The 278,108-nt window shown below is 47.2% G+C and overlaps 6 protein-coding genes and 1 long non-coding RNA gene across 15 annotated transcripts; 3 read left to right on the forward strand and 4 right to left on the reverse strand.

Moving 5' to 3' along the window:
• Positions 1-22,039: 22,039 nt before the first annotated feature.
• On the reverse strand, positions 22,040-24,622 carry LOC104480834 (lysophosphatidic acid receptor 6-like). Its single transcript, XM_010121856.2, has 2 exons — positions 23,548-24,622; positions 22,040-22,791 (listed from the first exon to the last, which is right to left on the reverse strand). The coding sequence occupies exon 1, from the start codon at positions 24,617-24,619 to the stop codon at positions 23,558-23,560; it is 1,062 nt and encodes a 353-aa protein (XP_010120158.1). The 5' UTR covers positions 24,620-24,622; the 3' UTR covers positions 22,040-22,791; positions 23,548-23,557.
• Positions 24,623-30,063: 5,441 nt separating this feature from the next.
• Positions 30,064-57,653, reverse strand: PUSL1 (pseudouridine synthase like 1). 3 transcript variants are annotated; one of them, XM_086764702.1, is made up of 8 exons: positions 57,494-57,653; positions 56,261-56,318; positions 49,267-49,454; positions 47,240-47,389; positions 44,803-44,976; positions 35,181-35,235; positions 31,212-31,374; positions 30,064-30,209 (listed from the first exon to the last, which is right to left on the reverse strand). In XM_086764702.1, the coding sequence occupies exons 1-8, from the start codon at positions 57,550-57,552 to the stop codon at positions 30,178-30,180; spliced, it is 879 nt and encodes a 292-aa protein (XP_086620828.1). In that variant the 5' UTR covers positions 57,553-57,653; the 3' UTR covers positions 30,064-30,177. The 3 variants fall into 3 exon arrangements, with proteins under 3 accessions (XP_086620828.1, XP_086620829.1, XP_086620830.1); XM_086764703.1 differs by lacking the exon at positions 57,494-57,653 and adding an exon at positions 52,564-52,754 and having other exon boundaries at positions 56,261-56,285; XM_086764704.1 differs by lacking the exon at positions 57,494-57,653 and adding an exon at positions 52,582-52,754 and having other exon boundaries at positions 56,261-56,284.
• Positions 57,654-58,587: 934 nt separating this feature from the next.
• On the reverse strand, positions 58,588-60,101 carry LOC147598161 (uncharacterized). Its single transcript, XR_015260843.1, has 2 exons — positions 59,864-60,101; positions 58,588-59,689 (listed from the first exon to the last, which is right to left on the reverse strand). It is a non-coding gene; the product is annotated as an uncharacterized LOC147598161 (long non-coding RNA).
• Positions 60,102-60,334: 233 nt separating this feature from the next.
• Positions 60,335-155,621, forward strand: ACAP3 (ArfGAP with coiled-coil, ankyrin repeat and PH domains 3). The gene is made up of 25 exons (XM_086764534.1): positions 60,335-60,457; positions 103,299-103,356; positions 106,919-107,038; positions 107,548-107,601; positions 118,914-118,972; positions 121,638-121,821; positions 124,642-124,686; positions 125,115-125,210; positions 125,532-125,606; positions 126,100-126,111; positions 133,871-133,983; positions 137,272-137,323; positions 137,771-137,871; positions 138,292-138,403; positions 138,961-139,169; positions 139,453-139,522; positions 139,656-139,750; positions 140,292-140,506; positions 141,087-141,191; positions 143,869-143,961; positions 144,121-144,341; positions 144,504-144,613; positions 144,975-145,085; positions 145,210-145,271; positions 154,498-155,621. The coding sequence occupies exons 1-25, from the start codon at positions 60,411-60,413 to the stop codon at positions 154,602-154,604; spliced, it is 2,526 nt and encodes an 841-aa protein (XP_086620660.1). The 5' UTR covers positions 60,335-60,410; the 3' UTR covers positions 154,605-155,621.
• Positions 155,622-157,652: 2,031 nt separating this feature from the next.
• Positions 157,653-167,824, reverse strand: SCNN1D (sodium channel epithelial 1 subunit delta). The gene is made up of 12 exons (XM_010121800.2): positions 167,508-167,824; positions 166,445-166,697; positions 164,798-164,991; positions 163,227-163,330; positions 162,642-162,805; positions 161,964-162,062; positions 161,240-161,357; positions 160,622-160,700; positions 159,929-159,986; positions 159,146-159,201; positions 158,746-158,821; positions 157,653-158,301 (listed from the first exon to the last, which is right to left on the reverse strand). Exons 1-12 carry the CDS (start codon positions 167,822-167,824, stop codon positions 157,888-157,890), a joined length of 1,932 nt encoding a protein of 643 aa, XP_010120102.2. The 3' UTR covers positions 157,653-157,887.
• Positions 167,825-182,623: 14,799 nt separating this feature from the next.
• Positions 182,624-189,878, forward strand: UBE2J2 (ubiquitin conjugating enzyme E2 J2). 5 transcript variants are annotated; one of them, XM_086764510.1, is made up of 8 exons: positions 182,624-182,838; positions 183,910-184,062; positions 184,591-184,721; positions 184,945-184,985; positions 185,827-185,929; positions 186,043-186,181; positions 186,694-186,774; positions 188,754-189,878. In XM_086764510.1, the coding sequence occupies exons 3-8, from the start codon at positions 184,591-184,593 to the stop codon at positions 189,036-189,038; spliced, it is 780 nt and encodes a 259-aa protein (XP_086620636.1). In that variant the 5' UTR covers positions 182,624-182,838; positions 183,910-184,062; the 3' UTR covers positions 189,039-189,878. The 5 variants fall into 5 exon arrangements, with proteins under 5 accessions (XP_086620636.1, XP_086620638.1, XP_086620634.1 ...); XM_086764512.1 differs by lacking the exon at positions 183,910-184,062 and having other exon boundaries at positions 188,754-189,007; positions 189,778-189,878; XM_086764511.1 differs by lacking the exon at positions 182,624-182,838 and adding an exon at positions 183,016-183,225 and having other exon boundaries at positions 183,910-184,074.
• A 6,128-nt stretch (positions 189,879-196,006) lies between these two features.
• C1QTNF12 (C1q and TNF related 12) lies at positions 196,007-220,175 on the forward strand. Of its 3 annotated transcripts, XM_086764713.1 has the most exons (10): positions 196,007-196,167; positions 196,421-196,800; positions 197,058-197,317; positions 206,948-207,067; positions 208,210-208,321; positions 208,583-208,764; positions 213,384-213,492; positions 214,008-214,098; positions 216,809-216,887; positions 217,497-220,175. In XM_086764713.1, exons 3-10 carry the CDS (start codon positions 197,147-197,149, stop codon positions 217,593-217,595), a joined length of 963 nt encoding a protein of 320 aa, XP_086620839.1. In that variant the 5' UTR covers positions 196,007-196,167; positions 196,421-196,800; positions 197,058-197,146; the 3' UTR covers positions 217,596-220,175. The 3 variants fall into 3 exon arrangements, with proteins under 3 accessions (XP_086620839.1, XP_086620838.1, XP_086620840.1); XM_086764712.1 differs by lacking the exon at positions 196,421-196,800 and having other exon boundaries at positions 196,007-196,357; XM_086764714.1 differs by lacking the exon at positions 196,421-196,800 and having other exon boundaries at positions 196,139-196,167.
• The last annotated feature ends 57,933 nt before the right edge of the window (positions 220,176-278,108 follow it).

A 278,108-nucleotide genomic window follows, 5' to 3' on the forward strand; every position in this document is an offset into this window, starting at 1 on the left:
ACGCGTCAGCCTCTTCACTGTCCTACACAGCTAGCACGCTGGCACTTACCGTCAACTTGGAAGCAGCCGCGCAGAAGGCAGTCGCCCTCCAGCCGGCGAACAGCGCATCATCGCGGCTACACGCGAGCTGGCCGCACTCGGAGCTTTCGCGGCTCTTCTCTCGCTCTTTCCCGCAGAGCTCCGGCGATGCACAACTCGAACCGCGAAAGCCGCAATGAGCTTTGTGCAAGCTGCGCAGAAGAAACAAAGCACTAAACCGGCAAATGTCCAGCTAATCTCCCACGTGAAAAGGGTCAGCAAGGAAAGCTCCTGCTAACAGCCCAGAAGCATTGCGACTCTTCTCTGGATGATTTGCCCACCAACACTTCACATCAGCTCAAGCCGGCTGCCCGGAGGAAAAGAGGCTAGGAAAGATCGTAGCAGGCACGGTTGTTGCTGCACGAGAAGTGCCTGCTCCGGAGGCTTCTTGCGAGCAGCGCTAAAGCACGCGAACATCGCGTTTCTGTGCTTTCCTGAACAGCTTGCGCTGGGACAGTTACAGCCGTGTTTTGCAAGCTGTCCGGGGTTCTGAGGCACTAAAAGTGCGGATGTGTGGCGACTGTCCAAGACGAGAACCGGCTGCTCTGAAAGCCCTTCCTGCTCGTCACGTACGCTTTCTAGCAGCTCTACGGACACACACACGTCAGCCTCTTCACTGTCCTACACAGCTAGCACGCTGGCACTTACCGTCAACTTGGAAGCAGCCGCGCAGAAGGCAGTCGCCCTCCAGCCGGCGAACAGCGCATCATCGCGGCTACACGCGAGCTGGCCGCACTCGGAGCTTTCGCGGCTCTTCTCTCGCTCTTTCGCGCAGAGCTCCGGCGATGCACAACTCGAACCGCGAAAGCCGCAATGAGCTTTGTGCAAGCTGCGCAGAAGAAACAAAGCACTAAACCGGCAAATGTCCAGCTAATCTCCCACGTGAAAAGGGTCAGCAAGGAAAGCTCCTGCTAACAGCCCAGAAGCATTGCGACTCTTCTCTGGATGATTTGCCCACCAACACTTCACATCAGCTCAAGCCGGCTGCCCGGAGGAAAAGAGGCTAGGAAAGATCGTAGCAGGCACGGTTGTTGCTGCACGAGAAGTGCCTGCTCCGGAGGCTTCTTGCGAGCAGCGCTAAAAGCACACGAACATCGCGTTTCTGTGCTTTCCTGAACAGCTTGCGCTGGGACAGTTACAGCCGTGTTTTGCAAGCTGTCCGGGGTTCTGAGGCACTAAAAGTGCGGATGTGTGGCGACTGTGCAAGACGAGAACCGGCTGCTCTGAAAGCCCTTCCTGCTCTTCACGTACGCTTTCTAGCAGCTCTACGGACACACACACGTCAGCCTCTTCACTGTCCTACACAGCTAGCACGCTGGCACTTACCGTCAACTTGGAAGCAGCCGCGCAGAAGGCAGTCGCCCTCCAGCCGGCGAACAGCGCATCATCGCGGCTACACGCGAGCTGGCCGCACTCGGAGCTTTCGCGGCTCTTCTCTCGCTCTTTCCCGCAGAGCTCCGGCGATGCACAACTCGAACCGCGAAAGCCGCAATGAGCTTTGTGCAAGCTGCGCAGAAGAAACAAAGCACTAAACCGGCAAATGTCCAGCTAATCTCCAACGTGAAAAGCGTCAGCAAGGAAAGCTCCTGCTAACAGCCCAGAAGCATTGCGACTCTTCTCTGGATGATTTGCCCACCAACACTTCACATCAGCTCAAGCCAGCTGCCCGGAGGAAAAGAGGCTAGGAAAGATCGTAGCAGGCACGGTTGTTGCTGCACGAGAAGTGCCTGCTCCGGAGGCTTCTTGCGAGCAGCGCTAAAAGCACGCGAACATCGCGTTTCTGTGCTTTCCTGAACAGCTTGCGCTGGGACAGTTACAGCCGTGTTTTGCAAGCTGTCCGGGGTTCTGAGGCACTAAAAGTGCGGATGTGTGGCGACTGTCCAAGACGAGAACCGGCTGCTCTGAAAGCCCTTCCTGCTCTTCACGTACGCTTTCTAGCAGCTCTACGGACACACACACGTCAGCCTCTTCACTGTCCTACACAGCTAGCACGCTGGCACTTACCGTCAACTTGGAAGCAGCCGCGCAGAAGGCAGTCTCCCTCCAGCCGGCGAACAGCGCATCATCGCGGCTACACGCGAGCTGGCCGCACTCGGAGCTTTCGCGGCTCTTCTCTCGCTCTTTCCCGCAGAGCTCCGGCGATGCACAACTCGAACCGCGAAAGCCGCAATGAGCTTTGTGCAAGCTGCGCAGAAGAAACAAAGCACTAAACCGGCAAATGTCCAGCTAATCTCCAACGTGAAAAGCGTCAGCAAGGAAAGCTCCTGCTAACAGCCCAGAAGCATTGCGACTCTTCTCTGGATCATTTGCCCACCAACACTTCACATCAGCTCAAGCCGGCTGCCCGGAGGAAAAGAGGCTAGGAAAGATCGTAGCAGGCACGGTTGTTGCTGCACGAGAAGTGCCTGCTCCGGAGGCTTCTTGCGAGCAGCGCTAAAAGCACACGAACATCGCGTTTCTGTGCTTTCCTGAACAGCTTGCGCTGGGACAGTTACAGCCGTGTTTTGCAAGCTGTCCGGGGTTCTGAGGCACTAAAAGTGCGGATGTGTGGCGACTGTCCAAGACGAGAACCGGCTGCTCTGAAAGCCCTTCCTGCTCTTCACGTACGCTTTCTAGCAGCTCTACGGACACACACACGTCAGCCTCTTCACTGTCCTACACAGCTAGCACGCTGGCACTTACCGTCAACTTGGAAGCAGCCGCGCAGAAGGCAGTCGCCCTCCAGCCGGCGAACAGCGCATCATCGCGGCTACACGCGAGCTGGCCGCACTCGGAGCTTTCGCGGCTCTTCTCTCGCTCTTTCCCGCAGAGCTCCGGCGATGCACAACTCGAACCGCGAAAGCCGCAATGAGCTTTGTGCAAGCTGCGCAGAAGAAACAAGGCACTAAACCGGCAAATGTCCAGCTAATCTCCAACGTGAAAAGCGTCAGCAAGGAAAGCTCCTGCTAACAGCCCAGAAGCATTGCGACTCTTCTCTGGATGATTTGCCCACCAACACTTCACATCAGCTCAAGCCGGCTGCCCGGAGGAAAAGAGGCTAGGAAAGATCGTAGCAGGCACGGTTGTTGCTGCACGAGAAGTGCCTGCTCCGGAGGCTTCTTGCGAGCAGCGCTAAAAGCACGCGAACATCGCGTTTCTGTGCTTTCCTGAACAGCTTGCGCTGGGACAGTTACAGCCGTGTTTTGCAAGCTGTCCGGGGTTCTGAGGCACTAAAAGTGCGGATGTGTGGCGACTGTGCAAGACGAGAACCGGCTGCTCTGAAAGCCCTTCCTGCTCTTCACGTACGCTTTCTAGCAGCTCTACGGACACACACACGTCAGCCTCTTCACTGTCCTACACAGCTAGCACGCTGGCACTTACCGTCAACTTGGAAGCAGCCGCGCAGAAGGCAGTCGCCCTCCAGCCGGCGAACAGCGCATCATCGCGGCTACACGCGAGCTGGCCGCACTCGGAGCTTTCGCGGCTCTTCTCTCGCTCTTTCCCGCAGAGCTCCGGCAATGCACAACTCGAACCGCGAAAGCCGCAATGAGCTTTGTGCAAGCTGCGCAGAAGAAACAAAGCACTAAACCGGCAAATGTCCAGCTAATCTCCAACGTGAAAAGCGTCAGCAAGGAAAGCTCCTGCTAACAGCCCAGAAGCATTGCGACTCTTCTCTGGATGATTTGCCCACCAACACTTCACATCAGCTCAAGCCGGCTGCCCGGAGGAAAAGAGGCTAGGAAAGATCGTAGCAGGCACGGTTGTTGCTGCACGAGAAGTGCCTGCTCCGGAGGCTTCTTGCGAGCAGCGCTAAAAGCACACGAACATCGCGTTTCTGTGCTTTCCTGAACAGCTTGCGCTGGGACAGTTACAGCCGTGTTTTGCAAGCTGTCCGGGGTTCTGAGGCACTAAAAGTGCGGATGTGTGGCGACTGTCCAAGACGAGAACCGGCTGCTCTGAAAGCCCTTCCTGCTCTTCACGTACGCTTTCTAGCAGCTCTACGGACACACACACGTCAGCCTCTTCACTGTCCTACACAGCTAGCACGCTGGCACTTACCGTCAACTTGGAAGCAGCCGCGCAGAAGGCAGTCGCCCTCCAGCCGGCGAACAGCGCATCATCGCGGCTACACGCGAGCTGGCCGCACTCGGAGCTTTCGCGGCTCTTCTCTCGCTCTTTCGCGCAGAGCTCCGGCGATGCACAACTCGAACCGCGAAAGCCGCAATGAGCTTTGTGCAAGCTGCGCAGAAGAAACAAGGCACTAAACCGGCAAATGTCCAGCTAATCTCCAACGTGAAAAGCGTCAGCAAGGAAAGCTCCTGCTAACAGCCCAGAAGCATTGCGACTCTTCTCTGGATGATTTGCCCACCAACACTTCACATCAGCTCAAGCCGGCTGCCCGGAGGAAAAGAGGCTAGGAAAGATCGTAGCAGGCACGGTTGTTGCTGCACGAGAAGTGCCTGCTCCGGAGGCTTCTTGCGAGCAGCGCTAAAAGCACGCGAACATCGCGTTTCTGTGCTTTCCTGAACAGCTTGCGCTGGGACAGTTACAGCCGTGTTTTGCAAGCTGTCCGGGGTTCTGAGGCACTAAAAGTGCGGATGTGTGGCGACTGTCCAAGACGAGAACCGGCTGCTCTGAAAGCCCTTCCTGCTCGTCACGTACGCTTTCTAGCAGCTCTACGGACACACACACGTCAGCCTCTTCACTGTCCTACACAGCTAGCACGCTGGCACTTACCGTCAACTTGGAAGCAGCCGCGCAGAAGGCAGTCGCCCTCCAGCCGGCGAACAGCGCATCATCGCGGCTACACGCGAGCTGGCCGCACTCGGAGCTTTCGCGGCTCTTCTCTCGCTCTTTCGCGCAGAGCTCCGGCGATGCACAACTCGAACCGCGAAAGCCGCAATGAGCTTTGTGCAAGCTGCGCAGAAGAAACAAAGCACTAAACCGGCAAATGTCCAGCTAATCTCCCACGTGAAAAGGGTCAGCAAGGAAAGCTCCTGCTAACAGCCCAGAAGCATTGCGACTCTTCTCTGGATGATTTGCCCACCAACACTTCACATCAGCTCAAGCCGGCTGCCCGGAGGAAAAGAGGCTAGGAAAGATCGTAGCAGGCACGGTTGTTGCTGCACGAGAAGTGCCTGCTCCGGAGGCTTCTTGCGAGCAGCGCTAAAAGCACACGAACATCGCGTTTCTGTGCTTTCCTGAACAGCTTGCGCTGGGACAGTTACAGCCGTGTTTTGCAAGCTGTCCGGGGTTCTGAGGCACTAAAAGTGCGGATGTGTGGCGACTGTGCAAGACGAGAACCGGCTGCTCTGAAAGCCCTTCCTGCTCTTCACGTACGCTTTCTAGCAGCTCTACGGACACACACACGTCAGCCTCTTCACTGTCCTACACAGCTAGCACGCTGGCACTTACCGTCAACTTGGAAGCAGCCGCGCAGAAGGCAGTCGCCCTCCAGCCGGCGAACAGCGCATCATCGCGGCTACACGCGAGCTGGCCGCACTCGGAGCTTTCGCGGCTCTTCTCTCGCTCTTTCCCGCAGAGCTCCGGCAATGCACAACTCGAACCGCGAAAGCCGCAATGAGCTTTGTGCAAGCTGCGCAGAAGAAACAAAGCACTAAACCGGCAAATGTCCAGCTAATCTCCAACGTGAAAAGCGTCAGCAAGGAAAGCTCCTGCTAACAGCCCAGAAGCATTGCGACTCTTCTCTGGATGATTTGCCCACCAACACTTCACATCAGCTCAAGCCGGCTGCCCGGAGGAAAAGAGGCTAGGAAAGATCGTAGCAGGCACGGTTGTTGCTGCACGAGAAGTGCCTGCTCCGGAGGCTTCTTGCGAGCAGCGCTAAAAGCACGCGAACATCGCGTTTCTGTGCTTTCCTGAACAGCTTGCGCTGGGACAGTTACAGCCGTGTTTTGCAAGCTGTCCGGGGTTCTGAGGCACTAAAAGTGCGGATGTGTGGCGACTGTCCAAGACGAGAACCGGCTGCTCTGAAAGCCCTTCCTGCTCGTCACGTACGCTTTCTAGCAGCTCTACGGACACACACACGTCAGCCTCTTCACTGTCCTACACAGCTAGCACGCTGGCACTTACCGTCAACTTGGAAGCAGCCGCGCAGAAGGCAGTCGCCCTCCAGCCGGCGAACAGCGCATCATCGCGGCTACACGCGAGCTGGCCGCACTCGGAGCTTTCGCGGCTCTTCTCTCGCTCTTTCGCGCAGAGCTCCGGCGATGCACAACTCGAACCGCGAAAGCCGCAATGAGCTTTGTGCAAGCTGCGCAGAAGAAACAAGGCACTAAACCGGCAAATGTCCAGCTAATCTCCAACGTGAAAAGCGTCAGCAAGGAAAGCTCCTGCTAACAGCCCAGAAGCATTGCGACTCTTCTCTGGATGATTTGCCCACCAACACTTCACATCAGCTCAAGCCGGCTGCCCGGAGGAAAAGAGGCTAGGAAAGATCGTAGCAGGCACGGTTGTTGCTGCACGAGAAGTGCCTGCTCCGGAGGCTTCTTGCGAGCAGCGCTAAAAGCACGCGAACATCGCGTTTCTGTGCTTTCCTGAACAGCTTGCGCTGGGACAGTTACAGCCGTGTTTTGCAAGCTGTCCGGGGTTCTGAGGCACTAAAAGTGCGGATGTGTGGCGACTGTGCAAGACGAGAACCGGCTGCTCTGAAAGCCCTTCCTGCTCTTCACGTACGCTTTCTAGCAGCTCTACGGACACACACACGTCAGCCTCTTCACTGTCCTACACAGCTAGCACGCTGGCACTTACCGTCAACTTGGAAGCAGCCGCGCAGAAGGCAGTCGCCCTCCAGCCGGCGAACAGCGCATCATCGCGGCTACACGCGAGCTGGCCGCACTCGGAGCTTTCGCGGCTCTTCTCTCGCTCTTTCCCGCAGAGCTCCGGCGATGCACAACTCGAACCGCGAAAGCCGCAATGAGCTTTGTGCAAGCTGCGCAGAAGAAACAAAGCACTAAACCGGCAAATGTCCAGCTAATCTCCAACGTGAAAAGCGTCAGCAAGGAAAGCTCCTGCTAACAGCCCAGAAGCATTGCGACTCTTCTCTGGATGATTTGCCCACCAACACTTCACATCAGCTCAAGCCGGCTGCCCGGAGGAAAAGAGGCTAGGAAAGATCGTAGCAGGCACGGTTGTTGCTGCACGAGAAGTGCCTGCTCCGGAGGCTTCTTGCGAGCAGCGCTAAAGCACGCGAACATCGCGTTTCTGTGCTTTCCTGAACAGCTTGCGCTGGGACAGTTACAGCCGTGTTTTGCAAGCTGTCCGGGGTTCTGAGGCACTAAAAGTGCGGATGTGTGGCGACTGTGCAAGACGAGAACCGGCTGCTCTGAAAGCCCTTCCTGCTCGTCACGTACGCTTTCTACCAGCTCTACGGACACACACACGTCAGCCTCTTCACTGTCCTACACAGATAGCACGCTGGCACTTACCGTCAACTTGGAAGCAGCCGCGCAGAAGGCAGTCGCCCTCCAGCCGGCGAACAGCGCATCATCGCGGCTACACGCGAGCTGGCCGCACTCGGAGCTTTCGCGGCTCTTCTCTCGCTCTTTCGCGCAGAGCTCCGGCGATGCACAACTCGAACCGCGAAAGCCGCAATGAGCTTTGTGCAAGCTGCGCAGAAGAAACAAAGCACTAAACCGGCAAATGTCCAGCTAATCTCCAACGTGAAAAGCGTCAGCAAGGAAAGCTCCTGCTAACAGCCCAGAAGCATTGCGACTCTTCTCTGGATGATTTGCCCACCAACACTTCACATCAGCTCAAGCCGGCTGCCCGGAGGAAAAGAGGCTAGGAAAGATCGTAGCAGGCACGGTTGTTGCTGCACGAGAAGTGCCTGCTCCGGAGGCTTCTTGCGAGCAGCGCTAAAAGCACACGAACATCGCGTTTCTGTGCTTTCCTGAACAGCTTGCGCTGGGACAGTTACAGCCGTGTTTTGCAAGCTGTCCGGGGTTCTGAGGCACTAAAAGTGCGGATGTGTGGCGACTGTCCAAGACGAGAACCGGCTGCTCTGAAAGCCCTTCCTGCTCTTCACGTACGCTTTCTAGCAGCTCTACGGACACACACACGTCAGCCTCTTCACTGTCCTACACAGCTAGCACGCTGGCACTTACCGTCAACTTGGAAGCAGCCGCGCAGAAGGCAGTCGCCCTCCAGCCGGCGAACAGCGCATCATCGCGGCTACACGCGAGCTGGCCGCACTCGGAGCTTTCGCGGCTCTTCTCTCGCTCTTTCCCGCAGAGCTCCGGCGATGCACAACTCGAACCGCGAAAGCCGCAATGAGCTTTGTGCAAGCTGCGCAGAAGAAACAAAGCACTAAACCGGCAAATGTCCAGCTAATCTCCAACGTGAAAAGCGTCAGCAAGGAAAGCTCCTGCTAACAGCCCAGAAGCATTGCGACTCTTCTCTGGATGATTTGCCCACCAACACTTCACATCAGCTCAAGCCGGCTGCCCGGAGGAAAAGAGGCTAGGAAAGATCGTAGCAGGCACGGTTGTTGCTGCACGAGAAGTGCCTGCTCCGGAGGCTTCTTGCGAGCAGCGCTAAAAGCACGCGAACATCGCGTTTCTGTGCTTTCCTGAACAGCTTGCGCTGGGACAGTTACAGCCGTGTTTTGCAAGCTGTCCGGGGTTCTGAGGCACTAAAAGTGCGGATGTGTGGCGACTGTGCAAGACGAGAACCGGCTGCTCTGAAAGCCCTTCCTGCTCTTCACGTACGCTTTCTAGCAGCTCTACGGACACACACACGTCAGCCTATTCACTGTCCTACACAGCTAGCACGCTGGCACTTACCGTCAACTTGGAAGCAGCCGCGCAGAAGGCAGTCGCCCTCCAGCCGGCGAACAGCGCATCATCGCGGCTACACGCGAGCTGGCCGCACTCGGAGCTTTCGCGGCTCTTCTCTCGCTCTTTCCCGCAGAGCTCCGGCGATGCACAACTCGAACCGCGAAAGCCGCAATGAGCTTTGTGCAAGCTGCGCAGAAGAAACAAAGCACTAAACCGGCAAATGTCCAGCTAATCTCCCACGTGAAAAGCGTCAGCAAGGAAAGCTCCTGCTAACAGCCCAGAAGCATTGCGACTCTTCTCTGGATGATTTGCCCACCAACACTTCACATCAGCTCAAGCCGGCTGCCCGGAGGAAAAGAGGCTAGGAAAGATCGTAGCAGGCACGGTTGTTGCTGCACGAGAAGTGCCTGCTCCGGAGGCTTCTTGCGAGCAGCGCTAAAAGCACGCGAACATCGCGTTTCTGTGCTTTCCTGAACAGCTTGCGCTGGGACAGTTACAGCCGTGTTTTGCAAGCTGTCCGGGGTTCTGAGGCACTAAAAGTGCGGATGTGTGGCGACTGTGCAAGACGAGAACCGGCTGCTCTGAAAGCCCTTCCTGCTCTTCACGTACGCTTTCTAGCAGCTCTACGGACACACACACGTCAGCCTCTTCACTGTCCTACACAGCTAGCACACTGGCACTTACCGTCAACTTGGAAGCAGCCGCGCAGAAGGCAGTCGCCCTCCAGCCGGCGAACAGCGCATCATCGCGGCTACACGCGAGCTGGCCGCACTCGGAGCTTTCGCGGCTCTTCTCTCGCTCTTTCCCGCAGAGCTCCGGCGATGCACAACTCGAACCGCGAAAGCCGCAATGAGCTTTGTGCAAGCTGCGCAGAAGAAACAAAGCACTAAACCGGCAAATGTCCAGCTAATCTCCAACGTGAAAAGCGTCAGCAAGGAAAGCTCCTGCTAACAGCCCAGAAGCATTGCGACTCTTCTCTGGATGATTTGCCCACCAACACTTCACATCAGCTCAAGCCGGCTGCCCGGAGGAAAAGAGGCTAGGAAAGATCGTAGCAGGCACGGTTGTTGCTGCACGAGAAGTGCCTGCTCCGGAGGCTTCTTGCGAGCAGCGCTAAAGCACGCGAACATCGCGTTTCTGTGCTTTCCTGAACAGCTTGCGCTGGGACAGTTACAGCCGTGTTTTGCAAGCTGTCCGGGGTTCTGAGGCACTAAAAGTGCGGATGTGTGGCGACTGTCCAAGACGAGAACCGGCTGCTCTGAAAGCCCTTCCTGCTCGTCACGTACGCTTTCTAGCAGCTCTACGGACACACACACGTCAGCCTCTTCACTGTCCTACACAGCTAGCACGCTGGCACTTACCGTCAACTTGGAAGCAGCCGCGCAGAAGGCAGTCGCCCTCCAGCCGGCGAACAGCGCATCATCGCGGCTACACGCGAGCTGGCCGCACTCGGAGCTTTCGCGGCTCTTCTCTCGCTCTTTCCCGCAGAGCTCCGGCGATGCACAACTCGAACCGCGAAAGCCGCAATGAGCTTTGTGCAAGCTGCGCAGAAGAAACAAGGCACTAAACCGGCAAATGTCCAGCTAATCTCCAACGTGAAAAGCGTCAGCAAGGAAAGCTCTTGCTAACAGCCCAGAAGCATTGCGACTCTTCTCTGGATGATTTGCCCACCAACACTTCACATCAGCTCAAGCCGGCTGCCCGGAGGAAAAGAGGCTAGGAAAGATCGTAGTAGGCACGGTTGTTGCCGCACGAGAAGTGCCTGCTCCGGAGGCTTCTTGCGAGCAGCACTAAAAGCACGCGAACATCGCGTTTCTGTGCTTTCCTGAACAGCTTGCGCTGGGACAGTTACAGCCGTGTTTTGCAAGCTGTCCGGGGTTCTGAGGCACTAAAAGTGCGGATGTGTGGCGACTGTGCAAGACGAGAACCGGCTGCTCTGAAAGCCCTTCCTGCTCTTCACGTACGCTTTCTAGCAGCTCTACGGACACACACACGTCAGCCTCTTCACTGTCCTACACAGCTAGCACGCTGGCACTTACCGTCAACTTGGAAGCAGCCGCGCAGAAGGCAGTCGCCCTCCAGCCGGCGAACAGCACATCATCGCGGCTACACGCGAGCTGGCCGCACTCGGAGCTTTCGCGGCTCTTCTCTCGCTCTTTCCCGCAGAGCTCCGGCGATGCACAACTCGAACCGCGAAAGCCGCAATGAGCTTTGTTCAAGCTGCGCAGAAGAAACAAAGCACTAAACCGGCAAATGTCCAGCTAATCTCCAACGTGAAAAGGGTCAGCAAGGAAAGCTCTTGCTAACAGCCCAGAAGCATTGCGACTCTTCTCTGGATCATTTGCCCACCAACACTTCACATCAGCTCAAGCCGGCTGCCCGGAGGAAAAGAGGCTAGGAAAGATCGTAGCAGGCACGGTTGTTGCTGCACGAGAAGTGCCTGCTCCGGAGGCTTCTTGCGAACAGCGCTAAAAGCACGCGAACATCGCGTTTCTGTGCTTTCCTGAACAGCTTGCGCTGGGACAGTTACAGCCGTGTTTTGCAAGCTGTCCGGGGTTCTGAGGCACTAAAAGTGCGGATGTGTGGCGACTGTGCAAGACGAGAACCGGCTGCTCTGAAAGCCCTTCCTGCTCTTCACGTACGCTTTCTAGCAGCTCTACGGACACACACACGTCAGCCTCTTCACTGTCCTACACAGCTAGCACGCTGGCACTTACCGTCAACTTGGAAGCAGCCGCGCAGAAGGCAGTCGCCCTCCAGCCGGCGAACAGCGCATCATCGCGGCTACACGCGAGCTGGCCGCACTCGGAGCTTTCGCGGCTCTTCTCTCGCTCTTTCCCGCAGAGCTCCGGCGATGCACAACTCGAACCGCGAAAGCCGCAATGAGCTTTGTGCAAGCTGCGCAGAAGAAACAAAGCACTAAACCGGCAAATGTCCAGCTAATCTCCCACGTGAAAAGGGTCAGCAAGGAAAGCTCCTGCTAACAGCCCAGAAGCATTGCGACTCTTCTCTGGATGATTTGCCCACCAACACTTCACATCAGCTCAAGCCGGCTGCCCGGAGGAAAAGAGGCTAGGAAAGATCGTAGCAGGCACGGTTGTTGCTGCACGAGAAGTGCCTGCTCCGGAGGCTTCTTGCGAGCAGCGCTAAAAGCACGCGAACATCGCGTTTCTGTGCTTTCCTGAACAGCTTGCGCTGGGGCAGTTACAGCCGTGTTTTGCAAGCTGTCCGGGGTTCTGAGGCACTAAAAGTGCGGATGTGTGGCGACTGTGCAAGACGAGAACCGGCTGCTCTGAAAGCCCTTCCTGCTCTTCACGTACGCTTTCTAGCAGCTCTACGGACACACACACGTCAGCCTCTTCACTGTCCTACACAGCTAGCACGCTGGCACTTACCGTCAACTTGGAAGCAGCCGCGCAGAAGGCAGTCGCCCTCCAGCCGGCGAACAGCGCATCATCGCGGCTACACGCGAGCTGGCCGCACTCGGAGCTTTCGCGGCTCTTCTCTCGCTCTTTCGCGCAGAGCTCCGGCGATGCACAACTCGAACCGCGAAAGCCGCAATGAGCTTTGTGCAAGTTGCGCAGAAGAAACAAAGCACTAAACCGGCAAATGTCCAGCTAATCTCCCACGTGAAAAGGGTCAGCAAGGAAAGCTCCTGCTAACAGCCCAGAAGCATTGCGACTCTTCTCTGGATGATTTGCCCACCAACACTTCACATCAGCTCAAGCCGGCTGCCCGGAGGAAAAGAGGCTAGGAAAGATCGTAGCAGGCACGGTTGTTGCTGCACGAGAAGTGCCTGCTCCGGAGGCTTCTTGCGAACAGCGCTAAAAGCACACGAACATCGCGTTTCTGTGCTTTCCTGAACAGCTTGCGCTGGGACAGTTACAGCCGTGTTTTGCAAGCTGTCCGGGGTTCTGAGGCACTAAAAGTGCGGATGTGTGGCGACTGTCCAAGACGAGAACCGGCTGCTCTGAAAGCCCTTCCTGCTCTTCACGTACGCTTTCTAGCAGCTCTACGGACACACACACGTCAGCCTCTTCACTGTCCTACACAGCTAGCACGCTGGCACTTACCGTCAACTTGGAAGCAGCCGCGCAGAAGGCAGTCGCCCTCCAGCCGGCGAACAGCGCATCATCGCGGCTACACGCGAGCTGGCCGCACTCGGAGCTTTCGCGGCTCTTCTCTCGCTCTTTCGCGCAGAGCTCCGGCGATGCACAACTCGAACCGCGAAAGCCGCAATGAGCTTTGTGCAAGCTGCGCAGAAGAAACAAAGCACTAAACCGGCAAATGTCCAGCTAATCTCCAACGTGAAAAGCGTCAGCAAGGAAAGCTCCTGCTAACAGCCCAGAAGCATTGCGACTCTTCTCTGGATGATTTGCCCACCAACACTTCACATCAGCTCAAGCCGGCTGCCCGGAGGAAAAGAGGCTAGGAAAGATCGTAGCAGGCACGGTTGTTGCTGCACGAGAAGTGCCTGCTCCGGAGGCTTCTTGCGAGCAGCGCTAAAAGCACGCGAACATCGCGTTTCTGTGCTTTCCTGAACAGCTTGCGCTGGGACAGTTACAGCCGTGTTTTGCAAGCTGTCCGGGGTTCTGAGGCACTAAAAGTGCGGATGTGTGGCGACTGTGCAAGACGAGAACCGGCTGCTCTGAAAGCCCTTCCTGCTCTTCACGTACGCTTTCTAGCAGCTCTACGGACACACACACGTCAGCCTCTTCACTGTCCTACACAGCTAGCACGCTGGCACTTACCGTCAACTTGGAAGCAGCCGCGCAGAAGGCAGTCGCCCTCCAGCCGGCGAACAGCGCATCATCGCGGCTACACGCGAGCTGGCCGCACTCGGAGCTTTCGCGGCTCTTCTCTCGCTCTTTCCCGCAGAGCTCCGGCGATGCACAACTCGAACCGCGAAAGCCGCAATGAGCTTTGTGCAAGCTGCGCAGAAGAAACAAAGCACTAAACCGGCAAATGTCCAGCTAATCTCCCACGTGAAAAGGGTCAGCAAGGAAAGCTCCTGCTAACAGCCCAGAAGCATTGCGACTCTTCTCTGGATGATTTGCCCACCAACACTTCACATCAGCTCAAGCCGGCTGCCCGGAGGAAAAGAGGCTAGGAAAGATCGTAGCAGGCACGGTTGTTGCTGCACGAGAAGTGCCTGCTCCGGAGGCTTCTTGCGAGCAGCGCTAAAAGCACGCGAACATCGCGTTTCTGTGCTTTCCTGAACAGCTTGCGCTGGGACAGTTACAGCCGTGTTTTGCAAGCTGTCCGGGGTTCTGAGGCACTAAAAGTGCGGATGTGTGGCGACTGTGCAAGACGAGAACCGGCTGCTCTGAAAGCCCTTCCTGCTCTTCACGTACGCTTTCTAGCAGCTCTACGGACACACACACGTCAGCCTCTTCACTGTCCTACACAGCTAGCACGCTGGCACTTACCGTCAACTTGGAAGCAGCCGCGCAGAAGGCAGTCGCCCTCCAGCCGGCGAACAGCGCATCATCGCGGCTACACGCGAGCTGGCCGCACTCGGAGCTTTCGCGGCTCTTCTCTCGCTCTTTCCCGCAGAGCTCCGGCGATGCACAACTCGAACCGCGAAAGCCGCAATGAGCTTTGTGCAAGCTGCGCAGAAGAAACAAAGCACTAAACCGGCAAATGTCCAGCTAATCTCCCACGTGAAAAGGGTCAGCAAGGAAAGCTCCTGCTAACAGCCCAGAAGCATTGCGACTCTTCTCTGGATGATTTGCCCACCAACACTTCACATCAGCTCAAGCCGGCTGCCCGGAGGAAAAGAGGCTAGGAAAGATCGTAGCAGGCACGGTTGTTGCTGCACGAGAAGTGCCTGCTCCGGAGGCTTCTTGCGAGCAGCGCTAAAAGCACGCGTACATCGCGTTTCTGTGCTTTCCTGAACAGCTTGCGCTGGGGCAGTTACAGCCGTGTTTTGCAAGCTGTCCGGGGTTCTGAGGCACTAAAAGTGCGGATGTGTGGCGACTGTGCAAGACGAGAACCGGCTGCTCTGAAAGCCCTTCCTGCTCTTCACGTACGCTTTCTAGCAGCTCTACGGACACACACACATCAGCCTCTTCACTGTCCTACACAGCTAGCACGCTGGCACTTACCGTCAACTTGGAAGCAGCCGCGCAGAAGGCAGTCGCCCTCCAGCCGGCGAACAGCGCATCATCGCGGCTACACGCGAGCTGGCCGCACTCGGAGCTTTCGCGGCTCTTCTCTCGCTCTTTCGCGCAGAGCTCCGGCGATGCACAACTCGAACCGCGAAAGCCGCAATGAGCTTTGTGCAAGCTGCGCAGAAGAAACAAAGCACTAAACCGGCAAATGTCCAGCTAATCTCCAACGTGAAAAGCGTCAGCAAGGAAAGCTCCTGCTAACAGCCCAGAAGCATTGCGACTCTTCTCTGGATGATTTGCCCACCAACACTTCACATCAGCTCAAGCCGGCTGCCCGGAGGAAAAGAGGCTAGGAAAGATCGTAGCAGGCACGGTTGTTGCTGCACGAGAAGTGCCTGCTCCGGAGGCTTCTTGCGAGCAGCGCTAAAAGCACACGAACATCGCGTTTCTGTGCTTTCCTGAACAGCTTGCGCTGGGACAGTTACAGCCGTGTTTTGCAAGCTGTCCGGGGTTCTGAGGCACTAAAAGTGCGGATGTGTGGCGACTGTCCAAGACGAGAACCGGCTGCTCTGAAAGCCCTTCCTGCTCTTCACGTACGCTTTCTAGCAGCTCTACGGACACACACACGTCAGCCTCTTCACTGTCCTACACAGCTAGCACGCTGGCACTTACCGTCAACTTGGAAGCAGCCGCGCAGAAGGCAGTCGCCCTCCAGCCGGCGAACAGCACATCATCGCGGCTACACGCGAGCTGGCCGCACTCGGAGCTTTCGCGGCTCTTCTCTCGCTCTTTCCCGCAGAGCTCCGGCGATGCACAACTCGAACCGCGAAAGCCGCAATGAGCTTTGTGCAAGCTGCGCAGAAGAAACAAAGCACTAAACCGGCAAATGTCCAGCTAATCTCCAACGTGAAAAGGGTCAGCAAGGAAAGCTCTTGCTAACAGCCCAGAAGCATTGCGACTCTTCTCTGGATGATTTGCCCACCAACACTTCACATCAGCTCAAGCCGGCTGCCCGGAGGAAAAGAGGCTAGGAAAGATCGTAGCAGGCACGGTTGTTGCCGCACGAGAAGTGCCTGCTCCGGAGGCTTCTTGCGAGCAGCGCTAAAAGCACGCGAACATCGCGTTTCTGTGCTTTCCTGAACAGCTTGCGCTGGGACAGTTACAGCCGTGTTTTGCAAGCTGTCCGGGGTTCTGAGGCACTAAAAGTGCGGATGTGTGGCGACTGTCCAAGACGAGAACCGGCTGCTCTGAAAGCCCTTCCTGCTCTTCACGTACGCTTTCTAGCAGCTCTACGGACACACACGCGTCAGCCTCTTCACTGTCCTACACAGCTAGGACGCTGGCAGTTACCGTCAACTTGGAAGCAGCCGCGCAGAAGGCAGTCGCCCTCCAGCCGGCGAACAGCGCATCATCGCGGCTACACGCGAGCTGGCCGCACTCGGAGCTTTCGCGGCTCTTCTCTCGCTCTTTCCCGCAGAGCTCCGGCGATGCACAACTCGAACCGTGAAAGCCGCAATGAGCTTTGTGCAAGCTGCGCAGAAGAAACAAGGCACTAAACCGGCAAATGTCCAGCTACTCTCCAACGTGAAAAGGGTCAGCAAGGAAAGCTCTTGCTAACAGCCCAGAAGCATTGCGACTCTTCTCTGGATGATTTGCCCACCAACACTTCACATCAGCTCAAGCCGGCTGCCCGGAGGAAAAGAGGCTAGGAAAGATCGTAGCAGGCACGGTTGTTGCTGCACGAGAAGTGCCTGCTCCGGAGGCTTCTTGCGAGCAGCGCTAAAAGCACGCGAACATCGCGTTTCTGTGCTTTCCTGAACAGCTTGCGCTGGGACAGTTACAGCCGTGTTTTGCAAGCTGTCCGGGGTTCTGAGGCACTAAAAGTGCGGATGTGTGGCGACTGTCCAAGACGAGAACCGGCTGCTCTGAAAGCCCTTCCTGCTCTTCACGTACGCTTTCTAGCAGCTCTACGGACACACACACGTCAGCCTCTTCACTGTCCTACACAGCTAGCACGCTGGCAGTTACCGTCAACTTGGAAGCAGCCGCGCAGAAGGCAGTCGCCCTCCAACCGGCGAACAGCGCATCATCGCGGCTACACGCGAGCTGGCCGCACTCGGAGCTTTCGCGGCTCTTCTCTCGCTCTTTCGCGCAGAGCTCCGGCGATGCACAACTCGAACCGCGAAAGCCGCAATGAGCTTTGTGCAAGCTGCGCAGAAGAAACAAGGCACTAAACCGGCAAATGTCCAGCTAATCTCCAACGTGAAAAGCGTCAGCAAGGAAAGCTCCTGCTAACAGCCCAGAAGCATTGCGACTCTTCTCTGGATGATTTGCCCACCAACACTTCACATCAGCTCAAGCCGGCTGCCCGGAGGAAAAGAGGCTAGGAAAGATCGTAGCAGGCACGGTTGTTGCCGCACGAGAAGTGCCTGCTCCGGAGGCTTCTTGCGAGCAGCGCTAAAAGCACGCGAACATCGCGTTTCTGTGCTTTCCTGAACAGCTTGCGCTGGGACAGTTACAGCCGTGTTTTGCAAGCTGTCCGGGGTTCTGAGGCACTAAAAGTGCGGATGTGTGGCGACTGTCCAAGACGAGAACCGGCTGCTCTGAAAGCCCTTCCTGCTCTTCACGTACGCTTTCTAGCAGCTCTACGGACACACACACGTCAGCCTCTTCACTGTCCTACACAGCTAGCACGCTGGCAGTTACCGTCAGCTTGGAAGCAGCCGCGCAGAAGGCAGTCGCCCTCCAACCGGCGAACAGCGCATCATCGCGGCTACACGCGAGCTGGCCGCACTCGGAGCTTTCGCGGCTCTTCTCTCGCTCTTTCGCGCAGAGCTCCGGCGATGCACAACTCGAACCGCGAAAGCCGCAATGAGCTCTGTGCAAGCTGCGCAGAAGAAACAAGGCACTAAACCGGCAAATGTCCAGCTAATCTCCCACGTGAAAAGGGTCAGCAAGGAAAGCTCTTGCTGCTCTTCACTCGCTCTTGCTAACAGCCCAGAAGCATTGCGACTCTTCTCTGGATGATTTGCCCACCAACACTTCACATCAGCTCAAGCCGGCTGCCCGGAGGAAAAGAGGCTAGGAAAGATCGTAGCAGGCACGGTTGTTGCCGCACAGATGCACAGGGATGGACAGACGGAGAGGGACAGACAGACAGGGAATGGATGGATAGACAGACGGATGGGCAGGGACGCACGGACAGCCAGCCAGGGACAGACAGATGGACAGGGACAGACAGACAGGGATGGACGGACAGGGAATGGATGGACAGACAGACGCGCAGGGACAGAGAGACAGCCAGGGAAGGACAGACGGACGGACAACCAGGGACGGACGGTCGGACAGCCAGCCAGACGGACAGGGACAGACAGACGGACAGACAGAGAAGGAGAGACAGACAACCAGGGCTGGACGGACGGACAGACAGGGAATGGATGGACAGACAGACGGATGGGCAGGGACGGACAGACAGCCAGCCAGGGAAGGACAGACAGACGGACAGGGAATGGATGGACAGCCAGCCAGGGACAGACGGACAGGGACAGCCAGCCAGGGAAGGACAGACGGACAACCAGGGCTGGACGGACAGCCAGCCAGCCAGGGACAGACAGACAGACGGACGGGCAGGGACAGACAGACGGACAGGGACAGACAGACAGGGACAGACAGACAGGGATGGATGGACGGACAGACAGACAGCCTGGGAAGGACGGACAGGGACAGACAGACGGACAGACAGGGACGGACAGCCAGCCAGGGAAGGACAGACAGACGGACAGGGACAGACGGACAACCAGGGCTGGACGGACAGACAGCCAGCCAGGGACAGACAGACGGACAGACAGGGAATGGATGGACAAACGGACGGGCAGGGACGGACAGACAGCCAGCCAGGGAAGGACAGACAGACAGACAACCAGGGCTGGACGGACAGCCAGCCAGGGATAGACAGACAGGGAATGGATGGACAGACAGACGGACGGGCAGGGACGGACAGACAGCCAGCCAGGGAAGGACAGACAGACGGACAGGGACAGACGGACAGCCAGCCAGGGACAGACAGACGGACAGACAGGGATGGACAGACAGACGGACAGGCAGGGACCGACAGACAGCCACCCAGGGAAGGACAGACAGACGGACAGGGACAGACGGACAACCAGGGCTGGACAGACGGACAGACAGACAGGGATGGACGGACAGACAGATGTGCAGGGATGGACAGACAGCCACCCAGGGAAGGACAGGGACAGACGGACAACCAGGGCTGGATGGACAGCCAGCCAGGGACAGATGGACGGACAGGGACAGACGGACGGACAGGGACAGACGGACGGACAGACAGGGAAGGACAGACAGACGGACAACCATGGCTGGACGGACGGACAGCCAGCCAGGGACAGACAGACGGACAGACAGGGACGGACCGACAGCCAGCCAGGGACAGACAGACAGGGAATGGATGGACAGACAGACGGACCGGCAGGGATGGACAGCCAGCCAGCCAGGGAAGGACAGACAGACGGACAGGGACAGACGGACAGGGACAGACAGACAGGGATGGACGGACAGGGAATGGATGGACAGACAGACGCGCAGGGACAGACAGACAGCCAGGGAAGGACAGACGGACGGACAACCAGGGACGGACGGTTGGACAGCCAGCCAGGGACAGACAGACGGACAGGGACAGACAACCAGGGCTGGTGTCGTAGTTCAGCCCTGATCAGGACCAGACTACGCAGTCTCTCTCCCGCTCCCCCCACCCTCCGAGAGAACAGGGGGAGATGATATAAGAAAAACGGCTCAAGGTTTGAGATAAGGACGGGGAGAAATCCTTAAAGTTACCGTCACGGGCAAAACAGACTCGACTTGGGGAAAACTATTCATTTATTTTCTAAAATTAGCAGGAGAATGAGACAGGGAACAAGATAACCTCCCCCCACCCCTCCCTCTTCCCGGGCTTAACATTATCTCTACTACCTTCCCCTCCCGAGCGGCACGGGGGGGGAAAAGGGAATGGGGGTCACGGTCAGTTCATCACGCGTTGTTTTACGCCGCTGTATCATCATCAGGGGAAGACCTCCTCGCATTCCTCCTCTGCTCCAGCGTGGGGTCCCTCCCACGGGCCACAGTCCTCCGTGAAACTGCTCCGGCGTGGGTCATCTCTTCCACGGGGTGCAGTCCCTCTAGAACAGCTGCCCCAGCGGGCCCTCCATGGGCCACAGCCTCCTTCAGGCCTCCACCTGCTCTGGCATGGGGTCCTCCACGGGCTGCAGGTGGATCTCTGCCCCTCCATGGACCTCCATGGGCTGCAGGGGGACAACCCGCTCCACCATGGTCTTCACCACGAGTTGCAGAGGAATCTTGGCCAGGAGCCATATTACTCCTCCCCCTCCTTCTGAACTGACCTTGGCGTCTGCAGCCGTTCCTCACAACAGGCTGGCAGACGCCTCTCAGGATCCTTTTTACATCTTATTCACTTCTCATCTCCTCTCCACTTCTTGCAGCCGGGCCGGGCCGAGTTGGGCCCAGTCGGCTGCCCGGTGGGAGGCCAGAGGGTGAGGCCTGCAAGGCCCATGAGGCTCGCGCCTCCCCCTGTCTGCCCCCCGCTCAGCTGCTTCACATCTTCCCTCCTCTTTTTCCTGTTTTCCCCTACTTAAATACGTTATCGCAGAGGTGTTATCACGGGACATTCTGCTACCAATTGGCTCGGCCTTGGCCAGCAGCAGGTCCGCCCTAGGCCCGGCCGAGTCCACTGAACAAAGGGGAGCGACTTCTAGCAGTTTCCTACAGAAGCTACCACCTTAGGCCCCCCCCTCACTAACAAAACCAGAACAGCTGGACGGACGGACAGCCAGGGACAGACAGACGGACAGGGACAGACAGGGATGGATGGACGGACAGACAGGGAATGGATGGACAGACAGACGGACGGGCAGGGACGGACGGACAGCCAGCCAGGGACGGACAGACAGACGGACAGCCAGCCAGGGAAGGATAGACAGATAGACAGGGACAGACGGACAACCAGGGATGGACGGACAGGGACAACCAGGGAAAGACAGACGGACAGCCAGGGACAGATGCAGAGGGACGGACAGACGGACAGCCAGGGACAGACGGACAGGGACGGATGGATGGACAGAGAGAGACGGATGGGCAGGGACAGCCAGCCAGCCAGCCGGGACGGACAGCCAGGGACGGACAGACAGACAGAGACGGACAGGGACAGGGTTAGTTGGACAGGGATGGACAGACGGACAGCCAGGGACAGACGGACAGCCTGGGAAGGACAGACAGACAGCCCGGGATGGACGGACAGGGACAGAAGGACAGACAGACAGGGATGGACAGACAGACAGCGACAGAGGGACGGACGGACAGCCGGATGGATGGACAGCCAACCAGACGGAAAGGGAGAGCCAGACAGGGACAACCAGGGACAGACAGACGGACACAGACGGACAGCCAGCCAGGGATGGACAGACAGGGACGGACAGACAGCCAGGCAGGGATGGACGGACAGGGAGGGATGGATAGCCAACCAGGGACGACGGACAGTCGGACAGGGACAGACGGACAGCCAGGGAGAGGGACAGACAAGGGGGGGGGGCACGCATGGTTGGGGGGGGACATGGGGGGGTGGGGGCACACACACAGGGTGGGGGGCCACGCACAGGGGGGGACAGCGGCGCAGAGAGAGAAAAATAAAAGTCAAATAAGGCGGCGGTGGGAAGATAAACCCTCGACACGGTGTTTATGAGCAGCGGCACGTTTTTATTATCCGTGCTTCCCCTCGGGGACAGCTGCCAGGACTGCAGGAAATGTGCAATCCTGGATGGAGGCTCCTGTAACAATTTTTCCTCCTCTGTCCAGAAGAGTCTCTCACGTTTCTCTGAAGCCTTTAAAGGGGACAGAACCAGCAGTATCTCATAAAAGGTGAAGTGTAATTTCTCCTAACGCTCCCTCAGAGGCTCTCGTCTCATTTCACAAAAGTGCACGGGCAAGCCAAGGTGAGGCACGCAGCAATCATTATTGTCAGTATTTTAGAAAAGTCTGAGCAGGTTTTCTCTCTGATATTTAAAAAATTCCTCCAAGCTGAGAGCGAGAGAGGAAGGGAGAGGCGAGTGGCTGACCCACCCCCAGGAACAGGTGTCTGTTCGGCGCGGCTCGAGCTGCACGGAACAGTAACTCCTCAGGTCAGGCCCAGCCCAACAAACCCATTTAACTGTCATCCAGGACAGAGCTTTAGCTCCATTTGTTGTCATAATTTCAGCTCTGCTCGTGGTTTGCGTGCTGCACGCAGCGTAGATTGCTGAGGTGGTTTACTGATTTGCTTTAACAGCAACACGGCCTCTCAAACTGAAGACCCTTGCTGACCGTCATAAAGTGCGGGGGTTTTTTTCCCCAAACCAAGCCCCCCCCATCCACGCTTCCAAACCTCTTACGGCCTGTCCCTAACCAGAGCGCGGACTGTGGCACCGGTGGCCACCAGAAAACCGGCTGAACGCGGGCAGAAGCTGCAGCGTCCGCTGTTGCGCAAAGAGAAGTTACTGCATTGCAGAGACGGACGATCGTTCACCTCCCCACGCCGTTCTGCTCCCTCCCGCCAGCGAGTCTGGGGGTGGCGTGGGAAGGAACAGAACAGGCAGGCTGTAGATCTAGTAACAAAAAAAAAAAATCACATCCTCCGAAGTAAACCGTGGCCAGGCCGGTGGTTTTCTGGTGATTGCGATAACCCAGAAACGATAAATTCTCTCCGAAGTCTCTCGTTTCGCAGCGTGGAAGAGGCGGCAGTTCTCAGCAGCTGTGTGGTGCTGGTAATAAAAGAGAAGGGGTGAAATAGGTCAGGTAGGTTTTGCGTCTGCACACAACGACCGAGCAGAGAGCAGAGACATCTGACCAGCACTGCAGCGGGCAGCAGCTGTGCCAGCTCCTCCAGTAACTTCCCTCAGCGAGGCGCTTGGTTAGCGCTGGTCCTGCGCAGGGTTAACTGATAAATACTTGGCTCTGTTACCTTCTAAAAGTGCATCAGCAGCCAGCCAGCCTGAATCCAGAGCATGCGATGCTAGAAACCCTGTATGAAACGCTCCTTGGGAAGCCAATCCCTGGATTCACAGGAAGGGAGGAGCAGCCCTTATTTGGCTCTGGAATGTGGGCAGAAAGCAGCAGCAAATCCAGCTGGCTACCCCAAGAAAACACAGGATCCCTCCAAAACAGGGAAAAGCCCAGCAGGGGTGCCCTGATCCACTGCCTTTCGAGTGGATTCTGTCCAGTAACCCTTTCAGGGGGTGTACTGCGTTCCAGGAGAGCCCTGTGTCCTCCCACCAACCCCGAAGTTAAACAAAAGGAGCCCAAAACACCCACAAGCACAGCGTGTTTCACCACGTGCTGCCTCGGACAGTCAGAGAACACAGCTCCCCCACGCGCTGTCCCAGCTGGCCAGTAAAAACGTCATCTAAGCTGCTGGGCACTACCCTCCAGTCTGCCCCTGATGTAACAACCGCTCTACGAGAGAACAGGAGGGTTCACAGGTCTGTTTTCAAAGAGGGAAAGATGAATGCTGTACTTACTTTCAGTGGATCAGTTGATTCCGTCTCTGTATTTTTTATTTCCGCGTCTCTGTTGCAGTTTATAAACGTAGGAGGACTCCCCGAATTTCTGGTCACAGATGGTGTACACCGCTTTAGACCTGAATCTGAGCTTGAAGTTGAAGTGCCACTGCTTGGTGGAAGAGGTGAAGTAGTACAAAAATGGGTTAAGGCAGCAGTTTAAACTCACGAGGGCTAAGGTGACCCTTCGCATCTTGTAGATGAGGTTGGTAAACGACTCGTTCTGGATGACCTGGATTCTCATTAAAAAGTGGAAAAAATGAGTGAGGTGATACGGGAGAAAGCACAAAGTACAAATGACCAAGATGATGTAGATAGTGCTGAGGGCCTTCCTCTTGCGAATGCTGCGTTTGATGTGGGAGATCCTCTTCGCAATGAGAGGGTAGCTGATCAGAATGATGGAAAACGGGATCACAAAACCAAAGAGTAAGGCCAGGATGTTGTAAGGTGCCATGCGGTAAGTCCAGCTACTCGTAGTAAAGTTCTCGAAACACGCTGTCGTGTTCCTCTCACCGCTGTTGTGGAGGGGACCGCCGAGGACAAGCGGAACCATGACACTCAGAGCGACCACCCAAAGGACTGCGACCACCAGCACATAATGGATGGCCTTCATCTGGATGTAGGTGAAGGGGTGCAACACTGCAATGTAGCGATCAACACAAATGCAGGTGAAGAAGGCAATGCTTAGACAGATGTTGATGTAGTACAAAGTCCCAGTTATCCTACAGGCCACGTCGCCAAAGATCCAGTTGTTCCGGTTCAGGTGGTAATGAATTTTAAAAGGCAACACGCAAACAAACAGGGTGTCTGCCAGAGCCAGGTTAATCATGTAAACATAGGAATGAGAAGTGTGCTTCACTTTGCAGGAGAGGAAGTACAGAGCCAAGACATTCTCTACCAGTCCCAGCACGAAGACAAGGCTGTAGATGACAGTGAACAAGGAATACTGGAAGTCTGCTTCCAAACTGAACTCTGAACTGGCACCAGCAACCGTCTCATTGGAGATTCCTTCAGTCCAGGAAATATCTGCCATGGTTTCTGCTGGAGTGCAGGTATAACCAGCAAAAGATAAAAGTCTTAAGCCATCCCTTACCTCCGGAGGGTCTGGAGTTTTATTTCCTCTCAAGCGCGTACGAGCTAAAGCCACACGACTGAGCAATGTTGTCTGGTGAAGCCTGTGGTTCAGAGGTCTGTGCTCGGTGTGTTTAGATGCACAGCAGTGCTCCTATAAGGGAGAATAAATCATTTAAAACACAAGCATTTCAAGTTTACACAGTAGACAGGAGTATTTACTGGCATTAAATAATCACAAGGCAACAATACTGGAATAAGAGGCAGCAGTTTCCCCCATCCCCCAGAAAAAAAGACATGCAGAAGGCTCCAGCTTTGGCTAAGGACAGGCCAGCAACTGAAGCAATACAGGAGAACTTCAGAAGTGATGCACCTTTGGAGGTCCTGTAATTAATTTCCCATTCCTAAGCCCTACCAAAATCCTTGTGTCATTGCCTAGATGTATGATGTTACTGTCCTGTCCTGAAAAAAAAAATTGCAGGGACGGATTGTGCAAGCTGATCAGGAAAAAAGAAAAGTAACGGTGGCAATAATAGAAGCAGGACCGCTTTTGCAGTTACTCAGTGTGACAGTTAAAGTGCTCTGTACAACCAAACTGCTTCAACCTTGCACGTGTGGAACCTCCCTGTGAAAATGAAGCAGCAGGATTTAAAGCCCAGCACTGATCCAGCTAGCTGGCATCCCTATCAAGCTGCTGACCAAACCACGAGGAAGAGCGGTTCAGGGTACATTGTCAGTCGTACAAACTGGAACACAACAGCAAATGGAAGGGTTCAGCACGTCAGACCCGATGTGCCAGGTCTCTTGGAACAAAGATTCATTTGCAGAGGAGCAGGCAGTACAGGATACAGCCTTAGGTCATCCTAAGACTTTTTTTTTTTTCTTTTCTCATCCTTCCCACCCACACTTTTATACCTTAGCTGCTCTTCATACACAAGCGGGACGGCTCAGTGTAAGCTGCTGGGTGAATTTACAGTGTCCTAGACCAGCTCCGCAGGCACCCTGCAGATGGAAACCACCGTGCATCTCGGTTACAAAGGGAACCCACAGGCCTGGCGCGTGTTCAAAACACAGGAAAGAGGCACTGTGCACGCTGGACTCCTCACGTCCAGGTCACTCATATCACGTAACGATTAGCTGCACTCCAGCAGTGCAATTTACCTCCATCAAATATAAAAGAAATCTGAGTAACTAAGCCAAACAGAGACACCTGAACAGCAGCCCTTAAAAGGCAGTGGAGAAGTGACACACAGCTACAAGGCAGCTACGCTCCTAAAGCTGAGCCACTGAAAGTGCAAAAATACAAAAGTTGTTGGGTATTTTCCAAAGGAAACTCTGAAGTCACACTTCCTCCCAATAGTTGTTTATCTAATCAGGTCAAAAGCACCCAAGATGATAACTGGAAGATGAGAAAGGGAAAAAAAACGGTTTCACTTTAAGTAGGCAAGCATACCTATCTGCTTACAAGGGCCTTTCACCTCATAGCAAAGGGTTTGTACACACAGAGGAAAATTCATACAGAACAGGCATGGCTGAGCCATCACTTAAGCAGCACAGGACCGGAAACAACCTTTATCTCAGAGTTTTGCCAGAGCAAGAGCCACCAAACATCTGTCTTTCCTAGGTTCAAAGCATAACGTTGCAACTGGGGAAAAGAGAAGAGTTTCCGTACGCTTAATGCTGACCAGCTGCTGCGAGATGGCAAAAGGAGTCGTGCCAGAGGACGGCCTAAAACCAATTCCGCTCAGGTCCCTGGCAGTGCGGTTACGAGGCCTTACGGAGGCACAGAAGCTCCTTGTGCCACGACAATACACTAACAGCGTTTCTTAGTCTCCCTTAATCCCCTAAATCCCTCCCCGTCTGAAACAGGATCCCACACGATGGCTCACATTCCCAGTGGACACTGGGCAAGGCTGGGCAGGAACGGTGAAGCCTGGCACAGGGGTGCCTGTACCCACTAGCGCTCACCACCCCAAGACGTGTGAGCCCATTTAAGCTTAACTGCAGTAGAAGAAAGGAACAGTGGGAGAGAGAGGCAGGGAGGAAAATAATAAGTCGCCAATATGAAGTATTTCACAAGTCTTTTACAAGTCAGTCTTCTGCCCAGTTCCAGACAGTTACGCACACACTGCAGGAGCCCACCACGTAAATCAACCTGTTTAAAAATATTTTCATTCCCTGTGAGAGGCAATGGAAGCGACAGAGTCTACAGCTAAATCTGTATTTTTCCAAGTATATCGCCACTTCCCCCTCTTGTAACAACGTACCATTTACTTATTTACCATTTAAAAACTACGGAGTCTGAAGCTTCCCCAGAGTTGTTTAGTCGGTTTTTTGTTTGAGGTTATTTTTCGGGGGAGGAGGGCCGTTATTTTTTCCAGATAACCAAAAAGCACCACTGAACTTCTGTTTCTGTACAAAGTTATCTGATTTACAAAAACACAGAAAAACATACATCAAGATTTCCACCGGATTTTGATTAGATTATTGGAAATGTTTTCATACAAAACCAAGCTTGGGTCTTTGAACTCTGGTCAAGCATGAGGTTCTTCTGGTTTTAGTTTTAAAGCATCACTATCAAGCGATCAGAAAAACAGATTTCCCCACGCACTGGATGTCCAGATTGAATCAACTGAAAAGAATGAGTGACACAACATGAAAAGGAAAAGAATGCTCAATACCCCTTGATGACAAGTATTAATGATGGAGACCAAAAAAATTATTCAGACTAGGAGTTTGTACAGAAATTCTCTACTGATGGCACATTTATGATGCTAAGAGAGCAAGCTCTTGAATTAAATGGCTTTAGGGTTTTTTTTTAACAGTTGCTCTGGGATTAAAAAAAAAAATAAATAAAAAAAAATTAAAAAAAACAAAGCAAAACCCCACAGCAGCTGTTTGTGGTAACTGCAGAGTTAGCCAGTTAGCCTGATTCTAGACCACTACTGGGATAGCTGAACCTGGGCTGCTCAGAAACTGGATTTGATGACAAGACCACAGCGCGATAGGTTTTTATTGTAAACAGAAGTTGGAGACATTTGCAGAAACTTCAATAGCAGGTATTTTTGCACGGTGACTATTAAAAGAAAAAAAAAAAAGTAGTGATACCTGAGCGTGCAGCAGCAGTTGGCTTGATTAACCCCTAAACAGTGTCAGTATTTGGTCCAGTTTTCTGCCCTGTAAAGACTCGTAACGAATTTAGTTAGACAGTTAACTTACCAGAGCTCAGATCATCATCTCTCACGCAAAGGCTGCGGATGAGTACGCTGGCCTCTCCAAAGAGTCCTCTCGGCTCCGAGGTCACTGCTAAGCTCTCCTGCGCAGAGTTTTAATACCAGAGCAAACTCTGCAAGACAGACTGCAGAGCTCTCCCACGTTGCTCTGCAGAGAGAAAACCACAGGAAGCAGAGATGAAAAGCTGTCACTCACATCCAAGACAGAGCACTTGCCCCACCAGTGAGGCGTCCCCCCACAGAACTGGGGAGAGCGCCCAGCACACAGCCAGCACCCCTGCACACGTCAGTTCTCTCCATGTACCCACCACTGCATGAGGGAGGCACAACGCTCCCACCCAACGCCACCCTCCATCACCTCCAGCCTGTCCTGAAACCAGGGCTTCAGCCTGAGACGCTGAAACGGGCCTGTAGCGGCACTCTCACTTCCCCTCAGAGCAGGAAAGAGCAAGCCTTTGCTGCCATTCCCTTTCAGGCAAACTGCTGCCTAAAACCACAGGGGTACGTTAGGGTTTGGAACACAGATGGACAAGCCCCACTGCTTGTGTTGAAAAATCACGGCAGCGTCTTACAGCATCCCTGCCTCTGGGAACTTACTCAGCAAGGCTGTACCAGAAAAGCACAAACAGGTACCTCACTAGCAACACAGCAGCTTCAGCTCTCCTTTTCCATGGTAGAGACCCAGGACTACTCCAAAGTTCTCATCTTCTTTGGGAATTAGTCCCTGAGAGAATAAACCAGCTAGCAGTCAGCATGCTGCATGGGAAGAGAGAGACTAACCAGAAGCATCCTCCCTTTCCATCCCTTGCTGTCACAAGTAGGTCTCTGGCAAAACTGCTGCCTGGAACAGAGCGGGGAAGAGCCGCGTCACTTCCATGAGGGGACACCTAGAAACGGGCTGGCTCCCGTTCTGTATCAGGACCACTCACTAACTCAATCCCCACTGCCAAGGGTGGCCTTAAAAGAGGTCAAAAAGAACTGCTGCCTCCTCCTCTGCCTACCCTGTGGCTCTTCATCGTGCAAACACATAGTGAAAGCCCACAGTCTCTCAAGAGATTAAGATTCTCCCTTTATTTACCTGAATGCCTCTATCGCTTTGAATTGCCACACAGCAAAGAACGCGCTCTTACCAGACGAAGTGGGCTGTCTGCTCTGACAAACTGGCTTTGTCTGTAATTCTCCTCGTCCTCTCATGGACAAAGGGGAGATCGATTCTGGCGGTGCCAGGCATCTCAGCTGCACACTGCTTCCACTTCCTGTAACCTAACAGTCACTTATAACCAAAACAGACAGAGATTCTGGTGTCATTCATAAGGAAAAAACCTCACAAGTTATCCCATGTGTATTTTATTGCTTGGGCAAGCAGGTAAAATCTGAGATTGAAGAAAAAAAAAAAAAAACACCAAACAAGAACAAAGAAAAAGAGTTCTCTCTGCTCCCTGCACTACGATTCACTTGCGCTTAGAGCACTGACAGACTCCAGCACGCTCCGTGGCACCGCTGAACCAACAACTACAGAAGAGGAGAAGGCAGCAACAGGCAAATCAGAGCCCAGCAGCAGTGGGGCGGCCACCATGGGGCCGCAGGGCCTCCACCGCTGGAAGGATTTCACGGTAAGGCAGACTCATACAGTCGTCCCTGTGCCACCAGCCCAGGCTGTGACCACTGAAACACATTTTAAGTGACCTCAAAGGAACTTCGGTCTGTAAGGCGCCACATCCTGAGCACAACAGATGTGACTTTGTACCAGGGAACGGGATTATGTAAAAGCCACTGCAGTTCAGCAAGAGAGCGGCTGTTGAGGAGGAGAGGAGACGGCATGTAGTTTCAAAGGCTGTTCTGTAAGTCACCGCGCCAAACAGCCACAGCTGTCCCCGCCACTGTGCTGCACAAAGGCAGCGCTACAGAGGAGAGGGGCAGAGAGGAAACGCTACATTCTCCTCCGTTCCAAGCCTGCGCGCCTCCCACATACACCACAGAAAGGAAAAAAAACCCACACAAAACCACACAACAAAACACCACCAAAAAACCCCCAAGACCTACTCCTTCCTCCTTCTTTTTGAGGGACAGACACCAGAACTTCAGAAAATATCTGAAAGCAGCACAGAGTTGTTCTTCCTCTCCCTTGGCAGTCTCAGAGGGCAAGAACAAATGATAGGAAGATGCCTACAGCCACAGTCAATGATTTTTATTGAGACAAGGCCGCGTATTGTGTAAAGAGCGCTCGGCAAACCTCCATCACACATCCACACAGTCCTTCCAGGCACGGCTGCGTCTCACAGAGCTGCTATTCTCCTGGGGCAATTGTAGCGTCCAAATCTGAGAGGGGGAAAAAAAGAAAACATTGATTTAGGGAAAAAGATGGCACTGAAACCACCTGAAAGCACTTAAAAATCTGTGGTCTTCGTTTCCTGCCTGGGCTGCCTCCCCGCTGGCACAGACAGCTCCACAGCCAGCGCTGGGAAAGGACCATTGGAGGGGGCCAAAACCAGCAAGCAGCAGCTGCCTTGCCAAGGCCACTGCTCTTCATTGCTTCCCTTTCCCTTGGCTCTTCCTTAAGCCCCGGTGTGTGCACCGCTGCTGCAGGAGAGCTTCAAGCCCACCCGCAGGAGGTCCGTGGTCCGGCTGAGCCAAGGCAGCCTGCAGAAGGTCTGCAGTGTGGTGGGAAGTCCTTTGTATCCACATTTCACGGGCACTGGATTAACCAGAGACAGATTAATCCTCGAAGTTTTAAATATCTGCTGTCCCTAGCAGGGATGTCAAACTTCCATGACATCCATTTGCTCTCTTCTGTAAATTTGTGCCCCCCGCCATTTTTTAAGCTAAAAAACCTAAATAGTTTAGATGAGATGCTGTTAAGAGAGCCACCATATAAGCAAAAGCTTGATCTGCTCTCTGCCCTCCAGTCTGTACAATCCTTTCATAAATACCAAGGGAGACACGAGTGAACAGAAATGTATCTGCAGGCACCTAGATACCACAGGAGATTTGGTCTTCATACACAGTCAGGGAGAGAATAAGAATTTTTGAGAATTTAAAGTATAATTTATGTGATATCTGAAAGTCAACACAACTTTTCTTTTATACCCTGCAAGTAAGAGGAGGAAATCTACTAGCAAAAAAATACCACACCACAATTTTTCCACAGCAAGCGCTGTAAACACCTCTACAGCGCGGGGCACTCACTATGACGTGGGTGTCAACCAACAGCGCTGCGAGCCATAGGTCAGACGGCAAACAGGGAAACTGTGGGCGTTACTGCTCCCTCCAGTATTAGATCTAACTCCTACAAAAAGAACGCCATTCCCTGCAATCACCTACCTGCTTCATTATATTCCACTGATTTTAGGAAGAGTCCAGATGGCGGAGCCATGGCATTCGGTGGAAAAGCCCGTGCGTCTTTCATCTCCAGCAACTCCTTTATATGACGAGGTGCTAACCTTCCCTGGCCAACTGCAACTAGAGCCCCGACCATTCTTCGGACCTAGGAGAAAAAGAAAAAAAAAAAAAAAAGAAAAACCAAAAAAGAACACAGATTAAGAGTTGCCCTTATAAAACTTTAAGGGATTAGGAAATTCTGCGTGGAGCCCTGCACTCATGCCATCAGCAGTGTGGTGCTGTGCCACAGCCCACAGTTACTACTGATGGCAAGCCAAGCGAGAAACCTAATCAGAGAGTTCAGTGCCTGTCACTCAGGAAAGAATGATCTCACCATGATTTCTTAATACAAACCTGCTCCTGAATATAGGTACATCATTATTATTAAACTCGTATTTCCCAGAAAGCCTAATTTCTGGTGTTCCTCTGCTGTTCCTAGTACTACCAGTTGTTCCCAGAGCCACGCACTTCGCTCCTGCTTTATTTCATTGGAGATACCATGCTGCCTTAGTCCCTGAGCACGCCCCAGCAGTCACAGTCACCCCACGGTCTGCAGTGCAAAGGTGCGTTTTCCCCTTTCAGCAGGGATTGCACGGGCTGCCTAGGTTCTGCACTGACACGACAACGTGGCAGCAGCTAATCTTGCCTGCAACGTGCAGGGGCACAGTGTCTGCTAGCGACCAAAGCCAGTGGTAGGGAAGGGAAAACAACCAGCAGAATCACCCTGCTTCCGTTAAGTCTTCCCTCCCTACAACTAAAGACATTAGTAAGAATGATAGGAGGACCTGTGACACGACGATCTCCAGCTGCACAGCACTGCCTTGGAGCAAGGCTTGTTCTCATCACAGGTAGGAAGCAAGCCGAGCAGAGGATGGTTTCTGTTTCAGAAACAATAGCAGCACCCACACACCCGTCTGTGGCAGGAAGCTCACATGCTTGCTGGGAGAGCTGAGCTCACAGGTTCCTAACACATCAGCAACCCTGTTTGCAGGTGGAGGACTACGTAGGGGCTTGTGTCTCTCTCAGAAAGCCAAAAAAGTAAGAGAAAAAACAAACCCGAGTAGGAGAGTCGGCCAGAGAACATCCCCCCAGTGTGGCAAATTGGCATTTTAAACACCTCTGCACGTCACAGCTCCCCTTCCCTCCCTCCACGCTCATCAATTCCAGACCTACTAGGTTAGCACAAATTTCACACCACAGTGCTCACCTCCTGCGCAAACACCCCTCGTACTTCAGCACCCTCTTGGCTAAAAAACACCCTTTCCTTCTATATCCCCAGAAGACATGCTGTTTGGGAGGGCCAAGGCTTCTATCTGCCAATGCCTCCTGCACACCAAATGCTGGCTCCCCACGAGTAGTTAGCTACTGCACTCCCGTGCGGTGGCTACGCTGTTCTCCATCCCTTCCATGAGCTGACGGCATCTCTCTGCAGGTAGAGTTCTGACCACTAACCTTCCTGGTACAGCCACGCTTCTTATGCCAAGGGAGGCTCATGAAGCTGCTGTCAAGGGATAACTGGCAAGTAAGAGCCTCTCAACTTGTGCCAGAAGTCCTCTCAGCAGATATGAGGTCCTCGAAAGACCTTTATCCAGAGGCTGGTATGCAAGCAATCACCTACTTCCCATGGGCGTCAGGACAGCTTGTACAAGAAACATCTGGAGATGGTTCAGAGAAACATCCGTTTCCCTGGGGAAACAAAGGAGGAAGACAGAGAAAGGCAGTCTTTTTCAGGCTTTTGTTCAGCAAGAGATAAAGCTCAAGGAAAGCTAGGCCCTGCCCCAGTGTCGCTGGAGTGGACAGGCTTGTACGGACAGTCCCATCATAAGAAATGCCTCTCTGAAGGGAAAGAAGCCGTACAATGCAATGAACTTAGCCAGCCTGCTGGTGTCCAGCTAGGCAAGAGCTGAACATCCTCCAGCTGCCAGCACTTTGCTTGAGCTTGTTTGTACCCATTTTCACAGGAGAGCGCACACTGCCTAAGGGAACACGCCACAGATTTGCTAGGCCAGAGTCTTATTTGCCAGAGAAGCCACTCTGAAAACTCAGCCCTTGCCACGGGCTGACCCTGAGCCACCGTACTTTCACCTTTTCCTGGTGGTTTTCTCTGTCCACACTGGACAAACTGTCCTCCAATTTCAAATTTTACAGGCAAAACCAGTACCAGCCCACGTGGGGGAAAAGTAGACACTGTCCTGTCTGATTCACCTTCTCACGCTGCTGCCAGAACACGTCCCCACTTACGCTGACATGAACAGTCATTTGGCCTAAATAGATGTTCACTCTACTCATGACCTTTCAAGGCACACCAAGCTCTCCAAAAACATATGCGTAATGCCATAGTGAAGCATTGGTCTCAGTTTCTGTTCCATTAACATTTACAAAAGAACAAACGGAAGTCCACTAAGCAATCTGATCATGTTTATCACCATTAAGAAGGTTCAACAAGCCAAGACACAGCAGTCTCCCTGTGTGCTCTGATCTTAAACTGCACAGAGGAGTGCCAAGCGCCTGCCTTTCGGCAGATGGCACAGAGAAGCAGCGCAGATCCTTGGCAGCTGTTATTTTACCCATCCCTCACTAGAGGTCATCGTACACTGTGACTTTAGCTTTGATACCTCCACACTCGGAGTTCGCGAGTGTAAATGCCGACTAACGGTATGCGTCTGAAATAGCCCTGTGCGTGGTCTCCCCCCCCTTCTGCACGCTATTCAGCAAAAATACACACACATTCAGTTTCTGGGGCTGTCTAACTCTTTTCTCTCATAAAAACATCCAGGTGTCAATACTTATCATAGCAGCTGTATGAGATGAGGTCCACCTAGGGCAGGAGCAGATGCTCAGGTAGAAGAGCACACGTTAAGCACGTACAGCCCGCTCCTGCTTCACTGCAGCCTGCCAGCTCGCTGCAGACAAGGTTCAGAGAGGGCACTGGGCCGAGTATTATGGGTAACTGCTCTCTCTGCACAGTGTCCCCAAGCAGCATTGCAGTTCTAATGCACTAAATGGGTTACCAGCGTTTTCTCCTTGTCACAAGAGCATCTGATGAAGCAAATCCCTGCTGTACATCAAGCCCTTCTCAAGCATGTTGTTGTTCTTCCCTTGCTCATATCCAGACACCCACTGTCAGAGAGCTTACAGAGCATTACTTGGCATAGGATAAAAACCAATTTGGTTTGTCAAAACAGAATAAAAAAATAGCTGCTTGCTGTTCCCATAAAACACCCCCTCTCTCCTCCAAAAAACAAGCCCTCTCTTGCCTATTCTCTGTCTCCAGAGTGTGACCACTGCCAGGATAGGCAGACTGAGAACAGCCAGCTCTTTCCTAATGAGGTGATCCGTTAACTTGTGGAGAGAGCTCTCTCCCCTGAGCACAGCAGCAAAAAACCCACTGGAGTTATTTCAAAGAAAACCCAGTGGAGGCTAAACAGCATGGCAAAGGGAAAGATCCTGCAGTCGTGCCTGTATAGCTGAATCAGGTCTTCCCATCTCTCCTTTGTGCAATACAGAATTACTTCATGCTCCAAAGCCAGAAAGTAAAATTCCAGGCAGTTTTTGCTGGGCCCAGTGCCATTCAGCAGAGCAAGAACGTATGTCTGTTGGTTTTTACCACTCAAGGACAAAGACTGTGGAAAAAAAAGTTTTCCATCCTCCCACACTATTCTGTGACTTTGGACATTCATTTTAGACACAAACTTAAGAGATTCTGGTTCTACTGGATCAAATAAAGAATACAGAACCTCACCTCTCTGATGCTAGGTCCCTCTGTGTGTCACGCTGCTGTAACACCAGCTCTGCAACAGAGCTGGCACCACACAGGGATGCACCATTGCTAAACTGATCAATAGTTACAGCCACAGCGATACTTTGGTTCTTGGAGGCAAACTGCGTGCCGAATACAGCACCAAACAGTACCTGTCGGTAAAGAAACGATCTGCTCCTGAACTTCAACTCCCAGAACTCCAGTCCCCTAAAGAAAGGAACAAAAAAAGAAGCATTTAAAATCACATTTCAAACAGCTTTTCTACCCACAAGAGAAGTAGAAATCACAGGTGAATGTGAGTAGAACGAATAAGCAGCTGCACAGCCCCCAATTAACCTGAAACAGCATCATGAGCTTTCAAACACCACACTGCAGGCATCAGCTGGGGTGGAACAACCCCTGCCTGTTTGTATGTACCTAGTTTTGGAGGGCTGGATCTTCCTGCTGCCTCACACCTAAGTATATAACCACTCAAATAAAAGGGGAAGGGCAACATAAAACAAGGTACAACTTAGCAGTCTGCTCAGGTACTGCTGATTTGAGGAACGCAGCCTGATGCCTCTTGGAGAAAGGAATACCCACAGCAAAGCAACTCTACCATTTCATTTGGAGTTGGCTTGAGAGAGTCACATGTCCTTACAGGCTTTGCAGAACGAATTTCAACACTCAGCTGTGCCTACTGCAACATCCACGCGCTACCAGAAAGGCCAGGACACGCAAGTCAGGACGCAGGCGTGCCCGAGGAATCCAGCCGCAGCATCACAACGCAGGCGAGGGCGGACAAGGCAGCACTCCAGGCCATGAGCGAGCAGAGCAGGAAACGGCAGATCAGCATTTGGGGACAGACGGATGCTGCTACGCAAAAAGACATCCTTTCCCCTCACCAAATCTGTCTGTTCATATAGATACCGTTTTCCATAAAGTTTTATGTTGGATACCTGGAGTATCAGGGACACTTAGTGAACAATCCAGACCGAATGGAATTGTTATGTTTGTGAGCAGCAGGCCTCAAGGACATCACTGAAGCCGCTTGTGAGAAAGTACTGAAGCTGCCTGTAAGAAAGTACTGAAGCCACCTGTGAGAAAATAATGAGGCCGCCTGTGAGAAAGTAAACGAAGCAACCTTGAGAAGAAGGAAAACAGCTGGCATACGTGACTGGGGGCTGAACGTGAAGCAGGGTACAGGTGGAGAGAGCCGTGCGCGTGAATATAGAGACTTAACGAATCATACTTTAGCTAGGAGCGCGTGCATGATATAGTTAACCAATTAGTAGAGAGCTTGCGCATGATACGGAATTAGAAGGGCTATATTAACCGGGATGTATCAACAATAAATTGGCATTTGCTTGATCATATTGGTCGTCAGCAGTGTCCGTTTCTTCCGCGTCAACAGGTGGCGCCCGAACAGGGACCCTCAGATCGGCGTTGGACATCCCGACGGAACCGAAATAGGAAAAGAAGAGGGGGCGGAAGCCGGTCGAAGGCGAGTGCTGCCCCGGCACTCGGGAAGTCGCTATAGCGCAAAAAGGTACGAAAGGTACAGAGGGAATCTCGTCTTGGCCAGGCGAGCGGCCGGGGAGGAGATGGGGTCCACACTGACCAAAGAGGAGTCAGCAGTGGTTAAGCTCCTCCAACATATGCTCTCTGCGAGAGGACTGAGTTATGACTCGGCCGTCCTAGAAGCTTTGCTGCAGTGGGCAAAGAAAAGGGAATTAATTCCCACAGTTGATGATGCTTTTGAACTCCCGACATGGGAAAAGATAGGAAAAGAGCTGTGGGATGAAGTAAGTAAAGGATCAAAGGAGGCGAGCAAACTCTCCACTATGTGGAGGCTAATTAACGAAACACTGATAAGCATGAAAGCCGAGCGTTCAGTTGCCGCATCTGCTTTCGCGGCCTTAACTCCAGCCGGCGGGTCCACCTCCGCTACTAGCATGCCGTTCTCGGGTTTAACGAGCCCTGCCGCCGCCCTGGCTCGTGCTGAGGGTGGGGGGGCTCGAGCCCCAGCAAGGACTCCAGGAAATGCAGCCACAGCCCCTATAACTATAGATATGCGGGCACCAGAGGGAAAAACTGCCAAAGGCTTTTCACCACCATCAGATGTACCACCGCCAGGCACCCCGCCACACTGCGCCAGTGCAGGCTCAGAGTCACGAGCCTTTTCGCCGGCGCCAGCAGCTCCGGTTTATCCCCCGTTACCACCTTCTTCCCTGCCACCACGGCGTGAGGAAGAGGGGGATGAACATTCATCCGGCTTGAAGGATGCACAGCTGCAAGAGACACTAAAAAGGCTAGAAGCCCTAGAGGTTCACCTAGAAGCGTCGCTGGGAAACTTGTCAACTCCTTCGCCTTTGCCACATCGAGACCTGCCAGCGTCCAACCTATTCGTTCCGAACGGAGCATCGGGTGAGATCAGTCTTTTTGCACCTTTCCAAGGGACGCTGGCGGGAGGGGCTGGGGATTTGAATCCAATCGTGCAGTGGAAAGAGGTGATTCGAGATGCTTTGATAGAAGGAGAGCCTTTGCCCACGGCATTTCCAGTTGTGACCAATAATACTGGGAGAGGTGTGTGGCAGGCATTAGATTGGAAAATATTGAAGGAAGCTAAAAATGCAGTTACTCAGTATGGGCTAAAATCATCATATACTCAAACTGTGTTGCAGCATATTTTTTTGTCACAGTTGTTAACTCCTTATGATACTAGAATGATTGTCCAGATGCTTTTGCTGCCGTCACAGCAGCTGCAGTTTTTTCAGCACTGGCAGACTGCTTGTGATAAGGCAGCTGCAACTCCTCGGCAACAGGGTGATCCATTATTCGGGGTGCAAACTCAAATGCTGATGGGAGCGGGACCCTACACACGATCTGATTGGCAAGCGCGATTTGCTACCGAAGTATTAGAACTGAGCCAAGATTTGGCTTATAAAGCACTTGCTAGGGTGCACGATGAAAAGTCCGGACCTGCCTTTACGTCAGTAAGGCAAGGTCCCACAGAACCATATGGGAAATTTATTGATCGGTTGCACGCTGCAATAATGGGTCACCCTGATCTGGATGATGACATGAAAGCAAAGTTCTTAGATATGCTTGCCTTTAATAATGCTAATGAAAAAACTAAGAGAGTCCTTAGTGTCCTGCCAAAAGGATCTAGTACAGGGCAACTGCTGGAAGCTGTCGAGCGAATGTTAGAACAAGAAAAGGCTCCAGTCATGGTTGCTGCTGTAGGTGCAGCCGTTAAACCGTTGATATCAATAAAGCAGTGCGTGATTAACTGTCTGTAACCCCCATTCCCTCTTCCCGCCCCCCATCCCTGTCCCGCTCAGGGTGCAGGGGAGGGAGGTAGAGATGGTGTTAAGCCTGGGAAGAGGGAGGGGTGGGGGGAGGTTGTCTTGTTCCTGTTTTCATTATCCTGCTTTGGTTTTAGTGATGGTCTGTTTTTTGCCTGTAGCGGTGGCTTTAAGGATCCCTCCCTATTCTTGTCTTAAACCTCGGGTTTTAGTTTTCTTTCCTCCTATATGCCCGGGGCCACAGCCGCCGCCAGGCGCCCCCACCCCCCCGCCCCTGACATGGTTAACAGATACTCCTGTCTGAGTTGAGCTTTGTATAAGTGGAAGGACCGTTCCTTCTTATAACATGGGGGAAGGGATACGCTCATGTCTTTACAGGAGCAGTAAACAAGTGGATCCCTGTCTGTCTCATCTGCGGGTATTTCAGAACATGTTTGATTGACCTGCCAGATACCGGTAGGACAGCAACTCTGTGTAAAACAGCAGCAACCACGAGTGCTGAGTGCTAAAACTACAAAAGATGGAACTTTTTGGGATCAGTAAAGATGGACTTCTGTCTATTTTTTAACTAGTCAAGAACTAATGTTTCTAGAGGGGTAATGATTGTAAATGCTTTAAGATCTATACATTGCAACGACACAGCTTGACGTAATCATGCGAGCACATATCAAAATCCAGACAGCATAAAAGACCTAAACGAAGCATACATAGCATTGAATCTGGTTGCCAAGATAATACAGAGTTTTGGAAACTAAGTAAAATTATTGCTGCTTCAGTCTTTACACCTGGTGTGGCAAGTGCCTAGGCATTAACTATGCTAAATAAATTGGACTGTTGGCTTGCTAAGCAAATAAATATAACTTCATTGGCACTATCAATGCTGTTAACTGATGTAGATTCTATATACTATGCTACTTTACAAAACAGAACCGCTGTTAGCCTGCAGAGCACATATTTGACAGGCCTTGTTGTATGCACTGGCCATGCATGCAGCAACACCTAGTCAGTACTCTTTCACTGAATCTGCTGAGGGTATAAACAGAGGTGGCTCGGAGCGAAGGGGAGAGGACGGACCCAGAGCACACTTTATTTACAACAGGGGACGCCCTGAAGGTGCTGCGCCTGGCTCCCTTCTCTGCTCTGACCCGGCTGATAAACAGCCTCTTGCTCAGCGGTGTCTTTCGCATAGTTGGGTTAGTAACAGAATAGATCAGCAATAGATTTTTTTATTATTATTAGCACAAAATCATGATTGTCAGGATTTTGATGGGCTTTGCTGCATGAATCTGTCTGATCATTCGGAATCTATTCACAAAAGTATTCAAAACTTGCAAAAAGGAGTACAAAAACAGCCACAAAGTGATGGTTTTGATATTCAGAAATCTTTTGGTGACTTGATATAAGCTTGTTACTAATAGTTGTAGGATGCTTATTCATTCCTTTTATAGATGTATTTTGATCTATATTCTGTGTCTTAAAATGTGTGCAGACTTTAATAGATAAAGCGTTGAAACAAGCCTCTTCTCATAAAAAAAGAAGGGGGAGATGTGGTATTTCGCTGAGCCAGTACGGTATCAGTGAAAGCACACCGACCTTGGGGGAGGAATGCAATCATGCTCTCAGGAAGAAAGCCATGGAATGAGAAGGGAAGCTTTAAGATACAAAACATTGTTAGCAGAATTTATGGCTTGTTTCAACAGAGGCCTGCAGAAAACTAGTCATTGCTCTTATAGATAAGTTACTGGAGTTGTTATATCTATAATAGTAGAAGAATGTTATAGTAGAAAATTACTAGAAGGTAGTGAAACTTAGCTTTGCTTCGTAATCATGAATATGTATAACGTGTGATCAGTAATTTTATTAACTAAGCTTGTGTGTGGCATAATTGGGTGGTTGCTGTCCTTGGTTAAAATCGGAATTGTGATACTAGGCATCATACTAGGCATAATCATTAACATACCATGCTTGCAAAAAATGATTAACAACTCAATACAGACAATCTGGCTAATAAAAAAAAAAAAAAAAAAATAAAAAAAATAAAAAAAAAAAGGGAGATTCAGTAGAGGCCTACATGAACCTAGTTGATATTGTAGTAAAATAAGGTCAGGAGTACCAAAAAGGGCTATAGGAGGACCATGTTATTTTGGAAAATTGATAGTGTTTGCTCCATCTGTGAGAACATTATGGAATCATACGCGAGCAAGAAGGTCACTAAAAGTATTGACTCCCCATTGTGACAGCAATTTAACCCTGTTGGGTACAGCTGAGCAGATAGCATTATCTTTATTTGTTCCTTGGGCAGCAACTGCCAAAGCTTTAGCTAGCTTAAATAGATTAGCTTGTTGGGCACAAAAGCAAATGAATTTAACCTCTAGCATGTTATCGGGATTGTTAGAAGACATGGATAGTATGCGTCATGCTATTTTGCAGAATCGGGCAGCCGTTGATTTTTTGTTATTAGCGCATGGACATGGATGTGAAGATTTTGAAGGTATGTGTTGCATGAATATTTCTGATCACTCTAAATCAATACACTATCAGTTGGCAGAGTTACGCCGGAACATGCATGCAATACAGGTGGAAAATGGACTTTCGGACTGGCTAAAATCATTGGGAGTCACAGGTTGGCTAAAAGATTTGATAGTACATGGGCTGGTAATATTAGTGGCTTTGCTGTTGGCACTAATGGTATTGGGGTGTATTTTAAAATGCTTTGTGAAAGTTATGGAACGTATGATGACTGGGGTCTGGATTGTTCAAAAACAAAAAGGGGGATTTGTTGGATACCTGGAGTATCAGGGACACTTAGTGAACAATCCAGACCGAATGGAATTGTTATGTTTGTGAGCAGCAGGCCTCAAGGACATCACTGAAGCCGCTTGTGAGAAAGTACTGAAGCTGCCTGTAAGAAAGTACTGAAGCCACCTGTGAGAAAATAATGAGGCCGCCTGTGAGAAAGTAAACGAAGCAACCTTGAGAAGAAGGAAAACAGCTGGCATACGTGACTGGGGGCTGAACGTGAAGCAGGGTACAGGTGGAGAGAGCTGTGCGCGTGAATATAGAGACTTAACGAATCATACTTTAGCTAGGAGCGCGTGCATGATATAGTTAACCAATTAGTAGAGAGCTTGCGCATGATACGGAATTAGAAGGGCTATATTAACCGGGATGTATCAACAATAAATTGGCATTTGCTTGATCATATTGGTCGTCAGCAGTGTCCGTTTCTTCCGCGTCAACAGTTTTATGATAGTCACCAATATTCCTCACAAGAGCTCTGAGGAGGGTAACTCTTCCAACACTTGACTGACACCTGCAGTCTGCTAAACCTTTACAAGTTGCTTTCTAAACATTTTTGTGGTTTTGCTGATGTCCCACTACCAGCTCTAACACGAAAACCCAATGCAAACCTGCTCTCAGAAACAGTCCCGCAAGGAAGAACCTGTATGCACATTTCTTTCCTACAAATAAAAAAATCTGATATGTGTATCAGATACATATAAAAACCAGCAACAACAGAGAAATGCCAACAGAGCACAAAAATGAGCTGGTTTTCACTTCAGGACCTGCATCCGTAAACTTTGACGCTGCTAAGCAACCCTAGAAGTCACTTTGACAAAAGTAACAACAACAACAAAAAATAAGCTCACTAACAGTTGATAAGTGCTCCTTGTATCCTATAGCATTCCTACAGCAAAAAGAGACAAACTTACCTTAACTAAGCCAGAAGAGCAGCTATTTACATGCAAACCCTCTCCTCTCCTCCCTTGCAATGAGCCCAGTCCCTGGTATCAGAGGGCTGCAGAGATTTGAATCAACTGTGAGGAAAGCACAGCTGCAGTGTGTTTGTCTGGAGGGTTCAGACGGACAGGCTGGGTTTGCTGGAAACACCTGAGCATCAGGGAAGGGGCTGCCCATTCCCTGGGAGAGCAGACAGCTCTTGTGAGCCACAGAAGAAAGGTGAAGCAGCGACAACACGGTTCACAGGCCCACACAGGGCATCAGGGCAGGGCTGGCAGGAAGGGAACCTGTGAAACAGTCATTGCAGGGAGCAGCCACAAGCTGTTTTCTCTCAGGATTTACAGATGAATTACTGCTTTTAGCCCTCCCTGTTGCATATTTTGGCATATGCAAAGACAGCTCCTGCCCCCAGATTTCTCTTCATGTTGGGAAATGACAGTGTTCCTATCGCTTATGTACGGGCTGTTCTGCCCCCAGCTCGAGGCGCGTGGCATAGACATGTGCATCGCTACACACATGCACAAACACCCAGCACATCGAGGCCATAACTCAGCTCAGCTCCTTAACAAAGCACAAGAGACAACTTTTTCAAATAGGGTCAAATCCCCCTCTCATCAAATTGCAAACACCTTCTTTAGCCAGGATGCTCCTGTCTCAGTTGTCTTGACAAGTCATATTAAGCTACAAAAGATAAGTCAAGGCACTTAGGAAAAATATCTTGTAGACTTTGAAAGAGAACAAGGTATTTCTCTAAGAGTGAAACTTTGTTTTTCTTGTCACTCTCACAGATCATTTCGCTTACCAGCAAAAAAATCCAGCTGTCTTTTTCCACTTGGCAGCAGAAGGCAGCACCTTGCAATGAATAATACATATTCTGCTAAAAAACAGGTGACAGAGCAACTACTGCCCAGGAATAAGCGATGGGGCTGAGTCTTCAAACACATCCTTAGCATTCAAAAGCTTTTTGTATGGACGGGACGCTAACTCCACTTCCACCGTTGCTGAGCAACTGGGTTTGACGGAAGGAATCATTTTAACAGTCAGCCTTTTAAACAGACAAGTGGTCAATTCAGAAGGTTCGTTTAAGTTCGGAAAGGAAGGAAAGGATGAGAAAGAAAAGCTGCATTTTTTGATTAAGAGACCATTGGTTCAACATTCTATGGATTTCTCCCCCTGAAGCAGAAAATAAGTCTCCTTAGATCAGACAAAAAATTAAAAAAATATATATTTATCAGCTTTTACTGCTATCCCAGCCCTTTCATCACAGGAACAGTTTATTCTGCTACTGCAGTGAAGAAACACACATCCACTTCAGGCAGATTTGCTCTCTTTTTTGCAGAATGGGCAAACAAACACCAAGCTCCATGACTGCAACTGTTCCCATAGGGAGAGCTTTACAGATTAAAAGTAACCATGACACTAATTAAAAAAACCTGAACAAACAAACACCCCAACACCACTTAGCCTGTCACAAAGACCTAAACCCTGTAACTTTTTTCTTTAGATCAGAAAACTCATGGTTGTGGCTATTACTATCAAAAGTATTCTAAAAGAGTTAAATGCCGTTTAAAGGCATTGAAAACAGGCTTCTCAAAGCCATCCCCTTCAGCCTAAACATTCATTAAATCAATTAATATTGACACATTATAAGAGTTACTCACTACAAAACATGGGTTTGGATGCATGTGTCACCAAAAGCAAAAGTATTCCATCAGCAACTAGCTTGACACTTTTGATCCAGTTTTTAGGTTCACTCCCTCTCTCGTGAGCAGTTTTTGGCGATTTGCAAACTGCACTGAGGCTCTGCCGAAGCTTGGGGCACGGCACTTACTGTTACAGCTCAGTAGGTATTCAAATCTAGTGGAGGATCACTGGGGAAAACTACAAAGAAAAGGGTTTTCTCCTAATCAGAAAGCAGGAAAGTGTGGTTTGGAGACAGACAACAGCAAGGTTTGCTTTCAAGCTGAAACACAATAACCACATATCTGTGGAAAAAAGCCAGCATGAAAGCATAAGCCATGTTCAGGTGATAAATATCCATGATCTTTCTGGGAAAAAACTTCAGTTTCTGCTAGAGAGAGAATACATGCAGCCACTTAATTTCAATACTTGCAAGACCTGGTCCTGAAAGAACCTGACACTCCACAATCTTTTGTTTATGTAATGACTGGGGAATATTGACTTCCCTTCATCAGCATCCCCTGGGAAGACAGTAGGAGTTACTGGTGCGAACTGAGCAGATCTGCATAGCTACAGCAGTGACCTAGGTGTTGGGTGGGTTTTTCTTTCTTCTATTTGCAGGCTTTAGGCAAAGCTAGGACAGCAGTGGGGGCTGGCGGGGGAAAACCCACCCCCGGCAGAGCTGGTCTTTAGCAACCAAAATGAATGTAAATGCTGGAAGCATCTCATAGGAATTGCTCTGTGCCAGAGTCCATACACCAGTTTATAACTGTCTTTTAATGTACAAACAACTGGACTGCCGTCATTCCTGCTCATTTTTCTCCCTGAGAAGACCGAGGAGGAGAGGGAAAGACATGTCCTTCCCAAGCTGTCACTAGGCAGGACCCTGCTGACACCATCACAGGACTGTGAAGGCATAGCAAACAGGAGGTCAGTTCTCAAAGCAGTGCTGGAAAGCAGCTTTTCAGACAAAGGAAAAAAAAAAGCAAAAAAAAAAAAAAGCAAAGCAAAGCACTAGATAGTCAGTGGTCAGAGCAGCTCCTCAGCTGAGCATCTAGGCTCTCACCTGTGTTCATAGTGGTGGGACAGGAAACCAGAAGAGGGCTGGATGTCTGCCTGGAGGATGGTTCTGACTGGAGACTGAAAAGCTGTTTCCGAGTTCAGTGAGCGAAAGGTGCTGAAGTCGTGGGTTCCCAGCAGGAACTGTGCTGCATCCCGCATGGCGGGCACATTCAGGTAGCTGAAATTAAACATGCAGAGTAAAAGGAAAGGAGCATCAGGTGGGACCAGGTATGCGAGGTCAAAGTCCAATTAATTGATGAGAGGCTTAAACCAGGCAGATTTAACATTGCAGCACTGTGGAAACACATTTTGCAAGATGGAGTTTGTCTCATAATGGCCCAAACCACAAACCCAGATGCCAAGTGACCTGAGGTCTGAAGGTATTCAAAATCCCTGGCTGGATGAGGAGTTGGCAGGCACATGCTTTTACACAAACCTTTGGGTAAAGGTTGCTGTGTTTCCCATCACAGTTCAACTCAAACAATTCTATCCAAATTGCTGGCTACAGCACAGGGCGAGAGAACCAAAATCCTTCGCAGTATCTGGATCTTATAAATGGAAAAAAAGATGTTGCCAGGTAAGAAAATACCAAACACTATGATGGTTTCCCAAACCTTAGATTTGCAACAGCCAGAAGATGAAATGAGGAAGTAACAGAAATTGAACTAGCGAGCAAACTACCAGAGATGAAGCCAGTGTGGATGCAAGGTGGAAACACAGAAAAAAAGGGCCAAAGGGTAAAACTCAATGTCAAGTGTTATTTAGATTTCTTCACCTGAACTATCTAGCTCTGTTCAAAATAGCCTAAGAAATTTAGACAAATTTACTGCTATATTTGCTGAACAGATGCCTATTTTTATCCTTTGTAAATGTCTCCTAAGAAAAGCCTGAGGAAGTATGTGTGGTCTATGGCTTAAGTTTTTCAGATCTCAGCAGAAATCAAAATGTTCCTGAGGAAAACAAGAAAAAAAAAAAAACAAACAACAAAAACAAACCATGAAACACAGAGGAGATTTTCCAACATCATTATTTTTTTTTTCAGTGTGTTCAAGAAAAGTGACTAGCACTGACAGAATCCTGGTCACACTGAAGTGCTGATGACATGTAGCTGTCAATTCAAACGCCTACAAGAAGTTTAATGTGTATTATTTATTTTACACACTAGATGTGCTCAGTAGTGCACGCATTATGAGCTTCTCCACTATTAGCAGCCCAAATATCTCACCTTTTAGTAAGACACCTCCTATCCCTCGTACGGTATTCCCATTTGAGAAAGTTAACCACAGTGTCTGGAGTAAATTAATGCTCTTTCATAAAGCCCAAGGTTAAGGCACATGGTGCACGTAACATCTAGTTTTGCAATTTCATATTTATTTTTCTTTGCTGTGGGCTGTGGAAGGGAAAGTCAGCAATATAATGGTAGGACAACGTCATCTTCATTCCTCTCCTAGGACAGTGGAGATTCCATTTCTCTCCATTGCCCGCAATTGTTATTCCAATGGTGGTGATGACATTACCACAACTGGCTACAAACCTGTTTCTCTACAACCTTGTGGAAAACTCTAGTTTTCTTGAATATATGTTTATCCCAGCACAACATAAACTAACAGGGCAATAACACATTACCTTCTGGGTTTTGTTTGTTTTTTCCTCACCCACTGTTTATTATGTCCTAAGTTTGGTTTGTTTTGTTTTTTAAATGGCACCGAATTTGTTTTTCTTCCCTTGCATACACAAGCACTGATTTGTTATGACTCAGTGGCTACTCCAAGCACACAAGTGAATACTGAACCAGATACACTGGTTTGTTATCATGGGGTTGCTCAGAGTCATTGGCTCTCACTATTCAAACACACAAGCACTCAGACAGGGAAGGAGAGAGCAGATTTACATGCAGTGACTACCAGAAATAGGACTAGGGGGGAAGGGAAAAAAGAATAAAAATTAAAATTAAAAAAAAAAAAAAAAAAGATTTCTCAGCCTTCATTCTTGCCTGCATGGTCACACCTAAAACTCTTTGAGATCTGCCACGCAATGCATTTCTGCCTGTCTGCATTATATCCCAGCCTGGTTCCTTCAGCCAGCTGTCCAAATGGGTTTGCTGTATGAATTGGCAAGGTCATCTGAGGAAACGCTCATCGCTTCCACTGGGTGGGAAACACAAGGCTGTTGACGGATCCTACCTGGAGTCATTGAGTATTTCAGCACTGCTAAGCAGGTTTATCGCAGGTACAACTGACAGGACAATTTAAAAAAAGCTGTAAGTCTCAGGCCTCAGTGAACATAACTCAGTGCAGTTGCACCCATTTCAACTCGTCAATATGAACGGGGAATCTGGTCTCACATGTGGACATCACCCCCTCCCCGCTTCCCGTAGAAGCCAAGCCTTTTGGAGTGTTGATGAGGTAGCTCCCCAGGGAGGTTTAATGGGATACACTTACCCTCCCCCAGGAGCCCAGCAGAGATCCCTTTCGAACACGGGTATTTCAGAAAAATGAGCGCAGCCTATCAACAGCCGATAAATGTAGGTTCTTGACAGCGCAGAGTGGCGTGCATGGAAGCTATTGGTCACTCGATACACGTTCAAAATGCTGTTAGGACAGAAGAGAATGAGCGAGATGGAGTGAAATGCATTAATTCAAAAGCTTTTGCCTAGTCACTGCATAGATGGGAACTGAAACACATAATGGGTTCTTAGAGAAACTGCACTTAAAATTAATTATCACTCTTTCTGGACAGCCAATGACTAACCAGTGACCAAGGATTTGCACCTGTAGGCTGCCACAGGCATCTGTCAACTAGAAGGCACAAGAGCCTTAGCATCACCCCTGTCATCAAATACGCAGTGGGACTAACTTTGGGTCACCTATCAACAGATTTTGGGGATGCTCACACCATCACAACAGGCTAAGACCAATCAGTCCTTCAGCTGAGAAATGGCACATCTTACAAACACTGTGTCCTTCTGCTTTTGCAGAACCATGGTCCCAACCACGAGTGGGAAGGACTCCCCCAAGAGCAGATGTGGTGGTTGTGCGCTCACTCCGAAGCGGCTGTGCAGCTCATCGTAGCAGACAGACGGTTGAAAGGAGGTCACTTCCCTCCCATCCTCTCCTCCCAATCTCCAAGGCAAATAGGACTTCGCTGCAGCAATGAAAATATGCATCCCACCATCACCTAGACTGAGTCTACCTGAAAACAGCAGAATGCTGCATGCAGGAGAGCTCCTGGGAACCCTCACAGTTCACAGGAGCAGAAAATGGCTTTTGGGAATGTTCACGTCTACTTGTCTTCCACCGCCTCTGGGCGGTTAACTCCAGAAGCAGGTTTCTAGGCAGCTGAACTCCTGTTTTCTTCTATAAGCAGGAAGGAGAAATTGCCTTGTTTCTCTAAGCCAATGCCACCATGACCATCAAACACAGACAGTGTGGTAGCCAGAAGGGAGGGTATGAAGGCTGTCAGAGAGGAAAACACCCTTCTCTCTCTCAATGGGAGAAAACAGAGCTTCCTTGTGCTTCTGCACCTCCTCTGGAGTGCTATCATTTATCTGAATATGTCAGCAGCAGTTTTGACTGGATTTTATTCTCCCTTATCCCAGAGTACTGGTTACTCACCATACTGCAGGGAGCAGACAGCAAGGAGTCCCTATTACACAGGCGTAATCTCTCTGCAGGTGTTACTTTAGAGGATACCACTCCTTAGAAGGCAGTTTTTCTCTTAGTGCATGCCTTTCTGTCTTTGGAGTTTGGCATAGAGAGAAGAGACGAGACCCAGGGCAGCCAAAAAATACGATACCATTTGGGATCAAGCAATAGAGAAACCTATTTATTTACTTTAAAAAGGTTGGTGCTTCAGGGATTTTTGCCAGCTCAAGTGCCTCTGGCTCATATTCCTTGACTGCAAAAGCTCAGACCACAGAAGAAGAAATTAAAGCTGAGCCACAGGCCTCCACAAAGACTTGCAATAACAAGCCCAGGAGATCGCTCCACTGCTGTAAACTCTCAGTAGATATGCAAACTACATCCTCCAGGCCTGCAATGGAGTTTGAACCCAGGACCTCCAGCCTCTTCTAAACACAGTAATTCAATTATTAGATTTATTTTCCTCTTGTCTACATGCCTCCACAGGCATTCCATCTATCTCAAGCTTCTCTTCTTAATGTTTATGTGATTTTTATTAAATAAGCATCCTTTTACTCCCTCTGACAGAGTGATTCTTTCAGAAAAGCCTATTTATGCTCACATGATTCTTCAATGCAATGTACCACTAACAACAACAATGATGGAACATAAATTACCTTTATGTGCCAGGGGTTTGACAGCAGCAGAAATACACATGTGCAAGTGGTTTGCCCACACACATAACTGAGGAAAATATCTCCTGTGGGTGAAGATGGGAGATCACTGCTGCATTTCCCCCTTTCTCCAACAAAAGCAAAATAAAATATTTTGACTTGCCCCCAACTCACCGGATTGGCTCAGGCTTCAGGTGGTAATTAAGACTGTAGATGAGCTGTTTCTCATTAAAAGCTGGCTTCCCCGGTGCCCTCTGGATGTCAAAGTGAGCAGAGTTGCAGAGCGCATGGACGCCAGTATCTGTTCGGCTGGAGATGCGGAACTTGATGGGAACAACGGGTTTCAGGTTCTGGGCTGCCTTCTGAAAGCCAACATGAGACGGATTCATGAATAGCGGACTCAAGCTAGCTAGGAAAAAAACATCCTCCTTCTTGCTAACCACAACTCCTTATTGTTCACACAGAGAAGTAACTGGGAGTTTACCACGGGCTGCAAATAAAGGCATGGAGAGGAGCCTGCTCGGGGGACGACTTCTAGCAGCAGAGGCTTCTCACCTTTTGCTCTGAAGTCACCTCAAACAGAACATCCAAAATGCCATGTGAGCTTCCTTATATGAATAAAACAAAGTAAAAAAGATTTATCTCCCCATTCTTTGCTTTATATCCTGGTGTAAGTGGGAAAGAGGACAGAAAATTACCCATTTAAACCCAGACATCACCGCTGCAATTTACTGCTAAACACTGGACGCAGATTGCTTCAGCAGCTCTTAAACAGCCTTAAAGGGATGGAAACAGCACGCAGGGATGTCTGAATGACATCAGCCAAGACACCTGAAGGACCTCAGGCTGCATCCTTTGCTTCCAGGGTAGTCCAGAACAGCATAAAAAACTATGGCTTGTTGCTACAGGCAGAAGTTCTTTTCCATCCACAATGGGAGCAGGGCTACAGAGGGCAACGAGCTTCCATTACTTGTTGAGAGCAGAGGAAGAGCAACAAGGTGAAACTTAGTATTTGTAACGCAAGGGGAAGGACAGCCATTGAGATCCTCTAGGTTCTGCACACAGATTTTGGCAAAGATCTGCTGAAGAACCCACCTATGGCTAGGATCGTTGTTTCCCTTTCCCCAACTTTTCCTCTCCACACAGCCGGCTTTTATCCCCACCCTGTTTCTGCCTTTCCATTCTGCCCGCTAGAAAAAGGCTAGAAAAAACAACTGGGTGAATTACTACAGGTTTCTGCTGGCAAAGTAAATAAAATCCTGCTAAATGAGTCATTAATATAGTGTCTTTTAATCAAGATGTGCACACAAAAGAGATGCTAACATGGTTAATCAGATATGTATTTAAGGGTCTGTCTAGGCTGGCCTAACTTTAGCAAAGCCAGGGGGAGTTTTGGTAAGGGACAAACACCGGTAGGTCAGAAACCTTGGTATTCCAACAACTTACTAATGCAATGTTAAAACCATAGTAGGTTCTACCTAGAGTAAGGTTTTAAAGTAGGTTGCTGGAACACTGCAAAATACAACTTTTTTCTTTGTTAGGACAAGACCTTAGACAGAAAATCCAATGTAATTTCTTACAGGGAGCGAGTGAAGCATATCCGAAAGACTGAAAACCCCCCCCAAAAAAAAAAAAAATAAAGGCAGAAAACCAGATGAATGACTAGAAATTTCCTTCTCTTCCCCATCTCCACTCCTGAGTAGTGAAGCCAGCAGTGGTCTTTATTAGAATTTAATTTGGTACCAAGAGTCAATAAAGTTTGAATTGCTGACTCACAAATGCCTTCCAGACTCGGACTGTTTGAGCAGATGGATCCCGGGCTCTCAGAAACATACTGTTAAAATGCACAGGGAGGCAAGGAAAAAACGTAACTGAACTGCAGGGGAAGGCCTGGGAAACAGAACAAAAGTGACCCTAGCCTTTTCTCCTTCCTAATCCTTCTACTTGGAGTTCACATGTGGTTACAATTAACAATGAAAATCTTTATTCATCACCCTTAAGCAAAGCAGAGAGAAGGAGACAGAAATTAGATAGTTTTCTGCAGTAGACCTCGGCATGCGCCTCAGCAATTTGTCTTAAAGCAGAAGCTACATTTTAAGAGCAAAGTTTCTGCAAAGATATGGTTGGGTTTTGCAGGCTCCTCCCTTCCTCCACCCTCTTCTCCCCCTCCTTTCTCATCAGGCAAAAACCAGCCAGTGGGAACATAGCTGAGTGTGGGTAGAGGGAGAGAAAGAAAGGGAGAGAGAGAACAGGGGAGAACATGGAAGAGATCCTTCTTTCTTGTTAGGGGCTTGGAGAAATGTGGACGCTGCACTCCTTTGGATCCCACGCTGCATCCCATTTCAAGTGCTGCATCTGAACAAGGCTGGGTAATAAGAACAACGTTTGGATCTCTTCTCCTCTGCCAGCGGGACCTGGGCCCTGTTGGAGAGGAAGAGGGGATCGCAGACCGCAAGGCAAATCGGGTTGTTTCCCCCACTCAGGTCTGCCAATGAATCCACAAAGGTGCAGGACTCAATGACAGGCTCAACACCTGGTATGTTCATAGCTGCCCTTCTCCAGCACAGTTTTCTCCCAAGAACCCCTCTCTGGAGAGATGACTGAAGGATGTATGCGCTGGGCATCCAAGGAGGAACGTGACCACCATCAACAACAAATCTCAGTTTGTGAAAGCCGAAAGCTTTGTTTGTCGATTCTTCTGCCAGCCTAACAGGCACGTACCTGATAATATACTATCAGCTGCTGCCTCCTGTTTCAATTTTAATATTTCATTTGCATCCCAGCCTAATGAATCTCCTTAAAGAGAGAACTGCTGAACTTCTTTGCAGGCAATTCAGAAATGACCCCTTCACCTATGCAAAGGTCTCACATCTCTGCCATCCAGATGTCCTTTGAGCCTATAGGCAGCTGATGGTTTCCTCCTCTGGTTCCTGTATACTTTAATCTGTTAATATCACCCACACTGCATTTCAAAAAAGATGCATTATTTGCATTTAGTAATTGCTTGGATAGCAACCAGTTTTTCCTGCCCTTTCAGAAAAAAAAAAACCAAGCCCCTAAACCAAGCAGGCCTTTCATCTGAGGAACTCAAAAGGCTTTGTTGCTATTAAACCAGATCCCTGCCCTGTTGGGTATCACCTATGGGGGAAACTGAGGCAGAAGTTAAGCACCTTAACCATGGGCACCCAGCTAAAAAGCAACAGAGAAGACACAGGAAAAAGGGGCTGGGTTGTCCCCCCATGTGCTCAGAGTTCACAGGTCTCTGCTCCCTTCTTTACGTCACAGAGCATGAAAATACCCTTCTCTTTAGCAGGTGTTACAAACCCTGAAATCCTGGCTTGGCACCTGCTGGAGGCCTTTCATTGAGCCAGATGTCACCATTTTCATTCAGCCTTTACTTCCTGAAACATAGCCTTTCCAGACACCCATATTCCTGGAGCAGCAGCAAGCATCCCACATGTTGGTTTATACCTCTAAGACTCCGCATACCAGTGACGCGGGGGAAAGCAGATCTGTTCTGCTAACAGGATTCATTCACTAAGCACTTCCATATTTTGAATCACGCTGAAATTTCCACTGTTGTGTGCCAGAATGATATGGATCCACGTTCCAGGTTGCTATTATTGCTCGCAGCTCAGTTCTCTTCCCAGTCTCTGCAAATGCTGGAGAGGCAAGATGAAGAACAGGTCCTTTGATGTATACCACCTATGGCAGGGAAGCAAAAAGTTCATCCACTTATCTCCCTGAAGTCTAATAAAAAAAATCCTCAAGATACTCAGCCATCCACCACTACAGAGCATCTGGGAGCCACGAAAGGAACCTGCGAAATCAATTGTGAATGAGTGTGTTCAAGAGAAACTCTGCATTTCGAATGTTTTGGAAAAATAAGTGTCTATTTCTCTTTCTCAGCAGCTGGATTGCTTACTGGTTTCATCATGCACAACGGTGTTGGTTGCACAGACGCGAGGGATTGCACTGCATTGCCAAGGACACTGCTTGATTTCTAAGCTGCTGTGTTTTAATAAATAATAACCTGCAAGCTTCTGGTTGCAAGTCACCACAGCCTCACTGACTCAATGGGTGCTATGTCAACTGACACTAAATAAAAATCCAGCTCATTTTCAGTGGAATAGATAAAGTTGAAGTGAAAGCCAGGAAGAAAAAGCTGAGAAAATGGCTTCTGCTACAAGAAAGGGTTTCCAAAGCAATCTTCTATGCTGCTGAAATTATTATCCAAACAGAGGTTGAAGATGACAATTCTCTTGATCCACTTTCCTTCCTTTCTTCCTTTTTTGGAGGGTGTGGGCAGGGAGCAGAGAGAGAGAGAGGCAGGACGTTGTACCAAAGCTGCCTTGCGTAGTAAGGAGTTAGCGTATGTTCTCTTTCTCTCCTTCTCCTGCTCCCCCTTTTCCTTTCATGAGGAATAATATCTGGCCTTAGCACAAGGCTGCTGGCCAAAACAGAGCTTCATGTGGGGAAGATTAGTTTTGGGCAGCATTCACCAGCAGAATAGGAAACGGCAGACTCAGGAGATACCTCAGACCAAACATGAAAGGGAAATAAATTCTGTAGATCCTAGCAGGCCTTGCATCCAGTGGCTGTTAGCACAAGCAACAGCTGCTCACTCTAGTAAAAGGTGCTACACAGATCTTCCTTTACAGTAGGGACATCTGTAAGAATTGAGACCAGAGTCTGCATCTTGCAAGTCCTGCATCTTGCAAGTTTCCACCAAGGAACTGGAGGGAGCCAGGTCATGGGACTCAAACTTCCCTCATCTGGGGAAGCAAGGTCTGGAATTTTGTTTTGGACCCATCACTAGCAAGCTGAGCTTCCAAGTGCTTCAAGACAAACATGTTGTCTCCAAGAAATAAAACATTTTCTGTAAAGCTCACGCCCCTCAAAGATATATTAAAAGCTCCTTCAAGTATCTGCATCTGTCCCCGAACTAAATCAAGTGTCCATCTTCTCCAGACAGTCCCAGGGCTCTGCTGCATAGCAGTACTGAGGACTGCAAAAGCTTCAGTGTCCAGGATGATACAGCGCTTTACAGCGACAAAAGGCTACAGACAGGCCTTCTGCTCAGCCCCAGCCCAGCAATTTCACCTTATCACCCAGAGGGCTGCAGTACACCCTTCACAAACCAGTCCATTGTGCTTCTCATGACAACAGTTCCTTAAACACAAGGTCAACACCTCACGGGTTATTTGCTTGCCTGGAACTGCAAACTAATGTCTGAACATATTTAGAATACAGTAAGGACCTCATTACAGATTTAATTTTGCCCTTCCCTTCAGTTGCCTGCCTGGCTTTGGGAAGCCGCGAAGCTCAAGGCTGCACAGAAACAGAGGAAGGAAGATAAATTCCTGCAGGCCCCAGAAGTTTTCTATTAAAGTTGCTTTAAGACTTCCCATGTGGTTCTAATAGACACAGCCCTGCTCAGCAGTGCCCAGCATCAATACCACCACATGAAAGCAAAGCACATATCCCAGAACTGGCCTGCAAAGTGCTGATACTGTGAAAAGACAACACCAAATAAATTTATCTTTTTCTTTTTTTTTCTCTTCTTCTTTTCTCTTTTAATCACCCATCCTACCCACTCGCTTGTTAAAACAAAGTTACTTGCATAATGCAAAACAACTGCTGGGCTCACCCAAAGTTCGGCGCCTGGGGCTGAGGCACGGGATGGTTCAGAGGATTAGATAAATGAGATAGAAAGTCCTTTGGGGCTCTTCTTTCCAGATCTGCACAATATTTATACACTTTCTCCACAACGGTCTCAGGCAAGAAGCCATACAAGTACACCCTTGAACTCTTATTCAATCCATAATTCATCACACTTTCCTTCTGCAGACCTCTCAGCAAGAGCATGCAAGGACTATCACCCTCACTCAGTAAACAGTGTGGGAATGTCTTGGCCACGGCCAGTGGCTGGGCTAGACAGCAAGCCTGCTCTGAATCAGCTCTTCCACAAGTCTGTTTTGTCACAACCCCAGGATTGTAGCAACGCAGGCAGAGCACAGACTGTCACAGACAAGCACAGTGGGCGCACCACCTTCAAACTGCTCCAGTTTGTGATCTCAGGTGAAGACAGTCTGACCGAAAATGACAACCTAATAACAAGAAGGTTGGTTATTAATACACAGGCACGATCTGACGTAAAGCAATCGGTTTCAACCTCTTCAACAATCTTTTAAAAGCTTCATTTCAAACTACACAATGCTTCTAAGACACAAGAGAAAAATAACACAGCTTCCTTTTGATTCCTGCCCTGTACAGGAACATGAGATTCACTATTCACTGCGCTCAAATAAATGCAGCTGAAGAGCAGCCTGCAATTAAATTACAACTGGGTTACACAAACATCCAGGTGCGCTGAGCATTTCCCCTATGCAGGTGACCCACTTTCTACTCGCTGGTGTAACAGCGGGTCTTTTGCACTCCTATCGCACACTCACTCCAAACCCAAACAGCACTTGGGCCCTAAAGCCACCCTTACACTCTGGGAACACCCTGGGAGCAGCACAGGAACAACAGTGACGACAGGATCATACCTTTTTTTCCCCCAGCATATTAGAAGAACTCCAGAAGAATGGAAACAAAGCATTTTTTTTTCTTCAGAACAATAGATATCCTGCTGTGCTTTGTTCTGAAAAAGTCTATCAGAGACATCCTCTCCTGGGAGGACACAACATCTAGTTTCTAAATCTATAAAAGACTTAGACACAAACCAGAAGCAGAGCAGCTAAACCTGCTCAGAAATGAGGCAGTTCCAAGAATGAGTGGAAGCAAAGTCACAGCTGCTGCTGAAGCTCACATGCTTAAGTACCTTCAGGTGGGCCGACACCTGAGCAGGGGCTCTCGGAATCATAGTTCTGACTCAGATGCCTCAAGTCTCATTGAAGGGTTCACATCTTTTTCAGGATCTTAATGTCTCTGACTTTACCGTGACCTATTTCTCCCATCTGTACACCGACATAATTTCTAAGGCACTTTGATTATTTTTAATATTACAGTGTTGAGCACTACGCAAGTGTCTTTCATTGAGTGTGAACCTAAAAATAATATTTATCCAATCTAAAAATAATCTTTATCCTTGATAATACATATAGCTCAACAATGTGAACGTATAAGTTTCATTTTAATGACAATACGATTAGCAAGGACCTACCTCCAAATAATTCTGGACTCCAATCACGGACTGATCGTTCGAAGTCTCCATAACCCCACTGCAGAGCAAAACAAATACAATAGTTATTGATATGTGTCAAGACCCAAGGACTTAACACGTGAGTGACATGTGAGTCCACCAACACATCCAGAAGTTAGCGGGGGACAGACATCAAACTGATTGCTTATTGAGCAACCTGGATCTTTTTACAGAACTTGCAGGGACCAAACACTTTGGTGAATGGACAGGAAAACACGTGCAGCGGTTATTTGCAAGAAAGGAGGCTGGAAATAAAAATCGTCCTTCAAACGTTACTCTCTGAACCAGCCCTTCAGATAGAGGCTGATGGGAAGATAAGGCAGATAAGTTACACTAGAAAAGAGTTTGCAGATAAAACTGTTTCAGGGCCAGGAGTTGGTTGCAGGTCCCTTTCTTGCAGACTCTGTGCATTTCACAAAGGGATTAGAGGACTCAGAAGATGGTTTGTGGTGAGCTTCCTTCTCTGCTACAGAAGCCATAACCATTCACAGAAGCTGCTGAAGTGCAGAGATACGTCCTGAGGCTAAACCCAACCTACCTGTAACTACTGGGAGTAATTGAGGTCAGTACCCGCAGTGCCACAGACCATGCACTGAAAGAGAATTGTGGGTTTTGGCAGATGATGGTACTATTCTGTAAAATCCTCACGAAGATAGGCACAATACCACGAGGTGGAGCTGTACAAGTTCTCACCCATGCTTTTTTTTTTTTTTTCTTCATGTAACCAAGCAGAGCTACACATGTGGGATGTTTAAGGCCTGGGGAAACCCAGCCTCAGCTCTCCTCCTGCAGCACTCGCAGCCCACAGCTCACTTCACCTCTCCAGCAACACCGGTATCTGAACCACAGAGAACAGGTCACACCACCGGGCACCCAAAAAACCCACCACGGCAGGAAATAGAGCACCTTGTCCTCCCTCCGCCTGAGATCACAAGTTTCACACCTTTGTCTTTTCATTTTATGCACTGCCTGCCCAAACCATCCCCTTCTATACAACAGCGGAAAGCAGCACCCAGCGCCCTGCTGCTCTCACCCCCTCAGCAAGGGATTTATCCCGCACCGAAACCCCTGCGCTCTCCCACCCTTTCCAGCCGCCTTCCCCGTAGCTCTCCCAGGGCCGACAACCCCCTCAGGGCCGCGGCAGGCGCCGCTTTACTTCCAGGAGGCAGCAGGTGACATATCACAGGCACCTACCTATACTTAGTGCCAAAGTACTGAAAGAACACTAGGTAGCGGGCTGGGGCAGAAACCATCTTTGCTGCCTACGGCGGAAACTGCGGCTCTGGGCCCGGCTCCACTCGGCGGCGGACACCGGCGGGGCCCCGGGGCAGACCCGCGGCCTTCCGCCTCTCCCGCGCGCGGCGCTCCGCCCGCCTTCCCGCAGCCGCTTCCCGCCGACGGCCCGCCCCGCTCCGCCCGCTTCCGCCGCCGCACGGAGCGGGCCCCGGCTGAGGAGGGTTCGGCTGCCTAGTTCTGTGCCTGGGCCCCTTTTGGTCAGGGGAGCCGTTGTCCCGGGACCCCTCAGCCCGGTCCTTTTTTTTTGTTGTTGTTGTTTTTTTTTTTTTTTTCTTTTCCCTTTGGCCTGGAGGGAAACCGAGTGACTGAGCGAAGCTGACCCAGGCGGCGATGGCGGGGGGACAAACCCCTCTCAAATCCTGAGCTGGATCTCGGCTGCTCTTTTAGTTTTACCGCAGGCAGCCGTATCTGGAAGTGGCTTTGTTTGCTTTACCTATAAACCACCTGGGCTGGACCTCTTGTTTGTTTTGGTTTATTTTGGTTTTTTTGGGTTTTTTTTTGTCAATTTCTAATGGAAATTGATCCCTTTCGCTCTTCCCAGCACAGTGCTGGGGGCTTCCATTGCTCCCTGAGTCCGGTAAGTATGACAAAATTTAACACTCAAAGCACCTCAGTAACTCCCACCATAAAAAAAAAAAAAAAAAAAATTGAAAAATGAGCCAGAAGGTTTACAGCGCAAAGACGAGAGCACGGCGTACGGCGGTGCACAGCCCTCCGCGCTCTCCTGCCCCGCGTCAGGGTTACTGGTCAGTCTGGGATTGTTGACTCCAAGGCTCTGATATTCCCAACCTACAGGAACTGTTCCCAAATCCACCGACAGCCACAGCGAACTCACCACAAAAACCAGCCCGCGCATTTCAGGCGAGCCCGCGTTCATCTGCTTCAGCCTGCGGATGGAAAGATGGGTGCAGGCTGCCGCTTGCTGAGGGTAAATAACAGCTATGGGGACAAAACCAGGCTAAAAGCATGATAATAAACAAAGGCTGCAGATGTTCTTCGTGACTACGTTCTGTATTTTAAAATCTTTATTCGTCTTTCTAAAGTACTGAACCGCAATATCTGCGTGTACAATAGATAGCCTAAAACCAGTGTAAACAATCGCCCGACTCATTAGCAAAACAGGGAGAGCAACAGAAAAATCCCCGGCCCCCTCATACAAATCCGAGATCTGTTTTGAATGGAAAAATCCAACCAGCTTTCAACTCGCACAATGGCATCCAGACTCCATGACAATGAAACCGATGAACCTCAGCTTTAAAGAGGACGGTAATATCTAATCCCTGAGCTTGTGCATACACAGGCAGGCAGAAACATCCGCACGCTTTCATCTACTCTGGAAGAACCAAAGAAAATAAAAATTGTACGAATTTGACCTTTATGAAACCACATAAAACGGAGGCCACAAGAGGTCACCTTGTCCCTTCTCCTGGGCCGAGGTGATCGGCAGGGCCAGTTCCTTTTCCTGCGTTCCTCAGAACCCTCCAGCATCTGATAACTGGTAAATAAGTCAGACTTTTGCTCACACGAAGGTACTCTTGACTGTGGCTGACAAATCGAGCAGGTCTGGGAACCTGGATGGAAAGGAGAGCCTGGTCTAGAGGTGAATCTTAGCTGTAGTTTGTGTACAGAAATGGCATTGATCATCTTATTTTGTCTCATTTCATCATGGTTCTGTCCACGGCTGAGGTGAGGCCTCATGATGACATTTTATTGTGGATTCCAGTGCCCCTGGCCCTGATGTTTGCCCGACTCTTGGTTTTGGTTTAAGTTTGTATCACACACAATGCATTTTCTTAAAATGTGGAGATTTACACTGCAGGCCCTTCCCTCAGTCTGAAATTCATATAAAACTTGCAGTGAATGATGAGGTTCACACTGTTCCGTCTGCGGTGCTCGATGGGTGGAGGACCAGAACTAAGCCCACTGTAATTAGCCTCATTTAGCCATGCCACGTTACATCGCTATGTCCTGCAGCAAACCTGATCTGTTCAGCCGGACCCACAAGCCCAGATGTCTTCCTTCCTTGCGTGATTACGCCGGCTTCCGAGGAGTTACTGCAGATTTACTGCGTGGCTGATGGCAGCAGCAAATCCACTGTGTGCAGAAAATTAAAAACTAGATTAAGTAGTAACAGGATTGATGCCAATCCTTTTGACACTGCTGGTATGGAATCACAGCGTGCATCCTGGGCAGCTGGATTTTTTTTTTTTTTTTTTAATTTTTTTTCCCCCCGCTCTTGCAGTGCACACAACCTGGTGACAACCCTACCTGCAAATGACCGGCCGCACCTCCCAGCTCATCGCTCAACCGCACAATTAGCCTTGAGTTGGCGTAGGAAGGGGTGGCCGCTGTCCCAGCCGGCTCAGCCCAGAAAAACACGCTGCCACCGGGAAACCCAGCCTCGCCTAAAAAAAAAACCAGAGAGGAGAGCGCTCAGGCGAGAGCGGAGGGGACGGGGAGCGGCGTTTCCCAGCCCACCGCAGCCGCGAAAGCACGCACCCCACCGCCGCCCGCTTGCTCGGCGGGGACGCGGGAGGGGTCGGCCCGGCCCCTCCGCTTCATCCCGCGGGCGGCTCCGCGCTGGGCCCGGGCCAGCCGGGCCCCTTGGGCGGGCGGACGGGCGGTGTCCGGCTGCGGGGCGGGCGCGCTCATCTCCCCCCACCTCCCCGCACCGAGGCGGCGGGGCGAAGAGGAGGAGGAAGAGGAGGAGTAGTGGGGGGGGCGGGGGGGGGCGGGCGCTGGCCCCGCACGTCCTCGGCTGCCGGCGGGCGATGCGTTTCCTCCGCTGAGCTGAGCCGCGGGCCGAGCCGGCAGGATGACGGTGGAGTTCGAGGAATGCATCAAAGACTCGCCCCGGTTTCGGTAAGCGGCACCGCTCCGTTAATGGCTTTAGGCGGCGGGGGGCGCGGTAAAACGGGGTGGGGGGGACACACGCACACGCACGCAGAACGCAGGGCCCTGGCGCTGCGGGCTCCGCCGGGCCCAGCCCGGGCAGCGCGGGGAGCCGGCCCGAGCGACCCCCCCCAACCCCGGGCCCCGGGGCCGCCTGCCCGGCGGAGCGGGGGATGCGGGGCGCTGGCCTCTCTCGCTGCATCCCCCCCGCCTCGCCCCGCTGGCTTTGCGGGTGAAAAACGCCTCGTTATAACACCCCGCAGGCAGCGCCGGGTCCCGTTCCTAGCAGGGTAAAGCGGCATCGGGCTGCGGGGGTCAGCTGGGCAGCGCTGATTTACAGCGGAGCTCAGAAATCCCGTCGTTTTCCATGCGGTCACATTCCCATCTCTCGGAGGGTGGATTTTTATTTTTTTTTTAGCGGTCTTGAAGGAATCCGGGTTCTGACAACAAAGACTCCGTCTTGGCTGTGCTGTACTTAAATCAGGCTGTTTCACAAATGCCCAGGGCTGGAGAAGAGCCTCCACGTTTTGGGTACAGATGCTCCATTGTGCCAGGAGCATCCTGGCATGGTGTCCGGATGGGCTGGGGATGTCCCGGTGCTGTAAAGGGAAGATCAGAGCTTCCACAGCCAGCAGTCCCCTGCTGCTTTCAATACTGTGCCTGTATGGAGGCAGAGGGAAAGAAAGACAATAGCCTGCAGAAGCAAGTTGCTTGGCTGCGTGTGCAGGGGAAAGAGTTACCAAGGGGTCTCTCCTTCCCTGCAGACATTTCTGGTTTCTCCTTCTTGCTCTTGTTTATTAAATAGAGCAGTTTGTGTTTTCCTTCAACTGCATTCAGAAATAATTCCTTGGAATGCACGATTCATATGAAAGGCTGCAGTGGCCTGTTGCTGTGGCTGCTCTGAACGGCTGGCACTTTGTGGATGTAGGTGTGTGGTTGTGTGCAGCTGCAGGCAACGCACACCGCTGGGCGAGCGCGTCTTCGTTATCCCTACTTTACGGGAATACACGGGGCTGTGTGTGAAAGGGTCCTCCTCCACATGCTTTAGTTTGAGTTGCCTGTAAGATCCTGCTCTTTCCTGTTCCAAAGCTGGTTCCAGAATTGTAATGGACAGTGCCACGTGAGGTGACAGGCTGGTCTTATTTCCATGCCTGGCTGGCGTTGGAATCATGGGAGTTTTTCATCTGGAAAAAGTTAGATGCATGGACAGGTTTGCAGAAGGTAAGAAGCTCCTTCTTTAAACCTCTGCTCGCTTAGCATCAATGAGAATTTATCCGCCCCCCACTTTTTTTTGGACTGTCATTTTATCCTATTGTGCTGCAGAGCATGTGAACGGTTCGGTGGCATCCTTCCAGAGCAGTGACTTCACTGTCCAGATGTCTCGTTCCACATGGCAGTGACCCTTTTCCTGGTGACGTCAAGATTGATTGATATGTTTATTTATTTATTTCGCCTTTGGTGTGTGTGTGGGCTTCAGGCCAAGTTTCTTAGTATGCAGGCAACATCATTCTGCTCTGTCTGCTCCATCCGTAAAAACAAAACAGCTCTCAGAGCACTGTGTTGGACCTTTATCAAGAGCCAGTTATTTAAGCATGGAATTATGAACTATTTCCCAAATGGCCAGACACTGTCTGCCTGTTACAGGGAGAACAAGAGATTAGACTAGAGGAAGAAGGCTGTATATTTCAGGAGGACTGATGTATACGTAACGGGGGGATATGTAAACTGCAAACACCTCAAACAGGGAAAAAGTACTGACAGTAGCAGGCTTGTGCAAAAAAAAAGAGAGAACAAAATAGAATTCTTCAGGCTTTCTCAAAGGGTACAGATTTTAGTCTCCTTGTATACTTTTCTTCCTTCCAACTCTTTAATTAGTTCTTCCATTGCAATTATTTGTTTGTAATACAAGAGAATCCTTAGAAGCCTGTAAGGGACAGGGCTTCTTCCATAGCGCATGGCAGAGATGCTTACTAGCATGTCCCGAAAATCTTACAGCTCTAAAAATGTAAAATGCCATGCAAGCTAAACTGTATACAAAAATACAGGTAAAAGTGAGCTGAGAGAAGGTGGCATATAATCCAGTTTCTCAGCAGAGACTGAGACAGCAATAGGTGAAGTCCCTTGTCATAGGAAGCATCTGTGGATGCAAAAATTTAACCCGGATTTCCCATACCAGTCCCTTCGCTAGGAATCACCTTCCCTTTCCCGCTGGCCCCCACTGCTGCGCAGAGCCCCTCTGCACTTCCCAGCGAAGGCTTGTGCCATGTTTCACAGTGGACTTATTCCCCTCAAGAGTGAGCCTTTGAGATAATCAAATGGCTTTGTGTTTGTTATACGCAGGAGAAAAAACAGACCTCGAAAAAATTGCACAGGCATAAACAAACACTGTATTAAGCATCCCGTAATAAGGCTACCAAACTGGTGTACTTTAGCAATCAAATCCAGTTGCACGTCAAAACATTCCAAATCAATACTCGATATACACTCAACCCGTCATTGCTTCCGCATTTATAGGGATGAGTTGCTACAAAGGAAACTGTTTTTTTTTTAATAAAAAAAAAAAAGTTACTTGAATATGTATAGATCTTTAGTTTAGTAGATAATCCTTATTTCTGTAAGGCATCTTGTAGAGACATGTATATTCAATTCCAGTAAACAAGTATAATTACCTTGAAAGACCAGTTCTAGCACATTTGAATACAACCCCAATAGATATTGTGGCTTTCAGAGCCCTCTGTTTAGCTAGCAGGAGTCTGGGAAATCTAGGAACGTGTTTCCGACTTGTTCCACTCAGTCATGGAAGCCAGTGGTCTGGAGTGACGTGAAGAAGAACCCATTCCTGCCCTTAGCCTTGCAGATCTGTTAAGCGACAGGGCTAGATGAGTAAATTTGGCACGTTCTTGCAAAATGGAAGTCCTTGGCCGTACTGCCAGCTCCCAGGGCTTACCCCCGAGCTTTATTCCCTCCTCGCTCAGGGAAAACTCGCTTGGCACTACGGGATGGGCAGGGACACGGTTGCTCATTCTGGATGTAAATGCACCCTAGGAACAATCAGGAGGACAAGGGAGGAGTAGGGACAAATGGCAGAGGTTGGACGTCGCTGTAGCACTCTGTGGGTCACAGAAAACCCCAAATGCCTCTGTGGTAGTTCCCACAAGGGAGGGAAATAAGCAGTTATTTCCCTAACTACCATTGCTATTGTAGTTGTTGTGGCTATTAACTAACCTTTCTAATCAGAGCTTCTGTGAGGTGAGGGTTACCCACGCAGAGCGGGCTGTGTGTCAGTGGGGTGAGCCAGGAGCGCTCTGACGGTGGCACAGTGACTCAGGTGCTGGAATCTTCTCACGAGGAGCCCCTACGGCTCCCGTGACCTAAGGGAACGGACAGCTAACAGCACCCCTCCATGTACACCCAAGCGCCAGGTCCCCGAGGGACCTCTGTGCTGCTTAGCAGGAAAGGGAGACCTGCGATTGAGGCGTAGGCTCCACAAGACCACGTACGTGCCCAGATCTGAGGTGTGCCGGTCTTCACACCCCCCACCCCGTGCCTTGCAGCCTCTTGGTTGGCTGTAAGGCGTTCAGAAACGCGCAGGACTCCCCAGAGCCGCGCTGTCATCAGGCGGTGGTGACCCAGGGACACGGGCAGAGATGTTTGCTCTAGCAGTGTGCAGCACTGCCTGCACGTTACCGCGGCTCTCGTTAGGCAGAGAAAAATGAGGGCATGTAATTCAGGCTCCATGAAAGATGCAAGAAAAAAAAATTGTCATTTGCCAGAGGAGCATAAAGTGAAAAAAGAAGTACATTTAGAAAATATTTTCTAACTCTTACTCGGGTGTTTCAAACTGAATGGGAAGAATTGAAACCCGTAGTCAAACTGATCTGGTTGAGCCTGATAACAGATGGAATTAGACAAGTTTAAAGGTAGCAAAACCAGTTTTAATGCATCCGTGCTGTGTGAGTGTGTGTTAGTGAAGGCCTCTGCAGAAAAAAACTTCAGTGGCCTCTGTGTGATTTGTGTCAATTGACACCACACACCATTGACATGCAGTCTGAGGTAAGCCAAACTTATTAGCTTAAGTTACTTAAAAGTAAATTTAAATTACACCCAGAATGGCCAAAGACAGACTCTTCATCTGTTTAACTAAATCAGTTTAACAAAAAGAGCACATGCATTGGTTTGAAATTGGTTTTTGTTACACAAGGCTTCTTATGTAAGCGAGATCCCTGATACTGATTGCAATCGCGTGGAGATTCGCTGCGCCCACACAGAGAGCTGCTCTCTGAATCAGAGACTAACGAGTCCGATTGCCATCACTCGCTGGTTTAGCTGCACGAGAGAGGTGCTGTTATTACAAAAGCAGCACGATGTTATCTGTATCAAGCATAATACCTGGTTTTATCTATTTATTTTGGTTTGTTTTATCTCTTTATCATTGCACTTCTAAAGTCAAAGGGTCTGAAGTGTGTAAAGGGAGAAGTCAAAGCAAAGATGTCACCATATAGTTGCTTCCTCTCACAGTGCCAGCCACGAGATGCTCTGCCAGATACAGCAGCCCATCCTGTCCATCTGGCCCCTAAATATCTATACATCAGAGTGGTGCTGGCTTTGTTTCCTCTCCTGGCTTCCAGCCTCACTTTAAAGTGACCCCCAGTCAGTAATACAGAACCAAATCTGGCCTTTACTGGCGTTGTACTGGGGCATGGTTTATGGTGGGGTCCATCCCTAATCTATTGGGTTGGTTCCTCCTCCCACACGCATATTTGTGGCGGTTTGTACCTGATGTGCCGTACCGAGACTGTGGTTGTGACAACTTCACCCAAAGGAGCCTCCCTTGCATCACATTTTGGCTGTTCTCGCATCACACGAATCGCCTTCCCAGCAGGACCCCCGCATGGCACAAAGGTGGTATCACAGAAATATATGGAAACAGAAGTCCCTTAATCCGAGGTTCGCTCTGGGCAGATCTGGAGGTGTTTAATGCGGTGTGTAGTCAGGGAAAATCCCCTGCTATGAGAGAACTGACTGGGTGACAACTGACTTGAGATCTCCGGCTTGGCTTCGTAAACGGTATTTTATGCCAAATTTTTGGCAAGCAGTTTCCTTAGTAACTTTGAACTGTGAACTGCGTAAGCAGGGTATCCCAAAAGGCCAAGATTCTGAAGCTAAAATCCCCACTGATCCATCCCAACTTTTCAAATCAGGATGGGATTTTTTTTTTTTTTTCCCCCCAAGATAAAACTGCTTGGACTCAGAAGCTGTGAGTTTGCAGTAGATGGCATTCAACTCAGAAATACAATCTCTCAGGCTGCTTATGGGAGCTATAGCTCGTGAGTTTCATGGTGTAAGACACGAACAAGGGAGATTTTGATATTTCATAATTTGATGATTGACTTTGTTACCGGAATAACACTGCTGTAACACACCTTGCTTTGTAATACCCTGTAAGAACATCTGCAAACTTTGAAATGTTTGTAGTCTAACAGAGCAGTTTCTGAGTTGGAAGTTGCTTGCTTTCATTTTCAGTAGCTGTTCCTCTCTGTTGGCTTTCTGCTGGTCAGGATGTATGTGGCTACACCGCAACGAAAATCGTCTCTTCGGTCAGCCTTCTGACATTTTTCTCTCTCCAGGGCTCTCCTTCCAGTTGCCATGAGATAAGTGTAAGGAGAAAGATGTTCAACCTGAATGATTTCACAGAAGAAGTTTTACAAAGTGTAAAACTCCAGCTATTGCATGTTAAGGGTGTGACCCTGGACTACTTTCCCTCAAAGCTTTCCAGAGGGCAACACCACGAGGAACCGTAGGCCTTGTCCTATTCGGATGGCCAAAAGCCACTGAGAAAGCCAAGATCAGGGATTTGCAAGTTACTAGTTTTCCAGCTGTAGTAAAGAATGTAAGAGGGTTGGAAATTAGATGACAAAGCTTGCTAAAAGGACTAAAACCAAAAGAGCAATAACCCTGTGGTGGAAGAGCGTAATCAGACCCAGAGGTAATGCGGTGAGAGCTGCTGATGCTAGCTTATCTGTGCTGTTGAAGTGATCAGTGGCAGCGTCATCCATTCCTCCTCGGAGAGTGCCACGTCTTGATAATTGTGCTTCGCTGGTTGTCTTGGCACCATGCAGTGTCTCTGGATTCTAGCCCTGGTCCTCGAAGGACAGCAGCATGGCCAAGTGAGCACGTAGAATGAGAGTGCGATGAAACATTATTTGGCGTGGCCTCCTTCGTGCGGATCTAGGCGGGCTCCTGTTGAAATGTGTGTTACTGCAAAGCCAGCAAGCTTTGCATTCTAGGGATAAGCCAGGGTCCGTTGTCACTCGCGCTGCTGGAGCTCGGGAAGCTGGAAAGGTGCCACAAAGCCAGTTCTGTAGAGGTGGTGGGAAACAATGGTATCGCGCCTTCGTCTGAAGGGAACCCAGGCTCTCTGCTAGCTGGAGTGGAGAATGGGGAGTCCTGGAGCTGGGGGCCGCTGCTTGCTTTGGCACTCAGCGATTGTGCCACTGAGGAAAGTCCCTTTTATTGATTTCAACAGCCCCTCTGTTTAATTTTCTTCAGCTTAGGGAGAGGGACAGGATGGAAGGGTCACACTATCTTGGTGAAGAGCCTGTGAAATAATGAATGTTTGTGATGACAAAGCACCTTCAGTAACGCGATGCCATCAGCGCTGATTGATTAATTGTTAATTTAGTAGGAAAGTATGGCGTTCCAGCACGGGGCTCTGCGGGGAGGAGGGCTAGAAAGGAGAGCGATGCGCTGCTGCCGCACGCACCAGGGACCTCTCCCAGCCTGTGTGGGAGAAGCCATCTGTTTACCTTCATTTCGTTTTGCCTCCTAGAGACAGGAAGGCAGTGCAGATTCCTGGAGTCAGGCTGGGGTTTTTTTCGTCTCAGTGACATCATCAAGTCTGCTCTCCAGTCTGGTCAAGGAGAAGGGACGCAACAGCGTGGTGGAGAATTCCCTTTGCCTGGAGGAGCCTGGACTGGGTGTCTGGCAGCTTTCCCTGGCCGGCCTCCCTTGTGCCAGACAGCCTGGAATGGCAGCGTGCCGCGTGTTATCAGTGTTATCGGTGACACAGCCTCTGCTAATCTGGGCGCGTTTGCAAAGTTTCACTGTCAGTAGGGCAGTTCAGCTTTGCCCCGTAATCACTGGGTAAGGAATAAAGCACTGTCTCATCTGCTAATGCACAGATCGGGGCGCTGTAAATTCAGCTACAACTCCTGAATTGGTTAAATCCATGCTGGGGGATCTTTCAAGTCCCTTTCCCCACTTAAACAGTATCTTCTGATGTGTAGGGTGCATATCCTGGGGTTACTAACACAGGTACAGTGAGTTGGGAGACCCTTAGTCAAATCCCGTAGTGGATATAAGGAGGCTGAAGACTTTCTGTTTGGTGTTAGGGCTTAACAGGGTGACAGGTGAACGCAGGGTGGAGAGTGTGTGCGCTGGATTATTTGGGATTAGGAGCAGCGTGAAGGATGGGACCTGTAACCAGAGCTACCAGAGTGACTTTGGGTCTGGATGCAGCTGTCTCTGGGCGGTGTCCACACTGTCTCACACAGTTTGTCAGGGCAAACGCGCGCCCGGCCCCTGTTCAGATACACGGGGCTGGTGAGAGAGGCAGTTTCCCCACCACCTAGCAATTTTCTGTAGCTATTGCAGAATAAAGCTATGTTAATTCCTGCACCTAAAAGCTACCCAAAACTGCTAACCCCATAAAGCCTCGACTCTAAGCATCCTAAAGCGCTCTGTTCTCGAGGGGTGGTGGAAGAGCAGAGATGGAAGGGAGGAATGAAAATCAAGCACGAGAGTTTTGAAATCCCAAGCTTTTCTGGAATGGCAACGGTCCCTTTAAAACGTGCTTTCATAACACTATGAAATTTCAGCCACAGTATTCCTATTTTGCAGCAAGAAGGCCAGTGGAACCATGAGTTTTTCTGGCTTCCTAAGCACTGGCTTTGCTTAGAAAAACAGGCTGCTGCTGGCTTTGTAAGTCCGGTTATCAGGGATAAAGAAAAGAGCCCTAGAAACAGACCTGCAATCCAAATTTGGTTCAATTTTGAAGAGAGGACAGGATGTTTCCCTGGAGCCAAGAGTGCTTGCTTGCTTGTTTGCTTGCAGTTCTCCTCTACATCAGGTCTGTACTCTGATTTCAGATGTTACGCACCCAGGTTGTTAGCTCTCCCCATAATTGGTGTGGTTCCTGTCAAATATAAAGCTTGCTTTAAAAATGGGACTGGAAGAAAGGACGTGAAAAAAAAAGTGTATAGATTCAGCTCCAGGCTAACTTTTCCTGTGGGAAAAGGAAGAGGAACCAGGAGCAGAATTTGTTTCCTCTTTGACCAGCAATTGCAGATGTGGAGATGAGGGGGAAGCAGGCATCATGGCCAGGATGGAAGGCTGAGATTTTTACCTGCCACTAGCTTTCTAATTGCTGCTTTATCTTCTCTGAGGCACTGGAATGGGCAAGACAAGCAATTTAAGCTGCAGAATTCCTGGCGTGGAGTGTGTTGGAGCGTTAGGGAGCTGTATGCCTCGGTCCCAGGCCAAGGGGATGGACTACAGGGTGTAACTGCAGCCCCAGGGCGATGCGTGCGTTGTCCAGGCTGCGTGGGGGCGAGCTGCTTCTCTGCTCCCCAGGACACAGCAGCCGGGATGAAAGCTGCCAGCCTTCCTCTCTATAGGCCCCCATAGGGTAGGGAGCAGAAGTAGGATACTGAATAATTAATTCCTGTGGACTGCAAGGAGGGTGGAGGCTGATTTCCTGCAACTCCACTGCGTCCATGCCTAGCTGCAGCCGGGCTGGCCCTCAGCCCAGGAGCTGCCTGCAACTGCAGTCACAACACCCGTGGTGGCTGGCCGCGTACCAGCAAGGGAAAAGCTCCGCGCTTAATATTCTCGTGCCCGTTGTTGTGCGAGCCGCTACAGAAAGGGAAAAGTGTTTCTACTCCTGTTGCAACAGATTAGAAAAGAGGACAGGGTGTGCTGGAGACTCTGTTCCTCTTCTAGAGGCTTAGAGAAGAGTCTGTACGCGTGGTGGTGAGGAACCTGGCTTTGCCACCAGTCCCGTGCATATGGACAGAGCCCAGGCGTGCATGTATCTGCCCTGAGAAACGAGGTGAGACAGTACCAACACAGGTCAACGAAGTAGTGAGTAAGCCACACGTGTTGCGCTCCCAAAAGAAGAAAATGAGGCAAGATAATTGCCCCTTCACAAACGTCTTGGCAAAATGTTCCATTCTTTTCACTTGGTGTGGTGTATGTTTTGGCTTACAGGAGAACGTTTGTTTTAAAGCAGGGCATCTGCAGATCTTTTTATTTTTGCATGTTGCTGTCTCCTTTGGCCTCTCATTTTGTAAGGAAGATAATTCAATTCAGAGACTTTGATTTATAGGAAGGAAGAAAGGACCAGAAAACATTAACGGAAAGGTTGTATGTGTTCTCAATCCACTGAGTACAAGGTTAACCAAACACAGAGTGTGCCCACACGTTACGTTCTTGTCTTGCTTCACCTTGTCTGCAGAAGTTTACCTTGCTTATATGCCAGGTCTCTTCCGGAGGGAGGCCTGTTGTTCCGATATAGTTAACCATCACTTAATTTGCTGTGGATAACACACACACGTGTGCATGGTCTCTGAGAGTAATTGTTCTAGTACAGAACTTTTACTGGATATAGCGAGAGAATGGCTAAAAAGCAAAGCAGTGTGTTCATTACAGTGGATTAAGGGGGTGATGTGAGAACTCCTGGGTGGCACATCCCAGAGTGAAGTGCTCATTCAGTCCTTAAATAAGCATAAAGTGGCACAGTCTAAACAGATTATATAATAGCAGAGAGTGAGATAATCCATTCTCTGCATACCCAGTCTGCTTCATCACGCTACAGCAAGGCTTAATAATTTCCATACTCTTTATTAAATGCTGCTGCTAATAGAAACAGCGTATGTGAGCGTGTGTAAATGTGTATGTGCACGTGCAGTGTTTCCAAGGGCTGGGTACGTCTGCCTGTTGATAAGGTGAGAGGATATTTTATGGGAATAAAATTTAGCTGCGTGACCTGCGTGTCCATCCATGCGTTCAGATGCACAGAGAAGCAGACGTATAGCTTGTGGTGCTTTCTCAGCATCTGAGCAGCTGTGCCAGTCCTTATTTAACCGTACGTAGAGGAGACAGACATATGGTTTTGTCTGCTAAATCTCTGCCCATCGGGCTGAAAATACAACATTTTGTGTAGATTTTACAGACATGGTCCGCATACATTGCTACAGTAAAGCATCTCCATGGACATAGGGAGCAGCTAGAGGAGATTTGCTTCTGTCTTGCTTTGAGGCCATTTTATGCCCATGCACTTGAGAAGAATATCAGCTTGACCGTGGTCGTGCTACATCGGCAATGTTGGGGTAATGCAGAAACCTCCAGAACTATTTTGAACGGCTATTTAAGCATGTCAGTCGTTCCTGCTCCATTTTAGCTCAGTGAAACAATGCTGTTTCTCACAGCTCAGTTTCTTTTCAGAATATGACCCCTTTGTTCTCTCTGATAAACCCAGTTTTTGGCAGGAAGTATGGATTTGTCCCTGCACCGTGACCTCGCCCCAGGATGTAGGAAACAGCCACTGTGATAGCACTCACATAGCTGGAGGCCCCTTTTGCTTCCCTTCCCTTCCCTTCCCTTCCCTTCCCTTCCCTTCCCTTCCCTTCCCTTCCCTTCCCTTCCCTTCCCTTCCCTTCCCTTCCCTTCCCTTCCCTTCCCTTCCCTTCCCTTCCCTTCCCTTCCCTTCCCTTCCCTTCCCTTCCCTTCCCTTCCCTTCCCTTCCCTTCCCGCACCTTCCCGCACCTTCCCTTCCCTTCCCGCACCTTCCCGCACCTTCCCGCACCTTCCCTTCCCTTCCCGCACCTTCCCTAGTCCACACTTCCCACACTTCTCTTCCCACACACTTCCCGGCTTTTCTTCCTTGCATGATCTGGAGGCTGGCGCTTCAGATGGTGCACGCAGATTTGGAGCGAACAGCCTACCTGAAGGTTGGAGGAAGAGAAGGCAGCAAGCTGACGTTTGTAGAAAGGTGCCCGCCTTAAGTGTTCAGAGACTGTAATAAAACCAATTCTGCCAGGCTGAGTTTAGGAGTTTGGAATAACGCAAGCTCTTGATGTACCACTGACTCATTGCAATTCAGAGATAATGCATAAAACTATGGGACAATGCCACACTAATAAACAGGACTGAGACACTGGAAAACTCCAAGCTGGTGGATATGTTGATGGGATGGGAGAAGGCTTCTCTCAGAAGTCAAAATGCTATACTGCATCTTCATGGACTTTAATCTTTCCTCGTTTAGCACTCCACACTTCTCTCTTACTGCAGTTCTGAACTGTGCGGGTTGAGATGAGATGTGTGAGATGCCAAGGAATCAAGAAGTGGAGGTTTCTAGTGGAGTTTTCAGGATGGAGGATGAATGTCTGTGAATCCTGCGGGGCTGAACCCTGTTGTTCTGACCCTTGACTTTGTGCTTCAATTCTTTTTCTGCTGCTGAGGCCCGGTTACTACAATGCCAACTTTGTTCTCCCTTGCCCGGGCCACATCGTCCGGTACAGAGGACGTATTAATTTTTACTCCAAGCAGCACTAGTCCCTGTTTCCTGCCCAGTCATTCCCTCTACACCCAACATTTTGTGTGAGCTTGGGAATTTCCTCCTTGTCTATGAGCCTAACCATCCTATCTCCAGAGCAGAGCCCAAGACAGCATCGGGCATGCAGCAGCACCGTAAGGATGATTTACTAGCTCAAAGGGATGTGACAGTCCATCATAGGGCCACAGACAGCAGACAAGCAATCTGTAGCTGGTAAAAGTTCTGCTAGCTGCACTCAGAAGAATGTCCTTTTCTAAAGCTTCATGACTGAGACATGAATCCTTCGCATGAGAATTCATTCCCCCACCCCAGCCACATCACGACAGTTCCGTTCCCTCCTGAGAGGTGTAAGAGGAAGTCAGAGCTAGAAAACTGGAACCATACCCAACAGTTGAGAGTAATAAATAAAAGCAAGGGATGCGTAGTGTCTAGGACACCTCTTCACACTTCCCCCAGCAAGCTTCCAGGCAGCACCAGCTGAAGCAGCACAGCCATAAACGCTCATCTCTTTAGGAAAGGGTTGTGTTACTTACTGGTATCAGTACTCTACAGGGAAAAAACAGTTGTTTTGTGTCACTAGGACAGAGCAAAAAACATTTGGCACCTCTGGGAGGGTGCAAGTGACACCCAAGTCCCCCAGGGCAAAGGGAAGGGGCAAGGACCCTCCCTTATTGCCCCCAGGTCATCAGCACTTGGAGAGGGCAAGGCCTGTGCTGCGTTTGGCAGGCCACAGCACAGGAAAAGCCTTTCAGACAGAGACAAAGGGAGCATAGAGGTTGGGGAGCTCCAGTTCTGAGCCAAGGCCCAGGGGAGGGAGTGAAAAAAAGAAACAAGGAGCATTTAGTGCTGAAAGAGATCCCTGCTGGGGGAGGGTGGATGGAGCTGAGCTATGGACTAGGGGAAGTCTCAACAAAGCCTGCTGGAACCTGTCCAGCCCTGTTGGTGAACGGATGCCGCTGAGTTCACTCGGGGAGAAGACAACTGTTTGATACAAGTTTTTTTTATAAACTCCCTTTGCTTGTAAAAGAAGGCAAACAAATGTGATCTGAGGAGTCGTATGCCCACATAATGTTCCTTTCTTCATCTCAGAAAATAATATTCCTGTAGTCAATCATTTCTGTGCACTTTCTGTACTGCTGCTGCAAAAGCTCAATCCTTGTGACCCAGGAAGAGAAATGCCTTCTGATGAGCAGACAAGCAATCTGCTCTGAAGTCGCTTAGCAAGCTGGATCAAAGTGTGTAGGAAAGAAAAAGTATCACTCACGGGAAAGTGCAAATGACCCACGTGATGAATGAAGTCTTGAGGGTGGAGAATATTTGGTCATTAGCATGCCTATTTCTGGGCATGAGTCTCACTGGAGTCCTGTTTGTGGAACCTGTCGGAGGGTTGAAGTAGCTCGAGAGCATCAAATATAAGGGAAGTTACCTCTCTCTGTGGGAGACACAGCAGGCCCAGGTCAGCACAAAGCAAGAGCCAGAAATTTGGGTCAGGAGAAGTCATCCTCTGGCTGTACAGTGCAGTTGGACTGACAGGTGTGTTGTGGTGTCTGCTGTCTCACCTAGTTTGCTCATGATCACTCTCTGGATGATATTTTCTTCTCCAGAACTCAAAGCCATCTCTTGCATCCTTCTTCTGAGTGACATTCCAGGAATTGAACTGTGCAGCGTGACGCTCAGAGAGGCCTGGAGAATACTGGACCGTGCAGTTGTCCATGCAGATTTCAAATACAGAGACCTGTATCTCTTCCTGGACTTTTCTCAAGGTGCTAAGATCTACTGCACATTGAACCAGAGAGGTTGAATCTTGCAGCTGTGTAATTCTTCTGCAAAATAGATATTGAGAACAGAAAGGAAGGTAGAGATCCATTCAGTTTGATCACCAGACAGATTACTGGCTATCAGCAGAAATAGTGCTATGCTCTGATGAGCTAAAGGTGGCAGTTGCTGTGTGCTAGCTACCAGATGATCTTTGTCAGTTGCTCTGCCAATTCATCAACATTAGTGCACATGGCTGGCTCCTGAAATGCTCTGCGTGGAGAATCCATCACTTTGAGGTGCTCAGCTCAGCATTTTAGCTGAGAAATTACTTTCAGAGAACTGAAGGGGACAAGAACAATGTTGAAGAAGAAATGGGCAGCCCTGACTGCTCTGGCAAGCGGAGAACCCCTTTTGCCCTTAGGATGGTGCCTTTTTAAAGTCAGCTGTCTGATTTACTGTCAATCAGACTGTAGAGTCCCCAGAGGTCGATGTTCCTTACTGATTTTACCATACTTTGCACAGACATCTGCATATTGCCAATCTGAAACCACCAAAAAGGCTGTGTGGAGAAGAGACACTACCCTAGGGAAGGAGTCTAGTTCAATACTGTTTCCTGATCTGATCTACCTGTCTTCACCAAGCCAGTTTTCTAATGGGATTTTCCTTTTCCCACACACTGAAATAGCAGTATTGGAAGATTAACAGTACTATGAAATTATTGAGGTGCTTCCCTTTTCTCTCAAGATTTGAGAAGCTGCTGAAGTACTTTGGGCAGAAGTAGGAAATAGTTTGCCGCAATTTCTGTCAGAATTTCCCTCCTACGCTGTAATGATGAGTGGTGAAAAGTGAACTGCCTTCTGTATAGCATTTCCCCTCTGCCCTGTGTACACATTATGATCTGCAGATCAATCAAGGTTGGACGGTGAGAGATCCAGATGCTCAAGTTGCTGTTGTCTCCTCGAACATTTGGCTGTGGGTTACAAAAGAGAAGCTGGGGGAAACCTGTTATCATGAGATACATTACATAAGGAGTGCATTAGAAGAGCTAAGGAAGGATTTCATCTTTAAGCCATTAAATCCTAGAGTAATTTAGGTTGGAAGAGACCTCTAGAGGTCATCTAATCCAATGCCTTTCTCAAAGAAGGTCCAACTAGATCAGGTTGCTTAGTGCCTTGATTCTACAGCAGCTCAGACCAGCTATCAGAAAGTAGTGATGGAGAATTCAGCATCTGGGAAAAGTACTTGGTAAACTCAAACAGTAATAAATTCCGATGGGCCTTTTTATAATTTGAACATAAATGAGAAGCAATACTGGGAAAAAACTGTACTTGTGTATGTATAGCAGAGTGCATAAAAGCCGAATCTGTCATTGTATGTCTCCTGAAGAGAGGTGTCAGTTTTTGCTAAATATTAACGTACTGATTTAACCTCAGTGGAACACCATGCAAGCAAAATATGAAGACTTACTCATCTTGCTTCCAAACTGTGTCTAAACATACACCTCCGGCCTCTCAGTAGAAGGATAAGAGCCAGAAACTGACATTTAGTGCGTTTCAAAGAGTTGGATATTTCTGTAGCTATGCGAATGTGCAAAATGTTATGAACGTTACTACCAAAGCTAGAGCTAAGCTAGGTTTAGGCACAGAATCTCTTTACCCATGAGAAAACATACTGGAAACAGTTTTAGGGGTTGTATACCTACATCTAGCCTCCATGAAAAATTCCATTTGGGCAATCTGTTTTTCATGTCCTGATGTATTTTCCCTATTTTAATTGTTTAGCTACTTGGCGGTTCTTGTACCGTTCTAAAGCTGTGCTGAGGCCATCTCTGCCTGCTACTAACAGCGGAACAGCAAGCTGATGTCACTTGCTGGCTGTGCTAGCTTGATCTCAGCAAACTTGTAATCCAAACCCCATCTTGCAGCAAAAGAAGCCAGCAATCTCAAACTGTACTGCCCAGTGGGACTTTAAAAGGAGCAAAGAGTTGAGTCTGCTAGCTACTTGTAGTTCTGTAGCAGGAAAGGAGCTGGAGCTGATAGATTTGATGACAAGTTCAAGTGTTTGAGCAATCATTGGGCTCAAAAAGGGAAAAGAAATTTTTTCAGTGGAGCCTTTGGAAAAAAACAAATGAGACTAAAGGATCAAGGAGAGAGATGAGGGCCCCTGTGTCTCGGAATCATTTCCGTGTCACTTACATCATCCGAGCTTCTGCTGTTCTACCTCAGTTTTTTTCCAGCAGAGAAGTCTCTTGTGCTCCCAGGATCAAAGAACGTTGACCTTCCACATCTGCATCATGCTTATAGCCATCTGTAGAGAGATTTTAGTCAAGATTAGAAATACAGCTTATTCCATTATCCTGAAACAAAAATAGGAGACTCAGACCACTAGAAACAGCTCTTCTATTGCCATTTCTCCATTAAGCAATTGGTACAGTTTATCCCAAAGGCAGATGCATTTTAATGATGAGTAAAATCCCCTCCACGCTCCTTAGTTCACAGGAGCAACAGTAAATGACTTACTCCTTACAAAACATCACAGGAACCTCAGATAAGGCAATAAAAGCAATTTGATTTTTTTTTAAGTGACTTAAATGGGAGTGCACATCTACCTTATCGCGTGAGTTGGTGATCCCAGAACAAAATGGCTGCTGGCCGCACGGAAGTGGTTAAAAAGAACAGGTAGCAGAAAGCATTATTGCTCCAGTGAATCTAAGTGGATCAGACCGGCGTATGGAATTAGCATAACACTTACTATAAATAGATTTATCTGGGCCAGAGTAAATCTCAGCTGTTTTGACCAGAATGACGAGTCACCTCTAAATGAAGCAGATCCTGGCGGCATTCGCCCACAAAGCACTTCAGCCTAAACCAGAGAGAGAAGGGCCTGTCGCAACGCCAGGAGACTTCCCATTACCTGGCCGCAGGCCGCACGAGGGATGCAAAGCTGTAACAGACATTTTGCAAAGGAAAACTGAACCAACCACAGTTCCCTGTGTTGTCCAAGCTCCCAGAGGAGTGCGGACAAGCAAGCTTGGTTCCTTAGAGGCCCATGGCCGCCATGCTGTCATGGCCAGGCAGGTCACACTGGCCTGGCAGGGTTGCTTCAGGGCGACTCCATGCTGCAGGATGCAAGAGCCTGGCAAAGCTAGCGCCTCGCAGACCGAGCACTGCTCACTCACGTCCCTCCACGCACAAACTCTTCTCGGCTCCTTCTCCCACCCCGCAGCCAGCCTTCCCTCCCGCTGCCGGCCTGTCTCCTAGCAGGGCCGTTGGGTGCAGGTGAAGGCACCTGAGAGCTCTGCCCAAGGCAACGCTTGAGGAGGTTTAACCCTCTCCTGCTAAAAGTTTATTAATTGTTATTATTTAATTACAGAAGAAGCAATTGAAGGGGGTTGGAAGGAAATTAAGACTATAGATATACGTGTGTATATGTATATGTATTCCTTTGAAAGAGAGGAAGAGTTTTAGTTGCCCCGACCCTCAATTTCCCTCCATTCTTTGGAGCAGGACCTCTCCCAGCCAAGGTGGAGGTGTGGGTTAGTGCTCACCTTATAGCTGGTTTTACTGCTTCCCCTTTCCCTTTCCCCAGCCCCTCGGCCCATCCCAGTGTTTGGCCTTTTGCAAGTTCTCTCTGGATGTTATGCTTTTCTTCTGATTTATGGTTTCCTGTGGGATGGAAGGAATGTGAGGCAGGAGTTGCATTCTGCTTTGTCACTTCTGAGCAGAAAGGGAAACAGAGATTAGCAGCAACAGGTCTTGATTTGTGTGGAGGTTTGGAGGCTGATAGGAAAGCTTGAGGGAGGATCAGAGCTACCCTGTGGTGGCAGGTCAGGCTGCCTTGAAGTGTTGAAAGGCACAGACTAGGCAGAAATCATTGCAGCCATTGTTCCCATTCAGCAATAGTACAAACACGGGTGCTATCAAAAACAAGGAGCAGCCATCTATTTCTTATTCCAGATGATTTTTATTTTAGATAATCTGAATGTGCAGGAACCCTCCACAAAATAGAGCAAAGGCTGTGGTTAAGACTTGGCGAGCAAGCAGAGTGAACCTTCCCTTCTGCTGCAGATCTGAGAATGAACTAGTCACCGCAAAAGAGAGCCTTAAAAATGTGAAGATAAAGAATGCCGAAACCGGGATACTGTGTGTAATTCCTGCATATCCTCCAGGAACATGTGGTGGGTTTGTAGTGCCGTTGGATCATCCCTGTGTCTGGGATGGAGGCAAAGTCCTGTCAGAGCATCAGCCTGTGAGATGGTTCAGGATAGCAACTGCCAGAGCAGAGCCCCTTTGGTTCTGGGTTGGGTGGAAGGCTGAATTTGGTGCCTTTCGGGTTGGTTGGTGTGTCCAAGTCACTGGGTCTGAGGAGATTTTGTCAGTTGTTTTCCAAGTCAGGCTTGTGTGATCTCAGTGATGGAGAATCCAGGGCCGTGGCTTGGCCTTGACTCAGCCTCAAATCGGAACCAGGCACTCCTCCCAATGTGAACTCTGTCTCCTTGGCCTGTTTCTTCCAGGACATCTCATTCAGGGCTCTGCATTCTCATCTTCCCTTTGCGGTGGGAGGATGTCGGCTGCGTGGATGATGCTGACAAGATTTACACTTTTACATGCCTCTGTCTGTCAGACCTGTTGGGCTCCCTGCCTTTTGGGCAAGCATGGGGAATACTTGCTCGATGAGTTGACCACGGGTCAGGGTCTCTAAACACAACCTGCCTGCTGTTAGAGGCCATAAACTCTTCCCTTGCCACCACTCAGCGTGTTAAGTACAGCCCAAAAGTGTGCTGAGAATGTTTGAACAGCGTCCCTGGCCTGGCACGTGGCTAGCCTGCGGGTCGCTGTTGGATGGCCATAATGGTTAGCACCAGAAGTAGATACCCAGCTTGTAGTGACATCTTCCAGCAGCTTGTATTAGCTGGATGCAGATGTGGTTTTATTTAACTCTGTGCGCAGTTACACTCCCTCTCTTTGAACAAGGCACATGGTAAAAGATTTCCTTTGTTAATCTGCTGTTTGAGTCCCTAACAGAATTTTCAGAACAGAAATCCTCATGTGTGGAACAAAAGGCCTTTTTAAACAATGTACTGATAGGCAGCAGCCCTGCTTCGCAAAGCAAATGAGGCCTTCATTAATTAAATCAGCAGCAGTTGAATCTCCATTCGAGTGGACGGAGATGTTCACTTAAATCATGCCTTGTACAAACAGCGTTACTCTGCCTACTGCCTCTCCGCTTATTAAGCTCTCCCTCTGATGGGAGGATGTGCATGACGGCGCAGAGCATCGCAGAGCTGCTGTGAACGTGCTGCTTGGGGATGCCTGTCTGCAGGAGCCAGCTGCACTGCCAGGGATGACAGCCTTTCAGGCCGTTGAGAGCAGAAGTGGGCCAAGATGTGGCACACGGTGAACTGGGAACCCCTGTCTGCAGGATCAGTGCCAACATCTGGAGTGTTCTGGCTCCGGTTGTTGCTATATCGGCAGAGAAGAGAGCTCAGTGGTCAGCAAGGACTTGTGAGCGTGTAATTAAATGCTGTTGCATTTCCAAAGCGAGGATGATGCAGTGCTAGCATCTGACTTTACGGAGGGGTTGACAATTCCTCCCACCTTTGGCTTTTCTCCTCTTGTACTCTTACTTAAAGGCCAAAACCCAGATGTGCTAGGCACAAGGTAGGCAGGGAATGGGCTTCTTCCTGAAGTTGCCTGAACCATTTCACCACACTGTGTGCGTGCTTATTGTTGGGTCCATTATGGACCAGCTGCAGGCTTGAGAACATTTGGCTTTCTTCCCAACTTCCAGTCTTGTTGCCAGACATATTACTTCCAGCTTTGCTTTTCATTATTACCTTTCATTTCTTTAACAGAGGTTTTGACATATTTATCTGGCAGGCAGTGCGAAGTACGGGATGAGGGATCAGGCAGATCAATTCTATTCTTGGTTTGAGTATTGACCTTTTGTGTTGACTTCCTTGGGTCACGTTACCTCTCCCATGCCTCTCCACTTCTCTTTACCTGCCTTATCTACTTAAACTCGCTGGAGCCCCTTACTGTGACATTGTTTAATATAAAATATACAGGGGTTTCAGTATGCTTGGAGAATGCAGTTGCTACTGCAATAATGCCAACAATAGCATCCTTTTCTTTCCTTATTTTTCTATGGGTGGTGGCTTCTATATGTGTTTTGTAAGCATTAACTAGTAGCCAAAACGAATCCAGAAAAACATAGCCCCTGGCTTGCCTAGTCATGTGAAGATATTAATAACCAGGCACACAAAGGAAATGATTAGGGAATAGGCAGTGTTCTTAATTGAGTACTTCTTCCTCATTCATGGCAGGAAGGGTGTGAAATCTTTCTTATGCTTGCCAGCTCTTATTACAGAAATCAGTCGTTAGCCCCGTTTGTGCGACAGGTTGGTCTGCAACGCGGAGCCAATTCACAGGGCAGGGCTGGGCTTTCCTCGGAGCTGCGTGAGAAGCTAGGAGTGAAGGTTCGCAGGGATTTCTGTAATTTTTTTCCAGTTTTTATTTCAGAAGTGGAATGGGCTGAAAAATTGGTCAAAGAAACTCCTGTGATACGAAATTCCAAAGTAATTTTTCATTTGAAAACTGTCGTTCCATTTCCAGCTGGGTTCAGATCTTATTGTGAAACTTAGAAGTCAAAGGAGCTCAGGTTCAAAGTGGTGGCAGCAGAACTTATTGGTCCAGCTTTTCCTTCCAGAATGGAATATTCCCAAGCTCAACGCCGTCCGTGAAATATTTCACTGTGATAAATCAGAGCACTTCCCAATGCCGAGGCGTTCTTTCAGAAAATACTTTTTTTTTTTCTCCAGAAAATTCTCAGACAGCTCTACATTTAATGTAACACTTCACAGATTCTGTGCCATCCCAGGCTGCAGTGTAGTGAGTTAGCTCTTGGCCCTAACCATTGCATAAGCAAAGCCTTTGATGTGTAATCACTCCTACTCAGCCCTGAGCAGGAGAACCTGTTCCACAGGGAAGGGAAGCGTTTGTTAAAACACATCAGTTCTATCCAGCGCTTTTCAGAAGTTTCTTCAGCCTTTCCTCTCAGATTGGTGCATCGCTGTGCTATCCAGACCTTGTAAATAAGCATTAACAGAGTTCTTCCTACAATTCTTTGTTAGGTAGGGAATTAATCTCATTTTAGAGCTGATCATCCGGGGCTAGAATTTTAAAGGCACTTAAATACTTATGGAAATACATGGGTGGCTTGTGAAGTTTTTTAAAATCCCTTAGATCCCAACATTGAGTAAACAAGTTGAAGTATATAAAATATCTTACAAAACCAAGGAGAAGGGTAATTTTAGCTGGTTGTGCTGGATTTTGCACTGAAACAGAGCGGAGCCTTCTGATGACGTGGTGATGGCAAGACATGGAAGTGGAGGGCGCTGTAGGTGTCTTGCGAGTTGCCTTTCGGAGCAGGAATCTGGAGAAGCAGAGGGATGCCCTCCATGGACCTGCAGCAAAAAGCACTGGATGGCTCTGGGCTTTTGGTCGTGCAAGTCTGTCCTCACACGAAGGTCAGTGTGTTTAAAGAGTCTGAAAAGTTTAAGTTAAAGCAAACTAAACAGCGTTGGACCAAACGAGAGCGTGAAAATTAGCCTTTGTATTTCAATGTATGCGGCTTCTGCAACGGTAATTAAATACCAGGCTGGATTTTGGTTGTGTTTATACTTGTGGAAGTTTGCTGGATTTATTGGGCTGGTATAAAGTGGAGGAGATTTAGGCTAGTGGGGGCGGAAGTGAATGTCCTAAAAGAAAGCCAGAACATTCACAAAAACAAGTCTCATTCAGTCTGAAGTTTGCTTTGTGGTTTCCTTGTGAATCAGAGGAGAAAAAGGGAGTGGGAGGAGGGGAGAGAAAAGACGTTCAGAACCCAATCCAAAACCAACCCCCTCCTCTCCCCCTGGCCAATATCTCTCATATAAGACATTTGTTTCTTCTGGCAATAGGAGGAAACCTTTCCAGACATTGTCCTCTGAGAACTGCTCAGTATTTGCGGTCTAAAAGGGCAGCACACATGTAAATATGTGTGCAATAAGAAAGAGAAAGAAGAAAGAATAACTGTTATTGTTACACAAAGGACAGGTTATTTTATTTTTTTGGCCCCAAGAGTTCACTCTGCGTCACACACAAAGTTTGATTTCATGGAACGCTTCCTGATCTGCAGGACGTTATCTGCCTGAAGCATCTGAACCCCTCCATTAATTCCTGCAGTGACCCTGATTTCTCTGTCGATGAAGGATGTGATGAGGACTCATTTCTTAACACCTCAGGGCTGCACATGTATCCCCGAGTCCCAGAAACATTGGATAAGAAGAGCAATGGTTTTCTTATCTGTCCTTATGAATGAGTAGCAACATTTCTTCCCACTCTACAACAAGAGGCCAAGCTAATTTCTTAATCCCCATCCAACTTCTTCAGCCTGGACAGGGAGGACGGAGCTTCTGGCGTTGAAATGATTTTCCTTGCAAAGGGCATTGCCTGCAAGCTGTTTTTAGGTGTCAGCTTGGAATGTGCCCAGGAAACACCTTGAGCCAGCCAGTCACTGTGTCGTGTTCCTATCGAGCACATTGCACTTGCGGAGAGACTTGACTCATCCAGTTGTTGGGAGCACGCAGAGCTTTCAGAGGCTTGGTGAGGGCCGAGATGATGCAGCCTGAATGGGTTCTCCAACAAATTCATGGAGAGACTGTTCAGTAGGGCCTGCTGCGACAGGACTAGGGGTAATGGTTTCAAAATAGAGGGAGGTAGATTTAGATTAGATATTAGGAAAATTTTTTTTACACTGAGGGTGGTGGAGCACTGTCCCAGGTTGCCCAGAGAGGCGGTGGATGCCCCATCCCTGGAAACATTCCAGGCCAGGTTGGCCGGGGCTCTGAGCAACCTGATCTGGTTGGAGATGTCCCTGCTCCTTGCAGGGGGGTTGGACTGGGTGACCTTTGAAGGTCCCTTCCAACCCAAACCATTCTATGATTCTATGATAAAAGCAACGTATAGGCCAGTAGCAACACAGTGCCCATGGAGCTAGTGATGCTGCGTGTCTTGATTGTCAAGACAGGGACTATTTTGGACAATAAGCTTTCAGCCAGCATGTTTTTTTTTTAATGGCCTGTGTGGTTTTCTGAATTAGTCAAAAGAGCCTTTATTGGCCTTTAAATCCAGCAATATAATGTATTAAGCAAAGGCCCATTAGTGCTGTGGAAAGACTGGGAGGGTTGGGGCACAACCTGTTTTAGCAGATACAAAAGAAAGCTAATCAACTAATACAAAGGCACCTAAGAATGACATGCTGTCCATTACACTGGGATCTGTGGCATGGCTTGTTTTAAACTGTGCTGTGCATAAACCGGTCAATAGGATTATTTTGGAGGCCACACTAATTAAGGGATTATCCAGTGAAAGTGGTAGATGCTCTCTCTGCCTTAGATAATGGGACACTGCTCCTTCTGTGGCTGGGATAGAAATTCAAGGACTGTGTCTCTGACAGGAATTTTCTGTGAAACTGATGGTTTTAACTGGAAGCTTATATGCCGAGGGAACGGGTGCATCATGAGAAGTTGAACCATGGTTAGTTTGGATCTGCTGTGCAGCACCTCCTGGTCTGCGGTACGTTCCAGTGTTGGGTTGTTTGTTTTTTTTTATGTCGCATTTACTGTTGGCTTCCATACACCATGGGTCCACTTCTTTCAATAAAAGCTGTTACGCTGAGGCAAGCTTGAAGTTTAGTTTTGCTGCAAAGGCAAAGGAGATGTCCAGTGGGTGGTAAGGCACGACGCACACAAAAAGAGCATCCGTGCTTGTTCCCAGGAGAGTGTAGTTCTGAATATCACTGTTCTCAGGGGCAAAAGAGCTCCTTCCTTCTGGAAACAGAGAAGCATTTGACACTGGCAAGGTAGAATCAATGGATGAGATCTGTGTTTCATGGCTTGAGACTGATGAGGAGCGTGCTCTGCTCTGCTGCTGGCCTTCTGAGATGACAGCGTGACTTTCATCCCCATGCGTATCCCCGTCTGCGCCGACCTCCTCTGGCACAGGCTTCAGACCTACTTGTGCTTGAGGGAGTGGGGACTGCCACCCCATCTCCGTGGGGATGCCGTTCGTATGAGGTGTTCCCAGTGAGCTAGGACTGGTCTTGGAGTGACCAACCAGAAGTTCCTGGTTTGGGTAATGCAAGTACGACTGTCCCTACTGCTTGCAGACTGGAAATCCGTGAATTCCTGTGTCATTTTGCCATTGATTTTGATGATTATGTTTATCCTAGCAGATTTCCCTGTTTTACTAATAAATACCACAGGGCTTCTCCACTTATGGGAGAGTTTGAGCAGCAGGGCCAAAGGCACTTGGACCTCTGGGAGATAGATTTTTCGTATCACTCAGCATGATGAACAGAAAACACATTCAAAAGGCTGGTCACAAGTGTCACAGTGAGGAGTGACAAATACAAGTACCTCTCGCAAACTGGACTCCTTTTGGGGTTGGCAAAGGAGAATTCTGAGGGTCCAGGCCCCGTACTTCCAGCAGAATGGGATGACCATGGGCTCAGGTGGCGGCGAGAGCTGGGAACGTTGCCCCTGCCAATGGAGCTGTGCTGGCAACAGTGCCGTGCTGGGAAATGTGAAGCAAAACCCCGGCACTGAAAAGGCCAGTGAGGCTCGGCTTTGGCAGAGGGTCGGGAAGTCTCACAGAGCCGGGAGAATCGCGGAAAGCCGGCCAAGGGGAACACAGCTCCAGTGTTGGGGCACACAATGGGGTTCCTGTGGCGGTGGCCACAAGGCAGGGCATTGTCTGCGGCCCCGGGCCTGCCTGCGCTCCACGTGCAGAGCCATTAGCAGCCAAGCTAATGAGTTCAACATTCACCGTCAAGGCAGCAGACGAGCAGCAATCAGTGGAAGATGATACCGTGCCCGCAGAACGGGCCCTGTGTGGTTGTCTGTTCCGGAGCTGATGGGAACAAGGGATGAAGTGTGCGTGAGTGTGTGTGTTTGGGAGGTCCGGGTGACATTTCTCACTGCCGTTGCAGCAAAGGGACACCTGCCACTGGCAAACTGGAACATTTGCCTTGCTCTGCATTTATGTATGTGACTTTCTCGCCACAGTCCCTCTTTCTCTCTCGTTCGGCCCTTCGGAGTCTGTCAAGGAACAAGAAGGGTTCAGAGCCGCGCCAGGTGCACAGTCAGTGCCCACAGTTCGGAAACGCGAAGAGGCACAGGAAGCAAAGGGCTGATCTAGAGAAGCCTCATGGCAAAGCTCTCTTTGGCTGCAGGGATGCAGACCCGGTGCTGCAGGCTGGGTTCCCCGCTGGTACAGATCAGCGCTTCGCATCGACTTGACGTGAACTGAAGCTCTGCCCCGGAGAGACAGCGAAAGCACTTTTCTCCTGCTTTCTCGCACTTTCCTTTGCTCATCTGCCCTTGCGCCTCTGCATCATTTTCCGGCTCCCCCTCCCTGCTTTGCAACATCTCCTGTTATTATTGCCGATGTGTTTTTTCCCCTTTACCGTTCCCTTGCTCCTGTGAATCTCCCTGAAATGCCTTTGTATTCCAGCTCTAGGATTCAAACAAGCGGGCCCTGCATCTTCTGCCAAGCTGCGTGTGTGCGCGTTGTGGTCCTGCATGTGTGTGGGAGAGTGAATATTTAGGAGTAAGACAAAGTTTTCTCCGCAGCAATAACCATGATAGACTAAACAAAATCTGGCACACATCTGCAGCCCAGCTATTTCTGGTTCGAGGCAGAAGGCTTGCGCAGCATAGCAGAGTTCACCTAACATCAGTCAGTGGTGCTTTTTTTTCCCCCAAAACAGCTTTTCTGTGGAATTCTAGTGAGTCGTAGGCCCCGAGTCTACCTGCCGCTCCACACCATTACCTGCAAGGTGCAAGGTTGTGTTGTTTTGCGTAGAATAGATTTGTTTTCTGACCAAAAACCTATTTAATCCCTACTGACGCCAGAAGATTTTCCTCTGTGTTCTTACGTTATGAATTTGATGTAGTTCGCCTGACAAGGTATGCAGCCCTCATTTTCAGTGTCTAATTAATCACTTGTGCAGGTAGACATTTAGTGTGTGATTTATGGCCTCTGTTTAATGGGTGGACATTTAACAGTCAATTCTGCAGCTCGTCACCACCTGCTCTCTATAGATGCCGGTTCTGCACATCTCCTGCCTTCCTGGTTTAGGATTAAGGACGATATTTGTAGCAGGACTGGGAGGACCGTGTCTCTGTCTCATGCTAGACGATCCAGCCTGTCTGCTCCCATTTGCTGGCCAAATTCACCTCTCATGCCACAGCAGTCATTCCATTAGTTGCTGAGGGTTAGGAGTTGATAATTAATTTGCGATATTTAATTTTTTTTAAAGCTGCAGCTTCTGGATTTATGCGATCACGTGGGACCCAGAGAAATTAAAGACTTTCTGGTTCCAGAGAAAAGCCCAGTAGCCACAGGCAAATAAAAATTATTTTGTTCTTATTTTGAGATATGTCATGCCTTTGAAAGTCTGTCTTCTGGAGCTGCAGAGCAATGCAGTTCTGCAGACAAGGACGTCAGTGGTGTCCTTGCATGAGGCAGTACCAGAAATAAAAGAGACCCGATGGTTGTGCAGACCTCCAAAACACCTCATCCTCGGTTTTGTGCCTGGCTTTGCTGTTTGTTTGTTTACAATAAAAGCACAGTGAATGTGTTTTTATTTAGAGAAATTTAGCAACCTGCAGTTTGACCTACTGTGGCTTGGGGCAACAACTCTTTCCCTCACGTTGTGTGGGCTAGCCTGGGATGCTCAGTGGGGAGGAAGACACTTGCTTTGTGGCTGGCATTTTTGTGGGGCTCCAGTTTGTTCGTGTGCACACCTCTCGTGCTCTGCACCAAATTGCTCTTTAGGGTGAAGCGGTGCAGATGGAGCAAGCCTACAAAAAATGATGAGTGCTTCACATGCCCGGCTTAGCACGAGGCTCTCCATGTCTTTCATCCCTCATCCCTGGGACAGCCGGGCACCCAGGGGTTTAAGTGTAGTCCTGTGTACCATTAACTCCCTAGTTTACTCCTTGCTGGGCATATCTCTGGATCTAGTTCATCCTGCTAGCTATACCAGTGCAACTGGTTTTACAAAGACATTTCTCCGCTCTGATTCCTGTTCCAGCTTAGCGAGGTGGGTGAAGCATGTGCTTAGCACTAGGCATATATGGGAAACCCCATTGAATTTGGTGGGAATGAGAAACAGGTTTAAAACCAAGTATCTGCTTGAGGACTTTGCATATGCACACCCTTTAAACCCTAGCTGGCTCGGGGGCTTGTCCTCTAAGCCTTTGCCAGTCTGTCCATGTGCAGCATGAGGCTATTAGGCCTTCACTGACCTGTGGTGAAGCCATGTGAGACCTCAAGCGTCAAAAGCAAACTTCCTCCTCAGCGAGTCTTTCTCCTCCAGGTATCATGGTGCTGCGCCGAGGATCCTGGCCGGGTGGTGTTTTGGATAAATAGCGTTGTTGCTGATGATTTGTGTGGCCACGCTGAGCCAAGGCAAAGCAGGCTGCAGGCTGGTGGCTGGTTCACACAGACGTGCATGCTTTGGTAGGTCCTGCGTAAGGATGGAGCGGCGGAGCGAGCGCAGTCTGGTTGGACAGAGGACATTTGCTGGGCACCAAGTGAGGGCAGCAGAAATGAGTCATTAGAAATATCTCTATCTAATGGCTGTTCTCATCTGTCTCCATCCATCTCTCTGTTCAGCTTTGTTCTTCCAGTTGCCACTCTTCTCTCTCAGCTTGAAATGCTGAATGGGACAAGCGTGGAAATAGCCCCTTTTCACGACCCTTCAAGTCTGATGGCAATTTAATTAGTGCTGCTGTTTCTCATTCATAGGACCAAGTGTATTTCATCCCAGCATCTCAGAGTTCCTCCCTGACACCAGCACAGTCTCTTGGCTGCCTTGCAGAGCAGATGAGGGCTGTGAATTCTGGTTTCTCAGGAGCTATGGAGCAGGGACAAGCACGTAATGGAGGCAGCTGTATTCACAGGGGAAGCAGCCAGCGAATCCAGGTGCTGAATCCCATGATCCTGACACTTGCTGTGACTCCCTAAACCCAGTAAGATGGTCCTGGTGCGTGCTTAAGCAGCCTTTTATATTTAACCTGTCTTAATTGGTCTCTGGGATGTGGCTTTTGGGGTGGCAGATGCGGATGCTATTTTCTTTCCCTCCCTGAAAAGATTCTGTTGGTCTAGCTTTGCTTGAGACTGCAAGGTCAAGGACCCTCGACGAATTTGCCGGGAGGCTTCCAGCTGCCTGGGCAGCGTGGCAGGCACAGCCTGTGTCCTTCCTGCGCGGTGTCAGCTGGAGCACAGCGGATGCGGAGCAGGCACTCTGGGGGTTGGGGAAGGACAGGGTTGTCCCCACCTTTAGCACGCAGTCCGTTTGGTGAATGTAAGGGGAGCAGTACGACACCGTGCCCTCCTGGCAGGGTGACGGCAGAGGTGTGTGGCAGGTCAGACGTTTTCTCCCACTTCAGTTACTCCTGGTGCTACCTGTGACACTTCTGTGTCCTTCTCTTCCAGAGACTGTGCTCAGCTGGGCTTATTACCTGAGTCTGTTGGTCAGGAATCTTCCCGTGCCTTGTATTTTTAAATTTGCTGCTTTCTTCTTTTTTCGCGAGGGGTGGTGGCTTCCCTGTACCTGTGTCCCAACCACCCGAGACCAGGTGAGAGAAGCTACTAAGATGTCCTCCTTGTTTAGTCCGACTCGCTCCATTGCCACCTGTTTGGGGCAGCAAACCCTGTAATTTTGTTTGTATCATGTGATCTTTGCATCTGGAGAGGATATCCCGTAAATACAGTGCATGCACGGAACCGCAGGTTATTTTCTTTAGCAGACCTACTCTGCCTGACACTGCAGATGAGCTCCTGTCACTTCTTGTTGGCTTCTGCTGTGAGGATCGTATACTGATCTGTGAAGAGCTGACCTGGGATCAAACACTAGACCCGGCTGCTACAAAGGCTGCCTGCTTAGGAGTCGTTGACTTTCCTGTTCAGGAGTGCTCTTTTCCATGGGAAAACTCCCACCGTGATTAATGGAACCTCCTTTTTATTTCTCACCACTCCCTTTGATAAACCCAAGTTCCCCGAGGCTTACATGTTCAAGGTGCCACCTTAAAACAGACCTGACTGCTGAACTTCAGTATCGCTGTCCTAAATTCGCACGTGTAAAGGGAACAGGGAGGTTAATTCAGCGCTGTGGAAACATCCCCTGCTAACTCTCCGTCGCTTGCCTGTGCCTTGTCATTTTTATCGCTGCCAGAGCCAGCCTGCTGCAGGAACTGTACTGTGCGGGGTGAGAGCTGCGGGGATGCTCTGAGCGAGCCACGTGGACAAGGCGAGCAGAGCCCCAGTTCTGTGCAGACCAGTGTCTCATGAGATTTCAGCACCAGAAGCCGGTTCCTTAGACAGAAATCAGGAAGGAAATCAATGCTTTCTGGTAAAATTGGACTTTTCTCCTTAACTTGATTAAGCAAGAGCAGTTCTGGGTATGTCACTAGTGACTTGGCCAGGTGAGCTGCTTTGGCATGCGCTGCGTGACGGGGTATAACGAGACTTAGATCTCAGCCCCTTGTACCTTTCAAGCCTGGCTGTTGTCTGCAAGCCTGCAGCCTTGTCCCAGTCGGTGCAATGGAGCAACGCAGCCTGCGTCCCAGTCTGAAGGACCCTTGTATGGTTCACACGTGCTTCACACGCATTTGGAACTGAGCTCTGACTCTGTGTTTGGACTCCTGTGAAGGACTAAGCTCCTTCTTGTCGCACTGTGCCCTGCTATTTGGGGCTGTTGTACCTGAAAGATGAGAAACTGTAAGCTCACACATTTAGCAAGAATGGTGGACGTACTAGAAAATCCTGATTTAATGTGGGGGTGGAAAATGGGTAAAAATTAGAATTAAAAAAATAGAATCATAGAGTGGTTTGGGTTGGCAGGGACCTTTAAAGGCCACTCAGTCCAATCCCCTGCAAGGAGCAGGGACATCTCCAACCAGATCAGGTTGCTCCAACCTGGCCTTGGATGTTTCCAGGGATGGGGAATCTACCACCTCTCTGGGCAACCTGGGCCAGTGTCCTACCACCCTCATTGTAAGAAAATTTTTCCTAATATCTAGTCTAAATCTGCCTCCCTCTATTTTGAAGCCGTTACCCCTTGTCCTATCACAACAGGCCCTACTGAGGAGTTTCTCTCCATCTTTCCTGTCAAGATGAATAGTAATATGTCCCTACACCCAGACAGGGTAAGATGAGGTACGCTAAGACCAGAGTTCATACCGGCTGTTCACAGTAAGGGTCAGGAAGGAGCTCTTTTCTCCTGTTCTCCATTGACAATTGAACTGATGTGTTCTGGGAATTTCTGTCACTTGCCGACAGTTGGCAGCACCAGACTGGACTTTACCACCCTGTGTGGTGATCCCTGTGTTCACTCTGTACCACGGTGAGTCACTTCGGGTTTGCAAGCAACGCTGCCCTTTCCTGGACGGAAGCTGAAGAGTCGTGGGGTGTTTCAAACCTCGTTCTCCACCTAGCAAACATTCTGCTTCCACTCAAGCAGCAGAGACCTCAGGATGGGGATGGAAAAAGAGCAAATGATCTTGGGTCTGGTCTTGCTGACACTTTGAAAGACTGAGTGGCAGTAGAAAGGGACAGCTCTGAGACTAAAGGTGGATGTATATTCTCTACTTACGTGAGTGCTGCTGACTTGAAAGCCAGAGAGGAAAAGCATCACATGTGCCAGTTTCCAGCGTAATTACTCAAAATCTAGGTCAGTGTTTGCACTGTGTCAGGCGTTTATACTTGGGAAGGCTATTGATTTGTCCGCACTGGGGGTGTGTTAATAGATCTCTGGCAATATGAACAGTAATCTGTTCACAGTATCTTTGATCTGCAGGCCTTTCAGTGTGGTGCGGTTGTCATTAAGCGGAGCTCACTGTACGGCTCCGTGAAAGCCGCTCCATTTTACAGACAGGGAAGCCAAGGCAGGAAGCGATTGTGAGTTATTTTCGATGACATGGCTGAGTCACTGCCAGAGGTAAGGACACAACCCAGGAGCACTGGCTCCCAGGCTCTGGCTCCGAGTCACTAGACTAGGCTCTCCGCAGCCTCGTCAGACCCACCCTTGGAAAATGGTATTCCAAGGCATGTCACTCCAGCTGCAGCAAGACTTCTCTGCCGAGCTGTAAGCAGAGCGGCAATATACGTACCAAAAAAAACCAGAAAAACATTTCCTTCTCCTTTGTGTGAGAGCACTGCAGCCGGCAGGGACTGCGGGAGCTCCCTCCCTCTGCACACAAACTGAAGGCGGGGAGCTTGCCGTGAGGGGTAAAAGGGGATAAATAACGAGGGGACAAGGGAACAAGCTGCGTTTCCCCAAGAATCTGAAGAAAGCAAATGAACCTGCTCGGAAGTGTGGTAAGGATGGGTGAGAGCAGGCAGCAGCAGGCTCAGGGGCTGACGGAGGGGCGTTTTCCCTAGTGCCGCTTTCTCCTGATCCAGACCTCCATCCGTAAAACCAGGAACCCTCACAAGGATAAGAAAGATGGGATTTCATCCTCCTGGTGCTAAATGCAGAATTTGCCATTGATCCACAGAAAGAGAAATTAAGCTTGTGATTTGAGAACTTGCTGCTCTGAAATAGAATCGAAGCATTACTGAAGTCATTGCTCTTCTACCCAGCTGAGTTTTAATCTAGTTTGTCCTGACCTTGCTGTTGACGAAAGAAAAATAGACTGTAAGGCCCAAGGGAGTCGACATCAGCTGAACTGGTTCTTCTCTGGAGGGAAGGAGGGACCAGTGAGAGACGGCTGAGGACAGTGCTGTTCGTGTGCTGTGACTAATTCGTGCACATCAGACTCAAGACGATGAAGCCAGCTCCTTTCACCAAACTTAAACCCAGGCAACAATTGAATAGTAATACATTGGATCTGACTTCCCTCGGTTGCGTGTGGAGTTTTCAATTATCCAGGCTGCTCCTTTTATTTTTTTTTTGTGCTCCCTCCACCATGCGGAGAGCCAGGTGTTCTGATGAGGATGAACGGAGTTGTGGAAGAGCAAGGGCTAAGGATCGGCGTGTTCGGTGGAAACGTGATGGGAAAGTCTGGTTTGATTAGAAATTGTTACGGAACGGAGCTTGAAAGAAGTGGTGGCTGCTGATTTTTAAACAGACAGTGTGATAGGGCTGTGCCTGGCCCACGTGTGGGTGGCTGGGGTGGAGGGCTGGTTGGGAGAGGTAATGGAGAAGAAGCAAAGGAGAAAAGGAGAAGCAGATGGCAGCAGCACTTGCTACCCTGACCACCAGCCACAAAAGCCTCAGGTGCAACTTAATCCCGAATTAACACTGTTTAGCTCCAGGCATCCCTCTTCTGTGTGCGTAACTGGGGGAGGGCAGCGGTGTTTGTCTGCTGTGCATGGCAGGGACGGATTAGTGCTGGGTATAACGAGGAGCCACACTTAGCTGACAGAGCAACAGGATTTAGTGGGGATGGGAAGGTTTCCTGTCGATGGAATCTGTTTCCTGCATATTCTTCCTGGCTCCTGGTTGGTTTCACTCCCTGCCATCCCTCTTCCCAGTTCTAGGTTGACTCTTCCAACAGGAGTCCAGTTTAAGACTGGGACCAGGACTCAGGGGATTTGTGCTTGTTTGCTTTTTGAAGTTCTGCAAGACAAGTCCCCTTTTTTGTGCCTCAGTTTTCCCACCTAAGCTATACGACATGCATGAAGCATGTGAGCATCTAAGGCTCCGTTCATGTTTTTGAGAGCTTTTGGTTTCAGGAATGGCTCACGTTAACGGCAGGAGTATATGTTCCCATCCAGGATAGCTCTTCAGTCAGTCCCTTCTCAGATCCTTGGAGATGCTCCTGTAGGGTTGTGTTTTTTGGGCTTGGCAGAACCAGCACCAACAAAGGGATTAAAATCTCTAGTGCTTTAACAAGTGATGTGTGTGTCTGAAACGGCAGTTTGCTGGCACGGCTGCTGTTCTGCCTCGTGTATGAGAACGACAACTGAGAACGACAACCTCGCTGCGGCTGTAGCCTTGAGAAAGCTTCTCACCTAGATGGTCTTTGCCTTTCAGCCCACACTCCAGCTGAGGTGGGATGCTGAGCTGGTGTTTGATGACACTATCCAGATTCATTACTCCTTGGAACATACATCTCCAGCACTAGCCTGTATACTCTGCTCGTTACCCTTAGAAACCTTTGGCTACGGTTAACTGTCTCGGAACTGGTCCCATGCTATTTCCAAATGCAAAAAGCCGTGCAAATCCAGCTCTCGTTTTGAACTGTAAGCCACAGCAATTGCAGGATCTGGTTGTCATGGATATTGTCACCATGGAGCTGTTGCCATGGTGCTGTCTGCTCACATTGACAGAGGGATGCAAAGTATACTTACTCTTCTGAAGAAAGGAGGAAGAATAATGCATACTAGAGGGCACAGAAGCTTTCAGATAGGTATTTAGGGAGGTTAATAACTGCTTTGGTTTAGAGTTTTGCTGACTCTGCTGTCTGGTTATGTCAGGTTCCTTATTTTTTTCTCTTTTGCATCTTACAGTAACAGCCAACAAAAGGAAGTGAGACTCATGTACTTGCTGTAGGGTCATCCACAGCCGTATTTCTCCACGCAATGAAAGCAGCGCTTTTCTCTCTTGTAAAAAAAAAATCCAAAGACTGACCACCAGTAATCAGTGCTTGGCTTTTACCTCATCTCAGTTTAAACCTCCAGATATACAGTAACTTGCAGAAGATGAGGATATGGAGGTGGAATTTAAAATCCCATCTTCCCCTGCAGGCCCCCTTTCCTTGAAGGAACACCTTATTTTAATTTCTAGAGAAAGCCTGTGCTCCTTTGGAAGGCAGTTTGGCAGCTGTTAGTGACCTTGTCAGGCTGCTGATGGTTCTGGAAGGAGGAGTTGAATGAGAAACGACTTGTGTGTGCGCCAGACATCCTTGTCTCGTTAGGGCAGAGCTCACCCCACCAAGGCAAATTGCTGGTTTCACTCCATTTCAAATAGAACACAGTCAGATGTAATAAATAATAATAAATCTGCTTCGCACACCTACAGCTCCTGACTCTCTGAACATTTTTCCACTAATATTTATTAAATCATCCAAACACTCCTGCGAGAGAGGAAAGGATAGCAACTGCCGATAATGGGGCACAGAGGCTGTGGTGAGTGGCCTCCCATGGGTGCCTTGGCCATCAGGGATGGGATCCAGGAGCTCCTGCTTCCTGTCCTGAGCCCTGGAAAGCCTGGGTTTCCTTCTGTGCCATGGCATTAAACTAGGGGAGACCCTGAACATGACTGTAGTGACATGTAGTGTAGGGCCCTTAGCAGCCTGATTCGGAGCCGTATTAAACAGAGATCCGAACGCTCCGGGTGGGCAAATAACGTCGTCTCTGATCTGAACGTGCCGGCGGCTCACTTCCAAACACATTAGGCTCACGAGGCAGTCCTTTGCCCGGCCACAGAAGATGTTTCTGTGGAGGAGGTGTCACTGCAAGGCATGGATTAGCTGTTTTCCTGGATTTGACGGTTTTGTTGCCGTTAGCAAAGTGGGGTTTGGGCACGTGTGCGTGTGGTTATTCCTGGTACTAGGTGGGTTTCTCGGAATTGCCCGGCAGACTCAGCACGTCGATCAGATATAGCACAAGGTACGAAAGCACTGCTTTGGATGTGGTGCTCCTGTTTCATGTATGACTCATCCAAGGGAAAAGAGATTTGAAACGGAGCAAGCACGGGTGCATCCAAGCCAGCAGCTGGAAACAGCTGGCTTGCAGGTGGGGCTCTGCTCACAGTTCAAGGGCTACAGCTTCTCCTTCTCTCCAACCCGGGGAAAGTCTTACGCACAGCAATAGACGGCTTGTAAGGGAGTGGTAACATGATGTAGCAGTTAGCTTACATATGTAAGAGTCACAAATCAGCCCGAGTTAGCGTTGGCACCAGCGGAGGGAGGCAGGCTCTCCGGAAACGTTCCTGAGCTAAAGGGATGTCGTCACGGTGACTGCGATGGGAGCTGGCTTGGACCTCACGTGTCCTGCTGCTGTCACTTGCGGCAGGGACAAAGAGATGTGGCCCCAAAGAGATGTGCCTGCGTTTGGTGGGCACTTTGGAAAGCGAGAACCTCCCAGGTGCTTTTTACATGCTTGGCTGTAAAAATGCAGCTTTTTTTGCTGCCTTTGAAAGAGACAGCCTTTGTGTAGAAATGTGCCTTAGGGACGAGTGAGCCCTTTAACCAGTTTAACAACCTGTAATCCAGTGAGTGCGTGCAGAAAATAGCCCTGTGTTTCTCTGAACTTCAATACTGGAAAAAAAAATAAAAATCTTAGTCTTTGTATTCTTGTGCCTCAGTTTCCCTACCAGAAAAGTGAGGAGAACCAAATGCACTTCCCATGGAAGAAGAGGGGCATGTTTAATTAAGTCAGCTTTGTGAGTTGCTTTGACAGCTGCAAGTATAAGTAGCTGCTATTACAGCAGCTAATAATTTGGAATTGTATTTTATGTTCTTTTGATTCTCTTCTTCATTTCGTTGCCAGAGGTAACCAAGCGTTTTTAGGTCATTTTATTACTTTTTAATGCCTAGTTTGGTATTGGATTTCTGCCGTACTTGCCTTTGTGTAGAACACGTGTTTGTGTCAAAGGCACTCGGTTAACAAAAAATTTCAAGGAAACCACGGCCACTATTCCACCATGGAAAAAAATAAATCTGAAAAACGCAGACGGGCCTTTCTGAGAAATGTCTGTTGGTCACTTCATGCCTGGGCTGGTCAGGAATATGATACTGGTTAATGGTAAGGTTTATTAATTGCATACATGGCTGTTCTTTGCCGTAGTCAGCTTGTCACCTGAGGATCCCTCGGAGCTTGCCAAACACGGATTAATCACCGAATGCTCACAGTGTCACTGTGAAGCAAATGTTTATCAAGGGGAAAGTCAAGGCTAAGAGATGACTTACGTGGCAGCTAATAACAGCTTTGTTAGCCCTGCTCATTGCTCCAGTGATCATAAACCATCTCTTTTGTAAGACTATTACTCAGCAGAGTCAGAGCAAATGGTGATTAATGATAATCTGAGTAAAAAAGGGCCTTGTGGCTGACCTGCCACAGACAGGCCCTCTCAGTCAGGATCTCATTTCCTCTCTGGTTTTGTCCGTCCTCCTCTACCAGCTCTGTCCTTCTAATTGCACCCCAAGCACAGCTTATAAAATGCAGTTCTAGTCACCCACGCAGTTACACTCAGCCTCAGCTTGCGGTGATGCCAACGGCTTGATTTCTGCAGTAGTTTGCCAGTGGGACTTTGTTGCTTTGGTCACTTTTTGGATGCAGGCAGTTGTTCTCCTGGTGCTTGGCTGGAACCACGTAATGAAAGTTTGTAGAACCAAGTCACAAGAGAGGAAGGGAAATGTGTTCTTGCCACAGACCCAGTTCTCTGATAGCAGTATAGCTTATTATTCCTGTCCCCATGGGATACAAAAATGTGTCTGGGAAGATTTTTATCACATACAAATCATGCTTCTGAATGGCTTCCTTAAAGGACAAAGAGAAATTCACAATGCAAAACCCTCTGGACTGTGGGGAATTGCTGATCTCTCTGAGCAAGGAAATGCAAGCCTCATCCCTTTAGTTGGAAGAGCTCTGCTTTGCACTGAAGGTCTAGCAGATGAGGTTGTGGATTGTTTTCTCTCCCCTCATGACGGAAATAGCCCAAGGCCTGGAAAAGCATTAGCAGGAAGAGCACAGCACCAGGAAACACGAAGGGCACCCAGCCAGGACATGACTACACAGCTTTTAGCTGCCTGGCAATTGGGACAATGCTTTTTTTGGGTGAGGGATTCAATTCCCTCTTGTCAAAATCGCTTGGTTTCCTAGCCAGATGCCTCCAGCCGGGTGAGCGTGCGAGCCCCAAGCGCTGAGCATCCCTGTGTACGCACCACAGCTGCTGCCTGCACCGGGGGTTTTCCGTTTGTGTCACAAGTCACAAGCGCTGTGGACATGGCAAGCGTGTTGGCTCAGTCGGGAACATATGTGCCACTTGCCATGCCTGTTCATCTGGCTTCTGCGTTCCGTCGGGATGGAGCGGCGGAGCTCAGCAGTGCTGAGGTGGCATTACTCATCCCTGTGGAGTTATTCCAGGTTCTCGGCTTGCTTGTGTAGCTGAAAGGGTTTTGCCTTTTATCTGTGACACACTGGTGGAACAGTGGGAGGATTTAAATTTGGGAATGACATTGGCAGAGAGTTTAGCCCAGAGCTTGTGTTCTGCAGTAAGCAGTTGCACTGAAACCTGTTATTTCTGGAAGCATGGTCAGCGGATTCTGGAACTGCATCGGTGAGCAGGATAAGGACATTTGAACCCCAACAGCCCAGCGATGGGCTTAGGCGTCTTGTACCCTTGAAGGAAGGGAACTCAGGTGTTAAAGGATCTGGTACAGTCTCTTTCCCCAAGCTTTCTACCTCTCTGGAGCAAATGTGGTGGGCCTGTCCTGGCCGTACGAAGCAGGGTGTGCCAAGGAGGACCTCGGTTAACACTGCTTTAGCTCCTCACCGACTGGTTTGCAATGTACTGGGATAGCACAGGCCATAATGAAGTTCGCTGGCGTTCATGCACATCATTCTGAGGAGGGACAGAAGTGAGTTTGTGAGTGAGGGACTCAGCACCTGTAACTTCTAGATTTTGCTCCCTGGTTTCTCCATAGACATGGAAGGCCCTGCTTCAGGGCCAGGGAGGTGGTCAGGGAGGAGAAGAAGGTGGGAAAGGGAGGGGAACTTGAACTGCTGCTGGTTTTGCATGCTGCTGCTGCTGCTCTGCTCCAACCTTCTCCCAGCCCTTAGAGAACTTACATTGCTTTCTAAGAAAGAAAGGGCCAGAGCTGCAGAAAGAAAAATCTGTTGCCAACAAGACCAGGTGTATGGGAAAAGACACTGCAGAGCAGGAGTTAGGCACTTGATTGAGGACTGAGGTCCTTTTGTCTTCCCCTTACAGCTTATCAAAGATGAATGCATGGCTGTGCTACCCCTAACCACATCTCAGCCTCCTAATTCATCTCCCCAAGGACTTCATTCAGGTGTAAAAGCACCGTGTAACTGGAAAGGATGGATAAATGTTCACTCTTGCTGGAACTCCATTACTCCTGGAACTGAGCAGGTCCCTGACATCACTGTCCTTGAAATCAAACACTTGGAACCTTTTTTTATCAAGTCCATACACCAAATATAAAGCTCAAGTTTCATGCTCTCCTAGCCATAGTCAGTTGTATTCATACCTTAGTGGATGCCAGACCCAAAATGTCTTCCTCCTCCACAGAGAGTCCAAATATATCAGCTCCTGGTAAAAATGGGGAGTAAACTACAGATGTTCTCTCCACCTTCTGGCAGGAAATACGCTGCTAGACCTTGCTACACGAGCCTCTAGCTGGTGTCTGCAGATTGGACAATGGATACTATTGCTTTCCTGAAAAGAAAAGCAACCCCAGAAATCCCAGCTTGCTTTTTTTAGCTGGTTATTATGTCCAGCTATCAGAAGCACGAAGAAACCAGGCGGAAAAATTGAATCTGGCAGTAAGAGTGCGATGCGTGAAGGCACAAGGCTTCCAAACCCAGAGAACAAAAATAGCTGCAAGAGAAAAAAAAATTGCCTGAAAGAAGCTCTTTAATTATTCCATTTCTTTCAGAAGCTTTGCCCCCGGCACAGCCAGGCTGCCGTTCGTGTAGCACAGCCACATGTGTTGTGGTAACGCTCGAGCACCACGTTAGCGGAGAGAAAGGAGCTTCTTTTTTTTGGCTGTGCTTTCAGAGAGCTGGTAGCAGATCGATCATGGCCAGAGCCCTGGGCACAAGGGAGTCTGTGCTTTCGTAATGAGTCACCAGGATTTAATTTTCAGTCCGGCTGACGGGAGGGTGAAAGAGTTTAGATTTCTGCTTGGATGCTGGAGGCTGCTCCCAGAGGGCTGCTCACGGACGAGGCTGGAAGAAGTGTTGGTTTTTTGACTTGAGTGAGCAGGAAAGAGGATGTGCAATGGGTCTGTCTCTTGTAGGTGCTTGGCTAGTAGGACCTCAGCCACCATCTGTCGGTAGCATTGAAGCTTCATAGGAGTCCCTGAGTCTGGCCAGAGCATGGAAGGACAGTGGTGGCAATGCTGTGGGCTGGACATGGATCTGTGTTAGTAATTTTAGTACGGCCATATTGCGTGTCCTTCTTTTCTGAGCGCCTGTGGTGGGACAGAGAGGTATTTGGAGAAAGCAAAGGCTGACATTACAGTGTCATCCCAAGGCAGAGCTTGCTCCAAAAAAACAAAAGTGAAAAAAAAAAGAAATAGATGCACTATACTTGCTGTTTCTGCTGTTATCACCGAAAATTATACCTGCTGGTAAAGCTGCAGCGACTGGTTCCCTCCCTTTGCATAAGGGAAACCGAGAGCCCTGCAATGGGAGCAAAGTCAGGGCTTGGGACTCTGCACAAAAGTATTCCTCACTGAGGAGCTGGTTCAACGAATACCTGCACAAATATGTCCTACAGACAAATATGTCCTACACACACGGCTTGCTCCCACCTTGCTCCCACCGTGGTGGGTGCGGGTTTAGGCTCTGGCTGTCTGCAGTTTTGAGGAGCTGCTGATGGAAAAAGCCATTTTGAACATGCGTAGTTTCTTGCTGACCACCCTGCTCCGTCCTGGTTCCTTGCCAGCTTGCTTACAAGTACAGGAGAAGGCCAGGGATGGAGTATACTCCTGAGCAGCCGTGCTGTATCACTGCAACTTCAGAGAGCCTGGGGCTCGCTCCGTTCAGAAGCAGAGCGCTTGGCTGCCCTCCTGTTTAGCTTGCTTGAGGTAGCTCTGGATGGAGGGTGTCTGTGAAATCTGCCGCTGAAGGTCTGGCCTCACCGTCCTTTACACCGGGCGTCATGGCAGGGAAAGGGCTGTCTGGTTGTCAAGGGCCTGGGAAGAGAGGTGTGATGTGTGGGGCGAGGGAAGGTGTAACAAATATGCTTCGTTTAAAGTGCTCGGCAGGTAGCGAACGTTTTGTAAGTCCGTATTTCTCCTTGCGTGGCAGGAAGTAGAGGAGCCAATTGCAGGCAGTAGTTGTATTTTCTTGCATCCGGTATTTTGGAATGAAAGCAGATTCCAGGCTTGCTTCTCCGATATATAGTGGTGATTAATAACCTAGCCCATTTCCCCTGGGTTTGGTGTTTGGCTTCTGTTAAGATGTCGGGAGTATTGTTTGCTGGGATGACATCAAGAGCTCTTGGCTGAAGGGAACAGAGACACATCCTTTCCTCGCACAGCACTGGCAGGGTTTTGGTGCTGCTCACTGCTCACGGACCTGAAGAACATCGCAGCTCATGTAGGAACAGCAGACCTACCTTCTTTCTCCTTCAGACTCGCTTGTTAAAAGAAACTAGATGAGGAAAGGGCAGCAGTGGAGTCACAAGTGGCTTGTAAATAGCCAGCATCCTCCTTCTGCCCTCCCTGGCTGGGAGCCGCATGGACAAACCACAGGCTAGGAGGAATTTTTGATGGAAAGGGGCGTTGATGGAGGAGACACTCCTCTGCTTGTAAGTAATATAATCTGGGAACAACAGAGCAGCGTAAGGGGAGGGCAGGAGGGTCTGAAGGAGAGTTAAAGTGTTACATCACAGATTTTGAATATGCAGATAGTTCTGATTCAACGAGACAGTTATTAGACCCACAATCTTTGAGGCCGCTCAGATTCAGGGCTTTTTTTTTAACTCTGTTGAAGCAGCAGTGCGCTGTTTAGAACTGAGCCCCCAACCAGCAATACCAGACAGCATCTGCAAGATGGGGACGGAGCCAACACCTGGAGGCTTCTGCGCCGAGCCAGCATCGCCTGGGGCTGAGGCAGCATCCCTCAGCACGTGAGGAACCGGGTGATTCAGACCTCTTGTAGCACATAGGTAACAGGTGACCATCAGGTTGTGTGACTGGGAACTCCCAGTGAGCAACTCCAGGCGATTAACAATTTCTTGCAAGTGTTTTTCGAGGGTTTGGTGCCACTACTAGGAGGATATGTCAAATGGCCAAAGCATCCAGTGCGCCTGGTCTGAGAGTTCTTCATTACTTCCAAGTGTTTCCTCGCATGCTACTGGGAAAAGGTAGCCAAAAGGGACTGGAGATTTCCAAACTGCCTCGGACTTGGAAAACCAACTCCTTGGGGGGAATTCTCTTTTAAAAAAACCTTAGGGAGAGGAGTCTTAATTCTCATCTCAGTGCAAATCTTAATTGGAACTGAGATGTAAAAGCTGCTTTATTGAACGTTGTCAAGGACAAAGTGTTCAGGCAGCCCAGCAGGAATAACGTAGTTGGTTTCCATTGACTCCAGCAAAGTTAACGACAAGATTGAGGTCTTCTGGGGAAGGGTGCTGATCTGTCACTCTCCATCTCTGATTCTTCATGTGACTCCCGATGTATTCTTTAGCCTTTCCAGCCCTCTGGTTTGCTGGATGCTGTGTCAATGTCTCCTAGCTCTCCTACCAACTGCAACTTCTTGGGATTCAGTGGTGTCAGAAGGGGCTTTGCTCTGCTCCAGCTTGTTATCAGGCACGTGCCACCTTCTGGAAGTACAGGTATGTGGAAGGGGCAGGCGTGGCGAGCAGGGAGTTCCCATGGTCATACGGCATCGCCTGGCCTTTGCTGTCATTGATCAAAGAGGTACCACACAGGATGTCCCCATCAGCCGGCTGCTCACAGCCCGCGTGAGGCTTTGGAGGGCGTGCATGGGTAGAAAAGCTGCTCTCTCCTGCAGTGTTTGTCTGAGGCTGCTGAAGATCTCCTGGATGCTAGGGACAGACCTGACAACATTTGGTCTTCTGGTTTACTCCAGTACGGTGTGAGGACAGTCTTTCTCCTCCTTGCTCCACCCGGATTACGCAGGACTGTAACGAATGTTGGCTGTTTCATAGCTTGCAGATGGGGACTGCACACGCCTGTGTGAGGTATTACACACATTTCCCATTGAAGAATGCTTAGAAAAGATGTTACTGAGCGTGCTGTGCTGTTTGGTTATGTGTAATCTTTGTAAGGTACATACAAGTACCATGCTGCCTGAGCTCTTCCTCAGCTTGGCAGAAATTTAGATTGAGACCCTAGCTTTGTGACCTTTTGGGCTTTCTTCTTAAATTTATCCTTCCTTCTCTTTGAAGCATGTCCCTTAGTGAAGACAGTCACTATCTTCATCATTCACTGATTCACTGAAGACACCAGGACCCTCAGAGGCACAGCGTTACCGCACACTCTGATGGTTCCTTCAGAGCTTTTGCTGTTCCCTTCGGTTGGTGGCTGTCCTGTCCCTTTGCTGACATAGCAGTGTTGATTCCTCTAAGTTACATCTCTCCCCTACTGCTCTTTCAGCTGGCACATGTTCAGTGCTGGATTTTTTTAAAGCCTGAGTGTAATATTTCAGGAACCAACCTTTTAAATTACAAGCCCACAAACTTAAGAAGCTCCTTGCGGTGGAGTTTGGTTTGCATATCTTTGGTGCGTAAGGGCGGTGTGAGGCTTACCGCATTTCCAGGTGTGTGGTTATAGGAGCAACTGCCCGAGTATAGACATCATATAGCAGTGAGCAGCTCTGCAAGGGAACGCTCTCGGGTTTACAGAGCTTACTGATGGACCCTGGCCTCAAAAACGTCATTTCGTACCCCATGCCTCCGTCTGGGAATGCCTCCTGCAAATGCCTGATGTCATCTTAATATTTCACTCTGTGAGGGAGGCCCGGTGACCTCTGCAGCTGGTTTCTGCTGGCCTCTTACTGTCACATCTGTCCAGTGAGGTGGAAAGAAAACAGATCCGATAAACATGGAGCAGATTTATCCGTATGTGAGCAAAGCCCCACGTGTGGGAAAGAGACCGATGGTGTTCAGTGACAAAAGGACCGAGGTGTGTTGCTGCCTGAGTGATGGTTCCTAAGGTTCAGAGGACACAATTCGCCATGTGGTTGCACTTCAGGTGCAGTTACAGCCTAGAAAATGGGTTTTGGTGGTACTGAACCAAGCAATTTGTGCCTGGTGTGAATGGATGGCTAAGGTGTAATGATGGTTATTTCTGTGTCACCTAGCATTGCCACCAATTAACAACATTGCCTGCAGAATCAGAACAAGGCCACTAAATGAGTTTGCTGTGCACGACTACCACAGCACACCTCCGTTTCTCCGTGACGCTGACAGAAAATAGCGTAATCTCCATCTCTTTGCCCAGCCCCGTGGAATTCATTCCTGATGAGATGTGATCCTTCTCCTCAGTAAGTCAGCCCTGAGCTTACATAGCAGCAGAAAACTCCGAAGTGGGAAATGTGAATCCCTCCTCCTGTCCACCATGAGCACACGTACCATAGTCCCACTGGTCTTTACTCATCTGGCTTCTTTCCCAATCATCATAAGCAACCAATTAATTATTTCTTTTTGCTGTTGTCATTGCAGGGCAACCATTGATGAAGTGGAAACAGATGTGGTGGAGATAGAAGCAAAGCTTGACAAGGTAAGATGGGGCAGCTTAGCGCATTGTGTTGAAGAGGGATTGATGAGTTCCTGCTTCGGAACATGGCCCCACCAGTCTCCTCTAAAATGTGAGCCCATCTCAGGCTGTCAGGAAACTGGTGTATAATGCACTGGGCTTGTCAACAGGACCACGTCTCCCTCTGCTGACAGGTACCCGTCAAGGCTCCTTTGCGACTGCCAAAGGAGGTAGGACAAGAGGTCCAGACTTGGGCTGCTAGTGCTGAATGATGGCCTGGTTCTGGTCCCGGATCTCAGGGGACTGACACTGCTTCTCCTGCTGTGGCAGGTTATTTCGGTGCTGTGCAGTTCCCCTCTCCACCATCTTGCTTGTGATACTAAGCTGTGTGGGGCAGGAGCCGTTACGTGTCCGCACAGCTCAGGGATGTAAGCAGACACTTGCAGATAAACAAGGGGCCAGAGTCCAACTGATAGTGCTGGTTGCTGTCTGATGTTCAGCCAAGCTATGCGCCACAGCTGTAATCTGGCACTGGAAATATCCTCTCAGGGACCAGTCTCGCCATTTTGCATTTATGCTGATGATTCTTTACATCCTGTTGGTAGTTTGGACCTCAGTCAGAGGCTTGATGGAAGGTGGCTTTTCCACCCCCGCTCCTCCTGATGTCTGAGACATCAGCCAAGTTGTTTCTAAACAAGAACAGAGAGAAATGAAGATGAGGAGTGGAAAGAGCTGTCGGCCTTTTATCTGTGAGATTTCCCAAAGCTAGCAAGGGATAAAACTCCTGCATCTGATGGAGAAATGGGCTTTGTTGAAGTCACAAGCGCTAGGCAAAGCTGTGTCCTATAAAAGCTGCTTGAAATGGTTATCTGCACAAGCTAGCTGGTCTTGCTGGTGAAAGCTGCAGAGGGATTTAGGTGATCTGTTTTCCTCTGTGGAAGAGGGTAAGGCTCTAAAGGCAAAGCATGGGGCAAGACTTGCTCTGATTCTGGCACTGCTGCTGTCAGTGCCGCTGTCGTTAGAGACCTTGGCGTGCCAGGAACTGTCCTGGAGTGAGGAGGTGGGCTGGAAGGACACGAGCTGTTCAGGGCTCTCAGCTTTTTATTGCTCAGTGCTTTGTTGCAGATTGATCTGAGCTCCTTCGGGTGCATTAAAACAATGGTCTCGTGCAATTTGGGTCCTCCCCTGACAGCAGTTATGGGGTGATGTTCTGCTAGGGCGAAGTGGGCGGACATGTCATTCTGTTTGCACGCATCATTTCCCCTCTCTGCTGCGGAGAGGGCCGTTCGTACAAAGTGCTGGCTTAGTCGCTGTCAGCAGCAAGCTTATCAGGCCTGGGTCCAGGGCAAGTGAGGCTGGAGTTTGCATCTGAAGAGCCACTGACATTCAAATTAGTTTCTCGGAGGGTAGCTTTGGACAAGATTCAATCCTCAGTCCCAATAAATTAGCTTGGGATGGCCCAGCTCCCCTCCTGTGTACCGGCTGGGTGGATGCCCAGGGCAGCCTTTCCAGGGCTTGGTGTAGGTGTTGCTCAGTGGTACCCAAGTAGCTGGCACCTCTCCTTCTTAAAGAGCAGCAAGCTGGCAAGGGCTGACTCTGTTTCTCTGCCTTTTACTGTGCCCCTGAGCACTTTGTTTATAAACAATTAGCCTTTTAACACCTTCTTAAGATGGAGGTAAAGGACGGTGGAAATGATTCATCCAAGGGCACACCAGAGATTTGGGATACTTCAAAGAGATTTCCTTCTCTCTGTCCTGTGCTCCATCTGCAAAGCCATCATTGCTCCCCTTGGGAGTGTGCTTGTGTTGAACGGCCTTCAGCTACCGGTAACGTAGCCGTGGCCACGAGTGTTTGCACAGAGGAATGCTAGAAACCGCCACGTTGCAGAATAGGCTGGGTTTCCTTTCTGGAGGATCTGTCCAAAGCCCCAGAGTACGTCTGGGCTCCAGATGTGACAGGAACTGCATCTGTTTGCTTTGCTTCTCTGGGTTTGGATGGGATAGTACAAGTCTGCGAGCATCCAACGCCGTTCTGTCAAATTGCGTGGACAGGAGAGGATGTGAGCGTGAAGGAGTGAAGGCTGTATATACTATGCATACCCAGATATAGGATGTGTGACTATATATATATTTATACATTCAGATATATTTTTACAGCTCTGCAGACAGAGGCAAGCAAACTTGTTCTGCAGTGCATGCATAGATTAGACCCCAAAGCCTTGTGATGGTGTAAATAGAACAAGCACCAAGCCCCAAACCAGCACGCCGTGCTCTGGGGGGGCTTTAGCATCCAGCCAAACTTGAGAGCTACTCATTCCCAGCTTGTAGGTGAGGCTGGTGGACGGGGATCGATTTCTAAAGCCGTTTTTCATAAGTGAGATTAATATCCCTAAAAGGCTCCTGGATTTTGAGAATGGAAAACTTCAGTTCCACGCGTTGTTCAGTATCAGCAGCTAAAGGTTTTCACTTCATTAAAAAGCCTAGAACAGTGGTCATTTAAACAAAAATTTTAAAATTTGTGCTCTGTGGCCATTACTGTTGCACATCTCTTCGGCCTTTTTATCTTAAGTTATTCACCATAACCTTTCACAGGGAGCTTTGGCTGCAAGGAGATAGGCTAATGGCCATCTCCGGGCTAAGCTGATGCTCCAGTCTTTCCAGCCGGTTCCAGGTATGCTAAGGCAGTTTCCTCTGGCTAGGAAGTCTGGGAATGTTCCCTGCAGCTGTTAAATTACCAACAGTTAATAAAGGAAGCCACCCCATTTTGCTAACTTCACTGGTAGCTTCACTGTCACGAGGCTGGTGATGGGAATGGGAGCGTGTGTAGCTTGCTTAGAGTTGTTAATGTTTCTCCAAACTCTGTCTCCCGTACGAAGTCGCAGGCAGTCCAGAAATACATGCTGTAATCCCTCACAGTGCACCAGCGAGGTTTCCTTGAGCTGCAGAACTGTGGGAATTGTTTCATAGCTGTCTACAATCTCGATGGTTTAACCTGTGTGTGAGGGAACATAGATTTTCACTGCCTTAAGCAGTCCTGGTCAGTTGGTTTAAGGAAAACGCGACACAAAAACATCAAGCTGCTGGGTGCTGGCTCCCCTTCATTCCAAGGTAACAGCAAGACAAGTCTCTACCAGCCTGCACAAGCCAGCTGGGCTCAGAGATTTGACGATCCCAGAGAGCAGCGTCCTCCCAGCAGGGAGATTCTAGACAGCTTATCGCTTCCACCCAGCACCGAGGAGCCTTACCTCGCCTCGGTCGGTCTGCGTGATCAGGTTCCTTTTATTGCAGCCCTGATGCCTGAGGATAGAATGAACAGTATCCCACTGGGATAAAGGGGCTGCCCTGATTCATCTGTCCTCAGGGGACAGCCTGGAAGTGACAAGTGAAAGGTTGACAGTGTGATGTGCCCTGACAAGTGCGATTTGCATCCCTGTTTCTGCCACGTGCGGGAAGGGTTGCTAGCGTAGCCACACCAGGAACGTGAATGGCATCCTGTTCCAAAGGTCTGGGGCTGTGGTGCTGGTGCAGATCAAAACCAGTTTGATGTGACCAGCTGCCTGTCTGCTCACCCCTCTCTCCTCGTGCAGCTGGTAAAGCTATGCAGTGGGATGATTGAAGCAGGCAAAGCCTACATCACCACCAACAAGCACTTTGTCAGCGGAGTCCGGGACTTGTCGCAGCAGTGCAAGAAGGATGAAATGATTTCGGTAAGTCATCCTGTGGGACGGAGGATGGGACGCAGTGAGGTCTGGGGAGCATTAAGCTTCCTGATACTGTGTATGGACCATATGCCCAAGACACCTATACTGTTTAAGCAGCCATTTAGTATGAGATTTTATTTTTTGGAGGAATGTAGAGATCTGATAACGCAATGCTGAAAGACCAAAGTGAGATTCATCATTTGCAGGGGGAACTGGACTCTTAAGAAGCCACGGTGCTGGCAAGGTTGTTGGAATCTAGGTCAGTAAGCATCGGTTACTGAGGAAACGCGGATAACCAGCCTGCACAAGCAACATCTGACATGCTGATTTCAGCACTAAACTGGAAAGGACAGGGAGCCTATGGCTTCAATGTCACACATTTTTGAAACACCTTCGTGCCAAATGGCAGAGTGGCTCTTCAGTGGCTTAATGAGTCTCAGTCAGCCATTGAACCCCTGGGGATGAAGGGCAGCTGCTTCTATTCACTGCCAGTTCTCTTTACCTTTTTTTTGCAGGAGTGCCTCGACAAATTTGGAGACAGTCTGCAGGAAATGATTAACTATCACATGGTAAGATGCTGCTTCCTCTTGTCTTTTTGTGTGCTGATGGCAACCTCTTTCTTGAGGCACTGATTAGTGCTCTCCTGTGTTTGGCTTCCTTGACACTGCAGAAGGTGGGGTCCGTGAAGGGAGTGACTTTCAGATTCCAGTCCCCGCACGTTGCGTAGCCAAGAGAGCAGCAAAGACTGGGCGTTATTGTTGCCTCTTGCAGCAATATTGAATTGGATGAGCTGTGAGTCTGTGTACTCACAGTGATCGATCCTGATGCATCGTGTCCGCTAGGAAATGGGATTTCCACGGGCTTACAGAGGAGGTACCACTTAGTGAAAGGGTCTGTACGCTTGCATGGGTGCCTTTTGGCTCATTTCAGATCAGAGATGTACAATGGATATGTAGAAGGGTGAAGTTAGAGACCCCGTTGTCAAAGGAAGATGAGAACTCACAAAGGTCCTGCACTGCAGATGCCTTGTTCTTCTTTTTGGACAGCACAGGATTTTATAGTGAGGGCAGACAGGGTCCTTAGGAGCTCTGACAACTCAGGACTCTGTTAACAGCTTGCATGTATAACCTTGTTGCTGCAGATTTGCAATACACTCTGAAGCTTGGCGTTCAACTTCATGACATTAGGGCACTGTCAAGGCTGTGAAGGGATCAGCGCGAAAGGACCGCGCTGTTCCGCTGATGCTGGGCTTAGGCTCAGCGAGCTGTGTGCGGCTGTGTTTAATAACGCAGGACGTGTTAATGCCACTCTGAGATGAAAGGAGGGAAGTGCCCAGACAATGGCTGTTCTCCTGAGCTGGCTGTGTCTCACTGACAGAGCCCAAGGAGTTAGCATCTGCCCTTTCTCCATCCCCAACATCCAGCCATGGCATCTGTAAACCTCAGAGAAGAAAAAGGCGCTTCATGTTTGGTGGCTCCGTGCCAGACCCACAATTTTAAGTCTGTAACCCAGTAGAGGCTTAGAGCACAAGTGCTTTAAAGTGACGGAAGCTTCAGGGTGTCAGCTCTGGAGTGACCCACTTTTGTACCACTGTGCCCCTGTCAGAGCACATCAGGCACAATGCTTGCTTTTGGGATGCGAGTCAACCACGTGCAGCTGGAGGAGAAGCTGCATCGAGTCCATTTAATTATTTCATGAAGCAGGTGGGAAGACTGTTTCCTAGTAAAAATAGGACAGGGAAAAGAGGTGCTGCACACGCAGCTCTCCTAGGACTGCCAGTATTTGGGAACGGTCAGACAGCTGTACAGCGATGTTGGTGGGGAGAGAGCAAATAAACCAGTGTGAGCATCAGAGAAAGGCTGTGTTTGTGTCAGAGAAAGTCAAACCCTGATTTTCTGATGTTGCTCAACTTCCCTCTGAAAATGTAAGGCCTTTCTGCCAAGGAACATAGGAACCCCTGAGAAGCTACCCCTTGGTTCCCAGAGATCACACCACAGCTGCACTGGTCAGGGCTGGGCTGAGGCGTGCGTGCAGCCCAGCCGTGAGGAAGCGGTCCCAGCCAGAAACCTCTGGATGCGGAACGCTGCCTGCAAGCTCCGCTCCGCCAGCTGCGCAGCTTCCCCTGGATCCCTGGGCTCTGCCAAAAGTGGCGCTTGAGGGATTGCTCAGCCAGCTAATAAGCAGAAGGACCCTTCCCAGAGCTGTCAAATCCCCAGCTGATGTGGTGTAACCCTTCCCATGCGCCCCACCCTGTTCAGCAGGGGTGAGCTCCCCGCTCAAATGTGACTCAGGGGTTGTAAAAGGCAGAATTTCCCTACCACTGGCTGCACGCACGAGGGAAATACGCTTAAATCCTCCCTCCCCCCAGCCTTTGGAGAGCACCCTCCTCCCTTGGTGCGCAGGAGTGCGAGTTCCTCTCCAGGAAATGGCTTTGGGATGACTGCTGCATCTTGAGCCCTCTCTGACGGCGGCTGAATTAGCCGAGTTATTTTTAGTGCCTTCTGCTGTCTCTTGTGTGTGTGCCTGTGCATGTGTGTGTGTGCATGTGTATCTTGGCTTCTCTGTGTCTGAGGATCTCAGCTATGAGACAGTTGTCGGTGCTTACTCTAGGAATGTGGCCAGGACAGTATGTACAACTGGAACAAGTTAAAAAGAAGGGGAAATATCTCCCAAAATTGGTTGGAAAAGCTCGTTCTGGAATTTTATGGCTAGAGCACAGGGCCTGGAGATGTCCTGATTCTAGTTCAGCAAAATCCAAGCATAAAACTTGAATGTGGAAGATGAACACAGTGAGCTCCAGAGCATTCCTGCCTTCCTTTTAACGCACAAGGAGGAAACAACATCAAAGCAGCTTTAGAGGATAGATGCCAAAAGAGAGGGTTGAGTTCAGAAGAGCTGTAGTCGTCGTCCTCTTTTTTTTCTGTTCTTAGCCACGTGCATTTGGGCTAATGCCTTACTCATGTCAAAGCATGCACAGAAGTTAGAAACCTCGATATCTTTCTGGATTTGGCCTGTTGTACACTTGTGTCTCAGCTTCCATATCTGCAAGAAGCATTCCAAGTGCTTTCCTCTCTCTGAGGGGCAATTGGGAGGACAGACAGACTCACAACTAGCAGAAGCTCTGCTAATTCGTGCCAGGTAAACACCGGGGTTGTCAGAAAGATGAATCAACACCTCAGGTAACAGAATTTTTGCCCAAACTGTGGAAAGGGCTGAAACCAAGGAAGGGCAGACAGACAGACGGAAAAGAGGACTGAGATTAAAGGTGCTGGGATTCCAGTTCAGCTCAGCCACGCGGACTGCTAGGAGATTACACTGTTATAACTGGAAACAGTGTTGGGCCCCTGTCTGATGATGAAATTTGAGTAAGACCTGCTGTGGGGAAGAGCGTCTGTGGAGGATTTCAACCATGGTCAACGGGCTGCTTAGCCAACAGCGCGGGGAGCAGCTCTGCGTTGTCCCTTAGCCATTCAGACCTGTGCTTTGACTTGGTGAGAGAAAGCAAGGCAACCAAATTACAAAGCTGTTAGACCCTTGCAGAACCAAGAGCAGCAGTGCAGAAAGCCCTCACATCTTCTGGGTTAGCTCCCAGTCGGGAGGCTGGCTTCCCTCAGCCGTGCCGCCGCGAGAGGCAGCCCTGCCACCCCTCCTGCCTCCTCTCCGCTCTTCCCTTTTTCCAGCAGCCTTGTCATCCCTCCCCGGTGCTGCCTCAGGGGGTCACACGCTCAGAGGGCACTGCTCTGTGTCCCAGCTAGCCGGGGTTTTAGCTCGTTAGAGCCATTTCACAATGCAACCGCGCAAACACGGCGAATGCCGACTACAGTGCTAGCTTGTGCTGGCTGAAAAGGTTCATGAAGCCATGGTCCAGGGCTTCCCTGGGCTGGGCTGCGGAGGTCTCTGCCTCTCCCCATTATATATTTAAAAAGTTTGAGCTCCTGGCTTTGGCTGGTTGTGTTGATTGCCTGGTGTGTCTTGCTTGGGCAGCTGTTTTACAGGGCATGGCTTTGTGGGGGAGAGAGGGAAGGTTAGATGGATCAGACAGACTGGTGTAGGTGATGATGATTGAGTCAGAAGTCAAGAAACTAATGTCTCTAGCTGGTTGTGTTTGGTTTGACTAGTGAGCTGGAGAATGGCCCTGCCCTAGCAGTCCCAGAGGACACGTTCCTATCACACGCCAACCGCTTAGCTGGGAGGCTGGTTTTGCATGCTGCTCTAAGGAAAATGGCCTTCTAAAGTCTTGAGCAATTGACTTCCTAGCATGTTCTGTTCAGAAATGTACGCTTAGTGGCTGGAAGAAGAGCTTTCTACTGGTGTTACAATGCTGACCTCTTGAGGCGTCACTGCAGCTGAAGATGTTGTAGCAGCATCAGCAGAAAAGCCAGAAGTCCTGCTGGTTGCCACGTCACCTCGGAGTCAGATTTGGTATTTTTCTTGGTGGCTGTACTGTGGCTGGATGAATATTGCATTTTGCTTTTGGGGGCTGTCATTTCCCTCTCCTAACAATCGTGGCAGTCTGTAGGTCCACTGAATCTCTCGTCTTTTCTTTCAGTGGTCTGATTCTCAGATGTACTAACAGTGTGTTACATAGCAAAGGGATGAGGGTCCTCAGCCTCAGGCATCCTAGACCCAGGAATTTTGTGCAGGAGGAAGGTCCCTGATGAGAAATGACTGTGACTCCTCCCTATGTTCCAAAAGCAAAATGCCCCACCATTCCGTGTTGACTCTAGGATCCTGCATCTGTTGGTTGTGCTAACGGTGTAAAAGCGTCAGATGTTACCTCCAGAACTCATAAAAGTACAGTTTTTAGGGTAACTGGCTCCTTACCAGACGCAAGCAGGGCAGAGGTGCAGGGTCTCAGAGGTATTTCGTTCTCCAAGCACAACTGCACTCGGACCCCTTTGCACTGTTAGCTTGCACTCCGTCCCATCGCGTGAAAATGAAATCTTCCTGCTGAAAAATTCCTTGGGATCCTGAGGGAGCGGGGGGTCTTCCCCTCGCTGTGTAACCACTTCGATATCCCAGAGCACGGCACATTATGGTCTGTCCCGTTACGTGTGCAGTTCTGTTCTGTCGCCCCCGTCCCTGCCAGGAGCCCGTGCCTCAGCACAGGATGAGCTGACGCTCTGCCGAAACTCCCCGGCCCGTTCCCTGTGCAGCGTGGGGCAGCTGAACTGTCTGGAGGATGCTGTGTCTCCTCGTCCCGTCAGGCGAGCTTCCACGCGCTGGTTAGAGGCGCGTGATCCATGACAGGGAACGGGTTTCCAGCTCCCTCGGTGAGACCTCTGAGCAGCGGGCAGCAGACGGGGATGCCGGAGCCTTGCAGTGCCTTCCTGCGCCGCTCGCCAGAGTGAACCATTCCCTTTCACGTGAGCCTGAGTGGCATGAACTGGAATTTTGCTTGAGGGCCCGAAGTCTCCCCTGTGACCCCTCCTCCTCACTACATACCGCACTGGAGTGATTCAGTTTTGACTGTGGCTTGCCAGGCTCTTCTGCACTGGAAATGCTCCTTGCTGCTCTGCACACAGACGCTGTGCTGTCAGCTCCAAAACCTGCGTGTTTGTTTGCTTGCCTCCTTCCTTCCTCCTTATCGCCCTCCCCGAAACACAAAACAGATCGAAAGGCATAGCAATCTGCCAGACGAAGACAACCTTTCCCTCTTTTTGCAGAATCTGAGGAACGTAATTAAGTACATGAGGGTAACAAGCTATCCCCACGGGTAACGGAGCATGAAGTTGCCATCAGTTCTAGAGCGGTAGCTGGTAATTTGGGCCGTTGGATTTACACTATGAGGCTAGGCAGTGGCGTTGGGAATTACAGCAATGCAGAAGCTCAGGTGTTTTTTTCACCCCATTGCCAAAGACTATTAAGCCCTAGACTTGAAGTGGATTTTTGTTCTGATTAGGTCAGAGTTCCCTGTGCTGCTTTTAGGTGCAGTTCTTCCTGGTGCAGTTGCGTTCCTAACCAGCTCTCGTGAAGGCAGGGTGATCCTCTCCGTAGACTTGTAACGCAGACACCGGTGGCCGTGCTCCGTGCCAGCCCCTTGGTGCTGACTAGCTGTCCAGACTAAGAGATGTACAACTTAGAGATGGTTCAAAGCTGTCAGCATCCACTTCCAAGGAAGCAGGGAAGGGGAGGCTCCAGGTTGTACAAAGGCAGTGAATGTGGGGACGCAATAATCCCTGGCTCTGTCAAAGAACGGGAGGCAGTTTTCCCACCAGCTTATTGCCCTACACACGCCCTGGAAGGAAATGCCAAGATCTGCAGCACAACCTTGTCACGTTTACACACCGAGGCTCTTTGCCCTGCGATTCCCTCTCTCTGTGTAATTAGAAAGATAAGAAAAGTGAAAGGATGCAAGTGAAAGTGCTGTTGTGATAGGATTACTTTGGCTGAGCCCCTTAAGTGCATCTTCAGCTGATGTAACGTCAACATTGCCCTCATCAGTACCACTCCAGACAGCGCTGTGTTGAGCTTCATTAACTCCGAAGCTTTCCTGCCTGCCCTAAGTCGCTGCAGCTACGTCACAGGAATCCCGCAGCGGGAGCGGCAGCAGCTTGTGGGGGGAGATTTAGCTACGCCGAGCGAGCCGGGAAGCATTTCCTGCTGACAAGAAGAAAAGCCACCCAAGCTGTGATGAGTCAGTGAGGCAGATGGCAGATGTCATGGGTGGAGGGTAGTGGTGGAGTTCAGGGGCAGGGAGGAGGGAAGTGGAAGTGGGGAGTGCTTCCAGGCTGCCCGTTCTCCACAGGGTTGGGTGGACCACCTGCATTTTTTGACAGCACTTGGGAAGGGTCCCGGTGCATCAAGCTCCCACAGCGAGGGATATCATTTGTGGATGCAGAATTACCGTCTGACAGGGAGATGCTTTCTGTCATCTCACGGCTTCGCAGTTTTTGCTGTTGTGTCCCAGTGCCATGACATTACACTGGTCCAAAAGGCTCCAGTGAGTGGCTGCCCTTGAAGTTTGATACCAGTCTAGCAGTTAACACGAGCTCAGTGCTGCAGCCTGGGTTTCAGAAATACCAGATTTTTGTCAGCTTCTAGAATATCTTAGGATGTCTGCTTTCTCGTTAGGGGAGAGAAGCAGCTTCAATAATACGTAAGGGGCAGGATCTGAGCACAAACTGGAGCTCTTGAGCTTTTTGTGAGAGAGACTCAGCTTCAGCTCGGTTCAGAAGTTAGGCTCAGACTGTGTTGACATCCAACACGTGTAACAGAAGTAGTGTCGTTGGCTTGTTTTCCAGAGCACAAATCCTCAAGTGAGCTGTATGACAAAGCGATCGCAGATGGAATGCTGTTCATGGGTGGCATTTATCTGGTGGGCCATCGCTCAAGAGAGGCAGGCCTAAATCATATAACCAGACAGGACTAAAAGTCACATAAGCATCCCATGTCAAACAAAGGATGCTTGAATTCTGCCTGGTTACTGTAGGTTATTGTAGTAGGTTACTATATTCAGCTGCTAGAAGCTGCAATGAAAGAGAAGTAAACTGTAGGAATATGAAATCAGGGAAAAATGTACAACATGCTGTCATGGGTGAGTTTTATTTTGTTATTTGAGCAGCTGCAGTGGTATTTACGTGCTCTTTCCAAAGCTCTGTCAGGCACCTCAGCTTGGATAAACATGCCGTAGAACAAGACACACTGCAGTGCCCCTGGTTTGGGAGACTGCTGATGGGACAGGATTCCCGAGACCGGATAGAAGGATCAGGCTGATTCCCAGGCCCCCAGACAACCAACCCTCGTTTAAATGCACCGTAAACCAGTCCTCAGCCTGTTTCTGGGGACGTCGGCAAGAACACGGCCTCCAGACTGGCCATGAGGGAGAAAAGCGCGGGGATGTGACTCATCCAGCTGCTGACCGCTGTGGCTGGGGTGGTGAATTGGCAGAGCTGCTTTTGTCCGTGTGTCAGGCAGCTGCAGAGGAAGCTCCACGCCCTCCATCTCAGCGGCTGGGGCCAGTTGTTGCAGGAGAGTGGCTGATTGACTTAGTCATCAGTTCTCATCTGGGGCTGTGGTCTCTGTGCACTGTTAGGCTTTAACGGCCCTGAGCAGCCTCACCTGGGGCCCCCACCCACACCCTCCACCCGTGGCCCCAGCCCTCCATTTAAGCTCAGCCCAGGGCCTTTGGTCTCAGTTTGAGCTGTGCTGTAGGAGCATGGATCTCCAGCCACAGCCAAACCCAGCTATGGACCCTGGTGGTCCCAGCTTACAGACTGGTTATTCTGGCTTAATGCTGGATCTGCCTTGTCACCGTGGATCTGCTTGGCTGTCTCTGGACCTGGTCTCTGATACACAGACTGACTTCCCAGCTTGGCTTTGGACCTGCCTCATCACCACAAACCTACCTGGTGATCTGGGCTCTTGGTTGAATCTGGCTGCTATCTCTGGACCTGCTCTGGTTTCTTGGTGTGGTGGAGTTGGCCTCTGCCCTGCCAACTGTGTTATCCCTCCTCAGCTCCTGGTTTGATGGCCTCTGCTACTCCCTGACAAATTCCTGCCACAAATACCATTGCCTCTCTTTAATCTCAACTCAAGCACTATTCCATGTGTGGCTGTGATGTCCTGCTCCTGAACTTCATGCATGTAAGTGCTGAGAGAAGCAGTCCACAGCCAGGCAATCTCACTTCTTTTTAGCTTCTGCTTTGCTTTGGAGCGTGGTGGGATCTCCTCTTCTCTTGTAAGCTCTGTAGGGAGAGTCATGTGGGAATGCTGTAGCAGCAGCATCCCTTTGGATCTCTGGTGTCCTGTATCTTGATTTTAGGCTTGCAGTTCCAGAAATAACATCCTGGGCCACTGAACTTGCTTTCGTTTCTTGGGAATGTGAAATTCCTAAGCCCCGTGTCAAGCACAGGTTTGGATTTATCCCGTTTCATCAGAAGCCCATGCTGGGAAAGTAAAATGTAGGATCAGGCCTTTTGCTGCTATTGAGTGAGAGCTGCGTTAACTCCCTTCTTTCTTGCTGACCCTCCTCAGGCACAGATGTGCGTGAGTCATAGGCTGGACTCCTCATCTCTTGGTGGAAGCTAAGAGAAAGGGTGGGGTGATATTTGGTCTGGAAAATCTTAAAACAAACGATTTGGTCCAAGTATGTTTGGGAAAGGAGGGAAAGCCAAGGGATTATTTTGTATTTGAAACTCTAGCTTTTAAAACTCTACTTACTTTGTGTTGAAAATTGAACGGAGGACCCTCTTGAAAATACTTCCCCTGGTGATCTTGCCTGGCAAAATTAACGAAGAAGCAATAAAAGTAACGCTGGTATCACCGGATGCTTCTCGCAGGAGTATTGACAGAGCAGGAGATAGATGTATATGCCCTGTCTTTCTTGTGTGTGCGGTTCTCCTGTTCTGATACAGACATCTTTAAATTAAAATTCCACATAGAAGTGTCCCTGTACCGCAGCCATGGGAATACCGCTTGGTTTGTCCAGCCTACTGAGCCCTCAGGGTATTTTTGCTTGTTCTTTCCAATGCAGGACCCTGGGGCACCAGCTAGGAGCTGATTTTTTTCAGGCAGGAGGGGTAAGGTGGGTGCAGGAGCCCCACACTGCCTGGTGTGGTATCTGCTTGTCATCACACAACGGGGAGCAGCCTGCATTTCTGTGAAGCCCTTCAATCACATTGCCCCATTCCTTAGCGGTGGGATTTGATTTTTACCTACTCTGGAATGTCCCAGGGTATTTGTTTGCGGTCCTGAGTTCAACATAAGTGTTCCTTCCTTTCCCTGATCCTAAGCAAACGTGTCGTCCTGGCAGAAACCAATGATGGAGACTTTCCAGATGTAGGTGCAGGTGGGGACCAGCTGGCTTTTTCACCGCTTGCCTGTCCCCGAGTGGTGTCCTGAGCAGAGGGAAGCATTGTCGGTGCCCAGGCATCACTTGGGGAAGCTGCTCCACGGGAAGAGTTGCAGGCCAATGCCTCTTGGCTTGCTGTTGGATGCCAGGAGCAGTAAATAATTTACATTGGTAAGAACACAAAGCTGGGTGGTCTTGGGGTTTTCTTTCTCTCCCTCTTGCTTTGCATCTGTTCATGTTTAAAGGCCATTCGTGGCTGTTTATACTCAGCTCGTCCTGGCGTGTTCCTGGCTTTGTCCTTGGCTGCAGCAATACACACAATAAATGTTTCTGAGGCTCTGCAGCCAGCACTGCCGCTTCCACGCGGAGTGCTTGGTGTTCCATTCGGAGCGGTACACCTGCGTAGCGTCAAAAGCATGGCTTGCGTGTCTTCTACTGGGAGATGTTGGGTAGCGAGGACGTCTGTGTCTGTACGAGTCTGTTGGCACTGGAGGGAGGGGTCAGGAATGAACCAGAGTGGTTTTGCTAGGAGAAAGTTTAAAGCTTGTGACCACCTCGGAGTGTGTGTCGTTTGTCACATCTCTGCAGCTTCTGCCAAAATCTTAGCATGGTGGAGAGAGTGCTGCTCAGGCTGGGAATGCTCTTTTGCACTGTAAATGGTCTGATACGGCTGTTCCTGCCTCTTGGAAAAAAAACCAGGAGATCCAGAGTCACTCACTGCTTCTGGATCTTACCTGAACTGTGTGGTGAAGGCGGCCAGAAAAGGAAAGGAGAGATGGTGGGTGGGGTGGCAAGGGGAGCTACCCAAAAAACTCCCGCTGGAAATGCAAGCTTGCCACAAAGAGGAGGGAGGGGAAAAAAGCAAACTCTGGGAAAAGCTGTTCATCTTAATCTGAGGGGCTTCATACAGTCTGCTTGCTGAGGGAAGGTGCTGTGACAGTGTACTTTGTCAGCCTCACCCCTCAGGCAGCCTCCCCTGGAAGGGGTCTGGTCACTTTGGGAGAGAAAGCGAGGCCAGCTGCTGGGCTGGGAAACACTGCTGCTGGTGACTGCCTCCTCAGGATGTGTGTACCATTGTGTGTGTTCCAGCGCCTCTCTGGGTTAAACTGGCTCCTCAGGACGCAGTGTAAAGCTGGAGCAGATGAGCCAGGGTTACTCTGATGCCAGACGCCGGTGCTGTGATGTTTCAGGGTATCGTTAAGTTTTGGGGCATTGTCCAGGCATTGTGTTCCTGAAGGTGGAATGAAATGAGGTCCCTGTCCATTCTTTGTGGGCCACTCTTGCTAGCTGTAGCGTGGCCCGTGGCTTTTCTCTGTAGCCCCAGGATGATGTGTACGTCCCGCTGCAGTTATGTGGCTTAGGAGCCTCTCCCAGTTAGCCAAAGTGCTGTGTCATCCTGATGCACGTCTGAACTATGGAGTGATTTGTAATTGTGCCTGTCAGAGGTGGATGGAAGGGAACTGGGCAGACACTGCTGTTCGGCATCTAGCAGGGGGTAGGGGGAGAACACCTCTTGAAGATGGGAAGGGCTGGAGATGAGATGGGCAGAAAGTAATGGCCTTGGGATCATTTTTGGGTGAGGGACAGGCAGGAGGGTGAAATATAAGACTTGTAGGAACTAAGTCTCTCTTCATACTGTGTGCTTGGACCTCTCACCCGTGTTCATCAGCCCGTGGCTGGCTGTGATGTGGCTTCAGTGACTGCTCCTGTCCCCTTCCTAAGCTGTGTAGTGTTGAGGTGACAGTGCCCTCGTCTGGCAAAATGAGAAATTCGAGACTCGGGAGAGACCAGTTCGGAATGGGGACTGTGAAGGGAACTGCTCCTACAAACACTCCTCTTATTTTATCTTGGTGGCATAGGTGTCTTTGGGATATTCAGAGTCCTGGCACAGGCTGTGGAACCTGCAGTGCAGGAATTCTGTGCTGGTAAGGGAATGCTGCAGCCACCAAGCAGTGGACACCACTAATCCCTGGAATAATGCTGAGTCCCTCACAATGAAGGTCCTGGAGAGCATTCATGGATTTTTCTGACTCCTAAAAGTTTCTGTGTTGTAAAAATATTTGATATTTTCCTTCTCTTTTCTTTCAGATTCTATTTGACCAGGCTCAGAGGTCAGTTCGGCAGCAGCTGCACAATTTTGTGAAAGAGTGAGTACTTGTCTTATCACTTTGGTCTTCACCTTCTTGAACTTCCACTGTACCTGTCCTGTGTGCACTGGAAACAGAACTGCAACCCCTGCACAGCTGCTTGGAGCAGAAGAGATGCTGGAGGGCAGAGAGGAAAGGATCTGGTTTGTGTGATGGCTGTTGCTGTTGTATTGCCACATTATCATTTGGTTGCTCTGTTGTCAACCAGATGTCTTCATCCTGTTCCCAGCTCGTAAAGGTGGACAGGAGGCATACTTCCAGATCAGAGCATCATCCCTAAGTCTGGTAAAGTTCATCTGACCCTAAAGTTCTCACTGACCCTCTAGGTCAAACACATCCCAGAGTTGAGATCCCTGCAGAGCAGGGCCGGCTCTCTACGTCTTCTGTTCGGTGTGGAGTTTCCTTGATGGTTTAAACCAGTGGATGCTTGCAGGAGGGAGAAACTTTGCCTCCAAATGACTTTGGGGTCCAGCAGAATCATTGTGGAAAGGAAGTTTACAATGCCCTGGTGTGAGCACTGCAGAATATTGCATATTAGGGATGCTAACTTGCATGTGGCAGGCCCGAGGTGCAGAAGAAGTGGGCTCCATGAAGTTAATTGGATGGGGACAGCCTTTGATCAAGTGCTCAGCGGGCTGTCCCTGCCATCGCTGTCCCTGCCATCGCTGCGTTAATGTGTTTCCTCGGAGTGCCTCCTTTCCCCAGGGCGGGTACCTAACGCAGCGCGGGATCCCGTCAGCTGAATATAGGTCAGAGAGGCAACCGAGGCCTCCAGCTAAGCAGGGGCTGGTTGCCATGGGAACGGGTAATTGCGAATCCCTCAGCAGCTGTGTGGTGTGATGGAGGGAGGGGGTCCCAAGCTGACCCCCCCCCCCCCGCCCTGTTCCTCATCCCCATCTTCTTGCCTAGCACTCACCCTACCCCCGCTTTCTCTAGAATCGTTTCTCTGAGCTCGGATTTAATCTGCTTAAAGCTGGCACTCGGAAGGGAGGATTTCACCTCCATTTTGGGGCTGTCATCCTTTCAGCATCTCTGCAACTTCTTCTCTTTTTGCACTTGCACTGCTCAGCCTCTGCACTTGCAGGCCCTGGTGCTTTGATCTTTGCATTGCTCCTGCCCTTGGTTGGAAAATAATTTCTGCGCTTGGGACGATGGGAACAGAGGAACAACGGGAGCTGTGCCCTTGCGTGGTGATTCGTATATATCTGAGAGGGGAGTGTTTCCCTCTGACGTGCCCTCCCTGCCCCAAGCCCTGAAGGTCTTCGCCTGGTTTATTGTGTGGTACTCAGAGGAGAGGACAGCTTGCCCTGCCCGTGCTGTCGGTAGCCAAATGCTCTGTGACTGCCTTAGCGTGTTACCAAGCCACAGACCTGGCTGAGTAGGGGGGTTCATTAGCCAAATGTTGAGTTGCAGTCATGCTGCTGCAGCTGGTTTAGAGCTAGCTGAGGCTTTCCAGCAGTATTGCATCCCTCCAGACTCCAAAAGGAGCACCTTTCCGCTGGGAATATGCACGGATTTTCCTGTGAATGGAGCTAGATGGCCATGTAACTCAGAAGCCCTGAGCATTGAGGGCAATGTGAAGAAGCAACAACCCCCAGAATAGCAATCCAGTCATCTCTATTTTCATTTCTCCTTACCGTACATGCACAGGGTAGATTCTCTTGGCTGGAGGCTGATCTACACATAAGTATAAACTTCAAACAGTTTGCTGCAGGGTAGAGTTCAACATTCACTGTCTGACTGTCACATTCAACTGAGGCTCTTCATCTTCCCTAGGGCAAGGAATAAGTAGATGCTACTTATTAACTAACAGGTTTTAACTACTTTAAGTTTTAACAACTTGTAATTGAGGTAAACAGAGCTCCCTTGGACAGAAAACAAGTTTGTGTTACGGCTGCTGTAAATCAGCATTGCTGCTTGCAAGTCCTGAGGAACCAGGGCCACTTGTGAGAGCTGATCTTCAGGAGGTGCTGTCCTCGCCCCAACCAACCAAACTCAACAAACCTGCCTGTTGCTATGTCTTTATAGCCTGTGCCTGCAAAGCAGAGCCCTGATCCTATGTGAGGTCTCTAAGCATAAATAAAACTTTGGAAGTTCATGTTATGGATCATATATTTCCAAAAGCAGATGTTGATAAAAGTGCCTGTATACAAGGGGAAAAGAACAGTCAAATGTCTGGATTTTGCAGTCAGACAAAGGCAGAAGCAGCTAGAGATGCACATGAACAGCCTGGCTGCCCTGGTTGAATGCCCTGCCATGGATTTGAGAAGTGGCTGGTTTTACTCTTTTCAGAGTGAACTATGAAGCGTGTGTTTTCACAGGTAGGTTCTGAAATGTTCTGCTCACCCTGAGGGCAATTATGGACTGGCTTTAGGGCTGGATGCCATCTGGCATGGCTTTCTGGAGGCTGTCCTTGGAGAGTTTCGTTAAGGCTTTGGAAGCAGTGTGTAAGGTCCGATACCTTTCCTTGCCGACTGTCTAGAGTTAATCTGCTGGATGCGGTGGAGTTTGGTGGGGTGTGTTAGGATCCCAATGGCATCTGGAGTAGGATCTCTGAGTGATCATAGTGTAGCTGGTTGCATCTTTCCCTGGTCTGCTGGTATCAGCAATATTCTGTCTGCTTTGTAACAATGATTCTCACCAGCTCATGTTCTTTGGGTTCCAGTGATGTCCGGAAGTTCAAGGAAACCAAGAAACAGTTTGACAAGGTGCGAGAGGACATGGAGATTTCACTGGTGAAGAATGCCCAAGCACCTCGGCACAAACCCCATGAAGTGGAAGAGGCAACAGGCACTTTGACCATAACCAGAAAGTGTTTCCGGCATCTGGCACTGGACTACGTGTTGCAGGTTGGTGTCTGTGCCCCCAGCTTTGGCTGGCTCTCCAGGTGCAGAGCAAGACATCACAGGCAAATTGCTGAATAATCTACTCTAGGGAATGAAGTTGAGAGGTGAGGCGGGACAAGTAGGGCCCTACAACTGTGTTCAAAGGGTGTTGGATTGCTAATCCATTCGGCATCTTGCCCCCATGAGTCCTTAGAACTCTTTGAAGTCAGTCTGGCTTTGCCCAGGCAGTTGGACAGATAACTTCTGGAGGTCATGGACTTTTCATGTCCGTGACAGGTCCTCCTTCCTAAAAATACTACAGTGTAGCTGAGAAGGGGAATCTTAATCACTTTTTTCAGTAGGAGAAACAAAACATGCTGCCTCAGACTGAATTTCTCTACCCAGCAGGAGATGTCCTGCAGGAACATTCACTGCACCCAAAATGGTCAAGGCTTTTTCTTTGAATCATCCACAGGCTTCATGTCAGGTCTGTCCTTACAGGCAGTGGGTGTATTAAGCAGACAAACTCAGTGTTAACATTGATCGGTGTGTGTCTCCGCTGGCTGTCACTCCTGCAGCACTGAACCAAGGCCATCTGCCACATGTTCTGCCTGGTCATGAGGTGGTTTCTGGTGTCACATGCCCCGCATGCTGCGGATGGAAAGGCAATGCTTTCCCCTTAAAGTATAAATCATGCATGTCATTGCAATTTTTTGCATCTAGGATTTAGACATGAATGTAACTGTTTTCTGGCAAGGTCAAACTATAGTAAGCTCTTTCCATTCCTCCTGCTGATGAAGAGGAAGAGTTCCTTTAATTAGGGGAGGTTTCCCTGTTGGGCCACTGGAAGGTACCACTCTAAATCCATCAGTTTTGAAATGTGTAGACATGAACTTGTCCAGGCATCCTTTGGTACTTAAGGATAGTGAAGAGATTTATCACTTTATTCTTCTATATCTGCAAAGAGATCTCTTCCTGACCCTGAATGTCCCCAGAGCTGAAGGCCCCCCCCCACCATGGTGAATTAAAATGATGTCCTAATTGCAGTCAGTTAAGCTCTCCCACCACAAATCCCAGCTCAGATACCTGGGAAAAGGGACAACGTGGCTCACAGCAAAACTCAGGTCCTAGAATTTACCATGGTGGAGTCAGTTATGGAGGACGCTGTTGGCAGAACAGTCCTATCCGTGGTGTCCCTCACGGATACCGTTCCAGGCAGAATTGTGACAGATGCCAGCCAGCTGCCTTTTGGTACCTTTACCCAGTTTTAAGTTGAGTTACTGCAGGCGTAGTGCTTCTAAACAAACGGATGCTGCATTTATAAATGAGTTATTAACACACTGGAACTGATTTTTGTCATGGTAACACATTATTCGTGACACTGACAGCTGAAGCTGCATTGAAACCTTCTGCTATGTTTGACAGTTTCTTCAGTGCTAATTGCAGCACTTGTAAGATTTCCCAGTAGCTCACGGGCTCTGTGAGCAAGCTCTTATGTAACTGTGCTATTCACTTTTCACTTTTGAAATTATATTTTCCTGGGTCAGTTCTCAGCCTTTTACATTTATTTTTAATTTTTTTAATTAAAATCTCAAGGATATTTTTTCACTTCCAGATCCTTCACCCAGTATCAGAGGAACATCGTAGGTCTCACAGAATTTGCCTTTGTCCCCAGGAGATTGGTAGTGGTTTTATCTTCATTTACCAGAGATGCTGATGGCTGTAGTCTCATGGTAGAGTGATGAACATTAGAAATGGATACTACCTTTCTTGTTCTTCCTGAATACCTCATAGTCCTAGGTTATTCCAGTCTTCCTGCTCTTACTTCCAGGGTAAAGATGGCTGTTCACTCCAAAACGTGCTGTAACTGTGCAGTTGCATGGAGTAGGGGTTAGCACTCATTTTCCCAGTGGCGTAGGAGAACACTGAAGAGAGAAGAAGCATCAAGGCATAGCACCTTCCTGCACTGTGCCTGAGGTTTTATGGTAGGGGTTTTAGGTGGGACTTTCCCGATCAAAGATGCAGGCAGTGAACTGTGAGGTGTTGAAGATGAGCTTCTACAACCACTCTGCTGAGCACCTGCTGGAGGACTCAAGGAACAGCCAAGCTCTCCTGTCCTCACCGCAAATGCTCCAAACTGGCTCTTTTGCAGGAGCAGAGGGCGCTCCCAAAGCAATGCTACCTTGCCTTTGAAAGAGGTACTGCACTTCTTCCCTGGCTGGGGAAGAGGTGTAAGCCTGAGTGTGCTGGAATGCTGCCTCTTCTGCCCCAGGAGCCCATGCACATCAGAACTGGCATGGGAAATCCTGAGCTACTGCTGCTTCTGGGTGGAAGGGATGTGACGGTCTCTGGGGCAGTCAGCCATGCACTCTTCTCCAAGAAAAGTGGATGTGCAAAGGGTATGGACACTGAGAACACAGGGTCCCCCCATAGGTACCACAGGTTCCTGGCTGGCTTCACTATAATTACTGGAAAAAAACCCCTTTAACACTACACTGGTACCACTCAGCCTGCTAAGAGGAATCAAAGCAGTGACCTGATAGATTAAACATCTCCTTCATGTTGCACTCTGGGGTCGCTCTTTGTTGACAGCCTATGTACAGACATCCACCTAGCAGTGACCTTAATCAGTAGCAGCCCAGGTCAGAAAATGCATCTGTTTCCCTTTTCATTCCATCTGGACTGACCAGAACTGTCTTTTCAGAAACTAACTCTCTGGAACTGCTCTTGAATAGTTTGTGGTTTGCTGCTAGGGGTATTGCAGCAAGTTCTTCATACTTAGATCTCCATGCCAGAGTGCTTAATGCTGCTGATGCTGAGATTCTTACCTTGATTCCTTCACAGATCAACGTCCTGCAGGCCAAGAAGAAGTTTGAAATACTGGATGCGGTAAGGGCTCTCTGTGTTTTCTGTGGCTGCTCTAAGTGACTCAATGAAAGGCAGCCCTCTCGATTTCAGGTTGCATGGGTCGACATACCGACTCCTCGGTCTGCCCTGGAGATACTGTCTGGGACTGCTCTGGGGGCTGCAGGTATGCCAACAAGAGGGGAGAGTGAAGGACCAGCAAGAAACTTCGCAGGCCAGGACTGGAGGGGACTCTCAGGGGTGAAGGACACTGCTTTGTGCTCACAGCAGAGATTACCTGACAGCGTTGAAAGGATCTGAGAGGAAGAAAGGGAGAGACATATAATGGATAGATGGGAAGGGAAAGGTTTAGACCTTGAAGAGACTTGTTTGTGGGTAATAAGGGATAAGGGCTTTTCACACTCGCTTTGTCCCAGAACCTTTTCTGACCTTGCTATTGTTTCCCTCCCCAGATGCTGTCCTTCATGCATGCCCAGTACACCTTCTTCCAGCAGGGCTACAGTCTTCTCCATGAACTGGATCCCTACATGAAGAAACTAGCCACAGAGGTGAGGGGACGGGGAATGTGGTTGACTCAACCTGCCTGTTTGTACCCCTTCTCCCTGAAGGGACATCCTCTTCCCTGTTCAGCTACCATGCTTGGTAATCAGGGTGCGGTCAGAGCATCATGCTTGTGGGGTGATGGATGAGCCATGCTGGGCTATGGGGTGGGAGCCAAGAGCTATGGTTACTTCCAGCACACACCCAAACACAGCCCTTTTCCCCTCTTGTGAGGACTGATGATGTTAGGTAGGGCTGGTGTAGTCCCAGAGCATGGACAGTGGCTCATAAACCCTGCTCCTGACTGATGTTCTCCTTCCTGCCTTTAGCTGGACCAGCTGGTGATTGATTCTGCAGTGGAGAAGAGGGAGATGGAGCACAAGCATGCGCTGATACAGCAGAGGGTGAGTCCTGGGGCTGCAGGGCCTTTTCTTCATTCACAGGGAGCTCACACTGCACTGGAGTGGTGTTACTGGGCCGGGAGGAAAGCGTGTGCAGGACTCCGTACTGCTGTGGAGAGAGGAGTCTGCTCCATACGGCAGTTCAGATGGTTCTTGCTTAGCTCCCGTGATGTGACATGGCTACAGCCTTGAGCAGTGCAGATTTGGGAAGGCCTGTGGGGACCCAAGTGGTAGAGCTGCTGTGACTGAGCAGGCTGTTTTCAGCTGTGGTGCCTTCTCACCTGCTGTAACTGGGAGTAACCACCATGAAGGCAGTAGGATTTATTATCAAACAAGTCTGAGCCTTCAGCAGGGAGGCGTCTTTGGTTAATGTGGGTTTTGATTTTTTTTCCAGACCGTTCATCTGGATTTTTTTCCAAATCAGAGGCTTGTAGAAGTATCAACTAATTATTTTTTTTCTTTTCCTTCTTCATGAATTGCTGACCTGCCCCTGCAGACCCTCCTGCAGGTAAGTACCCACATATATTTCCTTCTGGCATCTTCATTGCTTAGAATTAGCACTTTGCTCTGGATATTTACTAAGTCCTGCCTTTGAAAGCAAAACAAAGAAACCTTGCCATAGCATTAGTGCTGTAACCTGAATGCTGGAGATGTAATTATAAAGCCCAGTATCAAGTGAGTTTGATTTCATCCTCATCAAAGTTCTCTTCAGTCCTGTGCTAAAATAAGATTTCAGTTCCTTCTATTCTGTGTGGTGGTCAGTTTTAATGCAGAGCTCGGTATTGCAGTGGCAGCAGGGCTTGGCTGGCGCTTTTTGGGGACCGTGGGTCTGGTGGGAGGTGAATTGGCTGCACAGGTTCCTAACAGGGTGTTGGTGAACTTTCAGCATGTGCACACAGACACTCTTGTGCTCTGTGGGCATGGTGAGAGGGGATTTCAGAGACCCCTGAGAAATAGCTGTTCATGAACCAAGCCCCGAAGGGGAATCGCCAAGGAGGTGGCAGATGCTTGCATGGATCAATACCTCTCAACAAGAGGAATTGAAATGGCTGGTTTCTTTCTTAATGTGCTCTCTCAAAAAATGTCACAGCCCATAAAATGGAAGCGTAACCGGATTTGAAAGCTGACAGTCATTCCCTGTGATCCGATGTGCGCACGTGCTGCCTTTGGTTAAGTGTTCTGCGGGAGGGGTAAATCCATTTGTGAACTCCCGGTTCCCCTGGGACTCTGCTGGAGGGATGACTTCATTCAAGCAAACGTGGAAAATCTCTCTAGCGCAGTGCATTTCAGTTAAATTTCTTTACGTGGCTTTGCTGACCGGACTAGCAGGGAATGAAGCAGAGGTCAGGCTCTGAGAGGGAGAACGAGCAATTACTCTTCACCAGGATACATCTGCATAGAGCTGTGGCTGCCTGTGTGCTTGTAAGAGAGCCCATCCTCGCTACTGCAATTTATGATTTAAAGCCTCCTGCCTGGAAATGTTAGGAGAGTGCTTTTCAGCTATTCTGAGTCAGCGTTGCTCCTCCCTTCGCGATGGAGCGTGGCACTCTGCAGCTGGTGAGCACCTTGCCATCTCCACAAGCACGTATTTGAATGTGTGTCTCCATGCTGAGCCCAGAATCCTTCTGGTCTCTTGAAAAATCTGGAGATTTAGTTGCACTTAGGAGTGGCAGGAGTATCCTTTTGTTTAAATAATCCATTTTTAAGAGTTCTTGGGGTGTGGGAGCTGTACAGATCCTGAAGGCAGGGAACTGAGTTGTCTTTGGACAGCTTTGTGAGGCATGGAGGGCAGCCTCCTAAGAGCCAGGTTCATAAGGAAGTGGTGTGTGGCGTTGTGTTTCATCATAGTTTTAATTAAAATAAAGTTGGTAGGAGAGAAACACTCAGCACAAATCTCGACTATTTTCTTTGATACTGGAATTCAGGTGCCTTTTTCCTATCCCACCCTTTCCCCATCTCCCCTCACTGAACATCTGCCACCGTTGGGGCCCATTCCTAGGGCAGCTGTCCCTTCAAGCTGTCACTTTTTAACCGCTGCGCTCTGCCTTCCCATCTCCAAAACCTTAAAGAGCTCCACTTGCAGCTTCACACTTCATATGAAATAATGCTCGCTTCGACAAATAAAATCAGCAAGAGGAAAGGAAGAGTCTTGATTTTTATGGGCTACAATAAATATTGGAGTTAGCCTCCTTTTTTTGTGAGGAGAGGAGAGATTCAGCATGAGGAGAGATTTGGCATGGGGCTGCTTTTCTTCTGGCTGTGGGGGATGGATGTGTGTGTGGACTGCAGCGTGGAACACGTTTCTGCAAAGACTGAGAGGATAATCTTGCAGCTTCCCGTATTTCTTGTGTGTGTTCAACTGAACTGTCTTAAACCATCCATGTCATGAGTTTGTGTGTTTTTGTGTGGGCTCGGTTGCTTCACATGGATGCATAAAGACACACAGGGCCATGGGGTAAGTTGGACCACTTAAGAGAAAAATTTTGCAGGACTTGAAGAGAAATGGTAACACTTAAACCAGTTGTCCCTCACAGATCCTGACCTTCCTGAATTTTTCCACTGGACCAAAACTGACAGACCAGTTTCTGAAAGTGGAAGAACAGAGGGTTGTATAAAAGCTCTTCTGCAGCCTCGGACCTGCGCCCTGGTCTGGAGCAGTGGGGGAAGTGGTTGTGCTTCTGTTGCCTGTTTGCATGGGAAGGGAGGATGGAGAGCCAAGGCAGAGCTCTCTGCCTCATTTAGTCCAGCTGGTGGATAACGAACTGGGGGCCATATGGCCCTTCAGCTCCCTGATTTCTGCAGCCACAGCGGAGCAAAGGTGGAATCGCTGCCCGAGGGGTGGCTCTGCTCCAGGAAGCCGGGTGAGCGGACAAGCCTGGCTCTGTTAAGGTCAGGGAGGCATTCGGTGAGCATCTTCCCGTCAACTTTGCTCTGCGTTGCCTGGTTTCTCCCACTCCCTTCCTGCCTCCGTGGCAGCTGTATGGTAATTAGCCCCAGCTCTAAGCTGATTGACTGTGAATAGGAGGCAGGAGGAGGGGGTGAGCAGGTGGTCCCCAGGGGCCAGTGGGCTTCCTTTGCCTGGTGCCCCTTGCTTTGACAGGAGCCAGTGGCAGAGCTTACAGCTTCCCAAAAAGGAGTAGGAGGGGTAAAGGAGAAAGGGCTGAAAAAGAAATCCCTCCTTCCCTGCCAGCCCACGGTGCTTAGCAGAGATGCTGCTCTAGAGAGCGAGCAGAGAGAGAGGGAGGACACGCAGAGCTGCTCCCTAGGCAAGAGCAGCGAAACCTCCCGGGCATCATGAAGATTTTCAGCAGGCTGGAATACCTCCTGGTAAGGAGACTGCTGCAGGGTTGGTTTGACTTGGGGAGAAAGTTTAGAGGGCACTTTTCCCTGGGGGAGCAAGGATTGCGCCTGTAGGACCTTCCTTGCTGATGAGACCCAAAAGCATGTAGAGCTTTAATACTGCAGGAGAGCAAATGCGTTCGGTTCTGTTTCGGGGATGGAAAAGCTCTGGGGCAGGGCACAGATCTCTGCGTCGTCTGTTCTGGCAAGCTGCAGATCAGGGAGATCATTTGGCATTAGGAAATTCAAGAAACAAAAGGTCTGAAAATGGGGTTTGGCCGGAATGAATGCAAGCTGCCTGCGCGGAACGGGAAAGTAGGTGGGGGAGCCCTCCTCCAAATTCCATCTGCCTCTGGGGTCTCGGCTTGTACACGGAGGTAAAAATAGCCAGATGGAGAAAAGCTTGAAATGCATTCAGGCACCAGAAGAGAACAGAACCTGCATGCACCAGTGTGTGTGTGTGTGTGTGGAAGGGGGGTGTGTGCATCTTTAGGGAATGTGAATATTCCTCTGAATTATCTTCTCTTTCGAATGGCAGAGCCAAAATAGTCACATACGGCTTTTAACTCACCTCCAGGAGAAGTTCCCCTTGATGCATGGGTGTGTATGTAATGTTGCTAGTGTACTGTATGTAATATTATTGCTAAATACTGAGCATCATCGGTTACTGAAGTAAAGAGGACACTTTTGGATAAAAGCCTTTGTCTTCTGTGAGGGAAAGCACGTATCGCATGTTGCTTACACTAAGTGGTATTGATTGAAAGTGAAATAACATGGGGGTTGGTAGTAAGACAGGTTTTTCTGAATATCTAAAACCAGCTGGACTGAAGTAATTCCCTGGTCATGGTTGCCTAGCTTTGGTAGTGTTTTCTGTCAGTAGAAATCAAAACGTACGGAAAAGGACAGTATCGTTATTTCCACACTGAACTGATGCGCTGAGGGAGTAATGCTACAGCTTTTCAGGGAGGGCCATGGCCACAGTGACTGTATTTCAAACAATTTTAAAAAGTCTTGGTATTGTGGAGCAAGGTTCTGTCTGTTCTCAGCCAGGTGTTGTGCCCTGTGGGACAGGAGTGAACCTCTAAACCTGTGCTCTTGGGCAGGGCTCCTGCCTAAAACCTCCCCCTGCAAGGATTCCAGCCTGATGAGGGACAGCTTCGCTCTGTGTATTAAGTGTGTTCGCAGAAGCTGGAGGTTTATTTAATTTCATCAGAACGCTGCCTTTCCCGGAGCAACTGGAGGAGCTGGTCTGGTCTCTGTGTGTGCTGTGTGGAGATGGACAGGGAGTTCTTGGAGTGGGCCAAAAGGCAACCTTCAAATAGATTTTTCTTTTATTTTTTTGTTCTTTCACAGGTCTGTTTATATCTATGCTGGATTTTTTTCTTTCCATTTACTGGTTTGAAAGCGTGCGCATTAATGTCCTTTCTCACACCCCCATGGATGTGTCTCTTGGAATGTGTTACTTCATTGTTGCCTCAGCAGCATTTGCTGTGCTCCCATGGAAACCATTGTGATGTCATTTCTGAAAGCATAGCAGTTCCCAGGCAGCTTTGTGTGTAAACTGGGTGACAGGACTGAGGAGGGGAGGGGACAGGGAGACAAGATTGGTGTGATTTACTGAAAGTCGGGGAAGGAAAGAGAAGCAGATGATAGAGATCTTTCTTATTTTGGAAGATGTCGGGTTTATTTTGCCCATGTGTGATCCAACGTGTCACTGCTGTTCTGTACATGATTCAGGTCCCAATCCTAGGAAGCCTTTTCCGTGTCAAGCATTTTTCATATCAGAGAGACAATGAGGTGCTAAATGCAAGCTTAATAAATCAATCCTGGCTCCTTTAGAGCAGAATTAATTACTCTGTGTACACGGCAACAATGGGAAGAATTTGGTAAAAGGTAGCTTAGTAAATTCTCAGGTACAGCAGGAAACAGAAAAAGAGGGGAGGAGAGAAAGCACATAGATGCAGTGTCCTACCCTGCTTTGTCAAGGGTCAGATTTGGATCAAGGTACCCTGAACGCTGTAGAATGGGTGACGCGTTCCTTCTCCGCCAGCATCTCCCAGACACGGCGGCTTGGCTTATGAGGCTGGAAGGCTTTCATTTCCCACTCCTGTGTGGAGTGAGACAGTCCACTGCTGCGCTGCCTTCCTCGTAAGGGTCCCAGGGAGACTCACCAGTGGCATGGCTGATGGTGTGCTTGGCAGGAGCCGTGTCTGTCAGGACCCTTCGTCTTATTTCCCAGAACAGGGTCAAAACCTTCTAGTGTCAGTGACTAGAACAGATACACATGAAGGGCAGGTCTGCCAGTAAGGGGATTCACTGTCACACATCTGTCTACATCCAGCTGTGGCCATCCACTCTGGTTGTGTTTCAACACCATTGGCAAGCTGATCTCCTCAGACAGTTTCTAAGCTAGCTTTGAGCTGGAATCGTGTTTCGACAGATGTTCTTGTAGCTCTTTTTCCAGAAATTTGTCCGCTCTTTTTCAATGGCTGTGGTAAGAAAGGTCCCTGTACAGGCTACAGCAAGATGTGCGTAGGAATTTGGTGTTTTAGCCCGTAGTTTAAGCTCACTCTAGTGTGCTGAAGTTTCACAGTTGCACTTGCCATAATTTTGCTTTTCAGCTGCCTGAGCCGTTTCTGTACATTTGGTCATTGCCTGGCTGAGGAAGGAAAAAAAATTATACTGATCAAATGGATAAATTCTGGATTTTTTTTTTACCCTACACTTTCCTTTTGTTAGTCTCTAAACACTCTCAGTAGCTTTGTAGCAAAGACTCCAGGGCTTCCAAGCAGCGTGTGATGGAATTGATCAGTGTCCCTGAGGATCCCCTGCCCCGGGGATGCGGGGCAGACTGGTCCTTATCCCTCAGATCTCTCCCTTGGTTTGTATCTGCTTTACAAATCCAGCTTACAGCTCTGGTCGATGTATTCTGCCCTCAGCTGCCCTGCAGTAGTTCTGTTGACAGCAGGGGAGTTGCTCAGGAATTACACCAGTGGAAATATGAGCAGAATTTGGCCTGGGGATGTTTCCTAACCAAAGAGAACATGAAGAGAAATATCTTCAAAGTAAAGCAAACGCAAGCCATTATTCCCAGCAGTGTGTTTCTGTGTTTGGACACCATCCAGATGACTCTGTATATGCTCTTGGTGATTTCTCTATAATCTGATCTTTCTAAAACTGGCCTTGGTGCAGGTTAGAGTCCTTTCAAAGGTGAGGAACAACTCCATGGGCCTTCAGCTGTTCTGCTCTAGCTGTCCCATTTGTAGGGAGGTGTAAGACAAGGCAGACTCAATGAGGTTAAATTCACACCTGGCTTGACTCCACTGATTTTTTTAGTGGATTTACTCCAGTGACGCATATGGCCCATCTGTTCCTCCGGCACTCATCAGCAATACATCCTTCTTACCATCCCACTGCTTGATTCTGTGAGGACAGCCGAAGAAGCCAGGTGATTATGTTTAGACCCCCCCTCTTATTTTTCCCTCTTCCACAAAGTGAGGCACAGCTAAGTGGTCATTTTTAAGATGTGCTTTGAAGGGCTTTGCCCTACACTTGCTGGGCACTTTTCAACAAAGCCCAGATTTTTGGATGTTTGCATTATTTATTACAAAACAGTGCAGATTCTCATCAGACTTAGAGAATTGTCACTTTGGAGCAGCTCTGTAAAAATCGCACATTCAAACAGCTACGAGCTAGAGGAAAATTCCCTCTAGCCTCCCTTTGCAATATGTACATGAAAGACATCTGCAGAAGAGGGTTCCCATGAGATTCACCCTCTTAGGGCAAAAAAACTTGGGGCTGAGCAGACCTCTCTTAATTGGGTGCCTTCCAGTGGTTTCTAGTGCCTAATTGGGCATCATGCTGTTTTTTCCAAGGGATGACTCAGTCCTGTCCCATTAGATTTCCGCCTTCTGTATCAGTATTACTCTTATTATGACACCTCCCAGGCAAGCTTGCATCTCCGAGCATGGAAATAACTCCTCTTAATGAGAGTGAAGTGCATGTTGCCTGGCAACACGGCATCGCAAGGGTCTTCATGTGCTGAGCTGGGAAAGGCACTTAAGTTAATGGGGCTGTTTGCACTGCACTGTTGTGTCTTTGAACCAAGGAGTAAAGGAGAAATATTTGTGCTGGAGAGAGAGGGGGGTGTGGGTGGAATGCATCGTTAGAGCGGAATCAGCGTGCAAAGAGACAATGTGCATTGGTTCCCTAGGTTAGAGCGGAAAGGCGGTTAGGTTTGATGACCCAGTTTCTCCTGGGAAGGAGGCAGACCTTTGCCCACGTTCTGTGGAGCAGCTGCTGTTCTGTCCGCTCTGCGTCTTGCTCACCAGCTGTCAGAATCCATGAGATCCATCCGATGAATCAGTGCCAAACCTGACAAATCGGTTCTGACTGGTAGCACAGCAGAGAGAATTGAGTGAGCGCAGATTGGAGGTGGCATATGATGACAGCTAATGAAAATCTAATTGATAAGCCTTCCTCCCCAGAAGTCATCATGCCTGTTTTCCTTGTGTGAGAAGGCTGGGGCTTGTCCTGTTCCTGGCCCCTTGCAGAGCAGAGAATTGCTAACTCACTTAAACATGGAAAAGCATCTCTGTTGCTTTATTTCCCATTGCAGACTGCCCTAAATACTGGGAGTTTTTAGCCCTTGTGACGATAAGCTACCTGCCTTTCTCCTTGTCAGCTGCTTGAGGGGGGAAATGCAGAGTGTGTAGTGTTTTCCTCCAAACAACAGGGACAATAAGCTTACTGGAATGAGGATAATCCATGACTGCTGTTCATGGCTGCAGCCCACTAAGGCGTAGGGATGGTGTGTGACAGCTCTGCCTGAACCTTAGGATCTCGACACAGATATTTTTATCTTCTTGGTGCATCTTGGTCCTGGAGAGTGCAGTTGTGTCAGAGTCTCAGTCTCTTTTTATTTGCAGGACTTCTCCTATGATGACTCAAAGGTGGAATTTAACGTCGATGCCCCGAATGGAGTGGTGATGGAAGGCTACCTCTTCAAGAGGGCTAGCAATGCTTTCAAAACATGGAACCGGTGAGTAATAACTCATTCCATTTGATTTTTTTTTTTTACTGTGAGGATGGTCAGGCAGTGGAGCAGGTTGCCCGGAGAGGTTGTGAAGTCTCCATCTGTGGAGATATCAACAAAAACCACCTGGGCACAGTTCTTGAGGAACCTGCTTGAGCAGGAGGGTTGGACTAGATGATCTGAAGAGGACCCTTTCAACTGAGGTGATTCTGCTCAGAAGCTGTCAGTTGCAAGTAAGGTCAGAACCTGAAGCCACATAGCATAACCCTGCACCTGAGCAAGTCTTCCTGAGAGAAAAAAGTATCTCAAGAGAGATTAACGTAGCCTTGTCAAGACACTAACCTGTGGTGCCAAGTCAGCTCAGGGCAAAAGAGTAGGCATTTGCTTGATTGCAGTGCTGTTTTAAGACCACATAAATTTCCTACGAGCACCTTGTAACTCATGTGCTGAGCTTGCAAAGCCACTTGCTTTGCAGGTCTTTAATATTGATGCGTTGGAGACATGCACATTCATCAGTACAAGAGCTAGATGCTATGAAGTTTATGGAAGTGATTATTATTTTCTTGTTCAAAAGCAAGAATGCTTCTTTCTGTGAAGCTGTATATTCCTCTTAGGCTGCATTGTGGAATGTTTTGCTGCGTCTTAGTAAATTCCAGGGGAAAAAAGTGCCTTTGGCATGGCAGAATGACTGGGTTCCATGCAGAAAAGACAGGGCACAATGCAGCTTGAGCCCTCCCCTGGGAGAGCTGTAAATTCAAAACAATTAAGAGAAATACCTAACACAGCAGGACATGCCAGGAGTATCGAACCTGTCTGTTCTGGGACAGGGTAATATGTGAGTGGAAATACCAGCTGTGCTGCTGGGAGCTGAGAAATGGCTTTCTGTGCACGGACTCTGCTCTTAATAATTTATAAATATTTCATCTGTTAAGTCACTGGGAATGCCATGCTCGTATGCCTCCTGCACTATCAGGAGCCTCCACAGCCGCCAGAGACCTTAGGGAAGTGGAAGCAAAGGTTTCATGTTCTGGCCTTGCTCGATATTTGTGTGTTTAGCTTCCCTTGAGATAGTCAATGGGTTTCATAATGGTCGTGCAAAATGATTCAGACCCTTCAGTGAGTTTCTAATGCATGAGATCAATGCCTTTTGGACCTACGTTTCCTCCTCTCGTGTAACAGGAAAATGATACAATACGAAGAGATCTTTTACCTCGCTATGGGATACATTCAAAGTATGCACCACAGCAAGGCTGAAATCTGCTGTTGTTGGACTTTGGAATAAATAAACACTAAACAGTTCAGCAAACAGTTTGTGGTGTGCACAGAAACTGCCTGTACTTGCATAGAAAAAAAGACTTGAAATTATTGGAGATCTCTGAATTGATTAGATAAGTGATTCCTTCTCTCTGAAGCTTCCCCTAATATTAGAGATTCCAGTCAAATTTAGTATAATTTTGTTACCCCCTCAGACTTTCTGGTCCCCTGACAGGTAAGTATTAAATTTGCACTTGGAGGAACCAGAAACCACAACAGCAGCTACAACATCACGGTGTTTGATTGCAGCGCTCACACGCTGTTGCACAGGGAAGGTATCTCGGCTGAATTTTTATCAGCCTTTTAGGATTTCTTGCTTGGTGCTTCCTGAGCAAAGTATAACCTCTGTCCATAGCGTGGCTGCTGTCAGTGACACCACGTGTGTTTGTGGAGCAGAAGATGGTTCCAAAGTGGGTCAGGTTAATGTCAAGAGCTGTGCTTGTCTCTTGTGATAGAGATGAGTGGTTCCTGGCAGCTCCCCTGGCTGTGAATTCAAAGGAGACTCCAAAGGGCCCTTATCCTGGAGGGAACACAACCCTCTGGGACTTCCTGCTTTTCCTGATGTCTGAAGTAACGTTGGTGTCAAGGGCTCCAAGTTTTCCCTGTCCCTCGAATCCCAGCTGTCCTCCCTGTGTCCTCCTACATCCCAGTCAAACACATTCTGTATCCTCCCCCAGCCATCTCTGTCGCCTCAGTCCTACCCACCCTTAGCCAGATCCGCCCGCATCTCAGCTATTCACAGCTCCTGGAGCCTACCCACCACCTTCTCGCTGTCACTCAGCTCTTCACTGTTAGTGCCTCCCCCTCCTGCGAGTGGGAGCGGGCAGCCAAATCCATGGTTCGGGTGGAGAGCCAGCACCAGGAGCAGAGAGAAGAACCTGGGAGAACCTTTCTGCTCTGCTTGACATGACAGCAGAGCTTCTTGAGCATAGACTGGTGTCTCAGCAGCTCAGAATGATGCAGAGCCCTATGAGCTCATCAAAATGAGTTCCCACATAGATGGGATGGCCTCCAGTTACCTGTATTTTCCCATTTCTCCACAGACATGTCAAGTCTTTTATCTCTGTTTAATATTTCAGCAATGACAAAAGAAAGAGAATCCTGTCTCATCTTGTTTTCCTGGGGAACCTAGTTCTTTTGCAAAGTGTAGCACATGCTCTAAATAACAGCTTGCTGCAAGCCTCTTTGACTCTTTATGCTCGGGTAGTCCAGTGCCTTTTTCCTGAAGCTCATGGCTTCCATTGCCCTCCATGAAGATGATCCGGTTGCTACATCTTAGGAGGAATCTTGGGATGGAGGAATGACTTGGGGGTTTGGATTTAGCATGGAAAATTAAGACACTAGGGAATTACCTCTGCACTCAGCATCGCATGGACCTTCTCTCACTTGTATTTTAATGGGAAGCTGCTAGCTGGTGATTTGTTCCCCCTTGAGAAGGTAGACACCCTTCACACATGCCTGTCCTTACTCCAGCCATAGGAAGCAGAAGCTTTGCTATTGTCTGGCCTGCCATGGGCCAGAAATCAGCCTCGTGGGTGGAGCTGTAATCCAGCTCTCCCAGTAAGTGTCAAGTATGTCCTAACCAGTGCAAGGTGTCCCACAGGCACTGGATTTACTGTCTGCACCAGGGCCGGTGTGCACGTGTGGACTTCTGTCCCAGAAATCCCAGGCAGTAACATGGGGCTGCCCTACTCCTTTGTTTCTCCCTGACTTTCCTTCCTTCCTCGCTGCACACTGACACATCTAGAACACTTTCCATCACAGCATCGCAATGCCAGGAGTCGTTCCCAAAGGCTGGAAGTCCTTTGTTCTCTGAGGGAGGGCACTGGAGAAGTGTGAGCTTTTCTTGTTACTTTCCTTTCCAGCTTCTTGAAATAAATTACTCTTTAAATGGCGAGAGATCCTGCTCTGCCGCAGAACAAACTGCCCTGCTGTAGCTCTGCTGTTCCCTTGTTCTGATGTCTGTCTGTCTTCCCTCAGGAGGTGGTTCTCCATACAGAACAGTCAACTGGTCTACCAGAAAAAGCTAAAGGTCAGTGAGGCTACCCCAGATGAGCCAGCTTGTCTGGTGTCCTGCTGTGCTGGGGACTTCTGCACCGTGGTGGGGGAGAGGGGTGGAAGGAGTGGAAAGGGGAAGTGGGTCATCAGGACAGCAAGCCCGTTTGGGCGTTGTCGTGCTCCAGAGTTAGGCTGTGCTGAGAAGTGGCAGCAGATGGTGTTGGTGGTGATCAAAATATTCCTGTTCAGCAGAGGATGTTGGTGAGGTCCCCAGTAAGCCTGCCGCTTCATGTGCATGTTGTCACTTGCTTTGATTCTGTATAACCCCTTCTTGTTGCCCTGGAGTTATCTGGTGGTGGGCTGGCTCTGCTCCTCCTGGACTCAACGTATGCTAACCAGCAGGGTTTGGGAAGGAGTTTTGAGGCCTGATTATGACACAGATTCAGGGAGCCAACGAAGCCACCTCTTCTCACCCTTCTAGGATGTCCTCACGGTGGTGGTGGAAGACCTGCGGCTCTGTACTGTCAAGCCATGTGAAGACATAGAGAGGAGGTTTTGCTTTGAGGTCGTCTCACCTACCAAGTAAGTTTGGTGGCTTCCCTTGGCTGTCCTCATGGTAGCTGGACTGTGCATAGAACCGCAAGAGATTAGATCTGGGCAGATGCTGCCCTGGGCTGTTAAATATTGACTGAGAGATACCATTGCCTGTACTCCTGAGTTCCCATGAAGTTCATCAGACATCAGTATAAGCCAGGTCTTGGCCACACGTATACACAGTGCAACTGGCAGTGGTCAGCTTTTGAAAACAGCTAGCAGACCTGCCTGGAGTCTTTGAGGACGAAACGCCTCTGACAGAACAAGCTTGTGGGATTAATTTTTGCCCCTTAGCCCATCAAATCAAGCTGCTGTCCCATTGGTATGGCTACACTGAGGATGAAGTGGAGCAGTTTTGACCAAAATGTGCACCCTGTCCTCTTTCTAACTCACTTCCTTCCTTCACAGGAGCTGCATGCTGCAGGCTGACTCAGAGAAGCTGCGTCAGGCCTGGATTCAGGCTGTTCAAGCGAGCATCGCTTCTGCGTACCGGGAGAGTCCTGACAGCTACTACATTGAAGTGAGTCAGGGTCGTGAAAGATCCGAAACTGTGCCTTGGAGCCCTGATAGTGGGCTTTTGGGCTGTGGCAGGTCCTGTGTGTGTGGGTGGACTGTTTGGAAATACTCTTCTGCCCTCAAGGAAGGGAGCTGATGTCAGTGCTAACTCAGAGGCAAGCTGTTTGCCAACCAAAGCCACACTTAAGCTGGGCTCAGGGAAAGGGGAGGCTTTAAATCAGCGTTGTCCTGACTTCTTAACTTTCTTGCCGTGATTCTCTGGATTGATGTTCCCCTGGGAGAAGCTTGCTCCCTAGCTCGGACATGGGCAAGCAAGGCACTACAATAGCAGGTACTCTGGCAGACGATGCTCTGCACGCTGCCCGCACCCCCAGAGCAAAGATGGGGTGCAGTGCTGACTTGTGGTATTAATACAGGTTAATAAGGCTTTACCCATTCCCTTCTTGGACTAGCCCTAGTTTATTCTTCTGTAGGTAATGCTTCCCATCAGTGTCTCTGCTATCCAAAACTCTTTGTGTTTTGCAGAATCCTAGAATTTTTTTTTTCTTTTTCCCCTTGCAGAGACTGGACCGGACTGCTTCTCCATCAACCAGCAGTATTGATTCTGCTACCGACTCCCGGGATCGCAGTGTGAAAGGGGAGAGCATCTTGCAGAGAGTGCAGAGCATCCCTGGGAACGATCAGTGCTGTGACTGCGGCCAGCCAGACCCTCGCTGGGCCAGCATCAACCTGGGCATCCTGCTGTGCATCGAGTGCTCTGGTATCCACAGGTATTGCGTGCATGCATGCTCTGTGCTGCCAGCCAGGGATGGATTGCAAGCTCCTGGAAAAAATGGAGCCTGAGTTAAGACTGACTATAATTTTTGTACAGATAGACTCGAAAGGAATTGCTTGCTGCAGTGTTTGTGCATGCATATGCATAAACCTCTCTGCTGCAGCTACGTCTCTATAGAGAAATACTTAAATAACTTGATCTTGTTCATCTGACGGTGCCTGAGCAGTTCTGTTTGGAGGCATGTAACCATTTCTGTTTTCTTCCTTTTGGATAAATAGGAGTCTGGGTGTTCACTGCTCCAAAGTGCGATCTCTCACACTGGACTCCTGGGAGCCAGAGTTACTGAAAGTGAGTGTTGACTTTTAACGGCAAGAGAGAGACTCCCTCCACGTCCACCGTTTGTCTCACTTGGTGGGGGGCTAGACTAGAGGGAAGGCAGCACATCACCTGAGGGTTTCATTCACTCCCTGTTGTATTGCAGTTGATGTGCGAGCTGGGGAACAGTACCATGAATCAGATTTATGAGGCGCAGTGTGAAGAGTTGGGACTGAAGAAACCAACAGCAGGGAGCTCCAGGTGAGTCTGGTGCACACACGCTGGTCCTCTTGGTCCCCAGGAAAGCTGTCCGTCCACACCACAAACCCAATACCCTAAGCTCTCTGGAAAGTCAGATTAAGAGTGTGTCTGGCCCTTCACTGAGGGCTGAACTACTTCAGGTACACCTACCTCAGCTCGATCCCTCTGTAGCTAGCCTGAGCTTGACTTTAGAAAGGTCAGTGGGGCATTGCCAGCCAGCTATGTGGTGAAACATGCTTGGGAGTCAAGGCTTTCTGGGTTTACACCTGCTCTGAGACCTTACAAGTACATGTAACTGAAGTACATAGTGTTGTCTAGGGCTGAACATCTCATTCCACTCTCAGCTACACACCATTTTGCTTTGAAATGGGAGATATTTTCAGGTTGGAGAAATTCTCCCTTCTTAATACAGGCCTCAGTGATTTTTAGGACTCAAAGCCAAGTTGACAAAATGACCCAGAGCAGCTTCATCTCCTTGTGACTGTTTGCTTTAGGTGGTTCATGTGGCCCTGGGCACAGCTTTACACTGTTCTTTTTTTAGGCAGGACAAGGAAGCCTGGATCAAGGTGAAGTATGTGGAGAAGAAATTCCTGAAGAAGCTGCCAGATGGAGAGACGCTAACAGAGAATGAGCGGAAACCTCGACGCTGGTGCGTGAAGAAGTGCCAGAGACACAACAGCACCACAAAAGCACCCATGGCTCGTAGAAAGTACCGCCACGAAGCAGGCAATGCGTCACCAGCCATGTTGTCGTCAGGTGGGAACCTGCCTTGCCCCACTCCCCAGGCAGAGCGGTGTTGGTGTGCCCCGCTCTTTGTAGGTGTGCACACCTAACGTGTGGCCATGTCCTTCTCTCGGACCTGCAGCCTGCCAGAGGTATAAGCAAAAATGCTGTTGCACAAACAGCATTGACACAGGTCTTTAGAACCATTTCCTAACACTTTCCATCTGTTTAAGGAGGTCATTACACCAAGGCGATGCAGCAACTTCTAAGCTTGCTTTTGTGCGTTTTCTTTTGTATTCCAGCTTCATGCGTTTCACTAAGTTTTTCAAATCCTTTTAACCTTATCGGCCTGGCCTGTAAGAGAGGCCATGCCTATGAAAGGCTCTGGCTGCCCAGAATGCTCTGGGATGACTTGGTCTGCAGCGTATCACCACCTATGGTCAGCTCTGTTGTATTTTGGTGGTGTACGTGGACATGAGTATGGTGCTGGACACATCTGGGGTGCATTGGACATGCAAGCTGAGCCTGTGTGAATACAACCGTAGAACTGTGTCTCATTTGTCCATTTGCGTGTTATTAACTACGTATTTCAAAATCTCTTTGTGTGAAATAGCAGCTACGCTGGAGAGGAAGTTCCGCCGAGATTCCCTCTTCTGCCCTGACGAGCTGGACTCCCTCTTCTCCTACTTTGACACGGGTGCTGGCTCCGGCCCACGCAGTAAGTACAGGGAAAGAAAAGTGTCTCTGCTTCTGGCAGGCTTTGCCTCCCAGCTCTTCTAGCGCATGTGCATTGCACCAGACCTGAGGCAAGGTATTGATCTCGCTGAAGGGAGGGTAAATATTTCAGGAGAGTGATGGGAAGTTAGTTGCACCACCTCCAGCCCATTGCTCTTTTATTGCCCTTATTGTTTTAATATCTGATCCAGTCGGTCCCTGGTGTTTGCATTCTGGTGGATGGGATTTTTTCCCAACATCTCTTACTCCCAGACTATGCATTCCATTGGCTTTTTTTCTGGTTTTAGTTTTGACTTTTACTTTTTTACCATTTTTTTAGCAAGGACAATTTTTTCTTTTTGTGTTTGTGACGATGAACTCCCCTCATGTTCCGTCCACCTTCCTCTAGGTGCCAGCCACATCTCTATGCAGCATCCGCTAACAGGTGGCCCATGGAGTGGCAGTGGCATTGGTCCCGGTGGGAGCGGTACGCCGTTCCTCCTGGACGGAGGTAAGGTGACGCTCTGGCAGCTAGCAGCAAGAGAGACACTCAAATTTTACTTGTTCCAAACCAAACTTCAGAGGCAGTTGTGTATTTTTGTTTCAGCCGAATGACTGGAACCCGTACATTACCAATCCCTCGTGGGAAAGACTGGCAGGCTTTCAAAAGGCAAAAAGCTTCTTAGGGTTCTAGCAGTCAAGTTACTACATCTTGAAGGAACAACGGTCCCTCAGATGAGAAAAAGCATCCAATCCGGTACATGGGATCTCACGGCAAATAGGAAATAAGAAGTGTTTACTTCAAACATCCCACGTCTATCACGGTCTAGTTGTGTGGTCCTTTATACTCAACTGAGGAGCAGTAACTTTCTAGAACTTACCAGCTCAGTTGTGTGTTATTGCATGAACTTAGGAGAAATATTTAAGGTTCTGAGTCAGCACAGCAGCAAATCACAGGCTTTTCCTACAGGTACACGTTATCTCTTGAAATCGGCGCAGGTGGTGCTTTAGATGGTCTGAATCAGCGCCATAAGGGCTGTTCCAGTTTCAAGGAATTCAGCATTATTGTCAACAGGAACAGGACTTGGGAGATGCAGGACTTCAGAGGTGATCAACAGCTTTATCTCGCTCCTGTAGAAGAAAATAGGAGTTTTATCACTGATGCAGTGGGAGCTGAACTGGGAATCTGATGTATTAATGTTCATGTGATATGAGCCAGATCCTCCTTGCTTGCTTTGATGTAAATCGAGTCGTGGCCTGTGGCCTCACTGGAGTCACTCTTTACTTGTGCTGACATAACGGAGAGCGTAGAAAGCAAACGTACTGCTTGGTGAGACTACAAAAACAGCAGTGATTTTTCTGACAGCAAATCCAAAAAAGATACGTGTGATATGTGCCGCTTCAGAAACTTCCTCTTGTAGCTTCATAATCTCCTTTGGCTGTTGAACAGTGCTGGAGGATTTCTTGTGAGCTGTGATTTCGGGACCACTGATTGAGAGGCTGTTCTTCATCTGGAACCTAGCTGTAGCCGCTCTGAAGATGTCAACAGACAGCCTTTACGGTTAAGATGTCTTGTTCTGCTGTGGTGAAAAAGGCTGAGATCTTTAGTTCTTGCAGGCTTTCCTGCTATTACTCTTTGCAAAGACTACTCAGCTCATGTTTTAGAAACATTTTGTCAGCGACAGCCTGGCTTGTTTTTCTTCCTAATTAGTGGTTTGGGTGTAGGTTTTGAGGTACGTCATGGGCACTTACCCTCTTGAGTTCTGGGAGGACAGACACTCAGTCTGTCCCAGTCAATAGGAAGTTAGAAGCAGCAAGAAGCTGAATCCAGCTGGAGATCCTGAGGGGACCAGGTGTCCCTTGGGACAAAGGTGATGTGCCATCCCTGTTCCCACAGGGGCGATTCCTGCACGTGCTTCTTCCTTCCTTTCTCTCATTTTCTTGACTGCTTTTGGGTTCCAGCTGGAAAAGGTACACAGTTTCTCTGCCACTGACACATTGCGTGTCCTTGGACAACTTGCTTCATCTCTTCGTGACTCCATTTCTTGTATGCAGTCAGCTCTCTGGTAACATTCACCAGCTGAGCAGCGAAGGTGGGAAGCACCGTGGGGAAAGAGAAGGGATGCCTCTGAAGGTGAATGAGCCAATGGATAATCCTTTGAGAGTTTAGCTTGATATTATTGACAGTATTAATAGTCTCTGTCGTAAGAGCAATGCATTGGCAAGTGCCCCAGTGACAACTGCAAAGCTCTGGGGATAGAGTGGAAACAGATTATTAGTGGTAAAAGCAGAGAAGTGTCTTTATTTGCTTATGACACTGCACAACCTGCTGCAAAGCTGTCTCTGCTGCTGCTCTGCTCCAGTCCACGTCACAGCGTCCCTCATGAATTGCAGCAAGGGCTGTCCTCCACAGCCCGAAGTGCCATGGCACTGTCGGAGCATCCCTGCATGAAGGGCAGCGTGGGGACACGGACACCATAGGCTTTGCGATTTTTCCTTGGGCAGTTTTATTGAGTGGGGCTAAATGGGATAGCAGTCCCCCTCTCCCTTGCCAGCAGCACCCGGTGCGATGTGTGTGTGACGTTCTGCGCAGCCCTGTTCCCCAGTGGTCTCAGCTGTGCCTGGTACTGGAATGCCTGTGTATTAAAATGGGCTTGGTTTGTCTTCTGTTGGCCCCGCAGGTCTGAGCAGTGACAGCGGGCTTGGAGGAAGCACGGACGGCAGCACCGATATCCTGGTGTTCGGCTCCGTGGTGGACAGCGTGACAGAGGAAGGTGGGTGTCACTGGTGGTTGATGGAAGTGTTGGGGGGCAGCGGGTGCTACGGCAGGATGGATGGTCAGGGCTGTCTGGTGCCAAGAACAACGGGGAACATAAGAAACTGGAAATGCAAAGCTTTTGGGTCATCTCTCTCCGTCCTTTTCTGCCTGTTAGAGTGCGAGGTGTCAGAGGAGTCAAGCGGAGAAGCAGAGATTGAACAGGAAGCGTCAGATTTGGAGGACCTGAGGGAGCTGCATCCTGGCTTGTTGATCTACAAGGCAGCACAAGCCCGAAACCTGCCTCTCATGGCAGAAGCGCTGGCGCATGGTGCTGAGATCAACTGGGTGAATGACGAAGACGAAAACAAAACTCCTCTGATCCAAGCTGTGATGGGGGTACGTTGTGCTAGTGGCTGGGAGGCCACCTTTGGGAGTGTGAGGTCTTGACTCCAGTTCAGAGCACGCTGACAACGGGCACCTTACAGCCTGGTATGTGCTCGTGCATCCTCTCAGTACTGCTGGCTGAATTTATTTAGAAATTCCCCTTTCCCTTGCCAGGGCTCCTTGATCGCGTGTGAATTCCTGCTGCAAAACGGGGCAGATGTGAACCAAAGAGATATCCGAGGCCGGGCTCCCTTGCATCATGCCACGTACCTGGGGCATACGGGGTAAGTTCTCTGCATGTTGCTCTGACACGCTCCATCGCCCTGGGGCTGGGATTCGGCGTTAACGCTGAGAGTCGTGGGGTGAGGTGGGCAAGGGAGCTGGATTTTGGTGACTTGGTTATTGGCAAAACATGCCTTTTTGTATCACATCAACAACTTGATTGTTACCCTTGATGGTAGATAACGGGTAATTGGGACCCTCTACACCCATTTCTTTCTCCATGCCACTGTGGTGTTTCCTAATTTAGACCAGTATAAGTGAAGCTGTGCCTGCCCATGGAAGGACAGTGCCCTCTGCCTGCTCCAGTGTGGGATGGGGGAGCTGGAATTTCTGCTCTGATTGTCTTTTCTTTCCCTTTCGCAGTCAGGTCTGCTTGTTCCTCAAGCGAGGGGCAAATCAGCATGCGGTGGATGGCGATGGGCAGGACCCCCTCAATATTGCTGTCCAAGCAGCCAACGCAGACATAGTTACCCTGTAAGTGCAACCAGGACTTCCCAGTGCTCTACAGTTCCTCTGCAGGAACGCTGCCTGTAAATAACCATCAGGGGAGGAATAACCAAACCCCTCTCCCTTGTGCTTTCTTTTTTTTTCACTCTAGGCTGCGTCTGGCTCGAATGAACGAGGAGATGCGAGAAGCAGAGGGCCCCTTTGGACAACCAGGTCAATATCCCAGCAACAGCCCTACTGAGCTGCAGTACAGGAAGTGTATACAGGAGTTCATCAGCCTTAACATAGATGAGTGTTAGTGACCACTCCCCCACCTCCCCTTCGCTGTCTTGAAGTTGGGCTGAATTTCTAGAAGCCCTGAGAAGCCCCATCCTTGGTATATTGGTGTTTCTTGCAGATTGGTCTGTTTTTGATGCCTGCACATATAGGTTGAGATGCACGCAGGAAGGAAAAGAGGTCTTTCCTGTTAGCGTTAAGTTCTCATGCTTGACTACTGGATGGTTGATGTTGTGTAGGAGACTCCCAGGGCATAACCACAGACCATGGCGTGTGGACTTGTGTGTGAAAAGGTATGGGAGATGAGTTTAGCATTGGAGAAAAAAAAAAAAGAAAAAAAAAAGGAAGAGAAACAGAAGAAAAAGGAAACCCTCTATCACCAGGAGAAATCCCCCAACAATACGATCAGACGAACCTGTCTCTGCTTCAGTGTGGTTGCTGTGCACTGAGTTCTCGTCTGAAGAGTTTGTCTGGAAGGGATTCTGACGTGGAGCCCTCTGTTCCGGCAGTGCGACCAGCAGCCTGCTCTCCCATGGGACTGCTGCAGCGTCTGGGAGCTGCTGGGGCCAGTTTAGAAAACGAAAAGATAACTTCTAAATTGAGAACAGGCTGGTTTGTGGGGCAGAGCTGTCTTGCTCCAGAAGGCACGAGAGAAGGGGTAGATTGAGAGCGGTGGCTACTCACCTTATTGCTCTCAGGACTATACCAGCCACGCTCCCCTTTTCTTGCCCTTGCTGGTTAGCTCGTCAAAGCCATAGCTCGCCTGCTTCCCGGGCCAGGATGCAATCTGCACAGTGTTATGGAAGCAGTAGTGCTAATTTTTTTTTTTTCTGAGGCTGGGAGAAGCTTGTCGCTGGCGATGGGCTTTGTGTCAGGGAAGAAGAGCCACGTCCAGCTCCCACTGCCTAAACAGCTGGCTGCGCGGTGCCATTTGACTTGAGTTCAGTTTGTTTCCTGGTCGCTTCGGATTTCTGATTTAGCATCTCTGTGAAGGACACTTCTCCTTGCATGTGCATCCCTCTGTGCTCTCCCCCTGGCATGCTGAAGCATGTGAGCAGGGCATCTCGGCAGCTGGCCCAGGGGCTTTTGAGTTCCCCAATTCCAGAATCTTCTTTTTGTTTCTTTTTTTCTTACATTATTCTTTGCTAGAGTGGGGGAATGTGTTTCTATTTAGAGCACTTTGATGCTATGTTTATGCCCCGTGTTACGAGGATCACGCTCAGTAGCTCTGCAGAGATTCTGCAACCATGTTGTCCTGTCTCAGGAGGGCTTACAGAGCACCCATGCTCTGGCTGATTGTCCTCTGGCTGGGAATTCGAATGCCAAGGTGAGATGTGCTCCTGTAAGAGCCTCCTCAGAATGCCCTCAGCTGCAGTTGCCATCAGTTTTTCAGGACTCGTGGGTGGCAGTCCACAGCTGGCGTTCAGCCTGCCTGGGCTGCTGGCTCTGGGTTGGGCCGTAGTGCCTTACGGATCGTGCTGGGGCCTGAGGGGATCGAGATCTCGCAAGGAACGCAAGAACACCAGGCAGAGTTTCCCATCCTCCTGTATTACATCAGCAGTGACACACAATCGTATTATTTTTCATCCAATGCATGTTTGACTACTTTACTTTTTTTGTGTGTGTGCTGGCTGCTGTCCTGCTGCAGCCCTTTGGATGAAACCTCTGCAGGTTTGTTGCTGTTGACGTAATTGTGCCCTCAGATACAGAAGGAACAGTGATCCAGCTCTTCACTCAAGGTATTGCCCTCGGAGACTGAACCAGCAACACTCGGTGTCCACCCACACATCTGAAAGTGGAACAACAAAGAAACTCCACTTGGACTCTACTACGGTGTCCTCCCAGTTCAAGAAGAGTCCCTGCTTCCTTAGGAAAGTGCTGCCCCGTATTTTGCTGCAGCCAGACCACAGTTTTCTGTCTGTACGATCTAGGTCTTGAAGTTGTCTTGCAGCTTTCTCCTTCGTGTTCCCCCTGGAACTTTGGGATGCACAGTGCTGAGTGCTGAGCTCAGTCCTGATTGTTGTGAATCTGAAATGTTCTTCGCGACTGCGCTGAAACTGGTGCAGATCAATTGCAGGGCAAAATCTGGCCCCGGGGCCTTTCACACTTCCCTAAACAATAAACAGTCTCCTTCCACCCATCTTGGAAAGTAAAAATTAATGAGCTTGGCCCCACCATCTTGGAAAATAAAAACTAATGAGCTTGGCCCCATCAGCCTCTTTATGATTGGTGATGCCTCTCATGGTGCTTTCTCCATCACCCCGCTCTTTCTGTCCCAGTTCAGCCGTGGCACCCTCAAGTAATTCAGGACTGTTGTGGGATAAAGCAGTTGGCATAAAATGCCAGTGTTGCTGCATTTTGCTGTCAGAGGAATGCTAGGATGTGTAAATCCATAGTTCAGAGGATGGTTTCTTCGTGAGCAGGGACTGTGTTCTGGTTGTAGCTCCCGCATGGAGCCGCGTCACTGAACGAAGAGGGTGACTCCAGGCGTACATGTGGGACCAAATGTAGGCGGATGTGTGCTGTGCACAGCTGCTGTACTGCCACATGGTCTCCTTCAGTTTGCATTTTCTAAGTCCTGGGTTAAATATATTTCTTCCCAATACCTGTGTGAAGGTATAGCTGCCATCACCGCCCATTTGGCATTTCTTGTGCAGGATTACAGAAAATTGCCACTTCCCATTCTCATGGAGCTTCATCTTTTGGTCCTTTGCATTGGACTTCTTTCTGGTCCAAGTCATCCAAAATTTAAATGGGCTTCCCCACTGAGCAGGGTGGTGCCTTCACTGGTGTGTCACTGCCTCATCTGGCGTCCCTTCCTTGCCAGCTGACAACTTACTCAGCAGCTGGTGGTAGCATGACTGTCAGTCTGAGTGGGGTCAGGAGCAAATCTGTAGTCTTGGAAATCATCTGTGAAATGCCCTGCAGACCTTGCTGCTCTGTGCAGAGCTCGGGTGGCCTGGGACGCTGTTGTCCAGTGGAATGCTAGCCATACAGCAAAGCCCCCAAGCACGTGTCCGCCTTCAGCAGGGCTCTGCTGTGCTTAGGGCTCGATCATGCCGATCGCCCTGCGGCATCCGGATCAGCGCAGGAACCGATATCCAGCCAAGAACTTGCTCTGCTTCCTGGGTTAGGACCTGAGAGATTCCCTGTAGTGAATTCTCTTTGCTAATCCTGTCCCATTTGATACCGATCTGCATCAATTCAGACATTTGTCAGTGCTCGTGTCCCCTCAGGTGGTGCCCTTTCCTAGGAAAAGCTGGCATCTTTCAGGGTACTTAAAGATCTTTAGAGTGAAATAGATGTTTCACCACTGCCATGGTCCTGCTCTGGTAATGAATTTCATCATGGTCATTGTCCAGCAATGTTTTTTCACACGTACAGCGACTTAAAACACCACAACTGGCTTTCCAACGTTTGACGAGAAGTTAGAAACGCGACTGATCCTTTCTGCGAGCCAGGGAGAACTGGAGACGTGGCTTCTGCTTTGGGTCGTTTGATTTCAGTCACCATTGGTGGTGGCTCACGAGAACAGGACACAAATCATGTGTCGGTCGGTCCGTCGGAGCTCAGCCTCACTGCTGGAGTACGTGGAGTTGAAGCATTTGTAAATACTGATGCAAAACGCAGCGTCTTGCAAGACAATTGATCTATTTAACATGTATTGGTACTTTATTTAGAGTCCATGTATAAAGCAACTTTGTGCACTTTTCCTACATACAGTATTGGGGGGGTTTTATGTTCTTTTGTTACGGATTTTGTGCTGTCTTTTTTTAATCGGTGGAATTGTTAAGTATTTAATTTATTATTGATGTGCCCAGAGGACTAGTGCAATTTTTATTCAATGCAGTTTGTCTGTATTTAATGTCAGGATTTTTTTTTTTGTAGCATTGTTAGGGAATGTTTTTTCAAAACCTGCCTTTTCTCCCCCCTACTATGTTCCTTTCTTCCCCCACTTTTCTCTTCTATTTTCATTACCCAGCTCATGAGGCATTAAATGCCTCCAGTTTGAAATATAATCCAACACTTCAGTACCTCCCGCAGTTTCTAAAACAAAGAGGTTCTCCAGGAAAAAAAACATGCTAAGGAGGCACTTCTCAATGTTTTCTGTGTTTATTTGAATTTTTTTTTTAACTGGGGTGTATGCGTGTGTGTGTGTGTGCTTAGAAGTTTGCAGGGGAGAGTGGAGAAGTTGTACAGAAAATTTGTTTTCAGCAGAGTAAATGGCCAACCAGGCTCCAGGGAAAACTAGATATTGAACGCTTTCTTTTTTTTCCTTCTTCAAATAAGCTGTATTTGTGTTGTACAATCTTGTTTGAGATGCCTAATGCCAAAACTACTCTCTTTTCATTCTTCCTCTCTTTTCGAAGAGTGTGGGTGTGTTATCTCTATGACTTGACTTGGTTGCAACCACAGTTAACATGAGGAGATTTGCCTTTGTCTAGAAAGCAACATGCCAGGCATTGTCCAAACAAACGGACCCAAACCATTGCCTCAGCCATCGGATTCTGTCATCTCTTGAGTTTTTTGAGATCTGGGTGAATATTTTTAAACCTGTCCTAGCTTTTGTCTGACTTGACCCAAACCCAAGTGCCTGGACAGGTAGTCTAGAGTTTGAATCTTTTGGGGTCTGCCACATGTCTCTGATTCCAAATGGGATGAGTTCAGGTTACTGGCAAGTTGAAATGATACCCTCTGTGTTCCCTCTCTGCACATCATCCAGGGAAGCCTCAGGTTCTTTTAATATTGTTGTCTCTGAGATGGTCTCTGCAAGGTGAAATTTCTTTGAGCAGTCTAGAGGAAAAACATGGAATTGGAAGAATTTGTGTCTTTAAAGAAAAAGATTTGACAAGCTGAGACTGTGATTGGTAGAAAGGAGACCAGTAACATCTCAGACCAGCAAAAATGGCCATTACTTATGCAAGAGAAAACCAGGACCTCCTAAAGAAATGCACTGATTAACTTACTGTCCAGCGGCCACAACACAGCTGGTGTCGACTGCTGGTCTCCTGTGTTGTTCTGCGCTGCTGGACGGTCCCTCAGCCCACTTCTCTCCTCACTGCCCGAGCATTATTGCTTTCAACCAAAGACAAAACGGGATGAACAGATTAAATGCGACAGGAAACCATTGGTTAGCTGATGGCAACCGTCCGTGTGCGTGCGCACGTGTGTGAGTGTGCGGTGCTGGTATCTGGAGAAGGGGGCGTGGGGAAGAAGTGACTGAGCAGGAGAAGGGAGAGTGGGAGTTCTGAAGAAACAAGATTGGGGTTTTTTTTGAGATTCTAAACTATAGAGTGCTGTTTCCATAGGAATGTGATTCATACCGGGCTGCCTGCTGGTTCCTCAGCCTCCTAGGGAAGTTGGGCTGGGGCACATCCCTTCTGAGCTGGGTACCCAGCATGGTGTTAGCGGGCAGATGGGGCAGCTGAGCAGTTATGGGGAGGGAATGGAGGTGGGGGTAGTAGCCAAGATCGTTTCCAAGGCACGAGGAGCACCATGCATGTTTCTAGGGCGGTGGTTGAGCTGGCTAGAGAGCGGCTGGGGGTTGCCCTCAGGTTGCCAGTGGATCTTGTAGAATCATAGAATGGTTAGGGTTGGAAGGGACCTTCAAAGGTCAAGACCTGTAGACCTGTCTCAGTTGACTTCCATCCATCACGTCCCTCCAACAGCACACCAGTGTGGATTCCCCATCCTGGGAGCCCTCCGTGTGAGACCTGTGGTTGCTGAATCGCAGAAGTAGAGTAAGAAATCACAGAAACACAGTGAGCCTTTCTTACTGTGGGGTTTCATGGGCTGGCAGCCTGGAGTGAAAGCCGTTGAGATGAGAAAGCCCAGCCAGCTTCTTCCTGGCTAAGGCTGCCCTACCTTCCTATGGAAACAGCACGGAGAGAGACGTTCTTCAGCCAGGTCAAGGCTGCTAAGCGTGGTTGATTCGTACGGCCGTCACGCACCGAACGGCTGGGCTGACGCTCGCTGTAAATACGCTATCACCTATTAACCGCCTCACTTGCCTGCTTTCAGTACCACTTTGTAACCCGGTTTTTAACTCCCCCTTTCCCTACACAGCCTGTGCTGACTGTAACTATGGAACCAGATATTCTGTATGTTATTATCTTTGTACAATTTTAAAACTGTTGCTGTGGTGTCTGCCTTTTTTTTCCCCCCTCCCTTCTCTTCTATTGTCTCTTGAAACACTCTTAATAAAAATCTAGATAAACTCCTTCCCTCCTCCTTCTTCGGCTTGATTTATTTATGTAGGGTTTCTCCTGCCTTGTTGCCTGTATTAACTGGCTCTAGAAAACGATTCCTTTTAACCTGCAACCCCCAGCTTGAATAGATGGGAATGCCACCTAAATACTCTGCATTTTTGGTTGGGTTTCTGTGACGCCGTCTCGTGATAACATGGTTTCAGCGTGCTTTGGAAGAAGGTTGGGGTCAAGGTGACAGGCTCACATCACCCCACCCCTTCATGTTTCTTCAGAGCACCTCGATGCGTTAGGAGCTCTGCTGATGGCTGCCCTGTAAAGGAGACCTTGCACTAGATGAACGTATCAGTCTTCTGCACATGGACCACCCTTTCCCACACGTCACAGCGCAATCCTTCCCCCCCTTGGTTTCTCTCACACTGCGTGTCTGTGGCAGAAAAATAAAAGAAGAAGAAGAAAAGAAAGAGTGGCCTGGCCTCATGATTTTTGGCACCTTAGTGTGGAAAACAAACGCAGAAAAGCAAAATTGTGGAATAGCCTCTTTTTTTTTTTTTCCCCACCACAACACATGGGTAAATACGCTGGAGAGGGAAATGCGATTACAGAAACACAGATCTCTTAAGACTGGCTGTATCTTTCTTTAGTTAATGAGGATTAAATGCTTAAATATCTTCAAAAATCTGGGACTAATACTTCACTACAACAGTAGGGTTCCTGTAATTGGAGTTATATCTGAGTGTTGGCAGAGCAAATATTTTACCAGTATGCAGGAGGAATACTGATCTTGCTGAACAAGGATAAATTAATTATTTTACCGACGTGGTCAGGCTACTGGCAGGAGGTTACAGCCGTTCTTTGTCCCACTACCCAAGAGTGCCACTTTGACACCATCCCACCAGTGTCAAAACCAGGTCAGGATCAAAGAGGAGAAGTAGTGGCTGTTGCCTGGTCTCTACACCAGAACTCAGCCAGTTCAGCACTTGCTTACCAGTTGCTACCAGGTATGCTTAACAATTCAAGAGCAGACTCATTCTAAATAAACCCCGGAGAGATAAGACTTTATTCTCCTCCTAGAAAAGCTGCCTGTTTTCCATGTGGTGTACAAGGGTTTTGGTTTTTTTTTTCTTCCAGAAAGGGAGTACATTGTATTTAGGGAAGGTGAGGAGTAGCAGGTGGAAATGGCAGGAAGCTGGGGTGATGCCCACAGAGAACGGAAGGCAGTGTGGGTGATGGAGGGTCTGTCAGGGGTGGGAGAGGACAGTGGTCTAACAGGCTGTGAGGCAGAAGTCACGGGAACGTCAGGATATTTGTGTGGAGTGATGGGGGCGGTGGGAACGGGCTGAGCCCCCCAGTACGGAGAGGCTCGAGTGACCGTAACCAGAAGCTAATAGTTCAAGTTGGTTTCACAGCAGGTACAAAACCATACATTTCCTGAGCACTGCTATGCCTGAAAATCAAGAAATCCTGATTAAAGCCTGCCTGACACTAAGGTTCATGGTCCTTTGCCACCTGCACGTGGATAATACTGAAAACTCTTGTTTTCCAGACCTTTTTGGGCTGGACACTTTTCATACACTGAAGATGACGATTCTCCCATCCCATTGTGCTCACCATGAGCTGGGCTGGAAGCAGACACCACGTTCAGGCAGGGACCTGTCCCGCCAGCGTGGCGAAGGAGCAGCTGCAGGAATGCCTCTCGCAGGATGCCCCGCGGGGACTGGAGGCTGCGTGCCTTTTCTGTCGGCTCCCAGCCGGCTGGGCACGCTCACGCTCCGACCCTTCTCTCCAGCGAAGGTCGTGAGGCGATTTGAAGTTACACTGGATCCTGTGAGCGTCTTGGCTTTGCAGAACTGAGTTTTCCTATGAGCTTTTCTCTTCCCTCAGCACTCACCAGTGCTGACAGACGATGGGCCTGGGAGCAGATCTGTCCTCTTCGTGACTCCCCAGGACATCTTCTGTCAGACAAAGGGCACAGGAGCTCCGTATGAAAGACCGAAGGTAGCTGCGCCTGTGCGGGTGAATACCTTGGCTCTTTCCCTTATCTTTTCCCCTGTGGCTACAGGGGTTCATCACCAGGTAAAAATGAGCTCGGTAGCCCAGTCCACGGCAAAAATTGCCCTAGAACATCAAGCAGAGAGATCGTTAATGGGATGCGGGTGCCTAATTATCTCCAGTATTGCAGCATAAATCTGAAACCCTTCCTGCGCCGAGGGACATTCTATCGCAGAGCCACTGCGGGGACGCCCGAACTCTTTGCCTTCCCTCGTGGTTTGAACGGGGTCAGCTCTCGCGGAGAGTCGGTGTTATCCAACAGCGCCCTTCAACAGGTGGTTGTTCTGCTCCAGGATGGGTGGACGGATGTCACACCTGCCAGAACAAGCTCTGAGAAGTCCGGCTGCCAGAAGAGAAGCCAGACAGCTCGTAAATGGCAACTAGCAAAGCTCTGTTCCTGGCTGAATGCTGTCTCCAGTAAATTAATACCAAGCCCTACGGTCCCAACTGGATGAAGCTCCGCTGTTGCACAAGGGGCACAACGCTCTTAGCGTTTCAGAGCACTCCGCTTCCAGAATAGCTCTCTCCTGCAAGTCTTAAAAGTCTTTCTACTGTCTCTTGGGCTTTGGAAAAAAAGTAGCAATAATATTAAAAGGGAAGAACTATCCCAAATCTGGTTGAGAAGCAAAAGTCCCAAAAGCATGTTTAATATGCAAGCTCATGAATAATCCTGTTCTTGTTAGCAAAGAATGGAAAGCCAAAACAGAAGCCTCTGAGGCAGGGCAAGGCTAATGAGCTGGGCTCTGTCTCTGTATCACGTGTAGAGCTGCTCTGGCATCCAGATGAAAGTCAAGAGTTCTGAATGAAAATGGCCTGATGAATCATGAACTCCATGGGTGGGAAGTATCAAAGCAAGGCAGAGCAAAAATATGGGGACTGATGCCTCTCCCTGTGTATTTTTGCAGGAGATGCTACCTATCTGGACATCTTCCGGGAGTTCTCTCACATGGCTTCCAACGACCCTGAGAAACTCAAGAGGAGGAGCCTGCATTTCAGCCACTCCTGCAGATAGCTCCGTCCTCTGCCAAGACCTTCTGCTGGGAGCCGGAGCTCCAAGCTCCCCGAGCTCCACCAGCGTGGAATGGCAGAACCGCCCGAGCGGCTGGAACAGGCGCGCTGAGCTCAGCTGCTGCAGAAGGATGTTCTCCGTTCAGACGTGCTTCTGCTAGAAACCTGGGGTTCCCTGCTGTCTGCTTTTGTGCCCTGACCGGGAAGGTGACAGAGCTTTCAGGGCTAATTCCAGCCTGGATATGCATTCAGGCTTAGGTCCCATGCCTTGCAGCACCTGAATGCAGTTTAAAAGGAGGCAAGCTGATCTTTTAGCTCTCAGTGCCCTTTCTGCATGGCTATTTCTGGGTGAATTTCCCCTTTCTGGGTGTGCAAACACCAGTATTTCTGATCCTGCAGCAGCGCCCATCCCTCAAATGAAGCACAGGTAGGTGGTCCCCACCATCAGGTATGCCCGGAGGAGACCACGTCCGAAGTGCTCGAAGGAGAAAGGCCACCCACGACACCAGGCTACCGCTAAGGGCTCCCAGTCCCAGCCAGTCCACTGCAAAACCGTTGGCAAAACGCTTCATTCTGTGCGTAACTCTCTTCTTAAGACACCACTGAGACATTGGGTTTAGCATGGAGCGGGAAATATAATCCCGATTCCACGGAGACTTGACAAGCGATATTGAGAACAGAGTCCAGCTGGTTCCCTCAGGGGCTCTCTGCTCCTGCTGGTTGTGCGTCTCACTGTTCGGAGAGCTGTACTCTTCCCTAAGGCATGGCTTTCAATGTAATTTTTATTGTTTTATGTCATCGTTGCCAAAAATAATAGAAGGTCGTGTGTGGGCTATACGGGTATAGGCACCACGACATAATAACGCGCATTGTCAGAGTGGTACATGTCAGCTATGACATGCTGAAATGTAAAATATCTTCTGGCAGAAGAAATGTATTTTTTTGAAAAGGTGGGAGTGAAAAAGTCCCACATGCAAACAGTTATCTATGAACTGAGAATAAAGAGAGGATTTTTTTTTTACATTCACACACATTTTCTCATTCTTTCTGATTCCAGATCTTTACAAGCCAGTGAAGCAGTTCAGTATGTGAAGGTTTAAAATACAAAATTTATCTGGCACAGGTTTATGGCTTGAAAAGAGGAAGCTAAGTGAACTTTTCTCCAAAGAGACCCAGGATTCTAACTCTCTGGGTTGCCCTTCCATTCTATCTGATTAAGAGACACTCTGATTTTATTAATGGAACACTCTAGCGATGTGGCAGTGTGGTAGACATCTCAGCCCTTCTGACAAGGGGTTTCTCCTCAGAGAGAAGCCTCCAAACACCTCTCTAGGATGCAGCTCTCACAAGCTGTCACCAACACCGGGCACTGAGGAGACCAGCAGCCTTCTGCTCCCGCTTGCAGAAGAGCTTGCCCACAGTTTGAGCAGGACAGAGACATGAGATAACCCACTGCATTTCCTGCTGCTCTTCGATTTTGATGACAGCGATCGTGGAAGCTTTCCATCGGGGAGGAGCAATAGCCTGGCAGCTAGTTCCTCTCCCACAGTGAACCCCACAGCCTTTTACTCTTCCAGTCTTAGGTCTCTGTGCTGCCAACAGATGTTTCCTGTCCATTCACGTACCACGCTGCCAGAGCATCTTCCTCCTGGCTTGCAACGCCCCTTGCTCCTCTGGGTGTGCACATGTATAAAATGAATCACACACCCCTGTTCACAGCCCCCTGTCCCGTACTGGCACACCCGTCTTGTTCCAAATCTGACCACCACACAAGACATTGCCACCTGATCCTTGGTCCTGCGCTCTTCTGCCCCCAAACTGGCTCCTCCTGGAACTTAAATTACATGACGCAGAATTCTGCAGTGATTTTTTTTTTTGTGCATTGGGACCAGTATAAAGATTCTTTAATCAATTTCCTTTCAGCTAACCTTTAGCCATCCCATTTATTCCCAGTGGTGACCAGTCTGGGAGTTCTGAGAGGGACTTTGAGCGAAGTGTATGTGTATGCACACGTAACAGCTGTGTGCACACCTAAAGGCATTGTGATCCTTCAGTAATGACTGCGTCTCTGTAGATTCTCCTTGTGAATGAAAGAAAAAAGAAAACAAACAAGCAAATCAAGAAAAAAAAAGTGGGACTTGGTGGGTGCTTGGCTTCCAGTGGTGTCAGCAGCAAAGTGAAGGCTATGAGGATTCCACCTCCGTGTCTGGAACCAAAACACTTTTCATAATTTGGCCCTGGGCATTCAGGCTTCTGCAGGTGAGGACTTTTCCAGAGCCAACACTGAGAAGTAACAATTAGGCAGTAACAAAGCCAAATACCAGTTGAAGGCAAAGCAAAGTCAGACTAAATCCCCAGTCATAGTCTGTGTCCAGAGCATTTTATTATTTAAAAAAGTTACAAAACAAAGCTCATTGATTTCTAGTTAACTCTTGTTTTTTACAGAAAGTCATAAACAAGGCTATAACAGAGTAAAATGCTCCTGTGCAAACATCATCATCAAAAATAAATGCATCATTTTATGTACACATAAGTTACTGTCAAATATTAACATTAAACATCTCTATTTACAAACGGACTGCGACAAAAACGCAGCATTGTTTTAATCTTCTAAAGAAATCAGACACTTCGTTTGTGATGAACCCCATTTCTTCTCTTTCCTTTCCTCTCAGACAGGGACTCTCACTTGAAATAACCTGGGTTAAGTCTAAAAGCATCTCAGCAGCACCATTCTGTGCGTTGTCCTCCAGACACAGCAGTAACAGGTTAAGGACAGAAAGGTGTCTTGGAAGCGGAGCTGTAACCAGAGCCGCCGCTGTCACTGCGTGCTCTGTCACGCTCCAGACAACATGGACCGACACGAGCACGCACTCCTTAGCCTCCACGGGAAATCTTTCCATTAACAGCCAGCCTGGCTTTTCTCTTCAGTACGTTTGTGAAATGTAGATGGGCCTGTCTGAAGCCACAGGCTAATTTCCCCACAAGAGTTTAAAAGGTAAAAGCTATGAACAGGGTTTTACGAGGACTGTCCCAGAGAGGAGACAGTTCTCCCCTTCCCAGATTCTCATTAGGAACAAAGGAACATTGCGTGGTGCCTGAATCCAGGACACGGATGGTTTAATAGTGAATGTGTAATAGCTGGAGGACGATCGCCAAGCTCAGCGGCGTGGCGTTTAGGTGCTCACAGATTGTGGATCCACAGCGTTTCTGTTTGCAACCCTTCTGCCAGCACCTGAGCATTAGGGGAGCTTCCAGTCTCCCACTTCTCCGTGCACACAAACATATCCTCAGCTCTTCAGTTCCCCTTCCACAGAGCTGTCTTTCCTGTACCTAAATCCATTCAGCACCACATCTGGGCGAAGCTCTGGCATTTCCACCTTCCTGGAGAGTGGGTGCAGATGCAGGTCACTGCTTTTGTCCATGGCAATAGTCACTCCAGAAGGGTGACTATGAGCAGAATCATCACCTTTTCCAGCTTCTTCTTGCACAACTCGGTAGTTTTCTAGGGCCAAGCTCACGCTGGAGATGGTAGGAGCGTGAGCTACTTTCAACGTCTTCTTTGACCTGAACCTTTGGCAGCAGAAGAGGAGACACAAGACTAGCGTATCTATAAGCAACTCAAACATTTCAACCACAGACAACACTGAGGATCCAAACCAGAGACTCCACTGGCTTCCCATGCTGGACAGAAGCAGATTCTCCTGCGGAAAGAATCAAAGGCTTGTGTTTATCAAATGCAGCAGAGCTCTGGGAACATGAAATTATTGCATATTGCCAGCAGGTCAGTTAGCTACTTGCCATTTGGGGAGTAATTTTGTGTGACTATGTAAAATGTGACATTTTCAAGTCCTTCCATAAGAAGAATTGCCCAGAAAGGTGGTGGAGGCCCCATCTCTGGAAACGTTTAAGGCCAGGCTGGATGAGGCTCTGAGCAACCTGACCTAGTCAGGGATGTCCCTGCTCCTTGCAGGGGGGTTGGACTAGATGACCTTTGAAGGTCCCTTCCAACCCTAACCATTCTATGATTCTATGATTCTAAGAATAATCCCATCCCATCCCGGGGGCTGTAAATAATCCTCCCTCCAACCAGCACACCATAACTAAAGACAGGGAACAATGTTTTGAGCTGACGCAGTGCAACCCACCGAGAGCAGAGCAGACTCGTTCACAGACTGGTAGTTCAGCTGCTGGTAGAAGATAGTCACCTTGGCAATGTCCTTCCTGCACGGGGGAAAGGGAGCAGTTAGCAACAGTGGGACGTTCATGTGGTGGAAGGCACTGCTGGCATTCTGGTCTCAATTTTACACGCTGTTTGCTAGGCAACAGGTTTCACCACTCATTCCAGCTGAGAGTATTTAACATCAGCTTGGGAAAAGGTTACAGAAGTGACTGTCTTACAGCGTTGTGAGGAAAGATGAGAAATGTATTGGATGAGCCTGTACATTTTTCTCTTGTCCTCCCTTTCCAGTCTAACATCTACAAATGCTGCAAGGATGACGAGTGAATCCAGCGTTTGACCAGGAGTACGTCCTGGCAGTGACTAACCTGTTGCTGGTAGAGTTATATCCGTTCTGATGCCTGAGAGCTTGGCGGATCCAGTCCTGCAGCAGAGTACGGGTATGTTATTGGCAGTCCTGCCTTCTGAGTTTTTGTATGTTTAATATTTTGTAAATGTAGATTTCATAAGCAATAAAGTGGCTATTGCAAATAATAAAAAAGGATGTAATTGATTGGTTTATAATGTATTCTGATAGCTATCAAGTAGTAGCTTTATTTGCCACAATAGCAAGGAAATACACACTGATATTTGTGCGTGTGTAACATTCTGCTTCTTAAATTCTGCCTTTAATGGCAACTTCAACTGTGTTATCATCTGTTCCACATGAATTAAACCCCTGGTCATACAGCCGGAATGCCCTTTTAACACTGGAACATGGGAACCGGCAAGAGGTCACCTCCTGAGTCACAGAGCTTCCACTGCAGCCCTGCAGCACCCCACAAACAGTCAGAGGTGAGTCGTTACACCACAACACCCACTGGGAGCAGAAAATCATCCACACCATTTTGCAGGTGGGAACTAGGACAGTGAGGTGAGTTGCTTAAGGCCACAGGGAAGTCTGGATGAGAACTGGGATTGAATGTACCTCCCTAGCATCTTAGTCTGGCATTTTAACTACAGCGCCATTCCCTTGGGCCCAGGTTTTGGACCAGTTTGCTTTATTTGCCACTTCCATTGCTGCTGCCTGAGTTTTCACCCTTAACTTTTAATGTTCCAACAGCACAGTAAATACAGTATCCCCCCAAAACATATGCGTCCGGATGGACTACCTGCGACTTCGGTGACGGCCATTTAGCTGTCCCAGCAGACACCTTGTACAGAGATTCTCTGATAAGATAAAAATGGAGATTATGATCACTGTGACTTTTGGCGTTTAAAAGTGAAAGAGTTTTACAATGCTAACTACTTGCCCAGAGCAGAAGTTCTGGGGGCAGCTCTTGAAAACCTTGGAAAAAGGTTTGTAAGTCAGCTTAGAAAACAAAACCAGAGGTTGTCTGAAAACTGTTCAGGTCAGGAGGAAAACTAGAATGGTTTCAAAATCCAGACAACTTTTCTTTGATGCAGTCAAAACCAAAATATTTGATATTTTGCCTTAAAACTATGTCTTTCCACTTTGAAATTGACCTACAATAAACAAGGTGAACCAAGAAAAGAAACATAGGTTGGAAAATGACACAAACAATTTGGTTTGGGCTTAATAAAACATTTCAGTGTGGTTAAAACTATTTCCCCTCTCTGCTGTCATGCACAAAATAAGTTTTTATTTAACTTGTCTAATGCTGTCATCTTTTTCCTTTCTCAGTGTTGGGGTTTAAACATGAAACTGAAATCTCTGGTTGAGAAAACACCAAAATTCAGTCAGCCAGTTGGTCCATAAATTTTCCACTAAGTTGCCCACATTTCCACAGGCGTAATTTTCCTCTGCAAGCTGGCATTTATTGTGCTCTACTTTTGTGACCTACCGGCAAGGCTTGGGGCACTGGTCAAAACAATTCAGGTGATGATTTCTGAGCCTGTTGTACAGCTGGTAAAAGCAGTGACCTGGTGAAAGAAATGGGACGAACACAATCAGACACTTCCTCAGGACATGGAAGGCAACCAAACCTCTGCCCTCACTCAACCTTCCCAAGCACACAGGACTCTCCCAGAGACCCTTTTTTGCCTCACTCTCACTTTGGGATGGTTCCAGACGGCCGAGTTAATCACCTATGTGCAATGCACGTGCTTTTCCTGCGAGGATCTGCTGAGGATAGGCCAACCAGAAACCAAGAGAAGTTGTTTAAAGTTTTGTCTTACACCAGCACAACCACCCATAGTGGCAACACAAAAGAGCCTGAATTTGTATCAATGTCCTGAAGAACGGGATGCTTGATAGCATCAAGATCTTTTATGCACTGACTTGATACCCATGCAAACACACAGAAAGCTGTCTGCCACCTGGCTGGATTCAGTGGCATGAAGAAACAGTCTAAGCAGGAAACAGGCACAAAGTAGAAGGGCAGTGACCTAAGGAGCCACGTAACCAGTGACTGTTGTAGGAAGGCGTTCCCTAAGGACAAGGACGAGGCTTTTGCTCTTACCCCATGCAGGCTGCTTATTGTAGTCGCAGTACTCGGCACCGGGAGGCAGTGGGTAGTAGTAATAGCCACAGCCACATTTTTGCACCATTATGTGCTGAAAGCAGGAATGCAAACAAGCCTGGGAAATAAAGAAGGCATAAAAGATTGGATAAGCCAGAAGTTCTCATGTGCCCAAATCACCAGTCTGTAGCATGCAGCTGCCAGGAGACAATGTACAGATTGTGTTACGGCAAAAAGACACTACCCATTACTAGAGCATGACGATGCAAAAGGTTTTCACTTTTAATTCCTTGTCTTTACCTCTGAAAATATTATTGAATTCAGTGAGACAGAATTTTCCCCAGCTCCCTTTTTCATTTTGCCCAGCAACTTCTCAGTTAAATAGCCCAAACATCCAGAGCCAGGAGCACCTACTCACACAAATAAAGACCTGATGGCCCAAGAATGTCCTACCAGAACAGCCTTGACTGGCTCACTGGCTGATCTCTCTCGCATTACAAGGAGGGAAGAGCCCCAGTGTCTGGGATTGAGTATCCTCCGCTCTGTAAAACACATTCCAAGTTACACCACCTTGTTTGTGAGCTTCTTTCCAGAGGGGCATGAAATGGTATCTCCAGCAATGACCCTGCCGATTTGTAAAAGCCCTTTGGAGTGTAAGGTACAACTTGTTTGCTATTCATCCACTCTGAATAAGCTGGGGCTCAGGCAGCCACCCTGACAGTACCTGCAGGGTGTAGGAGTTGTTGTACAGGAGTTTAACATTCACATCATCGCCATTAGTCGTGCATTTCCCATAGTTGCCACCCAGGCGATTCACCTCATCCTGTGGACACAGAAAAGAGGCCTGAGTGATTAGGAGCTTTAATTGGACCGAGCCATCACCATCTAAACTTAACTGGATGGAGCACCACATAAAGGACAGGAAGTGTAGTAACATATGTGAGCAGCTGAGCTATAAATAAAATAAAATATACAGAGTAACAGGGCAGAGGCAGGAGAGTGCACGTGGTCAGTTCTGCTGACAAGCAGTAACTCATCATGTCAAAATAACTAAATCACTTCTGAATGTTTGTTCTCATTCTAACATACACACACATGCAGCTCCCTGTGTAGAACTGGAGCGAGATGTAAGAGGTGTAAGAGCCTCAGTGTAAAACAAATCAGGCCCCAATGGACTGACGACCAAAAGGCCACTTGTATATTTGTAATAATTTTGTTTTTCCCACGGAAACCTGAACACAGAGAAGAGAGAAAAGGGGCTTGCGTAAATATCCACGCAGAGTCAAGAAGCAAACACAAGAGTCCCACAAGTCCGTTGGATGAGTCAGTCACAGTGTGTGGCTCCTCACAGCTTCCTGCAATCAGAAGGAAAAGAAACAACGCTCTTGAGCAAGTGGCTAACCTGCTGAATGCCTATGGTAGTTGCAATGCCTGGTCTGATGTCAAAGCCTTCATGCTCAAGGAACGGTGTCTGGTTGTGGTTGTGTATCATCACTTTCACACCTGCTACTGTAGACAAGAGTGGGATGTGATCCTTCTGCTCTGCTCTCAGGATAAGGGAAAGTCCTGCAAAGCAAAGCAAAGGGAAGCTTGTAACAACTCATTTTGGGACAAGTAGGAACACTACCAGGTCTTGAATTCTCAGCAACTGGTCAAGTTGCTGTCTTAGCTCACAGAAGAGCCATTCTTTTTCTCTTAGAGACCTTGTGAGTGATCAGGTAGCAATTGCACCAGCCTATTCCAAAACTGTAATAATATTCTGCTTGAAAACTAAAATAATATTCTGCTTGCTAGAAGTTAAGATACGGCTGATATGGCTATCATATACATGTGGCTACTGAAGCAAGCAAACACAGTATATAATTTAAGCCACCAGACTGGAAGTGAGGGCTATATGTCAGTAAGTCATGTATAGAAGATATATTTAATCCATAGCCAAATTATATTAACCTTAGCTCTCCTTCCCACCCTTTGCCAAGTAACATACCGTAAGGAATTCCTGGTTTCGTAGCTGTCCAAAAAGAATCTGTTCCCTTGCTGTTAAAAGTATAGCAGCTTCCAAAGACTGGATGGTGAAAGTGAACATAGTCACTGAAATCAAGAGAGATTTTGATGGGTTTTAATTACAAGTGTAGCAATATCTTTACTTTATTGTGTGTGTGTGTGTGTGTGGAGGCACAGGAATGCCTATGGGAAAGAGTTGTTAACTCACTGGAGACAAGGCTGAAAATCAGGTGCACAGGGATTCACTGCTCACCCGAGGTTACAGACAGAGTGGCAAACACAGGAGTCAAATTTAGAGTTCTGACTTGCTTTCTCTTCCACCCAGCAGACTAAATTTTTCCCTGCTTGTTCCAACAGCCAGGCAGGTAGAAGTTCTATGCTCTAGTCAACAGGAGAAACACCAATTCTCTGCTCTAATCAATAGGAGAAACAGATTCTCTCTTTCCTTGTTTTCTTAAAAATTATACCGCTTATTATGACCACGCTGGACTTCCCCGGACAAGTCAGCCTCCACATTCCATCATTTTATAGGAGTTCTTAAGAAGAGTTGGGGGAACACACACGCACAGAAGTGATGATGCTCACCATTAAGTTCACAGATACATATGCATGAAAGCATCAGAAACACTGAGTGCAGAAGAACGTAAGAGTCAATTGCCTCCAGGAAAGATAAAACAGGACCTTATCTTGTAAAATTATCTGCAACAAACTCTGTAGACTCCTCTCCTCTTTGCTGAAAGTGCTCAGAAAAACATTTAAATTTGCCTTCTGCTTATTCTGCAGCATAGATGAGTGCCTTGCTGTTAACTCGGTTCAAGTCATCAGCTGACAACAAGCAGGCCAGCAAACGGCTCGTGTGCCTGAGGCACAGCATTGTCTTGGCCAGTTGTATTTGGGAGAGCTTTCAGCAGTGGAGACTGCAGGTATGCAGGGAACAGAAGGTACCCCTTTGCCTTTGGTATGTGCAGCAGGGCCACTCCTTTGCCTCTAGGCACAAAAGGATGCAAAAAGACCTTCTGACCCTTTTGGCATCAATCGAGTCCTCCTGGCGTAATAGTTGAGAACAATCCTGGTGCTCAGGGGCCAAGTGCTACAGCAGAGTTGTGAGAGCCTTCTTCCCCTTCTCTCCCCCCTTTTCACTGTTACAGCAAAAAGAGATCCCACTTTTATCCATCGGATATCTGAGGATTCCTGCTCCTTTCCTCCCACGCAGACAGACATTCATCATTTACCATTCAAGACAGTCAATGCATCTTCGCACCAGCAAAGGTTTAATTCCTGCTGAATTTCTCTCCGGCTTCTCTGACACCCTAAGATACTAACTCACAGGCACAGAGCTAAATCACGCAGAACGCTGATTTCTAGGTTCCTAACCCCATGCTCTGATCACGAAAGGCTGTTCTCTCTTTCAGGCAGATCTCCAACAAGGGCTAAGCCTAGCAGTATGCCACGAAGTGCAGTGCCTGCACTGACTGAAAGTGTAGGCTCAGTTTCAGTCTCCCAAGTCCTTAAGTTCTGCTGAAATCACAATTAGCATCTCAAGAAGCAATGTACCTGGGTCTGCAGGGCTCCCCATCGTACTGACAGGAGTAGACCATATCTTCTATTTGCTCCTCGTGATCAGAAATGTTGATTATAACTGGTAGCTGGGACATGATATTCATGTAGTGAAACCTGTACCATTCAAGAATTGCATCCATCCCAGACAAATAGGTCTTGTAGAAGCAATTCCCACCTGTAGCATTGCACTGGAAGAAAAGAAGAGAGGGAGTCATTCAGCACAGCCAGGATATGACAGCCTAAGGGTAACGATATCAGGGGGTAAGGGCAATACCGGATACAGGGACAAGGGAAATCTTTATTATTCCAGAAAGTGAAGTCTCTGATCATTTTAGTTATCACAAAATGGCTGAGGTTGAAAGGGACCTCTGGGCATCATCTTGTTATGTGCTAAGCACCTTCTCTCCTTGAAGCTGAATTAGGTGTGCTACTCCATCTCAGGGGAATTTGTGCAGGGGAAAAGAGGCGCAAGAAGAGAGCAGACAAGCAAACTCATGTACCTTGGGAGAAGGAAGGACAGGGCTGGTGGGAATTTTCTACAGCCTATGAATCATGAAACAACTCCTGAGACGCTTTCTTTGTTCTTACTCAGGCCTTAGACAGGTGAACACCCACAGATTCTGGTGAAAGTGTGCTGGGTGAGGGACTTCAGGATAGGGCAGGATGATAATAATCAGGCAAAAATTGCTGGCCTTTCAAGCCACATCAGTTTCTCTCTCACAGCTCCTGCTCTTAGATCTATGCTAACCTTGGTCCTGATATGAAGAATCCGAAGCATTTGCACTCTTCTCCAAAGTCACAGCCATATTTATTGCATTCATCCTCTCAATTTGTTATTGCCACCTTTCGTTTTATCTGCAGCACTTCTAGTGCCCACAATACACCTTAGACGCTGAGGGAATCCTCGCATGTGTTTTCTCTGTTATTTCTAGGTTCACCTGCTAAGTCTAGACGTTATGTATATTTTCAGAAAGGGGTACAATGATTCTCACAGCCTGCTGCTGCCATTCCCTACTCAATTTGTCACTGCCAGAAGGACTTTGCAGGTGGGTGGGCTGTGTGAGATCATCGATGCTGCTGTTGCTTCACTTCACAAGAACCCTAGCAATCAGTATAAACTGTTAGAGGCAGGGATGGACTCTCCTGAAACATCCTCCAAGCTGTCATCACACAGCACTGAAACTATTTAAATTTTTGGAATGTGAGATCTTTGTCAGGGCCTTGAGTGCACTGTTAGGCTTTAATGGCCCTGAGCAGCCTCACCTGGGACTTCCACCCATACCCTCCACCTGTGAGCCCAGGAGCTCATTTAAGCTCAGCCTGGAGCCTTCAGTTCCTCTTTGGGCTGTGCTGTAGGGCTGCTGCTTTCCAGCTGGGCTGCTGTGGTGCTCCTGCAGTGCTCCTGCAGTGCTCCTGCAGTGCTCCTGCAGTGCTCCTGCCTCCACTGTCGATCCGGTGGGCTAACTTCACAGCCTGGTCTTGAACCTGCCTCATCACCATGGATCTTGCCTGATGGACCTGGCCATCATCTGTGGGCTTTCCCTGCTTACTCACTCAGGTACTGTGGGATAGGCTCCCCCTCTGTCCCCTGTCCCTCGTGTCTGCAGCCACATTAACGCCTCAAAGAGGACATGTGCTTACCAGCCTGAAGCCCACGCTGGAATGCTTCTTCCCTGACTTGTTATTGTGCTCAGACATCCTCAAGAGTGAGAAGTTTTGGCTCAGCTTGAAGCTAGATCTGCTGAGGTTGCCTACGTTTGGCAAGTCTTTCACGTGGGTGTTTTTCTCATTTGCGTGGAATAAGCTGGCTGATGTGTTGATGCCATACAAAAAGGCGATAGATTCCTCTGCCATGTGATCCAACTGAACCAAATGTTCCCTGACCAGCTGAAATCTGCAAGGAACAGAAATGTTAGCTAGTTGTGAGTATCCATGTTTCTATTAGACAAAAGCACTTTATTTTATGTATGATCACACATCTATGGAAAGGCCTCTGCAGACCTTGATTTCGCTGTGAGAAAAGGCAGCAATTACGGCACCTCTGCTTAGCATGCCTAACTTCCATAAATTCATTTATGAGGAGCTCCAGTAGCTGAATTTCCAGTTGCTGGATCCTCCACTGAAACACTCAGGACTTGTAACCATGCAGCATCAGCTGCACAAACTGCCTTCCTGTCAGCCAATTAGACAATTACTCTGAGGAAATTACATAATTCCTTTAGTATGTAATTTGAAACTTCTCAATAACTTGCTGCTACTGCTTGACAAGCAGAGCTACAGACTTCCACAAAAGTTCTATTATTGCCTTAAAGCTATTCTGCAGTATGAAAAATGAAGCAGGATTAGCTCTAGCATGCATCATTCCAGAGATGGGTAGTTTAGTTAGGAACGAATGCACGCAGTAGCCATATTTTTCAGGGAAAGACTGTTTCTATCAGAGCACAAAATCAGTTAGCAGCTTGAACCAAGTCACAGGGTAGAGTTCCCTCTATCCTGACTCAGTGCATGAAATAAACTGCTACATGCTCTTGCACAATCCCCAACAAGATGTTATCTGAAAACCAGTTTGGAAATAACAATGGTCCCTTTCCACCTCTGTAAGGCAGAGAGGCCTCCCTCTACCTTCAGCCTGCTCCAGGCTGCTGACCCTTCCTGAACCCTTGTGACTGTGAAGATGTGACTCCAAGGGGAAAGCAGAGGTTACCTGTACGGGTCCAGGTTGCAGATGGTAATTGCTGGAAACATCTTGGGCTCTGAATGCATTGACATGGTCAGGACAACAGGGTAGGCCCAGTACTGGCTGAACATAAGCGCAAATTGCCAGTACAACATGCCAAAGCTGGCAAGTAAAAGCAGAGTCCAAAAAGCTGTTTTCATCCTGTTGCCGTCCGAGCATACAAGGCGGATGGTGCCATGGATTGTTGTGTTCTTGCAGAAGAATTCAAACATATCCTTGAAGGAATCGTAAAACTCAATCAAGCCTTCCTCCTTCTCTTCTTCTCTTGCCACTTCCTGCTCCATCCTTTAAGTCTGTTTCTGTTCAATAAAAAAGAAAAAAAAAATCTTAGCTTGTTAGAAAGACCATGCCCAATCTATGGGCTCTTTCAAACAGGTTTGTTATTAGCAGAAGCTGAAAATAACTGAGCTGACACTCATCCGTCTTTCCAGAGTTTGGACACCAGGAAGTAGCAAAGAGGTCAAATGTTCAGCATACTGCTGCTGAAGTAACTTGAAGGATCCTATCACACCATGACTTCTCTGTTAGGATGGTTTTGCAAAGTCAATGACTAATACTCAAGCTGCTGAGAAGTCTGCAGCCAAAGGGGTGTGTAGTTTCTTCTTTCTAAGAACACTAAGGACCAACATTTAATTCTGAAGCTTTGTGTCACCATGCATTAATATAGATCTGTAACTAATTCATTATTAGGAGTATATTCTAGAGAAACGTGCTGGCCTATAGACTTGAAACAAGTCTATCTCAGAACTAGCAATATGGCTCTCCTTATGTCAAGGAATCGGGATAAATCCAACTTTCAAGTGAACGAAAGGGTCAAATTAGGTTTTAATTTTTGCTGTACGATCTCTTATTCAACAGAATTGAGGTAAACAGGATTAATTTCTGCCATCCCTAAAACAGAGCCACTTCTAAGATGAAATAGAGTAGGTATTTCGTTGTTCAGATGAGTAGAATCAGGTATTCTCACCTCAGTTGAGGTGAGGTTAATATCACAGAGGAGATGAACCAAATCAGGATGTGGATAAAGCACTGCAGATACTACTTAAAACAAAACGCTCTCGGATTGTTTCTGAAGACCACAGATATATTAATTATTGCTATTAACAGAACTTTTTCTACCCATCTCCTACTTAAATAGTTTTCTTCCAGGAATCTAAACATCTGCTCCTTCTCTCTGTTTTACAGAAGTTAAAAGAAAGCACAGAAACTGAAATTCACCCAAGAAGTTGCATGACTAGAAATCAAAATCCATATCTCCTGTGTCACAGTAAGTAAAACATCTGCTGTGTTACTCTAGATAATTCCTGTCTTCATGCTGATGAAAGTATGAACGTTATTTATGCTCGTATGTTTTAGTACCAGTTTGGGACATACTTCCACAGTTGACATACTTCCACTTACTGAACATGACGTCAAGCCCTGTAATCCGTGAGTTTCCAACATTACAGCACTCCGTGAATCACCCTACCTATTATGCTATTAAGAGAAGTTTACTGAGTACAACACTTTAGTCCAACCTTAACTCCAAATAAAAATTTTATAAAGACGGTAGCAGAGTCTGAGGACAAGACAAGGAGCGCACAAATAACTAAAGAATTGTTGCGAGTGAGCTATGAGATAACGAAATGAACGCTCGGGCCCTTTGCTGAGTTATGGGCCTTGACACGTTTGGTGGTGGTGAGGTGCCGGAGAGGTCACCACAGCTCAGCTGATACACACTAGTGCCCCGACCTGCAATGCCCTCATCCTCAGCTGGACCCCTCTGTGTTAAAAGATGGCTTTATTTCAGAGGTTCTTGGAACAGAACACTTCATATAAATGATATCTTAGAGTTAGAAGCTGTTAAGACAGTCTCTTCAATGTACATATTGGTGTCAGAAAGATTAGGAATGGTGAAGAGCACTCCAAAAGCTGTATACCAGACTAGCTTTCAAATAGGCCACAAAAGTGGTCTATCGTACATTTATCACAAGTTATTTTCCCCAAACACCATAACACATACCATGTTTGTATTTTCTAATATATTGTTTAACCACAATACAAAATTAACTCAGACATATGCACTTCCTTTATACTTTTATAATTAATAATGACAAATTATTTTTCAACTTTTAGTTTTACTTGCTGTTGAAGAACTACAGGAAGCCCAAGCAAAGTGAAATATTTAAAAAAGGGCACGAATAATTAAAAGAAAATGTGTGATAAAAAATTTAAGTGGGAAAAACAAGCAATTACATTTTGGTTACAAGGAAACACTGTTTTTGGGGGTTTTTTTGTTTTTTTGTTTTTTTTTAGTGCATATATAGCTAAACTTAGTCCCACACAGACTACACAAAGCCATACCACCCTGAACCACTGGTTACAAATTTTACCAGCCAGGCTTACATCTGAGTGTGTCTTCAGTCAAAAAGTACTACGCGTGGCAAACCCCAAAAGTGAATCCATGGTACTCCTGCTACCCCCTATTGTTACCCAATTCCAGATTAAACTCTTATGCTAAATCGTATGTTCAACCTTTACCTTACTCAATCCTTTCTTATTTATTTTATTTAGATAAGAATAAATGAAAATAAACCCGCAGCGTATGTTAAGAAACGTATTGAATGAGTCCTTAAATATTTACGGTATTTTAAGATGGACATGAAAAGTAAGTGAGGCTAAAATAGAAAACTTAATTTGTTACTGTTGAGTTAATCTTACTAGTCAGCCTTGCTCTAATGAGAAAAAGCAGAATAAAAGGTAATAGTTACCAAAAGTGAATGCTAAACCAAATCTATCAAACACACTTTTTCTATTTGATTTTATTTCTAATTTTGAATCTAAAAAATCACCTGTAAACATCCAAACTATGGCTTTCAGAGACAATACACAGTTTTCAGACATTCTAACTTGGCTTTTGAGGTTATGGCTAGTTAGTTCCTGCCATTTGAACCTTCATTCTTAAAATAACTAGAATGAAAGAGCATATGATTATGCAAAAAAAATACCAGAGGGAATCTTTCAAAACACACACGTGTACAGGCAACAGAACATCCTCTCTCCACTGGTTTCCCAGATCAGCATACCACTAACGTATTTAACATAGCAATTGCAGTCAGGGACTTAACAAATGTAACAGCAGCAGTGACTAGTTGTCTGTCTGCGGTAAGTGCCCGGAGAGAAGCTGCAGGTTATAAGAAAGTCAGTGGAAGTTGTATAGCGGTGACAAACAAGTTCATGGATTCATCACAGCAACTCAACGCTTCAACGTGTACTAAACACATGTGAACGTCAGGTAGTCAAATATTTAACCATGTGTATAGGTATCTACATCTCAACCATACAGATACATAGAAACACACAGTAAAACAGTTCAAATGGCAGAACACCCCACTGTACCTTGGCAGAAACTCTACCTCTGAGTATTTAGAGCAGCCACTAAACTCAGCCTTCGGCTTTATCCTGAACAGAAGCCAAATCTTGGTCCGAAGCTCTCGGATTTCCTTTTCTAACTGAAGACACCCCGGGAGCTGTCCAGCCTATATGGATCCCATCGATGACATCAAAAGGGGCAGGACTTCAGAAGCAGATCACGGAAATTATTCAAAGCATGATCCAGGGAATAATAGGAAGTGAATGAACTGGACAAACAAGTTAACACTAAGGTTACGCTTGAGTTAAAGTTGGTTTGAGTGGTGGTGTGTTAATTTTTTTTTTTTTCAATGGCTAGAACAGCTTTTATGCCATAATTTCTACAAACACCTAAGGAAGTAACCACGGATCCTGGAAGGCTCTTTCCGCTCTGAACTTCCCTGTCAAGGAACTAGCTTTCTGCCTTCTTCTCATGGTTTCCGGAGGCTTGCATGATCACTAGTAATTGAGGCCATTAAGGTTTCCACAGGTGTGCTTGAGGAATTGCATACCTCAGTGTAATCTGAAATGATCAGCTACTCAGTCTAAGGCACACGTGGCCGTGGATTTCTTCCTGCTTCTCCAAGACCATTGCTCATCTGTAGTGGGCTATCCCATACCCACCAAGAATTTAACTCTTCAGATGTTGAGACTTGAATCGACTAAATCAACCATGATACTCAATTTAAATCAGAACACCCTGATTTTGTAATACTGCTTAGTTAAGACTTGCATAAGTAATGCAGAAGTAGATTCAGAATTCTGGGACTGCTAAAACGCAAGGACCTCAGATTGCTTGCATAATTCACACTGACATCTGCCCAGCTGGAACACAGCTCTGCGATGGTTTTGCAAGAAGCTTGTTATATGAAAATACGAATGCTCTGGCTATGGATAATGTTTACAGCTCCAAATCAGACCAGCAGAGCTCCTGCTTGCCTTTTAAAATTGGTTGGAACCGGATTTTCTATTACATTGGAGGTTGTGAAATACTGTCATTTGCAAAAACAATTGACATTTCTTGTGACATTTCATTCAAAAAGAAAGGAGAAAGGACAAAGATCGGGGGAAAGGACTCTTCTGATTTTGACCGATTTCAATCCTGCTTACATTTTTAACAATTGCTTTGTGCTGGATTTTGGTTTAGAAAACTAAAACACATAGAATGTTCATCTCAAATTTTAAAATGATTATTCTAAAATATGAGAATCCTATTAAACAGCTGCTATTAACATGTCTTACCTCTCATGTCAGAAAAATATTTGGAAAATGGTTTAAACTTCTTAAAAAGCCAGGTTTTTTGGGGTGTAAAAATTAAATTTTTGACTTAAAAAAAAATCCAATTGGCTCTTGAATGAACACCTACAGCAGAGCCACTTGTCACTGACTGATGAAGAGGTAAGTAGTTAAATTCTCATTGAAAAACTCGGAACACTGAAAACCTGATTCTGTCATATCCATTTATTTGTCCCCCACCCTTCTCTCTCTCTTCATTTCACATTGTGCAATAGAAAATGGCAAAAGAAATCCTTGACAATGAAATTATTGCACAACGAACATACACAAGACAAATTCTGTTGCTTCATTATGGCTGCAGGCCTCAGTGTAGAGATTCTCTGGCAGCACATCAGAACAATACCTTCTGAGCCAGCCATGAAGTTTTCCTGCAGGAAATGGAGAAGAACTGGATATGCAGACCTGGCTGTCCCTCAAGCAAGATACCATTTCTGTCTGCACTTGCTCATTTGTCATCCTGCATCCTGAACTGGGAGGAGAGGGGAAGAGAACCCTTTTGCTGGTTAAAAAGTAAGTTGGTGTTTCTTTCAAAATACAGAAACAGATTATGGAGATAACACTCATGAGAAAGTCCTTTGGGGTTGCAAAAAGCCTATGCTGTAATTATTTTCAGTGGGGGAAGAAAATGGTTATTAGTGCTCGTAGTACTGTAATGGAGGGAAGGAGTGAGTATATTGCACGTCCTCTACAGCAGCAGCAAATGTCAATGGTCACATACACCTCTGGGCATGTTCCTCTTCATACGTGGAAGGATGCCTCCCACAGGACAAGTTTTCAAACCCCTTTCCCTGAATTGTAACTTGTTCTCAACTAGGCTTCATGGAATCACAGCCCATTTAGTTGAACAAGATGGTACAGCTAAACAAAATACAGGCATCTTGTCATTTTGCTTTTAAGCTTTTACATTGCTGTCACATAGAATTTATAGAATGGTTTGGGTTGGAAGGGACCTTCAAAGCCCATCCAGTCCAACCCCCCTGCCAGGAGCAGGGACATCTCCAACCAGACCAGGTTGCTCAGAGCCCCGTCCAACCTGGCCTTGAATGTTTCCAGGGATGGGGCATCCACTGCCTCTCTGGGACACCTGGGCCAGTGTTCTACCACCTTCATTGTAAAAAAAATTATTCCCAATAGCTAATCTAAGTCTACCTCCCTCTATTTTGAAACCATTGCCCCTTGTCCTATCACAACCGGCCCTGCTGAAGAGTCTCTCCCCATCTTTCCTGTAGGCCCCCATCTTAAAGGAGTTGTCCAAACTCCACACTCTTGACCCTTGGCTCTACTCTAGCCTTGACTATTGTGCACACTCAGCATAGATGATCACACAATTCTCACCCATTTCTGCTGAACCAGAAATGAAAATTGTGATGGCACAAGCATGCCTTTGAATATGTGCCTGTCTTAGATCAGCACCAGCTCAGGGTAACAGGAGAGAGGTACAAAGAGTATCCTGCAGGCAGGGAGAAGAGACTTCAGCTACTTCACCATGGGCAAAGGAGTTAGTGAATTAATGTTCCTTGAGGAATGGTCTCAGGCACTTAAGGAAATATACTACCACACAATATATATATTTTTTTTAATACTTGAATATTTCCTTACAGCTGGTCCACATGAAAACAGCTCTGCTCTCTATAGAGCAAACTTCTCTCATAACACTGACTTTGGCTGTTATCAGGCACCAAACAGATGAACAGCCCAGACAACGTTCAGGATGAAGAACACTCAGTGTGCCTGCCCCTTACTACACTTGCTGTTGTTACAGGCTTGACTGAAAGAGTCAAAGAGATTAAACTGGAGAAGCTCAGTGATGATCCCAAGCGAGTCCCTCTTGCTGTGACTAGCGCTCTAGAGCTCAAATATTAATATTTTGCCCAATTTCATTTTAAATATCCAAAACGAGGTGCCACAGTGTCTGGACTTCTTGTCAGAACACTGAATTGCAGTGAGATGAGTCTGACCAGACAGATAAGAGCGCTTTTCCTCATCACGAAAATTGCATTCTTTTTGGCTTACACAGGAACAAGAGAGGACACTTTAGCTACTCATTCATGAAGACTTTCCCAGTTGGTTGGAAATTTCTTGCACTGAGAGGCCTAAAACAGATGAGCAAGGTGAAACAACACATCAAAATCCCCCCTACTTGTAGTAGCCTTCCCCGCTGCCACACCACACTGTAAACTTCACTGTAATTTGCTGTCCACTAACCACACAAACGGTCTTTCAGTTATTTACTTTCTCCCTTGTTGCATTTGTTTCATGTTATTGCGCCCTCTCACTCTTAAGTGTTTCATTACTTTCTATCATTCCTCAACTTGCCTGTGTCTTCCAGAGATTCCCCACTCTTTTCTCTATACTGTTCCTCAGGCTGTGAGCTGAGAAAAGCAGCCTTTGGCATCCCCTTCCTCTGGCAGGGGAAGGGATACAGAGTAGATTCTGCATGCTCCTGCCTTCAGCAGGCTTTGCAGATCTACAGTTTAATCTTGATTTTTAGCAAATCTTGCTTTACTCACGTCACTTGTTCCTGCATGAATGGCGTTTATTCTCCTGGAATGCTCCAGGTTACTCTGTCAAACCATCTTCCCACATTTTCTCTCTTTACACAGGACATAGCATAGCAGCCCGGTTTTCCTCTCTCTGAAATCAGTGTGACTTGTCTCCTTTGGTTTTGTGGAAACTCCCTCACAGTGCTTTCTTCATGGCCACTGGATAAGCCAGTCTATTCCTCCTCCCACTCAAAGGCAGACAAACTTCTGTGGGCAGCTCTAGAAAAAGGAAACTCCCAGGCTTTCCTCTTTGCATTTGTTGGTTGGCTGTGCCGTGTAGGTACTTGAACTGGCTCTGTCTCCTGTAGTTTTTCCCAGTCCTTACTAGCCAGAACCATTTTGTTAAATTGTTTCTCTGTCCTCCAGGAGAAAGGAGCAGCACTCAGAGGCATTATGGAAGTGCTGACAGCTTGCTCAGTCCTATGCAAGAGGCAGAACAAAGGCAGCCTCTGCCCTGGAGAGCTTTCAAACATTGCTTAACATCTCCTTTTGATCCTGCCCCAAATGTTCCTGAACTGACTTTGATTTTCGGGTGTTTTCCTCATCTCCTGGAATATCTGTGTTGAATCTCTGTTCACCAAAACGTCTTCTAGGAATCCTGACATTCACTGCTTTGCTTGCGTGATGCTTTGAGCCGTGGCTGAGGGGATCTGTATCTTGAAACCACAGAGAGCTATGCCTGCAGAAATAGGATAGCACAGATGTACCTCGGCATCCATTTCGCATGGGTTTGCATCTAGCCAAAGCAGCTTCAATTGCTGCAAAGGCTGCCAAACCTGCTCGAGGAAGAAGGTAAACACTCCTTAACTGGTGCTGAGCTCCCTCATGCTCTGGTTTTATCACCAGCAGTGCCTGAATTAGCAAGGCTAAAGCTAGCTGGCACATCCTTACAAAACCCAGAAATCCCAGCAACGAGCACATGCACATTCTGCTAGTCACCAGCCATTTAAATATTCCTTAATTACACTCCTTGTTATGAAGAGGCCCCACGTAACCCCTGCTTTTCATTAAGCCTCCACCAGAGGCGCGTAGGGTTAAAAATGCAGCCTCAGTAGCAAAATCCTGCTTGCTCCCAGTGTGACCAAGCATTCATTTCCACTCACTCACCTTTCTGAGTAAGAAGTCTGTAGCTCCTCCTGTCATCCCTCTGGGATAACACCTACTTTTTTGTTTCTCTTCCTGTTCTCTGTTCTTGTTCCTTTAGTCACAGGCCTTCACAGATGCTGTTCCACCTGTTCAGACCTGTTAACCCCTCAGCCAATTTCAAATATTCACAGGCTGGTGAAATACTGCTTGCTAGTGGATTTTTTTTTTTTTGATCCTACTCCAGCTCAGACGCAGTATCTGTAGGAATGCTGATGCAACTAGCAGAGGTTGGAGAACATCAATAAAATCTTCTTCTGTGGACATGCAAAATGCAACAACCATCCTGGAATCACAGATACCATAACTCCGTAATAAATGAAGCCTAAATCTCTCCAAGCAGTTGTCCAAGCTCCTGGAGAATGGGGTAGACTGTACTTCTGGCTCCTGTTTTCTGGCAGTACGCAAGCAGATCTACCCTGGTGATGCCTACTCCTCTCGGTACCCGGAGAGAGATGGCGATGTAACGCTTGGTAGCAATTCACTGGGGTTAATCAATCCAGGAACTTCAGGCTTTCCTATTGGGAACTAAAACAGACGTCAACAAGAGGAAGAAGCACTACAGTATGTCAGCTTGGAAGGAGGGGAATTAAGAAACCGGGAACAAACTGCGCAAGGGCAAAACAGTCATTAGCAAATCAGTAACTGAAACTAGCTATTAAATAAGTGGCTGTGTCAGCTGTCATACCTCTTTAGATGGATTCTTTTGGGCTAAATTCAGGTGCGATGCTGTATTTTCCATCAGCAACCTCTGAAGGATTCCTTCACCGTCTCATAGAACAGCTCTATCCGTACCTGAGCTGGTGATTGCAAAATCATAGCCTCAGTGCCCCAGTGGCAAACATACCAACAGCTCCACATGGGCTACCAGTGCCGAAAACTTTAAAAGGCACAGTAATAATCCTCTGAATGCAGGTAAACCCTCAGGGAAGCATTGTGGCTGAAGAGAAGACCTTGCTTTAAAAAAGATATAATTTTGTAACCTTTAAATGACACCAAAGGCGATCCAAACTGCTAGGCCGACGTAAGGATTGCACCAAAGACTTATTTTTGGTTCGGTCAGACTTGCAGCAGATAATCTGGGAGACCCACAAATGTCCCTGTGCTCTGGGTCTGTTTGCCCTGATGTTTAGGGTGTGCTTGTTCCCATGGAAAGCACTGTATTTAGCCAGCAAGCCCTAAGATTCACCATTAATCACTTGTTTTTAATTTTTTTTATGCCCGGGAAAGCTTTACCAGCCAATCAGAGTGGAAATGCTCCCACGTGACTTCCACGACCCGTACCTCACCATGAGTAACGTGGAGTGAATCGTCCACCTGAACAGCACAAACACTCCTGGTCTGACCTGTCTGTTCAGCACCAACAGAAATCCTCCACAGAAGTCCCCAAAAGTTGGATCAGGAATGGTTTGTAACCAAAAGGAGCTAAACCGGCCTAGTGATTTTAATTTTTTTTTTTAAATTCTCCCTGAATTTACCCCATTAGCATCATACAAAACCCAAATAAGAAGTCTACAAACTCTTCATAACCGCTTGTTCAAAGTCTGTCCTGTTTGCTGGAGGGTCTCTGCTTCCTGAGATTTTGTCCAGTCCTTAGCAAATTTAAAAAAAAAAGAAAAAAATCCCCCAGAAACCAACAACCAAAATGAAAAACAAATACAACAAGAAAATATTCAATTTTCCCTCTCCACCAGAACCGCAGAAGGAATGGCAATAGGCACAAAACTCCAGCCACAGACAAGGGTGGAGTCTGCCCCAACATGGACAACGAAATACCAACTTGAAAGCCTTAAACCCTTGAACTTTTCTCTTCTCTTGCTTTGCAATCTTGGGCAAATCTTTCTGCCTGCCTCCCTGTTGCTTCATCTCTGAAACAGACATAATGACACTTTGCAGCATTGTTCAGAGGGTTAATTTGTGTTTGTACAAAGCTTTGGTGATGTAAGCTGCCATGTAAGCATGATGATGACTATTGCTTTGATACTGCTTGTTAATTGCAACAGGATGGTTGGAGTCATGCTACAGTATTTAAAAATATGTTTTTAAGAGGTATTCCTACATCTCACCTGATATTTTATGATCAATACTTACTCCTGTATTAGACAAACAGGTGACAGAATTCTTTGTGCATTTAACCATCCTGAAGATCCTTTCCAACAACGTGCAAGGGCTGCTGCCTACACTAGATCCCATATATTTCAGCCTTTAGCTTTCAGCCTCATCAAAGGAGCTCCTTGCAATGTCCATTGCTTAACATACTAGACTTTCTTCTCACTTCACCAGCAGGACGGGATAAGATCTTGAGATTATTTTCACTTCTAGACTAATTTGTCATAAAGAGGTCTATAGATCCAGAACACTTGTAATTTGTGTTTGCCTTGCAGGCCGTTTAATACGCCTTTGGAAGTGCATGTACATCATGAGGGCTCATCTCCTTTACCTGGTATTTTTTCTGAAATTCTCTCTCCTCTTTGAGAGACTGCGTTCACTCATCACACCAGGACTGACGGTTAAGCCTACAATGCAAGTAATGCGTAATTTTGTATTACTTAGTTTTGAAAACTGTCTTAACATAAAATACCCTGGTTCTCCTCATTATCCCTGTCATTTTTGACTGGAGTCTTCCAACAGATTTTGGCAGCAAACATCAACTTCATATTATATTCCACTAAAAGCCTGAATATTGGCTTTGACTTGATAGATCAGCAGCAATTCCCTGTTTCCCCGTGCCCTGCTTTGCTGCTGCAGCTAGGTTAGTCCTTTGTCAAAGAACACTGTATACTACAGTTATCCGTGTTCTAAAGATAAACATGGTAATGAAGCTACAAAGAGAGCAAGACTGAAGGTTTTTTTTGCTGTTAGGATGAACAAAAGCAGATTACCTTTGATAAAGAAGCAGATTACCTTTGCATATTCTGCCACAGACTTCAGAATATGCGCTGAGCACCCTTCAGGAGAAGACCTTCTAGGACACATTGTCACAAATATTTAGTGTAAATTGTAAGATGGAACATTATTCTGTTATTCCGGATGCCTTACGAAATCACGCTGCCTTGCTATCTTATTTCTGTTATGCCAGGTGTGGTGTATATTTATTATTAAGTTGCTCAGAGACTACGCTGCAGACATAAATTCTAAACATTATGTGTACCAACAGTTCCAAAAGGCTTCGCTCCTCCTCTTCAAAGATGTGTCTTCATGCAAGGCTGCCGCATCTCCAAAAGCTTGCATCAGTAAGCGAACTGTTTATCTACACTTGAACCGATCAGAAATGGTTGTAAAAGACTGCATGTGGTTCTGCACTTCAACCGTTCTGGTGGCGTTTGGTGGTATGCCCGTTTCAGTAGATCAGAAGGTGGAGAAGGAGGAGCAAGGGTTTACAGCTCAGGCTAAGTTTAGCAGGTACTCTGTGTTGCTTAGTAAGCTCTACAAAGGAAATATTTTATCATGGAAAGCCTCAATTGCTCCTGTCAGCGCTAGAGATGACTCCTCTAGGTCAAGGCAGAGCCATATTTGTCAGAGAAATTTAGCAAAGCAAGCCATGCAATGAGGCTCAGTTTGCGTCTATCCAGAGGAAAGCAAACCACTGGTCAGCTCAGCCATCATCTTCCTGTAGGACTAAATCAATATTTTAAATGAATAAGAAAAAATAATTAGACACAAAAATTTGCTACGAAATTGCAAACGATCTCCGTGAAGAATGATTATCTACAGAGAGCTGTGTAGAGATTACTTGGCTGTAAGGAAGCTCAGCAGTAACGAAACCACAGCCATTATAATGGCTTTTGAAGGCACACATCCATCTTGCGAGGTAATAGCTTAATAACGTTCTAATACTAGGCATGCCACACTTTGGATACAAAGAGCAATGTAATCATACAATTGTCCAATACTAAAGAAGGGCACGCGGAAGCAGTGAAAGGCTCTGAGCGAAAGTGATGAACAGTAAGGAGAAACTGGTATGTCATACTATTTGTCTTTGCATCTTAAGCTGATGTCATTAGGCGGCCACTTATGGCCACTGATGGCTGTGTACCAATTATCGTTTGGGAAGCACAGGACGGAGAGGCAAACGGGATCCAGATCCTGGTGACGGAGCTCCTTACCTAGCACCAGCGGAATAAATAAGGAAGGGGACTGACCTTTCCTCTTTCTGACTCAGAAACATGCCAGAATTATTTTCTAAAGCAATCCTATCTCCTTGTCAATCATCATAAAGGAGGTCACGCCCAACCTTAGCCTGGCAGGAGAGGAAATCAAAGGGAAAAAAGCTTCGGTTTCAGCAAGTGTATCAGGGATTTATTGGCGCTTAGGTTAAATTGCCTGTCATTTTATTTGGGTCACCTAAGGCTGTCTGCCTGCTGCCTCTCCAGTTCAGACAGTAGAAAATAAAGTAAATCACACAAAATACGATCCCTGGAAATACTAATCTGGCCTATAAATGAACAACATTGATCATTATCATCACAGCAGTGATTATGGAAAACAAAGATTATGACTCATGTTTGGCACTTGCCGATGTGGAACCTTTAGTCCAGAGAGCTCAAAATAGATGACGCTCACCAAATGATTAAGCGTGCATGTTTCCAGTAAAGCTAGATAAATAATATTATCCTTTCTTTATGCAAGAAGAAAAATGGAGCTTCAAAATAATTGAACTATTTCCTCGTGATCAACGATGAATCAGTGAGAAACATCACAGCCCTTCAAGACATGATAGCAGGACACCAGAGGTACCTCACAGAGAGAGAAAATTCAAACAACTGGGAAGAAAGAAACTACTCTGGGAGAGAAGTCTCATTCTACGCTGTCATTAGTGTCGAGAATAACATGCCAGAAAGATGAGCGAAATGTTAATGACAACACACTTATGCATGAAATACTTTGGGGTTGGGGAACATTAGAGAGAATGACAGAGGTGTAAATGTGAGCTCTAGAATCCCTTCAGCACTCTGGGCCTTTATTACAGTCTCCAAGTTCCCATGTTTCTCACATTCCTAGACTTAGATAACTTAGTAGGAATTCCAGTGTAAATACAAAAAAAAAAAAAAAAGACAAAATGGTGTGGCAGAGGAAAAAAAAAAAGTAATTGTCCTCAGGTCAAAGGGTATAAAACTAGGTATATATTATACGGTATGAGTTGCCATGGGGAATTTATTAGGTGAAATACATGTTGGCTAGTACAGCATTGTAATAATACCTTGTATTTATACAGTGCTTTTCATCTTTAAGAATAATAATAATTTATTTTAAAGGCTTCCTTCTGTTCTGCAAAACCTTCCAGCATTTGTAAACTGTGAGCTCAGATTAGACATACGGATGAGCTAGTGAAGAGATTAAAACAAAACAGATCAATTACCACTTCTTTTTTTGAAGCAAACCATTTTTCCTCGAAGCAGTTCATGGCACCACAATCAAAACAGTTGTAAGAAAAGGATAGGGTTTGAGAAAATTCACTAGCTCAAAAAGTTTTTATGTGGCCATAGGTGGGACATGTGCACGTTTTGTGTGTGAAAGATTCCGTTATTGTGATTGAAGTCTGAGGAAATCATATTACATGTTAGACATTTGAAAAGAAACTACTGTGAAATTAAATTTTTTACACCCCTCAGCAAACTGAAAATATTTTTGGTTGGTTGGTTTCTCTCTTTGTGATTTCAGATTGGCACTTTTTTTTCCCCTAAAATCTCTATAATTTTCCTACTTCGAGAAAAATATTTCTTTTCCGTATTTGACGTTTCAGTCTGTTACATGTTACATGTTACGTTTAGGACATGAATGAAAGCAACATACTCCCACTAAAAATGAGCAGGTATGCTTGAGCGAGGTATTTATAAGCACACAACATTTTGCCAGCATTTGTTTGTAGAAACAAAGTGAAATTTAAAACCGACAGGCGGCTTCAAATTTGGTTTTAGCCCATAGGTACTGACATCACGGCCAGTTTTATTCCCCTTAAAAACTTAAAAACTACCTGGGCTGCCGCTGCCCTCTGTTGGGTCCCGGTGATACAGGGAATTAACTGGCTGCTAATTATTGCACGGAGAACCGCGGTCGCTGCAGGAAGGACTCACAGCGAAGCCGCCTCCATCTTTGGGAACAGTAAGAAAAATTCCGGCCTTCGCTGCAGTCACGCAGCCCCATCTATGAGTCTGTTGCAAACTCTTTGGGCAACTCAATCATTTTCTTTTCTTTTTTTTTCGCCTTAGGCAATAAAGGAAGATTATTCGCCCAGCGGCTTTCCCTTAAATGAATACATGTGCTAATAGTTAATAATACAGTGACTGTGCTCTACACCTACAGTGCTAAGCAAAAATATATAAATCCGGGGGCAATCTCTTCCTTATGCTTCTTTAAATTAAGTCTCGGATAGTCAAACTGCCTGAATTCCCTTCCACAAACATTCTCTGAGTTGCAAATTTAAAAACCCCTGAATGAAAGGCATCGGAAGGGAGCGAGGGAAGGATTCCTCTCAACTGGGACACAAATCAGTATGTAGGTGACGACTGAAACACCAAAATATCAAATGTTAAACACAAATCGGTTATTTTTTAGACTTTTGAAGAGGAATTCAAAGGTGGGAATGCCGGCGGCCGCCATTACGGCAGCCGGAGGCGGAAGTCAGCTGAGCTGTGTGTGACGCGCCCGCGCCCCGGAAGCGGGGCGGGTCCTTCCCGGAAAGAGACGCCAGCTCTGCGCTGGCCCCGCCTCGCCGGGCCGCCATCTTGGCTGAGAGCCGGGGGGTCGCTCCGCAGCGGGGAGGCGTGAGGGTCGCGGCCCTGCACGCTTTTTTTTTTTTTTTTTTTTTTTCTGTGGTGCTCTTTGCCTTCCCTTTCCCCCCTCCTTCCCTCCCTCCCTCGCTTGGCCTCCGGCTGCAGGCAGGTGGGGCGTCCCGGCGGCGGAGGGGCCTGCTGTAGCAGGGAGAGGTGAGTGGGGCCTGGGCCGGCGGGGCGAGCCCGTGAGGGAGCTTCGGGAGCGGGGAGGGCTCGCCTGGCTGTTTCCCCTCCCTTCTCCGGCCTGGTGGGACCCGTCCCGGGCAGCCGGCTGGCTGTAAGCCGTGAGCTCCTCCATTGTCCTCTTCCTCGTTCTTCGGTTCTTCGCTGCCCGGCTCCTCAGGCTGGCGCTTGCCCGCGGAAAGAGGCGCTGGCTCCTGCCCCGCAGGGCAGGTGGGGGGCCGGGGACGTTGTATTTGTTCCCCGGGAGCAGCGAGCTGCTGGTGCTTGGCTGGCCGGACACTGGCGGGGTGGTTTCTTGCTTACTTCCGGTAAACGGTGGTGTCGAGATGGGAAAATGGGCTTGCGGTCGTGGCTTCTGTAAATGTTGCTGTTTATCCTCTGCGTTTAAGATACAAATGTTCTTCCATATAAGGTTTTGCGGGATGTTAAAATGCCAATAACTACACTTAGTGCTGTGAAATACTTCAGTGTATCTTTGCACTCCGTAGTGAGGAGATGCGACTGCAAGGCTTCAGAACAAATAATTGTGTTAAATTAAAAATATACAATGTTTTAAAGTCCAAGCTTGTTTAGAGAGAAATAATTAATTTTATGATTTCGAGAGGTGTGACCTAAAAACATGTATGACTTCCTTCAAGAAAAATTACTGTACGTTTCAAGCAGAGTTACAGGAATTCAGACAAAAGGCAGCTGAAATGCGTTTGAGTAGGATGTGAATATTTGACCGTGTACAGTTGTTGCTTGTCACTTAAATATTATTTCTTTATAAAATTGTACTTGGCTATCTGTTTGAAGTAAAGGAATAGAAAGCGTCGTGTTTTCTTGTCAAATGCTGCTGTCGTATCGTGAGCATTGTCTTACCTCTTTATACAAGCTGTTTGTAAATTTTTTCCTTTTTGTTCTTGCTTGAATTTCCGTGTATAAAGCTAAGTAACTTGCTAAATTTCTCCGAGGAGAAAGTGAGCTAAATAGCAGTTGTTAATTGGTATGTGTTCTGTGGGTGCATGGTAAGGGCTAATGCTTTCTTTGTCTTGTAAGCAGCATGGAATTTCCTTTCTTCACACTAACTTGTCTCATGTTGGATGAGGCCTTCACTTATCTGGAAGAGAATAATGTGGCTCAGAAGTTCCCTTCTGTAACTTCAACTGATTATTAAGCAGGCAGCAGATTTAATTGAAAATCCTTCACCTCAAAGTCAGTAACAAGGTTATTGTGGGTTTTTTTTTGTTTGTTTTTTACTTCAAATAACTGGATATGTAGAAACACCAAATGAATTTCAATCATAGGCAAACTTACATAATATATCCTCAAACGGAATAGCGAAGTGAATCACTCAAAAAGACTGAGCCTTTTAAAACAGTGTTTTAATGATGCGTGTTCAGCCTAAACACAGGACAGCTTACCAAGAGTTTGAGTGGGTTCTGTAGCACAGCACGTTTTCATGGTAGCAATTCACTGTGGGATTTAAACAGCAGTGTTCTGGAAGCGGTGTTTTCCCATTCTGGCAATACGCGGAGTCTCTCAGAAGTGTGTTAGCTGCTTAAGATTTTGCGCGGTTCTTGCCACTTAAAAGTTACAGTAATTTCATTTATATTTTTAAAAAATACTCTGTAAAGTAGATTTTGCAAAACTCTGGAGCTGTGTTCAGTGAAGCATAGTAGTTCTGTATCTGTTAAGACTGTATTGAGATTGTATTTTTATTTTTAAAAAAAAACCAACTAGATGAGCAACAACAGTAATAAGAGAGCACCGACGACAGCAACACAGAGACTTAAACAAGACTACCTTCGAATTAAGAAAGATCCAGTGCCTTATATCTGTGCAGAGCCCCTCCCATCGAATATCCTTGAATGGTAAGAATTAGAGTGAACTGTTCACTCGCTTGTGGAGAGAACAAGATTTTCCAGGTCGTCAAGTCTGACTCCCTCGCTCCTACAGATTGGATGGGAATCTTGGGTTTGGGAGGTGGCGTATGTAACTTTTGCTGAAGTGATATTGACCTTCATTTTTCTAGAGAAATTCATGTCTGATTGTGTGATGGCTTTCGTACTGTTTACATTTCTCTCTTTGTCTTAGGCACTATGTTGTACGGGGACCTGAAATGACTCCCTACGAAGGTAAAAGTTAGCACGTAGCAAAAGCGTGCATGTTCTTTGTGTTGTGATTGGCGTGTAATTGCATGCCTGTTTGAAGGGGCAAAGTATAACTGCTGTAAACGGCGCTGAAAACTGTTAGTGCAGTTTCAAAGTTGGCTGTGACTTGTGTGGTAGCTTGTTGAAAGGAGGTAGCGGTACCGCTGTCTGTTAGTAATGTTTCTGTTATCAAAGATTCTAACAAAACCACGTTTAGGTTAAACTGAAGACAGAAAACTTCCTATTAGTTAATTGCTAAAGGTCTTGGAGCAGGTAACTCACTTTAGATAGTATCTGACAGTCAAATATAATTTCAAAAAATCCCATTTTGTTACTGCATAAATGTTCTCAGTCAACCGAGATGTATATTCGCTCTTAATTTCTCTGGAGAAAGTGAGGAATGTAAAAGCCTTATTAAGTTGTTGTAGTCACGTATTTCACAACATCACGTGGAGCCTCTCACAAAAAGCTTTTTGAAATCAGATTCTTCCTGGGATTGTATTTGCAGTTACCTGTGTTTCTGGAAAAGTAACCCATTTGTACGGTATTAAGTACACTTTGGCTGGTTTTCTTTAAGTGTATGACTGACTTGAGAACAGAAAGTACTGTTTGTAACAAGCATGTGAGAGAATTGCCTCCAAAGTAAATCTGCTGCAGGCGTGGATCGTTATTCCTGTGTTTTAGAGGCACAAGATGATGAGCTTGATCTTTTTAGTGTGAGGGGGAGAAAGAGACAAGTAAAGGGTTTTATTTGGCCCATTTTGAGTAGCAGCTTAGGACTTCATCTTCATGCAAAATAAGTAATTCATCTCTTTATGTAATGCAGGTGGCTATTATCATGGGAAACTAATATTCCCCAGAGAATTTCCTTTTAAACCTCCTAGTATTTATATGATTACACCTAATGGAAGGTTTAAGTGTAATACAAGGTAAGGATTTTCTTCTAACACTTAAGCAATTAACACCGTTTTAGCAATATGTGTAATGTTTAATAATTTTAATGGTAGAAATAAAACGCGCTGCCTGTCTTATCCTTTTGAAGGTTGTGTCTTTCGATCACTGATTTCCACCCGGATACATGGAATCCAGCTTGGTCGGTCTCAACGATCTTGACGGGCCTTCTTAGTTTTATGGTGGAAAAGGGCCCCACACTGGGCAGCATAGAGACGTCAGAGTTCACAGTAAGCTCCAGACTCTGTGATGTGCCTTTTGTCAGCTTAGGGGACGTTGAACGTGACCTCACAATTAAAACAGCAGCAGCAGCTGGCATTTTTGATACTTCTGTAGTAGGCAACAACATACTCATGTCTGATGACGGGCAGATGAATCAAGTCAATTTTAGGTGGTGTGGGGATGGGGAGAGGATTTTTTAGAAAACTTAAAATCCCTTTTAGTAAATGATATGGATAGGACTTTCTTTCTCTGTCGTTCCTTCCTCCTTAAGGGTTTGCCAAGCAGGCAGACCAGTACAGAACACTAATCCCATAAGATGAAGAATTGAGAACATAACTTATGTCTAGCAATGTCTGTTATAGTGAATATAACATATATATTCATAAGTATTAAGTTCTAAATGTTAGAAACTAGTTGGCTAGTGGCTTGCACCATTCTTGTGGGAAATAATCAGATGTTGAATGCTGATATTGTATGCTGTTGCATATACAACTGCTGATAATTTTTGTTTTCTCCGCAGAAAAGACAGCTTGCTGCACAAAGCTTAGCATTTAATTTAAAAGATAAAGTCTTCTGCGAGCTCTTCCCTGAAGTGGTGGAGGTAAGGGCATTCATCTGTGCAATAATTTGGTTTTCTGTAGTTATAGAATCATAGAATCATAGAATAGTTAGAGTTGGAAGGGACCTTCAACGGTCATCTAGTCCAACCCCCCTGCAAGAAGCAGGGACATCAACTTCTCAGTGTAGATCTGTAAGCTAATTATTTAGGACTTTTCCCAGACAGTAACTTGTCAGTCTTGGAGGCCTTTTAAAAGATACTTTTGCGAAGTGTAGGAATTAAAAATGTGAATCTTGAAATTGAATTGTTTTTCTGCTGCACAAAGATCCTTTGTCTAGAGAATCAGATAAGTGTATTTGGGATTGGTGTCACAGCCTTGGCTGAGCTGCACGTGTAGCAGACGTGGTTGCAGTCCCAATATTTTAGACTTGTGTACTATGTGTTCTTGAGTTTGGGTAGGTCAAATTTTTGTATATTTGGACTTGGCCCATCAATACCCTAGATTATTTTTTTGTAATTCTTCTTTAAGATCAGAGACTGTTATATTCTTCCTGCTTACCTTCTGAGAATGGGTGATACCTTTCTAGGGCATGTATCTTCCTTGCACAGCACAAACCCTGTGGGTGTGGTGATGCACGGTTTCTATTGTATATGGGTAACAGCTGAAGGATGCAGAAACTTGCTTTGTGTAAGGTTCTGAAAATGGTTACTCTTTAACCAGGCAATAGTTATCTAGATGGTATAGATTTAAGAAAGAAAGGGAAATAAAAGTATCTCACTTCATTCAGATCTCTAGGATTGTCTAGCCAATTTCCACCTTGATCCTAAAAGGTCTCACCTGTTATGAATGAAGGATGCTCCTTTCTTCACTGCTATCTCAACATGGTTCCTTCCCTGTAACTTAGTGAAGGAATTCAGTTCTTTCAGTCTGCTCTAGAGACGTTGAGAGTTAATTTTCTGCATATCATATGAACGGGAACAGTTTTCCGTTTATGGACTCTAATACTGATGCTCATTGTAATTTGGAATTCTAGACATAACACTTTGTCAGGCAAACTGTTTTGGGTTGTACAAATTTTCACCAAATTGCAAGTCTTAATGCGTAAAGTTTATCTATTCTGGAAGAGTAAGGAAAAGATACCGAAGAGCCTTTTTCTAGCTGTTTCCTTAGGGATAAGAGATACGTGTTTTTGTTGGAGATAACCTGAGGTCATAAACATATCAGCCCAGGTAGTGAAGTAAACATTGTCCCCAGGCAGAAATGGCCTTTTTTGGGCAGAGTGGTGAGTGCTTATGGAACTTCAGATTTGATTAATCTATTATAGGTATTCACAAAGCTCTAGTTTGAAAACTGTCCTCCGTCTTTGTCTCCTTTAGAGACAGTCTTCTGGTAAAAGAAAAGTTTTATCTTCATTTCCTTTCTTCCTTACGCAGATATAAATCTGAGTGGAAGGTTTTAATTGCATTTTCTTACTGGTTACAAGAATGCCAGAGAATCAGAAATACTTTCTGCAGTACTGTTTTGCCAGAACCTAAATCACAGAGATAACTCTGAAGACGATAATAGATAACTGCTGTTGTGTTCCAAGTGCAGGCAGATTTTTAATATGTAATGCTTATTGCCCTAATTCTTTTAAGCTTCTATGATTGCTTTCTTCGTTTTTAAATCTCTTGTGTTCAAAACAAGCTGGACATGCAGGACTTTTTATGCAAGAATTTATCATTTCTGGAAAAAAAGGCTTCTTGTAAAATGTACGTGTGAACTAAAAATAAACTTGGCCAAATGATTGTTAGTGTTAACTACTGAAGCAGGTCACTTTGGAAGAAGCTGGGGAGACTGTACAAATGTATGTGCTGCAGTTAACTCAGTTTAAAAGACGTACAGCATAAAGAAGTGTACTTTGTCCTTTTCCTGAAGTTGTGTAAGAACTTTGGGTTCTGAAATCTTTTCAAAACAACCAATAGCTTCACCACTTTCACTTCCAGCTATTCAGTTTTCTTTTTTTTTTTTCTTTCTCCAGGAGATTAAACAAAAACAGAAAGCACAAGAAGAGCTGAATAATAGACCTCCGTCCCTCCCTTTACCAGACGTTGTCCCTGATGGGGAAGCACACTATGGGCAGAACGGAATCCCCCTTCTTAATGGGCACGTCCCACTGGCACCTGCCAATCATCCAGGTCTCCAGCAGGCCAATCGTAACCATGGACTTTTAGGCGGAGCTTTGGCGAACTTGTTTGTTATAGTCGGTTTTGCAGCCTTTGCCTACACAGTCAAGTATGTACTGAGAAGCATAGCGCAAGAATGAGAATAATAAATCCAAGACCAAATTAGCGGTAGTTGCAGAATGAGTGGGGCTCTGGGCATCTGACTCTGACACTGGGTTAAGTATTTGTTTTACCAAGTTGCAGGTAAAACATTGGTTGGCTCATGGGTTATATTTGGGAAACGGAGTAGTGTTGATTAGTCAGAAAACTAAAAGAAGTTCTGCTCACAGATCCTCTTGTCCTTGCTGCTATCTAGTAGTGGCTCACAAACAAGTCAAAGCATTATTGATGAGACGCTAACATTTCTAGTGCTTTGATTTTTATAGCAGTCCTCCATCTGTTCTTTGACATCTGAGAATCTTAAGCAAATAAGGCTTTTTACTTCATTGAACAATTTTTTAAATTTCACAATTTATGCATATCATATTTTCATTAGGGAAGAGTCTGTACAGGTGTTGAAATGATTCAAGTAGAGATTTCATGTGGACTTGATGAGGGTTTGGTTAATGTGAACATTGCTACATGAGATCGCTGGTTTCTTTTTTAAAATAGAATGAACATCATTGCATATCTAGTCAGTAGTGATTAGATGAGTGGGAAAATAACACCATGTGTGTTAAATGTGTTGTCTAAATTGTCACAATGTCATCGAAAGTTTTATTTGGGCTACAAGAACTGCAGTTGTCGACCTTTAGGAATGATTAGCCAGAAAAAGCATTTGAATCAGTCTTTAGTGGGGATACCCATATCCAGTATTGTTTTGAATTTGTTCACTTACAGATTCCATTTTGGGAGATGTTCTATTTGAAAGCTGTAATACTTCATTTTGATCACAAGGTGCCACTGTTGGAAAAAATAATAAAACTACACACACCAATGGAGAGTGACTGTGTATTCAGAAAATCTCTGGATTTCTTGGGCTTCAATAGATTAAGTAACCCTAGCCCTTGTGAAGAGAAAAAGACAAATGAGTCTGAATAACAAACCAGCTTCTTCGGAGTCAGCTGAATTAATCTGAAGTGTCACTAGCTGAAGTAAACCCTTAAAATTAGTTCCACTTGCTTACTTGAAGATTTGCATAAGCTCTTAAAAAAAAAACCACCACCACCACCAGAAGCCAAAACCCAAACCCTTGTAATTCATCTGAGATTCCCGAAGCTTTGTGCTTTTAGCTGTAAGTTCATCACCGTTCCCCTTCAGGTGACTGATGACTGAAATACCGATGTTTGTTCATGGGATTACGGGACTGTGGATAAACAGTGAAGCTTCTAGGGTAGTTCAAAAGTCTGAAATTACTTTAACTCGGTTTACTTGGTTTTTCCACCCCTGCTTAACTTTATCCAAATGTTTTTTTTCATCGGAGGCAAACTTACTGTGCCTTTCACAATTGACAGTGATGCCTAGTCATCTGGGGAAGAACGCACTCACTGTTAATGGTACAACGAACTGTCAAAGGTGACAGCAGCGTAAAAAGCTCTGCATCTAACTGCGTAGTCTTATTTTAAGTATTGTGAAGAGCCCAAATAAATATTACCTCATGTATCTAAGAATGTTTTTGAAACTTTTATTTTCCCTTTCAGATTTGTTCTCTCTCTGCTTCTCCTTGAATTGTAAGCAAAAATGTATTGCTAACCCATGAGCCATGCACCTTAGAGCATCAATAAATGTGACCAATTCTCCGCAATAGGTAGGAATTATCAAAACTAGCAGAACAGCTCTATACTAAAGAAATCTTAAAGCAGTTCTTACTGAGGTAAGGGAGGGAAGGAGGAGGTGGGGTGTGTGGGGATGGAATTTAAAAAGGCTGGACTTTAAGATGTATTTATGAATCTTTGATTTTTTTTTTTTATTTTGTGGTTTTACCAAATCTTATTTATAACTATTTTTTAATTTACCTCTTGTATGTGCTTAATCAGCTCTTGTCAAAAGAGAAGCACTAGTTGTATCTATCTAGAAACAGTTCTGTTCTGTCGGTCTTGGGGTGTGCTGGATAGGAAGGAGGAGTGTCATATCTTTCCTGCAGTGATAAGACTTTCAGGATGGCTTGTCAGACTGGTAATTTTTTTTTTTCTCAAAGCATATGGACCTGTAGCTGAGGCTGCTCTGCCTCATAGATCACGTTTGTGTTCTCACAATGCCTTTTATTACCGTTGACATCGCCTACAGACAGATGATTATCTATGTTTATCTTCTTATCTTATGGAAGTTCTGTTGTCCACATAAATGAAGGCAAGGAGACCTTGGGTGCAGTGTTTCGGCATCTTTTGTGAAATGTACCTAACCAAGGTAAAAGAACTAGTGAAATTGGGAGATGTTGAATAAAAGGCATTTTATCACATGACAAGAAGTTGGCCTTAAGCTACACACAAGTTTATGAAGGTGGGTCTCTTTTTAGTAAGTGCCACAATCGGAAACAAAAAAAACTTTGGTTAAACCCTGGGCATGCTGCATTTTTTCTGTGGATTGGTTTTATTGAAAAAACAAAACTTCCAATTGCAGTTTCTCTTTGGTACCCCGAATTCCAAGAAAGACTTGACAGTGATTTCAGGTGACATTTTTTGAAAGCTAGGAACAATAGCTGACTGAACTGTTGCACCTGTGGCTTACAAGATTTTGATACATCTCCTTGCTCCTTGCCTTTGGTAACAGAAGATTTATTCCCTTTTGTGTAGATTTTACTGGTTTGTGTTTTTTTTAAATGCGATTATAATAGTATGCCGTACCTGATCTTTTTGTTACCAAACCCAGTTGATGGAGTACAACCATTCTTTGCCATGCAAAAATGTGATCATGCCCTGAAGCAGTGCATTACTTAATGTAATAAAACTAAAAGCTGTCCCTCAGTATATGATACTGGAACAAATGTCTGGCCCTTCACTTTCATGCTGCAATTTCTTAGATTTCTTTAAGATTGTTACGCCCAGGTGGTAGGGAGTTTTTGCAGCTTGAATCAGAAGACATCTCAGTGGTCACCTTTAAAGATCTCTTGATTTTTAAAATCCTGGATTTGTGTGTAGTTAACTTTTCTCCCCCTAAGATTTCAAGGTCACAGAAGTTACCTTCAAGCATGTACTGAGGAGTAGAAACGACTGCATTGTAATGTTGTTTGTTCATAATAAACATTCATGATAAAATTTATACTTTCTGTGGGACTGTTCTTGGGAAAGGAATTCATGGGAAGAAATCTAACTGGATATATGTGGGCTAGAAAATAAAAACTATGGCAGAACTGTCTCTCTTCCACCTCCAGATGTATTTTTCCTTTTGTCAACAGTGATGACTGAAGAGAGAGGTACATCGGAACCTTGCTACTAACTCAGCAGTTGCTGCTTGAGTTCAGTTTGACTTCATTCTGCTGCTGTTCCCTTAACATCTGGATAGCTATTTCTGTGATACCTAGACAGCTTCAGTTCTGTGTAAAGCAGTAAATGTTACTCAGAGGTTACTTTCAGGTTTTGATTTTGGGCTGGCATTCCATTTGCATGTGTGGATCCAAACCGTAGTTGTTTCTAATAGCAGTTTCTTTATAACTTGATGGAAGTGAGGTTTTTTTTTTTTGCTTGACTGACATCTGCCAGAGCTGAGCTGTGTCCTAATTTGTTTTATGAAATGATGCATTTCCCGTAATAATGTTGGTATTTCTGCCTTTTTTCCTTATTCAGAACAGTTCTTTTGCACTCCATTGTTTAGACTTACTGCTTTTCATTTTGTCAGGTGTGGCTTTTTTTTTTGGTGTCTGTGTTAGGAGCTAGGAAGATGAGGATAGCCATGTTGCTGTATTTCCAATCCATGTAGTCATACGGGGTTCTTGCTGTGAGGACAGGCATTGTTCTGCCCCTACCCTAAATAAATTCTGTAGGAAAAAGCCCCTCCTATCACATTTGTACAAGTGCTTGGATTTCAAACTGATTGTGGGTGTTGACAGTGTCTACCTAGCTAAGAATTAAATGGGAAACTCTCCCATACACAGAAGGCCAAAGAAATGAGATGCTTCTTGCCCATCTCACGGATTCTCCAACTTGCCTTAAATGTATAAGCAGTCAGCAACTGACAAGCTGTCTCTTCTTCAGAAGAGCAAGCTCATAATTTGTAATTAGAATTATTACCTTAAGCCCTGTGCTTCAAAAGGTATTTTTTGAATGTCTCTGAATAATTTCTGCTAATAATTTGTTACTATTAGTGGCACACATTGCAACCCAGTCCCAGGAAGACAGATAATACACAAGGTGGTACTTTTCCCTGCCCAGCAAAGGCCAGATCTTAGCACTTAAAGCAGAAAAATCATGTTTTCAGTGGAAAAATCACCTACACACAAAGAAGGGAGGCTATTGAACATAAAGCATTCACATCTCACGTTATTGAAAAAACTTTTCTAGGCAACGAATGAGGGTGATTTATTAGAGTTTAGTAGAACCGTTTGTTAGCAGGAAAAGCTTTGCCCCAACAACGTTATTTCACTCTGAGGAGCCCACCGCAAGAGAAACCTTGGCATTTGCAGCAAATGTTTCCCCGTTTTGCCTGGCGCTCGGTGTTTCCGTGGCTTTGCCGGGAGATGGCGTAGCGATCCCGCGTGGGTCCTGAGCGAGCGGCTGTGCGGGGTGGGGAATGCGGGACAGAGCCTCGTAGAGAGGCTCTGAAACGTGAGGTGCGGGCAGCTCCGCGGGAGGATTCTGCAGAAGGCGACTGAAGTGGCCATAAGCTCTTGGTCTGTCTTCCCAAAGCTGCTATTTTGTCTGCTGGTGTTTTTAGGTTTTTTTTTTTTGTATATTAACCCAATCAACAGGTTGAGCTTATATTGGATTAGTATTGGGAAACCTCACATTTAAACCCAAGGGATCTAACACAGGAGCACTCTAGACTTTTACCTGCTGCGAAGCAGGGGTGGGTGTGTGTGTCAGTGAAAGTAATGTCAGTAATCTGCCTTCTACTGCCTCTGCTTAAAAAAATCACCATCTCTGCGCCAAGGCTGACGGGTTGTTAGATATATCTACAGTGGGCAACTCTGGGGAAAATCCTAGCTTTTGACCTTTTGCCCTTTGGATATTACTCTTAGCATACTTAGGTAAGGTCTATCTTGAGTAAAAGACAAATTGCATAAGTAGAGATCGAAAGATGAAATCAGAGGTTTCTTGCCTGACTATTCAGTTTCCTCTCCGACTTTACACGTGCTTCTTACAGTGTTTGCAAACACCGTGTTTGGCTTCTTGCACATGGTTTTGAAATACAAACGTGGCTTCTTATAATATCTTCTCTACTTCAAAACTTCCCTTATACAGAATTGGTATTGTTACATTCTTAACTGTTCCCGTTATTGCTGCAAGGGTGCTGAGCTCCAAGAAGAAACTACTTGTCTTTTCAGTCACTTGGAGACTCTTGGTTTGCTGTGCTTTTAAGTGCAACGTCAATCTATTCCTATTTTTGTGCAAATGGGGCTTGAATATTGTTCAGGCATTGGCAAGACTCAAGTGCTTTGAAAGTGCTGCAGCTGGGATGTGAGAACAGCAGCGGCATGGTGTGCAATTCTCTGTAGATAATACAAATGCTGAATTAAAGGTTGGAGGAGAGATTACAACTGTGCTGACGCTTGTTTCAGCCCGACATAGAGAAATGTATAGAGTTGGAGTTAGCTGCAGTCAGTTTATCCAAGTGGACCATCGAGTAACTTTACTTTGTGCTTGCAAACGTAGTTAGGATTCATTTCCCCCAAATCTGAGGATGTAGGCTTGGGATTTGCCTCCTGGGATGGGAAAGAAGATGTTGCAGGCAGACAGATGCAGCCTGCACCAGCAGACCACAGAAGCGATTGCCCCATTCCAGGCTTGAATGTCATTTCTTGCCACGGTGTGTGGATCTGTCAGGCTGTTTAGCTGCAATATGACAGATTGTCCTATTAATGTGTCATCAAGTGCACTTTTACAAATTCATGGCTTGTCTACAACTAACCTGAAAAAAGAGGCTTAAGTATGAGAAGGCGCCAAAGAAAGTTAAATATTATTAACAAATAAAGTCTGCCACGTAGTTTTGATGGAATGTGAGCTAGTTGGGGGAGGGGTGATATGCTGTTAACTATTTAGCTTCTGTGTAACTTCCCTTCTTACTCTCACTCCCTTCTCTTTCCCAAACTCCCTTTTTCTCCAAAGATGCTGTAAAAAAACCAAATAACCGAATCTGTGTTGTACTACTTGATTTTGCCCTCAGATTGTTCATGCCTCAGTTTCCCTGAGCCACAGATAACAGAGCTGCTGCTCCTGATCCACCCTGGCTGCCTTTAAAGTCCAGTGAAGAACTGTGCTGGCGTTATTATTTGGGTTACAGAAGGCATGGTAACGGGATTGTTAAAGCAAATCTGTTGCTTGCTGACTGCATAAGGGACTTCAAATTATGTGATATTCCATCTTTTATCATTCTTGGACTTTCTCATGGTACAATCTAGATAAATTTTTGCGTCGCTCTCAGTATTTGTAGAAAGAATAGGAATATTTGTTCTAGGTGGTGGGGAACTGACAAAGGTTTGCAAACTGTGCAAGTACTTCAAGATCTCCCTTATGAAATGTTTGTAGGAGATGTGTAACCTTTGGTTTTCTGTTATTTTTAATAAACAGCCCTCCCTCCTGTAAAAAAAAAAAAAATCAGAAAGCCCCTACTGAGCCAGCCTCTAATGAGAGCTAGGGGAAAAAGTTGTATGGAACGCAGCTAACGAGAGTATAAAGCAAGAGTTCTGATGTATCCATGTGTGGTGCGATGCTGAGTGCATATTCCAAGCCACATATTTTTAGCTCTACCACACACTCATGTACAGTTTTACAAACTTCCCAGAAAAATGGTGATTTCTCTGAGATAATGAAGGGGAGGTACAGAATAGGGCTGAGGGGAGGGAGCAGGGAACGGGCATTGATTTAAATCTGCCTGGCACACGGGCCAGCTCCACTTATCAGTGAGTCTAATAGGAATGTGAAGAGAATAGGCTTGACAGCTCATTAGAATGTGATCCCTCCTCCTTTTTTTCTTTCTTTTTTTTTTTTTTTTTTCCCCTTTCTTGAAGTTGATGGAAACTCATTCAGGAAAGAAGTACTTATTTGCTGAGGTAAAGCAAAAGCTGAGGAGGGTTTTGCCAGTGTGCAGCTGGGGAAAGGAACAGCGAGAAAAATCAGACGTGATCTACACTCAGAGGTACCTGAAATCTTGCCTAGTGTGAGGGGAGATGAGGATGAAAAAGACATGAGATTCTACATCCTGACAGCTGCTTGCGGCATCGAGACTTACTCCGCGTCATCTCATTAAAGAAAAGTGAAGACAAACTCAGCTAAAGAGGGAGAGAAGCTAGACTTGGGAAAACTTTATCTGTTCCTAATGGACCTAGGTACATCCTCAGTTTCTTTGCTTCTCCCTGTTTCATGATATGAGAAATTTATTTTCCTCTTAGAAGGCAGAGCACTTGGCTGAGCTGTGATGCTTTCAGCCTCTTCAGAAGAGCAGTGGCTGTAGCAACCTTGGGTTACAGTTCCCCAGCATCTTGAAAGGAAAGGATGAGGACTTGTCGCTGACGAAGGGGAAGCATCATTCAAGAGAGAATGGATGGAACTTATTCAAGCCTGCTTTGACCTGAACACAATGCTTCAAATGACAGAAAGCGAAATCTCCTGTTGAAGAGGAGCAATCTAACAACCCCCCTAATGAGTTTGTGTTGTCAGCTCCAGCCTGAGCAACTGTTGCCCTGAGCAATTTGACTTCTCTAGGTTTCATAGTTGAGTGCATTTTAAACGAATCTGAAGACTTATTGAGGGGGGGGAGCGACACTTCAAGGTGGGTGGCAGGACTTTCCAGGGCCTCTTGTATTTATGTAAGCTTCAAGAGGCTGAATGGACTTACCTCTTTCTTCGAGTGACTCCAGATTTTCAAACAAGTTTATCTATACCATTTCCATGTGTCCTGCTTGAACTGAGATCTCTCCAGGAACCAGTGCATCCATGCATGCTGCTCATTTGACATTGCATAGCCCAGAGGATCATCTTTAGTAGCTCTAACCTTTTTATTTTCTTTTTTTTTTTTTTTTTTTTTAGAGAGAAGTCTGTATCTGTTCCTATTATTGGCGGTGAAGGTTTTTGTGCTTGGAAAGTGCCCTTCCTGACTTGGCCCCTCCCTTTTCAAAATGAAGGGGTGCACCTGGGTATTTGTGGCAACTTTACTTTGTCAGCAGTTTTGCCTCTTCAGAGTTACAGCAGCAAAGAGAGAGAGAAAGACGAAGAAAGAACCTAATCAGTACACAGAGCCTTTCAATGCTACCCTCTCAAACAGTGAAGAACTGCACGGACATACTAAGGTAGGTGTTTATGTCTTGTCAGTACGTGGTAGAACTTATTTCTGGCAGTAATGTGGTGCTGGTTCCTTTTTCCAATGATTGAGGTGACCTTGCCAAATTCTATTTGATTTTGAAGAGAAATGTTCTCTCTTTTGCCTTCGCATGATTGATTTTCTAGCTTACTGAAGCAAACACTGGAATACTGCAATTTATGATTATAATTTATTTTAGAATACGCGTGACTGAAGTTTCAGTCTCACAGTAGCAGATTAAGTGTAAAGATGTTTTGGAGTCCTAGTGTGTGAACGCTCTCCTGTTCAGAAACAACCAATTAGAAAAAGGCAAGTGGGCTATTGCAGTAAAATAATGACACTGGAATATTAATGTATCTCTTGCAGGCAAACCCTTCGCTCTCTGGAATGTTATTTCAAAACTGTCTTAGGCAACAGTGTAAACACCTGAGCATGCCTGAGCTTTCTCTGCACTGCAGCTTCCACCAGAGAGGCTGTGGTGACTGAAAAGTACAGATGAGAAAAATTTTGGTGTTGTTAGAAGATCTGTTTAAGGTGATTGAGACTCTTCTAGGAAAGGATTCAGGATGGTGGCAAGTGTAACACTGTGTGTATGATACCTCAGTGGCTGTAGCAGATAACGTGCTAGGCTTAGTGAGTGAATTTTGCAAGGTAGGATCCTTCCAGTTACATGTTTCGGAGAATTGCCCCAGACTGAGAGCTGCAAAAAATTTCCAGTGAATTGATCATAGCCCCCAGAATCCTTTAAGATGAAAACTTGCATAGAATGCTTGGGAGTAGGAGAGAGGGTTAGGGAACTAAAAGCAGGTCCTAGACTGAGGAGTAGGATGAAATGGAAGGGAGACTACAACACTGAGAAAGGAGGGAGCACACAGCCTTTATCTCTCTCTGCCCCCCTTGCTCACACAAAAACGTCCCTTGTTTCAAAAGGAGGTGACCTCTAAAACATGACTTTGATCACAAGCATTAGGGATGGCAGTCACTATAGCAATAGAGGAACAAACCTGTCAAAAATTGGGGCATGGCAGAGGGGGCAAGTTAGAACAATTGGGCTGACATTCTAAATATCCTCTTCAATGCTATTGTGAGAGTAATTGGTTAAGGTTGGGCAAGTCTGGGAAACAGTCCTCTATATAAAAAACTGGCTGCTGCCCTTAAAATTCTCATTAGGAGACTGTAAGCAGCGTTTCTTCAGCTAATTTTTGTTGTGTATTGCAGGGCTCTGTCAGGACAGGTTGTATATATGCTAAATTCTTGCGGTGCTTATAATCAATCACTTTCTTCTGTTCTCTCCAGAACTGCTTCATTCTGTTTTTGCAAAAGGGGGACAGATACGTATCTGGTGCAACTAAATTTCAGTCTGGAATTAATTTGACTTGATGTGAAATGTATTGGACTGCAAAAGGAATATATTCTGATTGCAAAAGCAAGCAGACAGTGGTCCTGGTTAATTCTGATACAGTCATACATACATTATTGCTAGGAGAAACACAGTACTCGTTCGGAGGCTAGTGGGCATTCGTTAAAACAGACATTGTGTGGAAGCTGCATTCTCTGTGTTGAAATACTTTGCTTTAAAATATCCATGGCAAAGGTTTGGCTGCAGTAAGAGCTGGCGAGTTCAGTGAAGGCAGGTTCTGTTTAATAAGGATAGGATGAAACCAAATCTTTGATGTAAACGTTTCTATGAGCTCCACTCCCAAATTTTGCAAGGTGAAATTTTCTCCTTGGAATCCATTTGAAGTTGAAGTCCAGGCTCTAGTTAAGTATTGCTTCTAAATGCCATGGGTGATTGTATTTTACCTTTATATAGCACCTCCCAAAGCTAAGGGGTTAGTTTACAGATACTATAAATGCAGTGCTTAAGAATTGCCACCATTTCTGGGGTGCCAATTTACAGCGAAGCATCGCAATTTGTATTCACTAAGGGAAGAAGTAAAGTGATAGTGAAGCTATCCTTACCTAACCTGTCGAGCTAAAGGAAGGTTGAAAGCAGCTCTCTGTGGAAAACTGATCTCTTTGAGCCTTGAAGGTACTTCTGTGAGCACAAGTACCTTTCCTGAAAGTATGCTCTGCGCAGGAAAGTGAAACAACAGCAGTGTCCCATTTCATTTCTCTACAGCACATAACAGGAAAGATGGGAATTTTTTTTTTGGCCTTGTACAGTAAAAATTAAGACTGCGTTTACTTTGGAAGACTCTGTGGCCAGCTGGTAGGTTTATCAAAGCAGAAGGAGCAGGGAATGAAATAGTAGCTGAGAGTAGTGATTTTTATTCATACTGTTGAAAAGGTAGATGTGTTTTCCTTCTAATTAAACAAAACAACTTGGGACATATTGCTCTTGGGAATTCTTTTCAGATAGGAGTGGAGAAAGCTCCCCTTTAACATTCACAATGCATGAGTCATGTGGTGAAACCTCTACCTGAAGCAGGGAACCAGAAGTCTCAAATCTCCTGATAAATCTGATATTTCCAAGGAAATACTGTGTTGGGTTTTTTAAGTGTTGGGGTTTTTTAAAAGTTTTTCTGCAGTCTTATCTTTGCTGAGTTGCTGTCAATGTGATGTGCTTGCCAAGAACGTGAGAGTTTTCTTCTCTGACACAGATGGACTAAGAGAGAGCAGAGCATGACCGATGGATACAGAGGTTGTCCTCTACTGGACCTCCTTACTGAGTACCTGCAGCTGCCACTTGCCTTCCCCGTTCCAGGCACAGATCTTGTCTTGCAAGATGTGGTGTTATACTAACAGGAGTTCAGCAGTAGTAGCCTGTCCAGTGATTATCTAGACTTGACACTGACTGGGAGTTACTGTTTAATACCTGAGTAGAGGGAATAAAGATGGAGTCAGACTCAGTGCCCAGTGAAAGGACAAGAGGCAGTGGGTACAAGCTGAAATACAGGAGATTCCAGTTAAAGATGAGAAAAAAATCTTCTTTACTGTGAGGATGGTCAAACTCTGGAAAAGGCTGGACAGAGAGGCTATGGAGTCTTCATCCTTGGAGACAGTCAAAACCTCACTGCACGTGGTCCAGAGTAACCTGCTCTACTTCACCTGCTTAGAGCAGGGGCTGTAGAACCAGACAATCTGTGGATTCCATCTTCACTTCCAACTTCAGCTGTTCTGTGAGCTGCTTTTAGGGGTAGTTCAGCTGAGCAACTCAAAGGCAGCATCCTAACCTGGACAAAATTATTGACTCAGCATCCCAATGAAGTTTCAGGGATGATTTGAGGTCAATAGGATTTTACCTTCAGTGGAAATTCTGCAAGAAATAGTCTAATGTTTTTAATTTAGTTACGCACTGTGTAGCCAAGGAGTCCTTGAAATTTTATTTCCTTGTGATCCCTCTGTCTCTATCGAATATATAGGGTTAGATCTACCTGGTTTATTACTTAAATGTCTCTGAATTATTTCTTTGGGACCTTTTGCTTCCAATTGAAAGCAGCAGCTGGTTCAATAACATTGCACAAAATGTGTTTCTCTGTAAAGAGATTTCAGTCTTAGCCTGAGGTGTGTGATTGCTTGTGTAATTGAGAAAAGCATTTAGGGGCCTGACAAGTGTTAAAGCCGCAGGAGAGACTGGACTGTGACCTATCTGTAGTAGAAGATATCTTCCATGTTTTGTATCTGTCATCACTGTCAGTCTTGCTCTGGCGTATTATGAACAAGAAGGACTATAACAGATCACATACTTCCTAGCAATTCCTTGTGACCCATGTAAAACAATGTTGGATTTGTACACCTGACTCAGCATATCAAGTAATCAGTGCTTGGTCTCGTTTCTCAGAGCTGTTTTGGAAGATTTTTTTAAGCTCAATATTAAAGTACGTAGTCTTACATCAGGTTTGGTTTTGTGTGCTAGATGCATTGTGCTACACGTGTTCTGTTGCTGCTATTCAGTTCTTTACGTTTTCGTGGCGTCCCTAAAGACAGAACTCTACTGGTGCATCCAGGGGTGACACTGATGAACATTGCAGTGTAGCTAACACAGCCACAAACATGTTGTTTTCTCGCCCAGAGTAGCTCTTGCTCACATGAACTGTTCCGTTAGATTCATTAAATTCATCGTGGGTATGACCACTGAAGGCAGTTTGTGTTTAAGTGGAGAGAAGAAGCTTTTTGAGAGAGCCGTTTAGAGGACTGAAGAATATTTTTTCAATCACAAAACATAGTGGGAATTTAGGTAGGAATTCCATTTCCAATTTGGCTAAGATACCAAACCTAACACTTCTGCTGTAGGGAAAAATCTTGAGAGATCCATAAAAACCACAAGTGGTCAGGACCTTGGTTTTACATCTCGTTAATAACCAAGAGTTTGTATAACCATAACTTATTAGCAGCTAACATGGGATTTTTCATGCTAAAAAAATAAAAAAAGTGGTCTGTCACTTTTTAACCTGCTCCAAGTAAAATACACTACTGAAATAAATAATTTACTCCTAATTTCATAATGAAGCTGACAATACTCTTTCTGGTGTAAATCAGATGTAAAAACATAGAAATCTCTGGATTAAAATAATTGAAATGCTTAGTCAGGTCCATTTTTGATCTGGTAACTGCTTAACTATGAAGCAAATAATTCTTAAATATAATTCCGTCACAGATGGACAAATACATCCATAACTGAGCAAAACTTGCAGGGCAGTAACTTCAGCCATAAAGACTGTGGGCTGCGATGGTTAGGTATGTGTCCCTGGACACGCATCTCTGACTAATTGCAGGTGGGGAGGATGCTGCCCTTTCCCAAAACCGTAACCTTTTCATGCTTTCTTTCCATCCTGTCCCATCCTGAGAAATGCTTTGGTGTGCCTGAGAACACTCGGAGACGCTTTTAGGTGTACGGACTTGCTGACAGGTAGTGTTGACTTTTTTCTTTTATTCATCCAGTCTCTGGAACGACTTTTGTCCATCTCACTTCGGTTTTTAGCAGAGATGCAGAGTGGACCCCGGAGTCGTTGAATTTCAGGGAAGTTCAGATACAGTTCAGAAGTTTCTCAGGATCGAAGCTCTGCTGCTTGACTGTAGGTTTCTGCTCGTAGTTTCTTCCATGCTGGCTGAATCTTGGCCAGAAACTGTGTGTGTCCCTGGGCAGTGCGTGCTGTTCTGGCAGTTAGAGCCAGAAAGAACCGCAGGTTCTGCTTGCATGCATCAGTCTAAATTACAGATCAACTGGTCTTTTATTGTGAGGGAAGGCAGGGAGAGAGTGGCCTAATTTCTCATCAGTGCCATAAACAGATTCTGAAGTGATAGGTGCCATTGTATTCGGATTCCAAAGTCGTGTTAAAAGACCTGATTGAAAGTTCATTAAAAATTGCTGGCCAGGCTTCTGTTGATTTTGGAGGTGTTCTTTCAAGTGTTAAGGAGTAAGCCTGATTTCGCTGTAGTTAACATGAGGACTCCTCCAGACTCCTGTAGGTTAGCTTTGCTCTATAAACAGCACCCCAGGAGGGACAAGTCTCCTTTGCTGCGATTCCAAGGCTGTTCTCAGTCCTGACTGATACCTGAGTTGGCTGCAAGGTCTCTCTGGCTGCTGGAGGCTGCTGCTGCCAAGAAAAATAGAGGCTTGCATGCTTATTGCTGGGATTGCTCATGCATGCCATAGTAATTAAATAATAATACCACAAGGATGGAACATTCATTTTAAATGTCAATCATCCTTGTGCTGGAGAAATTGGGGAGTGCCATGACTGTCTTGTAGAGGGATTTGTAATTTAAGCAAGCCACTGGAGAGGTATGGGATTTTTTAATTATTTTTTTAAACTTCAGGGTTTTTCATTTATTTTTCTGGGATATGCCATCTGGATTTCTTTTTTTTTCTCACTGACAAGATGTCTGCTCTGGCCTGTTTCTTCACAGCTGGAGCTCCAGAAAGGCTGAGGACATCTGTTTGTCTTCACAGTTAATGGGCAGAGTCTGCCCATGATTGCTGGCTTCTGCTTCTAGCTGGCCTGTTTCCTCATTTTTGCAGTGAGAAGGAGTTCATGCCTGTCTTGCAGCCTGGTGGAAACAGGAACATTTGAATAGTCCCTTCCACATCCGCAGCAAGTGCTGCATCCCAGTTTTCATTTTTGTGTTTGCTGTATTCTGGAGACTGCACTTCTGAGTTCCTGCCACACGAGCCAGCCCTTTCTGAAGCATGAACTGGTTTTATTTTCCTTTTCTCTCCTTTTCTTCTGTTATGACACTGAGGGAATGCTCCATCCTGCCTGGGTTTGGTGCTGCTTTTAATAAGTTGCTTTCTTCTGTTTTGTGAACTGCACTGCAGCTTTACCACAGACCTGTCAGTCCCAGTCACTGGGACAGAAAGACGTTTGCTTCCTTCGGGCAAAGCACGGATATGCTTTTACAAAGCTCATCGGTGTAAAGCAGGTCAACTTAAATACTCATACACCCAGTCCTCTGCACACGTGACCTCGTGCGTGGTGATGTTGCACCCATGTGTTTTCACGTGAAGCAGGGAAGGAAAGAACTAGCTTCTCCCATCAGAAACCATTGAATCTCCATGAAACTGATAAATATATTTCATGTTCATTGTAGAAATAAGCTGCATCTCGTGTGCTGTTCTAAGGACTTTTGCAAATTTTATGAACATTTGCCTCCAGACTTGATGTTTATGTGTTATCACAGATGGAGAGGTTTGCACCAAAGAACCTTCTTGGCCTGTCTTTTGACTTCTTTCTTATGCTTTGCAAAAATCTGCAGTGAAGCAATCTGTCGTAAGGTGATGATGTTTTAGTGAGGTAACTAATCTCGCAATATGCAGGATTTCCTATGGTGCTCCATTTACATTAATTTCCAATGGAATTTTGGAAAGCTATTTCAGTCCCGGGTTTAGAGAGTACAAAAGACAAATAATAATTTAGCTAAAACAACCTACTAGAACCCCTTGACTAAACATGCAATTTACAGCTGGCGGTAAATGTGCTTATAAATATGAAACTCTTCAAGAGTGATTTGGGTACAGAAGTAGTGAACTAAATTGTTACGAACAGTTTGTCTTGCTCTTGTGTGTGACACACGCTAAATTTGAGTATCGAGGGAAGTGTGCATAACCATAACTCTGGCTCTGGTTAATTACAGTAGAATGCATGAATGATGTGGCGAAATGTCGCGGGATATCTTCGCCTTGGCTTAGAGCGCAGACGCCAGCTACTCTACAGCCATCTGTCTGGAGGGGAGGACAAGTGGACTGCCTGAATAGAGCAATTCAACGGGAGCAGATCTTTCTGAGGGTTGTGTCTTAGCAGTAAATCAGCTAAGATTATTTGCTGAATAGAGAAGACAGAGTTGGCTTCATGGAGTTTTAGATGTACATTTAACAAATACACTTGCTCAGCTCGCGACGCATCTGATTTCTGGGGAGCTGCTCGTATTCTGGTGGTTTGTAAATCATCTGTTGACACAGGCTGTTTGAAATAAATAGTTGTGATCACATCAGCTCAGAAACCTAGGGACAAGTGCCTTGTACTACACCCGTATGCCTGGATGCGTGCTGGAGAGAGAGCTTCCCAGGCTCAGCGTCAGCTTAGAAGCACCGACATTCCTTGTAACCTCAAGCTGGAACCCCAGCAGACTTCTAAGGTTTAATTTTGAAGCAGTTTATGCTGCATGGATTTTTCATAGCGGATCACACAGACTGTGGTCTTTTCCTCTCAAAATGGACTTGCCCTGATTTGCAATCCTCTGACCAGTTCCTGGTGCTCTTAGAGAGTGCCGTATGTTGCAGTTACTGGGACTGCAGCTCTCCCTGCATTCTTTGTTAATTGTTCTCTACATGCTTCTGCAGACTGTTTGATGAAAGGAAATCTGTGCTTACAAGTGGCACTAGAAATGTTATTAAAACTCAAGATGTCTCTCTGAGAAGTGGCGGGTGCTTTAGGGAGGCAAGCGAGACAGGTAATGGGCAAACGTGGGTGTGTTTGCTAACTCGGCTGCAGTGGAAGCACCTTGCGCGGTCACGGGGACTGTTAGGGCCGCTGAGGGTAGGGCTGCAGTGTCTGAGTCGTGGCAGAGCTGTCTAGTGCTGTCAGACTGGCAGGAGCTTAGTACCCAGGGGCAAACACTTTTAGATCTGAAAAGTGCACTGTTGACTGACTTTGCTTCTGTGCTTTTTCCACACCCATCTTGTTTTCTTCCTCCTGAATGGTGATAGGTCAATATTGATTTACCTAAACTTGTAATGGTCTAGGAATAATTTGAAATGCCATTCAACCCACTACTGCCTTGTATTGCTTTTCTACTGGAATTCTGATCTGTACCTGCTCTGTATCATCAGGAGAAGAAAGAACAGGTCACTTGAATGAATTCCAAAAGTTCACGGTAGGCACAGGGTGGGGTTTTTGTTTGGTTGGTTTAAAGATTTTAAGTGTTCATTGCAGTTTTTTCTATCTGTCTTTTTCGTTAATGGCTCTGAATACTTAAGTACGGTTCATGAAACTTTGGGAAGGCTTGTGCTTTTATCCTCACTGTGGTGGACATTTGGGACACTGATATGTCAACAGATTGGAAACTCCATAGTCAACAGTTAATTGCTATTGGCAGGGTATTGGTAACCAGTGATTTCTGGTGTCTTTTTTAATTTAAAGTTAGAAGTTCATGCCCAGCCTAGGATAAAAACAGGTTTGGCTATTTGATCACTTCTGGTTGTCTCTGGGAGGTAAGTAATGGAAACCAGGGGGTCCAATGCAAAGTCAACCCAAATTCATAAAGACAGATCCTCTCTTCTGTCCAGATTTTGTTTAGAAAGGATCCAGAACTAGGCACTGTAATCTCACAGCTTCTCTAGATAACTTTTCTATGGTTGTGAAATAATTGCAGAACATAGGAATGGGTAAGGTAGTTAAATTTGCCAACGGACATCTTTTCTGTGATCAGACATGGACTTTGTTTTTCATTGTGAATTGGTATTTGTCACTCTACAGCATGTGATTTGAAAGTTATGGAGCATTTTGAGGTTTTCTGTATGTTTTAATCTCCCTGTAGTTCTTGATTGATCCAACTGATAAACGTCAGATGCCAGTGGTGAACAATCTCTGGCATCTGGGCAGGTTTTCTGTGGCACAAATTAGGACTGTCAGAGGGCTGAGAGTCTCAGCAGCCTGAGAAAGGTCTCTGAGGTGCACTGGCTCCCAGCTCTTGGCTTTTACTGATTTGTCAAGCAAAGGGAACTGGGAGGCCCTGCACATGATAGCATATGAAGTTATGAGAAGGTATTTTGATGTTTTAAGGACAGAGCCTTCTGGCTTTTGGGACATTTCTGCTGGCAGGCTTAGCCTGTAATTTATGAATAAAAAATCCCACCCTAATTGGACTCTGTGAAAGGCTGGTGTCTTTCACACACTGTGTCAGAACTCAGATTGAAGTACTACCCTGCATTTGCAATGTTCCTGTAAATGAAGACAAAAAGTGGCCTGGCACTGGATAATCCAGACTGAATGGCTTGTAACAGAAGTGTGAAATCCCATTTTATCCCACCTTCAGCGTCCTCCCAAACACAGTACGTTTGGATCAAGGTGGTTTAGGCAGCAGGCAACAGTCTGGTCTGGAAACTTTGCATTCTCTTAATCCCTGTAGTGGCCAAAGAGATACAGTGATATCATTCTTTGTTCTTGTTTCTCTTTAGATCCTAGAATCTCCAGATCCTCGAATCACGGATCCACGGCGGACCTGGATCTCCTTTGTTCACCGCCCAGATGACGGCAATACCTCTAAAAGGAGATGCAAAGGGAAAGACAAGAAATTAGTAGGTTATTGCTAGATTGCCATCAGCTAATAAACGTGCACCGTGGCTTCCCTTCCTACTGTTGATATGAAAGCTGTTTTGTATGCTCCAACTTTTGCCTTCCCACCCCAGAGAGTGCTGCTTTTCCATTTGTTTGTGTTGAATTTCTCGAAGTATTTTGGAGAAGTTTGAGACAGTAAGTTTGATACAATATGCTTTGTAAGATAAGGTATGTGAATTCCCCTGTCAACATTCATTTTTGTTTAAGCTAGTTGTTTCTTGAACTGAGCCTTTTTTTCTGCTCAGTTGAAATAAAATTAACATTTTTCTCCTTCCACTAGATAAAATCCAGGTATCTCAAAGGATATATTAATCAAGGTGTGGACCAGTAGTTTGTTTCAAATTGATGAAATACTGATCATCTGCTGAGTGCTGCTTGATCACGTGTGCTCTGCTTAGACAATCTTGACTGCTTTCAATGATTTCCTTTTCTTTCTCGGTGAGCTGATAGGCAGGAGTGCTTCCATGCAGGTTTGCTGCAGTTTACTTGAGGAAATAGAGACTTCTTGGGAACAATATACATCAAAATAGCATTGATAACACTGTTGCATGTTTGTACTACTAGTTTAAAGTGTGTGGATAACCTTTTCAGGTGTTTTGAATAAATGGATCCAATCTTTTTCTGAGAGCTCTACTGTCACACCAAACGTTGATGTATGTGATCATTATGTCTGAGCAACACAGAAATAACATGAAATGTGGCTAGATGGCTGTTCCAGTTAGAGAACAGATAGAATAAGAAGCTTAAAAGGTAGTATAATTACTTTGGTGATATGAGAAGATGCAGGAGCAGCCAACTTAGTCTTGTGCCTGTTGTGCTTCACACTGTATATATGTACTTGAAGAACCAGTTAGTGTTTACCTAAGCAAAGTTCATCCTCCCACATAAAGATGTGAGTAAATTCCAAGTGCTGGAATTCACAGCTGGCTGGAGAGTCAGTTTAAGATTTACTGCATCAGGCTTGTAGCTGAACTGATAGTGGAGGGGGCTCCTCATGTGGCTGACAGCCCTGTAGAACTGCTTCATGGCTGAGAGAATTTTTGGTCTGTCGTTGCAACTGCCTGGTTCTAATTCAAGAATTTTTCTTTGGTTACTTCCTTAGCGTGGCCTTGTTGGGCCCCCAGGACCTCCCGGCCCCCAGGGACCTCCAGGAGCACCTGGCGCTGAAGTCACCCGGGAAGTCCTTCTGCAGGAGTTTAAGGAGATTTTAAAAGGTAAAGACTGTAAGAGCTTTGTGCTTTTGTGATCTGCTTCTTTTGGTAAGCTCCATGGCAAACAAAGAACTGGCTTTGCAAACGTTTACCTTAAAGCTTTCCCCTATCTGGCCATCAAAAATTTGAAAAAATATTTCCACAGTGCTTCTTAGTTCAAGTTGAAGAGTTGAGTGCAGAAGTCTAATCGCAAAACTAATGGCTTCATAGACCAGACTCTTAAACTAAGCCTTTATTTTCCTATAATTTTTCTTTTCTTCTCAGAAGCCATTGAGCGTCGAGCATCCCTGGCTATTTCAGCCCATCCTAGCCAGCTGCCTCCACTCCTGCTCTCCTTGGAGGAAGTTTCACCCCACAGACGTGTAGAGGAGGCATTCCATTGCAAGCTAAAAGGACAAGTGATTGTCGATAAGAAGACTCTGGTAGAACTTCAGAACTTCCAGTCGGTGAGAAGGGATTATAAACTGAACCTGCGCAACTCCACAGCAGCCATTGTGCAGAGATCAGCTTTGGTTCCCCTGGTCTGCAAAGCTACTAGGTGTCTCTCTAGATAAAGGTGCTTCCTGAAAAGGGCAGACTAATCCCAGAAGCTTTTCTCAGGCTTGGATGCTATGAATATAGCACTAGCTTTTTTGTGATTGACAGAAGTAGAATCTCATACGATGATTTAAGCACTGAAGCTCAACTGCGGTAAGATGGACATTTAGCTTTGAGTCCTCTCCTTCCCAACAAACCAAAGAGGCAGGCTTTCTTCCTCTCTTGCAGCCCAACGGAATGTCATTACGGTTCTTACTGAAGTTCCAACACGTCAGAGAGGGCTGTCTCACAGGTCCAAACCACAATCAGTCTTTTTATTTCAGTTGATGGAGAAAGACATGTCCATGCTTGGCATTAGTCTGAAGGATCTGTCCTTTTTTTTTTAGGGCTCACCCTGTTTAACTCCAGAGCAACCTTTAGATGTAAAAAGTGTAGAGGCAGACAGAAGCCCTTGGTTAGAGATTTGTGAGCCCAAGTAAGAGCCATCATTTTGTTAGACGGGCCAGTCCTGATGGTCAAATTCTTTACATAATGTTTTATAGAAGACTTACAGAAGTTACCTATATAATTTTATTATAGTCATGATATAATGGCAAGCAAACCGTCATGGGTTGCTGTAGGACATCATAAGCATGGTTACAAGCAAGCTATTTAATTTGATATTAAAGCTTTTGCTAACCATTTCTGAAGCAGTTGCAAACTGGATCTGAATTTGAAGTGTAACTCTTAGGCAAAGTAATAGCTAAAACCAAATAGTCACTTGGTAATTGAGGAGACTTATTTTAGACTTTAGAGTCACAAAGACTGTCTAATAGCACAAGGCCTTCAGATACATGGTTGCTTTTGTGTTGTGACAAGAAGAGTTTGAAGTGTATGAACAGGGAAGATGGCTTTCCATCAGCAGGGTTTGCTAACACTGCCCGTGTAGTAAGGTGCTGAGCTTTCTTCCCATCTGCGAAGTCCCATTTCTGAGGAATCCTAGCCAGCAGATCCTTTCCTACGGAGCAGTTTTGCTGCTAGGACTTCTCAGAGCTGCAGGACTAGAAGCAGTGGTTATGTTCTAAACAGGGTGCTTTCCTGGACCTCTCCCAAATACACTTGTGGAAGCCTGGCTTGACAGCACTGTGGGTGCTGGCACAGAGGCAAGATTGTACTTGAAGTGTGGGCAGGGCTAGAGAGATCTGAGATCTGCTGCCTCATTAATTAGGAGGGAAAATGTGAATAAAGACATCTCGGCAATCAGTGCGTAGGCTGATGCTTCCCATGCTTTGTTATCATGCGCCTAGCTTCTTTCTAATTGCTTCTGGCCCTGAAGCTGCTGTGGGAGGGCTGGCAGGCCTCTGGATGCCAGCCTTTCATTTCAGCTTTGGGACAAGAAGTGTCTGGTTTTAGCTTGTGCTCTGATATAGGGGAATTTAGCAGGGAGGGAGACAGTGGATGCTCTTGAAAAGATGAAAACAGTCTGAAGGAGAGAGTGAGTGAGAATTCCTCTCCCTCCGTTCTGTCAGTTTAACAGTGTGAAGAAGCCAACAGTTTGATACTTCTCAGTGAGATGATAGGGATTGACTTTAATTCCTGGATTTGGACCTTACTCAAAGCGTTTTCAGATAGCGGCAAGAGCTTGTGCTGAGAAACGGCCTGTTACTTCTATACTCTGTACTTTGAGTATGGTGTCCAAGTCACTCTGACCTTGAGTATTGAGAGAGCGTGATGACTTTCTCATCCTTCTGTGCTAAATTTCCTTCAAGAACATTCCCTCCCTCTCATCCTCTTGGTCTCACAATTTCACTGGTATCTGGAATGAAACTCCTTTCCCCACACCTCTTCCTCCTGTATTTCACGCTTTGAGGTTTCTAACGATTGCCTCTTGCAAAAGCTTTTTTCAGAAAGGTACTTTACACAGCAAGAATTGAACTGCAGCCTCTGACAGGCCGTGGAAGTGGGATTTTCGTGGGGCCCAGGAACATCGCTGGAATCAGATCATTTAAGGCTAAGGTGGCCCACGTGCTTTTTCATGGTGGAAGATCCCAGAAGGAGTCCTGCTGTCTCTGGTGCCTTGAGGTCAAGCTAAATGTCTACCTTTGGCAGTTGAATTTTACTGCTGCTTCAGGAGACTGGTGCATCCCCTGTGCATTGTGGTTGCTGTGGAGGCTGGGTTATCCTCTTCCTTAGTAACAGATGAGTCAATGCGTTGCTTTCCACAGTGTTTATCACTGAAAAGCTAAACTGGCAGCTCACATCTCGATTCTGTGTGCATGGTTCCTATTTTCCACCCAGAAGTAAACTATGGGAGTGTGTGAGGGACCTGCGGGGACAGGAGATGAACTGAAGAAGAGAAGCTTGGTTTTAGTACGGAATGGCTGGACACTAACTTTTTTTGTTTGCTTTTGGTCTGCTAACTGAAATAACTGTGCGCAAGTAGTTTCTCAGATATAAATCCCTGCAGTGTTTGAAGCAGCTAGGTGAGCACGCTGCTGTGAAGCAGGAAATGCAGCAGGGAGCTGTAACTGGCGTGGGCTTTAATGGAGTATTTTGCCCACAGAACCTCTCCCTCCATTGTCTCTTTCTATGAGCAAAAGAATAACAAAGCCACAGAGGGCGTGAAGAAACAGGAATGTTTTATCAGTGATAATTTACTGGTGCCTAAAATTGCTTTCCATGCTCAGCCAGTGGTTTTGGAATTATGTTGCTGATTCTGCTAATAGCTGTAACAAGAAAGGAATGAATTCACTACGCAGTACCGTTTTGCACATGCAGGACTCAGATCTGCTTTTTCAATGAGGTAAATCAAAAATAGCCTTACAAAAAATGGTGTGGCGACAGCATAAGAACGGAATCAAGCTCCTTCCACAGTCTTTATCGTTAGGTTAGCTGTTACATTGTCTGTGCGTATACTTAAAGAAAATAGAGCTCCTTTTGTGTGTGTATATGTGCACAGAGGCACACATCAGTGCACGCTGATGAATACAGAGACTTAGAAATCATTCCCTGAAGCGTAGTTGTCCCACAGTCCATTATTGCTATTTTCCCATTACATGTATGTAATCTTATGAGAAATGCCACTACTGTTGCACATGGATCTATTTTCACCACCATATGCATCCAGGAAACATTTCTGGTAAAGTTCTGTGAAATTTTAAGATTACAGGTAGATCTTGGTAAATAAAGCCTGGGAATCACTCTTTTGTGAGCCGTGCCTGGGATTTGCTGAATAAAGGCAGGTTAGTCATTTCACTCCTTCTACCCTACACAAACACTACCAGACCCAAATATTTGCAGCCTCACTTCCTTTCAGAGAGAAAACTAAATAAATTATTCCTACCCTGCACTGTGGAAGCTGGCAATTTCTGGCTGTAATGAACCGGAATGGGGAGGTAATTAACTTCCTTCTGGTACATGAATAAAGGCATTCCAGCACTTTTTTTTTTTTTTTTTTTAGTATAACAGCACCTGTGGCAACACTGCTATGAATTGTTCCTCGTGTCTCAGGCCCCTTTTGCCATCAACTATTGGAAAGCATACTCAAATGTTGGGGTGCTGAGACCGCTCAGTTATGCGTTTGTGCATGTTTTAGGGCCGTAGCAGTGTGCGCACCTCTACAGCCAGACTGGAACAGCTCTTCTCTCCCATAAGACCAATGTGGGGCAAATCTTTCAGGGCAGCATTCATGGGAATGCGTTCACATTGCGCAGAATGCACTTGTGGTGGAAGCAGAGTCTGACTCATGAGCTTTCTTGGCCCATTGAAGCCACTCCTGCCTCTCCCTAGCTCTAGCCAAGTTCATATCAGGCAGGCCAAAACAAACAATAAACATTTCTCGTGGAGTTTATTTTAGTCTGAGCCAGATAATCTGCTGCGAGTTTGACTTAAGACTGCTTCCTTGCCATGAGGAGAAGCTGCATGCTATTTTACGAGGTTTTTGCCTGTTCTGTAGAGTCCAAGGCTAAAACAGAATGAAACTAAATATGGAGTCTGTAAGAATCCTAGCAGCTGCTCTTTAACAGTATCAAAGCCGTCTGACTTAGACCTGAAGTGGGTAGAAAACCTCTGGAGACCCATATGAGTGTTTCCTCTGTACTTGTATCAAAAAAACAGTCTATAAGGTTCCAGGTTTTTAAGCCTGAGCGCACTGCTTGTCCCCATCTAGGATGTCTTTGGGAGTAGTAGGGACCTCTTGACTCAAATAATGGGGGATCTTGTGTGTCAGAACATCAGTGGAGGCTAGTGGCCGCTAGACCAGCAGAGCAGAGGGATGCAGTAAGCACAGTCTGGGTCAAGATGAGGTAGAAGAGTTGAGCAGTGAGCAAGAAGGACATCTTCCTGCTCGTACTGATGATTTTGCCTTTTGTGGGCATCAAATGGGGTGAGAGTGCCCATCTGGAAGGTGCGTTTTGGGGACAGAAGGCAGTAGCCTTGCAGATTTTTTTGGGTTTGTTCTCATGTGTGTAAGTTTGTTCTTTGTTGTGGGCAGAGGTGTTTGTTGAGAGTACTGGGGACTTGTTCAGGATCTGCTTTTCTTACCTTACAGCCTCTGGCCAAAGGAGCTTTTCTCCGGGGGACAGGATTAAATCTGGCAACAGGACGTTTCACAGCACCCGTGTCTGGCATCTACCAGTTTTCAGCCAATGTCCACATTGGTGAGCGTTGTTCTCAGCAGCCTTTTCTGTGCCGCCTGAGAGGTACAGGAAGGAGTCCTGGAGAACTCTCTGGCTCCTGTTTGGTTTGAAGTATGTGCAATGGCAGTGCTTTGCAGTGAGCTCTCCCTTTGTTACCGTGACCCAAACCCCTGTCCTTAGAGCTGGGTACTTTCACAGACTGATGGCCACCAAACAAATCAACCCTCCTCGTGGAGGATGAGTTTAGGGAGCAAATATATGAATGTATGGAAATTACAGCTTCCATACAAGACTTTAGAAGAAATGAATATTATGATCTAGAACCGCATCAAGGCAGTTTTGACTGTGTTTTGTAACCAGTGCATTTGTTCAATGGTTTTAATCATTCAGTGGTTATGTATTTCATAATGCAACACCAGAAAGGTGCTTTGCTAAGAAGTCACAATGTTACTGGTGTCTCTGTTAAGCCAAACACCAGCAACTGGTCATCTGCTATATTGCAAAAGTGCTTATATTTCTTCCTCTGCTTTCCCCAGACCACAGTGAGTTGAAGACTAAAGTCCAACTCCGAGCTAGAGATAACGTCCGAGTGTTGATCTGCATTGAATCTCTCTGCCACCGATACACGTGAGTTACTGCAGTGCTCTCTTGCCAATTATTTTTCTCAGATGGGCCAATATTTCAACCAGCTGTGGAAATCAGGTTCACCAACAGTGAGTTTTATAAATAAATGCATGTGGAACTTTTCTGAAGACAGTGATTCCACCTGGCCCTTAGGTTTTACCTGGGTATTTTATTCTGATTTTTAACCTTTCAGTGCTAATTACTCTGAGCAGATATTGCGTATGTTGAGAGAATTGTGAATGCAGTCGACTGAAACTGGATGTAGTGGAAGGTGCTGAATGCTCAGCTATCATCGTAAGCGTACAGAGTGAGAGAAGCGCTTGAATTTTGTGCCAGATGTTAGCATACTGTTAGCTGCGCTTCTGTCATCCTTTCAGCTGCAGCGTGTAGGTGTCCTGTGTCTCAGAGAAGACCAGCTTGCTCAGGAGGAGTTTGGCAAGTTTTGCTTGGAGGAAGGGGCTGGGGAGCCCCTGGGCTGGGCTGAATTGCACCCAGCAGAGGGCAATGCTGCTTGCACGGCGGGGCCACCGCCTCTGCTTGCGGCTCGGCCCTTGTCACAGGAGGAGAAACGCCTGTACGGGGCTGTGCGCATTTGCTCTGCTCTGCCTGCAGCTCTTCCAATGCAGCTGTAGCAACATCCTTGCAATAGCACCACTGAAATACAGCCATAAAACAACTCCACAGGCGCAACTTAAACACCGCAAAACCATAAATTTGCTGCTGGGCTGACTGCTCCAGCCCTCACCTTCCCTGCTCCGCGAGTCAGAGTGCTGCAAATAGGACTGGTCTCTCCATAGGCATTTCAATTGAGAGGCTTTACGGGTGGGTGAATTTGACATGAAGCCTCATGTAATAAATAAACCTCTCTTAGGTCTCATGGGCCTGTGGAAAAGCCTTGATTGATATCTAAGTGTCCATCAGTAACTAGGGTAAGAGGGAGCTGTGTGCCCACTGAGCTGATGGGAAGTCAAGGAGCTTGCTCCTGGAGCAACTGGCACCTCCTTGACCTTGTAGGATTTAAAAGTGAAATTGATCCTGCAGATCTCCAAGAGTGAAAAGCTCTTTTCTCATCCTGATCTCCGCTCTACATTGTCTTCAGTTACAGAATCATGCAGAAAATCTAAATTCCATTTAAAACATTTTGCAAAATAAATTAAAGTGACAGTGGTGAGTTTTTCTTCCTAATGATGCCACAGGCTCCCAACTGATTTGATTAAGGCATCTGAGAGAGAAAAAAGTGTTTTTCTTCTGGAAGGCTCACTTCTGTGTCCAAGGATAGTGTCTGTCTGTGTCTCTTTCTCTCCTTTGCTGTCTGTTCAGTCAGCCTTGCAATAATATTACTAAAGAGTGGATGCCAGTCTCTAATTCCTTTCAACATGACTTTAGTTTTACTTCCTTGTTCTTATAAATGCAAGCACAAGAGTTATCTGAATAGGAAGCTTCTCTGTGGGCCGTAGAAACTCCTGTGCCTTCCTCATCGCAGGTCTTTTTAGCTGAAAGCTCCTAGGAAACTGTTCTGTTTCTAGCTGGGATGTGTCAACAATCTTTTCATAGATTCACATTCAGCCCAGGCAGGTTTATTGGGATGTTTTGATATTAACTTGCCATCTGAAGAATTTATAGCTACGTTTTCCAAAGAACAGTAAAACCTTCCATTTCTTAGACAGAACTGGCTCAGATTTTAATCGTTTAGATAAAGCTCTCTGATGTCTGACTCAGAGTTTTCATCAATTGTCCAAGGTCACAATTTATGGTTGGTTGTCCCGTAAGGCTGTCCTGAGCTGAGTGGGTTGGACAGCAGTGGGAGTAAAGGAGAACCAGCGCTGGCTCAGAGAGAGACATCTCTCTCTCAAACGGTGGGTGAGAGGATGACTGGTCTGTGGCATGGAAGGAAGATGGGTGGAGGGATGGGAACCTGTCTGGACAGACATTCTGCTGGCACGGGCTGAGCTGCTACCCGTGCTTGTGGAATTTCCTGGGGATGTCAGCATACGGAGCCATTCATCTGAGGGAGCTGAAAGAGCCCTGAGGGCTTTCGGCTGAGAGAGATGGAAACTCAGAGGCGAGGAGACAGTTGGAGTAGAAGAGATTAATGGTGGGAAGTTCCCACCCAATTTAGGCTTTTGGCAGGATATGACACACAGACTGAGCTTTTCAATCAAGGTGGTGCCAAGTGGCTTGCTCTCTCTGGGCCAAATTGCCCCTACCTTTTATGCACATTATTTCCTTGCAAGGGGGCTGGAAACGGCACGTTTGCACTTGCTAGATTTTGTCACCGCCACTTCGTGGAAAAAAGGGAGGAAAGGGGTTGGTTTTCTTGGGAAAACAACTAGATCTGCTGCCACTGGCTAGGCAGGTTTCAGAAGAACCAGGCAGGCATGGAGCTCTGTGCTTTCATTTTGCTTGGAACTGAGCTTACCTGGGTTGTTCTGATTATTGATGTTTCAGGCACCTCCTTTCACCCTGAATCCCCTGCAAAGGAGCAGAGTTGGAGTTCTGTAAACAGGAGGTACCACAGAGAGTAGCTGTCCTACACTTTGCTACTGCAAGGACTATGATGGCTAAAAGAACAGTGCTTGAGGGGTGATCTGGAACTCTCCCTTGAATTTTAACTGAAGCACAGAGAGGTCATGAGCCTATTGTCTTTCCACAGACAACTATTTTGATTGCCGTAGGTGTTTAACTTGATTATTTTTCTTTTGCTACTGTTTAGGTCTCTGGAAGTCATCGCAGGTCTGGAAAGTAACAGCAAAATCTTCACTGTCTACGTGCATGGCTTACTGCAGCTGCAGGTAAGGCCGGGCAGACTGGGAATCGCTGCGCTAGTTGCCTGGCAGGATGTGGAGTTATTTACTGGCAAGGCTGAATTCTCACCAGGAGGCGGAGAAGTTTTTATTAACCTTCTTTCTCAGGTTAATGAAGTTAGATGCCTTACCTGGGATGATTAGAAAGAATCTGTGGCAGGAACAGGAGCAAAAGCCAGTCTCGTGTTGCGCGTTCTGATCTTAAGCCACAGAAGTAGCCTTCCCTCTAAGAAATGACAGTAAATATCGCATTTTCTCAAATCTCCTCTTGTACTGTCAAAGTAGAAATTGTATTTCCTGTTCATAGAAGGGAGTCTGAAGCACAAATGGCCACTTGACTAGTCACCCAGCACTATGCTAGTGCACTAAGGATCTGGTTAAGTAATAAACCTATAACACAGTTTAACTACAGAAAAGTTCTTCCACCACGTCAAAGCTTCACTGCTGCAGCAAAAATGTTTGGTCAGATCCTGTTCGCAGGAGCCACAGAAAAAGGCAGGAGGCTTCTGTGCTTAGTTCAGGGTAGTGAAATGCTTTTTCTCCTCCTTTCACACTGGGATGAAGCGTCAGATACTGTCCCTCTTGCTCTCTCTGCAGGCTGGCCAGTACACCTCTATATTTGTGGACAACAGCGCTGGAGCTCCCATCACAATTCAGAACGGATCGGATTTCATGGGCATGCTGATGGGCGCGTAACGTCGTCTGCAGCGGTGTAGCAGGGAAGGGTACGAGTCAGAGCCTTGCAGCATATATTTGACTGAAGAAACCTTTACTTTGACTCTTGACGACTGCATCCTGTAACTGTTGGCATCTTTTTAAACAAGCAAAGAGCCTTTCCTTTCACAGATAACGTCAGCTTGCTTTCAGAGGTCTGCTTTTCAAGGTCCACACCAGTTCATTCATCATTAAAAAAACTATGCTTTTATAATTTGGGAACAAACTCTGTAGGATTTAATTTGTGCTTCACCGGATGCTTCACCAGAGATTTGGAATTTGTTACGTTATACCTTTATTTCACAATAGCACTTGTACTCGAGTGTCTTTTGGGATTGATTGTGGGGTGTTTGAGTTTGTTAATGAAGGATTGAAAGGGGAAGTAAAACAGTGACTATGTTCTGTGTGTTGTGGAGGAAGGACAAAAGGATTTGCCAGCAAAACTGCTTTTTTTCCATACAATTGTGAATGGTATAGCCTCTCTCATGTTCAGAACTGGATGTATTTGACGAGAAGCATGTTGAATTCTCAGACAATGCCTCCTTCACAGATGGGAATCCAAGGTCTGAACTCTTTATTTGTGGTTCTTTATATCTAAGTGTTTCCTTGATGCTAGTGATGAAGCTGAATACCTCACTGCCTGGGCAGTTTTGTTTTTACGAAAAGGTAAGGCCAATGGCACCAGTTCTAGCAGGAACTCCCTTACTTGTGTTCTTATGTTTTAGTAAGATAACCAGGAGGGTTTGGGCCGCGTCACATAAACAGCATCCTCTCAGGTGCCGTATAATCATTTGTAAATGTGTCACGTGCATTACACTGGTTGTCAAAAGCCTGGCAAATACAGTGAGTATCGCAGCCTCGCATCAGATGTCTCACCTGTTCCGTGCTTGTTGGACTGCAGTGAAATAATGAAAAAAAAACCCCGGGGCAAGGCTTACTTTCATCAGGTGGCCGGGGTCACAGGGAGTCTACTTGAGCTCTGCCTGGAGATGGAAGATGCTGTCTAGTGAACGTGTTCTGAATTTCATTTGCAAATGTAAGCATGTGAGATTGAGCCTCCAAAGCAGCTTTGCATATAGCTCCAGGCTCTAAACTCATCTTAAAGTAAAAGGGCGTTGACATTTCACGGGGTTAAGGTGTTACCCAAGATGTGGTAACATCCTTGTGATAAAAAAAAACCCGGCTCATTTAGTGTAGCTCTGTAGCTTTCCCTTTCACCCGGCCCTTTTATTAATTCCACTTGTCTGAGGAAACGGTGGTGTGACAGTGTCGTCAATAGATGGTGGCGAGGCCCCAAACGGAGCCCAGATTCTGTGCTTCAGAAAGCAGGTAACGCACGTGGTGTCACTAAACCCTGTCCACAAAGCCTGGCTGTTTACACCGGGGTTTGATGGAGGCAGCGCAGGCGGGGCAAGTGGCCGATACCCCAGCATGTATCGCTCTGCTGTACTTCGGACTGTGGGAATATTTGTAATAAATTGGCCTGTTTCATGCATGACTTACAGCAGCATAATCAAAGTGTTGTGACATTCAGCGTATGTTGTTATATCTAGAGGTTTTGTAAACCAAGTCTCACTATTCTTGGTAAATCAGAGTTAAATATTTATTTTGTTGTAGAACTAAAAATGTTTGTCAGAATTTGTTTTGGGATTTGTGACTTTTTTTTCCCTTCTTTGCTGCGTTTTACTCTCATGATCTTCTTAGGAGATGAATTGTACTGCTTTTATACCCGTTCTCCCATATTTATCCAAGGAGTGCTGCCCTGGCAGGTGTTTCCCCAGCATGCTAGAAGCTGTCTAAACGCGTAGCCAGCCAGTCCTGAGGAGCACACAGCCTGAACAGTGACGGTTTAATCCCCCTCGGCAGAAGGACGGCTCACCCATGGATGGTGTCGGAGAGAGAAGAAAATCTCTGGTGTCTGTCTGGAAGCCGCGTTGCGTTTCTGCTCCAGCCAGCAGACAAAGCTTGTGTCAGACTGACAGCACTGGGGGAAGAAGTCAGATTAGCAGAGGAGATGGACATCGTGTCTCCTGATTTATCCTGAGTTCACTGTCACCGCTGAAAGCTCGTGGGGTTTTGACCAGCTCTTTTTATCCTCAGGGTGGAGGGTTGTCCCTTAAGGAGCTTTCTTATGCATCACCAAGGTCTTTTAGGCAAAAGACACTTTTATTTATTTATTATTTTTTTTAGTGGTCTTTTAGCTCTGAATGCTACCAGGCTGCACTTCTGCATCCCGGGGCATCAGCCAGCAGTCAGCGCGAGAGGGAGATGGTCCCTCCAGCAGCAGGGGTGAAACAGCCAAGAAGTGAGCTGGGACGGGGCCTCTGGCGTCGAGGTGCAAGCGTACAAAACCCGTGACTAATATGGACACAAGCCTTCTGGCCGAGACCAATACTGCAAGGCTCCCGTGCTGTTTGGAGAGTGAGGAGATTAATGGTGTGCAAAGCAAAGATTCACGGCTCCTCTGGAGTCCTGTGATTTAAATCCAAGAAAATTTAAGAACTCTTGAAGACTGAGTTCAGTATAAAGTTGTTTATAACAAAATAAAACCCACGTGCTTGAGCTTATGGTTTAATGGCCGAGTGTGTTAATCCCACTCAGCGGCGATGGCTGGCTGTGGCGTGCAAGGAGAGAAATCTAAAAAGGCACCGATTAAATGGCCGTTGTTTTTTTTTTTCTGGGTCCTTCCTGCGTTCTCCGTGCAGTGTCTGCGTGAGCTGAGGCAGCAGGATATGATGGGAGCACCTCGCCGTTGAGGTCCTAGCAGAACAGGAAACACAAGGAGTTGCTGCAGTTTTTCTTTTAAAATTCTAAGAAGTTTTCTGTAAAATTTCTAAGAAGCTTAGGGTTTCAGGGAAATTAGAGGTGAGGAAGTGTACTCTTCTTTCTGAGAAAAGTTTCTTCCTTACCCTCATCTTTGAGTTCTTCACAGAAATGTTTGCCACAGAATCCCCCTCAAAAAGTCTCAAACGTTAATAACTGGTACTTGCAGTCATAACTTCGTCCAGGTACTGCATACTAGTTCAGGAGCACTTTCAAAAGGTTATTGTGACATCACACACGGATCAGTTAATATTAACTAAAACCTTACCATGCCTTTGCTCACGCATCCTCCTCCCAGCTCCTTCCTCCACAAAGGCCTCACTCAATTTTTGCCACAACCTCCGCGGAGCTTTTTGCCGTGTGTCACAGTTCAGATTCCGACAAAGCGAACGCTCCGGTTGCTACACGCCCCTCTTACCCCAGCCGCGATGTAAACGGATGGCTCAGCTTGAATTTCAGGAGCAATAAACCAAACTATCCTAGGAGAAGCATTGACTGCAAATGTCGATGTCATAAAGTTATTATCTTCACTCATAATTCCTCACGCTAAACAGAGTCCAGCTCAAAGTTTCCAGCTTCAGGCGGAAGTTACTCGCTTAGCAAGATGGTCGCTATCGTGGCCTCGTGCTTCTGGAGCATCCCCCTCCCCTTGTCTCAGAGCTCTGGGCAGTGTTGCTAGCAGGTTTTTTAGCTCCTTCTACACCACGTGCCCTCACGAAACCTGACAACTGTGGTTTACGAGCCTGTCGGGGAGCGCGCTGAGGCTGCTGGAAAATCTGGTGAAGAGGCCAGCCAGAGTACAGGCATTTGGTCTGGTTCAGGGCTCAACTCCAGAACTGCCTTTCGGGTGTGTTTCTGCTGGTGTGGCCACCATAAGCTTTGTCCTAGGAGCCATATGGGCAAAATACTGCTGGGTTGTCCTGATGCCGCTGCTTTTCTCTACTCCCATGTTGGCCACTATGCTAGCTGGCTTGGAAGGGTGTGATCAAATGTGGAATCTGCAGTGAATTCATAGAATAGAATCATGGAATGGTTTGGGTTGGAAGGGACCTTCAAAGGTCATCTATTCCAACCCCCCTGCCAGGAGCAGGGACATCTCCAACCAGACCAGGTTGCTCAGAGCCCCGTCCAACCTGGCCTGGGATGTTTCCAGGGATGGGGCATCCACCACCTCTCTGGGCAACCTGTTCCAGTGCTCCACCATCCTCAGAGTAAAAAATGTTTTCCTAATATCCAATCTAAATCTACCTCCCTCTATTGTGAAACCAAATTCTTTCTGTTTAATTCACACAAGGCCTTGACGTAGCCCTTGCACAGGCTGCATCAGAGTCAGGAGCCGAGCAAAGCTACCGCCGTAACGCCAGGGCTGTCCCGTTTGCACCCTTGCTCTCTGCTAACCGCTTCCGACAAATAACAGCAACCTTCCCGGCACTGAGATTCCAGTTGCCAGCAGCCTCTGAGTATTTTCCCTGTCTGGGAGCTGACAAGTTATGAGGTTTCACGTTCTATTCAATCTTCATGTTTTGTAAATGATTTCAATGCCACGCTCCAGACTGACTCCGGGGGTATTTACGTTGGATTAGCAGCAGATTCCATCTTTCCTCTCTCAACAGAAGCGAGCCCAGCACATGTAAACTCCCCGTGAACGGCGGGCTTGTAACCGTCAAGCCAAACGATTCGTTTGTCGTATCAAACTCTTGTTATAAATAGGCACAGGCTGTAAATCAGTCCTGAGGACAATGACGAAATCAAACAGAAAGAGCGACCCTTTCCACGCCTCTCGCCCGAGAGAAGCCTGCAAACAGCAGCGAGCAGCAGAATGTTGGTTAAATGCTCAGTCTTCGAGGGTAATTTGAAAACAGCAGAGTCAAATAAGCCCCTTATAAGCATAAATACAGGACATTTAGAAATTAATACCACATACTTCGGCATTGTAGCTACTGTGATGGAGAGAGCAGATTCCGAAGAGCTGGATCTGTTCAGGTTCGACAGAAAGTCAGGGAGCTGGTGAGCCTGTAAAAATAGAATTAAGGACCAAAAAGACCTTGAGTCTCCGTTGCTTTGTGTCCTGGCTCGTGCCTACGGGAAGAAACTCCCAGTCTTTTGGTCACACAGCTGATTCCCACTCCCTGCTCAGGTCAGGCTGGTGTCCATGGAGACATTAGGGCCTTGACATGAGGGACTCAGGTGCACCAAATTCCCGCAGGACAGCTGATCTCCTGCAGAGCTTCCAGGGCTTGAGATCCCCCTGATAAATAACCGGTGGGGAAGGGAAGGGATGGGAGTTCATAACGGTGGTGCTGGTGAGTGGGTGCTGCATCCCCGTGGAGTGGAGGAGTCGCGTCTGCCGGTTAGTTGTGTAATTTTACTATTTATTTGATGTCTGAGGAGGGAAAAGTGTTCCTTTGTTACTGCTTAGATGGCCTCTGGTCTAAGCCTGGCCTCTCCAGGCTTTGAAAAGGTGTAAGTGTTTTTATTTCCTTTGTGGTGAGCAGTTCTGATTTAAAATACCCCCAAGGCTCCCAGGTAGGCCTAAGAACAGGCAGGCCAGGCCTTGGGAGTTGGAGATGCCTCCTTCCTTAGGGATTTTTTGAAAGTTTGAAAAGTGTAGGAGCGCTGCTAGACTGTGCTTTGTGATCTTGTGTTCTCAGTGGTGTAATTATGCAAGATGGGAGAGACGGGCGGCCAGCTAGGGCACCGATCATACGCTTTTGTTGCTGAGGCCACAACACTCCAGAATAACTGACCCAGCTGGCAGTGGACCTTCAGTTCAGGTTGGGGCTGATTTTGTTGCGCCTTGCAGGGGCTTGGTGTGCAGGGACCAAACACGCGTCCTTTTATCGCGCCTTACATTGAAATTCCAAATCCGAACCGCAGTGTTGAGGTGCTTGAGCTGCTCTTGGTGTCCCTTCGGTGACAAAGGAAGGGTTTACAGAAACGAATCCTGGGGCGTTTCTGACCTGCTGTGTGGTTTTGGGTTCCTACAGCTGGAGAGAGCTATGTCCCTGTTTGTTCCTCACCAGGGCTGGAGCAGGTGTGCGTTATGACAATACCATAACCATGTAATAAACAGTTTTATCATGCCACGTACAGTTAAACTTTTCTGCACAGAGCCACGGGTCTGGAGTTGCCTGGACAAATAAATCTGCTTGGAGGGGGTGGGGATGGAAGACCCAGTTGTGAAACATCTGCTCTGCCTTTTTCTTGGTTGTACCATGGGCCGATCGATCCGTGTGGAGGCTCCAAAGGGACATAAGGAGGGAAAAGCCAGCTGGAAGGTGATGCAGCATGGACTGGGAGCACGTAGCTCCGCGCTGCAGCGACCACTTGCTGAGTGGTGCAGGCTCTGGAGTTACCCGGGCGCTGCTGCGGGGCCGTCGCCGCAGTGTCCCCTTCCTGCGCTGAGCTTCAAGACAGCTCAGGTGTCCCCGCGTGCAGAGCTAAAGGTTTTCTCTGCCGTTAGGACTTCTGATATACTGTGATGAAAAACAAGGGAGAAACCCAGCATCGCATGGAGAACAGCACTTTGTGTTTCCATAAAACCTTGTTTTGTGGATTTTCACGTCGGGATCTTGAATTCCCTTTGGGGCACGTGCTGCTTTGTTAGATCAGCTTTGTGTTTTGGTTCATCACTGCAGTTTGTTTTCTTTGGCAAGGGAAGCGTTGTGCTTGCTGTTTGTTTGCTGTAAACACTGCCCGGGTGTTTGTCTTTTCACTGATTTCAGGGTTTGTTTCACCGATTTCAGGGTTTGTTTCTATTTTCTGCCAGCCAGGCGCTCTCCCTCTGGCTGCGGCGGCTAGCGGAGCACGGACAGAGCAGCCGCGGTTCTCGCAGCTCCTTGGGAAGGAGCCTCCACCACGGCGCCTTCTCGTGAAAGCGGCCCTGGGTGATGGCGTGGAGACGTAACGGCATCCGGAGCTCGGTCTGGCAGGAGGAAGTTGGATGGGAGAGCGTTGTCTTGCTCTGTTTCGGGAACGCTCCTCTTCACCGCGTGCTTTCTCGTGTTTTGCTGAAGGAGCTGTGAGGAGAGGCGGGAGGGCCGGGCTGCCGTGGGGTCAGCGGGAGGCGCTCGGAACGCGGGGTGGAAAAGGAGCAAGGCTGCGTTCCTGGTGTTCCTGTGTCTCTCACTCAGGCACTCACAGCTTAATTATAAATGCCTGACAGCCTTTCCTAGCTCGTTTCTTTAGGGAAAACGCAGGGGATCCCTTAACCGAGGCACACCAAGACCGGGAGCTCCCTCACCAGCCGGCAACTCCCGCAGGTGGGCGAAGGCACCCGTTTCCCTGAGCACGAGCTGGGTTTAAGGGCAGGCACAGAGTTCTTGGCAGTGCCAGCTGCAGGACTCGTTAGCTGGGATGCTTCCATGGATGGAAAACCAGCTCTCAGTAGATGGGAGAATGCTCGTCAGTGTAGCTCTAATTGTGAGGAAAAAAAAAAACCTGAGCTAATTGGGAGCGGTGTCTCCTCTGACGGGGTGCTGAGTGTATGTTACACTTGGAATCTAATAAAACTTTACAGGATGATGAAGTTGGGGGTTTGTTTGTTGTTTTTTTGTTTTGTTTTTGTCCAAAGCAAAGTTCTCAAAGGCTGTCGTAATTATCCAACCCCCTTTTTCCCAGCAAAGGGTGCTGGGAGCTGCCAGTAATCTATAAAACAGGAATGACAGTCAGTCTGGGGGAAATGATCTCAAACAGCGTAAACATCTCCAACCAGGTTTGGGCTTAAAGTTTTATGAAGTGATGGAGATTCTGGGGATGTTTTTACGAGAAGCTGGGCAGCGAGGGTCAGGGCAGCTCGCGCGGGGAGCCGCGTCGTTGCCCTTGGAGCCAGGATGCTGGATAGAACTGTCGGAGGCTATGGCTGTCGCATCCCGAGGGGACACATCACCTGCGGGAGCAAACGTGCCTTGGAGCAAGAGGCTGGGAAACCTGGGCTCTGTTCCCAGCGCTCCCATTGAGCTGCTCGTTGACCCTGGGCAAGCTCCTTCGTTCTTTCTGTGCCTTACCCAGCTCAGCCGGGAGCAGGGCTTTGGTGGGTTACAGCAGCCGGTGTTGGGCTCACACTGGGTTAACGAGCTGGAGTTCTGGAGTTCTCCTGAGTTGTCCTTGGGTACTGTCTGGTATCCTGCTGACCAGTAAGAACGTTAAGAGTGGTAGCGCTTGCCAGGCACAAATAACCACCACAAGATGTGAGAGCATCTGCTTTCTCCTGCTGGGAAGAAGGATGGAGCACTGAATAAATTCAGGGTTTCTGCGTGAGGGTACTAGCACCGAAGGAGCATAGCCTGCTTCACCTGGGGAGTTACCAGCCTTCCTGAAACCTCCTGGTGAAAACGAAATGGGAATTTCTCTGGGTACCACCCCATCCCTTCCGCTGCTGCCGTTGCGCTGCCGGAGGGGCTCTGCAGTCAGAGGTGAGGAAACGCTGACCTTGGAAGATGGTATTTCCAGTTTCAGCCGCAGGCAGGAGCTACTGGAAATATCGTCCCTCTGAAGGTTTCAGCCTTGCAGTGCTGGTTTCTGTGGTTTGGACAAACCCACGCAGCTAGACCTTCACCTGGGCTGCACCAGTAAGGTCAGGGGGCCGTGCAGAAGTTGGTTCCTGCGGCAGCGGATGCCCAGCTGGACCAGAACACCCAGTGAGCGCTTGCTGCTTGTTCCTAACCTTGTCGTTACCTTTAACTGCGGGGAATCCGAAACTGGGATTTCAGACTTCTGCCTCTTTGATCTCGTTCTTGCTCTCTTGTGTTGCCGTGATTAACGACAGAGTGATTTAAAAATGCTGCGGCGTCTGACTGATGCAATCCGAGGGGGGGGAGAGCTCCTTGTTTCCTCCTGTGGCAGACCTGCTAAGCAATGGGAGCAGAGTTTATTTTCCACTGCAGTTTGTCAGAGCTTCAGAGTGCCTGGGGCAAGGAGTGGGTTAACATTCCCCGCTGCGTTAAAAGTAACATTTTTTTTTTTTTAAAATCAATTAACTGCATATCTTTCACAGGGAGAAAAAGAAACTGAAGTATGTGCGACATCCAAATTCTGCGCATAAAAATCCCATTTTGTAATACTAAAATGGATCGGGTTTCTTATCTGGGGGTGATCCGTCTGGCAATAACGCACGTGTATCGGTTCGGCAGCGCCTCTGCGTCGCTGCGCGTCTCGTCCCTCGCTCACGGCAGCGATGGTCTTGTGAGGCCGGAGCCTGCCGCACGCGTTCCACGCCCCAAGAGAGCAGGAGCCGTACGGAGGGCTTGGAAGCCGTTCCCTCCCATCCCTCTGGATCTCAGTACCGGGACAAATGTCCCCTTTTCCAAAAAAGATCGTTGCCACGAAGCCACCGGCAGCAGCCGGAGCGTGCTGGGTGGCCAAGAGCCACAGGCGAGGGAGCAAATACCGATTCCTGCGGATCTGGAATTTGTGGAATTGGTCTGTACTTAGAGAAATGCCAGGGAAAGAGGGGAGGGAATGTCAGACAGCGGTGCGAGACATCTCGGTCCTGGATCTCCAGCCGCTGCCCCGCGCTGTGCGAGGGCTCAATGAGTTACATTCTTCTTGCTTTTCCCCCCTGTTTTAAACAAACAGGAGCTGGAGCCTCGGGGTTTATTAGAGCGATAGGGATCTTTGCCGATAATTCCCTTCTGAGCCGACCTGAGGAAGCCATTAGCTTAAAACTGGCGGAGAACGGGATCTGATAACGGGGGAGGTGGACGAGGGGGAGAGGAAGGCCACTCGCAGCCACGCCAGGTAACGCTCCCCTCACCAGCCGCCGTGGCTGTCTGGGGCCTGAACGGGAAGGGAGGAAGCGGGAAGCTTTCTGCAGGCTGGGCGGGTATTTGGGAACGGCCGGCCGTCAGCGGCAGCCTGCGTGGGGGTGTGAGGGAGCCGAACGGTCGGGTACAGGTGTGCGCACGCCCGCATGATCCTCTCCCGAAACCACGGCACGCCTGCCTGGAGAACCCAGCCCTGCTCCCCCCCACCTCATTTTCCAGGCCATCGTTAATGACGTTAATGCTGTCTGAGCGTCTGTGTTTTAATGTTAGCTTTCATTGCTTGGAGTGAACGTAGTGAGAGTCAAAAATCACTGTGTAAGGCCTGATGAGCTCTAGCCACGCCAAACCAAGGTGCCTTCCAAAGCCAAACCCCCTCTGCCCTTCGGAGCAGCGCGCTGGATGACGATGGACGAGGGGATGCCGGTGGAGCTGCTGCCTTCCCTCGCCCGGCTCCGCTGCCGTATGGCGACGCTCGGCCGCTACGCGCAGCCGGATCCGGGCTGAGGTTTGTGTTTCCAGCCCCGAGGGCTTGGAACCGTTCTGGAGCTCATCCCCAGAAAGGGCTGATCCAAACGAGCTCTGTCTCCACTGGACCGCTGAGACCACCTTCCTCCTTCCAGCTGGCCCAGCCAACCTCCCGGATGGCCCCCACTTCCCCCTCGCCTCCTGTGCCCGGTGGAATCGCGCAGCCATTTGGGGTCGTGAGGAATGCGCTGTTTTGACTCTGAAAACTCAGCGGGAGCGTTCGCTAAAGACACAGCGTCGTTGTATCAGGACCAAAAAAAAAAAAGGGAAGTGCAGGGGAATGGAAAAAATTACTGTTTCCAGCTGCAGCCAGGTCCCTGCTTCCCGCGTCCTCGTGCTGCTGGCAGCCTTGCCGCCACGCTTTAACGAGCCTAACGAAACGGCAGCGTGCGGCACGGAGCCCCCCTCATCTGGTGTCACGGGCTCTGCGCGGCCGACGAGTCACCGGTTCTCCTTCCCGTTGCGAGCCCCTGAGTGGGTCGCGGATTCTCCGTGTCCGCTCGCGGAGGCACGGAGAGCTCGCTCTGACCTGGCACAGCTTTTGTCATCCCGGGGTTCTCGCCGCGGCCTCGGCAGAGCGATGCTAGGACGGCTCTTTTTTGGGTGGCTGGCTTTGTGCCGTGCTGCGTGGGCTCCAGTTCTGATTGCGGGTTTCGGTAACTGCCTCCCTTGCTGCCCTGCCTAGAAATCCAGTCTCATCCCATTAATAACTGTGGGAGGTAGGATGTCTGAGGTCAGCTCTGTTTGTTGGATGATTTCAGGCGGACCATTAACTTCTTTCTAGATGGCTGGTTCCTTCTCTTTTTTATCTTTTCTTTTTTGCTTTTTTTTTCTTGTGGTTTTTTTTTTTAATTTTTTGTTATAGACTTTTTTGAGGATTTTCACAGATTGCCTGCTTTTACCTGGATGGTTTTTTGTTTTTTTGGTTTTTTTTTTTTTCTCCTTCTTCTTCCTTCTCCCCCCATGGAATCCGTAGGGACTGATATACATCTGAGACCTTCACGTTGTGCCAGGTTTAGTTAGAACGTCTTACACAGAGATGTCAGAGGCACGATCTTATTTCACCAAAACCCGGGAAATCACTACTCAGAAAGCTTGGAGTGACCGTTGTCTCTTATCACTGTGTCTGTGTACAAACTGTGTGGAAAAAGGGAGAATAGTCTGCAATTCTGAATCTCCTGGGGTGACACAGGAGCAGTAATAGTTTCTCCTTGCATTGTATTTTTCATTCTGATATTTTAGCATCTTTTCAATGTATGTCTGTTTCTTTGCTTTTAACGGTTCAGTGCAGTTGTCAGAAACAAATGCTAAACCCTTCTGATGCCTTAACGAGGCGTTCAGGAAATTAAGCTGTACGGGAGGATCTGCCCAAGGAAGGAACAGCACCTCCTGGGAATGCTTGTCCCACCCAAGACTCCAGTTTTGCATACAGCTGGGTCGAGATGTATCATCAACACCAAAAAACTCTCGTCTTCAGAGCGGTGGGGATTTTACCTCTGGGCGTCCGCCTCGGTGGGACGGTGGTAGCACAACTCGGAGAAAGTTGGGCTGTGGCGCTGGAGCGATGGGGTCTCACAAAACCTCCCCGTGGTTCGTGTGTGCATGCACACAGCCACGTTCAGTAACGAGGACGATGAGCAATCTTCGGTCTGTGTGGGGAAGAGCTCGCGAGTGACTGGATTTACTGCAGCAGAAGGAATTAATGGATGTACGTCCAGAAGGGCTGGTGCCCCTCATGAGTGAAGTGGGACTGTGTAGATAAACTGAGTTGGTTTTATAGTGAGGAGAACTAACAAGATTAGTTTTAATCATAAACCCTCATTAGCAACCAGGACTTGAAACGTTCCTGCCCAGAAAAGGACAGGAGAAGAGGTGAAAATAAAACTCTGCCCCAAGTGACGCTCATACCTGATTGGGAAAAGACTAGGAGACCTGGATCTACTCACCACTGGTTTTTCCTTGCCAGTGCAAGCTGCCTAGCGCAAACCCATAACAAAGATGGAATAATAATCAATGAAAGGAGGACTGCTTGCTCACTGACGGGCTTGGAAATTTCTATTTCATTATTTAGCTGGCACAAAAGGCCCTCCGTTCCTGCACATAATTAGCTGCCTGGCCCTCCTCTGGGGTTTCAATTACGCACCTGTACAAGTATTTGCCAAATCAGCACCTCAGAGGAGAGAATCAATAAAGACTACATAAAACATGTTTCTTTAAGTAATCCACGTTATTTTTCTGTTGCCTTACTCGTAAAGGTGAAGCCGTTACACTCTAATGAGCATCGCCTCCATTTCGGCCAAGCCTTATAGCCTGAGCGTATTTGCTTTGGGTAGGAACTGCAGAGGCCAAGGGGGGAGTTCTGAAAAATTTAAGTTCATATAATTCTGGCTGCTTTTGGCTTTCATGGACTCCAATAAAAAGGGAAGTCTGGTTTCTTAAGCACCTTTTTTTTTTAAAGAAAAAAGTTTGTACTACTCTCAAAGAGCATAACAGGTTAATACTACGATGCTGCAGGCTGTCTGAAACTTCTGTGAAGGTGTAAGACCAAGACCTGCTCTTCATCCAGGAGAAATGTACGAAGCCACAAAGCTCCCTTAGAAAAATCAGCTTGCTGAAACTGTAGGAGCCATCAAATCACAGGGCCGGTGTAAGACCTGCAAGGCTGAGCTGTGTCCACACAGTTCAGATCCAGAAGGATGGACCTGTGGAGTGGGAGGAGGGAAAGCAAAGGAGGAGAGATGGTCGGAAGGACCACAGAGGCAGAAAGGAGGCAGCAAGAACATACTGGACACAGGCGGTTGAGTTTGAGAAGAACTAAGTACGAGTATTTGAGCAGAATGGGAGCTGAGAAGCAGAAAGCAATGCTCTTGTGTTAATGTAGAGTTAGGTTAAGATGGTGCCTTCATGAAACACGTGGGCAAACGAATAACTTGCACTATACATCAGTAGTGTTGCCCAGAGAGGTGGTGGATGACCCATCCCTGGAAACGTTCAAGGCCAGATTGGATGAGGCTCTGAGCAACTTGATCTGGTTGGAGATGTCCCTGCTCCTTGCAGGGGGGTTGGACTAGATGACCTTTGAAGGTCCCTTCCAACCCAAACCATTCCATGATTCTATTATTATTACATCGTTATTCTTTTATATGCAAATAGCCTAACGCCGGGTTATTAATTTGTACTTTTTACTGGGAATGGAGCTGGTGGGGCACCAAGCTGTTAGCTACTTGTGTAAGAACATAATGGATTTTGGATGCTCGAGCCCCACACTTGTCTGAGGCTGTGAAGCTGAAAGATGAAGACGAAAGCCAGCCTGTATCCACTGTGCTTTGCCAGGTACCCTTGGACCGGGCACGTGTAGCAAGCTGTTGAAGCCCTTGCAGTAGAAGGAGTTTCTCAAACCAGCTTTGAGCAATAACTCGTAGTATAACCTGAGGGAGATTCAAGACCAGAAAATGCAGATTACTCAACTTTATTTCTTTTTTTTTTTTTTTCCTGTGAGCAGCCAACAGAGTCAGTTTAGTACCAATAAACCTGCAAGTACTGTTTGATGCTTCTTCATCTCTGGGACAGGATCTCCAGGGCTGTGACTCTGCTGCTTTCCCTCACTGAGAATCCCAGCCGCTGCAGGGAAGAGCGAGCAATGCAGGAGGGAGGGAAGGAGGGATCGCAAGGACTGTGTGTCAGGAGGGTGGAGAAAAAAAAGGAGTCTCTCTTCCAAACCAACATCGTTAAGGAAAAAAGCAAATCACAGTGTCTGCAAAGAAGCCCTTGAGGACAAAGATGGGAACAGGGTTGGGCAATGCAACAAATAGACCATTTTTCATCACAATCTCATAATTGCTGTCTTGTTCCCAGTCTGCTCTTATGATAGACTTTGCAATACTCACTGGGGACTCTTCTAGGATGCAGCACTGGGAGCCAGAACCTCATTTTACCAGGGAAACTGTGCTAGGCAAACTGGAGCCACGGAGTTAAGTTTGGATCCAAAGTATTCAATTTTTTTTTTTTTTAAATGTTTTGGCTCCAGAAGCCCTGAGCAAGGAATGTAAATTGGCTTTGCAGAAGTATGTCAATTTTGGTGCCAAAGTTTCATTTGATATCATCTCTGTCTGGCACCTACACAGCAGGTGCTTCCCGAGATGACCTGAGGCACATCGGCGCGGCGCAAACACCGCGCGTCTTGCACGACTGTTACCTGCCGCTGCCTCCCTGCAGGCACAGAGATTGTCTCCTGACACTGTCCCACAGCCACAAATGGATTTTGCAGGATGGCTGGCTGCTCCTGCCTCCTTGACCCCTACCCAAACCAACGCACCGCGCATGGTCAATATGTGTGAATGATAAACCTTTATTGCTCGTTATGAGCTGCTCTTGCAGACTCTGTGTTCTGAGTCTTGTGGAAGCTCATCAATCTACTCGGATGAGTAAAAAGTGCTCAGAGGAGTCTAGGGTGCAGATCTGCCCCTTTTGGGAGAAGCATGCCCGTGTCTTTGGGATACCTTACTGAAATCTCTGGGATGTGCTGTGATGGTGTGCAAAAGAGCTTGGCAGGGGATTAAACGAGGCGATCGTGTCCTGTTGTGTGTGATTGGGGTTTCCATAGTGGTGAGATCAGCAGTCTCATGGGCAGTCATGGTCATCTGGAGAGGTAGAAGTTCCTGCATGAACTTCAGCTGTTGTATTTTAGAGGCAGAGTCCGTAACTGAATGCTCACCAAGCCGTGTGCTGGTTACTGTGCCGGTTTGTGCCTCGGTCTCTGCTAGTTCTCGGTCACAAAAGGTATTCAGATCCTCATTTCAGTAGTGAGCAGAAATCAGGTGAACCAGATAAGCTTTCTTCAGGCCTTGGGTTCATTGCCATATTTGCCTGGATGCAGGAAAAGGAAGCACGTTGGAGTAAGAGCAGTTGGGAGCATCAACCATAGTCAAAGGCAGGCCAGGAAGATCTAAATGCTTTCATGGATTCATAGAAAGACAAAACTCTGAGTATCTTTCTGTTCATTCAGCTGTGATGCTAGATTTGTCACACTGGGTTGGGAAGCTACGGAAGGGACTCAGTTCAGCTAAAGCCAGCCTGCTTTTGTGGGTCTTTTTCTCATCTGGAAGTGTTTGAACCCACTAGGATTTAAAATAAGCTAGGGTCAAACCACTTTGTGCCCCAAAACTCCCCAGAATTTTCAAGGTGAAAAGGAATTTCAAGCAGATTGCCAACCAAAGGAGTGTGTTCCTACCCTGTCTTCAGTTGTTAATGTTGGAGAGAGCAGATTAAATTGTTTTCATGATAGGACAAGGATCCTCCATTTCTCATGCACTTCCAGGCTCGCGTTTGGTAGTGAACTCCCACGGAAAGATTGCAAAACGTTCCTTGCTGGAAGATATGATTAAGCAGTAGCCTTCTGGTAATTCAACAGGCAGAGCACTAACATGGTTCCAGCCTCTCTGAACTAACGCATGCTGGCAGGCGACTGATCCAATTGTGACAGTAACTGACAGCGTTTTATGTGAAGGGCTGGTCTGATCATCCAGGGGATGTCCTCTCACGTGGATTCAGACTGAATATAAGGAAGAAATCTTTTACATTAAGGGTGGTGGGACACTGGAACAGGTTGCCCAGAGAGGTGGTGGATGCCCCATCCCTGGAAACATTCCAGGCCAGGTTGGATTGAGCAACCTGATCCGGTTGGAGATGTCCCTGCTCCTTGCAGGGAGGGTGGACTGTGTGGCCTTTAATGGTGCCTGCCAACCCAAACCATTCTGTGAAGGTAGTTTAAACAAGAGAGCAAAAGATACCTTGTGTAAGGTGTCTTCTTCCATCCTCAGCACTCTGCCAAGTGAAGCCCTCTGCACAGTTTGCTCTGCTCTTCCATCCCTAGATCTCCTGGATTGTCTCGCCTTTGTAACTGCTCTAGCCTGTTCTTGTTCCGGGTTAACAAATCCCTGTGAGCAACAGAACTGGTCTGAGTTTGATTTCTAGCAGAGACAGCTATACTTCGTTACCTAAATCCTGCATGAATAGCCTGAGTGTCGAATTTAACCCGGGAGATGTGGTGCTTTCCTGGCTGAAGCCAGGTGAAATAACCCTTCTCATTTGGTCACTGGGAGTGATGGGCCGGTGCGCCAAGGGAAAGCCGCTGCATTTCCACCTGAACTCATTTTCCCATCCCAATTAAAGTGAAAATTCCGCCTCATGGGAAATCAGGATTACCCTCCTTCTACTCGCAGGTAAAATGTGCTCTTGTTCAGTGCCTTGGAATCGTAACGTGAGATGTGATGGAAAGGAATGGTGATATAATACTGAAAGAATGTTTCTCTTAGCTAGAAGCAATTTTTCCTGCGCTTTGTTTTAACCAGACACAGCCCTGAGCGAAACCTTTTAATGTGACGCGGTGCAGTGTGGAGAATTAGTCGCTTATATTAAAAAAAGCAGGATGTAGCTCGGCAGAAAGGCGTGAGGACGGCGTGGCTAAAGCTGCGGGATTTACACGGAGACAGGTGAATTGTTGCACTGTAATAACGTTTGGCTGGAGGAATTTTCAAGGAAGCAACGTGTCACAGTTATCCCTGATGCACACATAATGGCTGCGTGGAGTTTCACGCTGTTGGTAGGAAGCAGAATAAAAGTGCCTTGCTCCAAATGTCCTAATTAGTGCCTGCTAGATAAAAACAATTAAGCCATGCTAAGCAGAAGAGTGTTTATAGAGTAGGTGCAAAGCCAGGAGTTGCAAAAAGAGATGAAAGGATTCAGAAAGAAGAGACAGAACTGTGCATGGAGACAGAGGGGCTGGTGTTTAACCCAAAATATTCCTGGGGGACAGGGAGAGGGTAGGGAAAGAAGAAGCTACTTGTTGCTGTAGCTTCTGTACCTTTCTCCTTGGGTCCCACAGCTCCTGCCTCAAGTGCTTAGATTTTTTTTTTTTTAGGACACATCCTGCAACGCTTCCCTGGCTTCTCCTCCCTTGCAGCCAGACAAATTGGACCCCGTGAAGCATCCTCCCACGGTTGCCCGGGCGCCAGGGCTGACAGTGTTGTGATGGCTAAAGAGCGTGCTGACAAGGAGCCTGCCTTCCGCTGAGTGACAGCGCGGGCCGCCTGCCAGCGGGGCAGAGCTGGGGGGCCGCGGCGGTAGGCAGGACAGGCCGGCGCGGAAGGGACAGTCTTTAATATTTTGCAAATGATGTGCCTGGTAAATTACTAGTCGCTGCTCAGAGCCCATACCAAGAGAAGGGCCGTGTCCCTGCTTTCGCTCTGGGAAGATGGAAAATCCTCTTGAGTCTGGAGAGGGGAAGGCGGTACGGAGGAGAGTTTGTCCTGAAAAAGTCCTGTATTACGGCACCGTGTCTTTGCTCTGCGCGAGGATGCTGATGTTGCTGCGCTGTGTTACTCCTTGTTGCTAAAAGACAAATGCTTGATGGAAGCAGCACAGAGAAAACTCAGGGATGCTGCTCCAAGCCTCCCTTTGGCATTGCTGGGGGACGATGTTTTCGCTTTGCGAGCCTTCGGGGAGTTTAATAGCAGGCTTATTCCAGCGAGCCTGGGCATAGTAATTAGCCTGTTGATTCTGCGGGGCGTGCTGTGGCCTGGCCATTTGCTTTCCTGTGATGAGTGACCAACCGATTGCGATCAGTGCTGACAACCGGAGGGAGTTAACAGCCCGTGGGGATGTTGGGTTTAGCCCTTGTTTCAGAACCAAAAAGGAAGTTTTCCAAGGGTAAAGCTGAAGGACTGGGAGAGGTGCCCTTGGTGGTTTATCCGGTGGCCCTCCTGCTATCTAGGCAGCGCTGATCCAGTAAGCCAGGGCAGAATGGGTGCTATGGGACTGGATTTTCCTCTGCCATGAAAAGCAGCTGATTCAATGACCCCGTGATGTGCTTTGATACTGCAGCAGTGCAGAAAAGTGATAGAGCTGGAGTCTTGCAGCAGAAATTAGTTGAAGTAACTGAAAGAAAAATACACATTTTTGATTGGTAGTACACAACTGGAGGTTCCCAAATTACTCCAAAAACTGTGCATTGGTCAATCAGAGACATTTGTCAGACTTTTAAGAGAAATTCAGAGAATCAAGGAGCAGAGCTACATGTTGGGGCCATGACAAGTGGGGGAATAGATGTTACCATTCTTATTTGTAAGCGGGTGTTTTCTTTTTCTCCATGTGTGTGTTGATTTTCTTACTGTCACCAGCTTGTGCTCTTTTCTCACTTTGATCTGCAGATCAAAGAGCAGAAGGGGATGGGAGATAGAGAGGGGGACAGGCAAGGGCGGGGGGCAAGTTGGTCACAGAATATTAGATTTCCCAACAAACAACCCAGGAAGAAAAAAAAAAAAAGAGAAAGGAAAAGTGAAAAGCAAGAATAGAAGCAGAGAGGACAGCATCAAGATGTTCTAGGGAATGATTATGCTTGTTGTCCTGACGTGGTGTGTCTGTGCTCAGATGAAACCATGAGGACTAATGCGATTGCGATTGTGAGCCTCCCAGCCCTGCCTGCTCGCACCCAGAGCCGCAGCGGGGTCACGAGGCATCCAGCAGCGCCCATCCCAGTGGGAGACATGAGCCCCTCATGGAAACTTGAGGCAAGATTCTGCGTCAGCTAGGTTTACAGCCGGTGATGGCACACCATAGCTGGAAGCCAAACAGAAAGTGGTGGGAAAGGCAGCTTTCTAAGACTCCAAAAGAGGGTGTGTGTCCAGCTCCTTCAGAAGGAGTCATTCCCCCTTTGGTTTTCCTACTGGATAAACAGGGTCTGGAGAATTTGGGAGCTTTGCCCTGGTACAGCACATGTGCTGGCTCCTGTCCCTCTGGAGCTCCCAGCCCACCTGTGCCACCCGGAGCGACTGTGCCCCTTCTCTGCCTTCTGGGGTGCATTGAGCTTTGACAAGTAGGGCTTATTCTCAGAAACTAAGCCTGGGGAAAAGAGGTAGAAAGAGTCAACTCTCATAGTCACAAATATCTCACGATCTTTCAGCATTTTGGCAGGTTCTGCAATCTATCCCCCAGGCACACGCGGTACTGAGAGCACAAATCACGAATGGAACGCCATTCCAGCTCAAACGGGAGATGGCTGAAACCTCACGGCAGCATTTGTCTGTCTGGAGTTCCCAGTTTGGCTTCGAGAGATTTACTGAAGCACCTGCAGCAGTGTTTGGACGAGAGACGCGTTTGTCTTTCTGACGTGGGCTCTGCACGTGGTAGTCCATTCACATCCTTGTCCTGGTGCTTTGAGATGTCTCGCAGTGCGTATACAAACACACGTGGCTCTTGGGAACTTAGAGTTGATTCTTTCCACCTCCAGCCTGAAAGAACAGCTGTCTGGTGATGCTCTATAGAACGAAAGTTGTGAAATGGAGGGATTTCAGAAATAGTGTTCTTTTTTTTTTTTTCCCGTTGTCTCTACTAAAGATAGCGCCTTTCCAACCCTGACCGTGGGCACAGAGCCAGGACATATCATGAATCAAAATAATAAGAACAATTTTCCCTGGGAGAGTGCGTTCCCTTCAAGTTCTGTAAATCCCTCCCTCTCTTGTCTTGTAAACGGCTTTAATACACCGCAGGCGCCAAATCGCTTGACCTAGGTTAGCCTGTGAACTGGGATGCTTTCTGCTCGGCTGCGTAGGCTGGAGCCTGGATTTTTCCTCCCATTCTCTGGCTGTCAATCCAGGTAATAGTCAAAGGCCTTATCTGAAAACGCATTAGACTTTCAGCGAATTGTCTGGGCTCCGGGCCCTGGGTGCTGAAGGCACTCGTGCGTGTAATGTGTAGAAGAGGCAAGACGGTAGCTTTTAACATCCCTTGCCTCATCTATTTTCTTGGCTCGGGTTCAGCGGGTCTCCACAGTCTGCCAGCAAGAAACATAGCCCTCTTGGTTCAGATACATAGGCAGTGGTAACTGGTCGGCTGGAAGATGCTTCTTTGAGGGCTGTGAAGGCTCAGCACCCAATTTTGAGGTTATTTTACCTAAAATAGGAAAGCTATTCCAGAGACATAGGTGGTTTCTGCAGGGGTGAGAAAAGCGGGGGGAAAGGAGAGATTATGTGGCCTGGGAAGAGTCTGAGAGTGAGGAATCTGAGAGGTGTTAGGGGTGTGAAGCAGCCTAATCTAGACATATTCTCAACTGAAGAGTGGATACAAGGCTTCATTTGAAATTAAGGCCAGAAATCAGACCGTTTGGTTTGACTTCTTGCATAAAACAGATCAAGTTGTCCCTTCTTATGGCTATGGCCGGCCTGCAACTCAAGATTTGACTGCAGTGCATATCCCAGAGAATTCATTCACTGAGCTAACAGCTTTGAGGGTTTCTATCCTCTCCCCTTGTACCAAAAAACTTTTATCTGATGAATACAGACAGTAGATATTTAAGGACTTTCCCCAGTAGATGTCAGAGCATGATAGCTATATCTTTTTTGCTAATTGACGTGACCTTTCTCGCGTACAATTAGTAAACCCAATAGCTTTTATTTACGTAAATGTTCCAAGGTAAATTTTGCTTAAAGAAATGCACTGAAGATTTCTGGAGCTATCTAATTTTTTTTTTTTATTAAAAAAATGGCAGAAAAGGTTAACAATCTAGTAGCTTTGACATAAATATCTGTTAGCGTTCATTTCAATTTTACCGTGCAAACTCTCTTCTCTTCTTGCTGATTTGTCACACAGAAAGCCAGTAGTGAATCTGCATGTTTAAATGCTAAATCAGGCTGGGAGAAGAGGTAATAACATCTAATTGATGTGATTTACCTGGCTGCTCAATCACAATTAGGCAAGGCGGACTGAGTATCCTCGGTTATCTGCAGATGGCACCCAGTGAACTGGTATGCGAGCAATTTTCCTGACTAGCTGCGGTACCGTATTTGTACTTCCCAAGTGGGAGAGATGATCAAAATATCTCCTATGCTCAGCCTGATGTTGCTAAATCTTAAACCACTTCCATGCCTGTTTCAGGCAGTTCACTTCACTTAGGTTCTTGTAGTCTACACGATCTTGGTCCGTGTAGTTTCACCTACTCTCTCGGTGAGGATGGGATGAGCGGCAAGGGAAAGGCAGACGGACAGATCATCCATAATTTGTGTACTCATGAGCACTGCAAAAGTGTTCCTCATCAGCTCCAAAAAATATTGGTCATTCTAAAATAAAGTGACCATCATAAAGATTATCTAGGTGGCATGTGAACACACAAGGAGAATTATTCAGGCCAGGCCCAATTAAGACTGAGCACAAACAGCAGCAAAGCATGTTCTTTTATCACCTCCTTGTGCAGCAAGAGGATGAATCAACATTCATGGCCTATGGCTTCTGTGACCTTTCTGACGGGGAGAGGCAAATCCAGTCATGAAGGGTGGTCTTTTGGCATGATGTGGAAATTAGTTAATTGAGGGACTGCTCAGAGTATGTTTTCAGGCAACCACTGAACAAACAAATAAGTGAATTCCAGAACCTCCCACTTCTCTGTGATAGAAGGAGCAGGCATGTCTAATTCTACTGATGACTCTGTGAGGCAAGGTCTGTCATTTTCTAGATTTTGTCTAGCAAAATAGGCTGACTGTAATGCAAATAATGCTGTTATTAGCGGGCCAGCCTCCATGACTAGGAAGTCATGATTCACAGATGTGTAACAATTGTAGTTGGCCAAAAGGAATGGAACGGAGGGAAAGGAAAACACATCAGAATGTCAATGCAGCAGGATCGGGGCCAGTTCAACATATGTGGTTTGGACAGCAAATTCCTAATTTGCCATGGCATACAGAGGAACTTTACAGGAATTTAGAGGTTTGTCACTTGAATCCCATTTCAGACTCCTGGAAAATGCTGTAAAGAAGCTGTCAAAATTGCTTGTGCCTTTTTCTCAACGTATTAAAAAAAACCTAAAGGAACATAAAGAATCAGGAAGCGCAGACTGCATCCCTGCACCATCTCCTGTTCAATCTTGCTCTACCCAGCCAGAACCCATGGAGCACTCTCAGGAAAAACTGCTGTGAGGGCAGCACAGAGATATTAATGGAATCATTGAATGATTCCTGGTGGCATTTCACAGGTGCAAGATCCCTGTTATATGGAGAGCTAGGGCTTTTTGTCCCACCAGCAAAAGGGACCTGATATTTATTTTGTATTAGCAGCTAGACACTTTGCTGTAAGGACCAATGTTCCGATGTCTGTGTTTCCAGAGCTACTTTTCTCAAAAGCTACAAGATCTGAAACAGAAATAATTAATTTATTATTATTATAATGTACTATTATGATATTATTTATCTAGTGATATGAAATGCAATGAGAAAACTGTAAGGAACTCTGATGTGTTTGCAATATGCCCAAGCCAAGGGAATTTGGAGGCACAGGTTGTTTATAGTCAGGATATGACTGCAGGCATGGTCAGCACTGCCTACGGAGTGGACTTTTGCAAAAGTCAGGTGTTGGAAGAATAATGCCTTAGCATGGAATGAACATGTTTTCCTCCAGTTTTATCCCTTGCTCCCTACATCAGATACACCATCATCCTCCTGAAAAGTGTAGATGAACTCTCTGCAGACACCAAATAAGCAGAAGCATATCGTTCTGACATTTGAAAGGAGAAATGGTTGAGATAACGTTGCTTGGAAAGTTGATGAGTAAGGCTAGCCAGCAAAATAACTCTTAAGGTTGGGTTTTGGTTTTTTTTTTTTTTAAGGAGAGAGCAAACAGGAAAGTCAGAGTTTCACAATGTCTGTGCTGAAAGAAACAAGAGACTAGGTCAGCAAGTCCAAGCCCTTGACTGGAAATCCAGAAGCAAGACTAATTTATGGTTTGTTAGGTAATCTGTATGGAATTCCAGGAGTGAAAAGGCATTCACTGACCCATTCTGAGACTGCTTCTTAGTCCCTGGGCTTGCTCAGGAAGGAAGTGAGAGCCCTTCTACAGACAGTGATCTTACCTGGGGGCAAGGCTGAGATCCAGGCACAGCCACATCCTGGAGTCCCAGCCCTGGCAATAACCATCATGTGCTCATCCCAAAGCTCTACCGGAATCGGTGCAGCCTCGCCTCATCGGTGAAAGAGGAGAGGGTGCTGGGTGTCAGAGGGAAGGTGTAGCCTTGGATGTGCAAATGCAGCTGGTGTGCTGGCAGAGATGTCAACGGGAAGCTTGCCAAAGCCTTGCCAGCATGACAGCATGATGCCCGGCTAGATCCAGCACTGTGGGTCCCAGAAGTAGTCACTCTACATTTTTGCATGCATAGCAATGTGGAAGTTTGCTCTCTTGGGCTTTTCCAGGTATAAGCAGAGCTAACATTCTGTGCTTTAGAGAGTCAGCTTAGTACTTGGGATTTGTGCAGGGCTCTGACAAGGTTTGAGGCCTGGTAGGCTCTGCTGCTCCTAGTGTGGAGTTCAAACATCTCAATGATGTTTTACTCTAGAATGTTTTGTTTTTCAAGTGGACAGGACAATGTGAAGCATGGAGCTATGATGTCCTCTGTCCATTTGGATGCCTTTGTTCCCATGAAGGGCAAGGAAATGCTGAGAAGTGAGTTGTCAGTCTGTGAGCTTAGAACTGGAGAAAGGCAGGGCATTGCGTGTTTTCAGCAGTTCCAGGAGGAATTCCCTGCATGGTCAACTGCATTCACCTTTCTTCCTTCCCCGAAAAAGACAATCATTAGGTGATTCTGGATCTTATAGGAAGTTCATGAACTGGTGCATTGCATTGCACAAAAAGACTAGCTTTCTGTTTGTCTCTCATTGTTTTATTCGTAGCACAGAGGGCCATTTCACAAAATTTAAGGTCTGTGGAAACACTCCAGTATTCAAGGAGGCATATAACTGGAGGCTGTGAACCAATTTTCTAGGGAAGTGCACGTAAATGAGGTGTATCACTTCTAAGGACTGGGAGAGCTATGGCATCAAGGCATGCACTTACTAGGCTGGACCTGTCTTCCCTCTGACTTCCAAGTATATTCCAGTTTTTAGAAGAATTCCACGCATTGCCAATAGATGGAGGATGAGGAGCAAAACACAATGCATGCAGTAAAAAATGGATGCAGTCCTTTAATGCGAAAGAGGGTGACAATTCTGGGCAACAACTAGCAGGGAAAGTCAAAGCTGCTCGTGATCCCTTCAAGTGATCAGAATTGTGACAAAGCTGTGTATTTAGTCCGTGTTTATTAATGGGCTTACCGGAGCCAAGCCTCTTGAGTTCCCATTCTGGCTCTGCTGGGAAATCTTTAGGTTTTGGCTGGCATCAGACAAGATGCTTTCCTTCTACACACTTTTCTTAACCTGCTGGTAAAATAAGGAGGAGAAAAAAAGCTTCATTAATTTCTTAGACATGAAATCTTAAAGATAAATTGGTGAAAATCTTCACAGCCCTCAAAGGACTGAAACAAAAGCAAAGCTCCCTTTCTGAACTTCCAGTCCATTTTCTTTAGCAGCCCTTTCTTCCTTTGGAAGTCTGCTGCTGCCCCTTGCTGCAAGGCAGAAAGAAATCTTTAAGGCAAGAAACCTTAAAGGCATGGGTGAGAGCACAGCTCGCGCTCAGACTGCAAATCTTCCAAAGGATTAGGGTTTTACTTCAAATAGAGGAATGTAAATGTGTCTGGCTCCATGGTGGCTGGAAATTTCTTGCTGGAGCCAACGTTGGGCCATACTTGGCGGTGACGAGACGTTTGTTTGCCCACCCTGGTTGGACTACAGCTCTCGGGCTGGAAAATGTTAAAATGGGCTGTGCGTGCTTTCAGTGTCATAAAGCGGAGTTGGGTGGGGGAGGGCTTTGGAGGAGGAACTGGATATAGGTGATTATTCTCCAGTGCTCACAGTGGTGTGCGCTAAGGACGGGAAGCTGGGGGAAGAGGCTGGGTTCGTTTAGTCTGCCTGCAAGGCTGGGAGTTTGAGCTCATCTATTTTCCCCCCATCTCTGTCTTTTAGCTATCACTGGTTCCTGGCATTTTGTCCACTTGTCGATTCACAAAGGTATTCAGGGCTTTAAATCCCACTGATCTGGCATTTAAGTGCTTTTGTGGTTTCGGGTTCTCTTTGCAAATGAAGAAAGGTATCCTGGTAGCGATTAGGGAAAATAGAAATGTTAACAGTAAAAAGAGCAAGTTGGCCTGCACGTAATAGAGGTAGCACAGACCCAGGCAACCTGTGTATGCTGCTAGTGGATCCTGGGGAAAGATTTGAGCACATGTAACATAAATGTGCGATGAATTCAACAAACCTGTTCACACACACAGCCTGACCGGCTGCAGCACAGCGTTAGCACATTGCTTTGGTGGAGGGCAGCAACATAAAAGGCCTTGAACGTCTCCAGCACTCGGGAGGCTATACTTACCAAGTAGGATGTGGCTTTTTCTGAGTGTCCTCTCGTGTCTCCACGGGGTGTGTTTCACTGCCACGCTCCCACATCTGGGCAGCGGGGCTCAGAAGACAACGGCTGCATGAAAAGGGTAAGCAGGTGATTACTTCTGTGCTACCTACAACACAAACACCTGAAGAACTTTTACGATTGTTAAGCACGGATGCCTTTAAAACCTAAAGACTTGGCACTCCCAGGATATCTAGTGCTGATAAAAATTTGTGAGCAGCGGCTGATCTAGATGATAATTTGGTAAACAGCACAGTGTCTCTTTGTGCTGCCTCCTTAGTTATCCGCAGCATACACCTGCACTAGAGAATGGATGGGGATCGAAAAATACCTCTCCTAGCTCAGGTGCAGGAGGCTGTGTTCTCTTGAATATGGCAATCTGAATGAGAGATGTTTTGGCAGTGGGTACCATGACAGCGTCCTCTTCTCGGAGCTGGAGTGGCTGCAAAGGGGGAGGACACTGTCCTCATTTCATCAATTGCCTTTGTCCTGAACCAATTTCTTATATAGCCCTGCACAGCAGGGAGCAAGAAATGGTGTAGAATGGCAAGCAGGAGATATTTATTCAGGAATAAATCAAGAAAACCTTATTGCAAGCAGTGCCTCCTTTCCCTTTTTTTTCCAAGAGCTCTAGGACAAAGTTCTTACTTGGCCCACGCTCTTTCCAGCAGAACTCTTCCCCTAACTCATCCTGAACACCAAAGTATCTTTCACTCCTGACCCTTGCTGTCCTTTCCAAAGAAATATCTTCAGGCTGGGGTTTTGACAGGCTCAGTGCTTTAGCCCTCAATGGCAGTTTGTATTTACATAAGTGGAACACTAATATTTACTTAAGATTATACTGTATTTTTCATGACTGAAGGGAAGATTATGCTGCATGCTTTTTATATTTAAGAGGTGGGGAAGAAGGAATGGTCCCATGGCTTGCCTGAAGGACCAGAGAGTGTTCTGCTTTGCATTAAGTATGAAAATTAGAGAAGAAGGATGATTGGGGCTGGAAACAAAGTTGTCCAAAAGCAATGGAAATGCATGCTAACATGATTTCTCAGGAAAAGCAACATGAATGGAGGAGGAGGGGAGAACCCTCAGGTTAGCTTAGCCTTAGTGATTAAGTCCAGGGACCTAGTTTCGTTTAGCATTGATAGATATTGCTGCATGAATAAGGTTCTGCTTGCTCTTACCTGTGTCCTTCCATCTGCTGCTCTCTGGCTGGGTGGGGACTGAGCCACGGGATTGAGCTATCATCTGTCCACGCTTCTTGTTCTCAGTACTTTCCTTGCGTGGTTTTGAGCAACTTTCATAGATCTGTCCTTTCCTTGTGGAGGCAGGGAGCCTGAGCCATACCCCACTGGTGCTGGGAGGGTTCTTCCATCCGTCTCTAATTTGGGCTGTTTTGGAAAAGGGGACTCAGGAAGGTCCCAGGTGGGTGGAGGGGAGCAGTCTCGTCACAGCACTGGAGGCACAAAGCTGGGTGAGAAGGGTGAGCCAGGTACTTTGTCTTGCACCGCCCTTGCAGGCAGCGCTGCTTTGTCACCCATCTGAAGTGAAGCTGGTTTGCGGGGTAGTGAGGCACAGAGTGAGGGGGTGGCTGGCCACAGCCACATACAGTCACAGACATACTGAGGAATAGAAATAATTGCATTAATATTTATATTCTGCCAGTATCTGAGCATTTATATTCGATAAAAACATGCTATATATTTGTTATCTAATGATGTATAATTTAAATATAGTAACACAGCAAGAAAGAGCTGTAGAAATGTTAGAATAGTAAGGACTTGTAACTCAGAGGCAAACACCTTTAGCACAAACATTACCAACAAATGCAACATTTTGAATAAATTGATAGCAAGCATTCCTTCCCAAAGTTAAAATATGTTTTGAAATCTACTCAGTACCTCTTTAAATAACATTATATAATCTAAGAGAGGAAATTCCCATATACTGAATGACGCAGATACAACTTTCTTCCAGGCAAAGGCAGGAAATCCAACGGTAAGCCTGAAATTCTACACTTGGCCGTTTCTGTTGTTCCTCAGGAGTAGTGTGTATTGTTCAAGTCACAGCTACCTGGATACAGCCCGGCGTGAGATGCGTCTCTGCCTCATCCGCAGAGGTTATGGGTCTCTTTTAAGACTGAAATGAATGGGAGACTGCAACAAAATTGACTGATGTTTAGTGCCTGGCATCTTTTTAGCACCTGAGCCTTGGTTCTTCATCCCGGGCTGTCCTGAGCACGGACCTTTTGTCTCGTGATGGCTGTTGCAAAAGATCTACCCTTGCCGTATTGTGCAAAGGCATCCAAAGCAATGTCCTCCTTCCAGACCTGTAATAAAGTACAAGCTCTACGTTAATTGTTCACATCGTCCAGCAGACAGGATTAGTTGCCAGGGCAAGTGCTGGCGTTGCCACAGACAACTGCTCTGCAGGTCTCAGCAGCCAGGGAGCTGGACCTTCCAAAGCCGGTGTTGCCATCTGCAAATTTAACCACTGGCACAAAGAAATAGGCTGGCAATAACAGGAAAAAAAAGAGCCCGGGCAGCTGTCCCTTCAGGAGAGAAGCCTTTCTATCATTCCATGTGAAGTATTTTCCTTGCCCGCACAAACACACTAACGATACTACCACCAGGTACTAGCAGTGCCTTGAAACGGTTGGGAAGAGACGAGGGAGAGGGAAGCCCAGGCTGGTGTGTTTCTCCAGAGACCACACACGTGCTGTATTTATGAACCAAAGAAACAAAAACGAAGTTGTCTCTCTTTTATAAAAAAAATACCTGAATAACAGAACTGTGTGGTCTGGCAGTGCCTCCCTATCCTTTGCTTAACTTACTGGAGAAACAAACACAACCTTCTTGAATTTTTATCGCTTTGCTCGCATTTCTCTCCTGTTTAAGCTTTTGAGAGAAATCTTTGGAGTAAGCCTTCAAAAGAAGCACTGCCTTGTGACTGGTGATTGCAATAGTCCAGGTTCAAGCAGGACTGAGAAAGGTCAGTAGCTGGTTTCAATGCTTCACAGGTGGCCCTTGGCTTCTGAAGAAGTTAGGCTAGCTTCATGTGGCTAATCTTGCCCTGGCAAGGTGTTGAAATAGATGACCCCTCAGAGACGCTTCCTTCCTAGCTTGCTATGAGCCTAAGAAACCCTTTTGAATACAGCTTGTGTGTTTCTACAGGCCAGACAGCCTGAAAGAATTCTTCCTAAAGTGGTTTGAATTCCTCCAGAGTATCTTTCACCTCCCCAGGGCATTAACTCGCAGTGCGGTTATGGGTGCTCAATCGCTGTGGTTAACTGGCTTCCTTCTGGCAGTCTGGATCAGGAAATACCATATGGATTTAAAAGGTCAGCAGGCAGAGTGTTAGGGTATTCACCAGCCTTTATCAGAGCCTGTGGTACAAATCAGCCCTAAGCAGGGCAAGGAAAAATTGGCTCTCCTACCTCATTCCTGCAGACAACATCTCAGGAGTTTGGGTGCATCTGGGAGCTGAGGAAAGAAAGGTTCCAGGCTTTACGATGGTTTTGGTGCTGGTTCTTTGTGGGTCAGCCTCTACGGTATCTACTTTGGCTTTTCATCTGGGGAAAGCAGGCGTCCATACCTGCTGCTTTTCATTTCTCATCTTACATTAGGATCCTCAGATGAGGCCTTCAGGATAGACAGTCATTCCTTGAAAATCTCCTAGTGTGAAGAGAGAAACTGAGAGGTGTGAGACATGTTCAGCATCTCTCAGGGAGTGAGTGACAATCACAGGTTTTTGTGTTTGCTCAGTTATGTATTGATCTCTGCACCATCACTTAGCTAGACCCATTCAGAATACGTTAAGAAAACAGGCCCCGCCTGCCTGCCCGGCTTTTTGGCCTAATCACGTCTGACTAGCCATGAGCCCCGTAACATTGGGCGCCTGCCAGCAGAAGACTAGCAATCCACAGCCAGCAGCCTTACTAATGCTCTTTAAACAGCTTGTGCGTCGTTGTCACACGTGCTTTTCTTCTCAGTTTGTTTTAGCAGACAGGGTTCATCCTTGCAAATAAGGTGGGTGATCTATCCAGCTTCACCCTACGGAAGAAAACCAAACTTAAGGTCGTCACACCAGGAGAGAGGAACCTCAATCCATCTCACTCCTACCAGTCTGAGTCCAGTGCCAGCAACAGATGCCCAGAGCCTGAGAAGGATCACAGCTCAGCAGGAGAGGACCTGAAGAGCAGCGCAAAGCAGTTCCAGCTAGTAAGTCAACTTCATCGGGGGCTTAAATGCCTCTATGCAAACACAGGCAGCATGGGGAATAAACAAGGGGAGTTAGAGATGTGCACGTGCTTGCAGGGCTATGATCTTATTGGCACCATGGAGACATGGTGGGATGGTTCCTGACTGGAGAGCTCCAGAGGGACAATCATGAATATGTGTATTTTTAAGTGGCCTTGGTCAGATTTTGCAAGGGTGGTTTTAATTAGCCCTGCTCAGCTATTAAGCACCTATCCAAAGCCTGTCTGGCTGTGGAAAAGGGAGTTAAATAATTTGGGAAGGTCTGTGCAGTGCCAGCCAACTCACCGCTCATGAAATTATCTGCTTAGGCCAGCACTGGCGCTTCTATAAAGGAAAGCTGGTCTCTTTGAGGTCCAGGTCTATCTGCTTTTATCGCTCTGCAGACTCTTGGATCGAGCTCCCTGGCATTTACTTACAGCTGTTTGATACTTCCCCGAACACATGATTTGAGCTCAAGAGAAGGGCAATTCTTTTCTCAGACCATCTGCAGACAAATGAATGTCTTTAGAGCTTGGGGTTTGGAGAAGCTCCCCAAAATCTGGAGACTTTTCTGACCTCAGCTGTACGTGTCTGCAAAAAGCAAACCAGAAAGCTTGTGAAAGCTAGAAGGCTTCCTGCAACATATCCAGTATTTCTCCTTTCATTCCATCTGTAAAACACCTTAGGAAGAACATTTCCAGAGCCCAGACCTCCAGTGTGAAGGTCTTAAGAAAAATTAGAACAAAAAAAACTGTGGCTGAAAGTACCTCACTTCAGAGAGGTTCTAAAAATATACAAAGATAAAAGACTAATAGAGGAAAAAATCTTTGAAATTCACTGTCACTCCCAGAAAGTGTCCCAATGAGGCTCATCTTATTCCTTCTTTGCTCCATTTTAAATCTTTCATGTCTGGTTGGCTTCTGACGCTCAGTTGTGCTGAGAACAACTCTTCAGAATTTATCAAGTTGAAGTCAGTATAAACAGAAGTGGAAATTAAATCTATCATGTGCAAATCCCAGGCCAGTGCAAAGCAAAGATATTCTCCAACAGACCTCTGTCATGCAGGCACGTGCAAATTAGTCTACAAAAAAAAGTGAATCTACACAAAAATATGTGTGCAAATTGAAACCGGTAGTATCTCTGTGCGCAACACTGAGCTGGAAAGTTTGCCTGGGAGGTCGGATGCCATTAGGGTGACATGAGAAGAAGACAGAGAGAGTTGATTCCTTGGAGACTGCCTGGGGCCAGCCACAATTCCCAGTGAAATAGGATTAAGAGTGCACAGAGGTACTGTCATATTTGGCCCATGGCTCGTGATTCCAAGAGTGCTGAAGCCAAACTGCCAGAAATCTGATAGTCTGGAATGTGCACTAAAATAAATATTTCCTCATAGGTATTTCTTTTGTCGGGGCGTTACTAGTCAGGTTGACAGGCCTACAAACCAGCTCCCCGTTGCGGGTTTATCCAGATTCTGACTGCAAGTCTTCTACAGTGGATTTTGTGGCTTATCTGTCAAAGTCTTGGTCTCATTCCTTGCGTAGCAAGAAAGGATGAGTGATGGAAGTCGTGCTGGTCATGGCACATTGTAGACCATTGTCTCCAACAGATAGGATCATTGTAGAATCACAGAGTGATACAGGTTAGAAGGAACTCCAGATTTTGTTGGTCCTAATGCTAGGAGGTATACTTCTTTGCTGTGTTGTAGCTGAAAACCCTGGCCTCAGCTGAGACCCAGCCCTTTGCGTGAGCACAGCAAGTCTTCTCTGTTCTTCGGTCCAAGTACATGTCCATGGGCTTTATTGGCTTGGGGCTCATCATCCTGCAGGTTGGAGCCTTAAAGACAAGGCTTGATTGTCTGGGAAATCCAGTGGCACGTCCATAATTAATGAAAACAAAGGGAGAATCTTTATTCTTTCTTGTCAGAAGCTCTGTAACAATGCTAGTAATTTTTTTGTGTCTGTAGGAGAACCCAGGGGATCTGGGCAGATGATGGCAGTCTTCATCTGTCATGTGGGATGGAGGGTTATAGGTTTTCCCTGGTAAGATTATGCTGGAGTTGTGAACTGCCACAAAATGCTTGTGGTCTAAGGATTGAGCTGGTTTTTTTGTTGGTGGTTTTTTTTTTTTTTTTGTTTGTTTGTTTGGTTTTTTTCCACCCCGGCAGAACAGGCCATTCCTGCCTGGCGTGCTGCAGTGTTTGTTCTAAAGAGGGGAGTTCACCCACCACAGCCTCATCCTTCGCTTCCCGATGGCCCTTTTGTACCATTGCTTGTGCTGGCCAAAAGTGAGGAGGGAGGCAGGTGTGACTTTTACCACGCAGTGGCAGCCACAGATTCATCACGTGCTGGGTTTCTCGCTTAAACAAAGAAGAGAAGCCTTGGGCAGCCTTCAGTCATGATGAACACGTGTGACCTGTGGCAGGAGATATTCTTCTTGCAAGCTGATGTATTAGTAATACAGCTTTTAAAGCCATGATTGTCTTCTCCATAGAAATGGTTTCATATCATGGAGGAGAAAGGAGATGTAGAAGATGAACTGGTCCCAGCCATTAAGAAGGAGATAAAGATTTGGGCTGTTATTTTCCCAGCTCTAGTATTAACCAGAGACTAGCTCCACTTCTCCTTGGTGCTTTCTGTAGCTGTATCAGACTTCTCCCCGTCCCCGAGACCTGTACAGGCTCCTTTCCTCCTTAGACTTCTGTGAGGTCCTAGTACAAGCTGATGTCTTGAAAAGAGCGTTGAAAAGTCTTCATCAGATTTTTTTTAGATGCTTGCAGCTACTTCTTGGACAAACAGGTAATTTCTTCATGATAACCACCAATGGGTTGCTTTTATTTGGTGGGGTTTTTTCCAGTCATGAAAGAAAAACGAGTGATGCAAGCTATTCCTAGCTCGTAGTCCCATCTGTGTCTTCAGGGAAGCAACTGAGCCTTTGTGAATGATAACTGGATCTGATTTATACAGGACTAAGAAAGGCTAATCATGAGGAAAGAAAACATGTGTCCATAGCAGCTCTTTGTAAATTGTTCAGCTCTACTTGTGACAGTCCCTCACTACCTACAGGTGCTCTCAGCTTTACAAAGAGAACAGATGGAATATGAACCAATTTTGAACAAACCTGTGGTTTTATACAAGTTTTCTTTGGCAGACCTTTTGCAGAAAGTAAATAGTTGATATTCATGTTAGATTGTTACCGCTCTTTGAAACAAGCAGGTTAGGAAGCAATTCTTGTTCAGTTTTGATATGTGAATGCAACCAGCTTCAATCAGTCCATCATCTGAACTGTGTGAAGAATGTGTATCTTCAGTGGAATAGCAGATAAATGGTCCCAGTTGCAGATCTGGTTTGCATTAAGAGCCAGAAAATAGAAAATCTTGAATCCCTGGAGCTCATTAGACATTTCCAAATTAAATTGTGAGGAAAAGAAAATCTGATGAATATAACTTTTCTGCACTTTGTGAGCATCAGCTTTTATTCTGAGACCAAGAAAAAAACCTATGAAACAGAAAATAAACAGGGAGGAAGGAGTGCTCAGTGAACTTTTTGAAACTGCCAAAAAAAAGAATTCTAGAGGATTTTTTTTTTTAAAATATCACATGTACGGTGATATATGTCTGTCTTCACCCCTTCTTTGGTAGAAAACAGCTGCGTGGGTTGTGACCATGTTTCCTAATATTTATTCGCATCTGTGGATTTACTGAGTGGCAGGCACTGAGAAATGGTAAAGTTTTCTTACTAAGAAAAGTAGCGTATGTAGCTCTGAGTAGTACTGAGGGGCAGCTACTGACTGTGGAGCTCGACTTGCCATCCTGCAATAGCATCCAGCCTTCAGTTCTGTAGAGTTCGGGTCCAAAACGGAGCTCTCCGGGCACTGCTGCTTGTCGAGATGCAGAATGGTGTTTGAAACCTGGAGTGCTCGCTCTGGTAACGGGAGGCTTGGCATCCGTGTTGGGAAGCGTGATTGTGGAGGTTGGTATGGTCTGATGATGTCTCCAAGAAAGCGACAAGATAACTTTATTCCATCTAGAAGTGGTGCTCCTCCTTGCTGTTCCACTGCGTTGTGCCAGCCAGCGATGTTATTGAAAGGAGCCTAAAACAGAGAGCAGAGTTCCACGAGAGTGCAGAGGCATTTCGGGGCCTGGCTCTTGGCAACCTGGGGGCAAAGAGAAATGAAAAAGTGCCCCTATACCGAGGACTTCTGTTTCGTTTGGGAAGTGACTGGTGGTGCAGACGTTGGTGATGGTCGGAGAAGTACAAACGAATTTTCTGAGGATACACCTCAGACTGCCAACATGAGATACGAGAAGACCTACCTGCTGTGCCACAGGCTGGCTGATTTTGAAGGCAGGGATGCAGCATCAACCACAGCAGCAAGGCAAAGAGCACAGAAATGAAATCATCCTTCCACCTTGGTGGAAGCTTGCTGGAGAAGGCACTGTGTGTGGGGGCTTAGAGGTCCAGCCCAGGAGCATATCAGACATGGCTTCTGTCCTCCCGTTGTCTTAAGTGGTCAAGTCACAGAGCTTCCTTGTACCTGGTTTTCTGGATTCTGAGATGTGAATAACCCTCATTTCGTAATGTGCTTTGAGAAAAAGCAACCTAGGAAAAAAGGAGCCACAGAAGTATCTGCAGCTCTTACAAAGTAAAGATGAAGTATACAACTAATCAACTGCTAGAAGGGATAACTCTCTTCCTACCATTCTCCTGGTAGTGATTTCCAGCTTTCATGAGCTCAGTCCAATTTGGATTTAGGGCTAACACAGCTGAGGCTGGAGTCAAACCAGGTCAGAGCCAAAGCGACAAGCCAGCAAATACTGTTTGGGAGCTTGTGTGCTGAAGGGAGCTTGTGCCGTTGCCCATGACTTTGCACGCTGCCTGTGTGGTTCTGTGGTGGCCCGAGTTATGACTTCAGAAAACAGAGAATAAGTAGCTGAGAATGAATAGTGTTATTTTTCCACAGCTCGTTAAGTCTCTAAGAAGTGACTTGCTGTGTTGCTTTTGGGAGGATGTTCTGTGGTTGCTGAGGAGAAGATGGCTAACGTGTTTATTTGTATGCTGCAGTTTGGAAAATTGCTTAAGTTGTATTTCCCTCTGTTTCAGTCGGGGCCTCAGTCAGAGCCGACTCTGCAGAGCTTGCCAAAGCTGGCGAAAGGGGAGGCAGGCAGCAGAGGGAAAGCACTTTCCCCTCTCCGTTATCATGGGTACAATCCCTACCTCCCCTTGCACGGTATTCCGTGTGCTTCACACACCAGAGGCCTCATCCTTGTCTTCTGTCAGGGGAGATAGGAGGGGAACCAGCCTGGCTCGGTGGAAGCCAGCTGCCCTTATCCGTGTTTTCTGGCTGAACTCTTTGACTGCCTTTCTGACAGGAGTGCTACCTACATGCCATTGAGAGGAGAATCCTGTCGTGGGGCAGTGACCGCATAGATGAGTGGGGTAAACCCTGCTTTCCTCACAGACTTACCAAATGCCTGTTGAGATCCAGAATGTGGCATTTGTGATTGGGTCTGATAGCGTTAAGCCTGCCCTCAGGGAAAGAAATAGTCTAGAATGCTCTTGAAGTACTGCTCAGCCTTGTCTTCCTGCCGTGGATAAAGGTCTATGGTCTATGCAGAGCAAACTGAGAGCAGCGTTGTGTCCACAGAAGTAGTCTACATTGATCTCTGTGCAACCACAGCAGAACAGCTACCCAACTGACGGCATCTAGGATGGATGGGCAGTTGTAGGGAAAGGACGAGCTGCAAGGTCGTCTTACCACTCCCATGTGTTTTCTGGATGTCAGTGGGGTAAGCAAATATGAACCTATTGCTTTCAAAGAATCTGCACCCTTTTGAAGTGTGAATTTGGGTCCCGAGAGAGTCAACTTCCATGTGGTACTTGTATTCAACCCCTGCCCTCCAAGAAGTGTAGCGAAGGAATGGAATGTTGCTCTGTGATGAAGTTAATGCAGAGACGTCGTCCTGCTGACTTGTCACATGTGAGCAAGTTGCTGAGGATGTTGTGGTCACACATTGTGGTCTTTCTATGAAAGAGCTTCATGTGGGTTGTCTTGTTGAGTGGAGGAGACCAAGAGCACGTAGCTGTTTCCCAGAACAAGCCCATATCAATCCTGAGCTGCAATGTTGCTGTCAGTCTCTGCACAGCCCTCAGCGTTCCTCTCTCCTCACCTCCCCTGGCTCCACTCATCACAACACGGGTGGCACATTCAATCAAAATAGACCATGCTTTCCTGGTTTTAGATTATTCTTGGCAGTTTATAGGTTCTTTCTAACTGGTTCTCTAAGAGAGCTAGAAGATCAACACGGACTACTTCGTTTTGTCTGGGAGGCAATGAGGGGAGAGGTTGAGGCGTCAGGAAAAAGGGGAGAGCAGCTGACCTGCTGCCCTGAAGGGAAATTTAGGTCTCATGTCAGCCTGCCTTGGGAAACATTTCTCCCAGAAAACTTAGGAAGCTTTAGAACGGCACAGCTGTGTGTAGGGTTGCCAGAGTCACTGGAATTATGCTACTTCATGGCTCCTGAGAATCTCAGTTGGCAAAATTTTTGCAGAAGACGTAAACAGAATCAAAAGCTGTGGCCTCTAAAACTCAATTAGGGACAAATATGAAGTGCTTGTGTTCCAAGAATGGGACTGGAGTTCATGTTGCACTGCCTCTAAAACTGCACAGATGAGGTATCAATGCCAGTGCAGAGGATAAATCCGCTTGAGTACACTCTCAATATTCTGTCTGGCTTTTACATGGTAGGAGAGGAAACCAATGCCTTCCTCCATCCCTCGCAACCCATGGTTACAGCCAGCACATCCAACTGCTATCTTTGACATCTCAGGACCCATGGCATGTACAAGCATGGCTCTTTTCCCCCTGCATAGGTGTTACCCAAGTCACATTCTTGCCCAATGAAACTTAAGAGTTGCAAGTGTGCAAGGCGGTTCCACTGCACGCATACCTCCACCGGGAAAATCACAGACCACCTCCAGAAACAGACACAAAACCAAGTGTCTGCTTCTGTGCCACTTTCCTCTTCCAAAATACTGTGTAGATGTTAATTGTTACCCCATTACAGAGAGGTTGCTCCTCTCATTTTGCAGAGACTAAAGGTAAGCTACTGAGTGGGCCAGATGATGGCTGCCAGTAGAGTTGCTGTCTTCTCATCCTTTCTCCATCCTGTGTTTGAGCAGGCACACAAACTAACTTCTTGGCAGCATAAGGCAGTGTATGAAATCAGCCTTTTACTGTCAAATTTGCCAATATTTCATGGCATAACAAAGTTAATTGACTCAGTAGACCTGCAATTTCACACATAACAACTCGCGTGTTACTAAGCAAACAACAGTAATTTGGGAACCGCAGCTCTTGCAAAATGAGATCATGCCCATTCCATTTCTAACACAGCATTTCTGTTCTGTATTGGCCTGACACGTTGGTGAAAACAGTCTACTTGTTTTACCCCATTTTAGCAAAGAGCTGGGAATAACCAGTGCTCAGTTTGTAAGTGAAATTTTCCACAAACAGACCAAGACAAGGGTTTTAGTCCTGCAACCTAAACTGAAGCAGTTTTATCTTCAAATCAGAATTGATGTGGAATTGTAATGCTAACGCCTCTCACGGCTTTTATCCTGTGATACTGGCTTTTCCTCACAGCTCCAAAATCTGGAATTACGTGATGTGGGACATTCAATGTTCATTCAAGATGTAAGTATATTCTGTGTAACTGATTGAATCCAAACTCCACAGCTTCCGTTCTCAGAAGCTGTATAAAAACTAGTCAGAATGCTTGAGTCATAGAATCACAGGATGATTAGGGTTGGGAGGGACCTTCAAAGGTCATCTAGTCCAACCCCTCTGCAAGGAGCAGGGACATCTCCAACCAGACCAGGTTGCTCAGAGCCTCATCCAACCTGGCCTTGAACATTTCCAGGGATGGGGCATCCACCACCTCTCTGGGCAACCTGTTCCAGTGCTCTACAACCCTCAGTGTAAAAATTTTTTTCCTAATATCCAATCTAAATCTGCCTCCCTCTATTTTAAAACCATGACTCCTCGTCCTATCACAACAGGCTCTACTGAACAGTCTCTCCCCATCTTTCCTGTAGCACCCTTGAGGTACTGGAAGACCGCTATAAGGTCTCCCTGGAGCCTCCTCTTCTCCAGGCTGAACAGATTTAAGATAACATTGATTTAAGATAACATTGTGGGTAGGAACTGTACAGTTAGTAACTGAACCACTCCCAGAATGCAAGCACTTATTGGGCAGAAGGCTAATGGTATCCTGGGCTGCATTAGACAAAATAATGCCAGCAGGTCAAGGGAAGTGATCCTTCTCCTCTGCTCAGCGCTGGTGAGGCCACAGCGGAGTACTGAGTCCAGTTCTGGGCTCCTCAGTACAAGAGAGACATGGAGCTACTGGAGAGAGTCCAGCAAAGGGCCACAAAGTTGATTAAAGGAGTGAAGCATCTCTCCTATGAAAAAAGGATGAGAGATGTTTAGCCTGGAGAAGAGAAGGCTCAATCTTATTAAGGTATATAAACACCTGAAGGGAGACTGCAAAGAAGGCCAAGCCAGGCTCTTTTCAGTGGTGCCCAGTGACAGGACCAGAGGCAAAGGGCACAAACTGAAACACAGGAGGATCTGTCTGAAGATCAAGAAACACTTCTTTTACTGTGAGGGTGACTGAGCACTGGAACAGGTTGCACAGGGAGGTTGTAGAGTCTCCATCCCTGGAGATATTCAAAAGCTGTCTGGACACAGTCCTGGGCAGCTGGGTCTAGGTAGCCCTGCTTGAGCAGGGGGATTGTACCCGACAAACTCCAGAGGTCCCTTCCAACCTCAACCATTCTGTGCTTCTGTGATCTTTTTGTGGAGCAGATCAGCCTAGGTCCTGGAGAGCACCCACTATCAGTCACTGCAGCACAGAAGAGGAAGGATATCTCATTCCACAGAAATGCAACCATCAACTAGCTGACCATAGCCTAAACATCCAGGTAAAATAGTGCTAACGCAGCTCTCCAAGATCACATACCCAAGCTAACAAACTGCCATAGCAGACATCGTGTAGACGTAGAGAAAAGTAGACAGAGTATGACCTCTGAGGCCGTATCCTAGAAAAACCTGCTTCTGTTCAGTTGTGAAGTGGCACCTTGCTTCTGTCTTATTAATCAGTGCATGACCAAATCTTTCTGACAGGACAATGGAAGTTGGGTGATAAAGCAATGAGCTGCAAGTTTGTCTGGAGCACAAAGTTTTCCAGCACATGAGGGAATGTGGTGGTGTTTACCATCAAGAGATGATTGGAAGCCAACTGGACACAAAGTTCAGTGTCAAAAGATGATGGAGAACTGAGCACCATTTATGGAGGCTTTGAAAGGAATAAACAGGAAAGCAAACGTCAGAGAGGGAAGGAATTTGCCTTCAAAATGGATGGCCTCCAAAGGCATCTGCTCACAGTCTAACCATGATAATGATTTATTGTCTCCTTTGGGCTGACTTTAACCTCACTTGACTGCCAAACGCAGAGTATAGGCCTGCCTTGCCCCAGGGAACACGCAGTACAAAATACAGCCTCGCAGGCCAGATGACAACCAGGGAACAGCATAGGAAAGGAGCTGATTTTGCCAGGTACGGATCTTTGCTCTGGGAGGAATCTTTCCCAATGAAGTCCAAAGTGGCTCGTAAACTGATTCTTGGTGGCCTTCAGCAGGTTACGAGCAAATTGCTCTCAAAACCAAAGGAGTGTGATCATGCAAAAGGCTGCATCCATTCATCACTGGAAACTTAAAACCACATTTAAAGGTAAACCAGTGCCATTTTCTTGAGCGGTTACAGGGAGGAATTGGGGCACTACAGATAATTCATTAACTTACTCACTGTAACTCATGTCTAAGTTCTAGGAATTTCTCCCGTACATGTGGCTGTATCAGCAATAAAAATCAACTGCTGTGCACTCATAAATCATGTGAGCTCTTCTGATACGTACTTGGGTACATTCCTTGGAAGCGAAGTGTGGCAGAGTAGCAAGGTATTGAGAATTCATTGTTATCAGGATAATATTTCCTACTTCTTATTAAATTCAGTGTTTACTACCATAGATTTCTTCCTAATGAGGAGACAGAAGTTTGTAGAAATGTCTACAGGAGGCAAGCTTGCATTGAACTGGCAGCCTGAGTCCTGTAAATAAGAAAAGGGTTCCTATTTCTACCATATGTATCCCAGTGTAATCATATAGCTCTGGTAGCCAACCAGTATCTCATACTTTAAGGCGTACAGTAGAAATAGAAAAGGTCCAGCAAAGACTAAGAGTCAGAAGTACAGAACCATATTGTGTAAAGAGAGGTTAAATAGATTTTGAATGTTGGAGAAAAGATTAATGAAGGAGAGCATAAAAGTCTATAAAACCACATAAAGCAGAGAAGAGGGATAAGGTAGACACAATTTCTTGTAATCTGTGGCAAAAAAAAATATGCAGACCCCAGCACTAGACTATCTCCCTGCATTGTCATGTGTTGACAAGAACATTTCAGAAATGTAGCCAACACCCTTGGAGAACAGAGTGGGAGAAGCACGTAGGCCTGGCTTTGCCCAAAGTGAATCAAGATGATATTCATTCCAGGAAATTTGTTTTCATTCACTGGAGAATTTAATTAGCCATGGAAGGAACTCTAATTAGGCTTAAGAAAAAAGTCTTGGGATACATGTGACTGAGAGCCAGTCATTTTCTATTGTTTCAAAAGTAAACACTGGAGGTCTAGGCAATTTTTAACTCATCTGAGTTACAGTGAAAATAACAAAGATGGATAAAGCTGATCCAAACTTTAAAAAAAGGCAACAGAGTATTTCCCATGAGCATGGTGCCTGTGTCTCCTAGCAAGTACGCGCCTGCTAGCCAAACTACAGCTTCACTGTGTTTGAAAGAAACTGTGATCAGATCGTAGACGAGTGATTTCCTTGGGAGAATCCCTCAGGAATGTGGGTCAAACTCTTCTTTTTGTATCTCTTGTTATTTGGAAGCAGGTATTCCTTGGTTAGCAAATCGGCCAGATTCACAGAATAAGCAGGCAGTGGAGATCTGAGGATGCTGGAGGGAGTGCAGCTTCCTCGACATTAAAACGCCTATTTCAAGTCTTCATAATGAAATTAGAATGAATTTACTTTAAACAGAAAAATCAAAGTCTGGGTTCCTCATTTGTTTTCCTGGCCTCACAATGGACTTGCATCACTGCCTAACTATAACCCTTCCAAAAATTAAGCCTGGAGAGCCCATGAGGCTGATACTGCATTAATAATACATCACAACATTTGAGCTAATACCGTAAGGCTCGACAGCCCTGCCCAGGGCAAGTCGCTTTGCTTTCCAGTGCCTCGGTGTTTCCTTCTGTGACTGAGGCAGAAGAAATCCTTACTTGCCTTACAGATGTGCATGTGAGGTTTAATGAGGCTCGATTAACGTTATCAAAGCAGTTTGAGATCTTTGATAGGATAAGAAGCTTCCCAAATGCCAAACAGTGCTCTTTCCAGATGAGTGAGGCCTAACTCGATCCCTGTGAGAGCACACAGATGGTATTTCCCTCGGTGATATAGTTGAATTTTGGCGCTGAGGGGAGAGCTCTTTGGTTCTTGGCTACAGAATTGTGTAAGACAAACATCCTGAGGCTGGTGACCATCTGGAAGACTCTGATTAGTGCTAACATCTGCCTTTAGTCCCTGGACACCAGATGGCAGAAAACAACGTGGTATATTGGCCAGGAAAGGTTCTGGGGTTTCGGCTAACCCAGGTGATCTGTTCTGCTAGTGGTTGGAGCGATGTTTTTTGTTACATTGCTCTGTAGTGAACGGCTGTAACATCATCTGAGGTGAACAGACGAAGTACACGAGAGATGGATACGAACCTAAGGGAAACATTACATAATCTAGAGGCTCCAGCACCGTGAGTTATTCTCTGTCACGTCTGTGTCACCATCTTTGCACTCCGAGTAGCACGGCATAGTGCAAAGAGAAGGTATACAGGACAACGAACTTGTTGGTAGCAATGAAATACATTTAGGAAATGTGCAAATGCTGCGGGAGATGAGCACCTATTCAAATATTTTTCTCTTCAGCTTTCTGAGTTTCCAGTTAGAGCTTTATAAAGCGATGGATGCATTAACCTCTGGAGTAAGAGAACAGTGGAAAAGCTCTGATGAATTAAGAGCAAAGAACACCGCTTAACAAATTTGGTGGCTTTTTTAAACAGATGAAAAAAAATCTGTGGGGAAATTGTGGCTGGGGAAAGTCAAGGCTCAGGTAGAAAGCAAAGGTGATGAGGAGTTATGCAAGCAGATAAATTATGTTAAACTTGGGTGTTGGTTTTTGTGTCCTGGCTACATTATGGTTTATTTTACATTCTATTTTCTCTTTGGTTTAATCTCTTTTTTTTTTTCTATACAAACGGCCAAATGTCTGTAGGAGGTAAAGTGCTTTCTCTCTTAGGCTTGGATTTACCAGGCAAAGCATTATTTACAGCCTCCTAAATTAGATTTTTGAAGAGTGTAGGTAGTTTAGCATTGTATTGCAGTGTGTTGGTAGTGCTGAAATTGTTGGGCTTTGAGAGAACCATTGCCAACACCACAGAGCAGAGGTTGACTTCCCTGACCGGACTCCGAGCAGCTCAGGTAGGCGTGCGCGGGGCAGCGCGTGCTTCGTGCACACTTGACTCTGCCGATGCACTCAGCCCACAGCCCTGGCTGCTGCCCTGCCTGTCTGGTACCTCTTAAGAGCATTTCAAAATCAAATCCAACCTTTCCTGTTTACAGATTCGCACACTGAACAGATGCCACTTTTGGGGGTAGGTTTCTTCCTAGCTTGATGTGACTTGTTATGAATTTCTGGGCTGTTGCTTTTGAAGTGGCCTGAAAGTTCGCTCGTTTGTTTGAAATTTGCGCAGACTGAAGAGCTCAATTGTCTCTGAAGAACGGAAAACTTTGCTGACTTCTTCAAATTCTCCACTAAAACCCTGCTTAGCAGAGATGCTTAAATCTTAGCTGCAGTTTAAGGACATGATGTGCTGAGATCACTTCTTGGCACGCTGACCAAAACTGTTGTACTGTTTGATTAGATTTTCTGTATCTATGTGTTACTTTTCTCTTACCTTAGTTTGCGGATTCTGGGTGGGAAGAGACTATTTTTTCCCTCTGGATCTGTTCAGCACCTAACACAACAGTGGCCATAGTAATAACAGACAATAGTAAAACAAAGAGTGAACAAGTTAAAGGAATTCTATTAAAATTGTGGATGAAATGTAGCTATTTAGAGTCTAACTTCACATAGCCCTTTCTTCTCTATCGGCTCTCTGAGACCCAATCCTCAGCTGCGTGTTCAGCAGGTGCCGCCTTCCATTAATGGGCTTTGGATCAATTAATGAATGCTCCGTTTCATTAATTATTGATTCCATTGCATCAGGTCTTTCAGAAGCAGGTGACTATCAACACAAAGAGAAATCCTTCGTGTCTGTTCGAAGCGGGAACGCGGGGTGACAGTTACGCATTAGCTGCACGGTTAGCAGTTCTCCGATCAGGCCAACGTGGCTGGAGTTTTTCCAGGCCCAGAAAATTGATGCTTTATAGCAGATTGGATGGGAGCTGACCACCCACTCTCACTATGCTTTATTTACACAGGAACAGTAATCCGGATTGCCTCAGCAAGGATATGTGCAGAGATGCATACGTAGGCCTCCGTCTGCGCTTAGTTAACCTCTTCATGGCCATTGCTGGGACTAGTCCTGCACTGGGAACCCAGGGAAACAATTCTGCCGCAGCAATGCTGAGAGGGGGGAGAAATGCGTTTTAGAATGGCAGCAGTCTCACTGTCTCAGCACACTATTTGAAATTCTTCTTCAATATGAGGTCTGTAAGATTTCAGTACCGCTGGTCTTGGATTCTGAACCAGGTTTGGACATGACCCTCAACCCTGAAACCAGCCTCAGAATCTGGCTCTCACTCAAGAGGAGCATATTTTTTTTTAGCCAATTTTTGCTTAGCACAGGGACTTACAATCCATTCTCAACCGTATTGGTGTGAATTCTGAAATAAGACCACTGACTTTGCGGGTCTGACTCCAGGCATACATGGCGGAGACCGACATCAGACTCTGATTTAGCTCCTTTTTGAAAAGCCTTTCTGCCATACCCAGCGGGGGCTCATTGAGGGATGTCTTTGCAAACAGAATTGTAATCTGGTCAGATCGAAACCTCCGTTTTTTTTTTTTTTTATTCCCTCGCATCTCCTTATGAGCTGGAACTGAGAGTAAACCTGCTCCCGATTACAAACACACTAGTGCCCTCCTACGTGAGAAGTGAGCACTACTGGCTGCACAGGGGAACCTCCTCCAAGATTTCGTGGGGTCCCCCATCTCAGCATGGCCTGGTGGTTGTTGCTTAGGCTTCCTGTTCAGTGCTCAAATTCCTGTCCCTCACGTTCCTCTTTCTCTTACATTTTGAAACGAGAAGAGTTTATTTCTGTGCTCGCTGCAGAGGTGAATTCTAACAAAAAGGAGCCGGATGCTTAATGGCTTAACTTTGGGAAACTCTTCATCAACAGCCATGGGCTTCCTCTGCTTTGCTGTGGTTGGGTAGATGTTATCTTGTCCCCTCGTTGACTATAGTTCTTGCAACTCGCAACAACACAGAAAAAAAAGTGGTTGTTCTCGAGTTGTGTGTTTTATTGTGGTTTTGGGTTTTTTTTTTTTGGTGGGCTCTTCAAAAACAGCTTGCACACATCAGTGTTACTCCATCCTTCCTCTGTGAGCCTACGTCCCTGTGTGGAGCATGAGCTGCGGACGCGAAACCACAGATGGGAGTAGGAAATGAATGGATAAATCGGAGCATTACCACGGCGCCCGCTAGCAGTGCCATACCAGGCAGGGGACACTGCCTGTCGTTGTCTCACCCATAAACCCCACTGGAAGGGGTTTAGATTACCACTGGAAGGTTCTCTGGCTTGGCCTCTGCATCCACCTCTGCTGAAGGTTTGGCTGAGTGGCATCGTAGAATTTGACAGGGAAAAAGCATTCTAGGTTTGATGACACTCTTCCATGCTCTCTGTTGTTTTACAGCTCTTGCACATCAGTACGCAGGACAAAAAAAATCAATTGGTTTCATTTAATATAGTGGAGTTTCTGAAAAAAAAAAATCACTCAGGCTGCAAAGCAGATCAATCGATTCTGCTTCTTAGCAGAGGAAATACTAAATCAAATACGGATCTATTCCCCCAGCACCCAGCCTCCCTTTGTTAACAAATCATTTCTTATCACAGATAGTCCCCTGGACTAAGCGCACACATGCCTGTAAAATCAGTTTTTGTCCAGCATATGGAGCAACAGAATTTCTCTTCTCTTACTCCTGATTATGAAATTTCATGCATCTCCTGTAGGCTTGGGCTCAGCTAAGGCAGCCCCACGTGTCAGCTGTAGTGAGCGGAGCGAGCACGGCATGAGTTTGATTAAACGGCACGCAATCTAGTGGACCATGAAGCCTCATCTACCAGTAAGTAGTGAGTTCAGATCCATGCTGGGCCAGTACAGGAGTACTGGGCAGCCACTGAGAAAGGAGTGAGTGAGTTCAGCCCAGCCTTCAAAAACCAAATGTTATTTGCTTGCTGGCAGCCGTGGCAAAGCTGCCCTGTTTGGAAAGGGCTCCAAGCAGTGGATTATGTCGGCATTCCTGCAGTCCCTTCCCGTCCTACATGGAGAACAGGGCACGCAGAAAGAACTTTGTTAAAGGGTGCCACATCTCAGCACGCTGCTGAGAAAAGGGACAGAGGAGAGAAAGCAGATGGCATCTGCTCCCTTGCTAGCCTGTGCCCGGAGCCAGCTGGACACATGCCTGAGAAAAAGAGCGATGGGTCAGTTCGCCAGCGGTGGTCAGCAAGTGCTAAGCCACGCTGTCATGGATGGCATTGTGATGTGGGGGGTCATGGAGCCCGGGGGGCTCGGTCCCGCAGGGAGCAGAGCAGGATCCCAAACACCATCATGTTCAGTGAAGCCCTGAGGCCTGGAGAGCGCTCAGCCCGCTGCAGGATTAGGCCTGGTAGGCACCATCTAGGCTGGCCTAGGCTGCAGCTCCCTGCTCTGCGATGAATGTCCCAGCCCTCTGTGGGTTGGGCTCAGACTGAACATTGCTGTAACATCGTCTTTGTTGGTTTAATTTTCTAATAACATATTTCACCGAGCAATGCAGCCAGACTGGAGCCGTAACCCAGAACAGCAGTTGGCATGAAAAACTCTACTGTATTTCTGACACTGGGGTCTTTTATAGCCAGGGTATGGTGGTTTCAGCACCAGTGCAATTGCAACCAAGTATTAAATATCCCAATTAGCACAATTCACAGTTATCGACAACACTGTTTTCTTTCCAACATTCCCCAAGGACAAGAAAATGTTCTGTGTGAATCTGAAAGCTTCAGGAAGAGGCGGTGTTCATCAGCGGGATGCTGCGGTGTTTAACACATGGGTCTCCAGAGCTGATTTGGGGCTGGGCAGAGGTAACACACTAGATTTCTTAGGCAGCCAAGGTAAAATAGACTCAACAGCTCTAATCCACCGCCTAAGAGGGGCATCTGTGTAGCAAGAGGCACTGTAGCAAATGGCATTTGTTGGACTCCTGCTTGCAAACAGCAGAGCTGAGAAATGAGAAGACATTAGGCCTGAACTGGAATACATACAGCAGAAGTTTGTATGGCTTCAGCATCTGCGCAAGCCTCCAAACCCAGGCATTTACTTTCCATTTCCCCCCGCTCCGTGGCAATGAGAAGAAGAAAGCTCTGAAAGATAGGTTTTGTAGTCAGGAAATGTTCAAGGGAAAAGCACAGTACTATTAAAAGTTTCTCCAGTTTAGACTGTAAATCCAGGCGGGTTTCTGCTCTTGCGGGCTCTAGTCCCTGTGCTACCATCTTCAGATCGTGGTTGTTACCCAGTGCAGCTACATTAAAACGCTCTTTGCCCAAGCTCAGTTCACTAGTTTGCTCTAGATTTGCCCGGCAAAAAAAAAAAAAAAATTCTATCTTTAAGTTTTTTATCTCCACCTTCAGTTTCTTGCTTTATAAAGCCAGAGAGGGAAACCACACAGCTGCTGGAAGATGTTGGATTTCAAGAGTTAAAAACGACAGTCAAAAAAAAAAAAATCATAACTGCCTTTTAAATAAACATCGCTGTTACTGATCCAGTTGTTTATGACTCTCTGTTCCAGCCCATTTCACCGACAAAAGCCAAGTGAAATTAGCGTTTGATGCCTGAAAAGCAATGGAAAGCCATAGGCCTGACATGAAAGGGGAAGCAGTGGAATAAACAAACTCTGATTACATGGAAGAGGTTGCGTGTTTGCTTAGAGAGAAATCAGTGAATCACAGGTTGTTTTCAGTCAGGAGAAGCAAGAACACATTCAGAATGATTCAAAGAATGGGGACGCTGAGACACTTCAAGACCTTGGCACTGCTGCTGAGCGGCCTAAGGAGGGACTGCAAAAACACGGCTCAGTTCTTTGATTTTGCTTCAGCTCCTAGTGTTCATAGAACAACTGTCCTAGCGCTTCGTACCTCTTTAGTGATATCTCTGAACTTGTCTTTTTTTTCCGGCTCTGAATAATCCTCTCAACTGCTAACTCAGCCTCTTACAATTCCCCAATCAAGGAATCTGCAGCCACTTCCAACCTGCTCCTGGCTTGTGCTTGTTCTTCTGCCAGGGGTTCTTCAAACCCGCGCTTCCCGTGCCATGAAGAAATCGTTGGTCAATATGAGCCCGAGCCTGAACGTGGAAGGGGAATGCAGTGGGAGGAAAGGAAACTGGGGCCTTTGATCTCTTATTTCATCTGCAAGGCATTGAGAGCCAAATGCTTTTGAATAAACAAGCTGTCAGAGGTAGGGAGTGAACAGATCCACATGGATTGGGTGTGGTGCTCTCTGCACGCGCAGACGTGGAACTGATGTAAGGCAAGTGATGGGATGTTTCCCAAGCATTGCCCTGCCTGGTGATGTAACCTCTCATTTGTCATGTGCCCTGGCTAAGGTTGATCTCTACACATGCCAAGGATGAGTGGAGGAAGACTTGATGTCAATTCTAGGATAATTAATGTTGAAAGAGACCTCTGGAGGTCTCTGGTCTAACCTACTGCTCAAAGTGGGGTCAGCTTTTGGGGAAGACCAGGTTACTCAGGGCTTTATCCAGTTGGGTTTTGAAAATATCCATAGTTGGAGACTGCACAAGCTCTCTGGCCAAGCTGCTCCAATAATTGACTGTTCGCATGATGAAAGAAATGTCTTTTAATCCAGTTTTAACCTCTCTTATTTCAACATGCCCATTGTCTCTTGTTCCTCCTGCCATACACCACTGTGAAGAGCCTGGATCTGTCTTCTTGCTAACTTCTCACAGGGTTGGTAAGCTTGCTATTTGCCTCTCTCCAACTTCTCTTCTCCAGGCTAAGCAAGCCCAGCTCCCCGGACCCTTGACCATCTTGCTTTTCAGTAGCTTGTGTCTGGAAAGAGGCAGCTGAAAGCACACCCCACTTCTTTGGTAGTGCATGGAGCCAAACAAACAAAACTCTGCCCCACTCCCAACCCCGCCATCTTTCTGCTATGATCGTGCAATCTTCATCCCTACAAGGCTCGCTAGGCCTCAACCTGGTGACCCTTGCAGTTCCCTGTACAGCTCATTTGGAAGCACTGCCTGGTGATCAGGTCCCCAGCTGGGAGACACTGACTTCGCTCCGGCATTGCCCACTTCTACGGGCTCACTCATCACCCCAGAGCAACTCCCTGGGCTAAACATGGCTCTGAGCCTTTTGTGGCTGGGCCCTGCTCTTTTCCAAAAGCAAATGGAGCAGAGAGCTGTTGCTGGTGCACTGTAACAAGGATAAAGTTCCTCTTGCAACAGCTGAAATGAAAATCGAGGTCATTTTACCCCTACAAGTTCCCCCTTTTCATCTCAGTCCTTCCCCAAACAGGCATCTGTCTCTTCTTTAGTGGCCCTAGCGCTTAGGGCAACCGGGACACAGCCCTGCCTGGTGGCTGATTCTACCCGGTTGCAATATTTATGTATTTCTTGCTGTCTGTTGCTCTTTGGGACCCCGCAGCTGCCTGATCACTGCATTTCATTTGTCTCAGCTTTTAGAATTTATTTCGATGACTCCAGTCCTGATGTCTGAGACTGGCTGAAAATAGTAACTCAGCCTGATCTTATCTGCAGCTATTAGAGACTTCAATTCTGTCCTCCCGGGACTCTCTGTTACTCCTAAGAAATTAGATCTTGGTTATTGTTTTCTTACCCCTCTCCCTGTCCTCATAAACCTTCCAGCTACGGGTTTTGCTTTGATGAAGCTTTTCAGGAGCCAGATTGGACTTTGACGAAGTGTAAGATAATCGGGCACTTCCCTACGCCCAGCCATGCCTGGGTCCCAAAGCCCTTTGGTAGCTTTGCTTCGGGTGGCCCTGAGAAGAGGGAATGTTATTATCAGTTTACCGAGGAGAAACTGAGGCACGGAGTAGTTATTAATTTACTTTTAAGGACTGTTTCCACAGGGTTCTGCTGGAATAATGGATACACAGCACATTAAGGACTCGAGGCACTGCAGACCATGGGTTGGCAGGGCTGCCCATGGCTACAGGCTGATCTGACGGTGGGCTCCATGAGTCTTGACTGCAATCAGTTGGCCAGTTCTTCATTTATAATGAAAAAGTGACCAGCCTTGCAGGCTGCATTAACCAGTGCTCAGCACCAGTATCTTACTGCTCCAGTACTCCAGAGTAGATCTGACTTTGCACTTCCAGGAGAGAGAGGGATCCAGGAGTAACTGCATCTTCCAGCACTTGATGGAGGAGCTGGCTAACCTGACTCTCTAAATCTGAAGGTTTTCATTGTGAACGGAGAGCAGGCTGTCCTCTCCGTTCACAACGCATCGCCACTAGCTCTTCTCCCTTTTGCCAGCGCCGGTGCCTCTTGCCAGGGCACCCTTTTGCCACTCAGTCACGTCTCCTTGAGGGAATCTCTCCTCTCTGTCTCTCTACAGCCTTCCACTGCCACGGGGAGCCAGCCACTGCTCTCTGCTACAGGGCAAGAAGCTGCTGAGTGACTCACCGCCCTGAAATCTTTGCAGAATAGTATGCTAGGAGGCAAGTCAGAGACAGAAAATGAAATCTCACCAACCGTCTTACTAGCCAGGAGTCCCCGGGTCTGTCCATGAAATCCCTGAAACCAGGGATTAGGAATGGCAAAGAAAGCCAGAATAGCTACAACTTTCCTAACTTCTTGTGCACAGCACCTCTTATTTGGGAAAGTCCCTGCATGGCTGAAGATTCCCCACAGTTCTCCACAGCCAAACTCAGCAAGATTTGTTATTAGGACGGGACACCATGCAGCATTCACAGAGAAGCCACTTGCTAGGGACTATGAGAGACTAGCTGCGAATTAGGGCAGAGACAGCTGAGAAAATTCCACAGGCAAGTGTGCAGTGTGTAAACATCTGAGGAACTACAAAAGATACCAAAATTAATCAAAGTCTGGGTTAGCTCCTGGCCTCCTTGATCTTTGTAAAGCCAGAGATTCAGGCCTGGAGCGCAGCACAGGGCGGTTTTCCAGTGCGTAGAACGCTTGTTTTGTTGAGGTCAAGGCATGGAAAGAAAGATAAATGTATTAGACAAGATAAGATCGGAAAGATTAGACCCAAAACTCCAGTTCTTAGCACCTCGATTGCTGGTATGTTTGCAATCAAGATCTACTATCTCTGGCTTGAATCCTTCCCTAAAGTAAATATCTAAAGTAAATATTTGTAACTCTTGCGGCTAGGATCTGTTCTGGATAAATGTTTTCGCAGTGTCTCGTGCTACGATGCTTCAAAGCCGACTGGAGCCGTTTGGCACTATCCCAAATCAATTGATCACTGGCAACAACAACAACGTTTTCCTTTATTTAAAAAAGACAGCGTTATTCATTTTCCAGTCCCCTCTGTTGCTTATGCGTGGTGCACTTTGCACTAGAAGCTCTTGGTGTGGAGCACCTCTACTTGTCCAACACTTCAGATTTCAATACAGCACATCACCCTGCTGCCTGGAAAATCAACAGATGCTGTAACAGGACTCACATTCCCTGGATCTTGGCTGTCAAGCAAAACAGGGAACGACATGGACCACCAGAAGGTGGGGCTTGTGACCTTAAATGACCAGACCTTCTCTAGCTGCCCCGCCAACGCTGCTGTGCTAGGCAGAGGTGACCCTGGTGTCTCCAGAAATCAGGGCCAGAGTGATCATCAAACAGTGGGCAGAACTATGGGCTGGATGTGCAGGCTTGTGGCTTTTTGAGTTTTCATCAAAACATGAACCAGCGTCTAGAGTTTTCCGCATTTTTTTCCATGTTTTCTTTGAAACCAGTAATAATTTAAAGAGGAGAAAGAGGAGAGGATGTGGAAAGCATGGGTGAAATTTGGATTTTATGCAACATTTGTGAGCTGGGTATAAAAGCATATGGCTGTGACAGCTCGACGGCAGTGCAGGAACGAGGCCAGAGCTGTACCGCTCCATATGTGTGCCCAGGCGGCCAAGAAGGCCAACAGCATCCTGGCTTGTATCAGGAAGAGTGTGGCCAACAGGAGTAGGGAAGTGGTCGTGCCGTTGTACTTGGCACTGGTGAGGCTGCACCTCAAATATTGTGTGCAGTTTTGGGCAGGAGAAGAATGTTGAGTTGCTGGAGCGCGTCCAGAGAAGGGCAACGAAGCTGGTTACTTCTCCCAAGTAACTAGTGATAGGACGAGAGGAAATGGCCTCAAGTTGCACAGGGGAGGTTTAGATTGGATATTAGGAACAATTTCTTTACCGAAAGAGTGGTCAGGCACTGGAAGAGGCTGCCCAGGGAAGTGGTGGAGTCACCATCCCTAGAGATGTTCAAAAAACGTGTAGACACGGCACTTCAGGACATGGTTCAGTAGACATGGTGGTGTTGGGTTGATGGTTGGACTTGATGATCTTAGACATCTTTTCCAACCATAATGATTCTATGATTCTATATCCAGTAAGGCATAAATAGGGATTCCTGCATTACGGCCTGCATGGACAGAAGCCATGGTTGATCTGAGCAGGACACCAGGCAGGGCTAGAACCATGCTGGGACACTGGTGTGGAACCCCACCACGGCTCTGCTTTGCCTGGTGTGCTCTGCAGGTCACGTATCCAAACAGTAGCACAGGCAAGCCAGGAGAGAGGGCCTGAATCTCAGAGTTGCTCAGTATTTCCCTGGAATTGTTTTGTTGGGGGGATGCTGTTCAGAATTAATAAGGACGTCAGAATCTGAGTCAGAAAATTATTTATTTCCCCTCCAATAACTCATAGTATTATGAATTCCTTAACCCTGCTTTATCAAAAATTCTTTTAACACTCCCTAAATTTCAGCATCAAATGCCAGGTTAATATTTTAATTAAAGACAATGAGTAACTAGTTCCTGTCCCAGAAAAGACTTACATGAGATGCTCCGAGATCCAACCAGTGTGTCGATAATTTCTAATAGGTCTCATTTCTACACATTCTTCAATCAACCCAAAAGTTAAGAAGGAGTCATACCCAGACATTTTTTGGAACCGAATTCTTCTTTGAATATTTTTGGGGGAAGGCTTCCCTTAAGAAAATTAAATTCTACAACTCAAAGCACTTGTATTTTCAACTGATGAAACCACGGAAAAACTCGATTGGGGCAGGGGGGAGTACGAGGACTGGGGGTTTGGGTTTGTTTTGACTTGTTCTATAAAAAATTTCCACTTCATTGAACAGCTATTTATCTTCCACCTGCCAACCCTCCCCTCAACAACAACAAAGCCCTTTGATGTAAAAGTGTTGGCCAGTTTTATCACAAACATACAGACAGAAGAAAAAGTCATCCAAAGATTTTGACAAATCATAGCCGCATTTTTTTTCCATAACAGGCAGAGTTCGTTATTCTTCCATAATCCCAAGTTATCGTAGCTCCCAAACGGTGTCTGAACTTCACTACCGTACTGACCAAAATGTGGCTCGTCAGTTTTAGTTAGCCGGCTCCATTTTGGGGGGCTTTGTGGGCTTCTACTAATGTTTCGTGTTTAAAATCTACATGTGCATCATCAATTATTAATTATGTGGAACAATATCTTGGCTCCCTCTTCAATAATTCCTTCAGATTCCATTTCTGAATTGGAAAACTTTTTTCCTTTTCTCCTCGATCGTCCATTTGAGTCTGTGTTAAACAGCAGACACTGATTAGAGAACATAGCTAGGTTTCAGTCATAAACAACTATCTGTTGACATTGCTCAGGTTCCTGCTTTGATTTTTTTTTCCCATTTTAAACCAAGGAATACATCCCCTTACGTGCTCCTAAAGGCACGTAGTGACATCTGCTGACTGAATGGGATAAGGCAGGAACACTGGAGAGCTCCAGATAGATTACCTTGCTTCAAAGGTCTGTTTCAAGAACAAATTTGAAAGCTATTTTGAATTATTTATGAAAAAAAAATTGGACGAAAAGTCTTATTTTAAACCTCTGCAGTAAAGATGCAAAAAGAAGTGAGTTCATTATATGTATGTGAAAGATTTTAGTTTGGATGAAAACATATTTTTAAAAAATTGGAATATACATTTTGCTGGTGTCAGGGAAAGCAGATGGAGAATACCAGGTGAGGATGTCTCTTTAAAATAGCTGGGCCAGATCCTCACCTGTAGCTGATTTGTCGATTCCCTGAGGTCAGTAACAAGGTGAGGACCAACTGGTCCTTATAAAAGCAGCAGGAAAAGGTTTGGGGTTTGGTTTTTTTTTTTTGTGTGTGTGGAGTGTTTGGGCTGCAACAACAGACGTCATCCTGTGAAAGTCATGTTGGGTGAATGGCTTTGATCTGCAATCCTCCTGGGAAAAGGTAAGGCAGGAGAGCTGCTCTCGGGCAGCTGGGCTTTGAACAGTGCTCCTCTAACAGTTGGGCTTCTGCAAAACAGGGTGGATTTGAATTTAGAGGAGAGGTAATGTGCTGCTTGTCTGTTCTGAAGTCTTACGTTATGAAAAATATGAATATCTGATGTTGTGCATTAATCTTTAGCTGATACAATTGATTTATCCCTATCTTGCCTCTCTTTTGCTATGTAAGGACCTGCTTTGGGGTAAGTAACCCCAGCATCTGATGAAAAGCCACCTGAAGGGCTATCTTTTAGATTTAAAGGCTGACAATTCCCATTGCAACCTGCTGACAATCTCCTGAGTGCCTAGATACCTGTGCCTTGGGGAAGTTACAGAGGGAAACCAAACTGACTAGAAAACCAGGTGACAGTCTGATGGATGAACAAAGAGGATGAAAATCTGTTGGATTTGTATGGGTTTGGGACATTTCTTTTGAAAGGCAGAACTTATGGTTAGCTACCTGTAAGATTTGGGATGCTATTATCAGCTTTCTCCTCAGTGGGAGGAGGCATCAGCCTGGCAGCGCCAAGGACTGGTTTCCAGCTTCTGATCTGTTGCTAGCTTCTGACGCGATCTTGGACAAGTTGCTTCGTCTCTGAGCTGGCTTGTTTTCACTGTAAAACTGAAAGACTCTCTGCCCCTGGACAGATTGTCTCTGTATTTTTCTATAATCCATGAACTCTTTTTTTTTTTTTTTTTTTTTTTTTTTTTTTTTTTTTTGGCAACTTCCTTGGTTACTGGCAGAAATCTTGATATATATATTCTCTTTGGTGGATGACCTGGGCAGCCTGTTCTGAATTAGCTCCCTTGACTTGCATTATTTATCAATCTTCTCCTCTTTACGTTCACTTCAATAGCAATTTGATCCTTATTGTTGGAACTAAACCATCTAACATCATGTAGTGTTGTGGTTTTGTTTAGTGAGGGGGGGACTAAGGTGGTAGCAAAATAACTCCCCTTCGATTCAAGGTTTTATATTTGTGCCTTTATTTACTGTAGATTGCTTGGCCTTGGAATAATTTCTGAACTAGCTTTCTCTGGAATGGGATGCACAAAGTTGCCACATGAATAAAAGCAATAAAGTGTCTGCTGACTACATTTGTTGGCTCCCAAGCGTACACAGCGTACCCAAGGTTACTGAGGACAGGTTAGAACTCTGTTCAAGAGTGGTTTTTAATGTTTATCTACAGCGTTTGTATTTGATAAGAGTTCTTTGATTTACCGTTGGACTTAGTATCTCAGTAAAATAAGAGATTGCATACATTATTTGGTAATTGTAGTGCTTTATGAATTTTTAATTAAAGCTCAATACCACTGCTGCTGGTACGAGGTGAGGATGAAATTTTGAATTTAATTAGGGCCTACGGGCTGGGATGAAGTATGGAATCCAAACCCCCTGCTCCGTATGGTCACTTGGCTGGTCTTAAAAATCCCAGAGTGCTGAAACACTTAACTGTTTCAGCCTGTGTAGATGAGGAATTTCAGACTTGCATTTCTCTCTTAGCAAACACCGTATCTATAAATATCTTACAAGACACATGTCTTACTGCTTGGCTTACTGCAGTTCTGAATTACACTACATGTGTAAAACTGAATACCTGCTGCTCTACATGAGGATGCCTGCAACTTCAAGGCTCTGTCTCCAGGGAATGGTTCTCTGGACACATAAGGCACTGCTTCTCCTCACTTAAACGACTCAGATGTGGCTTTCCAGGCATGCCATATCCTCTGCTGCACAAAGAACATCAGGTATGACACCTGGACGCTTCAAAAAGGCTAATGTTCCTCATAGGCTTCAGCACTGTGGAAAAATACAAATAATAAGCTTAAGATGTGCTAATTCTAGGTTAGATGCATCCTTACTGTGATTTTTCTACGTACGTAGATCCTGAAATGCCTTTGATTTCAGTGAAACAGCAGCAAAAATTGTGTTGCAATCTTAATTCTAGTTTAAATAAATCTTCATTGGACCTTAGTGTTTGTAAATCACTAATGCACCGGAGGAGTTGTATGACTACTTCTCTGTGCCTCCACCTCAGCAGACACAGCAATCTATAAATCCTTAATGCAGACGTCACTGAGCAGGTGAGTTAGCTGCTCGTGATGGGCTAGGGAAGAAGCAAACCTTCTGCTTTCCATGTGCCAGAGGTGACTGTGACACTTTAAGATCATAGTACTGAAAGGGGAAATTACCGTTGGTTTTCTGGTCAGGGTGAACTTTATTACAAACGCCTCCAAGACAAGTTGTAATAGGTAATTAAAAACCTGCTATTGAGAACCAGGACACTTCTGATCAGAAGTAACAATTTGGTCTTACACGGAACCATCATGTGCTTCTGAGTTAAAATAGCTTGGTTTATTTAGCTAAAAGCAGAGGTGTTTCTCTGGGCTAGAGCCCAAAATGTGCTTCCCAAGGCTTTGGCAGAAGCAGCAGCAGCAAGAACACACTCGTTCTAAAGAGAATGGACTAGCTACTTCAGCAGCAGCACATTACTGCTGTTTAAACTGCTGAAGTGTTGGTATTATTTGAACAGACATTACAGTGAAAATATTTTCGATTATTTGTCAGAATGTTGGTTGTATTTGGTTTTTTTAACATAGAACAGACTGTAGCCAATGGTGTTTATTGATGTCTAACTACTTAAAATACTTCTTAGCTAAGACCAATGCACTTTTTAGTCAGAGAAACTCCTTTTTCTGGCTGCATTATGGTTTAAGTCCTGCCCTATATTGCTGCCAATATAAAAATAGGATGATTCCATGTGTTTATGTAGCCAGGTGTGACCCAGTGGAATTCCTTCTAGGTCACCAGGGTTCTGGGAAGCTGATCAGTCATTATTACTAAGGTTAACTGAAGCATTTTTACACAATTGCTTAAGGATAAGCCCATCCTCCGTGCCTCTCAGCGGTATAATGAAATGAAAATAACAACACTTCTACCTTTTCTTACACAGAACAAGCCATCGTCTATACAGCAAAATTTTTTTTTATTAAAAATTACAGCACACAGACCCTTTGGCCAATAAAGGCATACATGAAAGGACATAAATACATATAGAATACGCTTACGCAATTACCAAGAGTTCTCACCATCACAGATAGCTTCAGGTTTCTAGCAGTTTATTTCCTGTATAAATGCTGAGCAAATAAACTGTGTGCCACACCCTGCTCCCAAATGGTCAAGTTATGTGGCTGCAAAAAAATGTGCAATTTCATTCAACTGTTAAAAACGTCCTCAGCACAGCCCCCCACGCTATCTCTGTTTCATAAAGGCACGCTGACGTATCCTTCATCTTCAGACAGGCTACAAGTAACGCTGATCCGTTTCCAAGTTTGACAAGACATCACCCAGTCTGTATCAGAAAATAATAACTGGCGTATTACGTTGGCATAAAGTAGTTCCAGTTCCAAGGTGAGAGCATATCTTACACAGGTACGCGTAGCAACAGATTTGGGTCTTGCAGGCAGTGTGCTCTAAATAAAATCTGTAGTGTGGGTGTTGACAGGTTGTCAAGCAAACCGTATTCCAACTCTGGTGCTGGAGTTGAGCTGAACAGAAACCAAATGAGATGCAACTCTTAATCACCCTCCTGTGCTGCTGGGCTTTTAATCAAACCTGCAAAGCTAACACTTTGGCCCCCAAAACACTAGTGTTAACAGATAGGAAATACAAATGTCAACACTCAGAAATGAGGCATTTCAACTACAGAAAATGTAACATTTCTCAAAAGTATGACACACACAAGCTGTATTTGAGCAAACTTCACATGAACAAGGCTAGACATTCAGAAAATAAAGTATTCAGTTACAGAAATAGAAATTCCTAAATTGAGTTTTGTTTTGTTTTTTTTCTTTGTTTTAATCTTGAACTGACTATAGGAATTCTTGGAAGCTTGAGGGTTTAAGTGAAACTGTTGGTTTATTTAGTATGACAATGTTTTGTTTTTACATACTAAAGTAATTAAGTCATGTTGCACATAACTAAAAAAAAAATCACTGGAAAATAAAATCAACTTTCTAGCTGAATTTATGCCATTGTCAGCTTTAAATATTTCAGTATCAAGTCTTGGACATGATAACAGAGAGGGCATATTATGAAAAATTAATTTCTCTGCTGTATTTATTAGCTCTGATAGAATGCTAAATGCCTGATTTAAACCGTAATTTTAAAAGATATCTGAAACAATAACAAAAAGCTCAATAGTGTTACAGACCAACTCAGTAGTAGTCCTGAAGGGATGCCAACATAAGCTTATAGACTTGACACAGTTGCCTAACTAGAAAGTGCCCAACACTTTCTGGATATCGGTGTGTATAACATACTGATAGCTAGAAAAGCTAGAGTGATAATATTATCGGTAGTGTGGGGGAATCTGGAAAAGTATTTAAGAAGAGAAAACTTGGAAATCAGCAGAAACGCTATTTAAAAAAAAAATTTAAAAGCCCAGCATATCACTAACCTATTGCCATTAAGAATGGCTACAAAAAAAAAAAAGAAAAGTCTGTTCCTGGATAACTTTGTTTTTGCTAAGGCCCACAACAAAACTTTCCACTCTAATATAGCTGCTATAAAGACAAAAACCAACTTATTTCTCAGCAGCACTTGAATGTCCTCCCAAAAGCTGGACTCGCTGAAGTCAGACTTCTCCCTGGCTTTCAGGAGAGACCAAGATTACACCATGGTTTGAAGTACAAAAACATCATATACTACACTTCTGAGATGATGTCAGGGAATGTGGAACCTAGTCCTGAGGAGGTATAAAAGACAGCCTTTAATGACTGCTTTTAAAATATTCACATGTTGTTCAAAATGTGCTTTCTATTTTGCTTTAGAATTAAATGGGCTCAGAAATGAACTCTGGACGGAAATTTCAAGTTTTAAAATTTTAGTGAGTCACCCATGCAAGACACAGATGTTTGTTGATTACTCAAAATAACATTAATAGGTCTTTCACATGCAAATTCTTTCTAGTAAAATATATAAAACATAATCCTGTATCCAGTTAATGTTTTTTCTGGGTTTTTTCCACACAACATGTGGCATGTCTGTGCTCTCCCAAATGATTCAATTTGCTTTTCAAATACCAAAAATGTATAAAAACTTGATCTTTTACTTCAGTGGCATTTCCCAGTTAACTGGGATTGAAATCTAAGTGCTATATTTTGCCTTTCTTGCTAATTTGTTTTGCAGCTAGAGCTAAAACATGGGTAAACTTAAACAGAAAAAGGAATAACAAAGCTGTGCGTAATGTTGTCCGTGGGGTCAAATATCAGATGGAGATCCAGCATCTCTCTGCCATTAGTTCTGCTAGTAATTAAAACCACTTTTTTTGGGGGGTGGGAGGGATGGAAGTTTGGGTAGGGAGAGTCAAAGTCAACAATGTAAACGACTTCCATGAACACAGTTACTGGTAGAAGTGGATGAACAGTACATTCTTACTCGCTTGAGAGACATGCGGCAGACTTCTGATCTGCAGTTCAGATCCCAGTACAAATCATGGCTTGTACACCAGTAAATTCAAGCACCGCTTGACATGTAATTCTCATGGACGTTACAGTACCTCCTTAAATTTAAAATGACGTTTAAATACCTTATTTTTCCTATACATAATACATTTTCAATAATCGTAAATAAATACTCACATCACAAGCATTTAATCACATATATACACACAATACTACTGAACCCCAAATGGCAAAGAGATATCTTAAAAAATGCTAAAATCAATTTAAATCTCCTGTACTCTGGTTCAGCTCCTGTTTCGGAGTAGTACACCTTGTTGCACATCTGCCTATCTGTCAGCACATAAGCACGCATTAGAATGGACACACGCTAAAACTTATTTTTTCCAGTATCTTAGTTTAACTTTGTTTTAGAAGGAAGTCAAAGATTTGTTCAATTCATCAAAACAGAACTATCAGCCTCTACAGAAGACTTTTCTTAATCCTCAATAACTTAATCAAAACAAGAGAAGAATAACAAAAAGAAAAGGTACTTGATTCCTTTGGTATGAATTGCTAAGTTGCTAATTTAAGAAGCAAAAATACAGAGATAGTGGCACCCTTTTTTTTTTTTTCTTTACAATTTGTTCCTTCCTGCAGGTGGGAACAGACACTGACCTAGGGAGAGGAGGAAATGAAATAGTATGAAAGTGCAGCGTGCAACAAACAGTAAAACTGATAATTAAGAATGCCTTTCAGGCATAAAAGTAAAAACTCTGCTTATACTGAAAGATCTGGAGCTGACAAAGGTTGCTGGGAGTCAGTAGCTCTGTACCAGTACTGGAAAAAAAGCATTTCTGTGAATCAGAGCACCTACTATTCAAAAATGTTTGAATTACAGGCTTACCTAAAGGTCTGAAGATAAGTAACGCGGTGAAATCGTGCAAGCGATCTGTTCTACAGCCAATAAAGTCCTGTCTGCATTTACCGTTCAACGCTGCATCCGAGCCCGACAAGCTCTGTCAGCACCAGAATTATCTGCAGTGTAGACAGGGCCAAGGGACAAAATCCCATTTACCACTTGAGCAATTAACTTAGACCTCCTGTAAAATGATTTAGTTCCACTACAAGGTGCTATTGGAGAGAGACAGAATCCACACAGCCTAGCTTCAGGCACCTCAAGGTGGCTGTTGGGGGATTAGTCTCCTTCGATTGCAATGTAGCTCCTGAAAAGAGACAAGGTTCTCCTCAAACAGGAATCTGGGGATGGGACAACCTATTTCTCTCTGCGGTACCCATGTTAGGGCAATCTTGTTTGAACTCTGAACAGCTTCCACTGATCTAATCCTGCTGATTTACAGAAGTAATCCAGAACAATAGAAATCTGAAGCCTACAACATCTGACCTTGTAGTAGCCAGTGAGATTTCTTACTGTTGGGAGGGGAAATGTTTCTTCACAGTGTATCTGGAGGACAA

Source organism: Chlamydotis macqueenii, chromosome 21 (genome assembly GCF_036417535.1).
Source record: "Chlamydotis macqueenii isolate bChlMac1 chromosome 21, bChlMac1.mat, whole genome shotgun sequence".
Lineage (NCBI taxonomy): Eukaryota > Metazoa > Chordata > Aves > Otidiformes > Otididae > Chlamydotis > Chlamydotis macqueenii.

Coding starts and splice junctions, on each gene's coding strand:
- C1QTNF12 (XM_086764712.1), top strand. CDS start 197,147: ATGAAGGGGTGCACCTGGGTATTTGTGGCAACTTTACTTTGTCAGCAG. Junction 197,318..206,947: donor AACTGCACGGACATACTAAG/GTAGGTGTTTAT, acceptor GTTTCTCTTTAG/ATCCTAGAATCTCCAGATCC. Junction 207,068..208,209: donor AAGGGAAAGACAAGAAATTA/GTAGGTTATTGC, acceptor TTACTTCCTTAG/CGTGGCCTTGTTGGGCCCCC.
- UBE2J2 (XM_086764510.1), top strand. CDS start 184,591: ATGAGCAACAACAGTAATAAGAGAGCACCGACGACAGCAACACAGAGA. Junction 185,930..186,042: donor AGGTTTAAGTGTAATACAAG/GTAAGGATTTTC, acceptor ATCCTTTTGAAG/GTTGTGTCTTTCGATCACTG. Junction 186,182..186,693: donor TAGAGACGTCAGAGTTCACA/GTAAGCTCCAGA, acceptor TTTTCTCCGCAG/AAAAGACAGCTTGCTGCACA.
- ACAP3 (XM_086764534.1), top strand. CDS start 60,411: ATGACGGTGGAGTTCGAGGAATGCATCAAAGACTCGCCCCGGTTTCG. Junction 107,602..118,913: donor AAATGATTAACTATCACATG/GTAAGATGCTGC, acceptor CTTTTCTTTCAG/ATTCTATTTGACCAGGCTCA. Junction 137,324..137,770: donor TCTACCAGAAAAAGCTAAAG/GTCAGTGAGGCT, acceptor TCACCCTTCTAG/GATGTCCTCACGGTGGTGGT.
- SCNN1D (XM_010121800.2), bottom strand. CDS start 167,824: ATGGAGCAGGAAGTGGCAAGAGAAGAAGAGAAGGAGGAAGGCTTGATT. Junction 162,063..162,641: donor CTACCATAGGCATTCAGCAG/GTTAGCCACTTG, acceptor CTGTGTCCACAG/GATGAGGTGAATCGCCTGGG. Junction 160,701..161,239: donor CAATAAGCAGCCTGCATGGG/GTAAGAGCAAAA, acceptor TTCTTTCACCAG/GTCACTGCTTTTACCAGCTG.
- LOC104480834 (XM_010121856.2), bottom strand. CDS start 24,619: ATGGCAGATATTTCCTGGACTGAAGGAATCTCCAATGAGACGGTTGCT.
- PUSL1 (XM_086764702.1), bottom strand. CDS start 57,552: ATGGTTTCTGCCCCAGCCCGCTACCTAGTGTTCTTTCAGTACTTTGGC. Junction 49,455..56,260: donor GAGTCCAGAATTATTTGGAG/GTAGGTCCTTGC, acceptor GTTGGCTTTCAG/AAGGCAGCCCAGAACCTGAA. Junction 31,375..35,180: donor GATCGTTTCTTTACCGACAG/GTACTGTTTGGT, acceptor TTTTTCTCCTAG/GTCCGAAGAATGGTCGGGGC.